The sequence below is a fragment of the Vulpes vulpes genome, chromosome 8 (assembly GCF_048418805.1).
Source record: "Vulpes vulpes isolate BD-2025 chromosome 8, VulVul3, whole genome shotgun sequence".
Lineage (NCBI taxonomy): Eukaryota > Metazoa > Chordata > Mammalia > Carnivora > Canidae > Vulpes > Vulpes vulpes.
Genome location: NC_132787.1, coordinates 70,906,366 through 71,194,723, shown reverse-complemented (window position 1 = coordinate 71,194,723; position 288,358 = coordinate 70,906,366). Strand labels below are relative to the sequence as shown.

Here is a 288,358-nt window from a genome sequence, read left to right as displayed (position 1 = left end):
CTTTCCACATATCCTACCCTATGTTATGCTTTACTATAGAGCTACCTATGTTTGCATGTATAAATGTGATTTTATTTTCCTGGAGAGATATTGAAAGACAGAGAGATTTTTGTGTTCCTTTTGGTGTTTGGAATCACTAGTGCAATTGCTATAGCAGCAGCATCCAGAGACAAGAATACATATGCTTTATGGAGGGACGTTGGAGATGATAGCTATCAAAAGAAGAGAAGTCTTTCGACTATAATGACAAATTTTCCTGAATTGCTTTGATCAGGATTTTGTTATTTTTAAAACCAGTATTTCACCAGACAAGAGAAGAAAAGTATAGCATTTTCTTTCAGGATTTTGGATAGAGTCAGGTCAATTAGATATACCAGCATAGATACGATTCTCAGGGATAAACAGAAAGAGGCTGTGTTATTGATGAAGAGCCTTTAATAAGCCCTCTTTCCGCGGCTGACCTAAATCCAGCAAATTATTATGTGGTCCTTTATTCTGAAATGAGTCCATTTTCTCTTCAACACTCATACTAAGAGTCTCATAATAATCAAGAGAGTTTCTGTGGGTTGAGCATCTACCACATGCCGGGTTCTTTACATGTATGTATTTTTCTGATCCTTAAAGCAACTCTGCCAATTAGCCATCATCACCCCCAATTTTTTTTGTTGGACTTCAGATACAAATATAGTTTTGTCATAGATGTCTGCATCTTTTATGTAGTTTTGTTGTTTTCAGTTTTGTAAAAAGCTCATAATATTAAATGTAATCTTTTGGCATTTACTTTTGTTTGCTCAATATTATATTATTAAGATTTATTCTTTGTGTGTTTGTGTAGCTATAATTCATACAGTTTTACTATTGTGTAGTAATCCATCCTATAAAAAACCATAATTACTTAATTATGCTACTATTAGTGGTTTTTGCTAACATGAAAAATGCTGTCATGAACATTTTACATGTCTCCTGATGTACATTTGTGATTTTCTTTTGAATATCTAAGAATCTTATTCTCCTATTTCCTATTGTTTCCTAATCCTATTTCTCCTATTATTAACATATTGTATTAATGTGTTTCATTTGTCACAACTGATATACTAATGTGGATACATTATTATTAATTCAATTCCATGATATATGTTAAAGGTCACTTTTTGTCTTGGGTAGTTTTATGGATTTGACAAATGTAAAATGTCATGTAGGCATCATTACAATATCTTACAAAATACTTTCACTCCTTAAATATCTCTGTGCTCCACTTATTCATCTCTCTCCATACCTATGCTTGAATCTCTGGCAACCACTGATCTTTTTACTGTCTGTCATTTTGCCTTTTCCAGAATGTCATATAGATGGAATCATATAGTATAGAGCTTTTTAAAACTGGCTATTCAAAATGTTTTTATTTTTTCCTTTCCTCTTGACTTGTTTTGCCAGAGTTTACTCAATCTTTTAAAAGATCGTTTATGGCTTTATTGATCTCCATTGGATCTCTTTCCCATTTCACCAATTTCTGGTCTTATTTTCTTTCTTTTTTTTTCCTGTTTCTGGGGTTATTTTGTTGTTTATTCTAATTTAAAAAATTAGTTTCTTACCTTACTAATGTTTAGATTTTATTATTTCCTAAGAGAAGTACATGTAACTTTTCCTTGACCCCACATTAGGTGTAGTCCACAGGTTTTGATATGTAGTGTTTTCATTATTAAGTAGTTCTAGGTAATTATGATATCTCCTCATGAGTTATTTCGGTACTTTTTTTTTTTCAAATTTCAAAATGTATAGGACATTTTAACTTTTTATAATTAATTTTAACTCATTTGCATTATTACCAAGAAAGTCTGTTTTATACCTATTCTTTGAAATTTATGAAGGCCTGCTTTGTATTCCAGTATATGATGAATCAGTATAAAGTCACTTATATTCTTGAGAAACAGGTTTATTCTGAAATAGTTTAATACAGCATTCTACTTATGTCCATGTATATAGGTCAAGCTTTGTAATTGTGTTTAAATCCTTTGTATAGCTTATTAGACCTGATTGATCAATTAGTAATGAGAAAGTTACACTGAAATTTCCCATTCTGATGATGAATTTATATATTTGCAACCGTAGCTCTAACATTTTATTATATAACATATAGAATATCATTTTTTAGTAATAAAACATATAATGTTTAAAATTATTATGTTTTCCATTATAGTGAATAAAACCTTCTATCAATGTGTAGGACACTTCTCTATCCCTAATAAACATGTTCCAAATTTAAATCTCATTTTGTCTAATATTCATGGAGACGTACTAGAATATTTTTCTTTAAAATTTGGCTGATACCTCTTTTTGCATCCTTTTAATTTCAACGTTTCCAAATTCCCATAGTTTAAGTGTGTCTGTTTCTTCTCTGCATATATTTTTAAAATCCAACCTGATGATCTCTTTTATTTGCTGAGCTTATTCTTTGTAATATTTATTGTAATTATTAATATATTTGGAATAATTTCTATTATCTTTGTTTATTGTTCAATTATCCTACCTCTTCTTTGTTTTTTTTTTTCTTATCATTTTTTTGTAAGAATTGATATAGTTAGCCAAACTGCAAGATTAAGGGCACAGGCATCCAGACTGCAAAATCTGCCTAGACTTCTGACATTAGCTGCAAGTTCCCAGGTTCCCAGGGCTACCCTCACTTCAGATTAGCTAGTTACAAACTTCAGGGTCATCATGGACCCCTTTAGATTTGATAATTTTCTAGAATGACTTACAGAACTCAGGAAAGTATTGTACTTTTGATTTCTGTTTCATTATGGAAAAAGGATAAAAAGAAGTCAGAAATAGTTAAAGGAACAAAGCAGAGGGTGGAATCTGGGACTGGTAGGCTTCCAAATGTAAAGCTTCTGTATTCTTAGGGATGGGTTACCCTTCTGACTTTGACATATGATAATACTCAGAGTAGTGCCAACCTAGGAAGCTCACCCTAGCATCAGTATCCAGAGCATTTTTCGAGGTTTCATTACAGGGGCATTATTGATTGAGTTATTACTCATATGGCTGAACTCAGTCTCCATCCCCTTTTCCCCAGAAGTTGAGCTGATTTCATGTGGCTCAAACTCCAACCCTTTAATCACATGATTGGTTTTTCTAGCATGGACAGCCTCCACCTAAGTCATCTTATTAGCATAAACTTTCAGTTTCAGGGATCCATCAGGAATAACAAAGATACTCCTATCATTTGGGAAAGCATGCATCGGTTACTCCCCAAGGGCCAAACCTCTCTTTGGGTAAAGTTAATTTTACATGACACTGTATTGTGTTCATTTAAAAAATTATACTTGCATAACTAATAGTTATAATTGGTAGCTTAACATTATTTCTTTTTTTACATAATATTATATATATTACATTTACTATAAAATTTCTCAATCTGGGGGAACCCTGGATAGCTTAGCAGTTTAGCGCCAGCCTTCTGCCCAGGGTGTGATCCTGGAGTCCCGGGATCGAGTCCCACATCAGGCCCCTGGATGGAGCCTGCTTCTCCCTCTGCCTGTGTCTCTGCCTCTCTTTCTTACTGTGTGTCTCTCATGAATAAATAAATAAAATATTTTTTAAAAAAAATTCTCATTCTGTTTAAGATCTCTGCCCCTCAAGGTGTCTGTCATCTAGTTCATTGCTTTCTCTTATTTGCTTTTTCATCCTTATTGAGGCATACAATAAAGGTATTGAAGTATGACTGGTATACAAAAAGTTGCACATAATTAATACATGCAATTTGATGGGTTTGGACGTATACACTGATGTGTATATGTGTATATGTGTATATGTATACACTGATGTTACTGTCACCACAGTTAAGGTAACAAACATATCCATTACCTCCAAAAGTTTCCTTGTGTCCCTCTCCACCTTCTGCTTATGTAGTATTTCAAATAACTCTTCATGCCTCCAAATATTTCGCATAGTTGTTTCTGTTATTTCTTAAGTTTCTAAAAGTTTCATTAGTTCTCCAATATACTGATCTCAGGAGAAGTCAGTAGCCTGTGCTAATTCTGCTTCTTGTTGGAAATTAGAATCAAGTGCTAGTTTTTAATCCCCAACACAAAGATGGGGCATCATAGGCTAAGTTAAATAAGTGTTCAAGAATCTATCACTAATAAGGAGTTTAAACCAGATTTCGAAGCTCCTCTGCCTGAATTCAGTCTATGCTCTTTCCCCTCCATTTTTCTCTGTTTCTATGAGGCTTTAGACTGACTGAATTTATCTTTCTGTAGCTTTGTAACAATTGTGTCTTTTCCTTACCTACTGTTAAGTAACAAAAATCCAACTGCGGAAATGTGACAATCTAATTGGCTTTAGTCAGTGATGCATGAAATGGGCAGAGTCCTATCTGGCAAGTAGAAAGGGGCTCCAAGGAGCCCTATGATCATTTCAGGGAAAGTCACTTTCCTTTGGGGCAAGGGCAGGGGTCTATCAGATTGCCTTATCAGTGCTGTTCAGGAAATTACAGGCTGGCTGGTTAAACATTACATTCCTGCAATTAAATCTTGGTTTGCTGTCGTGGCAAGTTAACCCCATTTTGGGCCTGTTGTTTGTTTCACACTACTCTTATTGCTACCTGAGGAAAAAGCAATTGGCATGGTTATGAAATGTCTGCAGAGTGGCAAGTGCTCTGAAGCTCTGCAAATGAGCAATTACAATAATAAACAGCAGTACATCCCCCTCTGTGTTTTCCACAGAATAAATTCATTGCTGGTTTGTCTGACCTTGAAACCTTGTGATACTGCTTTGTGCAATTAGCAGACTCTAAATGTATATTCAGGTCACATCTGTGCTGAATTGTTTTATTTATGTTGATTGATTGTGGATTATGACACAGCATACTTACTTATTCAGAGTAAGTGGAGTGAGGAGTTTTAAGGACAGTGAACCAGCTGCAGAAAGGTCGAGAAGACAGAAGAGTGTAATACTGCAACTTGATAATGTAAACTTCAAGAAGGAATTTTTATTAAACCATAAAAAACATCTGTACCTTCTTCAGACTGAAAGTTCAGGCTTATTAGGCACTGGCTGCATAATGAATTTTTCATACAGTCATCATAAAACTCTCCTCCACCTGCCATGGCACCTATGGAGGAGCATTTAGTTTATTCCTTACCTGGGAAGTATTTCAAACTTCCACTAAATATCCTCTAATGGTCAATAAGAGTTAGTGAATCTCTTTAGGGTGATAGCCTGAAGTAGCTATAGAAAATCCTTATAGAAAATTCAAAAAACATTTCTTTGAAAGAGTTTTACTTTAAAAACATATCAGTTTTACACACTATTCCGTAAGATAGCCATGTTTGGTTTAATCAATAAAAATATCACCCATTGCCTTAATCTTGATGTTTGGGACATACCTGAATTCCACCGAATTAAAATCACAGAGATACAGACTCGTGCATATTTTTGTGTTCAGATATGTAGCCAAATTGAAAGCTGTGGTAGGAAGATGTCTCAGTTGTCATGTGGCTTTGTATACGCCTTGGCATAGGAATGAGCAGGTCTGCTTAAGAAGTGAGGAACTCTGAAGATTGGATTCTAGTCTCTAAATCTGGCGAATCATTAAAGGTATGAGGCTACAAGGACAAATCAGAACAGCATGGTGAAGATTTCTGATGAGATACTTACCAGCTGGACAGTGTTGGGTATGACTCCACTTTAAGGAGACAGCAAAAACCCGGCTAAGTCATTGACGATGCAAGTTGCAGCTTTGTCTATCAGAGGCCAATAAATTTTAAAGAAAAGGGCCACTTTACAAAATTGTCTTCTTCAAAATGTTTGTGATAGGAGTTTGATCTATTGCTCATTCAGAGGTATGAACAAAAAAATAGCCCTCCTTGGCTCCCCTCTCACCGTCTGTAGCTTGGGTATAGCTCACTACCTCAGTCAGCTGCGGGACCCACTTTGTGTGGGCTCTTGCTTGTGGTCGCCAAGGGAGAGAAAGGGAAGAAAAAGCAGAAAGGCCTACTAGAAAGTAACTTTTTCTAGTAGTATCATCAGTAGCAGAAATTATTGGTTTCTCTTTGAATATTCATTCCCCAATCTTTACCCCCACCCCTCCAAACTGAACCATGATTTAAGTTCAGATGTCCACCTATTCCCCACATGACCCTGGGTAAATTCTGATGATGACTTGTTTTTTTTCGTCTTTTTTATTCAGTGATTGTTTAGGATGTGCTTGTGACCCAATTCTGGCCCGAATCCAAAAAGACAGTTCAACTTAAGTCTTTCTTTTCTTAAGCAGGAGATTCTAGAGAATCTTGTCTTTTTTCTGCCTTAGGCTATTATCTTGTGTGGATGTAATATCTTGAATTCCAGCAGCCATCTTCCTCTGTTAGAGGAACCAGCTCAGAGGCAAAACTGAGCCATTGAAGATGGTACAGAGGGGGCACCTGAGTGGCTCAGTCAGTGAAGGATCTGCTTTCCCCTCAGGTCATGATCCCAGTCTCCTGGGATGAAGCCCTGTGGAGCAAGTGTCATGCTCCCAGCTCAGTGGTGAGCCTGCTTCTCTCTCGCCTTCTGCTGCTCTTCTTGCTTGTGTTCTCTCTCTCTGTCAAATAAATAAAATAAAATAAAATAAAATAAAATAAAATAGGGCAGGGAAGGGACAGGATAGAAAGAAATAGGGTCCTTGATGATGCCACTCAGTCACTAAATCAATAAAACCTAGAGCTCTTCCTTGAACTCTCTCTCTCTCTCTCCCTCTCTCTCTCTCTCTCTTTTTTTTTTTTTTACTTTCTTTTTTGCTTTTTGGAGACTTTAAGGTTCACAGAAAAGTTGAGCAGAAAGCAGAGATTTCCTACATACCCTCCACCATCACCCAACACCCTCCTCCACCATCAACATTCTGCACCAGACTGATACATTCGTTGCAATTGACGAATGTACAGAATCATTTTTATGATCTCCCTTCAATCATGGCTCCCATTTACCTTTTACCCTGGCCTTCAAAAGTTCCTTGAGGTGACTGAAAGCTATTTGATTCTGTTTTGTCTTATTTATTTTAGTGTATTTGTTGCTTTATGTTTCAGTCGTGTGTGTATATGTGAACATTGAGGGAAGCAGGGTGATGGCAGATTAGAAGATCCAGTTGGCAGAAAAGAAATTTTAAATTAGCCATAATTAGGTGTCTAAATATATACTTCCTCTTACATTAAATGCCATTTGATGGAAAGGGTACAGTTCTGTCCTAGTGAAATATTTTAAAATGGGATTTTGAAAACATTAATAATCAGGAACTGATCTATCTAATAAAAGGGACAACCAAATGTTTATTGAAGCTTGTCACTGTCAGGCTTGTTGTGTTCTGGTTTATAGGGAGTAAGAAAGAACCATTATGAGGGAATTAACACCGCAAAATATAAATCTTGCAAGTAATTAGGCAGCTGTATATTTATCAGTACAGAATGTATTTTAATTTTTAATCAGGGCTTTTGTTCCAACTGACAAAATAATGGCTTGTTTGCAGTCTTCCACTGAAACAGATTTCCCAAAATGGGATTTGGTGGATCAGTGGGACCCTCGGTGTTTCATCTGCTATCAAGTCTGATGCATCATGTAATCCCCCCACTGAGAGGCCCCAAGGAAAATACTGTGCTGCTTTCGAATTGGCTATTTTTTCTCATATATGATTCACAAGGTAAATAAAAATGGTCTGTTTAAGCAATGCATTTCTATTTGCAGGGAAATGAAAGAGAAATATTATTACAGAGGTACTGGAATTATTATATGAGGAGCCAAAATGGTTTTTATAGGCCCAGAATGCAGATTAATTCTCCAGAGAAACTACAAAATTGAAGAACTCCAATTGGGATAGTTATTATCTTGCCCATGGCAGAAATCTTCCTGCTTATCTCCACCTCAATCATGAACAATATGTACATAATTTAGATGCCAAGGATAATGGGATTTCAGAAACATACCTCTGTATCCCTAGCAATCATTTCCTAAAGAAATATTATTTGCTAAAATTAGTAGATATGAAGATGTCTGCAGCTCATTTGATAAAACACTAGAAGGAGCTCCAGAATTTAATCAGAAAACCTGAATATGAATCCAGACTCTCCAGTTTATTAAACGTGCAGCTTGAGTAAGTGATTTTTAGCTCTCTGTGTTTTAGTCTCCTCTTTGGTAAAATGAGAATCATTCTACCTGACCAATAATTTTGTTGGGCAAACTATTTGAATTTTGACTTTGCCACTTAGTTACTGTGACATTTGCAAGTTTTCTTACCATTAAAGAGACTCAGTTTACAACAAGTGCAACATGGAGATAACGATGCCCATCTCATAGGGTTCTTGTGAGGATTTCTCAAAATCCTGGTAGAAAAGACTTCATGGACATTTTAGGAGTGTAATCATGTTTGTTGAATGAATTAGTACAGTTCTTGTTCTCAAGAACTCATATAAACTTTGCTAATGAAAGTACAATAGAATCCATTTCAAGGTGATTTGGGAAGTTGGGAGAAGTTTTATTCATAAGCAACTGAAAAATGATATCTGGCCCATGAATAGTCATTGAGCCCATGAAAGAGGTAGTCTATCACGGGCTGGGTGATAAGCATCTTAGTGGCTACATACTATGTGTCTCTGTCATACCCCATTCAACACTGCCATTGTGGCACAAAACCTTTATTTATGGTAGGTAAAAGCCTCGAGGGAGAAAGGAACATGTCTCCTTGAAGGAACCATGAGAACTCATGATGATATCCCTTTTCTTCATCGGGAGTCATTTCCAGGGAAGAATAAGGACATTGCCATGTTGATCCAGTCACCTTCTTTCTTTACACTGAGATTTCTTCCTTGTTAGAAGTAAATAACCATTGTGAAGGCATTAAAATATAAAACCCTGTGCCAGTGGTGATTATCATTAGTGGAATACAGTGAATATCTTGAATTAAGGTGTCAGAAGGGACAAGTTCTCTGTACTCCTGGAAATGCCATTCGTATCAATAGGAGAAGATCTACTGACTACTAGCTGTCAGGCCAACTCCTCAGAGTGCTTACGCTGGTCTGTCTGCATCCAAAGTCCACACTCCTGTCACTGTATCATGGTCCATAGTGTAATGGAAATTGCCAGTCAATCTGGCGCCCACCACTAACAGTTGTATGGTACCAGGCTGGTCACCTTCCTATTTGGAGCCTCAATCTCCACATCTGTAGAAGGAATGGGTTGGTTTAGGTGATCAAGAGAATTCTAACAGGTCTTCCCCTTGTATCTATCCCATGGACTGAGACTGTATACACTGAAACCTTCCTGCCTTTGCAGAGCAGCTGATAGGCATAAGGTCTTTCAGACCCTTGAGGATAATCCTCCTTTGGATAAGCCCCTAGATAGCCTAACTTTGTACTGAATTTCATGGTTTGGTGAACAATAACAGTAAACTTATCCTTTTACTAAATGTAGGAGACAGAACTCACTTTACCTGTTGTTCTTTTTCATTATGATCCCCCATAACCCATGCACATTTAGCCCTGTCTTTTTAGGGTTTGGAGAACACATTGCTACTTATCTTAACCAGCTCCTTAAATGGAGTTGAAGAGGCAGTGCAGTATGGTGGTTACTGCCATTGGCTGTGATGTCAGGGAGATAGGAGTCCTGGTTCTAGGTTTGTATTTATTATCTGTGTGACTCTGTCTTGGTTTCACATTAGCAAAATAAGCACAATGCCTACTTCATGGGGAAATTTCAATGAGTAAGTGTGACAATGGCAATAAAGTTGTCAAGCATATTAACTGGTGCACAGTAAATGTTCAAAAATAATTAATACTTCTTACTTTTACTTTTTGGTTCTTCACAGAAAGTTAAGCTTTTTCTTTGCACCAAAAAGACAGATTTGGAAGATGTCTCTTTTTCCTTCTCTTTTAGCTCTCATAACTGGCTGCTTTGCCATTGGACTACCCTCTGGAGGAATGTTCCATCTCCCTGAGCATGGTGGAGAACAATTGTGACAAACATGGGCAAACACCATCACTGTATCATGTGATGGTACCTTGGTGTCTTCATTAGCTGCTAATGTATTAATTAAGTCAGGAGGAGCCATGAGGCAGAAAGTGATCATTTTTTCCCTTAGCAAGTCAGATGCTACTTGAATAAAACTTAAAGATCTATTTTTAATGGTAATGTACTATGGTGTGGGGTGTCAGTGTTGTGGATATAAGATGGGGTGTCAAGGCCTAGGGATCTCAAAAAAGCCTAGGAGGTGTGAATTGGAAGTTCCAGCAAGGTCAGAGCAGGTGGGCCAGGCAGAGGACTTATGAAGTGAGTCATCCATGGAGAGCAGTCAGTCTAGAGCAGAAGCTGGCAAACTTCATAATCAACTGGCTAGGAAATTGTTTAGGTTGTTGGGTGTTATGTGTCTGTCTCACCTACTCAAGTAGCTCTGCCATTGAAGCACAATTAGCAGATACAGAATACTATGAATGGGGGTAGCTGTGTTCCGATTAAATTTTATTCATGGACACTGAAATTTGAATTTTATTTATCCTTTTGTTGTTGCTTTGTTCTGTATTTAAAAATGTAAAAATCAGAGACGCCTGGGTGGCTTAGTGATTGAGCATCTGCCTTCTGTCCAGGTCGTGATCCTGGAGTCCTGGGATTGAGTCCCACATCGGGCTCCCTGCATGGAGCCTGCTGCTCCCTCTGCCTGTGTCTCTGTCTCTCTCTCTCTGTGTCTCTCATGAATAAATAAATAAAATCTTTAATAAAAAAATGTGAAAATCATTCTTAGCTCTCTTGCAGTACAAAAACATAGGGTGGGTGGTAGTTTGCTGACTATTAGTCTAGAGAATTTGAAACTGCAAATTACAGAGACTTGAGCAAGATATGACACCAAAAATGAAAAATACCCAGTGCAAAAATACAGCTGTTGGACAAGCCCCGGCTCCTTGGTATCAGCTGGGCAGGCTCTTGCCTCCGCCAGAAAATGTGACTACACTTTCTGTGAAGGTCTCAGCTAATCTTTAAGCGTGGCCTGAGGCCATCAGGATTTGTAGAGGGACACAAAAGAAAATGAGGATGGTGACAGACAGGTTCTGGCTCTGGCAGGTCCTGACCTACTTTTTCTTATTATTTCTAAAATATTTTCTTTCAAAGCTACCAGATCTCCTTCTTCTACTGGTGTTGACATGTGTCCTTTAAAAAAACCTTCTGCTATATCCTTGCTGTCCTTCTGAACAAATGCCCTGAGCCTTTGCTAAAACCCAATTTGCTCTACAAGGAGATTTTGTGTAAGGTGGGCACACCCTTGGATTTCATACAAGGAACTTGCCAAAGAACTAAAGGAGTTCCTGACAAGCCAGTCTCACCCAAAGTGACTGTTACAGAGCAGATCCTTTGGTACACACATAGACACAGTGACTGTTCTTAAAGGTCCTCTCTTAATTAATTCCGCTCTGAAAACCTGTGCTTCTTTCCCTTATTTGCATTAAACACCTGAAAGCGTACATCACTGAAGACAATGTCAAGCCTGGATAAATTCAGGCTTCGTCACATGCTGATTAAATGACCTTGGACACATGCATTTTTCAAACACATTTGGTGATAACTCCTGGTCCAATGATGCAGGTATTTGCCAGCTTTTAGAATATATGAAAACAGAAGTGTCAGGCTGGTTTAATTAATTTATATATTCCACTCTGCGTGTGTGTTTTAAGTCATTTGGAAATATATATCAAATATTGCATGGAGTCTTTTAAGCACACACACACACACACACACACACACACACACACACACCACACACTCACTCCCACACGCTGTAGTAGATGGCATGGAGAGACAAAAGTTGCATATGTGACTTCTGATTTCAAAAGGTTCTCTCTGAGCAGGAACAGTGTGGTACAGCAAGAGGAGCCCTGGCTTTAGAGGCAAAGCACTAGGACTTGCATTATAGGCCTAGATCCATCCCTAATTAGCAGTAACAGTAGAAAAGTTGCTTAACATCTCTGAATCTTTATTTCTTCATTTTTAAAAATGGGTATATTAACTCTTGCCCTCATCACCAGATTATTTTAAGAATCAACTAAAATAACGAAAACTGTTTTATAAAAAGTAAAGTGCTATGCAAATGTAAGTCTTGCCTCATTAGCATCATTTTCTCCCCTGTGGCACCCTGAAAGTCTGCTCAAAAATTCTAGGGATCCAGAGTTTGGAAACCGTTAGCAGCTAAAATGGCAAACTTTCAGAAAAAGGTAATGGTTCATTGACAGGTGAAATATTATACTTGCTGGATTTTTCTATATATGACTAGGAGGCCAACTTCAAAGTGTGCTTTATTAAAATCCAAAGGTACCCTTCAAGGTTCAACGATGGGATTTTTACTAAATCCAATATATAAGAGATCCTTCCTACGCAGTCCACAAATGTGTATCTATTACTTTTCCTTGCATGTGTTAATACAACAAAATGTCGAGTCATTTAAGCACCAGGGGTCTGAAGCTCCCTTTTATTGGAGAAAGGAAAAACAATATCTCTGCCAGAGTCATGGTGAGAAGAAAACTCCTTCCTAGCTTCTAAAGAAGGTCAGACAACTGGCCAATTTTACCAGAGCAGTCAAGCAGTTAGTTGAACTAATTGCTTCCCCGAAATGACTTTTTTCTGACTGAATATACTTGAGTCCAGAGGGCTGATCTCATATTGCTTGCTTGACCATCTAACACCCAAAACCTCAGGCAACATAGTATAAAACCAAACACAACAAAAGCAGTTAGAGAAGTGGTCCTGGGGCGTGTACAATGTGACTGGAATTAGGCAGACAGTCTCATGTCTGACATTAATTTGACAATATCGTGGGAGCCTCCCCCCTCCGCCCTGCCGCCCCCCCCCCCAGCCTTCACCCACCCATCCAGGGACTCAAATTCTCAGTCCTTATTGTTTCAAATATTTCTTCTGTTCCTTTCTCTCTTTCTTCTCCTTCTGGTATTCCCTCTCTGCGTATGTTACATCTTTTATAGTTGTCCCAGTCTTTGGATATTCTGTTCTGTTTTCTCAGTCTTTGTTCTCTTTGGTTTTCGGTTTTTGAAGTTTCTATTGATAGATCTGCAAGCTCGGAGAGTCTGTCTTCGGCTGTGTCCTACGGAGGACATTCTTCATTTCTGTGACAGTGTTTTGATCCCTGGCATGTCTTTGAATTCTCTTAGGATTTCCATCTCTCGGCTTACATTACTCATCTGTTCTTACGTATGTCTACTTGTTAGAGCTCTCAGCCTATTAATCATAATTGTTTTAATTTCCAGGTCTTGTAATTCTAATATATCTGCTATGTTTGGTTCTGAGGCTTGCTCTGTCTCTTCAAATTGTACTCTTTGTTTCTTAGTGTCCCTTGTGATTTTGTCTGCATAGAACAGAATATACTGGGTAAAAGGAACTGCTGTAAACAGATCTTCAGTAGTATGGTGGTGAGGTATGGAGAGGGGCAGGGAAGCTTTCTAGCTTATGAATAGGTCTCAGTTTCTTAGTAAGCCTGAGCCTCTGAACTGTTAACATGTGTTTCTCAGTTTTTTCTTCTCTTTCGGTGAAACAGGATGGCTACAGTGGGCTGGAATTGTATGTTTTCATTTTGCTGTGTGGAAGGGTAGAGCTGACTCTGGTGTTGAGTATTTCTCTTCTCCTGGATCATTTGGGCTCTGGTAATACCCCAGCAGTTTAGGCTCTGGTTGACTAGCTTCTCCTGAGGGCAGGCCTTGTTAGGAACAGAGTGCCCTGTGGCATTTCAAAATGGTTCCTTTCCTGCGCTCCCTGCCAGAAACATGGGAGGATTTTTCTTGGCTATTTATCCTGGGAACCTGGTTAAGATCCTGGAGATTTGTAAATCTTAGTATTGTGAAAGCCCCCTCCTTTACTAAGATTTGTAAATCTTAGCATTGTGGGTCCCTTTGGGGTTTTCAGCTCTCAGACTCATCCATAATGAGCATTCAGCAAATTGTGAGTCATAGTTCAGATTTTCTTATCTCAGCATTGGTTTCCTTCAGAAGTCTCTGGTAAGTTGTAACTCCCTTTATACAGTCTTGTCTCCAGTTTGCTCTGTGTCCTCCACAGATCCTGGGACCCTTATGGATCCAAGAACAGTTGTTAATTTTTCAATATACTCAGATTTTTAATTGTTAGGGTGGAGTGACAATTTCTAAACTTCCATGTGAGATTAGAAACCCTAAATCTATTCCTTTTCTTTTCTTTTTCTTTTTCATTCCTTTACTTTTCATCCCTCTGATGTTCATTAAGTACTTGCTATGTGCCATTATTTTGTAAGTGCTGGGGACATGATGCTGTAAAAAATAATTTTTTCTGGTATCATAGAGAATTCTTAGTGGAAAGAAGGAAACCATAAATAACTTAAGGAGACACATATGGTAAAAAACTTTGAAAAGGAAACCAGTCATGTCATAGGTAGAAACTGAATGGGGAATAAAGGAAAGTTAATTTAGATGTAGTGGTCAGGGAAGGCCTTGTGGCAGAGATTGACTTGTGAGCAGAGAAGTTGCCATCAAGGAGTGAACAGCATTCTGGGTAGAGGAAACAAGTGCAGTTGTCTTTAACTTGGTGTCTTTGAAGAATGCAAAGGACATCAATGTGGCTGGAACATAGTGAAAACTAGTGAAGTAGCAAGCTCCAGATTATGCAGTGCACCATAGGCCAGGCAAGGATTTTGAAGTATATTATAAATGTAAAGGGATGCTAAAGGGGATTAATATGGGAAAAAACATTGTGAGACTATATTTTTAATTACCACTCCAGCTCTACACTGAACTGGATTGGAAGCTGCAGAAACAATGAATATATTTAAGCATTTTTGTTACTATCTTTTGTTGGTGTATGTGTGTGTGGTGAGAACATTGAAGACCTAATCTCTCTCTTTTTTAAAAAAGATTTTATTTATTTATACATGATAGACATTTATTTATTTATTTATTTATTTATTTATTTATTTATTTATTTATACATGATAGACATAGAGAGAGAGAGAGAGAGAGAGAGAGAGAGGCAGAGACACAGGCAGAGGGAGAAGCAGGCTCCATGCAGGGAGCCCGACGTGGAACTCAATCCCGGGACTCCAGGATCATGCCTTGGGCCAAAGGCAGGCGCCGAACCGCTGAGCCACCCAGGGATCCCTAAGACCTAATCTCATAACAACTTTCAAGTATATAATACAATATTGTTGACTATAGTCATCATCTGTGCATTAGACCCGAGAACTTACTCATAACTGAAAGTTTGTCCCCTTTGACCACATCTTGCTTTCTTCAGCTCCTATTCCATGGCAACCAACGTTCTACTTGCTATTTCTGTGATTTAGGCTTTTTTAGATTCCATGTGTAAGTTATATCATGCAATATTTGTCTTTCTTTGTCTAATGCATCTCATTTAGCACAATGTCCTTAAGGTACATCCATGTCATTGCAAATGGCAGGAATGCCTTCTTCTTTGTGGCTGCATAATATTCCACTGCATACACACACACACACACACACACACACACACACACATTTTCTTTATCCATTCATACATTGATTGACATTTAGGTTATTTCCAGTATTGGGTATTGTGAACAACACTGTAATGAACATGGGGATGCAGTTAGCTCTTTGAGATAGTAATTTTATTTCTTTGGATATACACTCAGAAGTGAGATTGCTGGATTATACAGTGGTTCTATTTTTAAGTTTTGAGGAACCTTAATACTGTTTTCCAGAGTACCAGTTTGCATCTCACCAACAGTGCGCATGGTTCCCTTTTCTCCACATTCTCACCTTTGCTTGTTTTGTCTCTCTCCATTCTACCTGGTGTAAGGTGATATCTCATTGTGGTTTTGATTTGAATTTCCCTGATGATTATGTAGTGATGCTGAGAATCTTTTCCTTCAGTTGTTGGTCATTTGTATGTCTTCTTTGGAAAAATGTCTATCTAGTTCCCTGACCATGTTTTAATCAGATTGTTTGCTTTTTGATATTGAGTTGTATGACTTCCTTATTTTTTGCATATTATCCCCTATTAGATAGATGATTTGCAAATATTTTCTCCCATGCCATCCGTAAGTTAGTGATGCATGTATTTAACTTTTCTTTAGTATTCACTTCGTATTATGTGGGATATAAAGATACAAAAATATTTTAGAAGATTGCAGTACATTTAGATGGATAAGATATGTGCAGTGCAGTACAAGGCAACATTTGAGAAAAGTAATATGGATGGTTCATTAATCATGTATTCAGATTTTTAAAAAACAAGGAATTGCACTCAGCTGGCTTAGTTAGAGGAGGTATCATGGGAGAAGGCTGGAGGGTTGAGAAGACTCATGCAGTGAACCTTGAATGGCATGTTGATTTTCCATCTCATGACCACTTGCACAAATAGCATGCCACCATTCACTTAGTCAACCAAGGATAAAACTAGGAATCAACATTGGCTCCTCCCTTTATTTATTTATTACCCACAGTAGAAATTTTGCTGTGATTGATATTGAGTAATACTTGAATGATTGCTTCAGACCTCAAGGAATCTAGTTAATCAATCCTCTTTTTCTTTGCCTTTGAGCTATCTTCTTTTTCTAACCGTTCTTGGTACTAACTAGGAGATTGTGTGTTCTAGAGAAAATAACACAGATTTTGCAGTCATAAATGGCTTTGGTGTAAATACTGTGTCTACTACTGAGTTTGCAATCAAAGGAACATTTTTCTTACTTGTTTCATTCCCAGGCTTTGCATTTCTACATTGAAGGAATATTGGTTGGAATTATGTTTAGTTTAAGATAACAGAAACCTCAAATTATGTACCTTAGATATTTTTATCACATGGAAAAGTGTTTTGAAGTAGGAGATCCAGAGATGGTATATAGCTGCACATAGATGTCAGATATTCAGGTCAGTTTCAACTCACTGCTGTGACATGGTAGGTAATGCATATTGTCAAGCTTCAACCAACACATTTGCATTCCAGACAGCAGATGGAAGAAAGGATAATGGAAAAAGGTACAGAGAACACACAACAGCTATCTACTGAGGACATTTTTAAGAAGCTGTAACACAATACTTCCACTTATAGTTCGTACCCAGAATTTAGTCATGTGACAACATCTAGTTGTAAAGGAAGTTGGGAAATGTGTTCTTTAGTTTTGTGCCATGTGCATAGCTAAAAATTAGGGAGATTTGTTATTAAGAAAAATAACAAGAGGAAAAAAACCCAAATATTACTATAGTGTCTAGTTCATAGTATCTAGTTAAATTAGTTAAATTAGTATTTAATTTTTGTCTTTCTGATCCCATTTTGCTTTCCCTAAATCATATTTTCCAATATTATCTTGTGTCAAATTTATCATGAATTTGGATATGCCCATTCTTTATCAGACTGTTATTATACTAGTTCATGTTTATAAAATGAAACTAAATATTTAAATAATTATTTGAACAGACTAAAATCTGGCTCAGAATAGGTATTTCAGTCTTTACAAACTGGAAGGGGAAACCAAATATTTAAGTTACAGGAATAGGTATAAAAGCTCCAATGAGAAGTATAGGAAATGAGATTAGAAGTCAATTGACTTGTCTCTATTGCATATGCTTAATTTGTTGTTGGTACCATCAGATTCCTGTTCAAATTTCTCCCACAACTCCTCTCTTCATGTTTTCACATACCTACGCATTATCTCTTGTACCTTCTACCAAAACTTGGGAGATCTCATTTGTTCCCTTACCAAAAGCTGCTCTCTTCTTTATTTTGAGGACTCTGAATAAAAAATCATGGGGGACAGCTTAAAGCAATTGGATTCTAGATGGATCAAGCCTTGAACACAGGTATAAGATAACATGTGTAGAATTCCAAGAACAATGGCATGAAGGATTTGCCAACACCAATTACTCATGGGACTTACCCTTTCAAAGCCAGGTTTATGAAGCTGTCAGGATTCCTTTCCATGGCCCTGAGTTTCCACATCTGTGAAATGAGAGCTGGACACAATATTACCAATTTCATATGCCAAGGCGCACCATTTGCGATGTATCACCCAGCTGTGTCAGTCTTAAAAAATGAAAGGCAAATGGTATCTCTGGTATTGGGCAACATTGTCCTAGATAACACCTGATATAAAACTGGAGAATACCCTACTTTGATCAGACCAAATCCTTGTAAAAATCTATATTAGAATCACCAACTTGTGTTTTCGTTGTATTTATTTTGCTTCTATATATTTTCCTATTGACTTTATGAATTAAACCATTTACTATTCAAGATATGATCTGTGCTTGCAGAGAAAATACTATAACTTTTATTCAATTGAACAAAATGGTGGAGGTTTATGATCGTCAGCGGGGTTGTGTTTTGTTCAAAGTAAAGATGAACAACTTTATTAACCATGTGCTGTGTATCATCATTATTGTTATTATTCTAGGTTGTGAGCAGATGATTCATGATTCCTAAGCAGTAAGTAAATATATGAACAGAGTTTACTATTGTGATAAAATAAAACTTACAGCACAGTTTATCTGACTTTTTATGGAACACATAATCCTTATTGTGTTGCACAGTAAACAGGCATAAATTGTAAACTATTCGCTTTAAGGCTTATGATTAAAATTACTTTTTTTTTTACAAAGAAATAATGTTTTCAGTTTTCTTATTTTATTTCGTTTTCTTGTATACAGAATCAACATCAATGGAGTTTGGCAATCAGAAAATGATTCATAATAGGGTATCTACCACTACTTAAAAGAAGAATGTGTGATTTCTCTAAGTTCACTATAGCTTTAGCTAGAGGAAGAAGTGATGGCCTTTTCATGTTCCAGAAGTAGGAGCAAATTGTCCAGAATTTTAGTTAATAGGACATTCATAGGGGAGTGGATCTGAGGGTTGAGTATGTCTACTAGAATGTGGAATTAAAAAAATAAAACTGTAATAATTACACTTCTTACTGTAAGTGTTAAAATTGTAAGCCAGGATGATTTGATCATTTATTACCTGCTAGTAAGATCCAAGCTGGATCAGAAAGAAGAAACACAGTGCAGAAAGAAGAAATACAGTCCATATAATGGACCTTATAATGTTAAAAATACTTAGGGCACCTGGGTGGCTCAGTCAATTAAGTGTCTGTCTTTGGCTCAGGTCATGATCTCTAGGTCCTGGGATCAAGCCCAGTGTTGGGCTTCCTGCTCAGCAGGGAGTCTGCTTCTCCCTCTCCCTGTCCCCTGGCCCCTCCCTCTCTTGTGCATGTGCTTGTGCACACGTGTGCTCTCCCTCAAGTAAATAAAATCTTTAAAAAAAATAAAAAATCTGCTGCCCGCTCCTTATGAGAGGAGTATACTTTCCCACTAACATGGGGTTTAGTCATGTGACTTGCTTAGTCCAAAGAATATGAGGGAAGTGATGTCTGCCATACTGGAGCATAAGCTTTAAGAGCACTGTGAAGTTTTACTATGATCTCTTTTCCTTTTGTTTGAAGACTGGCATGTTCCATATATGCTTCTTAGCCTGGGTTCCAGAATGAAGATAATATGAAGTAAAGTCACAGATAACCTACACAGGGCAGGTTAACATGAGGAATAAATAAGCCTTTGTCATGCAAGCCACTGAGCTTTGATGTATCAAAACTCAAGTCATACCAGCCAATATAAGAAAATGTCTTGTGTTCTATGTTGATATCAGTTAACGAATGTAGAGGCAATTAAATTATACAAACAAGGAGGATTTATGATGCATAATATGAAAGCTAAGAGTCCAAGAGTCAAGCATTGTAAATACAATTGGGTAAACAGAAAAAAAATATCACAATGCAAGTAGCAGTACTAAAATGCCAGGGAAATTGTAAAACAATGTAATTAAAGTATAAAATATGATTGACTTTTATAGAGGCTCACCTTCATTTAATGAACATTTAGGGGACACCTTCTTTAATTATGGCATTGTGCTAAATCTTTTGAACAGTGTTATCTCAGCTGTGCTCAGGGAAGTTAATCCCTAGAAATAAATACCACTTGGAGGTGAGGAGGTGGTGGAGAATCTGTGGTTCCAAAAGTTTGGGAAAAGCTACAAACTATATCTCTCTCTTGGGAATTCATAAGACACATAGGAAGTAAAGCCTTGAGAATTCTTATACCAGATACCTATGTTACCTGATTTATTCCAGTATTTCTGAACCTTTTTTGAACATAGTGTGAAAAACATGGTCTTGAGGTATTCAAAGATTAATAAGATATGCTCTATTTCAACTCCCTCCTATCTCCCATGGTAGGTAGTAGGGGGATAGAAAAACTGTACACCAACTTCACAAGGGAGTGCATGAGTGGGATAAGAGGAAATGGGGAAGAGCTGAATGTGCAAATGGCCAGTCCCCAAGCTCCAATTCAGAGCATTAGTGCTATATGGGAAGGAGCAGACATTTTTAAACCCTGACCCAGTAGCAAGGGCATTCCTTTAATACATCATATATGAGTTACAACTGTCTCCTGACTGCCCATTTTGTCCTTGACCTCTTCGATTTTATGCTGCCCTTCACATCTTTACTATTTAATCTTTTGAAGGCCATAGCTTAATTTCCTTCTCAAAATCTTCTGTGGCTTTCATTCTCTTCAGATGATATCTATGTAATTGAATGATTTGTAAGAAGTTTGTATTACATAATGTATGTCTCTACTTGGGTGACTTTTATTACATTGTCATTGAATTTTTTTAACCATTCATTTAACAAGCATTAACCATGTATTCTCTCTGCATCTAGTATGAAGCTAAGCAGTGGGTTTTGTAGAGAAAAAAGCTTGGAGCTTGGTGTCAGGCCCCCGGACTTCAAATTCATTCTTTCAGTCTCTGGTGATTTAGTTGTCAGTGACCAAATCTGAAAAGTAAAGATAATAATACATGTATCTCAGTGTCTTACAGATTTGATATGATTAATTTACATGAAAAATACTTCACTAGATGCTTAGATCAAAATAGTTGCTCAAACAATACTAGTTGTTTAATCTAAATCTATGTTATATAAGGTATACAAAGTGGTGGATTCAGTCCTTGAAGTTTAAGGAATTTAAAGCAACCAGAGAAGGAATAATATAAATGCAAAAGCAAACAATGAAAATAAACAAAAACAGAGAAGAATCCAGACTGCATTTAAAAGTATGGTGTATGCTTTTGCGTGTTACAGTTTGCCACAGGTGCTTGAGTTTGCCTTTGGCAATCAGATATATGGATTCAAATCCTGGTCTCATCTCTTGCTAACTCTATGACTTTGGTAAAAATTTTTTAAACTCCCTGGGCCTCTTCTTTTTTGTGAAACAATTCAGATGAAACCTCATAGAATTGATGTTGAAATTAACCTGTCTCCATGGAAGACATAAGTCTTTGATATGAATCTTTAAAGTGTAGATATGAGATATATAAGAGAAGCAGGCAGCATCCCAAATGAATGAAGAGCTGAGGGGGAGAAAGGATTGTTTGCACCACCGTGGGGGGTGCTCTTAGAGCCAGGAGCCTTGGACTCCTGGGAAGTGCTGAGAGCCAGGCTATGCCTGACCAAGAGAGCATGGTCATCGCGGGGTGGAAGCAAGAAGAGGACACTTCCGTCATAAATGAGGGAGTGTCCTGGGACAGACAAGCAAGTGGATGATACGAACCATGGGAACAAAGTAGAGACTGCCTCCATTCAAGGTGAAATCCCCGCTCAGCTCTATGCTTACATGCTGCCTCAGTGGGGCCAGGTCTTCTAATTTTTTTTTTAGAAGCAGCTGGCAATGTGGAACTTTCTGTGGACTTCCAGAACTGTTCACGCTCTTTGACCCCTTCATATCTTTAGGCTTGCCTTTTCCTCGGCTACAATAATCTGTTCCTCCTTTCTCTTTGACTAAGTTCAATATATCCCCCAATGTCATTTGCTTTGTGGAACTACTTCCTCATCCTGAGGGATTTTATCCTGCCTCTGTTCCAGCACTTTCCATATTGGAGTACAACCTTGAGGCTGGCAGCTGCACCGGGCTGTTCTCTGCACAGCCCCTAGGCAGTCCCGTATAGACTCCTAGGGAGAGTGAGCTCCCCGGAATCGGAATCCTGTGCACAGTCATCTCTGAGGGCAGGGCCTGCCCTAACCATTGTTAAAATGCCTAGCACAGCGTCTGACACAGAAAAGTATTCAATGAGCATGCACTGCATGTCTGTATTGGGCTGGATTCCTGAGTGGCAGGGGATGGTAAGTTTATCATTCATCTCTGTAATAGAGGAAACACTAGAGGTACAAGTTTCTTTTCAGATTAAAAAAAAATTGAGCTCCGGGTAGCATAAGAACCATATTTTGAAAATATTTTGGAAAATTATTTAAAAATTCCCAATTCTTCTGTGTCAGATACGTCTACACATTTTTCCCCCTCTAAGCGCTACCAAAGAGGTTTTGAAAATAGAGAACAAATCACACACACACGAATGGACATGCTTATGTGTCAGGCAACTGTATCCATTAGTCAGGGGGGCATGTTAAAGCTCGGTTCTAGTAGAAGTAAATCTAGAGAAGAAAGAGAAAGGAGCATAGAGCTGGGCCATGCTGGCAGAGGGTCATGGTTTCCATGCTAAGAAGGAAATGTTTAAATGGTAAGGGGTGTTAGAGGGGGTATCTCATGGAAGGACTCGGGTGGTATCCAGAAAATGTTCTGGTGCCACTCCCTTCTGTTAAAATGCTAACAGAGAACGCTGATGCACCAACCACATAAAGTTTGTGGAATAACAGCATCGTCAGCAGAGCTATCGAGTCCCAGAGTCCTCACTTCCTCTTTGTTTCCTTCCTGATTTCTCCCTCCTTCTTTCCTTTCCTCCTGCCTCCTTCCTTCCTGCCTCCTTTCCTCCCCTCTTTTCCATGAGTCCTTCTTCTACTATCTCTTCTCTTTTTCTCTTCCTCCTCCTTTTCCTACTCATGTTCTTCCTCTCATTCTTGTCCTCTTCCTTCTTCTTTGTCCCTCTGTTGTTCTCATCTTACCTCCTTCTTCTCTTTCTTCTCTTAAAGGAAGATGTAGCTCTAATTGTGGAAGGAAGTAGGGCGGCAGAATTGATCTGAGAGCCAATTTTGCTAGGCTGCATCTACTCTAGAATAGGAGGGCTAATTTTAAAATATTATATGATAAACTTTGGCAGATTAATCACATTTTAATTAATCCTAGTTACTTTTGCAGTGATAACAGAGTTTCTATCTGTCCTGTGTCACTTTCCTTTAGGCATCTTATGTAATTCAGAGTAAGTGGGTTAAATTTTTAATTAACTATGGTCAGTCAATGAGACAGAGTTGCCAGTATCTTCTCATCTGCCTTATTTCGTCTTTTGAAACAGATTTGAACATAAGAAAAATCTGTCTTGTTTGGTTTAATTTTATTCTTTAATTTAAATTTTTTTAAAAGGTGCCTATGTTCTATGTACTTGGGACATGATTTAGAATATTTTGCATTTTCAGTGATTAATATGACTATTTCCATGAAATTTAATTATTTCCTGATTGTATATATTCTCTCTAATCTTAGGATACTAGAATTTCTAGATATCAAATATTCCATAACAGTCCTAATTAAAATCCATGTGGGTTGTTAAAGCTGCATGTCATGCTTAAAACTTGACAGTACATATTTTTGTAAAGTGAAGTGGGATGAAAGATATGTAAATGATGAGTTACCATTTTACCTGTGATAAAGGGTTTATTGATTTTTCATATTGCAATTTTAATAGAAAAATGTCACTTTTTAAAACAGTACTTTATAATAAACCAAATTACCATATATGGATGAAGACTAATAAGGTTATTAAAATTGTTTTTTTCTAGGGCACATAAGGTGCATCTGCTATTTTGAGACTCTGCTCTAAATATGCCTAGGTTTATTTATCATCTATTCGGTTTCTCAGCTATATAACTCTAATTTTGTATTACTTTAATGAACTTAAGGCAATTTATGTATATGCATTGTATTTTTTAAAATAAATAGAACTTGTGACATTAGAAAACATTATTTCTACCTTTAAGAATTATAAAATATCTTTTGTGTTCTTGTTCTCATTCTTTCTTGTCTATTGCTTATACTCCTTAATATTGCCTGGACCTGCTCTTTTCCTGTAAATGACACTCCTACACACCTTGGGTCATTCATGCTCTATTGGTCTTGATTTAGCTCCCATCATATGAATCAGGGGGTCAGATCTTTTGGTGACTCCACCTTGGTCCTAGCCATTATCATGTCTTGTCCCAAGTGAATCTCCCTGTGAATGTCCTCACTTCTGTTGCCCATTTCATTCATCCTATTGAAGAGCTGCAATGAATTTGTTAAAATGCAAATCTGTTTAACACCCCATCCTCTCTAATCTGGCTTCCTACTGACCTTGATATGAAGACTAGTTGGTTTTTCACAAGATGAATCTGTCTGCAATGTCCATGATCTTTTTCTTTGTTCTTCAGCTCTCCCTCTCACCATACCAACCCAGAAACTCAAGCCTCTGAACTGTTGCATTTTCCAACAAGCCAAGCTCACCTATAACCCCCAGTCTTGGCACATTCTATTCTGTATGCCTTAAATCATTCCTCTCCCTTTAGTTTCACATGTTATGAATAAAATAAATATACTTCAAGTTTGTGAAAATAATGTCTCTACTTAAATTATATTTTTAAAATGAAAATACAAATCCATTAAAATTGATATTCCATTTCAGTTTTCTCATTTAGAATAAGAAGGTTGTACCTACCTGAAGTGACTGAATCATTTTTTCATCACTATTGAAAATTTCTGTCTTTTATTTGGTGCACTTAGATCATTCTTATTTAAAATGATTATTGATGCAGTTGCATTAATATTTAGCATGCTTATAACTGTTTAAAGTGCTACATTTTTTTCTTCATTTTTCTCTACCATTTTTGCTGTCTTCTTTGGGTTTAACTGAGTACTTTATATAATTCCATTTTTTCTTCTCTCTTAGCATATCAATTACACTTCTTTTAAAAACTATTTTGGTGTTTGCCTTGGAGTTTACAACTAATCTAAGTCCACTTTCAAATAACACAATGCCACTTCATGAGTAATGCGGGTACTGCCTAATAGGGAATTCCCAATTTTTCCCTCTAGTTACTTATTACATTGCTATAAGAAATTTTTATAGGCATTGACTTATAATAGTCATTTAAAGTATATAATCTATTAGAATTTCCATTTTATGGATAAGCTAATTGAAGTTGACAGAGAATAAGGAAGGAAGATAATGGATTGCATATCTTACATCTCCTTGACACCAATAAGAAGGATCTTGCCAAGACCCTAAAATAATTACCAAGAACCCTTGTAATTGCTATCTCTTGGTGATGTGGCCTGGACTATCTTTACTGGCTGAAAGCCATTTACAAAATAAATGCATCTACCAGATTCATAACATGGTTCCTCATCAGAACTTGATCACAGTCAGCAAACACATGAATGCTCATACACAAACACAAAATTGCTCTCCATTAGACATGAATGTTCCTTCTAATCAAGACTAAGTTTGCCACATTCCTATATTAAATTTATTAAATTAGTGATTAACCCATCAAAGACCTTTTTTTATTATGCTTCTGTCCTTAAGATTCCGCCACATAGTCTTTCGCTTTCTGTCATGTCCCACTGGTTAATTCTGATTATCAAAGGAATTGACGTGCTTTTTGGTAAAGCCCAGAATGTCTTCCACATTCCCCATTGTCTCATACAGTAGGCACTGGCTTTCCTCTATCCTATGTAATTAGAGGAAATTTTATAAATCTTAAACCCCCCATTAACATTTCTTGATTTATGCCAAAGTATTTGTTTTCAGTTACCTTATTAGTCACTTTAGTCATGCTTATTCAATTATAGATTCCCATACTTCTTATTTGGCCAACTTATACAGCTTTTTAAATTTCTCATCTTCTAGTTTTTAAAATAAAAACTGGTGAGTCCCAGGGACGAGTGACAGAGGAACTCAAGCTCTCATTATTAGATTTACAAAACAAGACGTTTTATATGTTGGAAACTCTGATATTATATCAGTATAAAGAAAGAGTTTTTTGAGGATTTCCTGAAAAAGGACTCAAAAGAGAATGATTTTAATTATTTGGTTTGTATATACACCAATCTTGAAGATGGTATGAAATTTTTAATTGCATAGGAGATACAATGCAATTACGACCTCTTTGGTCAATGCTGAGTAGCTTCAGATGAAACATTTACTGATGCTTTGGGATTATATTTACTCTGGGAGAAGCTGTGATGAAGATCAGAGCATAGCTTTGTCATTCTTTTTAAAGACTTTCCTTGCTATTGGACTTTTAAAATGCTTCAGGTGTTAAGTGTGGAAATGCATCCAACATATATGGGAAAGTTAAATGGTTGCTATTGTAAAGAGCAAACAACATCTTTCTGAATATAAATCTTCTTCATTCATTTGTTTATAATAATTTCCTCACTTGAAGTGACCTCTCTATCTTGGTAGACTCCTTATTATCCTTTAAGACCCTGCTTAGACATAATTCTTTGCTGAAACCTTCTCCTACTGTCCTCCTCACTCAAATTGCTATATATTCATTCCCTTACCCATTTACTCATTCACTCATTCACTCATTCATTCATTCAGTGTTTCTACATCACCTACCGGGAATTGAGGCTATAAACTCCAGTAAGATTTAATATCTATCCTTAAGACATACATAATATATTCAGAGGATACATATGTTGAGAAAATATAGATGCAATGCTTGTCAAACCTTCTATTAGAGAAGTCAAAATGAAGGTTAAAGAGGTTGCAAAGTCAAGGACTATTAACAACCTTGGGAACTACAAACATGTCATAGGGAAGGAGGCATTTGTGATTATCTTGAGGAATGTGTATATTTGGCCAGTGCAGCTGAAGTTCTTGGTAGTCTGCCTATTTTTTTTATCTTTATATTATTAGGGCCAACTGGCTCAAATGTTACTGGACTCGACTCTTTGGCTACACCCATGATAGGCTAGACATGCTGGGAATGAACCATTCTCTTTAAGCAGCCCTCAATCATAGATACATGGTTTACAATGAGGAGAAAGTTCTGGGACAGAGTATTAAATACAGAAATTGGTGGATAAATACAATACCTCTGGCTGAGATAACTCAGGAATGTGTGCCACACTGATTAGGAGTCACCCAGCAAGCATAAACTCCAGTTACTCACAGTATTAATTTGCTTTGTAATGTACATTTATTAACTAACTTCTCTTTCCTGTCTCACTTCTCTATTTTCTTACTCCTCAAATAAACTACTTCTATTCTGTTATGGGATGATTTTTTTTTTAAGTAAAACCAAGACTCTCATACCACTATGCAATGAACACATATCACATACTACCTTATTGATTAATGAGGGAAATGAGGGCACCAATAAGATCACACTGGGTCAAAGGTAGGATCACCAGATGCTTATATAAATTTGAATTGCCAACAAACAACTTATAATTTTTCAGGATGAATATGTCCTGAATATTACATGGGACCTTACTTACATTAAAAAGGATGATTTATTTGAAATTCAAATATAACTGGACATACTGCTATTTTGTTTTCCTAAATATGACAACCGTATTCAAAGGAGAATTTCAATATTTGTGAGTACACGGAGTGATGAACTATACAAAGAAAACAAAGGAATAAGAGGCATAGAATTCAGGGTCACATTGACGTCTGGGAGTGGGAAGCAAGGCAGAGGGATGTGTGGGAGGGAGAAGTAAATTATTGGCAATGTTTCAGTATTGGAGTTGGCTGTATTGTAGGGGCTTATTATCTTAATGATTTAAATAAGTACATGTAATATAATACAATAAAAAGACACATGCATGAAGCAATAATAGGTCATGAACTAGGATTATAATTAATCTAGTTTTGTACATATGTGGTTCACCAAAAAAAAAAAAGAGAGAGAGAGAGACAGAAAGAAAGAAGAAAGAAAGAAAGAAAAAGAAAGAAAGAAAGAAAGAAAGAAAGAAAGAAAGAAAGAAAGAAAGAAAGAAAGAAAGAAAAGAAAAACCCAGAGACCTAGTTATACTAGGCTGGGGAAGAATGAGTCCACAAGTAAGCTTAGTGAGTGGGAAGAAGAGTAAATGCTCTCTTTGCTTGTACTTAAGACATCAAGTTTTTTCAAAGAGTTGTCTTTGCCCTAGCTTACATATGTGTAAGAAGGGCAAGCTTTGACTGGCTCTTCAAAACATGGGAACATCTTGTCAAAATCTAAGGGCAAGGTAAAGATGAAAGCTAAAATGTCAGGGCTGCATTTACATAAACCAAGTGGAAGTGATCTGAAGGTCTAAAGAGAAGGTTTCATCACCAGCTTAATTATGGATCTTGATGTTAATGCTGGCGTTCAAAGTTTCCTCTTTCTCGAGTAAAGGTTATTCTGTCAACGAATAAAGGATAGAGGGTGACCTGTCAGAGATAAGGCTCTGTGGTGGTACCAAATGGTCTAATTAGATAGAACCAAGGCTCCAAAAAACAGATGGAGGAAAAATTGAGAACTCCTCAAGGAAGACACTTCTCTCAATTTTATAAAGTGACTTTACATATAAAAAACATCCTATAATGCAACAGTGGTAGAAGCACTGGAACTTGTTATTAAATAATGTAACTTTCTCCAATATTTTTCTTATGTGCCTGAGAGGAAAAACAAAACCTCAGACAGGCTTGAAATTGCTGGGCATTGGTGATGTTTGGAGGGTCCTTGACCAAGACAGGTTTCAATACCAATTGGAATCCTCGTGGCCCTGGATGCCCCAGTCTTCTCTCACCCACAATTACCCTGCACACAAGACACCATGGTGTTAGTATGCTAGTAGAACTGGAAAATGGTGTTGTAGGTTTAAGTGTAATAACTGAGAAAGAGAAGGGAAACATCTCTCAGGGACAGGATAAGGCAGCATGAACTCTCAAATCCCCTCTCTTAAACTGGGCAAACTAATGAAGGTTCTTTTTTTTTTCACCTCTCATTCTGTTGATAGTGTCCACCTTTTCTTGGGCTGCAAAGCTGGAAAACCCATTCTGTCTGGCTAGTGTCAAGTGATGTCCTGGAAAGTGAGAGAAATGTCTATGACATAGCAATTGCTGATACATTCATAAGGATGGCTATCTATAAAAACTGACTTAACAAATTGGAGAAAACTTGGATCAATTTAAAAGCTATCCTGGAACATTTGTATGAAGTAGCCGACTAGGGTATTTAATGGAGCAGATGGACTCTTGGAATGTGGTAAGTAGCATCTGGTGACAAGTGTCTGCTTTCTCTGACTTCTAGTCATTTCAGTTTTAAATTGGGGAAGGGGAAAAGTAAAAAGATGCAAAAGAGTGCCTGATTCTAGAGAATGTTGTTGATTTTTTCCTCTATTCAGCAGATGTTTGCCTTGGTGATACCACAATATGGTCAGCAATTGTGTGAGATTAGCAACGCTGATTTCTAGGGCAGCTATTATGGGCACTGAAGTGGCTTTCAAATAGGTAGTATCATTTAGTCACTGTGTAAGGAAATGTTTAAGTAGCTCAGAAATATGTCACATCATCTTGTTTAGATGTCCATGAAGGAAAAGCACAGGACTTATACCCAGCTATTGCTAAAACTATATTATATATCTGTCAAGGCTGGAGTTGGCTAAAAGACCTAAGTGGTGGAACCAAGCTCATTGAGATACATGTTGGAGTAAAAGAATAAAATCAACTGTCAAAGGAAATATCTCATGGGCCATTTGCAGTGATTATGACAGTTTGTCCCTTTTGTCCAGCTGGAGAGAAGCCATACTTCATTTCTGCCAACTCCTTACATTTCCCAAGTAGAAATCCCAGCACTGGGCAAATGCCTATGCGAGGCTGACCTACTCCTGAGACAGAGAAGACTGCCTAAAGGGGGTCATGATCCCAGAGAATAGATTCAGAAGACTACTTCAACTGACAACCTTCTAGCCATGATGCATCCTTTCAACAAACATTGTGTTTTTCAAAAAGAGCTACGATCATGTAGTTTGGACATTCAGATTGCTTTATAAGAGCTGTTTGGTCAAGCAGAGGTTTTTGACAGGAATCAGCTCTCAAGACTGACAAGGAATATGGTTTATGGAGGTTAGGAAGGGGGGTGGGTTGAGGAGGTTCCAAAGAGACAGACATAGTGAGTGTGTGGGAAGTGAATCAGTCAGAAACTGAGACCTCTCTTGACCCAATTTATCATCTGTTTCTTTTTTATTTTATTTTATTTTATTTCACGCATAAAGTCTAGTTTTATTCAGAGAATATTGAAGGAACTTGATAGATATTTGTACAGTGACTGATAGAATTTTCTTCAGGATGGTGATTACTTTATAACATCTATAATAGTGATTTGTTCAATGTTGAATGGCTGGCCATGGCTGACCCTTGGCTTACCTGTGAGATTATGGCCAAAAGAAGATTAGAAACTGCCAGGTAAATCTTGCTTCTAAGTGAGGATGGGGTAGAAATGTCAGGATTACCTACTGGGTTGCTTTTTGTGTGCTAGGTATGAGTAATTCCTACAGGAGAACAAGGAAAGATTATAAGCAAACAGGTTTATGTGTATTTTCCTCTGGGGGAATGCACTGGAGAATGAGGGAGGCATCACACTTTTACTTAGTGCACTTTTGTCTTGTTTGATTTTTTTTTCCTCCCCGTTCAAGGACATTCATGTGTTAAAAAGTGAACTGGCATCAGAGTCTATGAAAGATCTCTGTTCTGGCTGAAATATTCCTTGCAGGATCAGAGGCTGATTTTTGTTGTTGTTGTTATTTGTTATCAGTCTCTTTTTTCCTACTGACCTTGAAAATATATATGACACCAAATGCTTATAAGGGAAACAGAAAGATTTAGTCTAAAATCTGAATGTCAAATATTTAATATTTGAGGAACATATAATCTGTAATGTTTTAATTGCTTTGGAAAGTGATTTCTGAATCTGTATGTGGCTTCAGATATATTAATGTGTTGCTGTACTACTCATTTGAAAATAAATCAGTAAAACCAGTTAATTGAGCTTGTGAAACAATGGAAGAAATGCTATTTTTGTTGAGGTTTCTCAGTCTTGCGTGCTAACTCCAATTCAGCAGTCTTCTACTCAGTTCCTTGTATGTGCAAAATACTGCATTTAATATAAGATGAATCAGTTATAAATGCTAGTCTATAGAAGTTGACTTCTAATTGGTGAAAAATACAAGATTAAGTAAGTGCTACTTGGAGGGGAAAAACAAAGATCTGTGGGGTGCAAAGGAGTGAGTCATATAGTCCTGATGAATAGCCAACTGAAGATAAAGTTGTTTTTATTTTTTTTCCTGGATTGGATATTATTCCCACAATGATAACATACCTGATCTCTTACAATAATAAAATGATTAAGAACTAAAGTTTAGGGACACCTGAGTGGCTCAGTGGTTAAGTGTCTGCCTTCAGCTCAGGGCGTGATCCTGGAGTCCCAGGATCAAGTCCCAAATCAGGCTCCCTGCATGAAGTCTGCTTCTCCCTCTGCTTATGTCTCTGCCTCTCTCTGTCTCTGTCTCTCTCTGTCTCTTGTGAATAAATAAATAAAATCTTAAAAAAAAAAAGAACTAAAGTTTATAGTGGGATACAGATAGCACTTGGCTGTCTATCCAAATATCTGGATTTCAGTCTCAGCTCTTCTATGGGCCAATTTTATTGGGTAGATGCTTGTCAATCATAAGATTCAAGGTTCCTCTCTGGTCCCTTCTTTACCTCACTAACCCCTCAGAATGGGGAATTGATATAGGTGTGTACAAGTCTAAGGATCATTACTAAGTCTTTGAGCTATGCTGGAGTTAGTCATGATGAAGGGAAGGATTAATGTGCTGAGCCTCTGGGTTGAGTGTTCCTCTTTGGAACCTTTTGTAGTTCATCTCTATGGTGACTTCTTTCTTCCCTCCTTGATGGGTACTTAAATGCTTCCGGATCTCTTTTACATTAGAAGGAAGGGCTTAGAGAGTCTATATGAATCATAGCCCTTCCAAGGAAAGGAGGCATAAAGAGTAACTTAGTCCTGTAGGTTTAAGTCTTCAAGACCTAAAAGACCTCTAAAAGAGACCTCTTCTTTCCTCCATCCTTTACCCTGGAATTTCATTCAGCATTGAGCTACTAAGTGTAGATCAGAGGATTCAGAATCGGGTGTGGACTGGGGGTAAAGACTGGAAAAGCCAATGAGCTGGCTTTTGACTTCACTTTTAAGCTCATTCATGTTGAGCCAAAGGTTTCTTCATAGCTCTAGTCTATGAAAGTCTAATATTGTTTCAGGAAAATATCTCATTTGACTAAATAAAATAGTTTTGCCTGGTTGATCATCTTTTTATTTTCCTTGGGAACTTGAGGGCATTGAAAGGAGGATGGTTGAGGATTTATGTTGTTAGGATGACAAGACTGGCCATATTTGTTTTGTTTTTTTCCAAAGGAAAAGAAATTGGTTCAGCTCTGACTTGTTTCTTGTGTCTTTTTCTTTTGCTTTTTTTCTTTTGTGTGTGTGTGTTTTTTAAAGAGTGTATTTATTTATTCATGAGACACACAGAGAGAGAGAGAGGCAGAGACACAGGCAGAGGGAGAAGCAGGCTCCATGCAGGGAGTCCGACATGGGACTCAATCCCGGGTCTCCAGGATCAGGCCCTGGGCTGAAGGCAGTGACATTAAACTGCTGGCCCATCGTGTTGTTTTTATAACTATATTCACTCTACTTTGTCAAAAGCAAAGGCAGGAAGGCACTGGTTATAGGAAAATGCATGTATCCTTGTTTGAAACTCAAAGCCTAGGGGTAGCTGCAGGCAACTCAGGAGATTAGTATATATGTTTGTATAGCATTCATAAGACAATTCATAAACTAATGGATTATTAATTAAAGGAATGTCTGTTAAGTTTCTTCTATGAAATGCTATCTTTTTAAATTTATTATTTTTTTTTATTGGAGTTCAATTTGCCAACATATAGCATATCACCCAATGCTCATCCTGTCAAGTGCCCACCTCAGTGCCTGTCACCCAGTCACCCCAACCCCCCATCCACCTCCCTTTCCACCACCCCTTGTTTGTTTCTGAGTTAGGAGTCTCTCATGTTCTGCCATCCTCACTGATATTTTCACTCATTTTTCTCTCCTTTCCCCTTTATTCCCTTTCACTATTTTTTATATTCCCTAAATGAATGAGACCATATAATGTTTGTCCTTCTCTGATTGACTTATTTCACGCAGCATAATACCCTTCGGTTCCACCCATGTCGAAGCAAATGGTGGGTATTTGTTGTTTCTAATGGCTGAATAATATTCCATTGTATACATAGACCACATCTTCTTTATCCATTCATCTTTCGATGGACACCAAGTCTCCTTCCACAGTCTGGCTATTGTGGACATTGCTGCTATAAACATCCGGGTGCAGGTGTTCCACCATTTCACTGCATCTGTATCTTTGGGGTAAATCCCCAGCAGTGCAATTGCTGGGTCGTAGGGCAGATCTATTTTTAACTCTTTGAGGAACCTCCACACAGTTTTCCAGAGTGGCTGCACCAGTTCACATTCCCACCAACAGTGCAGGAGGTTTCCCCTTTCTCCACATCCTCTCCAGCATTTGTTGTCTCCCGTCTTGTTAATTTTCCCCATTCTCACTGGTGTGAGGTGGTATCTCATTGTGGTTTTGATTTGTAGTTCCCTGATGGCCAGTGATGGGGAGCATTTTCTCATGTGCTTGTTGGCCATGTCTATGTCTTCCTCTGTGAAATTTCTGTTCATGTCTTTTGCCCATTTCATGATTGAATTGTTTGTTTCTTTGCTGTTGAGTTTAAGAAGTTCTTTATAGATCTTGGAAACTAGCCCTTTATCTGATAGGTCATTTGCAAATATCTTCTCCCATTCTGTAGGTTGTCTTTTAGTTTTGTTGACTGTATCCTTTGCTGTGCAGAACCTTTTTATCTTGATGAAGTCCCAATAATTCATTTTTGCTTTTGTTTTTCTTGCCTTCATGGATGTATCTTATAAGAAGTTGCTGTGGCCAAGTAGAAAAAGGGTGTTGCCTGTATTCTCCTCTAGGATGCTGATGGAATCTGGTCTCACATTTAGATCTTTCATCCATTTTGAGTTTATCTTTGTGTAGGGTGAAAGAGAATGGTCTAGTTTCATTCTTCTGCACGTGGCTGTCCAGTTATCTCATCACCATTTTTTGAAGAGACCGTCCTTTTTCCAGGGGATAGTCATTCCTGTTTTGTCAAATATTAGTTGACCATAGAGTTGAGGGTCCATTTCTGGATTCTCTATTCTGCTCCTTTGATCTATGTGTCGGTTTTTGTGCCAGTATCACACTGTCTTGATGACCACAGCTTTGTAGCACAACCTGAAATCTGGCATTGTGATGCCCCCAGCTATGGTTTTCTTTTTTAATATTCCCCTGGCTATTCGGGGTCTTTTCTGATTCCACACAAACCGTAAGATGATTTGTTCCGACTCTCTGAAGAAAGTCCATGGTATTTTGATAGGGATTGCATTAAATGTGTAAATTGCCCTGGGTAGTATTGACATTTTCACCATATTAATTCTTACAATCCGTGAGCATGGAATATTTTTCCATCTCTTTGTGTCTTCCTCAATTTCTTTCCTCAAGTGTTCTGTAGTTTTTAGGGAACAGATCCTTTACCTCTTTGGTTAGGTTTATTCCTAGGTATCTTATGCTTCCGGGTGCAATTGTAAATGGGATTGACTCCTTAATTTCTCTTTCTTCAGTCTCATTGTTAGTGTATAGAAATGCCACTGGTTTCTGGGCATTGGTTGTTTTTTTTTTTATGTTTTTGTACATTTCTTTTTTAATAATAAATTTATTTTTTATTGGTATTCAATTTACCAACATACAGAATAACACCCAGTGCTCATTCTGTCAAGTGCCCCCCTCAGTGCCCGCCAACCAGTCACCCCCACCCCCCGCCCTCCTCCCCTTCCACCACCCCTAGTTCGTTTCCCTGAGTTAGGAGTCTTTATGTTCTGTCTCATTTTCTGATATTTCCTACCCATTTCTTCTCCCTTCCCTTTTATTCCCTTTCACTATTATTTATATTCCCCAAATGAATGAGAACATATAATGTTTGTCCTTCTCCGATTGACTTATTTCACTCAGCATAATACCCTCCAGTTCCATCCACGTTGAAGCAAATGGTGGGTATTTGTCATTTCTAATGGCTGAGTAATATTCCATTGTATACATAAACCACATCTTCTTTATCCATTCATCTTTCGATGGACACCGAGGCTCCTTCCACAGTTTGGTTATTGTGGACATTGCTGCTAGAAACATCGGGGTGCAGGTGTCCTGGCGTTTCATTGCATCTGTATCTTTGGGGTAAATCCCCAGCAGTGCAATTGCTGGGTTGTAGGGCAGGTCTATTTTTAACTCACAGAGAAAGACATGGACATGGCCAACACACACATGAGAAAATGCTCTGCATCACTTGCCATCAGGGAAATACAAATCAAAACCACAATGAGATACCACCTTACACCAATGAGAATGGGGAAAATTAACAAGGCAGGAAACCACAAATGTTGGAGAGGATGCGGAGAAAAGGAAACCCTCTTACACTGTTGGTGGGAATGTGAATTGGTGCAGCCACTCTGGAAAACTGTGTGGAGGTTCCTCAAAGAGTTAAAAATGGGCATTGATTATGTATCCTCCACACTGCCAAATTGCTGTATGAGTTCTAGCCATCTTTGGGTGGAGTCTTTTGGGTTTTCTATGTACAGTATCATGTCATTTGCAAAGAGGGAAAGTTTGACTTCTTCTTTGCCAATTTGAATGCCTTTTATTTCTTTTTGTTGTCTGATTGCTGAGGCGAGGACTTCCAGTACTATATTGAATAGCAGTGGTGAGAGTGGACATCCCTGTCTTGTTCCTGATCTTAGGGGAAAGGCTCCCAGTGCTTCCCCATTGAGAATGCTATTTGCTGTGGGCTTTTCATAGATGGCTTTTAAGATGCTGAGGAATGTTCCCTCCATCCCTACACTCTGAAGGGTTTTGATCAGGAATGGATGCTGCATTTTGTCAAATGCTTTTTCTGCATCTATTGAGAAGATCATAATAGTTCTTGTTTTTTCTCTTGTTGATATGATCTATCACATTGGTTGCTTTACAAGTGTTGAACCAGCCTTGCATCCCAGGGATAAATCCCAATTGGTCATGGTGAATAATCTTCTTAATGTACTGTTGGATCCTATTGGCTAATATCTTTTTGAGAACTTTTGCATCTGTGTTCATCAGGGATATTGGCCTATAATTCTCCTTTTTTGTGGGGTGTTTGTCTGGTTTTGGAATTAAGGTGATTCTGGCCTCATAGTACGAGTTTGGAAGTACTCCATCTCTTTCTTTCAGAACAGAGTTAGTAGAATAGGTATTGTTTCTTCTATAAACATTTGATAGAATTCCCCAGGGAAGCCATCTGCCCTTTTGTGTCTTGGGAGGTTTTTGATGACTGCTCCCATTTCCTCCCTGGTTATTGGCCTGTTCAGGTTTTCTATTTCTTCCTGTCCCAGTTTTGGTAGTTTGTGGTTTTCCAGAAATGGGTCCATTTCTTCTAGATTGCCTAATTTATTGGCATATAGCTGCTCACAGTGTGTTTTAATATTGTTTGTATTTCCTTGGTATTGGTGGTGATCTCTCCTTTTTCATTCATGATTTTATTAATGTAAGTCTTTTCTCTTTTGTTTTTAATAAGGCTGGCTAATGGTTTATCTATCTTATTAATTCTTTCAAAGAACCAACTTCTGGTTTTGTTTATCTGTTCCACAGTTCTTCTGGTCTCTATTTCATTGAATTCTGCTCAAATCTTTACTAACTCTCTTCTTCTGCTGGGTGTAGCTTTTATTTGCTGTTCTTTCTCCAGTTCCTTTAGGTTCAAGGTTAGTTTTCGTATTTGAGTTTTTTCCAGTTTTTTTGAGGGATGCTTGTATTGCGATGTATTTCCCTCTCAGGACTGCTTTTGCTGTATCCCAAAGATTTTGAACTCTTGTATCTTCATTCTCACTAGTTTCCATGAACCTTTTTAATTCTTCTCTAATTTCCTGGTTGACCCTTTCATCTTTTAGCAAGATGGTCTTTAATCTACATATGCTTGAATTTCTTTCAAATTTCTTCTTGTGATTGAGTTCTAGTTTCAAAGCATCATGGTCTGAAAATATGCAGGGGACAATCCCAATCTTTTGGTATCGGTTAAGACCTGATTTATGACCCAATATGTTATTGTAATGCTATCTTCTGCATTTAGCTTTAACCTAGGGCTTCTAATTTGAGAGCCTTAACCCTTGAAGGGTCCAAGTATGATTTTCAGAAGGCTACAAGTCCCCTGAATTTATATGTAATCTTTGTGTATGTAATTAGCTAAAAATTGAATCCATAGTTTTGATAGAATTTCCAGAGATCTATAACCTCAAAAATGCAAAAACAACTACTTTTAAATCTAAATTCTGTAAGGTTACAGGCCTTTTATTTTTTGGTGTCTGCTAGTATAGAAATCTAATGGACAATACAAAATCAACAATGTGGATTAATTTACTCAATACAATGGGCCTTTACTAAATGGGCATTTGGGTCCAGGTAAGATGTTAATATGCTAGGCAGATAAAGTTGAAGGTGAGGAAGGGAGGGGAGTTCCAGAGCTACCCAGGAAGCTCATTCTTATCTAACACTTACTGAATCAGAATTTCAGGAGCAGAGATAGGCATAGATGGATGAACTACAAACAAGGTTTTCCGAGTAATCCTGTGTGATCTCATCTCCTATCCAGGTTGAAAATCACTGAACTGGTGGGAAAAATAGATAGACATTAAACAAATATATTTCAAGACAGGATGAACTGCCTTCTAAAAAGAGATCTCATTAACAGGAACTAGGAAGCAGAGAGATCTATGTAAATTTCAGAATATTTATAGCTTTGAGCTGGACCTTGAAGTGTGAGAAAATTTCAATAAAGACAGAATAATAAGGCTTGAAAATGCTGAGTATAGAAGTTCTGATGTTGGAGAAGGGAAGAGAAACAGAATTTTTGGATTTTCTCCTTTGAGAGAGTGTTAAAATAAGGTAGAACTTAGTATAGGAATTAGGTACAAATATATTAGTACAGAGCAGTACATAAAGGACTAGGTCAATTGATCAGTGTTGGCTGACAATATACCTTAATAACTGATGTAGCTGCACCATAAATTCATCCTCCTTTTGTTCCTACCAGTCTACTATTAATAGTATGTACAATTTGACTTGACTTACACAAGCAGGTAGAATTTCTAAGAGCCAATTTAGCATAATCAATATAACTTTTTAAAAAGCACAGACATTTACCAAAACTTCTCAATAAAAAACAAACAAAAAACTCATTATGAGAAAAGTACTCAGGATCTCTGGAATATCTCTACAGGGCCAATATTTGTCATTGAGGCTGACAATTCAGCTTCAATGATTTCCTGTATCTTGATGCCATTAGTCAGTATTTGGCTAGCCGCATAGTATTTTCTTTGGAAATTTCACTCAAGAAACTAGCTATTGAATATTGTACTGGCTTCCTGTGGTTGCTATAACAAGTTACAATAAAGCTGGTTTTTTAAAACAACAGAAATTTATTCTCCCACAGTTTTGGAGGCCTAAAGCCCAAAATCAAGGTGTCTATAGGGATGCAGTCCCTCTGGAGTCTCTAGGGGAGAATGTATTACTTACATCTTCCAGCCTTTGGTGACTGCTGATATTCTTTACCTTGTGGATGCATGTCTCTGCTCCATGTCTTCTATTCTGTGAGTTTCCTTGGTATATCTCTCAAAACTCCATTTTCTCCTTTTATATGGACAATTGTGATGAGGTTTTCAATTTCATTGATTTCTGCTCAAGTTTTTATTATTTCTTTTCTTTTACTTACTAAGGCCTAATTTGCTCTTTTTTGTTTGTTTGTTTCCTAAAGTAGATGCTTAGATCTTTTGTTTTATTTTATTTTATTTTTTTAAAGATTTTATTTATTTATTCATGAGACACACACACACGGAGGCAGAGACATAGGCAGAGAGAGAAGAGGCTCCATGCAGGGAGCCCAATGTGGGACTCAATCTCCGGACTCCAAGATCAAGCCTTGAGCTGTAGGAAGATACTTAACCACTGAACCACCCAGGCATCCTGTTCATTGTTTTTAGATATTTTTTCAGTTCTAATATATGTGTTCAATGCTATACGTTTCCCTCTAAGTACTGCTTTCACTGCATTCTACACATTTTGATTTTCATTTTCACTTAGTTTGAAATATTTAAAAATTTCTCTAGATTTCTTTTTTGATCCATATGTTATTTAGATGTTGTTTAATCTCCGGATATTTTAGGATTTTTCCAGCTACCTTTGTTACTATTTTCTAGTTTAATACCATTTCAGTCTTAAGATTTTCTATTCTTTTAGATTCATTAAGGTGTGTTTTATGGGCCAGAATGTGTTTTATCTTGATAAATGCTCTATAGGAGCTTCAGAAGAATATCTTGGATGAAGTAGTGTATAAGTGTCAATTAGACTAAGTTTTTTGTTTCTTAACATGTCTTGTAAGTTTTTGTTGAATGGCATACATGATGTGCTGGATAAAAGGAATTGAGGCAAATAGGGCTTTAGTGTGAGAGTTTATGTTTATCTGGTTAGGATAACATATAATTATTGTTTGATATAGCTGTGGTATCAGAAGCTAAAATTTCCTTTCATGTCCTTGTTTTTATTTTCCTGTTTCCCTGGAGACTCCTTAACTAAAGTCAGAGCCTTGCTGTCCTTTCAGATGTAATCTCCTGCAGGAGACCTGGTAAAGTGGTAGGTTCTGAGGGAGGGGCAGACTTTTATAATCCTAGGATTAGATCTCAGTGTTTTAGTGAGACAGTGTCCCTGGGTGTGACTTTGGTAAGTGTTTCACAGTTAACCCTCTCCCTTTAGGTGAGACAGGAAGGCTAGAGGGGGATGGAGTTGGGTAGTTCCCTTCCTCCAGGTCAGTAAGGCTCTGGTAAAATAGTTACCCTTGAGGACAGGCCGTTGTTGAAAATGAAGCACTTAAAAAAAAAAAAAAAAGAAAGAAAGAAAGAAAGAAAAGAAAAAAGAAAATGAAGCACTTTGAAATTATTTAAAAATTGTTACTTTCCTGGGGTGCTTGGGCGGCTCAGTCACTTAAGTGTCTGACTCTTGATCTCAGCTCAGGTCTCGGTATTACAGTTATGAGTTCAAGCCTTACATTAGGCTCCACACTAGTCATGGAGCTTACCTTAAAAAAGTTATTTTCTCCCTTTCTCTGCCAGAAACATGAAGGGGTTTTTCTTTGATCTTCACAGTGAAAACTTGGTGGAGCTCTTTGAAGGGAAACTGAAGAAAGTATGGGAACCTCCCCTAAGATTGGGCTTCCAGGATTTTTAATCTCTCAAACATTATTGCATTTCTAGCAATTATTCAATTACCCTCTCCTCTAAGTATTCCTAGTAGACTCCAGCAGAAGCTTCTGCTGCGGGTAAACTGTGATTATGTGTTCACTTATTTCTCTAGTTTTCAGGGTAGTGGTTTGCCCTGTGTCGTAAGTTCTCTGATGGATCTAAGAGTTGTTGCTTTTCAGTTCATTCAGCTTTTTCATTGTTGTAAATATGGGAGTAATGATCCCAAATTTTTTGTGTGTCAGACTGGAAGCTGTATCAAGACCCACTTTTTTAGATATTATAGAGTGGGTATATTTACCAGGAAAAAGAGTGGTACTTAATAATCTCTAAATTCTCTTCCAGGTCTGATTTTTTGTCTACTTCTAACAAGTTTTGCCTTTTAAATTTTGCCTCATAAAACCAAGTGAAAAGCCATTATAATTTCTTTAACATTACAGTTTTGGAGCAATATACAAATGGGGTAGAGGAAAGCCTGTATATAAATCATGAAGTTGAGGTCTTAGTTTTAGCTTGCCACTTGTGTTGGGTCTAGAAAAAGCTGCTTCATGTCTCTGGATTTTAGCTCCTTCATTTATAGAATATGGCAGTTGGCTTATGTTGCCAATTGATGTTAACATTCTACTGTTCTAGAGGATGAATCTTTAAAGGATAATAGCAAAAATGTGCCTAATTTATTGCTCACAACCTTGGTTTTCATACATGAAATACCTTATTGGCATTAAGCAAATAGCTATTTAAATGTCAGCAGTTGATCTGGGTACTTTATCTGGCAGCTTTCCATTTTCTAAATGGAAAGGAGAGGTCTTGCTGGTGCTCTCACTTACTTTAAAAATAAGAAATATAGTTCCTGATAGTTAACAGATCTCCTGAAAACTAGACAAATTGGCCTCAGTTGAGCAAGATGGTTTTTGAATAGCTGATTAACTAAAAGGAGAATAAAAGCTACAGATATTAAATACTGATTTTCAGCAGTGAATACTCAAATTATTGAATCTGCCAACAGATTGGAACATGAAAAGTTCAATCAGTCAGTGGGCTATTTAGGCTATCTGTCCCAAAAGACAGATTTTCTTTCTTTCTTCTTTTTCTTCTTCACAGATTTGAATATATTTTTGTGTGAGCTGACCAAATAGACTTTCTTTTGTTACTGTGTTGGCACAGAATAATTCTTGTGCTTGTCCATATGCAATACATTTAAATGTGTTCTGTACTTTCATCTTCTAATCAATTCAAATATCACATAGTTAATAATGGCATGTCAGGTTCTATTTTAAAGTTTGAAAATAAAGAAAGAAAAAGAGACAGGCCAGTCTTCAAAGAGTTCACAGTTTTGTATGGGGCAGAAACATCCTGACGACATTGGGTCCTGAAAGTTATACCAGAGCTAAGGAATTTATTGGAGAATCATCAACCTATAGATAAGAAATGAAGACAGGATTGTGGCTGAGCTCTATCTATCAGTGGATGGGACTGGAGAATCCACAATTTTTAAAGTTTCAGTGAGAGGAAACACTACTGAAGAGAAAAATTCAAGGAAGTAACTATACAATTAAAATTTTGTCTTCATTTGGATTCCATAAGAAGCAGACTCCAAGACAAGGTTTGAGTGCAAGGAATTTATTTGGTGAATGATCCTAGGAAGTCCCAGTAGATAAGTAAGGAGGTGAGACAGAGAAGAGAGCCAGTGAAGGTTGCAAATTACAGCTTTGATTAATTGAAGCTTCACTTCCCTGTGGAGCTCTGCAGTAAGAGCCAGTATAGACATATCTCCCAGAACTGTCTTGGCTGAAGGGTGAAGAAGCTGAAGTATTTGTTCACCAATTGCTCTCAGTCATTGGTTAAGGATTGTTCTTAATGGAGAGTTCTTAATTCCCTGGCATTGTTGACCTATCCATCACATGTGCATCAAAAGTAGGTTCCAGGGGTCAGAGAGAATCTTCTGGTAAAAAAATGTCTACTGATGGTGGGTGTAAGTCTAGACCATCATGCACAGAAATGGTAAGTGCTTAAGAGCTATGAATGGAGCATGAATGGCACTTGCTAAAGTTTAATGCCTTTAGACTTCCAAAGGAAGAGAGAGTTTCTGGGAAGAGGAAGTAGTAAATAATGTCAAAAAGATGGACAAGTCACATAAGTAAAAGAACTGAGAATGAGTGATAAGCCAAGGGGAAGGCACTAACAGAAACAGAAAAGATTTTAAAATGGTGATAGAAAATGAATATTTGATAGGGTAAGTTGCAAGAGGTGATGGAATGAGGGGCATGCACTTATTTTTAACAAATTCAAAATACACCCAAAGATAAAATAAAATCATCATTAAAAATAAAATGCCTTTTTATGATTTAATTTATATATCAATTTATTCAGGACACTCTCCTTGACTGCCAAGTCTGGCTTAAAGGTCACTTTTTCTCCCAGTGCACAACACCTTTTCCTCATTTTTTAGATGGGATTTACCACACAGACTCCAGGTTATTTATTTGCTGCTTATGCAGGGATGGTATCAGGCACAGAGAGAAGATAGAGCTCCATTTGGTTCATTTGAGCTATAAAGCATTGAATTACTTTGTGCCCAGCAATCTTAGGACGCATGAATAGAAACTAAACCAGCATCCTGGAGGATATAAACCTGGTCACACAGTGTCCATCTCACAGTGAGGTTAGTCACGTCCTTGATATTCTCTCCTGACATACTGATGAGCTGCACTGCAACCCAGCATCAGAATACAGGATGACTTCTTTGGAGCAATTACATTTTTCCTAAACAGGCTCTAGATGGAGATATTCATCTATTGTTCCTTTGTTTTTTCAGCAGTTGAGGTGAACAATATACTTGACAACTAAAAAAGTAAATTAAAATTATTCTTCATTTTTAAGTCTCTCAAAGACTCATAGAAATGATTTAGAATATTATTTAAGGCAGATAAGATATGAAAAATATTTTTGAATTGCTAATCTGGATAATTTATTAAAGTGGGACACTGCTGCATGTTACCTCTTTCTATCTATGGACATTTTCTGAAAAAGATACAGATCAATTGCCTTTTTATATGAAACAGATTTAATCTGAAATACAAAGGAGTTAAAACATTTCAATTCATTCTTTAAAATCTGCATTTTGTAAACAGTGATGGGGAATACCAAAGTCAATCCACAAAAGCAAAATTTGCAATTGTTTTTGCATAGATTTTAACCTTTAGGTAAGGTTTAAGAAGTTAGTATTTAGTATTGTTATTATTATTGTTTTTGAATAATCACAGGTATCACTTCCCCCGGGAAATGAGCAAGTTGGCACCCTGTGAATGTAAGTTTCCAGCAGGAGAGGAAAAGGAAAGGGAAATTAATATGGAACAGGAAGAGATGCAGAGTGATGGAAGGAGAAGGTAACTAGCTCCTGACGCAACTGGGAGAACATTAACCTCTCTGTGCTGTCAAATGGGGAAAATTTTTTCCTGCTGTGCTTATTTTGTAGAATGACTAAGGTAAGAAAAAAGAAGTGGTGTGAGGAGTCGATGGTCAGGGCCAGGCAGCAGCAGGACGGGCCACGGTGCCAAGTGAATGCCCCTCCTGCCCCTCAGCTACCTGCAACTTCTTCTGCTGGTGGTGGAGCTGGACCAGGCCTAGGGTTTTTGAAGTTGAGCTTGATTAACACAAATGGTATAGACATATGCATGCCTAGTACTGGGGCCCCCATCCTGCTGACAGTTTGCATGACTATGATCTTGTTAATGACTATGGATTTATCACAGAAACTACTGGAAATTTTCTGACCACTATTTTATGAAGAAAGTAGCCACAGAAATGTATATAAATCATGATCTGCTTTTTGAGGTCACTCTGTGGAAGGGCCTGTACAGACTGGCATCATTCAGCTGTACCAGCAGGGACTCCAAAGTTCTGAGCCCTTTGCTACTCCTTGCAAAGCCATAGCTTTCATCCTCTCAGTGGGCTTTCCCCTGTGTTTTCAATCAATGCAGGAGCTCTAGGTCCTGTCTCCCCCTTCCTTCCTCCCAGGAGGAGTTACAGAAGGGGGGCACATAGCTCTCTCCAAATGTGAGACACTTGCTATCATGTTCACCTCTAGCAAGAAAACTCTGCTTCAGGTCTTAGATAGACATCTCAACCTTAGCCAAGGAAAAATGGAAGGTTCTCCTGGATCTGTTCTAAAACAAAAGATGCACTTCCAGGAAGGTAAGATGTAGCTTCAGCTAGCAAGAGGCAGGCATATCTCAGAGTTGAGCATGCTGAAGCCAACATTTGATATTACTACTTTAGGAATGTTAGCAGTAGTACAGGCAGCTGTACAATGCCTAACCCAAATCCTCCCACTGTCTAGGTCAAGATTTCATAGAACACTCCAGAGTAATTCTTCAGCCACTCAAGGATAAGTCTTGAGAATTCTTCTGTAAGATGTCAACTGCCTGAGAATATGATCAACTTGCTTCTGATCCTTGGGGAGGGGAGCATTCTTCTGAAAGTGGGAGCACAAAAAGAAGAAGGGAAAAGACAATGTAATTTGAAATTAAATAATTCCATAAGCGACAAGTAATGATTTGTTTTTTTGCTCTTTCTTCTTCCCCGCCCCCCCCCCCCCCCTCTTTTGCATTGGGAACTAGAGAAACCATATACAATTGTAAGGTGTAGGGTAAAGTGTGATGATCAGTTTTGGAGTTCAAGAATCATGTGAGGTTTCTGGGTGTTTGATGTGGGTGTCAGCACTGAAGACTGACTACCACCAAAATAAATTCTATTATAGATTTATTAATAGCTTGTTACAAAAAAGATGGCGTTATTGTACAATGAGACTTCAGTCAAATCATGATTTCAATTAATTATCATGATTAAACTGATAATCAGTTTAATAATTTTAGACAGATTAGAACTGTAACTTCTGGGCCCTTACTGGGACTTGTTTGCTTCTCAGACTGGTTTAAGGAAACCTCATCCAGTATAGTATTGCTATACAGCTCTCTTAACCAGGTCTTGTGATTTAACATCTTAGTGACTAGTAGCTTTGGACAATTTCATGTGCTGTGCCAGGTAATTAGTCAACAAGAGACTTTCCAAGGAGCATTTGCCTTGGACAGTTCATCATGGACCAGCATCTGGCCTTCAGTTCTGCAATTTTAAAGATGGATTTTATCAGCACACTTACCACTGGGGATGAATGAACTCAATAACTAGAATTAAGAGACTAATGTAAATTAAGCTACTACTATAGTACATTTACAGAGAAGTCTAATAAACAAAATAAACAAACAAAAACTGATTGTGACAGTATTGTAAAAAGACATTATATACAAAGGAGGCATTACAACAGCCTTTGAATATTAACCGGAGTATCCAGAACAGATCCAGCCTAGAAGCAGAAGCTTAATTCCTGGAAATAAGAAAGTTGTGGCTCTAACCCCTTGATCCGTTTTCCTGATCTTGAAAATCCAGCTGACTTTTCTGTCCCTTTGTTACATAATCTGCAAAAGTGAGCTGTCGGTGAAGCAGCAAAGGTGAGGTTGTCTGCAAGTACAACACACTAAGATAATTAGCCACAGGAGATTGTTTTGTTCAAAGAAGTTCAAGTTTTCTGAAACTCTAGTTGGTGAGATTGTTTTCATGCTTTTCAAGTTGGCATTTGAACTTTCAGATGAAAAACTGTTCTTTTTACATGGCTAGGGGTGTGTTATAATTTTATTTCTGCCTTTCTTGAATTGACACTGAGTCAGGACACGAAGCAGCAGAGTTGAACAGCTTCTGCTTTAGAGCAGACTGGGCACCCTTACATGCCAAATGTAGGTGTGTTATTCAAATGCAGTGGGGTGTCCCCCCCCATTGTTTTACTGAAAGGTGATACATAGAATGCTAATTACAACACTATTGATCTCAGACAAACAGTCCAAAGACACACACTCTCACACATTCATTACATTACACTTAGTTTCTTCTTTTCTTAACATTGTGAATGATAAATTGAACATTAGCTCAGCTGCTAGATGTGGACTGACCCCATCACACATTCATGGTCTACTGGCTCCATTTATTGCCCAAAGATTTCAGGGCACATACTGAGTTTTCTTTCTTTTGTGTGACATCATCTCTGTGCTTACCTTCCCGTGGTCTTGTTTTCTGTCATCATTTTCATTCTAATGAACACTTTTGACTCAAGGATATGCATGTGGTCACACTGGAAGTTTCACAGAGTGCCAAGACAGATACAAATGACATTAAAAGTAGCTTTGTGCGTATTTTACAGCAGTTCAAAGCAAGAGAGTATAATCAAGGAACTGTTTTAGGAGCAGATGATCAAAATCAGCCTTCAAAAGGAGATCGGAAAATTCTTTGAATAGAGGGCATCTAATCAGAGGGAGTGACCAACAATAAAATAAACAGACACTAGAAGAGGGAATGGCCAGAGACATGACAGGATTCCAAGTGTATGTTGCCCAGAATGTATTTCCATGGGGCCTTTGCTTTGGCCTAACAATATAGTTTCACTTAGCAATTGCACTTCCAGGAGGATATGTTGCCCCATTGTGGCATTCCAGTAAATATGGGTTCTAACTCTAATTTCAAAGTGAGAGTGAGGGATTTTCTCACCACCAAGCAATTCTCAGACACCAGCTGGGTGTCCTACAATTCAGTTCAATTCTGGCACTATCTCCCTAGAGATAGCATCAGATCCCATAGGGTAACAGCTCAGTCCCACAGGCTGTTCTCGATTTCAGATGCCAAAGGCAAGCACAGGTTGTTACCTGGGCTTCTGACCTGCCGATTACTGACAGGCAGTTTCCACGACTCCTTCCTTGGGTTTGATTAATTCCCACAGAGCCCAGGAAACCCATTTATTCACTAGATTACTGGTTTGTTACAAAGAATATTAAAATATATGAATCAACAGCCAGATGAAGAGATACATAAGTGAGGTTCTGAACAAAAGAGCTTCTGTCCTTATGGAGTTTGGGGCCTGGCACTATGGCACATGAAAGCGTTCTAGTTCCCCAGTCTGAAAGCTCTCTAGACCCTCTCCATTACATAAGCATGTTTGATTAAATCACTAGTTACGGATGATTGATTCAACCTCCAGTCTCTTTCTCTTCTCCAGAAATCAGGGGCTAGGAACTGCCCTCTATTCATTGTTGGTTCCCCTGGCAACCAGCCTTAGGAGCTTTCCAAAAGTCCTATCATTACTATAAACTCAGTTATGGTGGAAAGGGGCTTATTATGAGTAAAAAGACACCCATTTCACCGTTAGGGCTCTGAAGGGGAATTGCATGTTGTCCTACATGGTGTGCAGTGTCCTTCTCTTCTAGGCTGTAAGTATATGTGATGGATAAATTGCTGTCAATCTCATCTGTCCAGTGTCAGTTGTTGTAGGTGTCATTCCTGCAACCCCAAGGCAAGAATCCATTCCTCACCAACAAGTGATAAGTGATGAAAACACTTCACTAAAGGACAAGGGCTCTTTTCAATGGCTCAATTCACTGTTATGAACTTTAATGTCTGAGATAAGAATTGTAAATAAGGCTCTAGTCAGTTCCAGAATGTGTAGGGGCCAAGGGCAGGCTGTCCCAAAATGTGCCACTTTGGCATATTGATTATTTTAAATTAAAAGTTACTTTAAAAATAGCCAGTGCAAAAAAGAACGTTTTGATCTCTCTTTGTCTCCAGAAAGCTGGAAGTTAATCTCCCTTATGAAGGGTATCCTAACTGTACGAGGAGGTAAAGACACATTGTTATCATCTGAGATAACGAATTCAGAGAAGAGAAGGCTATATAAAGAACCCTTGTTGCTTTTTATTAATTTACTACCCCAGCTTAAATCCTGTTTAGAATTCCTTATTAATTAGAACTTCTGAATATAAGTTTTAATGATCCTGTCAATTCCTCACAGATTTATTGTCTTTTTGTCTAAAAAGTATAAAAATTATCCACTGTCATTTTTTTTTTTTTGCCCACTGTCATTTCTTTGAGTCTCAATTTCATTATTGGTTCTTTGTGTACATATGATTAATTTTTTTCTCCTAAGGTTAATGTCTCACATCAATTTAATTCTTAGGCCAGCTAGAGGAACCTTGCCGGGTAGAAGAAAACAGATGTCTGCCATCACACAGGTGTTAACCACTGACATCTTATTTCAACAATTATTCCCTTGGTTATTTCTGCAATACTTTTGTCACTCAGTCCCCTAAATTCCCTCTTTACTCTGTCCCTAGATGTTATTGTCCAGATCCACACATTAGGAATTCTGAATGCCTAAATCCTGCTTTGAGAAATTGAAATTGGTTCAGAGTCTCAGTCAAACGATGCAAGTACAACTTCCAGGGAAAGTGGTGGAGTAGGACTGGCCCACTAATGACACAGGGACCAGACTCTCCTCAAAATAGGCAAAAAGAACCATTGTGGATGACTGGACTGAAGGCAAAAGTGGCTTAGCCACAACAGTAGGGGGCATGCAACACACATAGGAGATATCTCTCTAGTGCCAGGTTCTGGTGTACAGAAGATAGTGCATTGCAGGGTACTACAGAGTCTCATCTTCATAAAGCCGCTACTTTCAAGAGTAGGAGATATAGCTGACTTTCCTAAAACTTAGAAACAGCTATAGAGAATTAGACAACAAGAGAAAGAGGAATATGTTCCAAATGAAAGAACAGGAAAAAAATCACAGTAAGAGAGTTAAATGAAATGGAGATAAGTAACATGCCTAATAGAGAACTTAGCATAATGGTCATAGAGATACCCAGTGGACTTGAGAAAAGAATGGAGAAACTGGGGATGCCTGGGTGGCTCAGCGGTTGAGTGTCTGCCTTCAGCTCAGGGCGTGATCCCAGGATCTGGGACTGAGTCCCACATCAGGCTCCCTGCGAGGAGCCTGCTTCTCCTTCTGCCTATGTCTCTGCCTCTTTCTCACTGTGTCTCTCATGAATAAACAAATAAACCTTAAAAAAAAGAATGGAGAACCTCATTGTGACCATCAACAGATAGATAGAAAACAAAAGAACCAATCAGAGGTGAAGAACACAATAAGTGAATTTAGAAATACACTGAATGGAATAAATAGTAGACAAGAGAAAGCAGAAGAACAGATTAACAACCTGGAGGACAAAGTAATGGAAAGCAATCAAGTTGAGTAAGGGAGTGAAAAATGAATATTAATAAAAGAAAATAGATTCAGGGAAATCAGTGGCACCATCAAGTGTAGTAACATTCACATTATGGGGATCGCAGAAGAAGATAGAAAAAGAGGCAGAAAATTTATTTGAAGCAATATAGCTGAAAAATTATCAAATTTGGGGAAGAAACAGAAATCCAGATCAGGGAGGCATAGCGTCTCCCAACAAAATCAACCCAAGAAGGTCCATACCAAGACACATATAAATAAAATGGCAAAAGTAGTAATAAATAGAATTTTAAAAGCAGTATGAGAAAAGAATATAGTTGTAGACAAAGGAAACCCCTTAAAACTATCAGTAAGTGGGTTTTTCTGCAGGCACTTTGTCGGCCAGAGGAAAGTGGCATGATATATTCAAAATGCTGAAAGAAAAAAACCCTGCAGTCATGAATACACTACCCAGAAAGGCTATCATTCAGAATAGAAGGAGAGATCAAGAGTTTCCCAGACAAACAAAAGTTAAGGAGTTCATCATCACTAAACCATCCTTACAAAAAATGTTAAGGGGGACTCTTTGAATGGAAAGGAAAGACCGTAAGTGGAGTAAGAAAAGCAGGAAGCAGAAAAACATTAAAATTAAATATATTTATAAAAATCAGTCAAGGGACTCACAAAATAAAAGGATGTAAAGTATGATTCCATATACCTAAAACGTGGGGGAAGAAGACTGAATATTTAGTGATTCTAGAATGGGTTCACACTTAAGTGGCCATCAACTTAATATAGACTGCTATATGCATAAGATGTTAAATATAAACTCAATGATACACACAAATAAAAAAAGCAGTAAGAGATATGTAAAGAATAAAGAGAAAGGAATCCAACTATATCACTAAAAACGACAGCAAACCATGAGAGAAGAGAGCAAGAGAAAAAAGAAACAGAACTACAAAAACTACTGTAAAACAAGTAACAAAATGGCAATAAGTACAAATCTATGAATAATAACTTTGAATATAAGTGGACTAAATGCTGTGATCAAAATACATAGGGTGATGGAATGGATAAAAAAGAAAGATCCATCTGTATTCTGCCTACAAGAGACTCATTTTAGATCTGAAGACACATGCCAATTGAAAGTGAACGGACGGAAAAGCATTAATCATGCAAATGGAAGTGAAAAGAAAGCTGAGGTAGCAATACTTAGACAAGATAGACTTTAAAACAAGGAAAAAGAGAAACAAGAGAAGACAAGAGAAAAAGAAGGCCACTACATAATCCTTAATGGAACAATCCAACAAGAAGACACAATTGCAAGTATTTATGCACTCAACATGGTAGCAGCCAAATTCATAAAGCAACTAATAACAAATATAAAGGACATAATTGATAGTAACACAATAATAGTAGTGAACTTTAATACCCCGCATACATAAATGGATAGATCATCTAAACAGAAAATCAGAAAGGAAACTGTGGCTTTGAATTACACATTGGGGGATGCCTGGGTAGCTCAGTGGTTGAGCATCCGCCTTCAGCTCAGGGCATGATCCCAGGGTCTGGGTTTGAGTCCCACATCAGGCTCCTTGTGGGGAGTCTGCTTCTCCCTCTGTCTGTGTTTCTGCCCCTCTTGCTCTCTGTGTCTCTCATGAATACAAATAAATAAAATCCTTTTTTTTTTTAAAGAATTACACATTGGGCCTGATGGATCTAACAAATATATTTAGAATTTTTCATCTTAAATCAGTGCAATATACATCTTTTCAAGTGCATAGGGAACATTCTCCAGAATTGGTTACATATTAGGCCACAAAACAAGTCTCAACAAACTTAAAGAGATCAAAGTGATTCCATGCATCTTTTCTGACTACAACACTATGAAACTGAAGTCAACCACAAGAAAAAAGTTTAGAAAGAGCACACAAACATGGAAGTTAAATAACATGCTACTAAAAATTGAATAGGTCAACCAAAAAATCAAAGAGGACATAAAAAATACATGGAGACAAATGAAAATGAAAATACAATGGTCCAAAATCTTTGGGATGTAGTAAAAGCTGTTCTAAGGGGGAAATTTATACTAATATAGGCCTACTTCAAGAAGCAAGAAAAATCTCAAATAAACAATGTAACCTTACACTTACAGAAGCCAGAAAAAGAAAAGCAAATGAAACCCAAAACCAATAGAAGGAAGGAAACAATAAAGATTAGAGAAGAAATAAACAAAATAGAAACTGAAAAAACAATAGAACAGATCAATGAAACCAGGAGCTGGTTCTTTGAAAAGATCTATAAAATTGATAAACTTTTAGCCAGACTCATAGAAAAAGAGGGAGAGGGCTCAAATAAACAAAACCAGAAATGAAAGAGGAGAAAAAAACCAACACCACAGAAATACAAAATATTATAAGAACACATTATGAAAAATTATATGCCAAAAACTGGACAACCTAGAAGAAATGAATAAATTCCTAGAAACATTTAATCTTCCAAAACTGAATCAGGAATAAATAAAAAATTTGAATAGACCAATTATCAGTAATGATATTGAGTCAGTAATAAAAACATCCAACCAACAAAAGTCTAGGACCCTATGGCTTCCCAGGGGAATTCCACCAAACATTTAAAGAAGAGTTAATACCTATTCTCAAACTATTCCGAATAACAGAAGGGGAAGGGGAACTTCCAAATTCTTTCTATGAGGCAGTCATTATTTCACTGATATCAAAACCAGATAAAGACACCACAAGAAAAGCGAACTATAGGCCAGTATCTCTGATATACATAGATGCACAAATCCTCAATAAAATACTAGCAAACAAAATCCAACAATACATTAGAAAAATCTTCACCATGATCAAATGGGATTTATTCCAGGAATCAAGGAGTGGTCCAATATTTGCAAGTCAATGAACATGATACAATCACATCAATAAGAGGAGAAAAAAAATATGATCATTTCAATAGATGTAGACAAAGCATTTGACAAAGTACAACATCCATTCATGATAAAAACCTGCAACAAAATACATTTAGAGGGAGCATACATCAACAGAATAAAGGCCATATATGAAAAATCCACAGTTAACATTATACTCAATGGTAAAAAACTGAGAGCTTTCCCCCTAAGATCAGGAACAAGGGAAAGGTTATTCACTCTTGCCACTTTTATTCTACATATTACTGGAAATCTTAGCCACAGCAATCAGACAACAAAAAGAAATAAAAGGCATCCAAATTGGTAAGGAATAAATAAAACTACCACTATTTGTAGATGACATTATACTATACATAGAAAACCCTAAAGACTCTACCAAAAAACTACTAGAACCAATAAATGAATTTAGTAAGGTCACAGCATACAAAATCGATAGAGGAATCCATTGCATTTCTATACACTAGTCATGAAGTAACAGAAAGAGAAATTAAGAAAACAGCCCCATTTTTAACTGAACCAAAAATAATAAGATATCTAGAAATAAACTTACCAAGGAGGTGAAAGACCTGTACTCCAAAAACTACAAAATATTGATGAAAGAAATTGAAGATGACACAAACAAATGGAAAGACATTCCATGCTCATGGACTGGGAGAACAAATACTGTTAAAATGGCCATATGACCCAAATCAATTTACAGATTTAATGCAGTCCCTATCAAAATACCAACAGCATATTTCACAGAACAAAAAATTCCTAAAATTTGTATGGGGCCACAAAAGACCCTGAATAGCTAAAGTGATCTTGAAAAAGAAGAACAAAACTGAAATTATCATAATTCCAGATTTCAAAATATACCACAAAATTGTAGTGATCAAAATGGCATGGAATTGGCACAAAAATAAGCACACAGAATGATATAATAGGCCAGAAAGCCCAGAAACAAGCCCATGAGTATATGGGCAATTAATTTTTGACAATACTCAGTGGGGAAAAGACAATCTCTTCAACAAATGGTGTTGGAAAACTGGACAGCTACATGCAAAAGAAGAAAACTGGCCCACTCTCTTACACCATACACAAAAACTCAACATAGTTGAAGGACCTAAATGTAAGACCTAAAGCCATAAATATCATAGGAGAGAGCACAGGCAGTAATTTCTCTTATATAGGTCGTAGCAACATTTTTCTAGATATGTGTCCTGAAGGAAGGGGAGTTAAAGCAGAAATAAACTACTGAGTCTAAATCAAAATAAAAATTGCCTGCACTGCAAAGGAAAAAATCAACAAAGCAGAGAAGACAATCTACTGAATGGGAGAAGATACTTTCAAATGACATATTTGATCAAGGGTTGGTATACCAAATATATAAAGAACTTCTGCAACTCAACACCAAAAAACCAAATAATCCAATTAAAAATGGCAGAAAGCATGAACAGACATTTCTTCAAAGAAGACATACAGATAGATGGCCAACAGACACAAAAAGATTCTCAACACAATTATCATCAGGGTAATGCAAATTAAAATCAAAATGAGCTATCATCTCATACCTGTCAGAATGGCTAAAATAAAAACCACAAGAAATAACAAGTATTGGCAAGGATGTGGAGAAAAAGGAACTCTCAAATACAGTTGGCAGGAATGCAAACTGGCAAAGCCACTGTGGAAAATAGTATGGAAGCATCTCAAAAAATTAAAAATAGAATTATCATATGAACCCCACTAATTCTGCTACTGGGTATTTAACAGAATATGAAAATGCTAATTCAAAAGATATGCACACCTCTATGTTTATTGCAGCATTATTTACAATAGCCAAATTATGGAAACAATCCAACTATCCATTGGTAGATGAATGGATGAAAGAAAAGTGGTGTATATGTACAATGAAATATTACTCAGCTATAGAAATGAGTGAAATCTTACATCTGCAACAACATGGATGGAATATAGAGGGTATAATGCTAAGTGAAATAAGTCAGTCAGAGAAAGACAAGTATCATATGATTTCACTTATATATGGAATTTAAGAACCAAAAGTGAAAATGAACAAAGAAAATAGAGACAACCCCAAAAATAGACACTTAACTCCATGGAGAACAAACTGATAGTTACCAGAGACATAAGGGACATTAAGAATACACTTATTTTGATGAGCATTGAATAATGGATAGAATTATCTCATTATATTGTACATCTGAAACCAATATAATACTTTAGGCTCATTATGCTGGGGCTAAAAAAAAGATACAGGTATGATGAATTTTTTTATCTCTGTCATCAAAATATACTCCCATCTGTCAAATTCAACTTTTATCTAAGGCTTTATTCTTTCTATATCTCTCATTCATTTGCATGTTTCACTTACCCCTTTTAAGGTTATTACTTTCAAATATCTCTCTATTTTGGCTTCACTCCTGAGGGGCAGTTTCATATTTCCAATTACCACATGGATAATTTGGATGTTTGGTCTATCAACAACTCCTATTCTACATTTTAAATGAATTTATGTTTCCTTTAACACAAATTTTCTTCTATGGTTGACTTATTCCTAATAGTCCATTTTCTCCATCTACATTTTCTAGTCTCTTTTGCAGATGGATTGGAGCCTACAGATATATAGTCTTATTCTAAAAAGACTAGCTGGGCACTGTGCCAACCTTGAGCAGTCATGCACTATCCAAAGGAGGCAGCCCTCTGCAATGGCATATTATTTGCATGCAGAGATGTGAATGTATTGTGCTTCATGTGATTTCTTTAGGTGAATCCAGAAATCCAGGTTTTGATGTGAAATTTTCAATTTTTAAATATTAGTTCAAATTTGCTTATTACTATTTGGGCCATAAAAAATGTTTGTGGACTATATTCTGCTCATGAGACACTTGTTTGCAATCTGGAACTGAATGATTTCTAGGTCTTTCTCAGCAAATAGCACCACCTCCACCTAGGCAGATGTTCACACATTGGTTCATAATAATATTATGAAAGTATCTATTTCATTGTATATAATCCTGCTTTAAGAGCAAAAATTAAACAAAAATCCCAGAGCTCCTGGCCTTTAAACCTTGTACTACCCACTCTAAGCAAATGCATCTTCATAAAAATGTGCTGTGTTCATTTATTTGTGTGTGTGTATATCTTTTCTACTATGCTTGCCACCATGTGATCATCTAGGTCCCTGCTGTTTAGCCAAATCCTATCAATCCTTAATGGTCACTCAACTCATTCAAAGCAACGTTCCTTGATCAGTACTGTCATCACTGGACTACTTTCATTTTGAATCCTTGATGCATTTATAGCCGAGAGCACATAAGTTGCTTTTAAATACATCATCATATTAGTAGTACTATTCCAAGTACATTAGCACTCTCTCTTAAACAAGACTGAGGGCTGGAACAGTTCTTGACTCATGCCATTCTTATATTTCTCAAAGTGCTCAGCACCATTCTTCAGCATTATGTGACAAGTTTTCCTGTGTCACTCAGACTGCTAGTGCATAGCACAATAACTCTAATACTCTAGCATAGATGTAGCTGGTATCACCCTTTACAGCAGATAAATGAGAATGTCATAACTTGAAAGCAGCCTGTGTCTGGTAGAAGGTACAGGAGATGGAGAGAGAAGGTGAGCAAGTAGATAGAAGCCAGAGGAACATCTAACACATCTTAACTATTAACATAACTACTTATTTACTATATAAAAAGGCAAGGAGAAAAGGTCATGATTACTTAAAAGAGAATTTGAATTCCCAAATAAATTACCTTACAAAAGAAATCAAACTTGCCCTTACATACATTTTTGAACTGGTTAAAATGGAATAAAAATCACATTTCAGAGAAAAATCTGTAGGCTTGTATAGCAAGTCAGGTAGTTATAAAATAAATAAATCCTTCAAATATTTTACACAAATTTAAATTTAAAAAATAGGTCAAATGTTTACCCTATGTTTGGTGCACTGAAACACCATTTATCAAACTGACATTAAACTGGATTGCAAATCATATCCTACAAATAGTACAGGTGTGTCACTGAGGCTGATATGCACATGTGCATATTACATACATATAAAATGGTTAACACTGCTATGCATACTATTTCCATAAGTACTTTTACCCTCTAAAAGTCCTTTAGACTATTTTGAATTGAATTGCAAAGAAACAGTAAAGGAAAATGCTTTGACATTTGGTCAAAGCATTTGAAAATGCAAAAATTGCAATGGTTTTGGGATTTAAGATGATTGAACATGGGATAAAGTCAATATTCCTCACAAAATACCTGTATATGGAGAGTATATTAACATACTCATGTAACAAGTGCAAGAAGAAGGTATATTACAGAACTCTGATTTCATTAGGTCTATTCCCATTGTTTTATTCTAATTTTTACCTAGACTTGGATGGAAATTTAATCAAATAATATTATATTTTTTTCAGTTCTAATAACCACCTTTAATAAGAAGTGCACTGAAAGGGTATATATCCTTCTGTACCCATACTTCTATGGCCAATTTGATTTTTATTATGATGTGATATTGTAATTAACATTATGCTAAAACTAAAATCAACTGCATTATGGTTTCATCCACAACATTCAAGTATCTTATTGCTAAAATATTCCAAAATGAATCCAGTAAACATTTGCTATTTCCAATAGCCTGAGAGATGGATCCAGCCCTTTTTAGCAATTACAACTAAACTAGGCTCAGAACAGCTGTGTTAAAACCTCACGAACCAAAGCCAGTGATCCAAAAATCTAAAATGCTAGCGTTTTCTATCCAAGATAGAAAAACAAGCATCCAAAGCAAAGAAAACCCCACTATTAATCAAGTAACCAATCAACATTCACTTTGTTATTCAAGCTAATAGTTCTTTAAAGTTTGAAGTTTCTGCCTTTGTTATTTATTGGTGGTTCCTAGAGTCACAGTTTCAATGTCAAATGGGAGAGTCCTATTGACTCTTTTGTCCAGAAGTAACTTTGGGCAGCTGATTATATTTTTCTTAAAAAATGGTAACATTTGGGATCCCTGGGTGGCGCAGCGGTTTGGCGCCTGCCTTTGGCCCAGGGCGCGATCCTGGAGACCCGGGATCGAATCCCACATCGGGCTCCCGGTGCATGGAGCCTGCTTCTTCCTCCGCCTGTGTCTCTGCCTCTCTCTCTCTCTCTGTGACTATCATAAATAAATAAAAAAAAATTATTTAAAAAAAAATGGTAACATTTGCGCTAATGCACAGTGCTTCTACATAGTCACATCCATCCTGTGCTGTGCATACACTCCTATTTGTCTCTTGCCTAGTTACATTTCTCCTTCAACTATGAATGTTAATGTCTGCCCACAGAAATAAATTGGAGTGCTGGAGCTGGATTGAGAATCATTCTGGTGTATTCCATTTCTTTGATTGCTCAGACAGTACCTCTCAAGGCCAGCTTTCCACTCATGAGTCACCAATGTGGAACGACATATCTGGGGGATGCTGCAAGCACTTGACTCCTATCAGCCATCTCCTCCATCAGAACTGATCATCAACATTGGAGTCTATGTGCAACGCTGTGAGTTTCATGTCATGGTTACATGTATATCCTCAAAGTGATTGGAAGTACATTTACAGAACTGGTGCCTATAATCTTGGGCTCCAAAGTTACCATCCACATCATACCATTTTACTGTATTGCTTCCAGGGTTCTTTATTAGTTCTTGTATATGTTCTAGTGGGTAGGATGCCACCATACACGGTTAAAAATGTAGTCTTTCACTATATTAAGAACTGAGTTATCCAATTGAGTGGATAAACAAAGCACATCAACAAGTAAGGTCATTTCTGGAAACCTATCCTACTGGATATGTGACTTTTTTTGTAAAGTACCCCAGTTTCTCATTCTGTTTTCATACACCGCCAAGACTGGTGATCCCTCCTTCTCAGATTAAATCCTCTGCAGTGTTAGTTCCATGCTCTAGGACTTCTAGAAGTCATCTATTGGTTTAATAGTCTCCTGCTCAGTGGTGTCCACTTCTTGTAAGAGAGACACCAACTGTTTATCCTGAAGCTTCCCTTTAAATCACTAAAATGCTATATCAGGACATCCTTTGTGATGTTCTCTTTTTGATCTCTGGAACAATGAGTTAATCCTGTCTAAGTTATGGTCCTTTTTTGAGAATCTTGATGAGAGATGTATAGACTCAATTCCCAGAAAAGTAATAATCCATACCCTGCTCCTGTGTCTCCTGCAAAAGCAGCTCAGGTGCAGTTCTATAGTCCCCTTTACCAGCTTACATGGCTGGTAGCTGTGCTTTCAGGTTCTTCATTTCCCAGCCCTCACCGAGCCATTCACCACCTGAAGTAGCTCTTTTGAGGGAGAAATGGACTCTGAAGAAAGCCAAAATTCTTTGATAGGTTATGCCTGAGCTGCCTTCAGCATGACTTTTGCTCCTTCCAGATTGGTTGTGTAGTGTTGGCAATGAGAAAAAATTTTAAAAAATAGTTCTATTTGGCTGCATATGGTACCTCTCAGCCTATGGTTGATGGTACGAATGCCTAGGGGGCAAATGGCCAGGTCAAGTGATCAATTTATAACAAAGAAGAAGTCAGTGAACCAGGCTGACTAGTTGGTAAACCTAATTTCTAACTTCCAACTCCAAACTCTATGTTCACTTAGTAGTTATTTAATTTTCCTCTCTTCATCTATTTTCTAATTACTCCAGTTGGTTTTGAGAAAAAAAAAAAACACTTTTTCTGGTTAAATTATATACAACTTCTAAGGAAGAATTTAAGAAAGTTGAGCCAGGGGAATTAACACTGAAAAGATTTTTATAAGCTTCAACAACATTATTACTCAGGAATAAAGTAATAATTTTAAAAGCTTTGAATGTTTTATGAGAAGAAAATGAGTTAGGTACTGAAGGAAGAATCCAAGAGTTGTCATTTGGCATTGCGTTCCCCACAGCTCATATGTTGCCTAGAGTGGTGACCTATAACTGTGAAGGTTATAAGAAAAAGGCATGGCATGATGTAGAAGATTGAGATGTAAAGGGTATTAGCCTGGGGGATGTGTGGGCTGCATACGCTCCAGTTAGGTCAGCATGAAAAGAGAGAGATCTAAGTTTCTTCTTCCATGGGACTGGGCCCGTGTGGGACCTTTGGTTTCTTCTGACTCTGTTACTTGGGTTTCTAGGACTGCCTGTTGAAAGAGAAAGCAAATGTGGAACAGACAGCAAGCAACATATGCCTTGTGGCTAGGCATTTTGTATGCTGTTCCTGGTGCTGCTGTCACAAACTCTAACCTTTCTGCCCATCTGGGACTCTGGACCCACCCACCTCTTTCTGTCTCAGTGAACTCCTTCATCCTGGCCCACTGTCCTCCTAGACTGCAGAACATGCCCAGCTTTTTCTGATCTAGACGCTTTCTCTCCCTGGCTTATTCTAAATAAAACCCCAGTACAACTTACCACTTTGTTCTTTTTTCTTCAATGATCATAGGCATGAGGGAGAATGTAGTTAAATGACTCTGCTAACCTTTTTTTGACTGTTTACTGTGTACCAGGCACTGTTCTAAATGCTTTACTCATATCAACTTGTTTAATTCTTTGACTATGTGAAGTCCATATAATTATCCCTCTGCAGTAATTTGCCCAAGGTAACACAGATATTAGGGGACAGAGCCAAGATCCAGATAGTTTGGCTCCCAAAGACTGAACTCTTAACCACTGAAACATAAAACATAAGGCCTCTGTAAATAAACACCCAGGTGGTAAAATAGGAGATCCAGACCAGCCAGTGAAATCATTCAATATTTACCATATTTGTATTCTGTGCCAGGCTCCTATGCCTGCAATGACAGATCCTAAGTTATACCAGGTAACAGTTTTACATTCTCTGAGTTCCCAATCTACTGAACAATAAAATAAAGGACACTGTGATCATGGCTAGAAGGAAATGCAGTCTGATTTACTAAGAGAGCACAAGGGAGAAAGTGAGCAGTCCAAGGGTGGAAGATCAGGGAATGCTTCATGGTTGAGCCAGAGTTTGATCTGGATCCAAGCATTGTATTTGGGTATTAAGAGGGAAGACAGAAGGCAGCAGTTCCAGGAAAGGGACTAACAGAGAGTCTCAAGGGCATGCTGTGTATAGGGGCAGTACAAAAATCAGGATAAGAACTCTAATAGGACCAGAGCATAGAGATGAGAGGGCAAGGCCAGAATCTAGAAGACCTCATATGCCAGGTCAGTGTTTGCATAAAGACTAAAAGGTGACATATATCAGAGGTCTTGAGCATGTTTCAGGAGGATTGATGGGGCAGTAGAATATGACATCAATTGGAGCTAGGAGCAACTAGATAGGAGGTAAAACAGTCTCTTAGTTAGAAAGGTCATAAGGCAAGTACTAGGCAAGGTGGGGAGATGAGCTTGAGAGGTAGGGATAAAGGTCCTGCTGAGTTGGATGAGACGTGAAGAAGAGTGAGTTGTTGGAGCTGGTGAGAGTCGGAGTGCCCAGGCCTTTGCCCAAGGGTAAAAAGCTTTTCCCTTCACCTGGTTTCTTAGTACATTTTACCCAACAAACATGAAGTATAAGGCCTCTACCTCCACTACTCTATGACCCTCAACAGAGGAAGAATGAAGTGGGTCTTGACTGAGATGGCATGTGATCAAATCCCTCTTGGTATCTATGAAATTCATACTGACAAGTGCATTGAGCACTTATGGAAAATTTGTAAGGCTTCACTTAGAAATTGCATTAATTCTTATAGCCACAGTTCTTAAAAAGAGTCAGGAGAACTCCCAAAGTAGCCCAGAGAGCCATAGCTTATACAATGATGTGTTGAGTTGTTTACTTAGATCTTTATTTTGTTCTGGGATCTCAGGAAGGGAAACAGATGAAGTACTGTTTTGAGAAGGGCTTTGAGAACAGGTGTGATCTACTGAGCAGCAATGCTGGGTTTGGATATAGGATGGGGGATAATGGAAACGCACCACACATAAGCTATCCCAACTCAGGCCCAGTTTTTGTGGAATCCTGGAGTTGAAATAGGTGAAAATCTGTAGGGATAAGATCCCTTGAGTATCTTTGGAGGACTTTCGGGTTTCTGGCTTTTTTCTCTGAGCACTTCTTAATGGAAATGTCAGTAACCTTTAAAAAAAAAAGGTATGGAGATTATTTTGCTTTGTTAGTGGTCTTAGGAGAATAGCAGATATTTTGGACCTTGTTTTGGCAAATGATTTCATGTTCTCCCTTCAAAGAGAAGAATAGGACCTAGTATGATGGATACATGGGGATTGCCACTGACTGAGATTTAATACTCTTTCATTAGCACTGGCCCAAAAGAGACCAACTGCCCTTAAAATTCCTTTTCTGGTATTTTCCTTCTCTTGGTCCCAGAAGAGTGAGATAAGGAGACAGAACTAGATGGCTTAGATCTACCTATCTCTTCTTTCTTGACAACAATTTCAGAACATGTGCCCTTCTGGCACAGCCATGTGGTAATGGATGGCAATTCCAAAGTCACAGAGTAGTTCCCAAAGCATGCCTGAACTCAGTCTGAGGTTGAATGACCTGGATATCCACCACCCTATTTATGACTGCAAACTGGAATACCAAATGCTTCCTTCCTGTCTCTTTGTCACATGCCAACCGATATGCACAGAGTCTGTTGTTTGCTCAACTATCACTCCTCTTATTCAGCTGAAAGCCAAGTGTCCCTACCATTGGTCCCTACCAATGAAACTTCATCAATACTAAGAGATCTCCTTTATCTTCTTTAGGGGTTGTTGGACTGCGGTTGTATTAAGTTGTTATCTCTCAATTTATCTGTATGAGTCAGGTAATGGCTGATATTGTATTAATCCCAATTTCCACAACTGATACCTGATCTTATGAGCAGATGTCAATCATTTTAGAGGTAGGGGCATAAACAAAACTTGGCAGTGACATAGCAGAATCTTTCACTCAAGGGCTAGAATCAAGATTCTCTGAGCATTGAATTTATCAGGATGTGGCATGGGTAAAAGATGGTTGTAGAGGTCAATGAAGCAAGGTCTCCATATCTAGAGTACTAGACCTGGTTATAAGTTGGCCACACCTCAGTAAACCCAGAAATACTTCCTCCTTAACTAATTACTAGAAAACAACTTATTCCCAGTATGTATGAGGTTTACCTTTTGCTCTTTTCTCTGGGTGAATATTCAACTCAGCCAATGAGGAATTTGGAAGAAACATTTTCATGCATGATTGAAATATTTTCACATGGATCGATAAGATGGAAACGTAACTCTTTAGAGGGTCTAAATCTATAGCAATTCAGAGAAGCCATTTTGTATGATTTATACTGGAATTTATCCAACGCTGTCACAGGTCCCAAAGATAAGCATCCTGGGGCCTATGATGGCTGCATAATAAATCGAGCTGAGTATAATAGGAGAGATCAAACATCAAAAAGCAAACCCCTTATCTACCACCAAATCTTTTTTAAAAAAACTGAATCCCTAGAAAGAGGTCACACTGTTACTTTTGCTATGTTGGGATTCAGGCTTATTCACCAGTAATTGCACCCAGGAGAGATTTCTTAGCCTCTACTTGAAAAGCAGGGCCAGGAGGGGAAATAACTTCAGGTGGGAGGTTTTTCATGGTCCATCAAATCTCATACATAGATTTCTTATTCTAAAATAGAAAAAGCTGGCCAAGATGGCTTTGTTTTACTCTCTTGCCTCAATTTTTTAAAGACTTACTTGGTTTTGTATTTGACAAACAATTATCAAGAAACAGCTGTTTGGTTGGCAGAGTGCTAAGCATATTTGCCTAGTTTTTCCACTAAATAACTTATTATGAGGAAAAAGATATTCAGATCTTCATTTCAAAGATTAGGAGGCTGGATTTCAGAAATACACAGTGCATCACCCAAGGTCACATGGTGAAGAAATGGCATCACAAGGTCTGAACATGGTTTTCTCTGAGCCTAGGATTCTTCAGATGGCAAAATACCATCTCTTTAATTTTATATCTACATTATAAACATTTTTATATCAACAATGTTGATGTCTTTTTCTTCTTATGTATAAAACTGTACTTTTTATTTTCAACTTTTGAGAACCTAGAAGCAGAAAACATGCCCCTTGTTTAGTGGAAGAATGTTAAGTGCATTTGAGGTGCAGATCTCGGTTTAATGAAATATTATCTGATAGTTTCCTATTAGATCAATAAAATTACACAGGAAAGCTATCTTAAGTGGAATTTAACGAGCACAGAATTTATTCTAATATATTCTTTTTGATCCCTAATATATCAACACAGGTGAAATCCCAGAGTAACTGTATAACACTTTCAGTTGACTTATCTATAATAAGAAGGTAGGTATTTTAATTTTTATTGTTTTACCCTTATAACCCATGTCTCTGCAGTTGGTTAGTTTAATTCAAGGCAAGTCTCAGACCAAAACTGAGGCAATTACTATCCCATCATGAGAGGTAATTAATAGATTATTCATTCAAATTACTGAAGATTTTGATTCCAGCGTTTTCACCTGGTAGATCTTTAGGATGCCAGACCACATAATCTGTAGGTAAGTAGCTTAACACACTGTCTGTTCATTTTTCCTATAATTCCTAGTCTGGACTTTTTGTGCTATGAAACTGTCAAGTCTCTATTTTGCATCTTTCTATTCAAGGAATTCTCATCCTGTATTTCTAACTCTTTCCCTCTCTGAGGGCTCCCTCCCTGGTCTCACTGACCCACAGACCACTTTTGCCAGAGGGGAAAAGTGACATTCTCTATTTTCAGTCAAGTATGTAATGGATATCATCAATCCTTAGAGTCTCCTCACTCATGAAAAGTAGAAAATCAGAGACAATGATCTCTTTCTGTGAAAGTAATCACTTGGAATGGCAGAGAACCCCAGAAATCTCCAAATTCAGATGTCTTCCTGGCTGGAGGACATCTGCTTTTCCTAATGGCATCTTTGGAAAAGAAGGATCTCTCAGCTGCTCCTCCTGGTAGCAATTTCTAGCCCTGTACTTTTTGCTGTTGTCCTCCTGCCTTAAGGATTTGCTCCAAGCTCCATGGGTTATAGGAAAAGTTGTATTGTGTTTAGTTCTACCTTCTGATATTTTTTCTTAATACAGAGCCCATTAGTGGTATCTGTGAGACCTTGCAACTAATTTATGGATCAGTTTTTAGAAAGTTTCTTTTTAAAGTTCCAAAGAATTTCACCAGGAAGTAAATGGGGACATCTCAGTAGCACATATTTAGTTCATCCTTTCTGCCCTTTCTGCCATGTTGCAAGGGAGAGCTGAGACTCATCGATTTCCTGGCTAGGATTAATATTCATTTACTCATGTATCAAACACTAAGTATTTACTTAGTATTAGTATTTACTTTGTACTAGTCACAGTTTCAAGCAGATTTCAAGTCAAGTTTCAATACAGGATGTAACCAAGGAGAAAAATTCCTGCCTCCATCAAACTTATTTTCAATTTGGAAAGAGACAATAAAACACATATATAACATATGTAAGATAGTAGATGATAAATCAGGGGAGAATATTCTGGATTGTGTGTAGGGTGCCATGTTCTTCAACCCTTCCTCATCCTCAGTGTCTTTAGACAGTGTCTGAATTCAGATTACTGGATAATTCAGTCAGATAATGCACCTTGACTTTACTGCCTATCTAATATCCTTACTCCCTTGTCCTTTACTAACAGAATTCTGATTTTCTCTGTGCAATATCATACTAATATTCCCAGACTCCTTTGCAGCTACAGAAGGCAATGCAACTCAGTTCTAGTCATGAGATACAAGCAAATGATCTTGAGATGGCTGTCTCAGAGACTTTAGAGAAGACTCTCTATTTCCGCTCTGTTTGTCCTGCCCAGAATGTGGGCACAATTTCTGGAGTTGCAGCAGTCACCTTGCAATCAGGAGGCAACATCATGCCAGAGATGGCAGAGCAGGAAAATGAAACTCAAGCAGCTATATCAGCCTGGACTACCTTCTTCTCTCATAACCAACGCATTGCGTGAGCCTGCGATGGGGTGGGGTGTCCATTCACATTGCAGCCTCTGCATATGGGACACACTGGACCAAATTCTAAAGGTTGAAATATGTCTGAGATTCTTGGGAATTGTGTAATACTGCAGCACTGTGTGTGTGTCTAATAATTCTGTGGTTTGTTCACAGTAGTATTACATACAGCCAAACACAACCTTAAACCCTGGTTCGCTAGAGGATTAACGGTGGCTACATTTCCTTTTCTAAACTTTTCTGTCAGGATACAGAGGCACATACTCAAGTTGAGTCCTAGGACGATGCAAATATCTTACATGACAGTTATGTAAAGTGGGCTGTAATAGTCACTCTGTTAGGATGATTCATCTGTCAAGTTAATTTTCTTGCCAACCCAACAGCTTCTCAGAATCCAACTTGTTCAGAAGGGAGAATTAAAGAAAGGATGAGGTTGAAAGCATTAGATGTTAAGTCAAACAATCAGAATTCTATCTTACATGATACAGGTTCAAGGGGTGGCTGTTCTTCAACCCCATATCCAAGTGCTCACACATCTGTCAAGACAATCATCTGGAATCTAGAATTTGTGTCCATTGTCATTGAACAAATTCAGCCTTATCTGTCTTGTTCAAGCCATTGCATTTCCCTTGTTTTTGGTCTCCTTGGCTTCATTTAAGTTTCCTCTAAGTAAGTCTCCATATTACCACAGACTTGACTTCCTCAAAATTGCATTTTCTATCACTTTTTTTCTTTATAACTTCCTTCAGATAAATGCTGCCACCTGAACAAAGTCCAGATGCCTTAACTTGGCATGCTAGGTTCCTTATGTTATGGCAGCAGTTGACCTTCCAGCTCCAATTCCTGCCACTCACCACACCTTGACAATTTCTGAATACATGGTGCCATTTATAATTTTGTGCCTTTCTTTTTCATGGGTTTTGTTTCTGTAAGAATGTTCCTCTTCTCTTAACTTTCTGTGTTCCCCTTGCTCTTCTGACAAGGCTAAGCAAATAAAACTGTCTCTGAAATTTTTCCTGATTTATGCAGACAGTTGGTTATTCCTTACCCTGCATTCTTCTTATTTATTTATTTATATATTTTTTAAGGATTTTATTCATTTATTCATGAGAGACACACACACAGAGAGAGAGAGGCAGAGACACAGGAGAGGGAGAAGCAGGCTCCATGCAGGAAGCCTGATGTGGTGCTTGACCTGGGGTCCCAGGATCACGCCCTGAGCCAAATGCAGATGTTCAACCTCTGAGCCTTCCAGGTGCTCTGCTTCTTCCTTTTTAAAAAAGATTTATTTATTTATTTTAGAGAGAGAATGTGGTGGGGAGGGGCAGAGGGAGAGAGAGTCTCATGCAGACTCTACACTGAGTGCAGAAGCCTACTCAGGGCTCAATCTTATGGCCCAGAGATCACAACCCGAGCCACAACCTGGAGTCAAACACTCAACTGACTGTACCCCCAAATATCCCTACCCTGCATTATTCTTTACACATCACTTGGTACAACTTCTAACAACACTTATGTCACCCCATTACAATGATCAACTATCATTTGTTTATATCTGTCTCTCTTTCCATATTATGTGTTCTCAAGGGTTTGTGCCCTTATCTTATTAATCTTTATATCCCAGTTTTTAGTATAAGTGCTTGGCAAACATGAGTTTTCTAAACATGAGCTTAAAATTTTTTTTTTAAGATTTAATTTATTTGTTCATGAGAAACACAGAGAGGAGAGAGAGAGGCAGAGGGAGAAGCAGGCTCCTTGCAGGGATCCTGACCTGGAACTCGATCCCAGGACTCCAGGATCATGCCCTAGGCTGAAGATGGTGCTAAAGTGCTGAGCCACCTGGGCTGCCCTTAACATTTTTTTAAATTTAGAATTTAATCTAAGTAATTGTCTCCATCGTAAGTGACCTGGTTAAATCAGAGATGAAGATGAAATAACCAAAAATGCCAAATGCAGAGCTTCTGAATTATTTGGAATCAGAGTCAAAGCCTTGAATTATGTTGAAAATGACTAATCTGAGGCCATTAGTAAAATAGAGACGAGCTGCATTCAGGATATCAGTGCACAGCATAACTATCAATAATATGGGTGAATATATCTTCATATACCTAAAAGGAGGAAATATATCTTAGTGTATTTTGTTACTAACCAAAGCAATAATATTTTATGAGATTATATTATACAGCTATACTTAATTTTCAGTTGGCTGGGATAAGAACTCATTTAATTTGATTAGATGGCAGTGGTATAAACAATACATATTGATATCAAGGGAGCCTATTGTATTTAATGCTGATGGATGCTAACAACAGCAATTCATACGTGGCTCCAATAGCAGTGACTAGTAACATTGCTTTTAGGTGCAAGCCTATTAATAAATAAAGCTCATTATAACATTGTTGTGCCCAAGATTGCGAATCTGAGAAACCATCAAGGAGCCGACACCGATGCAAACGCACAAGGGTTTATTTGCAAGCTCGAGCTTGGGTCCAAGTATACCCAACACAGTAGAGCAGGACTTGGACCCCGAAGTGGGTTACAGCTGTGTTTTTTATAGGCTGATCTAGGGGTTTTCAGAAGGGGTGGAGGAATTTCTCAAGTTCTGTTTACATTCTGATATGGGGTTTCAAGGGCATTGAGCTCTGTTCTCATTCTAATATGGGGCTTTCTACCACGGTGTGGGCTCTGTTGTGTTTCTGATATAGGATTACCTGCCGAGGACATTCTGCAGTTTTTCCTGAAAAGTTCAGCTCCTATTCACAGGGGCCTAAGATGGCTGTACTTGTGCTAATGCTAAACTTGAGGTGGAATGGCCTTAAAAATTTTTCTCGGCCTCCACAAACATGTCATCCAGTGGGCATATCTTTCCACATTGGAAAAAAAAATAAAGCTAAATGCTTATATGTGATGTGTCTGAGTGAATTGAACTAGGAGACAGATGGCGTAACTACTGTGCTCTGTATTGGAAATCCTTAGGTTGCTATGAGAAAGTCGAACCAGAAGGGCACTGCCTGACCAAAATTTTACACTTAGTAGTGGCATTTGTATCCTTTCCCTCTCTGTCTCTGTCTTTGTCTCTGTCTTTGTCTCACCTTCTCTCTCCCAAATGGACATTTTGTTTGGACCCATTGTATTTGAATGGGTCGTTATATTGTCTGTACTTTAAAATACATCAGTATAAGCTGTATAGTACATATGTGTGTGAGAGAACGAACTTCGCACCAAAGTAATTATTTAACACTTGATATGACTCATTCAGATCCCCATTCCAAGTAGATCATGAGCTTTTTAAAGATCCTAATCAGGAGTCTGCATTTCAAAGGAGGCTCAAACTGACACTTGAATATCACCATCTAAATCTGCACTAGCCTCTTGCTCTTTAGTGGGGTTCAGAGACCAGTAACAGGTATTACCTACAAGCTTGTTAGAATGTAGAATTGCAGCCCCTCAACCCAGACATAATGAATCAGAGTCTACATTTTAACATAACTCCCAGTGGATTCTGTGAGCATTTGAGAATCACTGCACTAGGCAATTTTTTAATTAGCATATGAGATTTTAAGAAATAGTTTTTGCATTGGTGAAATTGGTAAAACACATGGTATTTTAGAAATATTGCATAGGTATCTCTGTTCTTGTGGGAATATGGGGAGTCCCACTAGCTGTTTGGGTGGCACTCCAAAATGAATCTAGGACTCATTTGGTCTTGTGCCTCCCCACTTAATAGAAGATTCTGGCATCTGCTCTGACAGCAAGGTTAGCTGGCCCTGCTGTCAACATATTGTTACATTTACCTTGGATTAAAACTTTCATGAAAGGTGCTTGTCATTGTCTACAAGGACAGAGAATGAGGATGTCATATGAATGCTTTTGTACTTGCTTGTTTGTATGTGTTTGTTGGTTTGGAAACCTCCTGGGAGTTTGCTGGATGTAATCTGAAACTGGCCCTTGTAAACACAGAGCAAGGAGAGACATAGAAAGAGGCAGGCCACTCCAGATTAGGTAGATGGCAGATTTAAAACTCAAGGGCTCTATGAGGCTTGTTTTAGGCAGCCCCAAGACCAGTAGATCTCTTAACTCACTGGCCAAATCTTAAAACTTTATATAGAGGCCTTATCTGGGTTTAATCACACCCAGATGGTCTCAATACCATATCACCATCTCAGGGCTGTGTCCTTGGGGGCAGCTTCTGCTTTTTAATGCAAGCAGAAGTAAAAAACAAAAACACGAACAAAAAACAAAAAGCAAGCAGAATGCACATTCCAAGGACAGTGAGGGAGGAGCCCCTGATTGCCAGGGCCAGCTCAAAGGTCAACTGGTGGTCATGTGCTCTCAGTGACCTTCCGCAACAGAGTGTGTAAGTTTGTTTGTCTGAGACTTCTTACATTATAATGTTACAACATGCCACCTGGTAGGGAGCACACTTAAAATCCTAACCACCCTGCCATTTTGATATTGGCACCTACTGTCTCTCATTTTGTTTGAAATCCTCCTAATTCTCAGTATAATGAATCTTTTTATTTTTTGAAAACTGTAGCTTTTTGTATTGTTATAATCCTAGATCTTATTTAAACCTTTTCTTTTAGCTGAGGATCTCTGATACCACATCAGCAGAAGGGAGGGTATTGCCTCATTATTGTCTGGTGGCTATAAAAACCCAGGTTCCTTAGTCTTTGTTGACATTTAGATAGGAATCCTATTACTGCTTGGCCCAGTGGGAGTTCCAATACCCCATATGGTTTCTATTGCCAGTGCACTAGTGGTAGTCTCATTCCTACTGGGTGATTATGAAAGTCTTGTCTTTCCACTGGCCTCTTCTGACTACCCCTGAGCAGGAAGTGGGTAGAGGCACCTCATTATTGTGTGTGTGGGAGGAGGTGGGAGGGTGGAAGTGTAGGTTTCCCACTTGGTCTCCACTGTGGATAAACGCCAGTGATTGTTGACTCCAGACTCCTAACAAGTTCACTATAATAAAACTGATTTTAAATAAGAAAATTGAATTCTCCAAATGAGAGGAAACATCTGAAATCTTTGAGAAATCAAATCTAGTGGAAAATGGAAAGGGAAATATTCCTTATGATTTTGTTCTGGAAGCTGCCTTTTCTGCCAGTCCTTACTTAATATGTTTATTTTGCATTCCCCCATCTCCTCTATTATATGCTTTGTTTATGTGTGTGCTTCTGCATTGAAGACCAAGCAACGGTATCCTTAGAGGGGAAGTTGTAGTGGCTTCACAGAAACATTTTGATCTCTCTGAAAGAAATTGCTTTTGCAATGCTGTATTTGCACACTGTTTCTCTCCCTGCATCCAGTTAAGATACAACTCTATACGGGTGAGTACATCTCTGGAAATATTCTCTGCTACCAATTTCCCCAGGCCAGAAATCTCCGTTGTAGAAAGCTCATGGTACATTATTCCTAAAGAAAATAACAATTTTTATAAGAAAGTTCAGGTCTTGACCACATATTGTCAACACGTCTAAATTTTTTTAAAAATATCAACTTATTCTATTTCCCTTTTGCTTAATGTCAATGAAGTGCATAGATTGATACTGTTTATGGAAATTACATATCTGGGCTATGGAGGGAGAGATTTTCTGACCAAAGCTTTTCCTTAGCTCATGTGCAGGTCTCACAGTGCAGAATCAAATTCAAGAGGCAGCAAAGGAGATTAGACTCTAAGAAGCACCAGTGTTTTAAGGGAAATGTCAGAAACTATTGATGTTCAGATTCTGGGACAAAAAAAAAAAAAAATCTCAATCCAGAAAATAGATCCAAGCATGAAGGATTTGAAAAAGGCTACAAAAGCAAGTACATGAAAAAAATAAAGGTTATTTCTCTTGAGGAGATATGACAAACTGTGAGACTATTGTCCACTTGAGGTACTAGTTTTCTTTTTGAACCTTGGTAAGACTTAATTGTGGTCATTACTGAATCTCACTATTCTAGAAGTAGTATTAATCTGAATATTACAGATAATATCTATTTCTGCCATGTCATTTGGAAGGATGTGTCTAAGATATAGTTTGCAAAAAGTAAGGGGAACAATATGGAGAATAGTAGCAGTGCTGCAGCTTCTGAAGACCTGTCAACAAAAAAGTGAAAAATTTAGAAAAAACTCCATGTTCTCCTGTTAAAATTCAGTTTTGTCTTTTTACAATATTTTCTTATTATTCTTCTTTATTTCTCCAGCCATCTTTTCTCCCCTTTTCATTCTATTTCAGAGAGATTGTTGATTGTGTGGAAAAGAGGGAGGAAGAGACCCCTTTTGAGGATTCTCAGCCTTCCCACCTTTGATTCATGCCATGTTCCTCTGGAAGCAATTTTCCTCCTAAACATAACTCTTCTGCTGTATTAATACATTGTATTAACTGCCTCCTGCTTTTCCCCATTCTTCTACTCCTAAATATCCTGCATATACACCCCTGCCTGGATTACTTCAAAATCAAATCGTTCTTCCTGGGGTTATACATGAATAGCACATACTTAGGATCAGAATGCTGATGAGGAATTTCAATATTCAGGGTCTGTGTGTGTAAGGAACTAAAAGTGTTCACTTTTTTCCTTTTTATGCTTGAAATCTAACTATTTTAAGAGTAGTTTTAGATGTTGGTATCCTTTTGTGAATTTTATCTGATTCTGGATAAACCTTCAGTTGTGGTTTTAACACTCATTCTTCACTTTTAGAATTTCTATTTCCATTTTCCTGTGGATTATTCCTTCTGTCCCATTTTCTAGATTTCCCTGTAGTCCTGCCAGTAATTCATAGGCTTGATCTCCATTGTCGGTCTATCATGTTTATTATTTGTCTCAGTTTGCATGGTTTTTACACAGTTCTTGGAGAGTCCCACTTATGGAACTCATCCCATGAGCGAGCATGGGATGGGGGCACACTATATGAATAGCCCCAGCCAAATTCATTGTGTAGTGGAGGCATGTGGCCAGACCTTGCTTAAGTAAGGTGAGAGCTTCTCTGCCTTGAATACGGTGAATTTCTTTCTGTGCATTATGAAGCAGGTGGTAATTCTTATTTCTCCAAAGGAATTGCATGAAAAACTCTAAGCCCCAAACTGCTCTGCCTTCACTGTCTTCACCTGTCTCTTCAGCTTCCTATGTCACCTTGACACTTAAACATGGAGGGGGCCACCCTCTTCTTGAGATGTGCACTGGAAGGGGAGTGAAGAGGGCAGTGCCAGTCTCTAGCTGCCTCAAAACATACACATTTTAGTTTTGTTTTTATTTGGGGTAAGAACCATATTTTTAAGGAATGCAGTTAGGTTGCAATGGTCTATCATTTTCCTTTATGACTCAGTTGTTCAGTTTCAGGCATCCAAGCCTGTGTCAGAAGTCAAAGCTGGTATTTCCCAATACAAGCCTATTTGGTGATATAGTTAACAGAAATACCTGGATCTCTCTCTCTCTGTTTTTTTTTTTTTTTCAAAACATTTATTTACATCTCTAATACTAGGTTATTGTTTGCTTCTCTCCCTATTGTCTCTTTCTACATTAATATAAACACCCTGTGAGCAGGGAATTTGATTGCTTTGGTTGCTGCTGGATTCTTAGTGCTTAACACACAGTAGGTAGTTCAGTAGATGTTTGTTAAGAGGAGAAAAAGGACATAACCATACATCGGAGACAACAAAGGTAACTGTCAGTCGTCAGTCTCCACTTCCTTGACTCTATATTTCCAATATATAAGTGTCTATAAGTTGAGGATGAATGGTTTAGGAAGGAGGTAGGTGGTTTATTAGAGAACATATTGGGTTTCAGGTGTCTAAGAGACATATTCATGGAGATGTCAACTGCAAATTTAGATTGAAAAGCTGAAGCTAAAGGGACGCTTTTGTGCTGAAGAAGAGATTGAAGATTCAATAGCATCTATGTAGTATCTGGTGCAGGAAGAAAACTAAGCTGATTTTATAGCTTGAAATAATCAGTGTACTGAAGACTGAACCGTTGGCACACAAATGTGGAACTTAAAGAAGATATTTTTACATCATTAGGACCTTCTAAGCAAAGAACACTAAGTAAAAAGGACAAACATCGGATGTTACAGAGTGACTGTATAGAGACCTCCGTGATAGAGATTTATCTTCAGGAGTATTGTTTTTATATTTCAAAAGGGGACAAAATCCCTGGGGCCATCTGTTTATAATTAAAAGGATTGTAAAACAGCAGGGAGCAAAGATTTATCTCAGTTTTTCTGGAAGGAGAGTGGTAGTTTAGTGGTAGTTCCTATATGAGCTCCCAGATTCATAATTTTGGGATTCTTCTCTTTAGAGCCAAAGAATAAATTATTTGTGCATGCAAGGTTACATCTGGCTTCCATTGTGTCACCTTGAAGAGGGATAGTGGGGCATGGGGACCAACACATTTGTTGCTGTAACATAATAATATTACGTCTTTGATCTAAAAACCTAATGTTTGATTTCAGGATAAAATTAATACACATACATCTTAGAAACATTGACTAATACTTACAAGCCATTGAGAGAAAACAACAACAAAACAACTCATGCATATGATTGAGAACTGAGAGAAGATGGCATCTTAGAAGATAACTGAGTTTTCAAGTATTTGAACTCTCAGGAAGAAGATAAATTTAATCTAATCTTAATCTAGATCATAAAGGGCTGTATAAAGGTCAGTTGTTGCATATTACTGGAAACAAGTTCTGGTACAAAGAAGGAAAGCATTTTTATCAAAGTTTTCAGTAATGGACTACCATAGTCCCTTATAATTCGAGAAGTAATATGTTGTAATGAGAAGAATACTGCATCAGGAATAGGGCAATTCCTGGGATTTTAAAAAATACTCCTAGCCATGTTTTTTTCAGGCACATTGTCATATTTTGACAATTTGACATATTTTGAATCTATGTTTTCTCATCCTTAATCTATTTAACAGTCCCATCCTGAAGATCAGTCATGTAAAATTACTGATGTACAAAAATATGTAAATTTTTAAATGCCAAATGAATCCAAAATAAATTATCCTGAATTAAAGTATATGAAGTACAAAAACAGAGACTATGTGGCTACTTCTCAAGCCATCTTGGATGTCTGATATTCTGATGACTCTATCCCATCTGTCTGAGTGCAACCTCATGGGAGACACCAGTTGGGAACATCCAGTGGAGTCCAGTCAACCCACATAACCATGAGAGACAACAATAAATTGTTTTAAATTGAAGGGTAGTGCTACATATATCTGTATATCTATATCTATATGTATACCATCTATATCTATAAAGAAAGGGGGATAGACACATATCTCAGTGTATTTCTTGTATGAACTATCAATATTTAAGAAACTACACTACCTGAAGATTCCCAAACCCAACCATCCAGATACATTTGCTAAAAATATATCCTTTGTTCTTATCTCAGGGTTAACTGGAACTTTTTAAATTTTATGTGCTCATTTTTGCAAGCCTCCAATTCAGGGCTCTGTGGAATAACTTCACTCTGACTCTAGCTACCTGAGAGGATATAACTCAATGTTCCTTTCCAAAGCAATTTATGGTTACCAAGGATGTGCTGCAAATATATTGCATAGGGAGAATACCTGGATTCCCCTTATAATATTTTCTTTGCTTAAGAAAATAGAATTATGTAAAGAAAAAGAAATATGTCCCTTGAGAGGTGCCATAAGCACCTAAGAATTGCATGAGAGTATGTCTTTTTTTTTTCTTTCTTTTTCTTTTTTTTTTAATTTTAGGAAATGGCCTATTTTGGGCATACTTTTCCTAAAGATAGAATGCGTGATGTTATTTCACCGTAGGGCATGGCCATTCCTCAGTAAGGAAGTATGTGATAGATCTATATATTAAAATATATTAAAACTGCCTTTAACTTGTCAAAATGCTTTCGTATATATTAACAAGATTAAAGTGAATGAGAATGTTAGACAAAAACAAATCTAATTCTTTCATTTTCCAAATAAGGACAATGGAGGCTAGTCAGTAAATTACTTTGCTCATTGACATTTAGCTAGTTGGTGGCAGAACCCAGATTCTTCAATCTCTTACCTTTCAACCATTTCTGTCTTGGGAGAGTCCTCTGTGGTAAGTACAGCAACATTTGTCTAGTTTTACAATGAGTGAATTAAGGTGGAATATCACTATGTTGGAATGATTTAATTGAAGTAAAAAAGGTGATTTAAAAAATAACCCCAAGCACTGCTAAGACCCTTTATCATCTCAGCAATTCTACTCCTGGGCATATAATGCCAAAAAATGCAAGCATACATCCATATAAAAACTTGTATATGTTGGGCTCCCTGCATAGAGCCTGCTTCTCCCTCTGCCTGTGTCTCTGCCTCTCTCTCTCTCTTTCTCTGTGTGTGTGTGTGTGTCTCTCATGAATAAATAAATAAAATCTTAAAAAAAAAAAAACGTGTAGATAAATGTCAATGGCACCATTCATGATAGCCAAAAAGTGAACACAACCCAAATATCCACCAACTGATGAATGGGTAAACAAACTGTGGTATTTCCATGCAATGGAATATTATTCAGCAATAAGAAGTAACAAAACAGTGATATATTCCACAACATGAATTAGTTTTGAAAACATTATGTTAAATGTAAGAAACCAGACACAAAAGGTCCCATATTGTATGACTTCATTTATATGGAATACCTAAAATAGGCAAATCCATAGAGTCAGAAAGTAGATAAGTGGTTGCTTAGGGCTGGGGGGTCATGGGAGAATAGGGATGACTAATAAAGCATATGGGGTTTCCTTTTCCAGTGATGAAAATGTTATAGAACAGATCGTGGTGATGACTACAGAACTGTGTGAGTATACCATTGAGAAATGTCATCAAAAATGTATGACTGCTGATTGACTGTGAGCTGGACCTGGGCACTCAGAGGTTCTCACCCTCTCCCCTGTCCTTGGAATGTGGGTTCTGCTCACCTTTCCTGCTCCCAGAGGCTGCTCCAAAGACATAGCCTTAAGATGGTGATGTCGTGTTGAAAACACCTACATGGTATATGTGACTGAGCCCAGTTAGGGCCTCTTTATAAACTTTTAAGATTTGGAGGGGATGCAGGGATCCATTCATCTTGCTATAGCTCAAGACAAGCCTTGCATGCAAGTTCCCTTTAATAAGTTTAAATAATAATAAGTTTAATAAGTTAAAACTGCTACCTACCAATCTAGAATGGCCTGTCTCTTTAGTTTCTTCTTGCCGTCTGTTTTTAAGGGCCAGTTTCAGATTACACCTTGGAAGCTCCTGAGATGGCTGCAAACCAACATATATCATTGAATTATACTCTTAAAATGGGTCAATTTTATGATACGTGAGTTACATAAAGCTCTCTCTTATGAGATAGCCAGACCGACAGACAGATGAAGGAAAAAAGAAGAAGAAAACTCTTCCTCTTGACCAAGGAAACCAGGATTGGATTTAAAAATGGCACATTCTATAATACTGAAATATGCCAGCTGAGTAATTCCATTAAAGTAGATTGCAAATAAGGTTGTGATTTATTCCTCAAGTGGGTCAGGTTTGCCTAAAGCAGCATTTTCTAAAGTGTGGTAAACCTTCTCTTTGATGGCACACAGGATGATATTAAGGAGTACCCAGATTTTAATTACCATGGAATTAATTAGTTGATGCTGATATTCCATTTATGATGGTAATATAAAGTTCTCTTTGGAAATATATCAATTTTAGTTAAAATGAATTAATCAAAAGAAACAAAAAAGTATAAAAATGGCACAGCTGGAATGAAGATTTGGTAATAATTATGAAGATGGCTCATAAACAGTTCACTTTTGGAACACTCTAGAGTAAACTTCTCTCAACACTCAGATTATTCTCTAAACTTCTTTAGCATTAGTGAGTTTTTGGTTACCTAAGAGGAGGATTAGGTAGGTGTGTGTGTGGGGTATGTGGCTTGAAGTCACCTGATCTCAAACCAGGGGGCACATAGCTTAAAATGGCAAATCAAAAGTGTCTCACTTACGTATGAAAGACCATATCTTATGTTTGTTTCAGTGATATGGTGAAAAAAAATAAGGGCTGTTAGCTCAAGGAATTTGGATTTGAATATTTGCTATGTGATTTGTTAAACTTTGGGTACATCGCAGTACCTTTGAGTCTGTGTCTTATGGGTGAAATGGAAATCCTAGGACTTATTTTAATAGCATGGTTGTGAGAATTAACTAAAACAACTCAAGTGACATATTTTACCCTACATAAGGTAGATAATTAAAGACTAGTCGCCTTCCTTTCATTGTTGGTTGTACAATCACATTCCAGGAACAGAATGGAAAGTTAATTGGCTGTGTCATTTCTGTCAAGAAGATACATGCTAAGGCCCTTGTAGGGCTGAAGGGTGAGCCCCTCTGGTCTTTCCAAGTCAAGTACAGTTATTGGTCAGTCACACTTCAGGGGTAATTAGCACATTCTCTGGACAAAATTCACTTCCTTTCAAAAGATTTCTCTGTTGAATTGTGCCATTGTGATTACTATTCTAGATTCCTCGGTTGTTATGCAGAATTGTGTGTGTGTGTGTGCGTGCGCGCGGTGTGTGGTGACTACTGTATCTTTTCTGCATATAGACTGGAAGATCATCCAGGGAATTCCTTTGGGGTCCCAGATACTTCCCATTATAGGAGACTGATCACCAAGAGCCTAGTAGTTTAGTTCACTTAGAGATGGAGCAGAAATGCCCTCCCCTTAAGTACCATTGTATCTTTCATAGAAATTACATAATTAGGTCTTTATTCAGTATGCAATATGAGGATTTGGTAAATGGAGCATGGGCTGTGCAATTTTACATACTTGCATGTACCTGTTCATTTGTTTTTCTTGGCCTCAGAGTTCTCTTTGATGAAAAAAGAAGGTAAAAGAAGAGAGAGGGAGAAGAAGGAAAAAAAAGAGAGGAAGGAAAATAGGGAGGAAGAAGGAATGAAAAAGTGAATGAAGGGAAGAAAGGAATGAAGAAGATTAATATATTTTGGGGGATTTTACTCTTCCATCAAGATGTGAGAATAAACAAAAATGAGGTAATTTGGGAGAGTTAGTCACGTAGTAAATACTTTTGTTCCCTCTAGTCTTTTCTTTTGACTCAATTTTGGAGTTTGAGAGCCTTTGTTAAGTAACTAATCTATTTAGATATGATGGGTAGAGATTACAGAAGCCATAAGGATATACTTCTTATCATTAAAAACAACTACCACTTAGATAAGACAAAAATATATTTGACATAAATTGGATTGTGGAGCAATGGTCAGGAACTATACGTAAAAGCTAATAAAAATCCTTATAAATATCACTGAGAAGCTTCCACTGAGAGAGTCTCCTTTCTTCTATATCACCTCGTTACAGTGACATTTCAGTCAATATATTTTTGACTTGATGAATGAGTGGCTTTGTCCTTAGGTAGTGAATACTGTTTCGCTAGCAAACTTGTCATAGTTACAGAAACATGAAGATGAGGCCATACTATTACTGTTCCTTTACAGATGAAGGAATTAAGGCTCACTGAGGTAGAGTAACATACCCAACATCATATAACTAGGGAGGGAGCCCTCAGACTCTGCTCTATCCAATCCTAGAGACTACTCCTTGTCATCATGTGTCACAACCTCTCCAGGTCTTGAAGAGAGTGGGGGAGGTAGGTTGTTTGGCAGAGAGCATGTGTGAAGCACATTCTGTTGGTTTTCAGAAATGACAAGATAAAAGCCTTAGGAGGTTCTGAAGGAAGAGACATTAGACAATGTGGCACATTTAGAGCAGAGGCACGGGCTAACTAAGGTAGCCACTGGAGCACTTTGGGAATATTACTGATTCCAGGTGTAAAAGAGCAAAGCACAAGTTTTAAAGAGCACGGTCTGAGTACTTGCTTCTGAAATAATTAACTTTCCTTTGTTTCTTGGGTTGAGCAGACAAAAATGACTCTGCCATCAGCTTCCTTTTTCTCTTATTAAAAACTCAGTAATCACAGCAGTCTGGGTTAATATTCACGCTCACATGCACATGGAGACCAACCCTTTCCATTTGTTTGTGGAAAGGCCGTCAAGATGCGAGGTAAGGAAAATGCTGATAGACTTTGTCTTTTGAAGGGAATGATCTCAATTTCTGGGAAACTATCCATTACATCTTTAGTGTCATTTACAGCATTTTGCAGAGAATGCATGATTTTTTACTGCTACTTAAACTTTTGTAAGATGGATACTGTTTACAAAATATTGTGATCAATGTGAGCATAAGGAAGGGTGATGTTTGGGTTCTCTGTGGTGAATGTTGCAGGCATGTGGGATTCTTCCTTTAGTTGAAAGCTGGTCTAGGCAAAGTGATACTTTGGATACATACATACAAGTTTGTCTTTGGGGCATCTCTTTCTCTCCTTTTTGTGAGCCTCTGTCTCCCACCTCCTGAAATCCTATTTCTTCATGAAATTGCTCCAGCCTTACTCTCTTGGATTTAATCCATACATCAAACACTGTCCTCTGACAACAATTTCTAGAGCTAGAGGTTCAGTTTTTTGGGAACAAGAGTAGTAAAAAAAAAATATCCTTTTCTCTCATCTCAAGTGAAGCAAGCATATCACAGACTTTGCCACTTAAAGCAGGGTCCAGGGACCAATAGCATAAGCACCACTCGGGTGTTTGTGAGAAATGTAGAAGTCTGGGATCCATTCCAACTGACTGAATCAGAATTGGCCCTTTAACAAGATTCTCAGGTGATAAAGATGGAGAAAGTCTGCTCGGGAAACCCACTGCCTTCCATGAGAGAGAAAATCCAGGATGGGATTTCCTAAGTATCATGTCTCAGCACAGAACACTAACCCTATATGGTCTTAACATATATGAGAGTATAAACTCAATTAGCTCAGGTTCCTTTGGGAATCTCTGGGTTAAATTAAACGGGTAGTGATAATCATAAAAATACTAATGTTACTACTACTGCCACCAGCTGCCATGTTTGAATACTTACTCTATCAAGATACACTTGGAAAGTTTTCTTATTTTATTTTCACCATGATCCTACGAGGTAAGTACAATAAGTGCCTCTGTTTCATGTGCGGAGAAATCAAACTTCACAGCTGGTGAATTAGAGATTACGTCAAAACCTAGGTAATCTGGCTCTAAAGCCTAAAATAGTATTTTGACCACACTGGAAGTTCTTAGAAGCTTTAGAATTTTGATCTGCTTTGTGAATCTTCAAACCAGAAATGTAGCAGCTAAGGTTTCTCAAATGAATTTGTCAGAGAACCTCTTTTGAAATGATGGAACAACACTCTAGAATAGACTCTATGGAACATCTGGGAGCTGTCTTGTCTTGTCATAACTTACAGATGATGATGGACATCTGAGTATAGTGGGGCAGACCAGTGGGCACTTTGCATGTAACTCTGAGACACTGAATGGCCTAAAATTCTCTGACAGGTCTGTGATTAGTATGAAGCTATTGCTACTACATTCATTTTGTGTAACCACTGAAAACCATTTTGTTAAGCCTTCCTCTTCAACTCTTTGTCAGGCCTCCAGTAAGCAGCAGGGCTTAGATTTTCTGAACATAGTGAGGAGCCAAAGCAGGTTTTTCTCAGGCTCAAATTTTATTTCAAGTTTCATTCTTCAAGCTTCAAAATTGGTGTAACTTTTGCTTTCTGCTCTGGGCTGTATATTATTTGCTCCTCCAGATTCACTTATTACCCTCCTCTTCCTTGCTCTGGGCTCCCATAGCCACCCTCTACTGATGGCACTAATACCGATGGCACCCTTGCCCTCCAGCTTATGGTTGGATTCAGCCAAAGGTTGATGATATGTCAGAGTACAGAGGGATAGGAAGTCAGGTTACTTATTTACTTGGCTCTCTGCCTGCTGGGCTATACCTTCAGTGCATCCTTGCTAAGAAATGTCCCAGCTTCATTTGGGGGTTCTTTCTTACAGGTGCAGATTATCCCAGGCTCCCTCTGGTCCTAGGGTGAGAACGTATCACTGCTGTTAGGATGATTCACTGCCCCTTGTTGGTTTCTCTTAATTCTACCCATTCATCTGAAAATAGTCCTTTATTAGACTCTGCTCATCTTCACCACTTAATCACATCATTTATTTCCTGCTTGGATCTTGAATGATACATAAATCAACATATAATCATGTATACTTAAATTAAAATGTTATTTAAATTATTTTATAACTTTGTGTTACTTCTTTCTCATATATTCCCTTATTTCCCAAGTCTTCAGATAAAATCAATGTACCAGAAAATGTGCCATGTTCCTTCACTGGCTTCTTTCAGATATTTCCAAGGGTATTATGAGTACACCAGATGGACGATGCTGTGAAACTGATATGAATGTTCACACCTGAGAGACATGAATAGAACAAAAAGCAGAGCCCTGAGGGGCTAATTTCTTCTAATCAGAGAAATAGAAGAACATGATGTGGGTCACTGTCTTGGATGAGAACCCTTGTGAATCATTGCAGTAAGATGTGGAATGGGGTAGAGCTGATGGGGAAAGGGGGAATGCTATCAGGAAGACTGCTATGGAGAAAAAAATAAAACAAAATTTCTGCCCTGGAAAGTCCCTATGGTCTCAAATGGGAGTGAGAATGTGGGAATGTAAGGTGCAAGATGTTTTCATAGTTGTGAGAGATATGTTAGAGCATCTCTGGATCCAGATGGGGGCTGTCAGAGCATGAACATCTCTTCTGGAGCTGAGAGACATCTGGACCAGGTCAGATATGCCAAAGGTGCCAGATTGGAAAGGGGTAAGGAAAACTGACAAGAGACTGAGAGGCCCTTTGGGGAGCTAGTGAGAGAAGGGCTGTAAGAAGAGCCTTCCCCCAAGTATGGAGGGGCACATGGAGAGCAGACTGAGGGAATGCTGATAAAATGACCACCTGAGCTCAGTAGACTAAATAAAGCTCCTGGGAAATGGTTGGTGGTCTCTTCTTTGTCAATAAAGGTGACTGCCAGGACAGAATTTGTGATCTGGATCCACAGAAAATGAGAAAAATGGGAGCTTAGAGTTTCTTGAACAGAGTAGTCTCAATTTTATCCTCCTAAAGATTTTTTTTTCCTTTTCATTTCATACTTGAGGAAAGTGAGGCTGGAAACTGACTAGCAGGAGGTCATGAAACTAGTACGTATCAGAGCCAGACTCAAATCCAGATTTGGAGCCAGCTGTCCGAAGCATCCTCCTCCTAAGGCCCAGAGAAGGCCACTTCCCTGTGGCATTGTGGATGAAGGGATAAGCAGAAAACAGCCAGCATAGGGTTGGAGTGGTAATAATTCAGACAATTAAGAACTGATTCATACACCCAAAGCCTGAAGGAAGAAGTCTATGAACTGGAAAGAGGAAAAATTGAGAAACTCCCTGAAAGAGATGATTTTAAAATTGCCATCTGTGGCCAATGAAGTGAATAAGGTGAAAGCCCATATTTTAAACTTACATTTACCATATGTATTATGCAGTTAGACTCCACAGCCCCTTCCCACTCCAGCAATCTCAGTTGAATATCAGAATGCATTTGAAGTACCAGACCACAAAATGACTACATTGAGAAAACTGATCCCAAATTTACTGTGCATGAAAATCACCCAGGAGCAACCGTTAAAACACAGACTCCTAGTCCCCACCAGATTTAACAGGTCTGAACTGGAACCCAGGAATCTGCATTATAACAAGCACCCGGGGGCTTTGATGGAGGTTGATCATCTGCTTGAAGCTAGGGGTTTGAAGCAATTTGACTTGAAATCTGACCTACGAAGTGATCTCAGTAAGAAAACAAGGATAAATGGCATATATGTAAATGAAATGGGTCATTAGGGGTTGATTAATACAACTCTGTACTTTTTTTCACCTATTTTTCTATTTGCTTAGTCTCCTGTTCATCCATCATCCACTCACTCTTGGATCATTTAATAGCATTTATTATTGAGATTCTTAAAAATATTCTTTTTTTACCCACTACTCCATCTAATCTGGTGTATCCCAAAAAGTATTTTTTTCCATGCCATTTTATGATGCCATTCTTTTCCACAAAACTCCAAATTTTCTTAATGATTAAGGGATAAAGGCTAGTCTCTTTGCGGTGGCATTTAAAGTTCTCTAAAATCTAGCTCCTCCTTATCTTCCAGGATAATCTCCTACATCCTACATAGAAAAAACTTGTGTCCTCTTCTTTACCAAGTTCACTTTAAACATCCCTTCTTCCATGTGCCTGCTAATCCTCCAGTTATAAGGAATGAAACTCGTTACTCCTTCTACCTGGCGGTAGGGTGGGGAGGTGTAAGGACTGGGCAGTGGTATGCTGGTAAAAGGTTAACAATCAGCTCCCTTTGGAGAAAAAAAATCCTGATTTTTAGGATTTCAATTTTCATGGTGTAAATAATCCTATTAGAGCTGATTTCAAGCTACCAAAATGATGGCACTGAAATAAGGCATGGAAGCACTGTGCACAGCTGGCCTCCTGTGGTAGGCCTATCTGAGCTAACCAGAGCATACCACTGGGACTAGAGGTTACTCCCTTCTCATTCCACATACCCAGTCATGTCTGGCTGTAGGGGAAACTCTATACATCTCTTCCACATTGGTTGGAATGGTGACTAGTCTACATGCAAAATTGGTTCTGCCCCAGGTCTTGGCTGGTTTCTGGCCTGATAGCCTCTGTCTTGGGCAGTATTCAGTGTCCTACTAGCAGCTGCTGAAGTCTAGTTGGTGAATTATGCAGTCTACACTTTTGGTACTTTCAAGGCCCTGAGCCCCATCCCCAGTAGCTACCTTGCTTCACCTCAGCTCTAGCTGTGGCTACAGTCTCTGTGTCATGTTCCACTTGGCTCTTTTTTTTTTTTAATATATAAATATATTTATTTTATATTGGTGTTCAATTTGCCAAAATATAGAATAACACCCAGTGCTCATCCCATCAAGTGCCCCCCTCAGTGCGCGTCACCCAGTCACCCCCTCCCAACCACCTCCCCTTCCACCACCCCTAATTTGTTTCCCAGAGTTAGGAATCTCTCAGGTTCTGTCTCCCTTTCTGATATTTCCCACTCATTTTTTCTCCTTTCCCCTTTATTCCCTTTCACTATTTTTTATATTCCCCAGATGAATGAGACCATATAATGTTTGTCCTTCTCTGATTGACTTATTTCACTCATCATAATACCCTCCAGTTCCATCCACGTCGAAGCAAATGGTGGGTATTTGTCATTTCTAATGGCTGAGGAATATTCCATTGTATACATAGACCACAGCTTCTTTATCCATTCATCTTTCGATGGACACCGAGGCTCCTTCCACAGTTTGGCTATTGTGGACATTGCTGCTAGAAACATCGGGGTGCAGGTGTCCCGGCACTTCATTGCATCTGTATCTTTGGGGCAAAACCCCAGCAGTGCAATTGCTGGGTAGTAGGGCAGGTCTATTTTTAACTTTTTGAGGAACCTCCACACAGTTTTCCAGAGTGGCTGCACCAGTTCACATTCCCACCAACAGTGCAAGAGGGTTCCCCTTTCTCCACATCCTCTCCAACATTTGTGGTTTCCTGCCTTGTTAATTTTCCCCATTCTCACTGGTGTGAGGTGGTATCTCATTGTGGTTTTGATTTGTATTTCCCTGATGGCCAGTGATGCGGAGCATTTTTTCATGTGCTTATTGGCCATGTCTATGTCTTCCTCTGTGAGATCTCTGTTCATGCCTTTTGCCCATTTCATGATTGGATTGTTTGTTTCTTTGCTGTTGAGTTTAATAAGTTCTTTATAGATCTTGGAAACTAGCCCTTTATCTGATAGGTCATTTGCAAATATCTTCTCCCATTCTGTAGGTTGTCTTTGAGTTTTGTTGACTGTTTCTTTTGCTGTGCAGAAGCTTCTTATCTTGATTGCTAGAACTCATACAGCAATTCAGCAGTGTGGCAGGATACAAAATCAATGCCCAGAAGTCAGTGGCATTTCTATACTCTAACAATGAGACTGAAGAAAGTGAAATTAAGGAGTCAATCCCATTTACAATTGCACCCAAAAGCATAAGATACCTAGGAATAAACCTAACCAAAGAGGAAAGGATCTATACCCTAAAAACTACAGAACACTTGAGGAAAGAAATTGAGGAAGACACAAAGAGATGGAAAAATATTCCATGCTCATGGATTGGAAGAATTAATATTGTGAAAATGTCAATGTTACCCCGGGCAATTTACACGTTTAATGTAATCCCCATCAAAATACCATGGACTTTCTTCAGAGAGTTGGAACAAATTATTTTAAGATTTGTGTGGAATCACCATTTGCTTCAACGTGGATGGAACTGGAGGGTATTATGCTGACTGAGGTAAGTCAATTGGAGAAGGACAAACAGTGTATGTTCTCATTCATTTGGGGAATATAAATAATAGTGAAAGGGAATATAAGGGAAGGGAGAAGAAATGTGTGGGAAATATCAGGAAGGGAGACAGAACATGAAGACTCCTAACTCTGGGAAACGAACTAGGGGTGGTGGAAGGGGAGGAGGGCGGGGGGTGGGGGTGAATGGGTGACGGGCACTGAGGGGGGGCACTTGACGGGATGAGCACTGGGTGTTATTCTGTATGTTGGTAAATTGAACACCAATAAAAAATTAATTTATTAAAAAAAAAGATTTGTGTGGAATCAGAAAAGACCCTGAATAGCCAGGGGAATATTAAAAAAGAAAAGCATATCTGGGGGCATCACAATGCCAGACTTCAGGTTGTATCACAAAGCTGTGGTCATCAAGACAGTGTGGTACTGGCACAAAAACAGACACATAGATCAATGGTACAGAATAGAGAATCCGGAAGTGGACCCTCAACTTTATGGCCAACTAATATTCGACAAAGGAGGAAATACTATTCACTGGAAAAAAGGCAGTCTCTTCAATAAATGGTGCTGGTAAAATTGGACATTCACATGCAGAAGAATGAAACTAGACCACTCTCTTGCACCATACACAAAGATACACTCAAAATGGATGAAAGATCTAAATGTGAGACAAGATTCCATCAAAATCCTAGAGGAGAACACAGGCAACACCCTTTTTGAACTTGGCCACAGTAACCTCTTGAAAGATACATACATGAAGGCAAGAGAAAAAAAAGCAAAAATGAACTATTGGGTCTTCATCAAGATAAGGAGCTTTTCCACTTGGCTCTTGACTCAGGTGTGGCTCCCATAAATTGCTTCCCCCTGCCAGCCTGTGGGTCCCATTTCGGCTATCTTCCAGGTACTGACTGGGTGCAAGCAGGGATTTCCTGATCCCCAATCCAGGTTGCTAAGGAAACTCTAGGGCATCATCAATGACCTTCTCTCTGTGTAGTCTCATCCCTTCTTTCTTTTCCTCCATATAAATAGGAACATGCTAGTCAGAGATTGTCTAGGAGAACTACAAAGCTCCCCAGTCTTCATTAGAAGGATTGAGGAGTGAGTGCCAGTACTCTGGGGTCCCCTAATTTGTTTTTAAAACCATCAGCAGTACTCTTTGCCCTGGGTTTCAGCTTAACAGTGGTGACCAGGTTACAACCGTCCTCTCTGTCCTTCCCTATCCTGTCTCCCCTGACTTTTATTTCCCTTGCCAGAGGGCTCCTATTTCCATTTCTTTTTTGGAAAGTCACTTTTCTTATATACTGAGTTCTCCCTACAAATGACTACAGGTAGAATAAATAAACAAACAAACAAATACAGTCTCTCATATATTGAGTCAATACACAAATTCATTCTCTCCACAGGTACAAAGGGATATGAGCAGCAAATAAAACTTATAATGACAAATTAACTTAGACTCTGGAATGTGCCGGAAAAATGATCGAGCCTTCAGTCACTCCAAATTTCTTCCATTAATTTCTCAGGCTGGCATACACTCTCATCTTAGGTAGACCAGGGTATGCGGTCTCAGGGGCACCAATCCTGCTGTGTTTATTTCTGCTGCCCTGAGGTGTCTCTTCTCTTTTTCATAAGTTTACCAGGTTTTTAAGTTTAATGTTCAGATTTTTAAGATTTCTGGGGTTTGAAATTGTAGTTGCAAAGATGTCAGCTTTGAGATTCCAATCTGTTTGCCGACCTCTGGTAAATACTTTTATCTTTCTCCGCTTAAGGAGCTTCATGATTTAACCTTAATGGTGAGAGAGTATGCAGAAGAACAAGGGGGGGGGGGGGGCGGATCTCCTACTGTAATATTCTTGAATACTATGTTGGTTCACAGTGTTTATTGGGTTCTCTTTCTAATACATCTTTGCTATCCTCTCTCCATAAGAAGTGATATTTTATTATGGGTGTAGCTACTCTGCTCACAGTCGGGAACTCCTTTATTTCTTGTACTCGGGAATGGTGTTTATTCTTTTTTATTGCAGGAAACACCCTTGGGTAGTGGTTGCCAGAAGAATCCCACCTCTCTGTTCTGAAGTAAGGCCAGGTCTGAACTGAAGACCTGGTTATCTCTAATCTGAGAGGTAGGAAGCCTACCTTGGCACCAGTACTGAGCATATTTGATCTCAAACTGTATTTGAGGGAACAGGTACTTGCTCAAATATATTATTTTTTTCCTTTTAGGTTGTTGCTCTGTGGCTATACTCCATGTGTCAGGCTCTGGAAAGGAGGACGGGTATGTGACAGTTCTTAGCCCTAATATTTCCCACCATGAGGAGACTTCTTTCATTTATTCATTCCAATTTTTGCATTTAATCACAGATCAGCTTAAATCTCAATTTGTCAGCTACACATCACCTTTTTTAGCTGTATTTCAAGTTATTCATCAGTCTGGGTCATTGATCTGATAAGCCTGCTTTTGAAAGTAGTGACAGTATCTTATAATTCTTTGTATCTAGCTACATTTGGCATAACATAACCTTCCTTAAATAAATATTAATTAGCCAACTAATAATTGCACTGCATTTGATATTTTATAAGCTCTCATTTGGTGAGTTTGCTAGATATTTACACACTTAACATATTAGAAATCCACATTTCAGAGGAAGCATAGTTTTCTCAGACAAGGGAGCTGCCTCTATAGAGACAAGAGACAAGAAGAATAATCCTGGCTACCTTGCTTTCCACTCCTATCATTGTGCCCAGAGCCTAAGTTCTGAGACTCAAGGGCTTGAAACAGAACTACAGATGAGTCAGCAATTATCCTGATGGCAATTCTCCCAGAGAGAAAACATTGAACAACTGGAATGACTTGTCCCTTCAGGGTCTTAAGTATTTAGGGGGGTAATCTTCTCACTGGGTATTTCTAAATTATTTAAACTAAATTGGCCTGCCCTGTGGTCTGTTCTCTCCACAGGATTTGAAAGGCTGACTATTTCCTTCTCACAAATGGGTAGGTTTATAGCTTAATCAAAATGACAATTACCTAAGGCATTATGCCTATTATAAACCACATCCATTACAGGGTCACCAAGGCAGGGAAGAGGGAGGGTAAGGAAGAAGTTCAGGCTGCTAGTGTAACTGGAAAGCAGTTTCTCCTCTTTGCCTTGTATGCTTTCCCCTGAAGGTTACAAGTGAGCCCGCCTTTGGGGCAATTCATCCTTCCCAGAGGCAAGTTCAATGGCCCATTTCTGGGGTCATTATATAAGGTGGGATCAGTATGTAAGCATGCTGGTGTGTCACCTCTACATATTTGATATACTTGAAGGCCAGGAATTCAGGCTGCCTTTGTCCTCCATGCCTCTAGATCATTTCTCTCACAATACACAGGACTTCCATTATTTTGATAAGAGGAATAATAGAGAGTGCTGAGATATGCAGGCATTCTAACATTTTAGGAGCTGATGTTTGATCTAGGGATTTATATTTTTTTGGTGTGGAAGCTCTTAAAGTGGTATGTTTCCTGCAAGAAAGTGGTATTGAAACCCATAGGTGGAAGTTGTACTGAGGTTGTTTTCAGTTTTAGCTAACCTTACTAGGTCACACCTGCATGGATAGATATGAACAGTATATATTTTCTTTTAAAGAGAAAGAATGAGGGAGGGGTAGAGGGAGAGAGAATCTTAATCAGGCTTTATACCCAGTGGAGAGCACGATGTGGGTCTCAATCTTATGATCCTAAGATCATGAACTGAGCTGATATCAAGAGTCAGATGCTTAACTGACTGACCCATTCAGGCACCCCCATAAAAATTTTATAATGACATTAAACTTTGACTCTAGAATTCACTTGAAATATGGAAGCTCCAGTCCCTAAGAATGTCTTCTGCAGGTTGGCACATATGCTCATATTGGCAAACCAAACTACCTGTTTAAGTACTAATCCCACTCTGTGGTATTTCTTTTTCCTGTACTGATGCAACAGAAATAAATCAATGTTACTTTTTCCTCTTTCATAAGGTTATTTGTTAGTTGATCTCTAGTCACAGTGGTTACTAAACCAATCTTCTTGCCTTAGGTGGTCATGGCCACTTTAACAGTTCAACAATTAGATTAATTCTCTATTATTCCAAGACTGTGTACTGCCCCTCCCCTATGGTGATTTGGACATACTATTTGCACATAAACTTTTTGCAGAACAAATTAGGTGAAGTGAAGTGAGGAGAAAACTGGCAGAAGGGAAATTTTTTCTTGAGTCCTTAAAGCAGAGAGCAATTTATCCACTAAATGAGATCTTCATTCTCTAGGAGGCCCCCATGGCTAAGCTCATTAAAAAATACAGCCATAAGCACATCATAAACCAGGTAAAAGGTCTCAGTGTGATCCTTGGAAATGTGCCAACATAGAGAATCACAAAGGGAGGTTGGGGACCAAGATGAGAAATCTGGATCTACCTTGCTCTGTGGATATATTTCTCCAAATTACAGTGAAAAAAAAAATGCTTGGAAACAGAGCTGCATAGGTAGAAACTTGCTTTTCTTTCAGGAACTATCCTTATTCATTAGTCTTGAAAATAAGGGTTGTCACCTCTGTAAAGATCTGTAGGAATGGGATGGGATAAGTTGAAAATAAAGCCTTGCTTGTATTTTAATAAGGATATAATGCACTGAATTCTGAAGCTATCATTGTGAGAAGAGGAATAAGAACACGAGCACAGAATAAGTACAAAGACAATATAGTTTAGGCAACATCACTGGGGACATATGGATATACAGGAAGTAGAGTAGGCTTTTTGAATGTAAAATCATTAAAGCTCAGTAAAGTCATATTTTTGCCATATTATGAATCGATTTAGATATCCTATTAGGGGAGAAAAATCAGGAATTTTCACTGTCTGAGATTCCTGAAGATGATGTTTTTATGGCTTCTTTAAAATAACTTAGAAGAGAGTGATGCAAATGATGCTTTGTTCTAAGCTGTCTGGGGGCTACCTGAAAGACGTGGCACAAAGGATTTGTTTCTTTTTCTTTTTTTAAAAGATTTTACTTATTTATTTGAGAGAGAGTGCTAAAGAGCAAGAGTGAACAGGGAGGCAGGGCAGAGGGAGAGAGAGAAACAGACAGTGAGACTGATGAGGGGCTCAATGTGGGGCTCATCCCAGGACCCTGAGATCATGACCTGAGATGAAAGCAGACACTTCCACCCAGGCATCCCACGAGGGATTTGTTTCTGTTTTGCCTGACTTGGAATTCACTCAGGATAGCAAACCGGTGGGCATTGCCTGAAAACATTAAAGGCACACAGAAAACCTATAGCCACCTGGGACAATAGATTATGGTTGAGACATACAATAATCAAACATGAGGAGAGATTTTTTTTTCTTAGAAATCAGGGCATTTAAATGCTCTTATGTATACTTGACAATTTATAAAGACACACACAGGCCTAGGACTTGATGCATGCTCAGAAGAGATCTGTGAAAACCCTGAGCTGCCATCTTTGGCTGAGCTCTAAGCTCATGCAAGCAGGAAATTAAGGCTAAGGCAGAGCTGTAAATGGTCTCAGGATAGAGACAATCTGCAAAGAGTGGAAGATATTTTTTTTTTAAAAGCATTTAGGATTCAAGGAAATCTCTTTCAAAATACCAGCTGAAAACAAGCTAAAGGAACAGAGTTTTTGGTGATCACACATGGAAAGAAATACAACCTTTGTAAAAGTAGACTGGAAAACTTACTAATCAAATGGTTGGCTGGGCATCTGTGGAAAATCTAGAGCTAATGTATTTAAGGAAGAAAGACTGAAAGCTTTCTGCCTAGATGGGGATGTCCACTGTTATTAACCACTGCTATTTAACATTGTGCTGCAAATCTTAGCCATGGAAAATTGCTTTTAATTAATTAATTACTTTTAAATTCATTAAATTTTGTCCTTTAGTATCACCCTTGACATTTTAGAAAGTCTTTCTGTTTTCTGTCAATTGTATGATAAATCTAGAACCATTCTGATATTTTGTTGGCCAAGTCATGGAATCAGGTGCCTTCCAAAGTTCCCACTGATTTTCCCAGTTCCACATATTGTGCTGCTCAACATTACTTTTTTAGGATAAGGCCTCCTCAGCCAATAAGGCTTTTTTGTACTCAGATTATTTATAAAAAAAAAAAGAGATTACAGGAAGCCAGTATGAGAAAATGCAGGATATCCTTGCCACTTTGATATGGAGGATAGATCAGTGGAGGTGATACAACAGCAGAACTCTACTTTGGGCGGCATCACAAGAGTAGTGTGTGAAGGGTGCTTCTCAGATTCAGAGTTGTGCTCATTCTGTACAAGCAGCTGCTTTGATGGCAACAATGAGAATATGCTGATAGTGAGATTAGCAGATGGTTATTTTAATAGGTAAAAAACCCCAGGGTAACTTGGCCAAGGTCTGTACAAACCAGCCACTTCATAGCAGTGCCACACAAATCATTTGCAAGGTTAGCCAACTGTAATTGTGAGTCCTAGATGGTAATATAAATATACAATAATATGAATATAATGTGAACACACAGCATTTTAGTTTGCTAAGGCTATCATGACAAAGTACTGCAGACTTGGGTTAAACAACAGAAATTTATTTTCTTTTTTTTTTTTTTTTTTTTTTTTAGAAATTTATTTTCTTATAGCTTTTGAGGTTAGAAGTCCGAGATCAAGGTGTCAGTACGTTGGTGTTTTCTAGAGCCTCTCTTTTTGGCTTGCAGATGTCCATCTTCTCTCTGTGTCTTCACTTTTGTCTGTCTGTGCTCTGATTTCCTCTTGTTGTAAGGGTGCCAGGCATATTGGATTAGGGCCCATGCTAATGAATTTATTTTAACTTTCTTTCTTTAAAAACCCTATCTCCAAATATTCTGAGGTACTGGAGGTTAGGACTTCAACATATGAATTTTAAAGGGGACACAATTCAGTCCATAACACTGTAGTAGCTTCCTAATTTTGGTCAGGTGCATTGACTTGCAACCAATGTAATAGCATCACATTCTCAAGTCCATGCTCCAAATAGAAGTAGTTTAGCAGGTCTTTCTGAGGTGAAAATGGGTGTGAAATATATAATTAAGAAGTGGAAGCATATAATAATACCTATAACTTCTTTGTAGAAGGAATATTAACATTTTAGCAGAATTTTGTAGCTAGATATATTTTAATAAGCCTATCTATTTGCAGAAGTATTGTAAAAGCTGGTTTTAAAATCTCAGTGTTACTAAAGCACTGCTTTGCCCCTTTCTCCTTTGTTCAGTAATGTTGGAACATATGCTAATGTAGGAGGATATTAGAAATTAATGACCCTCATAGTCAAAGTGAATAGATTTGAACTTATCCTATTTACTATCAAATCTGTTCTTTCTTTAGTATGACCTGTGTCTTTTAATGATAATACCAGTTAACTGTCACCCAGATTGTGCCATGTTTAACTTTCTTCTTTTCTTTCTCCTTATTATAATGTAATAGTTGGAACCAAACAGATCAAGGTTTAAAATCTAGGTTTGCCACTTAACTCTTTGTGACCTTGATGTGTTATTTATGCTCTTACTTTACTTCATTTTCCACATTGGCAAAATATGGGCAATAATAGTTGCCATTTCATGGAACTATTGATAGAGTCAAATGATAAAATGGATGTATAGTAAATATTACTAATCATTGCTATTATTGCTAAGTACCCCTGATTCTATCTCTAGATTTCCTCTAATAGTTGCACATTTCTCTGCGTTCATACTGTTCCTGTCCTGATTTAGGACTAGTCTTCTTGCTGCTCTGCGCTCTTGGAAATCTAATGCAATCTACTCTTTTCACAGACATTTATTCCTTATCTTACCCTGTTTCCTGTATAAACCTTCAATGACTTCAAATTATCCAGAAAATGAGGTTGAAATGTCTTGAGCTGGCTTTTTAGACCCTTAAGTTTTAGGCGAATGTCCCTTTTCAGTTCTCTTTGGTCTCAACCTCCTCTTAACCTGTTGTATTGTCTTGAATCAGTCACTAGACTTGGCCATGAGGATGCCTACTCCCAAGGTTTATTTTGAAGATTATTTAGTTTAATTTCTAGAAGTTCTGGTTTTGAGAGCTCCATTGACCAGTAGAGTAGCTTTGGGAAAATCGATGAACTTCCCTGTGCTTTATTTTGCTAATCTGTACATTGAAATGGCTTTCAAACTTCAGTGTGCATAAGAATTACCCAGAGAACTTATGAAACATGGAGATTCTAGCCCTTATCCCAGAGATTTTAATAATTTAAAAAATTTTTTAAAGTTAAGGCATAACATGCAGTAATTGTACAAAGTACACTAATAGGTGCACATCTTGATTTTTTATGGGCATGCTCTTGTACGAACACCATCCAGGTCAAGATGTACAATATTTCCAAGCATCCTAGACATATCTCATGACTTCCCAGTCCATGTCTTTTCTAGAGATAGTCACCATTCTTATGTCTTTCAAAACTGCATTTTAACAATCTACATTAGACAATTTTGGGTGTTCCTTTTAGATCTGGTTTTATCTCATTCTATATTTGTAATTGAGACGGAGAAGTACTTTGAGTAAGTTCACATTGGTATTCTCAATTTAGATATTTAAAAACATTTCTGTACTCCCTGTCCTCACCCTTGTAGGAAACAGAGGAAGTTTCTCTCCTTTGATTCTCCATCTCCTCAAACCTTCATATTCTTTCCTATTCTTCAGCTTTCTAGTGGTTCCTTCTCAAGCTAGGCTAGAAAGACAGAATATTAAAGTTAGAGGTCAAGTGTTCCAAACCCCATCTCTTAGAGGAACTCCATCTGGAACATTTCTGGCAAATGGTTTTTTACCTCTGTTTGAAAGCTTTTAGTGCCTGAGACATGATTACATCCATTCTTTTTCTTTGCTAGAAAGGTCATTCATATGTTGAGCTTGATAAAATATTCTTTGATACATTTGCTCATAGTTATACTCTTTAGAATAATGAAGATTATTTTGTCTTTTTTCTTATGACAGCCTTTCAAATATTTAAGGTAGTTGACATATACACCCTGAGATTTTTCTTCTCTGGTAGTCAGAATCAGACTCCCAACACCTTACTAGATCCTGCCATTGCTTTCAAAAACCTGACCCCAAAGGGGGCTATGCAGTTAAAAGTCACAATAACCTACCAGGAGAGAAATTACACTTTATACTGTAACACAACTGTTGAAGCAATAATGTATAGGTTCTACCCCACTGGAACATATAGAACAGAACATACCTCTTCCCTTCCTTCAGGTTCAACATTGTGGACATGCAATGTATGCAGTATCCCTGTCCTCATGCTTAGAGGGTCCCCATGCTTGGTCCCCTTTCTGCTATTGCTATCTCAAAAATCTTTTTTTTTTAAATAATGAGTTTTTTAAAAAATTTATTTATTTATGAGAGACACACACAGAGAGAGAGGGGCAGAGAAGCAGAGACACAGGCAGAGAGGGAGAAGCAGGCTCCATGCAGGGAACCTGGTTTCCAGAATCATGCCTGGGGCTGAATGTGGCGCTAAACCACTGAGCCACCCGGGCTGCCCTCTATCTCAAAATTCTTAATATATTTTGGAAAAAGGGCCTGACGTTTCATTTTGCAGTGGGTCTCACACATTAGACAGTCTTTCTGGTTATATTGCATTGGGTAATGTCCTACATATTTCAATTTTTTCTTCTTTAATAATGCTTCCTATAAGTGCCATTAGGAGTGCATTTATTATATTTTGTCGTCCTTTTTACTTATTTCAAAAAGCCTTCCTTAGAGCAATGAAGATAGATTCAGCATTATAATCACGCTTATGTTACAGATGAACAACCTAAGGCTTAAAGAAATGAAGTGAATTGCCAGGTTTTTATAGATTAGTAAGAAGGTTGAGACAGAACTAGATCTCCTGACTTGAGGATCCTTTGGATAGGCCCCTCTTGCCCTTCTCTTAGAATAGCACTATATTCCAAATTTCTAGGGTCTAAGTTGGATATCTAATCTTACTAATTTTCCCGGTTCCTAGAGTTCCCCTTTTGGTTTAAACTCTTAGCATCATGTTTCTACTTGACACTGAGTATTGCTGACTCATATTTACTCTAGAGTTCCATTTACTCCTCAGGTCATTTACCCATAATTGCCTAGTCCTTTCTTATCTAATAATTGAAGCTTATTTTTCTACCCTAAGTGATTTACCCTGAGCTTGCATTTTTTAAAAAGTAATCTCAGGTTAATTTTGAGAGAATTTCCAATGCAATCTCATTTTTTCCTCCCTCGATTATAATTCTGATCTATAGCTAATCTCCAGATCATTAAGGATGTTCCAGTAATTGGAAAGAAATCGCCATTTTTTTTTTCATTAAGTGCTCATCTAACTTGTGAAGGGAAGTTAAACTAACTTAAGCTGCTGAGACTTGCCTTATTTGACCAAAAAGAAATCCAAAGCAATTCTATGAAAATGTAGCTTCATTTGCAATTATATTAGGGGAAAGGAAATGGAGAGTATAATGCAACAAGGTTATAATGACTATCTTAATATGGCAAGGTTGATAGTGGCATGAAGCCTCAACATTGGTGTTACCTCTGCATCCTCCACAGACTGATGTCTTAGCATTGTGAGCTGTCTAGCCCAAGTGCTGTCTTTGTCTTCTGGTGAAAACTCTGACCCAGACTTTGCTTCCTGGATAGCCCAAGCTAAAATATACATTTTCATATGTAGTGCCTACCACCCGAGTTAGTCTACCAGCATTATTAATTACTTTTTGGAGGATAAAAATAAAAGGACTTGATTGAAATTATTTAATTGTCCTTATGTCTGTAACATTGCCAGCTATGGAATGGTGCCACTTTGAGCAAGTACCACTGCTCTAGAAGTAAACTGAACTAGTAATTTCTATCCTAGTCAACGACACCACCATCTTGTCCATCCACTGAAGGGTTAAAAACCAGAGCACTATCCTTGTTCACTCATTTTCCTTTATCCCTACATCTAATCAAACAACTAAGCCCTGTAGCTTCTATCTCCAAATATACCTCAGCGGACTTCTGCTCCCCATTCACAGCTACCCTACACAATGCACAGTACACTCATCCACCATAAACTATACCTACCCACTAAAACATATCAGTGCTGCTTCTCACCTGGTCTCTGTAATAAACTTTAACTGGTCTTCCTCTTGGCACCTTTATCTATGAGCCATGTTCCACATAGCAATGAGATTGGGTTTTTAATAATGCAAATAAGATTATGTCTTTCCTCTGATTACGCCTCCACCCTAATTCTGCATCCCTTTATTCTGTTCTTCTTCTAAATATAGCACTTACTACCATCTATATACTTTCCCCTCTTATTTATGTTGTTCTCTTCTTCTTTCAACCCCCAATCTAGAATGAAAAAAGGGGCGTCCTGTTTTGGTCATCATTATCTCCCTATGCTTAGAAGAGTGCTGTCACCTAGTAGGTGCTCACAAATTATGAACTGCAAAAATAAATGAACCTGCAAGCCAGGACTGAAATCTAGGTAGGCATCTCTTCTTATTTTAGCTTGTTCTTTCCAATACCCTAGTGCTACCTCTAAGCCTGAGAAAACTCTCACTTAGGCTCACTTAGCATTGGCCTTCAGGCCTTGCACCTCCTTTGCTTACACCTTTGGCTTAGCTATAGCCAGAGACCTCACTTTGATTAGGGCCTGGCTTCCCATCTTTCCCTCATGCTCTTCTGAAATATATCTTCAGTTCTATAATTCTAGGAGCAATTATCCCTCCCCTTTGATTTCAGCCTCTGATTAGTCATGCCTTCCTGTCTTTCCTCTATCTATTTCCAAGGTTGACTAGGTTGCTATTCCCAGCTTCCACTGCTCCTGCTCCTTCCCTGAGCCAATACTTGCAAATCATCATCTACCCTTTAAACCCGGTAGGGTTCAGCGGATCTCAGGTGGAAAGTGCTTGGAGCAACTAAGCCAGATGAGTGCCTCTGTGTGATCACATAACATATTCAGGATAAATGTTTCCTCCAAGCTGAGATTTGCAACTCCTCACTGCTTAAAAATAAGCCCTTGTTTTATAAAAATAGTTTGCATATTTGTGCTCACTGAGTCCACCTATGAATCTATGATGAGAATACCATTGCTCGGCCCCTGGAGAAAAATTGAGCTGTATTTGAATTATTCCCAACTGTTCTCTGATCTTAAAACTTAGCAGTTCACGTAGAAGTCAAGAAAGATTGCAATAAGCAGCTGGCAAAACAATCGTAATGGCAGAGATGGGATGTTGAGCACAACTTTGGCTGGCATTTTCAGGAATTTTAAATGCTTGGCTGCAACTGTCACTTCCTTAAGGATTTCATGAAGATTAATAATGTAAGGAAAAGGCCATATTTCAAGTAACTGAACACGGTAACTTAGGACTTTTTTCGGGCAAAATAGAGAAGAAAGCTGTCTCCTTGTATGCCCATCCCTATTTTTATTTTTTTTATTATTTATTTATTTATTTTTTTGCTTTAAAAATCTGCACTCCGTTGTTTGTCAAGTACATCTCAATGAATTTGCATTTCTACTACCATTAGGTCATGGTAATAGCAATAATATATAAATATATGCATACATGCAGATATATGCACGCATATGTTTGTGCATATGTATAATATTTTGTAGGGTTATTTTGACGATAACAATGTGAATAAATGAACTGGACTAGTAAATGCACTATAATAAGTCCTCAATAAATATTGACCACTGTAATTGTTATATTATTATCATTTCTATAAATAATTAATGCATGAGAATAGAAAAGGAAAATCAACTTCCAGCATAACACTGTGGGGAGCTTCACTGTCCTGCTCCCTAGTGAAACTGGAAAAAACTATAAAAAGTCAACTATTTAAGAGTCTCTGTAAAATGGTCCTAACAGCAGAAAGCAAATAAACATCAATTCAGAAGAATCTCTGAAAAGTCAGTAAGAGAAGTAATAGTGTTTAGTATTTGAATCGACAGATTCCTTCCAGCTCAGCAAGGCAAATGCTCCACTCTGGATTACTACAACCAAGAACACAGGGCTCCTACTCCCCTAGCACACAGACAGAGCACTTTACTCTTGGATCTCAGCATTTCTTAGTCTGCCCAACTGAGGCAAATTTCCAGGTGAATGTGGTTAAAAGGTAAGGGTGCCCTTCTGAGTATAAATCCTAAGGTGATTTGGATCAATTAGGATGTAAATGGTAAACCTCAGAGCAATCCCTATAAAAATAACTTTAAAAAGGTGTCATAAAGAAATGACAATGCGACATTAGAAAATATTCACTTAGTGTAAACAAAAGCAATGGAGGAAAAATAGGATCACAAAAGAGAAGACATATAGAACAGAAAAGCTCAAATTGCAGACATAAATGAAATTACAGTTGGTTCTTATGTTTTTGTGATGGTTATGCCCTATAAAATGGACACTAACTCTATTGTTGTCTCTAAACAGAAAACCTGCTGCTATGAACAAGTGAAGTATCCAAGGGAGAGAAAGTACATGAAGAGAGTAAGCCTGGACGGTCTACATCCTTGCTACTAAAGGTGTGGTACACAGAGCAACAGCACCAGCAGCACCTGAGAGTGTGTTAGAAATGCAGAACCCCAGGTCCCCACTCCAGAACTAGAGTCAGGATCTGCTTTTAACGAGGTCCCCAGGGGATCCTGGGCACATTCAAGAAAGCAATGGAGGATGTACAGCTAAGTTAACTCATGCTACAGAAGGTCTGTGGGGGAGTAGAGATGATGACAATCCCAAGATCCCCTAAGAAGGACTATATGTTACATGCTCTGACAAAGGTCAGTTCCCAGGTGAGTAGTTTTTGAAGGATTCACACCAGCCAGAGATCAGTGATTGTGTAGAAAGATTTTTGCGGAGATTTTATTCTAACAACACAATCTTGTTTTGTGTGATCTGAATATATTTAGTTAAGTCAGTATTTAGCATCATTTACTTTTTGGCCCTAAATCTCTCTTGTTTCTGGTACAAGGAGAGGGGAGTCTGAATTTTGCCCCTTAAAGGCCAAGCTGTTTGTCAGCTCTTTCCGCCCTACCTTGTGCTTCTGTAGAAAGTGCCAGTGTTTCCTCTTTCTAACATGCATAGCTGGAGCAAGTATCAATGTAATAATGTTGGTGAACATTCTCTGAGAACTGTTGTTAATTATTTTTAAAACCAGGGATCATTTCCTTTTTTTCCATCCTAATGATGGGAGATGAGTTGACATCATGAATGTAAGTATGTACATTCACTTGGGCACAGTGAGATGCTGGAGCTCACGGTGGTGTTGGATGTTAGTAGTAGCAACATGCTCGTGTTTATTCCCACTTCCTCCATCTTCACATTAAGCATTTCCATTCTCCCACGTGCTTGATAATGTTTCCTAAACACTACTGTTTGTAGTATAACCCTTTGCATTTTACTCTCACTTCCAGATCTCTGTGTCTCTGCTTCAATCTGGAAGACACACTGGGAGTATTCCATTGGTGGTGCTTCCCTGCTCAAGCTCATGGATGCTTTCTTTTTCAGGCCACATGGAGCTAATTTTGTCATTAACATTTCAGGAAACACACAGTGGCATTTTAAATGAAATACGAATGAGAAAATTCTGCTGTTCTTAGTTACTCTTTTCTCCCAAATTTGAGAAGAAATCACTGTCATATTACCCGAGTCATATTTATCCTTTTTCAACTGCCTTGGTTGTTTTCATTCTTCTGCCAAACTCTCTCTTTCTAGCCCCTCAGATAGAAATTATGCCCCTTTTGGAACAATGGCAGGAAGAAAACAAGTGTGATATATTTAGAGGAAAATCAATTCCATGAGGCACAAAGAGGGTTATGTCTCTGAGCCCTTGGCACATACTTCTGCTTTGTCGGCTCTTGTAGAATGTGAATGTGTGAATCCATGTTGGACCGACAAAATTTCTGGATCATAGTAATCAATCAATATAAGTTGATTCGTCAACTGATTGATGAAGAAATCCTTCATGTAACTAGAATTATAGATGGAGATTATTCTCTTAATTTTTAAAAGCTAGCATTGTATTGATTTTTTACCGTGTGCCAAGCGCTCTGGTAAGTACATGAAATACATTATCTCAGTGAGTTCTTTCCCTGGGTTCAACAGTCCCATGAGTGGTGACCATATCTATAGCTAATTGACCAGAAATGGTGCCCATTGGAATATGTTAAGAAGTAGTTAGGTTTCCACATGAGTATTAAATTCATTAATTATTAATTAATTTAGTCTTAATTAATTAATGGAATACATTGGAACATATGTTTTATTTCATCAAGCAAACCTTCACAGCATTCACAGCATACAATTAACCAGAAATTATTAAGCATTTATAGTGTTCCAGGCGTTATGATGTGATTTACATAATTATTTCATTTACTTCTAATAATTATCTTATGTGGGAGATATATTATTAATATCCCCCTTTCGTGTAAGAGAAAGCTGAAGCTAAAAATGTTGAAGTGACAAACCTAAGATGAGAAAAATAATAACAGTCAGGCTTTGCCATCAGGCCTGGATGCTTAGCCCATGTGGCATAATGCTTCAAGCCCACTGCATAGTTCACCAGTGAGTCAAAAACACTCACAAAACTCATCCTCTACTTGCCAGCAATATCTTTTGAACTCACTTCCTTTTCGGGTTGAGGGAAGACCCAGGGAGTTGTCACCAGATCTGGGGCCTCTGGGCCTACAGGACAGTGGAGCAAATGTCTTCTAGGGAGAATTATTTTAAACATAGATTTGTATCCTGTTTTTTTTTTTTCCACTTAACATTATAATGTAAATGTTTTCTAATGTTATTAAAGACTCTTTATAAGAGTAATTTTCAATAGTTGCTTGATTTTTAAAATCAGGTGATTGTACTGTAATTTAATTATCCATTTCTTTATTATTGACTATTATTTCCTTTTTCTGTTATTTTACATAATGTTGTAATAAGCTCCTCTCTACACAGAACTCCCCTCCCCCACCCCTGATTTATGTATAATGCACAAGGAAGGTACCTAGAAGTGAATTTTTGGGCTTGGATGTTATAAGTCTCTTGATGCACATTGCCAAATTGCCTTCTAAAAGTCCTGTTCCAATTTATATCACCCCCTGCCCACCAGGCTCACTGTACCTTCATATCAGGTATAGAATTAAAATAAGAGAGACCCTTGCTAATTTTATGGGTGAAAAACTCCATCACATTATTATAATTTCTATTTGATAATTATAAAGTGAATATTTTTCCAATATTTACCAGCCACTGAATATCCTTATTTGACAATTTTCAGTTCCTATTTTTTGTTGCAGTGAGATTTTACTGCTTTGCTTGTATCCCTTATCAGGGAATCCAAACTTTTGATATGCTTATTGTAAATATTTTTCCACTTGTTGCCTCTGCCTGGGGCAGAAACAAAAGCAAATATATTGCTGAAAGCAAGGGAGCAGAAGAGCCCTTTAACAAAGGAGTGACAGCAGTTTCCAATGCTACAAAGAGACCCAGCAAGGTAAGGTTTGCATAGTGTCCACTTTTTTCTCCACACATTGTAATGAATGGTAATAAAGCTTGTATATTGCTTTAGACTAGGTGGGCAGTAAAGTGGTGTATCACTGAAAAAAAAGAAAAGAAAAAAACACTCTATATGGTAGTGGTTAATGCATAAATAAGAGTGTCACATATTCCATAGCACATTGGCAAGAACTTCAGTCCCGGCCTACCTCCATCATCTTGTAAAATAGGAAACTGAGGTTCCTGAGAGACGAGTAGTGACTGGTCCAGATAATATTTAGATGATATCCAGTTTTCAGTTTCAAGTCTCTGCAAATATACCATGTCCTCTCTCTTGCTCAAAACAGTTCAAATGGAAATATTTTCTGATTAAAATAAAAATAATAATAGCAATAATACAAATGTTGAATTTGGTACACTAGTTAGAGTTCTTAAGACAAACAGAATTGACAGAATGTATATGTGCATATATATTTGTGTGTGTGTGTGTGTGGTGTGTGATTTATTCTAAGGCATTGTCTTACACAATCATGGCGATGTGGTAGGTCCACAATTTGTAGGTTACTCAGCAGACAGGACACCCAGCAGAAGAGTTACAATCTGAGTCCAAAAACTGCCTGCAGATAGAATTCCTTCTTGCTCAGGGGAGGTCAATCTTTGTTCTACAAGGCCTTCCACTGATTGCATAAAGCAGAGCCTCTCACATTATGGAGGGTAATCTGCTTGATTCAAAGTCTGCGAGTTTAAATGTTAATCAGAATTCCAGAAACTTTTACAGGAATATCCATAAAAAAACAAAAAAAGCTAGGCAGCAACAGAAAGTTATCCGTCTTACCTGGTAAGGTTAATCAGAATGTAACTAACATCAAGATTTCTGTTAGTTGGGGTTTTATTTTCAATGGATATATCTCATCGAGACATATAACAGCTTTCTCTCTCATTCTCCACTTAAAGAAATTTTTCTTTTGGTTTAAGTTACTACCATTCTTCTGTGCCTTCTGATCTTGCCTGTGACCAAGCTAGGAGGTGTAGACTATGTGGAAGGAGGGGAATGCTTTTTGCACTGAGTTCTTAGGGACTTAGTTTCTGCAGAGATGTAATGATGTTACTGTTCTCTATTCCCCTGGGGCTTTTGTACCTTTTCATTTTGAGTTCAGCAGCCACAATGAAGTTAAGATGATGGATGTGAAATGGAAATTTTCTGGTTCAGATACAATTATACCCTTTTCAGTGGCTTATTTTTTAATTTTAGTAAATATTCATTTAGCAGCCTCAGGTAGTAGAACTAATGATTACAATTTTGCCTCAAAGAAAGAAGGAGACAAATACTGTAATTATATAAAGTACAAATCAAATCACCTAATTAAATAGAGAAAGAAAATCTGCAATAATTACTGGGTATAGGCCAGTTAACAATGCACAGAAAAAGGACCCATAATTTTACGAAATACACCAATGCCTGATTTATCAAAAGGCAAATGTAATAAACAAGTGCATTTTAACTTAAAATAATACAAGCTTCATGTATAATAAATTAACTTAAATGACTCCTCAGGTGTCAGATTGTAGACTTTCCTATCTCTATTTCTTCAGAGAATTAAAAAATATTTAAATTATGTATTCTGGGTGCAAAGATCATTAATACTTAATTGTGAAAATTTAAATAGTTCTTTATTAATCCAAACTCTAGCAAGCCTCTATGATTACTGCCAGCCCATGAGAGCTACATTATGTGCAAATGCTTAGCTCTTAGATATTTATCCCATTTTCTTTGACATCATGATTGGCTTATATGGCTAGCCCTGAATGCTCAAATTATTTTCCATAAGCCCTGCCCAAGAAGACTCTACATCTATCAGAAATAGAAATCGTGCTTTCCATCTTTACTCTTTCCATTACCACAACAATTACTTAAAGCAGTAGTCAGTCAGTATCTGTGTGTGTATGTGTGTGTGTTCATCTAAGTATCATACTCTGCCCCTTTCCAGGAAAGATTTGAGGGTTCACATCAGAGTGTTGCTGGAAGCATTTCAGATCCTGCTTCATGGCATTATTATAATGCACTAACCAGAATGGATTTTTACCATATCTGAGTATTTAGTTACAAAATCTTGATAAAGATATGACAACTATCAAGATCCCTTGGTCAAATAAATCTCCGTATTAATAACTCAGATTACATTCCAAATTTCCTATGCCTTTTCATCTTTATCTCCTTAAACTGCTAAAGAGAATTTCAATTAAGAGTTCTCACACTCCCCACAGCAAGGGAGGTTTTTTTTTTTTTTTCTGGAGATGATGAATACTTTTAGTACATTGGTAATAGTGATGGTATCACAGGTATGAGCATAGGACCAAATTCATCAAGATCAAGATGTATTTAGAAATGTGAGCAATTTGTTGTAAAAAGGGAGAGACAATATAAAGTGAATGCATTTCAGTGGAAAATACAAAAAGAAAATCCACCCCTCTCTCCACCTCCACCACCTTGTTCCTTCTTCCCCTAAGTGGCAAAGAATTGAATTCACATAAATTAAAATGCAGTAACCCACTGTACTTCCATTATCATCCTCGCTCCTACCTGCTACTTCTCAATGGGTAATCTTAGCTGCAACTTCACTGAGAAGATGGTCAAATCCAAGCAAAATGTTCCCTCATTTCTTTACTTTCCACTTCAGATTCTTCATGTCTCTTCACTCTTCATTGTTTTGGCTTGATTCTGTTGTCTCCAACTTTGAGGGAGAGAGAGAGAGAGAGAGAGAGAGAGAGAGAGAGAGAAACTCTCTCTCTCAAATAAATAAAATCTAAAGAAAATAAAAGAATCCCTTTCTCATTTCTCAGCCACCACATGATTCCCATCTTCATTTCAACCACAACAGCCACACTCTAATCTGGTTTATGGATTGGGCACCCACAATGGATTTCCATCTCTAGGGAAAATGAGTCTGGAAATGTAAGTACTTTGGACAAGTGAGTTCAGTGGCTATTAGCTTATACGAGTTGATAGAGACCATTTCCAAAGATAAAGTTCGATGAGGGAAAATATGACATGAAATGGAATAAAAGGGACACTGGGCATGCCATCTATTGTAGTATTCAATAGATAGTTCATGGTGGAGGTGGCATCTGGATTAGTAAAAGCACTTTCTTATCCAAGCCCTAGCATTCATCTCCAAGATCACATTTTGTTCTAAATGCAAAAATTCAGTATTTATTCTCTGGAGTTGATGTGAGAATTATGTAAGATAATATTTTTAAAGCACTTAGCACAGCGCTTGGCACACAGCCAGCAATTAATACTTTTATTTGTTTTAAGTACTTTCTCTGCGACATTAAGTGAAGAAATGCCAACATGCACTTTCCATATAGTGGTTCAACCACATGCTGTTCAAATATATTAATAGTCTGATTTCTGCTACTCATTTTGCAAAGTCAAGACATAGAAAAATGGGTCTATAACCAGGAAACCAGGAAGGGGCACCAAGAGAGGCATTTAAAATTATCTAGCTATGAGGACTACTCTCTTATGTTTCAAAGAGTGAAAAACGAAAAAAAAAAAGTCACTGTGGTTCCATTAGAGCTCTGCCCTTAGAAAGTTGGAGGGATCATAGGTTCTCTGAAAGCAGGGCACCTGAACTTTGGAAGCCCATCTACAAAGTTTCTAACTGAAAATCCACAAAGATTGCACTTTTCCCACTCTAGAGGGACACTTTCTCCCTACAGTAAAATTCTTTGTTTTATATCACATCATGCTGGGCTGGGAAGATAATACTTGTGATTGCTCTTCTATTTATTTCCCCTGCAAATTGTTGCCAGGACACCCCAGTTCTGTGCAGTGAATCATTATTTTGTCACATCACAAATATCAGCAGCACCTAGCCCATTCCACTTAAAATCAAAAGAATGAAGAATGCGAGCGTGCGCGCACACACACACACACACACACACTCACACACACCAGGAACAAAGCCCAAATCTCAAACCAAGCATTAAATGTCCCTGAAATTCCTACAGCAAGCTTGATTTTTTTTTTTTTTATGTAGGGAAATGGAGCTACAGTCTGCAATGCAGTATTGGCTGTTTTCCTGATTTGCTTAGATTAGTGGTAAAGGAATTTCTGCTCTTGTGGCGCATTTAAGTGTGAATGACAAAGAATAGGAGAACAGCTGTGTCCATTAGCACTTTCCTCAGGCACTGACTCTTCAAGAAGTCAGACACTAAGCTTAAAACCAGTGCCCTAGTCACAAAAGATGCTAAGTACATTACTTCTTCCTTTGCTAAACTCTATGAGGATAACTATAGGGTGCAACATGTCACAATTTTAAAGTCTCTTACAGTTTATTAAGCACTTGCACATATAATATGCTGCCTGGTCCTCATACCCATCCTGTAAGATAGATGGGGCAGGATTATGCATTTTCAGATACACAATGAATCAGAAAAGTGTTTTGTCCACAATCACAAAGCTAGAGGAAAAACAGAGCTGGAACTCAAAACCAAGAGTCTTATTTTTTTTTAAGATTTTATTTATTTATTCATGACAGACACACACAGAGAGAGAGAGAGAGAGAGAGAGAGAGAGAGAGGGAGAGACACAGGCAGAGGGAGAAGCAGGTTCCATGGAGTGAGCCCAACACGGGACTTGATCCTGGGTCTCCAGGATCACACCCCGGGCCAAAGGTGGCACTAAACCACTGGGCCACCAGGGCTGCCCAGAGTCTTATTTTTGAATCTGGAGTTTTGCTCATTAAAGGTCTCATTTCTTCTACAAGATCATCTGCAAACAAATAGGCTCCTGCCAAATGGTGATGTGATGCTGAACCCACGTTAGGCATTTCCCTTTATTTCACTTTTCTACATCCAGGACCCTCATGCTGACTCTTTTCTCCCCCTCCAACACACTTGGCTTTGTGCTCTATTTCCTGGGGTGGAGGATAAGTCCTTGTTCAGCTCTGCACTTCCTATGAGTGAGGGACTGGACAAATGATTGATAGTGACTGTTATGGACAACTGTGTGTTCCCAAATTGATATGCTGAACTCCTATTACCTGATGTGATGGTATTTGGAGATGGGTGCTTATAATAATTATTATTTTTTTAAAATTTTGTTTATTTATTCTGAGAGAGAGAGAGAGAGAGAGAGAGGCAGAGACACAGGCAGAGGGAGAAGCAGGCTCTGCACGGGGAGCCCAACACAGGACTCGATCCCAGCACCCCGGGGTCATGACCTGAGCCAAAGGCAGATGCTCAACCACCGAGACACCCAGGTGCCTGGGTACTTATAATTAGGTTTAGATGAGTCATGAGAGCACTTATTATGTACTAATAATGAGTTTACTGTCCTTACAAGAAGAGACACCAGAGCTTTCCTGCTCTCTCTCTCTCTCTCCCATGTAGGACACAGTGAGAAGGCAGCCATCTACAAGCCTGGCACCCTGATCTCAGACTCCTGAACTGTGAAAAGTAAATTCCTGTTATTTAAGCCACCCAGTCTGTGGTGTTTTGGTTTGTAGCCCCTGCTAATTAGTGGCTTCGTGCATCCCCTATCCTGGTATGTGCATTTCTTTTGTAAAAGGAGTCATAGATGCACAGCCTTTAACCTAGAGCAATGGGCATTGGAGGCAGCAGGGAAGAGCACATGGTCTACTGCAGTGTAAGGCTGGTCTGATCTTATCAGGGATCTTCTCTTGGCTCATGTAATAAGTGAGCACTCCAGGGGGAGTGCACGCTCAGCTGCTGCCTTTCTACTGTCTCCTCCCTTCCAACACAACAGCTCCCTCCTCAAAGAATTGAAGACTGGCCCACAGGTAACTGGAGACTGGTCAAGGAGTGTTAGCCACGGTTCAGCCATTTTTTTTAGCCTCATGAATATGGGGAGTTATTTTACCCCTGGACTTCAGTTTTCTCAGTGGTAAAAATAAGATTAAACTAAATCATTTTGTAAGCTTTTTCTCTTTTGACAGTGGACATCTATTTTCAAACGTAAAATAATACAAGTTGCGAATACAGCAAATAGATAAATATTATGTTCTTTCCCTTTTTTAACAGAGTGATCTGCTAAGGAAGAGGGAAGTGGCTATAAAGGAAAAACAAGGTTATGGAAATGAGAGAGATTTTTATCTATTTTTTTTTTGTGAGTGTATCTATCTAGCAAACATTTATTAAGCTTCTTTTGGATAGTACAGTTGAGGTTGCAAAGATATTGCAAAGCCCTGTCCATGCTCTCTGGGTCTGTAGGAGACAAGACATACAGATCAATAAGTAACACATGAGATAGAAATGACATGTGCACATCTAATGTACTGAGACAGTCCAGCAGTGAGAGGTGAGAGACAATGAAGGGGACAGAGAGAAAGAGAGCGAGTGGAAGTAGTAAAAGTAGTAGTTGGTTTAAAAGGCACACAAATCTCTTTTTATGGTCATTTCTGAATAATGAGTTATATCTTAAAAGAGGTGAGTGAGGGGGGCACCGTGTGTTTAATCCAGTAGATCGCTTGTATGCCCAAGGACATCCCAGTCCAAATGCAGTGTCTCTTCTAGTTCTTACTGATTCTCAGAAGGACTTGCTCCATAGTTATCTGGATTAGCCATCTCTATTGATCAAATTTATCAAGTAGTAGCTAATCTCTCACACAGAGACCTCCTTTATTTCAGTATGCCCTAAGAACATTCTCCCTTCATGAACCTAGACCTATAAGTAGAATTTTATAGCACCAGAGCCTGATAGTATTTTAATTAACTCAGCTAAGCCTTCCTATTACACTCAGGAGCAGAAGTTTGTAGGTTAATTCAGTTTCCTTAATTACAATGATAAGGCCAGAAAAAAATTCTGATATAGTACAAGTTAGTAGCCCACATGCTTCATTACCCAGGGTTGCTGCAATATTTGGTATTCTCTGTTTACTGAACTCCAGACTCATTAATGACACCTCTAGATACTTATTCTTTATATAAAGTTGCTTGCTGATTCCAGACCTGAGTGAACCTTAACTCATGAAACAGATGGGTTCAGTTCCAGACTTCAGACCTCTGCTGTAGTCACAAGGCACTTTTTTCATCAGGAAATTTTGGAAACACTTGATTAAGCAGAGAACAATGCCTTTGGAAGAATGCCTATTCAGGTCCTCTGCCCATTTTTTAAAAAAATTTTTTTTTAATTTTTATTTTTTATGATAGGCACACAGTGAGAGAGAGAGGCAGAGACACAGGCAGAGGGAGAAGCAGGCTCCAAGCACTGGGAGCCCGACGTGGGATTCGATTCCGGGTCTCCAGGATCACGCCCTGGGCCAAAGGCAGGCGCTAAACTGCTGGGCCACCCAAGGATCCCTCCTCTGCCCATTTTTAAATCAGATTGGTTTTTTTTTTTTGTTGTTGTTGTTGTTGTTTGTTTGTTTTGGTGTTGAGTTATAGAAGTTCTTTATATATATATTATATTATAGATTATATATATATTTAATATATATTATTTTATTTATTTATTTTATTTTACTTTATTTATTTTATTTATTTATTCATGAGAGACACAGAGAGAGAGAGAGAGACAGAGAGAGAGAGAGAGAGAGAGAGAGAGAGAGAGAGAGGCACAGACACAGGCAGTGGGAGAAGCAGGCTCCATGCAGGGATCCCAAGGTGGGACTTGATCCTGGATCCCCAGGATCATGCCCTGGGCTGAAGGCGGCGCTAAACCGCTGAGCCACCCGGGCTGCCCAAGTTCTTTATATATTTTGGATATTAACTCCTTCTCAAATATATCATTTGTAAATATCTTCTTCCATTTCATAGGCTGCCTTTTTGTTTTGTTTTTGGTTTTCTTTGTAGTCTGAAAGCTTTCTATTTTGATGTGTTCCCAATAGTTTATTTTTGCTTTCGTTTACTTTGCCTCATGAAAAGATGCACACTACTAATCATCAGGGAAATGCAAATCAAAAGCACAATGAGCTATCACTTTACACCTGTCAGAATGGCTAACATCAAAAAGACAAGAAATAACAAGTATTGGGAAGGATATGGAGAAAAAGGAACCCTCATGCCCTGTTGGTGGGAATATAAATTGTTGCAGCCACTATGAAAACCAGTACGGCGGCTTCTCAAAAAATTAAAAATAGAAATATCACATGATCCAATTATTCCACTACTGGGTATTTGCCCAAAGAAAATGAAAGCACTAATTCAAAAAGATAGATACACCCCTATATTTATTGCAGCATTACTTACAATAGTCAAGATATGGAAGCAACCTAAGTGTCCATCGATAGATGAATGGATAAGGAAGGTGTGGTACACATACACATACACACAAAGGAATTATGCAGGCATAAAAAATGAGATTATGCTGTTCGTGACTACATGGATGGACCTAGAGGGTATTATGCTTAGTGAAATAAGTCAGATTGAGAAAGACAAATAGCCATATGATTTCACTCTTATGTGGAATCTAAAAAAACAAATGAATATTAAAAAAACAAAAAGCAGAACCAGACCTGTAAATACAGAGAACAAACTGGTGGTTGCCAGAGGGAAGAGGGTTAGAAGGATGGGCAAATGGGTGAAGGAAAGTGGGAGGTCCAGGCTTCCAGTTATGGAATGAAAAAGCCATGGAAATGAAAGGTACAGCAGAGGGAATATAGTCATTGATACTATAATAGTATTTGTATGGTGACAGATGGTGGCTACACTTGTGGTGACCACAGCATCTTATGTACAGAGAAGTTGAATCACTATGTAGTACACCTGAAACTAATGTAACATTGTGTCAACTATACTCAAGTAAAAAACTTTTTTAAAAGAAAAAAATGCAACAATTTAAATAGTTATCATTTGCCTATTCAATTGTGTCTCCTTGGGACCTCTCCTGAACTTGAGAGAGATCGGGTAGGGAAGGACGGTTTCTCAGTCTCAGCACTACTGCCACTTTGGACCAGACAATTCTTTGCTTTGGGAGACTATACTGAACAGTCTTAGGTGTATAACAGCATCCCTGTCCTCTACCCACTACTTGCCAGTAGCACTCTTCCCCTACTTGTGGCAATTGAAAATGTCTCCAGACACTGCCTAATGTCACCTGGGGCACAAAATTGCCCCAGCCAAGAACCACTGGTTGTAAGGGTTTAGTGTGTGACTCTGTGGCTATATAGGCTTAAATTTAGTCACTCCCATCTAGGGGCTGTGACCGTGGGCACTTGACTTAAACTCTGAATTTGTATATATACAGAAAGGGATGAGTGCACCCATTGTAGTACACTGTAGTAAGAGTTAAATAAATTAACATGTGAAATGTTCTTAGAATTGTGCTTGGTGCATAGAAAACACTCAATAAACGGAAAGTATTATTCATATTGTTAGCATCATCCAGAAGAATCTACATTTTACAGATTTATTATTTTTATAAAGATACGAATAACTGATCATAAGAAACATGGCCAGACAGTTGCCATCCCAGAATCTACATCTGGTCAATGTCCTAGCCTGGTGAAGGAAATGTTCCAGCTTGGAGTCATAGATACAGGTGCAAATTCTGTTTCTGTTGCCTTGATTTGGCTATAGGCAACCCCCCCTTTGCCCGTCAGCATTCTCCTTTAAAGAAGAACGTCTCCCACACCACAGGGCTGTATTATAATCCATTCAGTACAAAACTGCAAAAACAAAAAACCTCCCACCTGCCCCTGCCTGCTTTCCCACCTTCCTATTCTTGTCTTTTTCCCTTTTTCTTTCCATGTCTGAATATCAAAAGCATTATTTTTATTGGTTTTTGTTTTTAAAGAAGAGTGATTCTCAACCACCTGAGAGCTTGTTAAAATATTGGTAACTGGGTCCACTTTCAGAGTTTCTGACTCAGTCGGCCTGGGGGTGGCATTTCTAATGCATTTCTAATACATTTCCAGGTGAAACTGATACTGATGCTTCTGACTGAGGACCACTCTGAACTAATGTCATAGTATTTACTGCTATGCTCTAGAACAGTGGTTCTGAATCTTAAGCATGCATTAAAATCCTCTAGATGGCTTTTAGAGACACATTGCTGGGCCCCATACTTGAGTATGATTAGTAAGTCCATATATTGAGAACCAATGTTTTAAAAGGCTCTCAAATTGATCTGCATATTAGAATCACCTGGGGAATTTCAAAATAAGTACTAAAGCCCAAGTTCCAACCCAGACCAATTAAATCACAATCTCTCTGTAATTTGTAAAGCTTCTCAGATGATTCCAATATGCAGACAAAGTTGAGATGTCATTCAAAAACCGACACAGAGACTTACAAATCTGGGAGGGCAAAAAGGCATTTGAGGATTTCATACTCAATATGATGGATGCTAATGAGAAAAAGTAGTTCATAGCTTTGGGTATTGATGTAATGATCATATATTTGGTCTCTACCTTGATTTAGCAATATAAAGACTCACAGGCCTTAGTTATAAGGGACTTTGTAGTGTTCAGGTAGTAATTTTGGAAAATTCATGACAATCTGAGGCAAAAGTTAGAATTAGCTTTTTAAAATATAATTCAGAAATTTTAAAAGACAATAGATATGTTTTCTAAGGCATCCTCAGACTCTTACAGTGAGATAGTCTTCATACTCTACCTTCTTTGTCCTGATTGCTGTTGAGAGATGTGGAGGGACTTGACTCTAAATAACAATCCTGACTTTTTAGTGATTGAACCCATGGTTCTCAAATAGAAAAGTTATGTCTTTCACTTTTCTAAAAGATTCCTGGAAATGTCTTGCTCCTCTCTATTCTAGCATTACTTGGATGACGAGGTGATCAGATACAGCTATACCGAATACTCTCGAATTAAACAGCCATGGAAACCAGAAACTTGGGTGAGGAGGACCAGGGAAGCAATATAATATTGGAATGAATATAGAGCAGCCTGACAATAGGCCTAGGTAATGTCATCTGACCACGCCACTGGGGCTTAGAGGTCAGAGAAGAGCTTTGAGCCTTAAGGAGATTAGGGCTACTTGGAGAAGACAAAGATGGTGGTTTGGAACTAGGTCTGGCCCTGAGGGATCTATTAGTGAGTGGCTGTGATCAGATGGTGCTGTTGGTGGTACCCACTCCCAGGAATTTACCTGGCATCTTTCTGGACACAAGACACTGCTTCAGTGAGAATGATAAAAGGTTCTCTCCTTACCATAAGTAGAGCACCTTAGTCTCTATGAAAGTAACCTACCCTGTTTTCATACGCTATCAACTCTTAAGCAATGTGGGAAAAGCCCCTCTAAAACCTAAAATGGATGTCTGGGTAGCTCAGTGTTTGAGTGTCTGCCTTTGGCCCAGGATGTGATCCCCGGGTCTGGGGATCGAATCCCACATCGAGCTCCCTGTGAGGAGACTGCTTCTTCCTCTGCCTGTGTCTCTGCCTCTCTCTCTGTGTCTCACATGAATAAAAAATAAAATCTTAAAAAATAAAATAAAAATAAAATAAAACCTAAAACTACTCAGCATCACATTCAGCATTCTTTCTTCCAGTACCCACCAAGTCCCAGAATGGACCACGAGATAATTCAGATCTCTTTCATGCCATTTTGGGTTTCCAGGAATTGGGAATTAGTGTACTTTCCCACAACTTCTTTCTGCCTCATTTCTTAGACATTAATCCCACTCCACCCTCATCTAACCATCAGTGATCTCAATTGACACTTCAGGTTTTCCTAGGAGGTTCTTGTGCAATTTGGCTGTCTGTTGGCAGAGTGAGTATTCTATTCCCTTCTCTCCTACTCCTCATACCACCTTGATAAACCCATATTTCTGATGATTAAGGTGAAAGGCTTGGTTCTGGTGCATCTAATTCAACTGCATTTCTTGCTAAAGCTATATAGGCTTTTTTTAACTTCTTGCAGCAGGAGGATGGTAAGGAGTCAAATAATGAACATATCAATGAGAATTCTTCTCATGTTCTAAAAGCACTTGTTTTCCCCATTGTATTGCATCCAAGTATAGTCAGTGTTGTTTCGTAGTGATAAATCTTGAAAGCAGGATGATTTTCCTGTTTGAAAGTAGGGGAGCAAGAATCAACCTACTTTCTAGTCCCTGCTTCCCACAGGAATGAGGACAAACAGAGAATAAAGCACAAAGCAAGCATTCTTAGATCATGTTCTAAACAACTATAAAGGGGCTTCAAGTTTGACTTTAAAGTGAATAATTTGACAAATGTTTTCCCAAAGGACTAATTTTGAATTCCATTATTATTGAAGTAAAAATTAAGTGGACACTATGAAAAAGTAAAATAATAATTGCAATATGTGGTAATAAGTTAAAGTGGTTTGGTTATGCAGTGGTTTTCAAACAGGGTTCCACAGAGCCCTGAGGTTATGAGACATGTATCTCAGGGTGGGGAGATGTGATGGAAGGGGGGCACATTGTATTGTTTTGTGCCCTCACCACTTCAGCAGAGCCATTCTGCTTTCTTTCTTCATATGTAGGATAACTAAAGTGTACTTATATACTTTACATGGCTTTCTGCTGCAGATTTATAAATATATTTAAATTAGATTATTTCTGGTCATTTCTATGAAATGTTCTATGTTAGGTATAACCCTGATAGTAGGACTGGCATTTCTTCGTGGCTAATAAACTAGTTAAGTTTATTAGTTAAGGTAGGTCTGGCCCAACTGAGATTCCAACTCCAAAAGTGACAAATATGGTACAGTAGGAGGAGGAGAATTCTCAACCAGCTAAAAAATGAGCCAATTAAGTCCCTGTGACTGGGGAGGTCAAAGATCTTTTCATGCTCCAGAGAATAACCAACTTCAGTTAGAGTTTAAAATGCTAAGTTTTCTGATACTTTCTCCTAGTACTTCCTCTAAGAACTCATATTTCAAAAATGTTTTGCTTAATTTATACATTATTACACTTAATTAGCCACATTTAACATCAGCTTCATATTTTTATAAATACAAAGACCTACCCCAGCAGGGATAAATGACCTGCCCAGAGTCACAAATTTAGAAATGAGATGAAGATTCCTAAATTCCTTTTCCAGGGTTATTTCCTCTACAATACTGATTAAAACCAATTTTAGAAATGAGTACTTCCTTCATTTTTTGTTTTTCCTTTCTGATGAGTTCTTATTTCTAATTTCTTTTACATAGAAGCTCCATACACAAAATGTAAAAGAGTGAAAATGTTTTAGATGAAGCCGAGTTGGGGAAAAGGCTTTTAATCCTACCTACTTCTCCTCCCTCCTTTTCTTTCTCCACCTCCAGCAGCAATTCTAGGGCTCCCGGGGATTGCAATTGAAAAATGACTATTCTGGGTATGGTATTAACAGCTGGAGTCCAAAGGCCTCTAGATCTTCCTCCTTTCATACCTATTGCTTATGTAATATTGGCAGGACCAAATGTACTAGACTTTCTACCCTAAGACCTTGCAAGTTAAAATATTAAAAAGAAGTTTTGCTTTTAATTTGTGGTATTAAATTCAATGAGAACAGTATGACATTTACTAGTAGCTTAATGGCCTATTAGGTGAACATTTTATTGCTTACATAATTTTGAATTAATTATATCCCATGTACTTTAAGTCCACATGGCATCCTCATTTACAACATTGCCACACTTGTCCAAACATTCCTCTATAGAAAAAGCATAAAATCCAAATATTATGTGAATTAAAAACACGATTAAATCTCTGCTTCATAATTAATTGAAAGATGATCATGTGTAATGTCACTTTGATTTTTATGGAAATAGTTAAACAATTACTCTATCAGGTTAACCTAAAAGATGGCCATTCTTCCAGTATTCTCTTTTTCCCTCTCTCTGCTGCACTGGAATAATAATACTCTTCTGTTGCATAGCATACATCATTTACTGTAATACCAATGGCAGGCAAAACATGCATTATTATTCCTTTGTAATAAATAAGAAAAATTGATGCTTACAGAAGTTAAAAGAATTGCTAAGGTCACACAGAATAACAAGAATACATTAAAAACTTAAAATAAGAATTATTGCCTCAATTTCCAGTCATTCTATTCTATTCTATTCTATTCTATTCTATTCTATTCTAATCATAGGTATAAGTCAGATTAGCTATTGAGAGACCCAACTTCCTTTATAAAGATGGAGTGGCTGGTGTAGGGACAACCTTCCAAAGGAGCTTCTTTAATGAACCACAGCGGATGGTGCTGTCCCTCACTGCACAGTGAGGTGGGGCCAGGGCACCAAACTGCCTTTGCAAACACCTTCCTGTCAGGAAAAGGTACTCAGAAGGCAAGAAGGTGAGCACCCTGCCATTGCTCAGCTGTCTGAAAGCCTCAACAACATGTTGTTACAAATCACATGAGGGCCTAGCAGGAAGTGGGGGCGGGGAATACAAGAGTAAATCTCCTTAAATCTATGTCTTCACACAAGTGTTCAAAGCAACCTTTGAGCCCTGAAAATCTACGTTGCCTGGCATAATTCTGAATCTTGAAAAGGGGTGAAAATTTTCTATCTCATGATACTAAGAGCTGTTTGTCTTTTTAAATGCAGATAGAGCACCGCAGTGAAAGCTTATCTTTAACGGGTGTTTACTGAGTAACTACACTGTGCTTGGAGCAGCCTTCAAAAAGAGATCAGAAAAAAAAGTGGTAAAAAATGGTAAAAGAGGTAGTTTTATACTATAGAATCCATAGAAACTATCGACACTTGATCTTAAGGCAAACTTATCTCAAGGGAACACCAGTAAAATATGAATACTACCACTGGAACCAGATTCCTCAGGCTTCGCGCCCTCTCCCCTCCATTTACAGACACAAAAAAAGTAGAACAGCAGTTTGAGATGGAAATGGGATGAGTGAAAACAGAATTTAATAACTGGTTGGATTGGAATATGAGTTTCAGTACCTTACTGACAAAACATGTTTTTCATGTAAAATATCGATTCTTTCTCTCTAAGTGATTAAGATTATTTTGGGGACATTGACAGTACACACACACACAAACACACACACACATACACTTAGCCTGTGACAGAGAGTACAGCCAAGCATAACCAGTGCTTCAGATTGGTAACCATGGCAGGGACTGAGCCATGTGAGAAACAGGGAGGGACCCTGGTAGGGCACTCATGTCATCGGTGATAGTGAATGCTGTCACTTCCTCAGCTCTCCCAGTAGTGATCCATTAAATTGCTGTACTTTGTTATTTTTTTCAGTGGTTAGGAAAGAGCTGGGGAATCTGTGGGGGAAACCTTGCTGTGTTTTGAATACACTCTTAGTTTCATCTCTAGTACTTTTGTCAGCCTTCTGATGTGATACAAGTTCTTACTGGGGTATTATTTTCAAGAATTCTCTAACATGGACTTTAAAGGTAAACCAGACTTACTGTTTTTTCTTACTTCAGGCTTGTCATCCTTCACAGCAAAATCATTTCCCTGTTTGTCATGTGAATTATTCACTAATATAATTATACTACATGCTGATATTGGATAACAGAATTGAAACAAGCCAAGACAAAAATGAGGAGTGGTAAGAAACTATAAGGAGAAGGATGATTTGCTGGCACTGCATTTAAGGACATTTTCATAAAAGTTAGACAATACTTGGTTCACTTATTCCACAGGGGGGGAAAAATCTCCACATCTATTATTCTACTTCCTCACACTCATAACTTATACACATGTATTTAGGCCATAGTGAGAAGACATAAAAGAAATAAAATTATTGGTGATAGATTTATTAATTTAAGACCGTTTGGTTCCAAAATAGTTTTTTAAGAAGTGGCTCTTTTCTATGGAGACAGTTTTTACTCTATCAGCCTTTGAGAAAATGGGTAATGCCAGAGCCTCATTAGAATTATCACAGCTTCTTTTGTTGTTTTATTTAGCTCTGTTTCTTCAAAGTAGGCTTTCCTGATCTAATTCACCTTGATGATTATAATGTATTTTTCCAGTATTCTTCTCTTTTGTGTACTTCATTTGCACAGCCTCTGTCTGAGGAAAACAAGTGTTTGTTGGTGGTGGTGGTTTAAGAAAACTCAGGAACATTACTGTATACTTCAAACAAAGAACATTCTCCCCAGTCCTCATTCTTTCCTAACTGGAAATTTGCTAAGCATGCCTGGCACTTTCAACTTGTTTAGGAAATATACTAGGGATTTTCAAAATGAATGCATGGTTATAGCTACAAAGTGAACACAAGCAAAAGTTGGATGCTACCTGAGGGCTATAGTGTTAACAGCTAGGCAGCGGCAGTGGACCCAAGACTCAAGCATCAAGTCCATGCCTGTCTGGGCACATGCAGCCTTACTGTGAGCCATACCCTGGGCCTTGTGCTGGGTCATGTGGAGGCTGCCAAGGTGAAGCTTGTGGCCCACCCGGCCTGCTGCTGTTTTGTTGTTGATCAAATGTTGAATAGCCTCATTTTGCAGATTAGCACCAGTAGAGATACAGAAAGAAGTAGAGAAGCAGAGAAACAGGAAGTTGGAATTTGGGAGCCACTGAACAAATCACAGGAAGGATAGAGTTATAGTAACCAACTTGGAAGCCCACAGTGGACAAGTAGCTTGTAAGAGGTAAGTGGTCTGAGGACACTTTGGTAAAGATTTAACAACTTTTGAACAAATAATTATTGAATACCTACTGCTGTTAAGAAATAGCTTATAGATCCTCATATAGTCTCAAAGCCTAATAAGTAGAAGATCAAGAACAATAATAAGGCACTCAAGAAGAATGGCATGGTTGGAGCTTGGGATGTAGAATGTTGGGGGCCAAATGGAGATTCTGCTAGTGAGTAAATGAGATGCCAAATGGTTTCAAGTATGTGATTTTCTTTTAATCTGGCAAAATATGCCTCCTTATAAATTGTCACTCAATCTTCTGACATAATTCAGACAGCTCTTGACTGCATGTTTACCTTCTTTCAAAGGCACAGTACATGTTATCTCATGAGGGTCCTATGGGTTTCACTTCACCGTTCTTAACCTTTTTTCATTTCTCTTATCTCAAGGCTATGTTTAAATGGAATCACTGACTTCACATGAAATAACAAAGACACACCATGAAAAACTGGCAGTGGTGTTTTGCTAAAGGGAATCTTTTATTATTCTGAAACTCAGTGCACATGTGTGTTGTCACCGTAAGAGAACCTGGAATATTAATAGTGAACATTTTCCTGGACAGTATAATCTGGAAGCTACAGTAGTCCACCCAATTGAGCAGAGCCAAGGCATATTTTTATTATTCTGCAGGAGCTGTGCAATGCATCTGTTCCTGGAGGATCTAAGCAAGCACCTTTCACTCCCCCAATACTTCAACTGAGATCATTTTATTTCCCTGATAATTCCTTGCCTTGAGACAATCAGGTGTGATATGTATCCTCATTATGATTTTATGGAGCAGTAAATGCCACCACCCCCGTCTATCAGGAGGCAGCATCCACTGAAGGGTGAGACTTAGAACCACACCGTTTTTTTTTTTTTTTTTTTTGAAACACTATAGGAAATATATCGCTGGTACATTTGGCTTGTGTTGCAGATTGTGTCGTGTATAAAGTCCTAAAATGTGAAGCTTTCTGTTGTTTACTGCACTGCAGGAGAAACAGCGGAGGCACACCAAAGGGCATTGTCTTCATTTTTAAGTGCGTTTGGTTGGAAAGCCTTTCCTCCACCAGGGGCTTTGCTAAGGAACAGTTAAGACCCTCTAAGGCTGTGAATGAAAGACCTGCCACAAGATAGGGAGTGGAAATGAGGGCAAGGAGAGATGCGAGGGCTGGACTTGTCCAAGCCTCAGGATGACTCACAGGATCAAGAGGCCTAAGACAGGAAGGAGAGAACAGAATCAAAACAAAAGTTTTGGGCAAATTAGACAAACTTGTTTAGTTGGCTATTCTATGGAATTTTGGCTGGGCAAGACTGTGTATAATCATTGTTATTAGTTCATTTAATAATTAGAGTCATCTTTAGCCTATTGGTAGGTGTAATTAATGTAGTTTATGCCGACCTGGGAACAAAGCCTAGGATTTAACAAAAATGTTAGAATGTTTGGAGATTTCGGTAGAAAAAGGATATTTGTTTTCTTCCATCTAGTAGCAAGGCTATCAGCCCAAATTAAGTCCCTACAAAGTTACCAGTTAGATAACTAAGGGTCACTGTTGCACACTGGATGATTTCCTTTAGTGGGTAAGAGCTTGGGATTTGGATTCATAATATATCGATTCAAACTCTGCCTTTTCTACTTCCTAGCTGTGTGACTTTGGGCAAGTTACTTAACCTCTCTATCTTGTTTCCCCCATGTTTAACCTGAAATAACCTGAAAATAATGTAGTACCTGAGTTACATTGTTTTGTTTTGTTTTGTTTTTTAGAATTAAATGATATAAGGCAGATGAAACACTTAGTACCATATCTGACACTTAATAAATGATTTGTAAATGTTATTGATGCTATTAACAATTAACTAATATTAACTGTTATTAATGTAATTAATGTAAATGTTATTAGTTTATAACTCAATCAATTTAAGAGTGAATTCTAGAAAGCATCCTAATTACGTAAATACTAAGGGGGTGACTGCCAAAGCTATTTGTCTGTTAAGGCACTGCCTACAAGGCAGCTGTGACTTGACAACAGAACTATGTGAATCTCATTAAGCATAAGACTTGGTTCCATCCCACATATATAGCTCTCTTGTTGTTTTTGCAAAACAGTGCCCTCTTCTTCCCCAAGTTTTTATTTAAATTCCAGTTAGTTAACATATAGTGTACCATTGGTTTCAAGTATAGATTCATCACTTATAACATTAGTGCTCATCACAAGTGCCCACCCTCCTAATACCCATCCCCCATTTGCCCATCTCTCCATCTGCTTCCCCTATAGTAACCTTAAGTTTGCTCTTTGTAGTTATGAATCTATTTCCTGGTTTGCCTATTTTTCCCCCAAGCTCATCTGTTTTGTTTCTTAAGTTCCACATATGAGTAAAATCATACAGTATTTGTCTTTCTCTGACTTATTTTGCTTTATGTTATACTCTTTAGTTCCTTTCATGTTAATGCAAATGGCAAGATTTCATTCTTTTTGATAGCTGAATAATATTCCATTATATATGGAATTATATATATAATTATATATATGGTGTGTGTATATATACATATATATATATATATGGATAAAGAAAGTGTGTATATGTGTGTGTGTGTGTGTGTGTGTTTGTGTGTGTATGTATACACACACACCTTCTTTATCCATCCATCAGTCAATGGAAATTTGGGCCCTTTCCATAATTTGTCTATTGTTGACAATGTTGCTATAAACATTGAATTACATGTGCTCCTTTGAATCTGTATTTTTGTATCCTTTGGATAAATGTCTGGTAGTGCAATTGTTGGGTTGTAGGGTAGCTCTGTTTTTAACATTTTGAGGATCCCCCCAGGCTGTTCTCCAGAGTGGCTGTACCAGTTTGCATTCCCACCAACAGTCTAAGAGGGTTCCCCTTTCTCTGCATCCTTGCCAATACCTGTTGTTTCCTGTATTGTTAATTTCAGCCATTCTGACAGGTGTGAGGTGATATTTCATTGGGGTTTTGATTTGTAATTCCCTAATGATGAGTGATGTTGAGCATCTTTTCATGTGTCTCAAAACAGTGCTCTTTTTGATTTATTAAACTTGACATTTCTTGAAGACAAGGACAACATCTTATACCTCCAATGCCCAAAATTCAGTGTGTAACTAAAAAATGTTCCCAAAGCATCGACTGTGAGTTACCATAATTTTACACTGTGGACTTTGGTCATTATATCTAGTCAATAATCACATGAGTAATGTTTTAGAGCAGCACAGTTTCTATTCTTTTGAGATGGCTACAAAAGTGGAGATGTTTGCTTTGGGAAGGCACTCCCATAAACGTATTATTTTGAGAGAGCTGGTACTAACACTGGGTGGAAGTTGCAGGTGGTGCCCATCAACAGTCTCTTCACCAACAGGACCATAAATATATCTCCTTTTTGGCCTCTTAGTTTACTTTGCTTTATAGTTTATTATTTACAGATTACAGGTCTTATCAGCGTGGAATTGGAAGCACATTAATTATTCTTTTTAAAATTTCAAGTGCCAGATCCGCAGCACAGTGAGTATCATCATAGCTCCAAATGGCTTTTGGATAAATACATGATCAAACAGAGAGGTCTGCTTGAGCTCTTTAATTCATAATGTGGTTATTTAAAAATCATGGAACCTCACATCAACCCATGCCACACCAAGAATTTCTGTTGTCAAGCCTTTTCTAATTTCTCCATAGGTGGTCTTGTCCAACTTTCCATAGTTTTATCTACTGATACACATATGTACAGAATGATTTTCTCCATTTTCAGAATTAAAAACAGGGCAAGATACATAACATTTACTTGTGTTCTACAATTTAGTAGAGAAGATGTACTTAATGTTCTATCGATCTGCTATTTGGTAGGTAGGAAATGCAAGCTGGGCAGGACGGTGTAGATTGCAGTTACATAACCGATCTCTGACATGGTGGCTCACTGCATACTTCTTGTTCTCTTTCTTGGATTCTTTGTCTAGTTCATGGTCTCCTCTAGAGACTGGGAATTCCACCGTAAATCCCATTGACTAGAACCCTGGCTATAACTTGAGAACTGCCTCCAGAGGCTCAGTCTTTCTCTAACCTATTCTCTCTACTCTTGGAGCCCTGGTGTGAACAGACCACTCTACAAAGTTATACTGCTGGTCTCCACTTAACTGTATGGATCCTCATGAGCCAAGGCTTCTTGCCTTTCTTTTATCTGCTTGCCAGTTTCATAGTTCAAATATCAAAAATCATCTAAATCAGCATCTGTCAAACATCAGTTCATAAAAATGCAAGTTCTGGGAGATGCTAATAGATGTCCTTTCATTATTATGTTTGAAAAATACTTTCTTTCCCTCTTGAAGAAACATTGTGTGGTAGCACATTAAAATCTCTGAGATGCCTTCCTCAGAGAAAAAAACACACTAATTTAATTTGAATCTGGAACATCTGCAGAATTGCAACTCTTATATTAAGTCCTATGAAATAGTGTTGTATTGAATACCAGTTTGCAAAATGCTGGCCAGGTCCTAGGACATTGGGAATTCAGCTACCTCTAAGGGATGACTCTTTGATCCTCAGGTTAACCATCCATGGGTTCCTTTCTTCTCAACCACTTCCCATTACAAGGTTCTTGTAATTCTCATCACCACCTGTTATACACACATGTGTCATAATCCAATGGGTTTGGCTTATTAGGGACTTCATCTTTTCTAGCTCCAACTGTTTGTCTTCCCAGAAGTTTTTTGTTTTTACTTTTTTGGAGGAAAAGGGCAATTCTTTTTCCTTCACAGTATTATTTTAGCTATTCAGCTTTCTAGGGGCACTTTATATCTGTTACAAGACATTTATTCATTTTCTAGCTTTAGAAATATTTTCAACATGGCAACTAAAATCACACCCTGCATATTAGAGCTTAACTATCATTTCTTCGTGTCAGATCACAGGTACAAGTCAGGCCCTTGAGCTACACTTCTGTTTTATGACATGTCAGCAAGGAAACTTGTCAGTCATGTACTCCCAATAATGACATTTTATTATCTAACAACTCTGAGTAAATCCATCACAAACGCTCATTTATACTTCAACCACAACTGCATTGCAGCACTTCACAGTGACATTTGCCCCATACTTGTTATAGGTAAATATCTTGCTGAACTATTGGTTTTAAAGGTTGTGTTATAGCCCCTTTCCAGCAAGTGACCTTTTAGGGCAGAAAGGCTTGCTCCTCTCTGGTTTGTCCTGATTTATTGCTAGGTTCTTTCTCATTACTGACATAATTTCTACTTTCTCTCTTAGTTTACCTCTTATTTTGTCAATTTTTCTTCTATCTTACCTAATAGGAGCCTCTGTGACATGTGCTCTCCACTTGGAAGACAAGAAGGTTCAGATACAAAGAATATATCTTAGATCACACAGCAGGAGAGAAGCAGAAGGACGGACAATAGACTCTGGGATTCTGGACCAGAGTCCATCTTACCCTGCACCACAGTGTTCTTGGAGCAGTCTCTAACTGAACAAAGAGTTTTAAAGATATTTAAAAATGAATGTATTCATAAACATCCATGTTAGACTTTTTTATAAGCACTCTAATGGATAATAATCCAAGAAGAAATTGCTCTCATATGGCCTTTGGTAAATTACCAGACTTGTTTGATTTTGCTTTTTTATTAATAAGAGTAAAGCAACACTTACTTCTGGAATTTGAGGAATAGATTTGTACATAATAACAACAGTGATAGTTATAAGTAAACATTATTGTGTAGTTGTAGTACCAGCTAACACTTATAGGGCACTTATTTTGTGCAAGGCCAAGCACTTTACATGGCCAAGCACTTTACATGGAGACCTTCATGTAATCTCCCAGCCACCTGTAATTATCCTCATTATAGATGAAAAAATTGAAGTCTGGACAAGTTAAATATGCAGCCCAGATCACACAGGTGTTAAGTAATACAACTGGAACTTAAGTCCACTCTGTTAACCATGAGACCATATTGTATTGCTTTCTCATTAAAGAATCCACAAGGATAAGTTAAAGAACAAGGGAATTTGACCTTAAAAAACCAGAGAAGTAAAATTTGACAAGAGAAGGACTTTTGCAACATTAGGAGACCATGCAGGGTGGCCAACACTCATTGTACTACCTCTCATGGTAAAGGGGGAAAAGTCACACATCCTTATAGAGGCATAGAAACATACACCAAAGTGATCCTCAAAAAGAATGGCATTCCTTTGGAGCTCAAATTAAACTCTTTTTTAAAAGTGCATATTGGGCGTATACTTCTGTAACGTATCCAAGTTAGTACAGCTATATGAATATAGTCCCTGGCACAAATGTAAACACAAAGGACAGCCCACGGATGCCCAGAGTTTTATGTAAATAATTATGCATTACAAAGTGATTTTTGTGGCCATGGGTGTATAGGACTGCACTCCAAAAACGGCAGGATGACACAAATTCTTTTGGGAGGTTGTACACCTGACGGAGTAAAGAGGCTTCCAAAGAAAGTTTAAAATAATTTCAATGTGTATCTTTTAGAAATATTATTTTCTTGGAAACCAAGGCAGCACTGCAGAGACTTCATAAAGTTCTTGAGGGGATGGAATTGGATAATATATGTAAAGCGATTATTCTGGCACTTTCTTCCAAGCTCTTCTAAAGTAATCGTCAGCTGCCTGCCTCAGCATCTTCCCTTTAAAGGGCAGAAAGATTCACTTTGAAGGAAATGAGATCAACTTTAGAAATTGCAACTTTGAGGTCAGGACAAATGAATTCATTTGGGATGAAACCAAGAAATGTTTGCTGTAATTCAGATTTCTGAGGTCAAGACCTCAAGATCAACCCAGAAATTGGATTTAGTTTTGAGACATATACCACACACGGAGGAGCAAAAAGTTGAGGAGAACTTTGTAAAGAGAACTTTGTGACCTACTCTGTCAGGCTCTACTTGGTTTTGGTTAATCTATTACAGTAAGAATGAGCTCAGTAAACATATATTTAGTTAATGACGGTTATAGTGTAAAGTTAGGCCTTTATAAGAAGTGTTAATTGGTTCTAGTCATTCAGGTCAGTCACAGCTGGAAGAACCTTGCACCAATACCCATGAGCTTTAACAAAATGGCTTGATATCTTTACATAGGTTCTGACTAATTTAAACCAGTTCTGGTTTAGTCAAAGTTGTTCTTTCTTTCTTTTTTTAAAAGATTTTATTATTTATTTATTTATTTAGGAAGAGAGAGTGTAAGAGTATGTGCCTAAAAGTAGGTGTGGGGGGGTGCCACAGGTGGTGGTGGGTACAAGACTCAGGGCTCAATCCCAGGATCCTGGGATCATGACCAGCAGTGAGGGCAGATACTTAACCTACTGAGTCAATCAGGCACACTGTCCTATTCTCTAAAATTAATTTGGACTCATGCAGGCCAAGTTAAACCTATAAAAATTACCTGAATCAAGTGAGCCATATAAAACAAATTTATTTGGGTCAAAATGTTTTTGAAATCACAGGATGAGTTTAAAACTTTTGATCAATCCTAATTTCTTTTTATTTAGATCACACTGCTTCTGACTGAGTAAAACCAGTCATATCTAGATCTTATCTTGTTCAACTGATTCGAATCCATTTATAGGATTTGCCTGATTTATGCTAAGCATGTATAATCTGTTGAAATAAGTGCTGCTATTAGGTCCCTCAGGTACAATAAAAAAAAGAGAATACAGTCAACTGGACTTTCAGTAATAGATGGGAAATTAAAGAGATGGGTTTAGATGGCCATAAAAATGAACAGAAAATAAAACAAAGGCAAATTGTTGAAGAAATAATTAAGAGAATCTAACTTCTAAAAACAAAGGTGGCATAGCATGGCAGGCCAGCTTCACAGAAAACAGATACACGGAGATAAGACAAGGAAATAAAGGAAGGCAAAGGCATCAGTAATTTTATTCAAGATGAAAGGTATAGAAGAAGTCAACCAAAATTCAACCATTACATCATAAATCTCTCAAGAATATTTGCAACATAAAGAAACAGTCAAAGTAGCTAAAAACCAGAACCAAGAAAGTAGAGGGAAAGACAAGCTAAAAGAGGGAGTTTGGGGATCCCTGGGTGGCTCAGTGGTTTGGCACCTGCCTTTGGCCCAGGGCGTGATCCTGGAGTCCTGGAATCGAGTCCCACATCAGGCTCCTGGCATGCAGCCAGCTTTTATCCCTCTGCCTGTGTCTCTGCCTCTCTCTCTCTCTCTCTCTCTGTGTGTGTCTTTCATGAATAAGTAAATACAATTTTTTTAAAAAATAAAATAAGATAAAAGAGGGAGTTCATTGCAAACAGGAAGGATAGAAATTAATTCAGAAACATGGCTAAATCACAACTGAATATCAGGATTGATAACACAAAGTCATTTAAAAATCACAGGCTATGGACACCTGGGTGGCTCAACGGTTTAGCGCCTGCCTTCAGCCCAGGGAGTGATCTTGGAGTCCTGGGATTGAGTCCCACATCAGGCTTCCTGCATGGACCCTGCTTCTCCCTCGGCCTGTATCTCTGCCTCTCTCTCTCTATGTCTCAAATGAATAAATAAATAAAAAATCTTTAAAAAAAATCACGGGTTATTGATGTATTCGAAAGGGCTATCAGATAAAACAGTGCATGCCATTTTAGCATATGAAATAAGAAAAATTAGGGAAAAATGTGTTTTATCTGTGAGAAATACTAGGTTAATAATTTTCACTGTTGTTCAGAAGAACTGCAGGCAGATAGGATATGGTTCCAATCTCCACTGGGATCCCATTGTTCTGCTGCAAGCTAGACCTCTCAAAATACACTATACCTGGCATGGAACATGCACCATTGAAAGAGGGGGAGTATATGGGGTCTTGATTTGGCATATCCCACTCCCAGACCATCTCCTCATGCTTGATCATGCTACCTTCCCTGACCAACATGTGTAGTATGCACAACCAAGTCAAGTTCCTAATTCTGCCAACTTCCCTCTCCTCAAGACCAGATGGGCACATTCTGTTTTCCACTGGTACAATCATTTGGCCACTGTCTTTGTTCTCTCCATTGGCTTTTATACAGTCCATAAGAACATTATAGACACAGAAGCCCATAGTAGATTCATTCAACAAGCCTTAAATGACAGTCAGCAAAACCTGTCTTTATGGAACACAGGCTGGACACTGAAATGTCTCTAGTGAGAAAAACTGTCTCCAAAATAATATGGTCTTGGACATTATTAATACCTCCCAGGGACATACTTGTGCCATTATCCAAGCAGAATGCTGTGTGTTCATACCTTATGAGTCTGCTAATGTCACATTTTTATTAGATTACATATCAAAAGTGAATGCCCTGAATGATCCAACCCCCAATCCAGGGACTTAATAAATCAATGGTTTAGATCATAGGGCTCTTATTAAAAAAAAGTTACTTATTTCAGGAATCAGTATTTTAATCTGTGTTTTCTCTTACATGTGCCTATATTATTGCTGTGGCATTTGCCTCCAATGCAGCAAGATAGTAGCCAAATGAGCCACCTCCATGCTAATGAAACCCCTTGCCGATTGCTAACAGCACATTGTGAGACAGGTGGGGGGAATAAGATTGTGAGAGCCAGTCATGAAGGGTGTGTCTGATGAGGTCATCAAGAAGATGTGACTGCTGGTGGACCCACAAGCTGGAACCAGGCAATCAAGAGGCTTCACACCCACTCTCCTGTTCTTGGGATGTACATTCCATCCACCATTCCCATAGCTGGAGCCATTTCAAAGATGAGCCCTAGGAGAACAATGTGTTGTTGCAATTTGGGTGGATATGTGACTGAACCCTGTTAAGGCTTCTATATAAGCTTTCAAGATTCCTGGAGATAAATGTGGAGATCTACTTGTTTCCCAGCCACCCAAGACAAGCCTCACAGGTAAGGTCCCTTGCTTCTTAGACCTGCTATCTACCAATCTGAGGTGGTCTGCTTCTTTCTTAAATTTCTTCTTGCCCTCCATGTACAGAGCCAGTTTCAAATTTCACCTGGGAAGCTTCAGAGGTTTTGAACCAACATATGCTCTAAAAATCATGTCTTTCTTTGATGTGTAAGATTGTATTAGAATAGTGTCTGGTATATATTAGGTGTTCAGTGCATGCTCACTTAATTTTCTATGCATGAGTAAAATTATTCTAGCATGTTATTTGGCCTATACTACGTGCTCCACGCAGGCTGGTTTCCTTCCTCTATGTGTGGGTATATTCTACTTGAGTAGTATTGATTATAAACTAGAATACATTCTAATGAATGCATCCTTTCTTCTCCCTATGAGTGAGAGAAGTACTATACTAGATTAGTGTCTGGCATATACTTGGAGTTCAGTGCTTGGCTCAATCTAGGTGTGAAATGTATGAGTGCATTAGTAATTCTACGTAAGAGTAAGATTGTACTAAAAAACTGCCTGGCATACACAGGCATTTAAAGAATGCATGCTCTCTTTTTCCTAATTGTGGTTTATGTTGTATTAAAACAGTGTGTTGCAATACCAGGTACTCCTTGCATGCCTGTTTTCTTCTCCTACGAATGAGTAAATTATACTAGAATAGTATCTGAGAAATATTGGGCACTTAGTAATATGGTATCATTTCATTGGTTTGTGAGTAATGTTATGCTTTTTTTTAGAACAGTGCCTGGCAAATACTTGGCACTAAATACATATTCATTTTCTTTCCCAATGTGAAAGTTAACATTAATTCAAGTTGTACCTGGTGTATATCAGGCACTCACTGCAAGCATGTTACTTACCTCTATGTGTGAATAAAGTTGTGCCACAATAGACCCTTGAACATTCTGGTGACTCAGTGCATGACTGTTTCCTTCCCACTGTGTGTGATGCTGTGATAATAACACCTGGCATATACAAAGTGCTCAATGCATGCTTGGTTGTTCACCCTTTATGTGAGAAATGTACTAAAAGAATGCCTGGCATACTCTAGTTGCTTTATCATGCTTACTTCCTTCTCATATGTGTAAGGTTGCATGGCATATATTAAATTCACAGTGCATGTTTGTTTCCTCCCCACTATGTGTGACTAAAGTTGTACTAGACTAGAATGCGCTAGACTAGCATATAGCAGGAGTTTAATTCATGCATGTTTCCTTTCCCCTATTATGTGTAAGATTGTACTAGAAGAGTAGGTGACATACTTTAGGCAATCAATGCATTTATGCTTCCTTCCCCCTATATATGAGCAAATTGGTATTGGAAAAGTAGCTGGTATGGATGTTCAATGTCTGTTGGTTCCCTTCCCCCATTAGTGAGTCAGGTTGTCTTAGAATTGTTCCTGACATATACTCAGTGTTCAATTCAATCTTGCTTTATTTCTCTATGGGTAAGTGACATTTTCTAGAATAGAACCTCACATACAGGGCAGCCCGTGTGGCTTGGTGGTTTAGTGCCACCTTCAGCCCAGGGCCTGATCCTGGAGACCCGGGATCAGGTCCCACGTTGAGCTCCCTGCATGGAGCCTGCTTCTCCCTCTGACTGTGTCTCTGTCTCTGTCTCTCTCATGAATAAATAAAATCTTTTAAAAAATATTTAAAAAAAAACCCTCATATACACTAGATACTCAGTGCAAGCTCATTTCTTGCCTTTCTGCTTGAGTATGATTATCCCAGAATAGTACTTGAGATATACTACATACTCTCTCAATTCCTCCCCATTAGTGTAAGTAATGCAGTAGAATAGCAATAGGCATATATTAGAAGCTCAATACATGCATATTTTTCTCTACTTATATGAGAGTCGATTTGAATTACAGAAATAGAATATATATGTATATATGGAACACACTAAATGCTTAATATGCTTAATATATGCTATCTTCTTTACACATATGTGTGAGTGATCATGCACTAGAATATTTTTTTTTGATGCACTAGAATATTGATTGCCTGGCATATACCTGGTGCCCCATGCAAGCTTATTTTTTTCCATAAATATGAACAAAGTTGTATTAGAATCATGCTTCTTAAACATGAAGTATTCTCTGTATCTGCTTTTTCTGTGTTTGAATAAGGTTGTAGTAGATCAGAGCCAGGCTTGAATTAAGGGATCAATTTTTTTAAGAGATATATTTATTTATTTATGATAGAGAGAGAGAGAGAGAGAGAGAGGGGCGCAGAGATGCAGGAGGAGGGAGAAGCAGGCTCCATGCAGGGAGCCCGACATGGGACTCGATCACGGGACTCCAGGATCGCGCCCTGGGCCAAAGGCAGACACGCCAAACCGCTGAGCCACCCAGGAATCCCCTAAGGGATCAATTAATGGTAGTTTTTTCTCCTCGTGTGTAAAGTTTTATTGAAATAGCACTTGGAATTACTGGGAATTTAGTGCGTAATTCCTTTTCTCTCCTATGTGTTAGTAATGTTGTAGAAGAGTACTAAGCAATACTCTGTGCTCCAAGACTACTTGATTCCTTCCCTTAAGTGTAGGCAAGGACATAGCAAAAATCATCCAGCGTATACTAGGTATCCCATGCATGTTCCTTTTCTTATCCAGCATGAGAGTCATGTTGCACTAGCATACTTAATGTGGCATACTTAATGAATACTTGCTGCCTTTACTCATGTGTGAGTAACGTTTTTACTAGAATATTATCTGGTATGTACAAGGTACTTCATGCACGTTTATTTCATTCCACTAATGCTAGAATAACATTTTACTAGAATAATTCCAGGCACACAATAGTCAGTTGATGCATATGTCCTTCCTTTTTCCCAATGTGTGTGTAATGTTGTGCTAAAATGGTGCCTGGCATATAATTTGCACATAATGTAGGCTCATAGTATTTCCCAATGTGAGAGTAATGATGTATTAGAATACTGTCCAGCATATAATAGACACTAATTGCACAAATGTTTGCCTCCCCATATGTATGAGTAATGTTGTAATTAAAAAGTACCTTGCATATGCTGCTGGCTCAATGCATGTTTTGTTCTTTCACATGATGTGCAAGTAATATTTTACTGCAATAATACCTGACACATATTAAGTGTTCAATGCCTCTTTGTTTTTCTCTTTCTGGGGGGGAATGTAGCACGAGAATTGTACCTGGCACAAACTAGTTGCTCACTTATACTTGGTTTCTCTCTCCCGTGTGTGAATAATGTCTTATTAGAGTAGTGCTGTCATACACTGGTTGCTCTACATCCTTGTTTCCTTTGCTTATGTGTGGGCAATGTTGTATATAATAAGATCTGGCATTTACTAGGTGCCTATTGCATGCTCATTTCATTCGGCTACATATGATTAAGTTCATAATTAATAGCACCTTGCACATACTAGGACTCAGTGCATGCTTACTTAATTCCAGTATGTGTGGACCAAGCTATTCTTGAATAATTCCCGGCCTATACTAGGTAAAACTATGCAAGCTTGTTTTCTTTTCCTATCTGTGAATAATATAGTACTAGATATTCCCTGTATGATTTTATGTGATCAACTTATGTTTTATTCCTTCATTCTTGTGTGGATAATGTTAGAATAGAACCTAGCATAGACTAGGAACACACTCAATACATTTTGTCTTCCTCCTATATATGACTTATATTATAGTAGAACAGTATCTGACTTATACAAGAGGATGAAATGCATGATTGCATCACTCCTACTATGTGTGAGTGATACGGTACCAGAATATATTTCAGGTACTATGCTAGTACAACCTTACTGTCATTTTGGGAAAGGAATAAGTATATGTAAGTAATATACTAGAATAGTATCTGTCATATATTCAGTACGCTGTGTGGCTTTGTTTCCTCCCACTATGTGTGAGGTTATAATATAAAAGGTTATAATAGAAAAGTACTTGGTGTATAGTAGGCATGGATGTACCTTGCTCCCTGCCCCTCTGTGTGAATTTGGTAAAATGCCTGACATATACTCAGAGCATTCTTTCCTCTTCTTTGTGAGTAAAGTTGTGATAAAATAGTTCCTGGCCTTTTCTAGATGCTTGCTGTATTCTTGTTTACTTCTCTTATGTTTGAGTAATGTATTAGATTAGTATTTGCCAATATTAGGTTTTTGAGGAATGCTCCTTTCCTTTTTCTATGTGCCAGGTAGATTGTTCTAGAATAGGGCCTGACAAATATTAGGCATTCAATATACAGTTTATTCTTCCACTAATTTATGAGTGATTTTGTATGAGAATATTTTTCTGGCATGCCTTCAGCAGTTAATACATACTTAATATACGTGCTAGTATAGAACTAAGTATTTAATAGATGCAAGCTTACCTTTTCCTAATATGTTGCCTGATTTATACCTGCAGCTCTGTAAATGTTTATTTTATTATTATTTTTATTTTTGCCCTTTATTAGAGTATTATCTGACTAGATTAGTAACTGGCATGTATTAGGCAATTTATGTTTACTTATCTGACTTAGTAACTGGCATGTATTAGGCAATTTATGTTTACTTTTTCTTTTCCCAGCGTGTGAATTACATTGTACTAGTGTCTAACATATATAATATGCTCCATTTATGACTAATTCTTTCCCCTATATGTGAGCTAATTTGCACCAGGATACTATATGCCTTATCAAAGGTACATATGGATGATTGCTTCTTTTACCCTATTGTGAGTAATGTTGTATCTGGTATATTTGAGGCACTCCATGAAATACTGTTTCCTGCCCTGTATGTAGTGCTGTATTAGAATAGTGCTTGACACATTTTTGGTGCTCAATGCATTCTTGTGTTCTTTGTCCCAAGTAAGAGTAAAGTGGTGCTAAATTACTGGCTGGCAATAACAAGGCACTTAATGCATGCTTGCTACTTTCCCTCTAATAGTAGGCAATGTTGTATTAGTGCTCTACTGGTTGTACCAAGTGTACCGGGCATGCTCATTTTTTCTCCTTTGAGTAAGGCTGTATGAGAATAGCCCCTTGCATATACTAGTGACTTGTTTCCTTCTCTTATATGTGAACATTATTGTACTAGAATGATTGTCTACCTTTAGTAGACGATAATGCTTATTTCTTCCATCTATGGTGTGACAAACATTGTATTAGACCAGTGCCTGGCACATAAAAGATACTTAATATTTTTTTCTTTCTATTATATGTGAGTAATATATTACTAGAATAAGACTTGGCATATAGTAGGTATTTAATGCATGCTAATTTCTTTCTCCCGGTGTGCAAGCTATGTTTTACTAGAACACCACCTGGCATATATTAGGTGCTTCATGTATCTGTGTTTCCTGCCCCCTATTTATAAGTTTATACTAAAATAGGGACTTGTGTACACTAAGCACTTAACACATTGTTTTTCCTCCCCATATTATATAAGAAATGATGAATTATGATAGTGCTTGATGTGAACTTGTTACAAAATGCATGCTTCTTTTTTCCCTTGTATGAGGATAATACTCTCCTGGAATAGTACCTGGCACATATTTGGCATTCTTTTGTGCTCTTTTCTTTCTCCAATATATGAGTTATACTGTGTTAAAATAGTACGGGGGCATTTACTATGTGATCCTTGTATGTTCATCCCCTTTGTCTACATGTGAGTAAAGGCATACTAGAATTGTGTCTGGCACACACAGGTGCTTCATGCATGCAGGTTTTCTTTCTCTATAGGGAAATAAGATTGTACTAAAAAGCACCTGCCATGTACGGGATGATGCATTCATACTTATTTCCTTTCCTTCCTCTTGTGTGAGTAATACTGCACTGGAATCATGCTTCACATATTCTAGGTGCTCAAAGTAATCCTGTTTTCTTCCTCTGAATTATGTGTAATGTTGTACTAGAACATGGTTTGGCCTATCCTAAGCTTTTAATTTATGCTCATTTCCTTCCCTCATGTATAAGTTTATCATAGAATAGTATCTGACATATAGTAGGCAATTCATGCAGTTTAAATCTTTCTTCCCATGTGTGAGTTATGTTATGTTAAAATAATCCCTGATATGTACTAGATGCTTTATGTAGACCCCTTCTTTCCTCCTTGATTGGGAGTAATGGATTAGACTAGTCCTTGGTATCTCCTAAGTGCTCAGTTCATACTTGTTTCTGTCTCTGTATGTTTCTAATGTTTTAATAGAACAGTAACTGGCAAGTATTGGGTGCTCCATGCACATCATTTATTTATTTATTATTATTTTTTTGCACATCATTTATTTTGCTCTGCATGTGGGTAATGTATTAGACTAGGGCCTGTCATATACTAGATTCATTCAAGCATGCTCATTTCCTTCCTTATGTTTAAATAAGGTAATATTAGAGAACACTTGGCATATACTAGGCAATTAAAGCATGCTTGCTTCTTTACTTCTGAGTAATGCTGTACTAGAGTAGTGCCTGGAGTATACTAGGAGCTGAATCCATCCTTGCTTGCTTCCCATACGTATAAATGATGTTAAACTAGAATTATGCCTGTAATTAGTGCTTCATGCATGCTTGTTGCCTCTATGTGTAAAATCTTCACCAGAACAGAAAGTAGTGTACACTATGTGCTCCATGCATGCTCATTTTCTTCCAAAATTCCATGTAATTTTGTATCTAGGATTTATTAGGTATTTAATGCATGCTCATATATTTCCATGTATGTGAAGAAAACATACTAGAGATTAGTCTGAAACTTACTTCCTTTCCCCTTAAGTGAGTAATATTGTATTGGAATAGGGCCTGGCCAACCTAGGTGATTCAAGCATGCTAGTGTCCTTGTGTAACATATTTGCAAGTGTTACTAACTTACTGATTTATATTGAAACATTATGCTTGGTAGTATTTGGTGTGTGTGGTACTGTAGTTAGTTCTGTGTATGTGAGGCATGGTGTTTAGTGCTATGTGGTATACGGATTCTTGGTTTAGTGATATTTGTGAGATAGGAGGTTTAGTTGTTTATAGTATGTTATATTGTATTTAATATTGTGTATATAACACACTGTTTTAATAGTGACTCTGTAAGGCACTGTGTTTAGTGGTGTGTGATGTAGGTGACTGTGTGTTTCATACTGCATATGAGTCATTGTGTTTTGTTGAGTAGTTGTGAATTGTAGCTGTGAGACTCTATATAATGATGTGTGATAATGTTTTCAGTGATGTATGCGAGCTGTTGTGTTAATAATGTGTATGTGACACAGCAGTTATTTAGTTGTGTGCTAATATTTAGTTGTGTGCTAATCTTTTTAGTGATGATTTTGAATCACTGTGTTTAGAAAACTCACATACTTAGAAAAGTATGTGAGAAGGACACCTGGGTGGCTCAGGGGTTGAGTGTCTGCCTTTGGCTCAGGGCATGATCCCAGGGTCCTGGGATCAAGTCTCACATCGGGCTCCCTGCAAGGAGCCTGCTTCTCCCTCTGCCTATGTGTCTGACTCTTTCTCTGTGTGTCTCTCATGAATAAATAAACAAATCTTTAAAACAAAAGTATGTGAGAGACACTGTTTACTTTTATATGGTATGTGTGCCACTGGCTTTGGTGACGTGTGAGGCACTATATTTATTAACATGTGTGAAATGTAGTTTTATTGATAAGCATGGTGTGAGTAATACTTTAGTTCTGAGAATATATGGTCCTGTTTTTATCATATACAATAATGTGTAAGGCATTGCTTCTGTAATGTGTGAGATGTTAAAATGTTTTTTTTTTTTTTTTAAGATTTTATTTATTTATTCATGACAGAGAGAGAGAGAAACAGAGACAGAAGCAGGCTCCACGCAGGGAGCTCGACACGGGACTCGATCCCAGGTCTCCAGGATCACACCCCGGGCCAAGGGCGGCGCCAAACCGCTGGGCCACCGGGGCTGCCCGAGATGTTAAAACGTTTTAAGTAATATGTCAAGTAGAGTGTGTACATCTGTGTGCATGTGAGTCTCTGAGTTTAGTGGTGTGTGATGTGTGTAGATTTTATGAAGACACTGTTTAGAGACAGTGAATTTAGTGGTGTGTTGTGTCTGTGGTAGTGTGTTTAGTGATGTGTGTTTGAGGTATTGTGTTTACTGAGGTTTGTGTGAGGCACTATGCTTATGTATGTGTGAAGCACTCCTCTTAGTTATATGATTGGGGTTTGTGTGTGTGTGTGTGTAAGAGAGAGAGAGAGATATGTATTTAATAATATGCTCATAAGGCTAAATGCACTGTTTCATAAATGTATCACTATAGCCAGTAACATAGACATGTCATTATTGAATATTAAATACAGTGTTTCAACCTATTTCAACATATATCGTGAAACAAAGTACAGTTCATCACCCTTAAACTGCAGGCGTTTGAATTACTTGGTCACTTAGATTTTTTACAATAAATACAGTAAAGTACTATACATGTATTTTCTCTTCCTATGATTCTTTTGATAACATTTTATTTTCTCTAGCTTACTTTACTATAAGAATATACTATATAATAAATATACACAATATGTGTTAATCTACTGTTTATGTTATAGTAAGGCCTCTGGTCAACTGCAGGATATTAGTAATTAAGTTTTGGGGGAGTCAAAGTTTATATGTGGATTTTTTGGCCACATAGGGGTTGGCATCTGTTGTTCAGGGTCAGCTGTATTACACACATATACTTCCAAACACAGTGTTAAACAATTCCTCAATGTATATCACCAGTAAAGAAGCATATACATAATGTTTTGCTAAACAGAGTTGTTCACACATATGTCGTCATATGCAGTAACATGCACACATATATAGGACTATGAAACAGAATTTTAATATGTATCACTAAAAGAGGTATAAGTACCATGCAGTGCTAAATTAAATGATGCATGCATCTATCTCTGTACAGGTAACTCATACATGCAACACTATTAAACAGTTTATACATACATACATCAGTAAAAAAGTAGTACATTAACCACATACTACTAAACAATATTGCACACATATATCACTAAACACCACACACAAGTAAACACAGCATCACACATAAATATCATTAAATGCTATACCATACATACCCTATGCCACTAACCACAGTATTCAATCATAGATCACTAAATATAGTGGTGTACATATCAGGCATCACCAAACACAAGCTTCTGACAAATAACATAAACACAGTAGCACACACACCAAGCAGAACATTGAAATTTAGTGCCTCACACAAATATCACTAAATGGAGTAGTGACACACCAGACTCCAACAAATATGGTCTCACATATATATCATAAACATAAGCAGCACTCCACATACGAAATACTAAGCAGTGTCTCACAGGTACCACCAAACATAGTGGAACACTGCTCCTGGCATTTCCAACATGGTGCCCCACACATCTTCATTAATTATACTAGCACACACGCAGCACTGAACTCAAGGTCATACATGTACTACTAAGCAGGGGAGCACAGCTATCACACACTGTTAAACACAGTGTCTCACAATGTCACACAATATTATTAAACAAAGGAACACACCCCTTGGCATTACTAAAAACAGTCACACACATATTCCTAAACAAAGTAGCCAGTTCACCAGGCACCATCAAACAGAGTATCTCACACATATGTTACTGATCAAAGTAGAAAGGAGGCACATTCTAATCAGAGCTTCTCACAAATACATCATTAATCAGGAGTACACAACCACATTTACTAAACACTGTCTTATGCTAATACAGAGAGTACCAAATTACCATATAACTCTACACAAATCAACTCATACAATATAAAAAATACCCATATTCCCTCAAACACATGTCACTAAATACATAATCATGTACATATATCACAAACCTTGTAGTCTGGTGCCTCATATATACATTACTAAATAAAAATTCTTACTACACAGCCACTAAATGTACTACCACACTCTACATAACACAAACCAAGTATTTCACACACAAAATACCTGAACACAGTCTCACATACCTCACACAATTAAACACAATGTAACATACATATATTCCTAAATACAGTAAGAAAAAGCACCATAGACCACTAATACAATGCCTCACTCCTTGATCAGTAAATACAGGGGCACGCATACCAGGCACCACCAAACAATGTGTTTTATACAAATATCACTAAACACATTGAAATACCTACATTTTACCTGGAAACTGTCTCATGCATATTTCACTAAGCATAATAGTAAACATGCTAGGGACTGCTAAGCACAATCTCTCATAACGCTAAACAGAATAGCACATACACAAGCAGCATGGAACACGGTGTGTCATACGTGCGTCATAGAACGTATTACCACACACAGCACTAAACCCAAGTCTCACCCATGATTCACTACCTAGAGTAGCAGAAGCAAGAATCATCACAAAACACAGTATCTCAAACAGTATTATTAAACACAGTAGCAAACACACCTGGAATCCTTGAGGAGTGTCTCTCACATATATCATTAAACAAAGCAACGGGCATACCAGGCACTAATAAACGCATTAGCTCACACATATCACTGAACACAGTAGCAAACACCAGTCATATATGCACAGTATTTTGCTTCTATGTAGTCAAACATAGTAGCCCATACACCATGCACTGCTACACACAGTCTCACACATCTACCACTGAAACAGTAGTACATATCAAGCGCAGTGGCTCACAAATATATCACTAAACAAAGTATTACCAAAAATAGGCACTCTATATGTTTTGCACAAATATATCACTAAACACAGCAGCATGCACACCAATAAACACAATTCCCCACACATATATAACTAAACACAGTAGCAGACAATTCTCTAAAAGTATACCACCCACACCAGGCATCACTGAAGAGACTGTCTCACACATATGTATGGTGACACATATACCACTATCACAGCAGCACATCTACCACTGAGTCCAAGGGTTCCGACATATGTCATCAAACAGATTAGCACGAGCTCAGTGCAACACTAATCACAGTGTCTCACATATTATTAAATATGGTGCCACCCACACTTGTATCTTTTAACTCAACACTCCCCCCTCTTCTGTCACTGACCAAAGTAGCAGATACACTAAGTATAACTAAACACAGCATTTCACTCATATATCACTAAAATGCGTAGCAATTAGGTAGCCTAAATATCACTAAACAGAGTACAGTGTTTGCCCACACTCCTGCCCCATATCTGTAGTTTCTCTTTCCATGGTTTCAGTTAATTGCATCAATTGCAGTCCAAAAGAGATGATTCTCCTTCTGACTTATGGTCAGAAAGTCAATAGTAGCCTGACACTATGCCTACATCATCCATCTCACCTCATCCATCACACAGGTATTTTATTATCTCATGTCATCATCATAAGAAGAGTGAGTACAGTATAATAACATGTTTTGAGAGGGACTGCATTCACTATACTTTTATTACATTAAGTATTATAATTCTATTTTATTAATAATTATTTTTGTCAATCTCTTACTATGCTTAATTTATATATTAAACTTTATCATAAGTATGTGTGATTAGGAAAAAAACATAGCATACATAAAAGTTCAGTAGTATCGACAGATTCAGACATCCATTAGAGTCTCAGAACATTCCTCTGTGGATAAAGGTAGGCTATGACTACTATACACACAACACACAGGCACTTCAAAATACAGTGTTTCAGACATTTGTCAGTAACAATTTTGGATACACTAGCCACAACCAACATAGTATCTCTAAACACAGGACCAAAAAACACGAGCCAATAAAGAGAATATCACGCACATATGCCACTTATCACAGTAGCCTGTAAACAACTAAATGGAATGTCTTATAAGAAATTAATGTAGCACATCTACCTGGCCTCACTAAACACAACTTCATGGATCATCCAACAAAGCAGAAACACACCATGGACCTATAAAAAGTGACTCTCACATAGATATTTACATGGAGTAGCACACACATACATAGACTTTCACACACATACCACTAAATACAATCAGAAGATGGGTAGACCAATAGGGACTTCTGCTGGTCCCAACATTTTAAGGCTCCAAATATACCTGCACTATTTACTTTAGCTTGGAAGAATACAAAAGTTGCAAAGATATGGCAATAAGAAATCTGACTTTGAATTGCCAAGGGTGATGGTCCAGCAAATTAATCAGAATTAGGACTGATGAAGGTGCCAGGGTCCCTTAGCCTGACGCTTGCATGGAAACTCAAGGTCACATATGCATATATGAATAAAATGGCAGAGGGTAGAAAAAAACTTGTCTGGGTTCCTTGCCATGGGAGTCCAATGCACTGTGATTCCAAAACTGGCTGGTGAAGTTCTAACAGGGACTATAGTTCCATTGGAAGGATATGGAGATGAAATGGTCGGCGAGATTAAAGTGAAAATTTTTTTTTAATTTTAAATTTAATTCTAGTATAGTTAACATATCATGTAAATTAGTTTCAGGTGTACAATATAGTGACTCAACAGTATGTACATTACCTGGTGCTCATCACAACACGTGCCCTCCTTAATCCTCATCACCTTTTCTACCCATCCCTCCACTGACCCCCCCCCCCCCCCCCGATAACTATCAGTTTGCTCCCTATAGTTTAGTGTCTGTTTTTGGCTTGTGTCTCTTTCTCCTTTTGCTTTTTGTTCCTTAAGTTCCACATATGAGTGGAATCATATGGTATTTGTCTCTCTCTAACTGACTTATTTTGCTTAGCATATACTCTCTAGCTCCATCCATATCTTTCAAATGGCAAGATTTCATTCTTTTTGATGGCTGAATAATATTCCATCACACACACACACACATGCACACACACACACACACACCCTATATCTTCTTTAACCATTCATCCATTGATGGACACTTAGGTAGTTTCCATAATTTGGGTATTATAAGTAATGCTGCTATAAACATAGGGGTGCATGTGTGTCTTTGAATTTGTGCTTTCCTATTTTGGGGGTAAATACTCATTTGTGTGATGATGGAGTCATAGGGTAGTTCTATTTTTAACTTTTTGAGGAGCTTCCATATTGTATTTCACAGTGGCTGCACCAGTTTGCATTTCCACCAACAGTACAAAAGGGAACTGGAGGGTATTATGCTGAGTGAAATAAGTCAATCGGAGAAAGACAAACGTTATATGGTCTCATTCATTTGGGGAATATAAAAAATAGTGAAAGGGAATAAAGGGGAAAGGAGAAAAAAATAAGTGGGAAATATCAGAAAGGGAGACAGAACATGAAAGACTCCTAACTCTGGGAAACGAACTAGGGGTGGTGAAAGGGGAGGTAGGTGGGGGGTGGGGGTGACTGGGTGGCGGGCACTGAGGTGAGCACTTGATGGGATGAGCACTGGGTGTTATTCTGTATGTTGACAAATTGAACACCAATAAAAATAAATTTATTTAAAAAACAAAAATAAGCAAAAGGTTCCTTTTTTGAAAATTTGGAGGAAAATTGTAATGTTTGAACACCTTTATATAAAGTTGTATCTTTTGTATCTTCACACATTATTGGGATGGATTTTTTTGTCTAATTGTAGAATACTTCCTCTACCTGGAATTGCAGAACAGAATGGATGTAAGTTCACCCTCCAGCAAGTATTAATAAGACATGTTAAATAGAAAGCTTTAGAAGTGTTGGAGCTCCACACCCCCTATGCAGGTTGTTATTTAGAAATGGTATACAATAACTGGTGGAGAAAAGAGAAATTACCATCGTTATCAGTGACACGTTAGAAGCTGGAATGCTGGTGTCAACAGACTCACTGAACAATAGCTTAGTGTGGCTGATGAAAAAGGCAGATGGCACATGGAGACTAAGAATAGACTATTAAGGACCTAATAAAATAGCTCCACTTACGGCATTAGGAATCTCAGATATGAGTTGAACAGTGCAAAATAAAACAGAACTAAAAATACTCAAGGAGACTGGTACCCAGTGGCTGACCTTGCAAACACTTTTTTCCCAATACCAATCTCTGAAAAAGTCAACTATAGTGGGAAGGATCCTAAGTTACTTTTACTGTATTATCATAGAGTTATTTGAATTTGCCAGCTTACTGTCACTTGGTTGGAAGGGATTTGGACTTGATGTGGGTCCCCAATGTAATAAGACATTATATTCATGATATTATGACAGTATCAGAAACTAAAACGTAAGCCAGAATTGACTTACATACAATGATGACACCTGATCACTGGAGGCTGATAAATAAAGCTGGCAAAGATCCAAGGGTACACCCAAACAGTGAAATTCTTCAGAACAAACTGAGAAGGGGCCACCTGTGACATTCCCCCAAAAAATCAGTTAAAAAATAAACTGCTTTCATCACCTAAATTAGTAACTGAGCAAGAAGCACTGCACCTGGTCAGGTTGTTTTGAATTTTGGAAGAGGCACATTCTACCTCTGGGAATATTGGTAACATCTAGTGATCGAAATACCTCAAAGAAGGCCACCCATATTTACTGTGAGCCTGAACAATGGCAGATTATGTCTGAGTTACAAGAGGTGGTAACTCAAGCAAAGCTTTTGGGTCCTTGATGCACATTCAGATGTAAGTTTTGTCGTATCTATAGCTCACACTTATGCAAATGGGAGTGGACTGAATTTGATGGTGTTTTCTTTGCAATGATAGGAAAACTGAACAATAACAAGAGCCCTGAATAATGCCTTATTTATTTTGGTAATGTGTTACTAGAATAGTGGTGGGCATATATGTGCACGAGCAATGTTGTCTGAACTAGTTTCTGGTAATAACAGGTAGTCAGAGTATGCTCATTTCTTTCGGACTAGTGTAATAAAAATAGCCAATCAAGTATGGTTGGTATGTGCTCATTCCGCTCCTACCTATGATTAATGCTATAAATCTAGAATAATACCTGCCATATATTAGATGCTCAATTTGTGATTTTCATTCATTCTGCATGCAAGTAAAGTCATATTAGAATTCTTACTGGCATTTACAAAGTGGGACATGCAGGCTTATTTAATATCATGTATGTATGAGTGATATTGATTCTGATTTCTGTGTCCTCTAGAAGTGTTGACAAAGGTATAATTTATTACTAAAATATATGTGTAACTTTAAGACACCTAGAGAAACATCATATCATCAAACAGATGTCTAATGAAATGTGATAGAGAATGAGCTTTGCTAGAACTTTGAAGGTTGGATAGAATTTACTGTGGTAAAGATAATGATGGATCATCCAGGTAGAGAACCATGAACCAATAAAACAATTGAATTGGAATATGAAAAGGGCTGCTGGGATTTGAGTGTGGAGCTTATTGTGAGCCTAGGCTCTGCTACAGTGTAATACTGAAGACGTCATGTTAGCTCACTGGTTCTCATACTCTAATTACTCTATAACCTAAATGACTCAGGATGTCTCCAGCTTATGGATAGAAATAAAGTCACATAAGCACACATAATTCCTGTAGTTGCTAATTGTTCTTTTGCCTTGCTGGCTCACACAGAATCCCTCCTAATGAAAAGGAATCTACACAGTAAATTCATGGGAAACTTCTTTTTTCTTTTTCTTTTTTTCTAGGAGCTAGTCTATATCTGCTGAGGGATCTCTCATACCAGGTCATCTATTTCATCCCTGCTGCATCTGCTCATCATATGGTTCTTCCAGGGGAACACTGTACCCTAAACTCAACCTTTAAAGGCCCACATGTGACTCAAAATTGATTCTTCACAGAAATGATGATCTTGAGTATTAGGCTTTTCTTTTCCCTTAGGCACTATCTCAAACTCTGTTTTCTAATATGGCCTTGGATGTTAAAGGGCAAAGACACATATGGTAGAATCAAAGAATAATTGAACTGCAAACATTTTTTTTATTTTTGAACTGCAGACATTTTAATTGGCCAACAGAAAAACTACACTGTGATGATAAGATCCCTGACTGGAATGAGCCTGATGATCATTCAAAATGTAGCAAATACATAGCAGGCTTCACAGCAAATAAGGCAGAAAACAGAAATTCAATAAAAAATGTCATCTTCACTATCCTTGCCCTTATGGATACTTTGATCAGTGGAGGTGATAGATATTTTAATAAATTATCACAATTCAGAATATAATCTTTTTTGGAGATAATACAGAAATGGGTTTTATTGGAAATGTTTCAGTTTGAGTATTAGGAAGAGCTAAAGAATAATAAGCCAAGAGGTATATTAGCACACACGTTACACTCTCACTGCTAAATCACTGCTTTACTTCCATGACTAGGATATGTTAATATTCTACATATATTTGTGTGAATGAATGCTGCCAAGGTGACAAAAAAGCCAGTTAAAAATTATGGAGGTGTGGAGAGCAAATTTTTAAGAAGTTATGTACTGTATGTACTGTCTTTCATCTTTGATCGCTCATCAGTAAAATATGAATGGTGTATCTCCCTTTATGGAGTGTTGTGGTGATAAAATTATACATTCAAAGCACTTAGCATCCTGTTAGTTCTTAAGGAGGAAACTCTAAATCAGAAGAAGAGAAATAAGCTGAGCAGGATAAGGGGACACTTTGTCAAAATGGGGTGTCCCTGGGTTTTGAGTCACAACATCCTATCTCTCACTAAGGGACTCCAGGCCAATTTGGAAACCTGGTGAAAACCAACAGTGTCACTGAGTATTTTTCCCAGCACAGTGAGAATCTGTCCCCTAGGAGAGAGTAGCTGACATGATGCTCCAGCTGAAATTGCCTGAAGATATGAGTATAGAACAGTTGAGTTTGGGGATTATCTTCTGAGCTTGAAAAGGCTTAGCAAATATCTCTGTGTAAAATTCTAAGAGGACCATTTTCGTTTTCATTAAATGTTATAGATTCTTAGCTAAGGTACTGAGCTTTGGAATTAATAGATCAGCTTGGCTGTGTCCAGGCTATGCTTCTGTGTAAAAAAAGAAATGCTGACAATAATTTTTTTTCTGGCATCACCTCAAGGAAAGGTAGATGCTGTGTGAAGACAAAATGAACAGAAAGAAAGGAGAAAAAGAAAATGGACATTCCTAGGTCAGAGAAGCCACTTTCCTCAATGTTATGAAACCATTAGTCTGAAAGAAGTGGGTGTTTCTCTTCTAAGAAAACCCTGATGTAGAAAAGAGGATAATGTTTTTGTTTTTGGATTAAATACAAGTAGTATTGGTTGCTTATGCTTATGTGAAAAGGTGATTTGCTCTGCAAATATGAATAAGTGTTCAGTCAAAACCTGAGATTTTTTGTTTTTTTTTTTTTGGCTAAGTAACATTTTAATCTCTTTATGCAATAAGTGGAATATAAATAAAGTAGAAGAATGACCCAGGACCACTAAAGTATACATGGATATATAACTTATATAGCATATATCTTGCAGGTTAATTTGATCATGAGCCTTTGAAGAGTATGCATTGAATTTTTGGCTGTTTTAGAGTTGTTTTTAATGAAAATTAGATCATACTGAATATTTGTTCTGAATATTGCATTTTTTCCACTCAGCAGTGTGCCTTGAACAATTTCTATGTCTATACATATAGATCAACCTTTTTCTGACAGTTCTATGATACTGTATGCCCTGAACCAACCATAATTTAACACTTTTTATTATTGAATATTAGACTATTTTCAATTGTTCCATATTACAAACAATGCTACCATGAATATATTTATACAAATACCCTGACACTCTTGGTAGAGTATATTCATAGATTTCTAGAAGTGTGATTTCTCAAAGGATATGGGCATTCAGTTTGATTTTTATTTTATTTTGGTTTTGATTTGGAGCAATCCCACACTTACAGAATAACTGAATTTGTTATACAAATAAGTATATTTTCTTATATGGCCATGGTATAGTGATCAAAATCACAAAGTTAACATTGATTTATCACTAATATCTATTCCTTAGGCCTCATTCAAATTTCTGTAAGTGTTCCAGTAATGTAATATTTAGCAAAGGATCCATTTCAGAACCAGACATTGTATTGAATTGTCATGTCTCTTTATTCTTATTCATTTTGGAAAAGTTTCTGTTTTTCTTGACTTTCAAGACCTTGGCACTTTTGAAGAGTATGGAACAATTACATACAATGGTAGTTATGTGAGGTGATGATATGTCAGTCTGATTGTGGTAACCACTATACAAGGTATATTTATATCAAAGTACCACAATGTACACCTTAAGTATATACAATTTTTAAAAAGATTTTATTTATTTATTTGAGAGAGAGAGAGTTAGCAAGAGGGAGCATGAGCAGGGAGAAGAGGGAGAAGCAGGCTCCCCTCTGAGCACAGAGCCCTTAGTGGGCCTCAATCCCAGGACCCTGAGATCATGACCTGAGCCAAAGGCAGATGCTTAACTGACCGAGGTGCCCAGGTGCCTCTACAATTTTTATTTGTCAGTCATACCTTTATAAAGTTGGGGGAAAATCTGATTCCTAAATTTAAAAAAATAATAATAAAAATAGGGACAGCTGGGTGGCTCAATTTGTTGAGTGTCTGCCTTTGGCTCAGGTCATGATCTCAGCATCTTGGGATCAAGCCTACTAGGCTCCCTACTCAGTAGAGAGTCTCTTTCTTCTTTTCCCTCTGCCCCTCCTCCTGCTTGTGTTCTCTCTCTCTCAAATAAATAAATAAAATGTTTTTAAAAAAGAAAACCTAACCCAAAGTCTTCTGTTTAATAAAAAATAAAAGTGAAATAATAAAATGTTTCTGTCTCTTTCCAACAACAAGAGCAACACCACTGAAAAGATGCAGTGAAGGACTCACAACAATTATAGATTCTATTTAATAATAAATAGAAGAAAACAAATTAGAGCAGGAAAGTCTCCATCAGGAGCTATGATATGTCTCCAGCATACCAACTTCATGGAATTCAAACTAGTCGAGTAAGACCATAATGACTTCATTTTATGGAACTTCACAGTCATTGTAAAACATTCAAAACTAAGAAAGTAGTTTAGTGTCAAGCATGTACTGAACTGAGAAGCTTTCATTGTTTCTGAGTGCAACCATAAAAAAGAACATCGCATTCAATTGTACTCTTGACCACGTTTGGAGTCTAAGTAATTTTTATTTAACTCTAATTCCCTTACTTGACCCAACATAAGAGTGGTAGGGTCTCAGATCTTGCCCATAGACTTAAATTTTACAAATGGAACTAACCCTCTGGTGAAGGCATTAATTTATCAAAAATCTTATCATTTCAATTATAGATTTTTTGGATGCTTTTGCATAATTACTTTGCATCTTCAGCCCAAAAAGAGCCTTACACATTTTTCTCTTGTCTCTTGTCTGAAAAAGAAATAGATATTTTGAAAGTCCCAAGTCATTATTCCAGTCTTCAAAACTGCCAAGGGCACTAAAAAGTACATCTTATATTTATATATGCATTTTCCTTCAATTTAGCTTGACATCATGCAATCATTCATTGGATTTAATATTTATTGAGCACCTATTATGTTCCAGGCAATGATCCAAGTGTCATGGAAAGACGAATTATGCAGGTATATAATGCATCATGTATATATCAGATGTCATGGGAATTAATGAATTAAATCAGGTATCGACCCTGCCCTCCAGGAAATTAAAAAAAACCAAAGACAGTAAAACATATACACAGATGATTTTAATGGAAGGCAGAGGACTATGATAAGGATCATGAAGACATAGGGTAAAAGACTAAGAAAAGTCAGGGGAGGTGAGATAGAATTTGTGGATGGAGAGCTGGGATGGGATGAGGTGTGGAGAATGGAAAACAGGAAACCTTCATGGAGGAGGAAGATCTGAATGATATCTGTACCATGTTGAGAATTTTGTAGGCTTATTTCAAATATCCACAGCCTTCCTAAATATTACAAGAATTAAACATATGTGGTATAGGTAGCTTTATATTTGGAACAACAGAACAAAAAGGAAAGGTAGAGAGGTGGTAACCTACTTTTTTTTTTTTCTCACATTGGCTCTATTCTAGGCCTTCCTTGTCTACTTAATATTTATCACTAGCATTTTGAAGAATGTGTAGAACTTTGGAGACAGTACATATTTAAGGAATTAAAGACAAAACTTTGGACATAAGAATCTTATGATTTAGGCATCTTTTCTCATAATGGATGACTTAAAATTGTAGCAAAAAGACAGAGATCACAGGAACAAATGACATATACAGAATACAGTATTTTTCTTTCAATTGTTTGTTTTTCACTCATTCTTGGTCTACTTTCTTTTTTTTTAAATTTTTATTTATTTATGATAGGCACACAGTGAGAGAGAGAGAGGCAGAGACACAGGCAGAGGGAGAAGCAGGCTCCATGTACCGGGAGCCCGACGTGGGATTCGATCCTGGGTCTCCAGGATCGCGCCCTGGGCCAAAGGCAGGTGCTAAACCACTGCGCCACCCAGGGATCCCCCATTCTTGGTCTACTTATTATTAATTTATAAACCAGAACATTGGGATAATCTTTTTACTTTTCTTCAAAGAACTGTGAAAATGCATCTACACCAAATGTTAATTCTCTTTGTATCTCTTCCCCCATTAGTAACTGCAAGGAGGTGGGATCTAATCACTTCCATGTTTCTGCAGTTTTTATATAAGCCAGCCTGACTTTGGTGACACTCATGTGTTGATCTTATATCAGAATTCCTACAAAGCAGTGTTGAGTATTTCAGTGTAACTTGGTTTTTATATCTTAAACAAATAGTAAGTAAATAAATGAGGCAAAAATGACAAATAAGAGGGTAAAGATTGATCACTGCTTATAGAAAGTCTAATTGTCTGGACTAAAAGCTATACTTTGTATTAAATATTAGTATAAAGGTTGAGTTCTTTTTTTCCCCCCTCAACATTTGTCCCATGGAATTGTATTAATCTTGTCAGCAGCTTAAACAGCTTATATTTATATTAAGTGTTATATTTAATGATTTTTAAAAATCATTTGATAAAAGTGCTAGATATCATTTGATAGTCTAAAAAAATTAAGTGAGAGAAACAGTAGCCTCCATTTTATAGATAAGGAGTGAGGCTTAGGAAGAATAAAGCCCAGGTTCACAGACCTGGTAAGGGCAGAGCTGAAACATTTTCAAATACATCCCTCTGGCACTGCCTTTTTACATTAGAATTCTACTTTTCATAGAGGAAGAAAAGTCAGTAGGCTAATGATCCAAAATAAGTGAATCTTGTCTAATAGCCATGTTCATACTCCGGACTTCAGGCAGCTAAGAAAAAGAAATAGGCAGAGAAAGGTGACATAGAGCAGAATGAGTTCATGATCAAAGTCTCTGCTATTTCCTGCTGAGAGTATGAGATTTACTGCTGTCTCCCCAGGGGAAAGCCAGATCGTTATTTCATACTTGTGGAAAAGAACTACTGACACCAAGAGATGCTGCTCATTCTGTTCTTAGTTTTCCAACTTCAACCATAATCACAGGAAAGAAGTGGCCACAGATGAGAATGAGATTACTTTTCACATAAAATTGGATCAAGGAGTCCTGCTTCCTTCTTTGAAGTATTCCTTAAAAAAAAATGCACACTTTCCTATTGAGGATCTCACAAATTATTGCTTTTAATGTATCTTGCAACATAAAATGCACTGTGGTTGAACTCCAAACTTGTGTCATGCCTTGGTGAGTATTTTATGAATTGTAAAATTGGAAAGTAAGTTAAGATACAAAAGTGGCTGCTGGCTCCTCCATCTGATAAATCTTATTTGGGATTAGTATGTAATATCCCTTTTAAGACCTCTTTCATTTCTTTTTTATGGAGTTTACCTGGATACCAATAAAAATGAGGAAATTCTATTCATGTATCTTTGCTTCTTTCTTGTTAACTGTATTACTTAGCTGTGCAAATTTTTTTTTCTTCTAAATGATCACAGGTTTTCTGAAATGTCAGCATCAGATTTAACTGTGTTTCTAGTCTTCAGACATTGCACCATGACTGATACTCTGTTGTAAATACACATTTAAAAATAGATGTTAACCAGGGGATGATAAGCTTCTGAAATGGCAGAGTGAAAACCTTGATGAACCCACTTTCCCTCTGAAACAACAAAAATACAGGCAAAACAACTAAAATAAGTCATTTTAGAACTTTGGCAATTCACCAAAGCCACAGAATAAATCGAAAAATTTCTATACAAGACAAAGTCCTGAACTTTGGTGAGAGACAAGGTCTGTGATGCTTGAATTCAAAACTATTCTCATCTCCTTTCACTCCCTCCCCAGTTTAGTAATATAGTAGGCAAAAGCCAGCAGTATTGCAGAAAATAACAAAATTGGATGGCTTTTGGAGCTCTATTAAAAGTACTGTCCCCTGTGCAGAGTCAATATTTTGTCTGAACTTTCAGCTTCCTGGAAAATTTCTATGCTTAGGTAGCCATCTGAATGACTAAGCACTTAGTTCAGTGGGAGGTGGAGAAATCTGATACCAGAGTGATTACAAACAACTCTATTTGTAACAAAGAGGAGATACAAAGTCTAGCAAGAAAAGGGAAAGTGAACCTACTAGACAGGAGAAGAAAAAGCAACCAACAGAAAATGTCCCTCGGTGGGGTGGAGGGGCAGATTTTAGTAGGATTTAGTAGACAAAGATTTTCAATAAACTATTATAAATATATTCAAAGAACGATAGGAAACCATGTATAATGAATTAGAGGAAAGCGTGAAAATGATGCTAGTAAGGGTTATAACTGCCTGGGTATTATGAAAGGCAGTATACATGTATTTTTGTTTGTAATTCCTCCTCAGTCCATTTTAAATTTACAACTACATAACAATAAATACAAAACCGTGTTGATTGGCTTTTAATATATATAGACGTATATCTGTACAAAGGAGGGAGAGGGAGTAGGAGTATTTTAGAGAAGTCTTTGCATATTATTCAAATTAAGTTAGCATTAATCAACTAGATTATTTAAAAATAAGGTGCTAATCATAATTTCCAGAGCAACTGCTACAAAAAATAACTTAAATATGTGAAACAAACAGGGCAATTAAAAAGATACACTAGAAAATATATATTTAACAAAAGTAGATGACAACAATCAAGGAATCTAGAAAAAAAAGGCACAAGGCATAGGAATAAGAATTAGCAAAAGGACAGATATAAATCCTGCCTTATCAGCAATTGCATTAAATATAAGTGGATTAAACATCTCAATGAAAAAGAGGGATATTGGCAGAATAGATAAATTCTTCACAGGATGCATGCTTGATTCAAAGACACAAATACATCCAAGGAAAAAGATGGAAAAATTTACATGAAAGGGGTAATTAAAAGAGAGCCGCAATACTTCTACTAAAATCAAGCAAAATAGACTCAAAGGCAAAAATCATTACTTTAGATAAAGACATTTTATTTTATGTTAAGAAGGACAATCCATCAGGAAGATATACAATTGAAAACATATATGCTCCTGTAAACAGAGCTCAAAAACACATGAGGCAAAGAAAATGACATAATTTAAGGGAGAAATAGACACTTCAACAATAATAACTGGAACGTCAATGCCTGACTTTCAATAATGGATGGGATAATTAGGCAGCAGGTTAACAAAGAAATAAAAGGCATGAACAATACTCTAAATTGAGTAGACATGATATTTATAGAACACTACAGCCAATAGCAGGACACACATTCTTCCCAAGCTCTCATAAAACAAAATCTAGGATACACCTTATGTTAGGCCATTGGATAAACTTCAAAAAACTTAAATGGACTGAAATACAAAGTATGTTCTTTGACCACAGAGGAATGAAATTATAAGTCAACAGCAGCAGAAAATTTGAGAAACTCACAAACATGTAGAAAATACACCCTTTCCTAAATAATTATGGATGCAAAGAAGAACTTACAAAGGAAATTAGAAAACACTAGGAAAAGATTAAAACAAAACACAACATGTCAAAATTTATGGTATGTTGCAAAAGCAATATTTAGAGGGAGATTTATAGCTGTAAATGACCACATTAAAGACAAAAGACAAATTCAGTAACCTGAACTCCACCTTAAGAATCTAGAGATATGGGACACCTGGGTAGCTCAGCAGTTGAGCTTCAGCTCAGGGCATGATCCTGGAGTCCCTGGATCAAATCCCACATTCAGCTCCCTGCATAGAGCCTGCTTCTCTCTCTGCCTAAGTCTCTGCCTCTCTCTCTCTGTGTCTCTCATGAATAAATAAAATCTTAAAAAAAAAAAAAGAAAAGAATCTAGAGATAGAAGAACAAAGTAAACCTAAAGCAAGCAGAAGGAAAGAATAAAGTTTACAGCAGAAATTGAAGAAACAAAGGAGGGGAAAACAGTAGAAAATCAATGACACCAAAAACGATTCTTTGAAAAGATGAATGAAATTGACAAATTTAGCTAGCCTGATCACGAGAAGATGGAGGATTCAAATTACTAAAGCCAGCAATGAAGGAGGGAACATCACCACTGGTCTTATAGAAATAAATAGTATAGAAATATCATCCACTGTATGACAGCAAATTAAATGACTTAGACAAAACAGGCAAATTCCTAGAAAGACAAATAGTAAAAATGTGCACATGCGGCAGGCCTACAGAGAAACACTTTGAGTTTCCAGGGTTTCAGAACACAAAAGTGGCTACAAAGTGTTTATTTGGGGGAGATTAATGTATGTCAAGCGCTGCGTGACTCAAAAAACTCCAAATTTATTTTTCAGACTTTTGGAAAAAGCAGTGAGAAAGAGAAAGTAGATCCTTAAATATGATTTCTCTGTATTTTCTCTGGCCATATCTCACTGATAAACTGCCCTGTGACTTTATGAAAGGCCATTAGTTTGTAGATGATTTGCTTCTAAAACTCACTATAGTAATATAAACCAGGGACAGGAAAATTGCTTTATTTATGTCCCATATGAGTAGACCTTTGTTTTTTCCATTTCAGACTTTAGTAAGCCAGATCTTGTGAATTCTCATAGGGATATTCTTCTCTCCTACACTCAATACTGCTTTTGGGATAGTTTTTGAAATGGTAAGTAGCATATAGCTAAACACTTACTAACATCCTGACTACCAAATATATTCCTTTTCAATATGTACTCCAGTATGTGAGAAAACTCATCTATTTGGTATCATAATATTGCAAATATTTTCACCCAGGTTTTTTTTTTTTTTTTTTTGATTTGGGAAAAAGTTATTAAGTTAGCTCCTGGTAATTATCAACATGGGGTAGAGTGGCTTTATTTTCTAGGACTTTTAGTTTTGTTTTCTAAAATTAAGTAGTCCATATCAAATAAGTACAAGCACCATCATAGCACTGTATTAGTCACTGTGGGGGAAGCAAAGATGTGTTAAGATTTTTTTTTTTTTAAAGATCTTGAACATAAAGAATTTATAGCCATCATTTTACCCATTCCACCCATACCATTCTTGGTTAAACCTTTCTCATCAGTTACTTAATGTTTTCTCTAACTATATTCCTCATGCATACTCTAGTCCAATATTTGCTTTGCAAATGTCTCCCAGTCTGTGTGTTGTATTTCATTTAAAGGGTTTCTCTTGCAGAGAACTTTTAAAATTGTATTAAAAAAACTTAAATAGAAGGCTGAAGATTTTGAGCTTATTACTAGACCAACATTTCTTGAGGACTTCCAAGGAGCCAGCTTTCTGCATAGCATTACTTCCATCACTGATTTTAGCTGCTTGTAACATTTCTGTGAAATAAGCATCCCTTCCTCTCTTAAAAAGGAGGAAACTGATGCCCTGGAGATCCAGTGAACTGTATGCATAAGTTGTATTGTATTGTTCCAGTGGGCTCCACTGTTATACTATATTATACAGTTTTGCCATTGACTTATTTTTGGGGGGGGGGTGATGTCACTATATTCATGGGAGACCTAGACATTTTAGGGCTTCATGAATGACTCTGTAATTAGAAACTTCCACTTCGGAGGTGGGGTAAGTAGGGGTCCTCAACTCATCTGGCCCCAACTTACCTAGATAACTTTCAAACTAGCCTGAACACCTACAAATTCGACCTGAGATTTAAAGAGAGAACAGCTGGAGAGAACAGAGAGAAACGTTTTCACTTCTAACAAGGTAAGAAGGCAGAAAAATAAAATAAAATAAAAAAGAATCAATTGGGGGAGGGGCCCCGTGAGGAGCCGGGCTATGGCCTGGCAGAGAAATCCTCCTGGACAGAAAAGCCCAGGCCTGGAGAAGGGGGGGACTTTAAAAACCCACACCGGAAACAAAGGGCTTAGCACGGAACCTGGGCAGCACCGCAGGAGGGCAGTGGAGCCCCCAGGTTCCCGGGGTCACCAACAGAGGAGGTGCACCCGGGGGAGAGCGCGCCACACTCCACGGGCTGAACGCCGTGAAGGGCTGGAGCTGCGCCTGGTGGGGCCTCGGGAGCAGCCTGGAGGCGGCTCGGGCGGAAGGGGGCTGCGCGCCCCAGGAGCACGATTCCTGCAGTGCAGACCCCGGAGCCCAGGGCACTGGGGACACAGCCCAGGATCCTGCTCTCCCCCTGGGACAGGTGGAGGCAGGGCCGGCCCAGGACAGGGAGGACGCTCCTGCTGCCGGGCACCTCCCAGCTGTGCGGCTGGTGCCCCCCCATCCCCCCCGCCCCCCCGAGCATCCAGGCCCCTGTGGACTGGGAGCTGCGGTAGTAGCTGCAGGAGCTGACTCCAGGGCTGGAGAGCTGGCCGCAGCCAGTATGCTTGTTCCTCCTGGTGTCACCCTGTGCCTGGGAGGGAGCGGGTCTGTCAGGGGACAGAGGCCTCCGGGGTAAACAGCTCCCACTGAGCCCAGCACCTGGCAGGGGTGGGGCAGCTCCCCCACGTGCACACACGTGAGAGTCAGCACAGCAGGCCCCTCCCCCAGAAGACCAGCTGGAAGGACAGGGGAAGATCAAGTTCTTGACCGAGCAGCGCTGGAAAGCTCCAGGGGAAGTGGAGGGATTTACTGTATATAGAACCAGAGGGTACCCCTCCTTATTTTTTCTTCCTTTTTCCAGTACAACTCATTTTTATCTCAGACTGTAAATATCCATTTTTTTTCTCTTTTTCCACCTACACTACATTATTTTACCACCTCTTCATTTTTAAGTTTCTTCCTTTTTGACTTTCATATTTCTACAATTACAGGTCTTAGATATATTTTCTACTTCTAGATTCCCTTCAACATACTCAAATTTGGGGGAGATATACAAGATATATTTTTGTTTTGTGTTTTTTATTTTTTCTGCCTCATTTTGTTCTACAATGGTGGAAGTAATACCCTCTAAAACATGACGAGCATGCACGACCAAGTGGTACACTGTGCTGGTTCATTCTGTGAGATTCCTCATTCCCATTCTTCCCCCCTCTTTTATCTCATTTATGTTTTGGGGGTCAATGGCGGGGCTCTCTACAAGTATTTCTGGTTTATATAAATTTCGAACTGAGCATCTTCTAACATACAGAACTTAATATACTCAGAACCAAGAGGATCACCCTCCAGGACCCCTCAGGTAGACTACATTCTCCCTCCACTACAACTTCATCACCACCACCATCTCCGAGTAGCTGCCCTTTTTCTTCTCTTTTTTTTTCTTTTTTCTTCTTTACTTTTGCTTTTTTCTCTTTTCTTTCTTTTTTTTTCTTCTTCATTGGGATTCTTGGCCTTTTAGTTTTTAAAACCTTGTTTTAAAATTTGTTTTCCACTTTAGTGGTCGCTTTGTTTTATTTCGTTCTGATCTAGTTTTAATTTCTGGTCTCTGAACTCAGCAGCAGCATCTAGGATGGAATTTACTTAGGTCGTAGTTGATATTCTTGACTCAGCCCACTCATACAGCCACTCTGCACTGAGCAAAATGACTAGAAAAAAGAACTCACCACAAAAGAAAGAATCAGAAACAGTACTCTCTGCCCCAGAGTTACAGAATTTGGATTACAATTTGATCTCAGAAAGCCAATTCAGAAGCACCATTATAAAGCTACTGGTGGCTCTAGAAAAAAGCATAAAGGATTCAAGAGACTTCATGACTGCAGAATTTAGATCTAATCAGGCCAAAATTAAAAATCAATTAAATGGGATGCAATCCAAACTGGAGGTCCTAATGACGAGGGTTAATGAGGTAGAAGAAAGAGTGAGTGACAGAAGACAAGTTGATGACAAGGAAGGAAGCTAAGGAAAAAAGAGAAAAACAATTAAAAGACCACGAGGAAAGGTTAAGGGAAATAAATGATAGCCTCTGAAGGAAAAATTTACGTTTAATTGGGGTTCCAGAAAGCACCAATAGGGCCAGAGGGCCAGAAAGCATATGTGAACAAATTATGGCTGAGAACTTCCCCAATTTAGGGAGGGAGACAGGCATTCAGATCCAGGAGATAGAGAGCCCTCCCTCAAAATCAATAAAAAACGTTCAACACCTGGACATTTAATAGTGAAACTTGCAAATTCCAAAGATAAAGAGAAAATCCTTAAAGCAGCAAGAGACAAGATATCCCTAACTTATATGGTGAGAAGTATTAGATTAACAGCAGACCTCTCCACAGAGACCTTGCAGGCCAGAAAAGGCTGGCAGGATATATTTAGGGTCCTAAATGAGAAGAACATGCAGCCAAGAATACTACATCCAGCAAGGATTTCATTCAGAATAGAAGGACAGATAAAGAGCTTCCAAGATAGACAGAAACTGAAAGAATATGTGACCACCAAACCAGCTCTGCAAGAAATATTAAGGGGGACCCTGTAAAAGAAAGAGGAAACCCAAAGAAATAATCCACAAAAACAGGAACTGAATAGGTATTACAATGACACTAAACTCATATCTTTCAATAGTAACTCTGAATGTGAGTGGGCTAAATGACCCCATCAAAAAAATGCAGCGTTTCAGACTGGATAAAAGAGCAAGACCCATCCATTGCTGTCTACAGGAGATTGATTTGAGACCTAAGACACCTCCAGCCTGCAAATGAAAGGTTGGAGAACCATTTATCATTCTAACAGTCCTCAAAAGAAAGCTGGGGTAGCCATCCTCATATCAGATAAATTAAAGTTTATCCCAAAGACTGTAATAAGAGATGAAGAGGGACACTATATCATACTTAAAGGGTCTATCCAAAAAGAAGACCTAACAATCATGAATATTTGTGCCCCTAATGTGGGAGCTGCCAAGTATATCAATTAATAACCAAAGTAAAGACATATTTAGATAATAATACACTAATAGGAGGAGACTTTAACATGGCACTTTCTGCAAATGACAGATATTCTAAGCACAACATCACCAAAGAAACAAGAGCTTTAAATGATACACTGGACCAGATGGATTTCACAGATATATACAGAACTTTGCATCCGGACGCAACTGAATACACATTCTTTTCTTTTTTTTTTTTTAAGTTTTTTTTTTATTTATTATAGTCACAGAGAGAGAGAGAGAGAGAGGTGCAGAGACACAGGCAGAGGGAGAAGCAGAGGGAGAAGCAGGCTCCATGCACCAGGAGCCTGATGTGGGATTCGATCCTGGTTCTCCAGGATCGCGCCCTGGGCCAAAGGCAGGCGCTAAACCTCTGCGCCACCCAGGGATCCCCTGAATACACATTCTTTTCAAGCGCACATGGAACTTTCTCCAGAATAGAGCACATACTGGGTCACAAATCAAGTCTCAACCAATACCAAAAGCCTGGGAGTGTCCCCTGCATATTTTCGGACCATGCTTTGAAACTTGAACTCAATCACAAGAAGAAATTTGGAAGAAACTCAAACACATGGAGATTAAAGAGCATCCTGTTAAAAGATGAATGGGTCAACCAGGAAATTAGATAAGAATTAAAAAGATTTGGACACAAATGAAAATGAAGATACAGCCATTCAAAATCTTTGGGATACAGCAAAAGCAGCTCTAAGAGGGAAATAATGGCAATAGAAGCATCCCTCAAAAAATTGGAAAAAACTCAAATACACAAGCTAACCTTGCACCTAAAGGAACTGGAGAAAGAACAGCAAATAAAACCTCCATCAAGGAGAAGAAAAGAATTAATAAAGACTTGAGCAGAACTCAATGAAATAGAGACCAGAAGAACTGTAGAACAGATCTTTGAAAGAACTTGGTTCTTTGAAACCAAAAAGGTTTTTTGAAAGAACTAAGATAGATAAACCATTAGCTAGCTTTATTAAAAAGAAAAAAGCCTCAAATAAATAAAATCACGAATGAAAAATGAGAGATCACAACCAATACCAAGGAAATACAAATGATTTAAAAAAGTATTATGAGCAGCTATACACCAACATATTAGGTAATCTAGAAGAAATTGATTCATTTCTGGAAAACCACAAATTACCAAAACTGGAACAGGAAGAAATAGAAAACCTGAACAGGGCAATAACCAGTGAGGACATTGAAGCAGTCATCAAAAACCTCCCAAGACACAAAGGTCCAGGGCCAGATGGCTTCCCTGGGGAATTCTATCAAACCTTTAAAGAAGAAATAATACCTATTCTACTAAAGCTGTTCCGAAGGATAGAAAGGGATGGAATACTTCCAAACTTGTTCTAGGAGGCCAGCATCACCTTAATTCCAAAACCAGACAAAGACCCCACCAAAAAGGAGAATTACAGACCAATATCCCTGATGAACACAGATGCAAAAATTCTCAACAAGATACTAGCCAATAGAATCCAACAGTACATTAAGAATATTATTCACCATGATCAAGTGGGATTTATCCCTGGGATGCAAGGCTGGTTCAACACTCGTAAAGCAATCAATGTGATAGATCATATCAACAAGAGAAAAAACAAGAAGGATATGATCCTCCCAAAAGATGCAGAGAAAGCATTTGACAAAATACAGCATCCATTCCTGATCAAAACTCTTCAGAGTGTGGGGATAGAGGGAACATTCTTCAGCATCTTACAAGCCATCTATAAAAACCTTACAGCAAATATCATTCTCAATGGGGAAACACTGAGAGCCTTTCCCCTAAGATCAGGAACATGACAGGAATATCCACTCTCACCACTGCTATTCAACGTAGTACTAGAAGTCCTAGCCTCAGCAATCAGGCAACAAAAAGAAATAAAAGGCATTCAAATTGGCAAAGAAGAAGTCAAACTCTCCTTCTTCACAGATAACATGATACTGTACATAGAAAACCCAAAAGACTCCGCCCAAGATTCCTAGAACTCACAACAATTTGGCAGTGTGGCAGGATACAAAATCAATGCCCAGAAGTCAGTGGCATTTTTATACACTAACAATGAGACTGAAGAAAGAGAAATTAAGCAATCAATTCCATTTATGATTGCACCCCAAAACATAATATATCTAGGAATAAACCTAACCAAAGAGATAAGGGATCTATACCCTAAAAACTATAGAACACTTGAGGAAAGAAATTGAGGAAGACACAAAGAGATGGAAAAATATTCCATGCTCATGGATTGGAAGAATTAATATTGTGAAAATGTCAATGCTACCCAGGGCAATTTACACATTTAATGCAATCTCTATCAAAATACCATGGATTTTATTCAAAGAGTTGGAACAAATAATCTTAAGATTTGTGTGGATTCAAAAAATACCCCAAATAGCCAGGGGAATATTAAAGAAAAACACCAGAGCCAGGGGCATCACAATGCCGGATTTCAGGTTGTACTACAAAGCTGTGATCATCAAGACAGTGTGGTAGTGGCACAAAATCAGACACATATATCAATAGAACAGAATAGAGAATCCAGAAGTGGACCCTCAACTCTATGGTCGACTAATATTTGACAAAACAGGAAAGACTATCTACTGGAAAAAGGACAGTTTCTTCAATAAATGTTGATGGAAAACTGGGCAGCCACGTGCAGAAGAATGAAACTAGACCATTCTCTTATATCCTACACAAAGATAACTTCAAAATGGATGAAAGATCTAAATGTGAGATAAGAATCCATCAAAATCCTAGAGGAGAACACAGGCAACACCCTTTTAGAACTTGGCCACAGCAACTTCTTGAAAAATACATCTATGAAGGCAAGAGAAACAAAAGCAAAAAAGAATTATTGGGACTTAATCAAGATAAAATCTTCTGCACAGCAAAAGAAACAGTCAACAAAACTAAAAGACAACCTACAGAATGGGAGAAGATATTTGCAAATGGCATATCAGATAAAGGGCTAGTATCCAAGATCTATAAGGAACTTATTAAACTCAACAGCAAAGAAACAAACAATCCAATCATGAAATGAACAAAAGACATGAACAGAAATTTCACCAAAGAAGACATACATATGGCCAACAAGTAAGCACATGAGAAATGCTCCACATCACTGGCCATCAGGGAAATACAAATCAAAACCACAATGAGATACCACCTCACACCAGTGAGAATGGTGAAAATTAACAAGACAGGAAACAACAAATGCTGGAGAGGATGTGGAGAAAGGGGAACCCTCTTGCACTGTTGGTGGGAATGTGAACTGATACAGCCACTCTGGAAAACTGTGTGTAAGTTTCTCAAAGAGTTAAAAATAGAGCTACTCTACAACCCAGAAATTGTACTACTGGTATTTACCCCAAAGATACAGATACAGTGAAAGACCGAGACACCTACACCCTTATGTTTCTAGCAGCAATGTCCACAATAGCCAAACTGTGGAAGGAGACTCGGTGTCCATTGACAGATGAATGGATAAAGAAGCTGTGGCATATGTATACAATGGAATATTCCTCAGCCATTAGAAATGACAAATACCCACCATTTGCCTACATGGATAAACTGGAGGGTAGTTCACTGAATGAAGTAAGTCAATCGATGAAGGACAAATATTATATTGTCTCGTTCATTTGGGGAACATAAAAAATAGTGAAAGAGATTATAGGGGAAAGGAGAGAAAATGAGTGGGAAATATTAGAGCGGGTGACAAACCATGAGAGACTCCTAACTCTGGGAAACAAGGGGTAGTGGAAGGGAGGTGGGAGGGGGGTGGGAGTGACTGGGTGACAGTCACTGAGGGGGGGCACTTGATGGGATGAGCACTGGGTGTTATGCTACATGTTGGCAAATCGAACTCCAATAAAAAAAATATACAAGAAAAAAAAGAAACTTCTACTTCTGAAAAATAATTCAGTCACAGCCACAGGTGAACATGCCATGTGAAATCAATGAGGTTTGCCTTTGGACTCTTCCAATTTGGTTATAAAGATTCAGGGTATGGTGATGTGAATCATACAAAATTATTTCACCTGATACTTGTACCTTGCTAATAATTCTTTTTAAAATGATTTTGTCCCCCATGGCATTTTCATAGTTGTAATGAACTGCTAATTTCTTTGATTATCTCACATTCTGCAAATTGTGGGATGGCATTCAAAGACAACATAATAGCTCATACACTTATAGCTATAGAATCTCCCACCATTTTGCTAAAATAGATACTTTAAACACAGCATTCATATTCTGCCATTTTTAATTAATTTATGAGGTAAATATGGTATGCTATGATTATTATGTTGCTTTATTATTTTGTGGTTCTCCAATACTAAACCAATATGGGTATTTTAAGGCAATCAAGTCTATCAGGAACTGTGTATAATGATGTTCACCTTTCCAGTACATACCTTGCATTCATCAAGTAGGCTGTATCAATAACTGCCATCCAAGATTAAGTGCCAAGTGCTTCACTGTGACTGGTTTTATTAGTCACTCAGTGAAAATTAAAAAGGAAAGAAAAACCCATGAGAGAAAAAAAGGCTCACATATATTATCCAAACTCTGATAGGATTACATTTAAGTAGTATCATTCTTTACTATTTTCTCTTCAGAAGTGCCAATGTAATTCTGTGAAATACCTTCCAAGAGCCCGGTGTTAGAGCACAAATTGTGATGTGTTGTATGTTTGGAATTATAGACATAACAATGAAATATTCTGTAAAAAGGTATTTGGATATCTGAACTGGTAGGGTAAAATTTTACTTAATTGGCTATATTTTCCACAGGCCCATATTTACATTACAAGTAAGGGTGATGTAAGCCTGAACTGGCAGAGAGCAAGGTAAAGAAAAACTTATATACCCTGTAAAATGGGATCTAAATAAACGTTTACTCAGTTCAGAATGAATAAATGAAAATACCAACATGGAAGCTATAGAAAACAACAGATTGCAAAATAAGGGAAAGGGATTTTCATCACAGGTGACTGAGAGAGGGAGAACTAATATAAACTTTATTCACTTCCTCAACCAAAAGAATATTTCAGATAACTGCTCTGCAGTATCAAGAGGATGGAAAGCCTGGCTGACTCCTTTTCATTGGGTTGGTTCTGTCTCATTCTTTTAATCTCAGCTTGAAAGCCATCTTTTCAAGGGGTAGGGAATGGGAAGGACTTTTTAGATCACTACATAAATTAGTTAGCCCTTCTATTGTGACTCTTTGCAATTTATTCATTTCCTTCACAGTACTAATTATAATTTAAAATTATGCACTGAGTTGTTTTAATTTTACTATCTCTCTAATAGAACATAACTCCATACTGACAGTGATAATATAGCACCCAATAGGTTTCTTGGCAAAAAGCAACTGGTAAAATGCGTCGACTATCTTAATGAACCAATAAGAAACGGGAGAATATGTGAAGAGATCTCATTGACCCAGGAGAAAAAAGCTGTTGAAAAAGGGATGATAGAATTTTGTCTCAGGAAGACCTAAAAATCCAGGCTCCAGGCTTTAAAGATATACTCTTTCAAATTTTCTAAGAAACAATGCTATATATCTCATTCCAGAACAAAGAACATGATAGAAAATACATCAATTGATGGAACATTATAGTTAATAGTATAGAATTTGATTCCCAAAGTAGAGTTGGTAATTTGCATCCATCATTATCAGGGGTATAACAATAGGCAAAATATGCAATGTCTCAAAAATTCATTTTATTTATCTATAAAATGAACACAAGAACAAACTCTACTAAGCAGAGTTGTGGGGATTGATTATGAAATTTTACATAAACTGAACATTACAGGACAGATAGAAAACACTTAGTAAAATTTTTAATTTATCCCAGTATGGTATGGGGCAGATAATAAACATTCATCACACATAAGATACTAGTATCATTTTTATGTTAAGTGAATAAAGTCTGATACTAAAATCTAATATAGCATGTGGCTTATCAATGTACAAATATCTTTAAGAAACAACCAACCATGAGACGCCTGGGTGGCTTAGTGGTTGAGCATCTGCCTTTGGCTCAGGTGGATTCTGGAGTCCCGGGATCGAGTCCCAAATCGGCTCTCCGCATGGAGCCTACTTCTCCTCCTTCTGCCTATGTCTCTGCCTCTCCCTCATTGTATCTTTCATGAATAAATAAATAAAATCTTAAAAAAAAAAGAAATGACCAACCAGAGTTACCAGTATTATGACTAAATCAGAATTCATGATGGCTTAGTAGAATCTTTTAGCTCACTATTAGACTCTAGAAGAAAAAAATATAAATGATAGTATGGTAGAGTACTTAAAATGTATTAAAAATAAAACCTCAGCATCCACTGTTGTTAAAAGTTTTTAGAAAATTGGAAATGTTGGAAAACTTCTGGATCATTTAAATAATATACCAACTCTGTAGCTCTCATTCATTAATTTTTTAGTTTATAAAACACGTATTTATTGAGCACAAATTATGCTAGACAATATGGGTATTGTCAAAAGCAGAATAATGCACTTCCCCCAATGTCCCTGTCTTAATTCCTGGAACCTATGAATATGTTATTTCATATCATGAAGAGAGATTAAGGTGTTAATAAACTAACTAACTTTAAAATAGGGAGATTGTCCTGGATTATCTGAGTGGGCTCGATCTGATCACAAGATTCCTTCAAAGTAGATAAGTGAGACAGAAGAAGTGAAGCCTATAGATGCTGGAAATGGCAAGACCAGTTCTTACCTAAAGTCTCCAGAAAGAATATAACACTGTATATGTTAATTATACTTGAATTTAAAGAGAGAGAAAGAGAGAGAGAGAGAGAGAGAGAGAGAGATTTTAAAAACAAAATAAAAACCACCAAGCAAAAATTCAAAAACAAAAAGCCTAAAAGCCCTCTATAAGGAACATAGACCTTGCTGACACCTCAATTTTAGCCCAGTATGACCAGTGTCAGACACTTGACATACAGAACTGTAAGATAACAAATCTGTGTTGTTTCATGCCAGTAAGCATGTGGTAATTTGTTACAGCAATAACAAAACGTTAATACAGGAGTGGCAATGCATGAGAAAAATAAATGAATCCTGCCCCAATAGAACTTAAAGTCTGGTAGGAAAGTAAATAGTTATTCAATAATAGTAAATGTCATTGGAAAGTAGTTATTCTGTGAAGTGCTACAAAAGAGTATAAGCTTTGAAATGTTTGTTCATATTTAAAAAGAGTTCTATTATGTTCTAAAGTCAGTGTAAAAAGCACAAATCATCAGAGTCATGATTAATTCTGAATAACTCTTAAAGCATACACATTAGATTTTATTATACATGGTTTTGGCCATCCTGGCCAGAGTAGTAATTCTAAAGCTTGATAACCAGTAAACCAGATTAACAAAACAATAGCGGAGTCTATTATGCTGAGTATCTGGTTATCAAATGTGTCTTCTTTTTTGAAAATAATCAAATGTCTGACAGTGACTGGAGGAAGGATGTGGAGAATGCTAAAATATTGGGCTTTCCTTCAGGGTTTACTCTATTTTATTTTTCACAGGAAGCTTTTAAAACCTCATTTCCAATAGTGAAATGCTAGATATAGTCATATTAAATTTACAAATAAAATAAGTTTCCTGTGAATTTTAATACTTTTAAACTTGTTCCAGACATTCTGATCAGCATATGATATGACAAAAAAAAAAAAAAGAGCTGTAATCATTAGAAAGTTGAAGATAAAAATGCTCTTTTTTCTTTTTTTTTATTTTATGGTGGCAGGAACTTTTACAGATGGTATTATATACCTAGGAACCCCAAGAAATCAACTGAAGCACTCTAAATTTACCAAGAGATTATTAATAAATTGTTTCATATAAAATGAAACATAGCTTTCTCTTAGAAGTTATGTTATAAAAGAGAATCATCTATAATAGAGAAACAAATAATCAAGTACCCACCAAGTCACTAACCAGCGAATGCACAGAATCTACATGAAGAAAAAAGGTTAAAAAAGAAAAGGAGAAAAAGACATGGCAAATGCCCTGTGAGGTAACTAAGAACATTTTAGGTTAAAGAGTTATGTCAGTATGTTTGGGTGGGACGGAGACTTGGGGAGGAATAAAGAGGTATAGCTTATATGAGAATCCAGTAGAGTTTCAGAAACTTCATAAGTTAATAGGAAGTGAAAGAGTATTCAGGAAATTATTTTGTAATAAAGCATTGGGTCTTCACTGTACATGATTAACCAAAATATGTGTCATGCATATTAAAGTGTTCATATTTTCTAATTAAAATCTTATTGCTATGTGTGATATAAAAGAAAAAACTAGAGGCATCACAATACCAGATTCCAAACTGTATCACAAAGCTGTGTCATCAAGACAATATGGTACTGGCACAGAAACAGACACATAGATCAATGGAACAGAATACAGAACCCAGAAATGGAACCACAACTATATGGTCAACTAATTTTTGACAAAGGAGAAAAGAATACCCACTGGAAAAAAGATAGTGTCTTCAACAAATGACAAATGGTGTTGGGAAAACTGGACAGGCACACATGAAAGAATGAAACTGGACAACTTTCTTACAACATACACAAAAATCAATTAAAAATGGGTGAAAGACCTAAATGAAGACAGGAAACCATCAAAATCCTAAAAGAGACCACAGGTAGAAACCTCTTTGACCTCGGCCACAGCAACTTCTTATCAGATATGTCTTCCAAGGCAAGGGAAACAAAAGCAAAAATGAACTATTGGGACTTCATCAAGATAAAAAAATTCTGTACAACAAAGAAAACAACCAACAAAACTAAAAGGCAGCCTATGGAATGGGAGAAGATATTTGCAAATGATATATCAGATAAAAGGCTAGCGTCCAAAATCTACAAAGAACTTACCAAACTCAACACTCAAAAAACAAATAATCCGTTTAAGAAATGGACTGATGACATGAATAGACACTTTTCCAAATAAGACATCCACATGGCTAATAGACACATGAAAAGATGCTTGACATCACTCATCATCAGGGAAATATAAATCAAAACCACAATGAGATAGCATCTTACACTTGTCAGGATGGCTAAAATTAACAACACAAGAAACCAGTGTTGGCAAGGATGCAGAGAAAGAGAAACCCTCTTGCACTGTTGGTAGGAAGGCAAACTGGTGCAGCCACTCTGGAGAACAGCATGGAGGTTCCTCAAAATTAAAAAAAAAAAAAAGAATGAATCTACAATCCAGCATTGCACTACTAAGTATTTACTCAAAGAATACAAAAATACAGATTGGAAGGGATACATGCACCCTGATGTTTACAGCAGCATTATCAACAATAGCCAAACTATGGAGAGAGCCCAAATGTCCATTAACTGATGAATGATAAAGATTTGGTGTATACACACACACACACACACACACACAAACACACAGACACACGAAGGGAATATTACTCAGCTATAAAAAAGGATGAAATCTTGTCACTTGCAATGACATGTATTATGCTAAGTAAAATAAGTCAGTCAGAGAAAGATGAATACCATATAATCTCACTCAAATGTGGAATTTAAGAAAGAAAACAGATGAACATATGGGAAGGGGGAAAAGAATATAAAAGAGAGAGGGAAACAAACCATAGGAGACTCTCAAGGATAGAAAACAGAGGGTTGATGGAGGGTTGTGGGTGGGGGAGAGGCTAGATGGATGATGAGGATTAAGGAGGACATCTGTTGTGATGAGCACTGGGTATTGTATGTAAGTGATGAATCATTGAATTTTGTTCCAGAAACCAATATTGCATTGTATGTTAACTACTTAAAATTTAAATTAAAAAGAAAATAAAAATAAAGAAATAAATAAACTGATAATGGAGGGGACTCAAGTAACAAAGAAATGGTGGAAAAATAGATTTGGCAGCACAAAGATATAAAATGTCTGCATAGCAAACATCCTGTAAAAATGTGAAGATTTACTATAAATGAAAAGATTTACTATAAACAAATTAAATATTTGTAGCAAACACAGCTGATAAAAAGTTAATATTCTTATGAAAAGGTTTAAAAATGCAATGAGAAAACTTGTTAATTGAAAAAAGAAACATGAATGTTTTGATCAATGTCATATATGCAGATTAAAGTAAAAAGAATATATGATTTTTAAACTTATTACTTTAGAAATAGTCATGTATTAAATATCAATATTGAACAGTACTGATTTTACAGTGAGATGTTATTCTTTCTGGGATTCTTAGTAAATATATATTTTCTGAAATGTCATTATCAATATATACTAAAAGGCCCTAAAACTTATATGTTTTATTTTAATATTCTTACTTCTAGTACTCTATCTTAATAAAATAATCATAGGTTCTGATAGGGAAGATTTTTGTACAAAGATTTTGACCACAGAATGCTCAATTTTAGTCAGCATAATAAAATAAATTTTTATTTCAATATTTAGTACATTGAAGTCACTTAACAAATACTTTTTAAATGAAAAATTAATGACTACATTTTAAGTAGAAAAAATGGAAATAGGCCTAAGGATCTAGTAGAGAAAAAGATATATACATTACATTAAAAATTACATAAAAAGTTATATGCAATTATAGCAATTATATGTAGTATGGTAAATGTAGTAGCCAGACTCCAAGATGGCCTCAAGGATCCCTATCTCCTGGTATTCATACATTCGTGTAATGTCTTCCTCTCCTTTAGTATGGGTTAGTCTTAGTGACTGTTTAGTTACTGAATTACATGGTAGAAGTGATGGTATGGGGGCACCTGGGTGGCTCAGTGTTTGAGTGTCTCCCTTTGGCTCAGGTCGTGATCTCGGGATCCTGGAATCAAGTCCTACATAAGGCTCCCACAGGAAGTCTGCTTCTCCCTCTGTCTATGTCTCTGCCTCTCTCTCTCTGTCTCTCATGATTAAATAAATAATATATATATATATTTAAAAAGAAGTGATGGTATGTGACTGGAAGACTTGGTCATATAAGGCATATCATCTTTCTCTCTCTCCCTCTTTCTCTGTCTCCCCTCCTCTCTCCCTCTCACTCTTTTCTTCATCCACTCTGGAAAAAGTAATGGTGGAAACAGCTCCACAGAGAAGCCCATGTGCTGAGAAACGGTCAGTCAATAAATAGCCAACTGAGTAAGCTTCAATGTTAATTCTCTAGGGTCAGTCAAGTCTTCTGAGACTGTAACACCACTACAGCTTGACTGCAGCCTCATGAAACATCCTGAGCCAGAACCGCCCAGGTAGGCCATCCTGAATTCCTGACACTCAGAAACTCTGTAACATAATAAATACTTGGTTTAAGTTCTGGAATAATATATTATGTGACATTAATATGTAAGTTTCAAGATGTTTAAGTTTCAGTCATGTAATCATGTTCTCAAAGACTAATGGCATAACAGTATTAATATGAGATAGCATCAAAGGTTATAAAGATATTTGAAAAAAACACCTCATGAAGTAGAATTTTGTGAACCTTACAACCCCAAGTTAAATCCATCTTTATAGGTCTTGAAAGAAAACACACCAAGATGTTAACAGTAATATTACATAGATATGATAATTGCTTATTCTAATTTTTTGTATTTGCCTGTTCTCTCTTTGAAAGTTCTGTAATGAGCATATATATTCCTTTTATAATTAGAAACCTGAAATAAACCATTGGCTATTGTATTTAAAATGTGTCTGATGGGACTCCTGGGTGACTCAGCAGTTGAGTGTCTGCCTTCTGCTCAGAGTGTGATCCTGGGGTCTGGGATCGAGTTCCATATCAGGCTCCTTGCAGGGAGCCTGCTTCTCCATCTCTTCCTGTGTCTCTGCCTCTCCCCCTCCATGTCTCTCATAAATAAATATATAAAATCTTAAAAAAAACATAAAATGTGTCTTATAAATTTGTGCAAATAAATTCCCATGTAATTCATTGGAAAAAAGAGAGGCAAACATTTTCACATGCAAAGAGTAAGAATACGTTAAAAATTCAGTTTTTTTCCACTGTTCTTCTAAGAATGTATATTCCTCCTTAGTCATAATTATGACTCCTCTCTTTGTTATAGTCAGTTCTTACCTTCCTTTTGCCATTAAAGATGCTTTACTTAACCTAATAATTTCTATAATAATGGATGTAAATTTTTTCAAGATCTTCATTATTTTTCTTGCTCATATTCCTCTCCTTGAATTTCCTTTGTCCTTGTGAACAGTTGTTTTGCAGACTAGATCAAGTGCTGGATCTCTTTGAAGATCCAGCCAACTCTAGGAGGGGGAATGTGGGGATAATTTCCTATACACACTTAATGGGACCTAAGCAGGCAATGAGTGGGACCTGATTAACCAGGCCCCATACAAGCTTGATAGAGCATAATCTTGGGTCACAAGATATGAATTAACTCACTCATTCATTCATTTAATTACTCAACAAATTTTTTACTGAGTTTATTTGCTATGCATCAAATACTATGTTAAGTCTTGACATATGATGATAGTTCCTACCTGCAGAAATAAGATGTCAAAACAATAGCACATGCCTAGATTCTGGAGTGGAGGGAGGCATGGTGCATACAAAGGACTGAGGAAAGTTCCCTCTGGCTCTAGTGGAATGAGTGGGAGTAAATGTGATCCACTGAGAGCTTTCAAACCACTAGGAAGTTCGTACTAAGAACAACAAGAAGTCCCTGAGTAAAAAATAAATAAAAAAGAGCAGCCTCCGACATTTGAAAGCTGGCCTAGAATCCATAGCAAAGGCAAATTGTGCTGTTAAACACAAACAATCTGATAGAATACCAACCTCAGACAAGGTTTCTCAGGGACTACATTTTGATAAAACAAGGCCATTTCATGGGTGACTGGATGGCTCAGTCAGTAGAGCATGTGATTCTTAATCTCAGGGTCTTTGAGTTCAAGCCCCATGTTGGGCATGGAGCCTACTTAAAAATAAATGAATAAAAAATACAAGGCCACTTCATACTTTGTGTAAGCATAGGAAAAAAAAAAGTCACTGTGCTACCCCAAAAATACCAAACATCCCATCTTGGCCAAAATATGACTGATACTTCTTTACCAATTATAGTTTTGTCTTTGTGGTAGATAAGATTTATTAGATATCTAATCATAGATTAACCTCTGTTTTCTGACTAAAACCTAAAGCAAAATAAGGTTCTTCTTTTTTTCTTTTTTTAGGATTTTATTTATTTATTTATGAGTGATACAGAAAGAGAGAGGCAGAGACATAGGCAGAGGGAGAAGCAGGCTCCATGCAGGGAGCCTGAAGTGGGACTTGATCCTAGAACTCCGGGATCATACCCTGAGCCAAAGGCAGACGTTCAACCACTGAGCCACCCAGGTATCCCTAAAATAGGTTCTTTCTGACACCCTCTTACTGAGATACTCCGTGGTTTCCTATGGTGTGCTTCGTCCTCCACTGTAATAAGTTATAAACTCAACTGGCTTAATCCAAGCATATTCATGGTGCTCTTTGGCTGAAGGGCACTGATACTACCTTGAGGTTTTTGACATACTTAGAATACATTTTGAGAAGGTTTTACTGAGAGAGCCAATAAAATGGAAAGTAAGTAAGAGTATCTTAAATTCCTATATAGGCCAAGATAGATTTATATGGTCCCTCCCAGGTTAATTTTCTCCCTTCCTTTTAGTCCTTTTCATGGGTTCAAGGGAAGTTTTTGCCTTTACTTATCTCACTTTTCCTTCAGTGTTGATCTCACGCATATTCTAGAAGCACTATGTAGAACTCCATATCTCAGAATATGAGCAAAATTAAGTGTATGCTTTGAAAGCAAACGGGGAGACATTTATCCCTCACGCCATTTGATTTAGTGTATGTTCTCTATAGTAAGATCATGAGATGAAGACTCATGTGCTAATGATCTGTTAAAGAATTCTCCTAGGAGGGGCACCTGGCTGGCTTGGTTGATAGGGCATGAAACTCTTGATCTTGAGGTTGCAAGTTCGAGCCCCACGTTAGGTGTAGAGATTACCTAAAAATAAAATCTTAAAAAAATTATTCCTAGAAGAAATCTGTAAGACCATGAAGGAAAAATAAGGGATAAAGTCAGGCAAGGATGCAATTACAGGCAAAATCCCAGTATCAGCCTGGTCCACTGGGAGCTTTGAAGTGTAAATTATACCTCAGAATTTGTATCAACTTGAGGCAAGGATCTGGGCTATCATACTCTGACATGAATTAGTCATTGGTAATGGGTGTGCCAGTGCCGCATTACCCTACAGGCACTTCCAGTTCCAGTAGTTAGGAGCAGCCATACAAAGAGAGTCATAAATGGGAGTAGTTTAAAGCAAAAACAAGTTGGGGCAGCGGTTTCACAAAAATGGTCAAATATATTCCAGAGGATATGGTGGAGCATTTCCATTTCCTAATCCTTGTCTATGTATCTTCATTTCCTACTGCTGGACTGACCTTTCCAAGAATGATGACAATGGAAACATCTATTTGCCTTGGAGGAAGCTCTACAGAGATATGTGTGGACCACTGGCTCCTACAAAACAAATTTGTATAGCAGAACCTTACTCTATTTCCTGAAAAATCATTTTAATTAATCAATTAATTAATTAATTTAATTTTCCTGAAGTCCTTCATTTTAAATATACCCTGAGGAGCATCTAATGGCAAATTCATATTTCCCTGAAACAATTTTCATTTTGTTCCATTTTCATTCTTCTCCCAGTAAGTGTTCAAGAAAATATGGGACCAGTTTGACACATTTGTCACATCAATAGATATGTTAGGCATATAGCACACTGCCTGGCACTGTGTAGATCCTAAGTATATAGTAGCAATCTTTATAATTGTTTCATTCTAAAACCCTACACCAACAGGACGCTAAATGCTAGGGGAGGGAATTACTCTTTTTGGCTATTATTGACCAATTATCCACTATTCTTTCTATCCATCTAGGACCTGAAAGATGGCTTGGCCTCTGCCATGTAACACAACCATCTGTAGCTTGTGCTTTTTGGGACCAGAATCCTTTTTTTCCCCTAAAATTATCAGCATGGCTATAATGGCTCAGTAACAAACACATGTCTTGTATAACTTTGTGGAGGGAAGATTTCCAGAAGTCTCTCTCACTGCTTGGAGGCAGCAAAAAGAGAGAGGATAAGTTGCCAAGATATCTCTTCCAACATAATGAGCACTAATTGAATGTCTTGTATGAAAAATGTATAAAACTATAAAGACATCATCACTTAGATGACTTGGGCTGCAGCCTGGCCAGATGCAGTTCTATGTTTCAGACATGATGTCATAAGCCAGTAAAGATGTGTTACAAATTTTAAAAAGTTGCATTTGCTTGGACTGGTCAAGTATTCTAGGATAAGCCATCAAGCAAATGATGAAGAAATGTCCCTGTTGCTCCAACATTCTTTAGTTCTAGTGCACTCTTCCTTTTTTTGTTCTCATATAAATATATCCCTCCTTCCAAAAGTGCTGGCCTTTTCTATCTCCCTTGTCTCCAATTACAACTTGCTTGTTTACTGTAGGTTAACTCATTGGGCCCAAGGGTCGAGAAACAGGAAAAGGCAGGGACTTTGCTGTGGGATCTCCAGGAATATCCAGGAAGTTGGGGACATGGCCAGAAAGGATTTCATAATAGGTTGCATGATTTTATTGAATTCTTTGGTAAGAATAAGGGATAAAGGTGGAATTTTGGTGATTTTTGATGGAATGAAACACTGTAGTGGTGTTTTAGAATACCAGGCTGCTGCTCTACTAGTTAAAATATCAATGCTCTATTAATTTATACCTCTCGTCAAGTCCAGAAAAATCTAAGTGCATAAAAAAAGAACAAAGAGAATGAGATGAGAATACATTTATTTGAAATATATTGACAAGTATCTAATTGACCTCTAATGCAATGCTGTTTGGCAAAACACAAATTAAAGAATGTAGCTCAAACATAAAAGGAATGTCCTGGGATCTAACCAGTCAAGTTATCTTCTCTGTTTGAGGCACATTGGGAAGGGGCATTTGCAGATTTAGTTCTAGAACAGAAAGAGAGCTAGAAATTTTTCTTATGAGACCCTGCTCTAGTTTGTTTTCTTTCTTAACAGAGAGGCTAGCATGAAAATCAAGCAAAGGTATGGCTGTCCTGGCCTACCTCTGTGAGACTATTTCCCCAATATCATCCTTTGTTTGCTTTTAACCTTAGAGTCACTGAAGCGGTTGTCTTTGCAACTGACCAGAACAAACATGAAGCTAACTTTAAGGCTAAACTATTCACTAGGCCAAAGTTGCACTCTCAGTTCTATTTACCACCTTATATTAATGTGATGAGTCGCCCTCATCCTAAACCCAGGATGAGATTTCAAATAAAGCCAAATAATAATGATCCAAATATGTAAATGTTTTATAATCTCTTCCTTCCTCTGACCTCTGGTTATCTAAGGTAAGAGAAACGCAAGATCTAGGGCTTCAGAACACAAGATCCAGGGCTCTGAGCAAGCGTGCCTGGTCCAGTCCAGGTTTTCACACATAAGAACTGGATGACATTTACTAAGTTACATATCCTCTCTTTGACTCCTATTCCTAGTTTCTTAAATGGAATAATAATAGTTATTACCCCATAGAGATTTGTGTTGATTAATCAAGTTATTATATGGGTATCATATAGAATAATGCCTGGCATAGAGTAAGCAGCATATAGACTTATTTGTCATTATGAGCACATTTATTTTAAAAGGAAAAGAATCAGACAGAATGTGCCATTAAAGGAACAGTTCCTTTGGCCATACCCTGAGTTTCTGGGTTATGGTGTATGAGACTTCCTCCTTGGGGAGGAGTTAGGAAGAAGGTGGTAGAAGCAGAATTAGACTAAGAAGACTAACAATGTGATCCGGAACTCCAATTTCTCATATAACCAAAGACAGAGCAAACCAAAGGGCAAAAGAGATAGGGTATTGACCAGGGACCAAGATGGGAGGCAGAAAGCTTGGGGTAACATGACAAAATTATAGAACTCGTTTGAGGGTACGTTCCTGCAAAAAACAGGTTATGTCATCTAGAATTACTTTTAGACATATTGGTGAAAATCCTTTCAAAAGCCTTACTCTTTGCTTCGATGTGGATGGGCCTGGAGGGTATTATGCTGAGTGAAATAAGTCAATCAGAGAAGGACAAACATTATATGGTCTCATTCATATGGGGAATATAAATAATAGTGAAAGGGAATAGAGGGGAAGGGAGAAGAAATGGGTAGGAAATAATCAGAAAGGGAGACAGAACATGGAAGACTCCTAACTCTGGGAAACGAACTAGGGGTGGTGGAAGGGGAGGAGGGCGGGGGGTGGGGGTGACTAACCAGTGACTAACCAGGCGGGCACTGAGCGGGGCACTTGACGGGATGAGCACTGGGTGTTATTCTGTATGTTGGCAAATTGAATACCAATAAAAAATAAATTTATTATTAAAAAAACTAATAAAAAATAAAATGGTGACTAAGTGGAAAAATAAATTACTTGGAAAAAAAAAAGCCTTATTCTTCTTAAGGAGTTATCTTTCATTGAGAGTAGATTTTAATATTTAAAAAAAAAACCCACCATTTGGATATGAAAGAGAAATGAAAAATACGGTAATATTCTCTTTTAAAAAAAATGATGCCATGATCAGAAAAAAAATGGTATATCATTTTAATTTTATGTGTCTGATCTCTAAGTACCTTTATATATGTTTTTGGTCTTTCTCTACCCTCTCACCTCGGAATATGAATTGACTGCTCATGACTTTGCTTACTTTTATATTGAGGATTTTTTCTCCTTACAAAGTTGTATCTTCTTATGTGGAACATTAAGAACTTCATGCAACACTTTCTAGTGACCGGGGAAAGTTGAGTACTTGGTAGCAGGGCTCATGTTGCTAAAACTCATGAATTCACTGCTTTCTGCCTCTCTTCACTTTTGTTAGCCCCAGGTTCCCATGTAGTGCCATCTTGGCCACTTGGATATTTGTTTCATTGTGTGCACTGATACTCTTTCCTTCTCTCTCTGATGAGGATTCATTTCTCAGGGTCTTTCTTGCCATTTTTCTTATTTATAAAATCTATCCACTGCTTCTATTTGATACTGAGATTACCTTTGCTAATTTTAAGAAACATTAAACTTCCTGTTCAAGACAGAAGTCTCCTTCCACAGTGATGTAGAGTTTGCCAAGAAATTCTTGAAACAAAGGAATAAGGGGAGTGAGGGCTGTTTCTTAAGGGAGGAGACCTCTGGAAGTACACAGAATTTGCAGAAGACAAGAGGGAAAGAGGTGTGCTTTTGAAGTTCTCTTCTTGGGTGTGAGGCATCACTGACTAAACTTACCCTATTTACATGCCTGGCCCCAAATATAAATGTAAAAGATAATTTTCAGATAAGCAGAGAGATTCTAAATATGGATGCATATTTAAATGTGTCCACATATGGACACATGGAATTTGTAAAGGTGAATATTGTCTAGAGTGATATCAATACACTTTCAAATTATTTATATATTTATTAGCATCGACTCATGTTCTCTTCTTCAAGAATGTAGATATGAGAGTTGCCTAGCCCTGAAACAGGAGCCATAATTTAATATCTATTGATAATTGGGTCAACAAGCCTTCCTTGGACACTCAAAATGTCATAGTACCTGGGTAGGTGATATGGAGTAAGCAAAGAGGAAAGGGAACTGAATCCCTGCTCTCAGGTTTGAGGACTAGAAAAGAAGATTTGAGGCACTAAGCAATAGATCAACATATTTCAAAATTTATTCTATAATTAATGGCAGTTAACTGAAACATTTAAAAGCCTTACCATATATGTTCTCTTAATTTTTTTTGAAGAAGTATGAGTTTTAAAAGGTTTTGCATTTAACATCTTTGAGTAGAAAATATGATTCCTTCTGATCTCATTCTCATGGCACTTAGCATAATTTCACCAGTCTACAGTGAAATATGACATACAGCAGTAAGAAGAGATGAAGCTGATGGTGATGGTTGGGTCAATGACTGGGAAAACAGGCAAAAATATGGATGAAGAAACTCATCCAAATATAAAACTATTACTGAACTACCTATTAAGTTCCATGCAAGTGTCTTTTGCATTTGGCCTTAGAAAGGTGCTATGTGAAGCTTAACTAAACATACCCAGACATACATTTTGGTCAGAGGTAATAAAAGGTTATAAAGGGAAGCAATTTCTGTGGAAATTAAGAGTAGGGCAAATACTTAAGGAGATAAAATCTATAGAATTTGGAAAATATTTTTGTAATAAGTGGGCTGATAACTACGGAGAAATCCAGAATAAGTCTGACATTAAAGAAAAAAAGGAGAACAGTGTTTGTTATGATGTATAATGGGGGAAAGGAAGGATCAGACATAAATAATCTGGGAAGAGTTTTGCTTGGTGGACCTTTTTGTATGGACTGGTTTTTATGGTTCATCTGTCGACAGGTAGGCTTGCTAAGAGGCAGCATGCAGCTTATGACAGTCTTCACCATGCCAGGCCTTTATGAAATGATAAAGAGTGGTTCCTGGATGATAGATGCTCCTGCTGTACCCGGGGAAATTGTCAGGAGCTTAGAGGTGCTTAGCAGATAACACACATTTGTTCCAGGGTACACTGACACTGCAAAGCAAAGCAAGCAGCAATTTGTTATTTGGTGTTTGAACAGGGTTTAAGACTGCTGATTTAGTGGACAGAGCAAGATAACAGACCTGTAACCATGCAAATCATCAAGAAACCCGAAAAAGGAAATACTGTCCCATCTAAATCTACCTGCCATAATAAGTGATAAATTCCCTTTTCAAGTTTTCTATTCAGTCAGAGGTCACATGATGGACCAAGCCTGATGTGAGCAAACCAACAATGTTAACCCACTAGCACTATTTCTGACACTGATTAGGAGCTTGATCAATATTGTTGAGTGAGTTTTTCCGATTTGCTTCTTTGTTTAAAGAGTTTGCGAGTCTTGATTAATCTTACCCTGTAAATGTTTATATTCCTATTTCCCACTTTGTGTCACAAATGACACACCTGTGAATGTCCACATTATTGTGTAATAAGCTTGAATATAAGACCAACTTTATGGCTAACATGACACCAAGCCAAGAAGTTCCAGATGTTCATTTGAAACAATCTGACTGCATACCTGTATGTCATCAGTGTTGAACGACCCTAATCCATTAATAAATCATGAATCAATCTTTAGAAAAAGATATGAACTCTTCAGTCAAAAGGATAAGACATTTAACTCATAAAGTTCATCTGCTGACACAAATGGCATTTTGGGTTTCAATTTCTCATTCAAGAGCATCTTCCAAAACCTAACTAACACAAATGTTGTTTGTAGTACTCAAATGATTCACCAAGTGAGGAACAGGATTTATTAACAGTTTTCATGTTAGAGCATACTTTTCTTTGATGCACATAAAGTTGAATTGTGCCATTTGCAATTGGTGATAAGCATCTTGAAGAAACAAAGAGATTTTTATATCTCTAATCTAATTTTAACATATATTCTTTTCACTTCTCACTTCCTACTATTAGTTTTTATTTTCCTATTATTTTTATTAATAGACTAAGTGAAATATAGCTCATAGTGGTAGCTCGATCTTTCCTATCTGATTTGCATAGAAATGTTTCATATATTTCACATAAGAATAAAATAACTTATTTTATGTATGATTAAATATATTCAAGTACTTTCCTACCCTTCTGCTAATTTTCACCAGATACATACTGATAGTTTTTTGAACTATTTCCTAGGAGAATAATTCCAGACCCTCATGATTCTAGTATTCTTCACCAAATGAGTCAACATTATTAGACCCAAGATTCCAGTCAGTGCATCTTAAGATATCTTATGGAACATTATACAAACTAAAAAATTAGGTTAATATTACTATGCACTTCTTATATGATTTTCTATTTCCCTGAATCTATCAAAGGACAAAACTTTTTCTTATACACTGCATCCCAATTCTCATTACCTTCTTAGGGGTGCTTTGATAGTTTAATATCCTCAAGGTACTTTCCAAGTAGAAGGTATTAAAACAACCTGGCAAATAATTATCTTTTCTTACCACACACACACAAAAATCACTGATGGTTTTCTATTTCCATACACATTTATACAGTTATTTGTTTGTGGTTATGTTTTCACAGTGACCAAAATAAGTATGTATATGCCCAAAGAAAAAAATCAAGTCAGTGAAATAAACAAACACAAAGTAAAACTTCTTGTATGGAATAGATTATATTGTATATAGAAAATGATGATCAATGAAGATTAAAGTATTTACCCAAAAAGGCCCAGCTGGAGATAAATTGTCCATTTCTCCTTCCAGAGGTGCTATATGGTAATTACTTAGCTGAGAACTGCCTTACACACAGAAAACACACAATAACTATTGCATAAATAAGTAAGTAGGTGAATGAATGAATGAATGAATGAGTGAATACCAAGAAAACCTTGCTGCCTCTAAACCAAGAAGGGCAGCTGCATCATCTAATGTCTTTAAATGTCTTTTCTGCTTCCCTGCAGAGTTATAAAGAACATATATTTTTCTATATATTGAATTAGTTGGTTATAATGCCTGTACGCCCAAATGCATCTTGGAAGTATTTGCATCTATTCACAAAAATATATTGGGAAGAATCCATTCTGGAAAAGTACTAGCAGTTGGAATAATGTTTTCTGGGAAGGCTGAGAACATGGGAGATCCAGGAAAGGAAATGGTTTCTTGCCGTCAGGATCTCTCTCTCAAGTTTTTCTATCCTATCCTCCTGAAATGGAGGTATGGAGTTAGAATTATAAAATATAGCTATGGGCATAGAAGAGGAAAAATAAGAATCATCTTCTGGACAGCATCAGCCTTAACAAAAATCTATAATGCAAACAAGAAAGCTTGGGAACAGTTCATAGAACACAAATAAATAGAACGCAGCCTGAAATGCAGGCCTGAGATGAATCCTAAGGTGTTGTCTTAGGCTTGGGGACTTGGTTTACAACCTGAACCAATGTATCTTTTTGCCAAAGTTCAAATGAAAACCTCAATAGAGGATCCAAGACCCAAAGTATTTATTCTTCTGGAACTTCCTGCTCATCATTATTTAAACATTGGTGTTTAATTTTTTAGTGAGAGAAAATGAATTAGACACTTGACTCCAACTCCTCTGTAAAAAAAAAAAAATGTGTAGGTTTTAAAGGGATCTAATGTTGAATAATCTAAATCATTATTATCATCATTTTCAATATCATCATTAATATTGACTCAGCACTTACTGTATAATTGAGATTTTTTAAAGATTTTCCCATGAGTCATGTTATTGAATCTTCCAAAGCTGAAAGAGGTGAATACTATTATTACTATCTTAAGATGAGAAATCTGAGGCTCAAGGAAGTTAAATGATCTTTACAAAGCCACACAGCTCTGTGACTTGTTTAAGTCTGTGTACTGGTTAGGGAAGCACTTAATTATGGACAATCTAGGGAATGAGGAGTGTATGTGAGGAGGTCAACTGAGCTGGATAGATCTGAGATGCCAGATGTTGGAGTAGCCAGTTTAAGCAATAAGCCAAAGCAGAAGCAACAGTCAAGACTTTTATTAGTGACTGGGATAGTATAACCAAGGAGCTAAACCATAAGAAGTATTAATTCCCCTGATCTGGTTTCCCCTATGGATCAGCACAATGGTTTGAGGGTCTGGTGGATGCACACACACAGAGGTAGAGTTCATTTTACTGCTGAAGAAGTCTCAGACAAAAGTCTTCTGCAGTTTTATTGCCTCTGGGGATGGGTGGAGAGCAAGGGGAAAGAGCCAGGAATGGAAAAGTACTGAGTACTGTGTCAGAGTGGGGACAAGTGTCTTTGAGTTCCCCTTCCCCCCTCCACCTTCTTAAGGAGGCCTTAGCCAAGGGACCTGACAAGGCATTTCCTCAATACGTCAGATAATGAGGCTTTGGTTGGAGGATCCTAAGCTAGGAATGCAGATACGTAAGAGTACGGCTGGCCAGAGCAGCCTTAGACAGTAACACAGTGGCTGTGTACCAAATCTGGTGTGGGGAAGCTAGCTCTCCCCTTGAGGCCTGTCAGGGAAAGTCTTTGTAACTGCCTATGCTGGGCCTGAAAAATCACATAGTCTAGCATGTGGCTGGACTCCTCAGTATGCAAATCTACTCTAGAAAGGTTCGCCAAGTAAATTTTCTCCCTTACCCCCTGATTCTGATAGGGCTTCTGCTTCATTCTATTTTGAAAATCTCTCCACAGGTGTGCCGCTGTGACTAACAGAAGTATGTTCTCCAGTCTGCTGGGTTAGAAAAAAAATTAAGATTAAATGTAATCTAGATTTCTGACTCACCACAGAAAACGACAGCAAATTTAAGATTCATCAATTCACAAGATTAAAAGGAATGGAAGGAAGATGTCAATGTGGGATTGGAAGAGGTAAAAGGATGGGGACTCAGGAGAAAAGAGAGAACCAATAGCAGAGGACAGCAGTGAAAAGCACGATAATTGCTTCCTGGGATCCAGTAAAGACTCAGAAATGGGAGGCTCCAAATATTACAGATGGTGATCCTGATTTAAATGGCAAAAACAGGAGGTTGTTTGACAGACCTCCCTCCACACACTCAAATACCTCCTGCTCCTCTCAGGAGATGACCAGTAGTATATTCTGTGGCGGTGTCAAACCCTAAAGACCACAGTTGCTTCTGGTCACTAGGCTCAGCAGAAGTTGAAAGTGAGTTGTGGGAATGAAAATGAGGGGCTCAAGTGAAAAGCTGCCTGCTGAGTGCTGAGGGCCCAGCCACCTTTTCCATCCTCCCCTCATGATTCTGATGGGCTGTAAAAATGCTCCAAGCAGAAGACTGAAGGCTTCCTTTGCAGAAACTAGCAATTGTGGGTAAAATGTTCAGTATGTTCAGTTTCCTGCCTGATATCTCAACAGTGAAGCCCAAAAGATGGTAAAGACTTTCCATGCTCACACAACTTCTAATCGGTCTTCTAAATGTCACTAGAGTGTCAAAGATGGGGCTGACATTTTAGGAAGTCCTCCAAGATGAAAGGCAGATACACAATGAAACAAATAAGAAGCAAAGAAAGAAACTTAAAATTTCCTATAATCAACATCCTCAGAAAGATAAAAGAAGATATTTTGCATTTGTTTAAAAGAATGGATGCTAGACAATAGGAATAATTAAAAATACATAGAGATTTTAAAAATGAACATGTTAGCCTAAATTATATATACATATATATGAACATTCTGAAGGGCTAGGGGACACAATGCCTTCAAAATTCCAAAAGAAATGGTTTTTAACTTAGATTTCTATACCAAGGCAAGAGGAATATACTTCAAGATCAAGAAAGTATAATAATGAGAAATTATTGTGGACCCAACACAGAAGAGCACAGATCCTTGGGAAATACTTGTTCAGTAGGCTGAGGGAACAACTAAACTAATGTGGAGCAGACCAGACAGCTGTGGGGCAGAGAGCTGTGAGAAGTTTATCCTTGGGGGATGGCAGATGAGAGGAGGTGGGAAAAAAACAGACAACAACCTGAAAAATTATTTGGTGCATTGGAACCTTGGAAAAAATGACTACTATGTGCTTAGCAGATAATTAGAACATTTGTTGAAAGTGATAGGCACATACTAAACTAAGTGAATAAAAAATGAGAGATTAACCAATAACTCCAGGAAAAATAGAAAAGGACTCATAAGAACAGCACCTTTTGACTCAAAAGTAAATGACACTGAGTAATAATAAGATAAACCCTGATAACTGAACCTTACATGGTGACATAACTACACAGGTAGAGGCATAGAAAGCAGGCAGAGTACGTTAAATCCTTATGAGTAGAACCGGAATTCAACAGAATGTTTAAAATTAAGAAATTGGAAACAACAGAATAGTGATATCATTTGGAAATAAAATTTGGATGTAAATAAGAAAAACCATAATAAAAGCAAAAATGCCTCTGTTCCTCTGAGGAACAGGGCATGGATGTACAGAAAGCTGCAGTAAGGAAAAACTGGTTTTCTCTGTGAGACTTTTATTTTTTTATTTTTCTGTGAGACTTTTAATACATGAGATCCAAAGTACAAAATGCTATCTATGACCATAATCATAATGCATTCATTTCATCTATCTTTTTTTTACTTGCAAATGAGCTAAAGTAATTGCCTTGGTGTTAGTCTTCACCAAAAAGTAACTGATTATAATCATCAATTGGTTGTTTTGTCTACATGGTCCTGGATGTTGAGAAGTTTTCACATTTCTGATGAATGGGACTATGAAGACTTAGTATCTTATCTAAATTTTATCACTTCCTACCACCCATGTCTATTATACAGATCTTCTTGACTCCTTTAAACCCTACAGCTTTCCTGCATCTATTCACAGATCATGTACATTAATACTAAAAAAAAAAAATTAGGAGGTGTTTATCTTATCTCTCCAGATAGATGTTAAGTTTCTCAAGAAAAAAATAATGCTGTGAATTTTTTATTACATCTTTTCTCCCCACCAGGGTTTAGGACTCTGCATTTTTCTATTGGTTAAAAACAAATAGAAGATAAAAGAAAACAAAAATAATAAAGAAATAACCTCTACATTTCAAGTCTAGAAAAACTTCAGAGTTTGTCTTGAATCTGACCCATATCATCTATTATCTATCTCTTAACCAAAGTGATCTATAGCTTTCTCATTTCTATATTACTACTCAAAAAAATTACAAAAATTGGATGAGATCATGTAAATCTATATGCTTTGTAAGCTAAGAAATTATACAAAGATAAAGCATCATTACGATAGTTTACAAATACATGCATATATGTATGTATGTAAATTTTTATTTCCTTTATAATCCAGAAGTATAATAGAGGCCAGAAAAGAAAAACCCCAGGGAATGTTCTAGGCTTACTTGGAATCTCAAAGGAAGAAGAAAGAAAAATAGGAAATAAAAACATCAACACCAATATTTACCCAAGTTTTAGCACCTTTTTTTGTAAGTTGTTGTATATTTTAGACAGTATCAAATTAATAACCTGAAGTCAAAAATTTAAGTACTAAAATGATTATTTCCTAAGATCTGTCTCAATTTTAGTGAAAAATAAATAAAATTATAAACTATTTATTATAATTCTGCCAATTATTTACTTGCATATTTTTAGTTAACACACAAAATATTAAAAATATTTACTACTTTTATATTTTTTAAGTGAGGAGATTAAATTTCAGAGACTTTAAAAAATTTGTCCCTTAAAAGATAGTGCACTAGTTGCTAGGATAAAAGCCAACATGAGACCATAGGTCTGCTGGACCTCAAAATCTGTATTTTTTTCCAGTACTAGAAGTATGGTAGAATGATCTACTAGAATAATAATTTTTGTTTTATTGCATCACACTCAAAGGAATGTAAAGTATTTTTCTTCTCACAACACTTGTGCCTGCCTCTCTGAAAAGGTAAACAACCTCCAGGACCTTTGTTATAGTCCTTTGTGAAAGCCCCTTAATCTTTCCAGGAATGGATCTTTATGTCCCAGGGTCCCTAACTCAACTATCAGGGTACATGGGAGAAGTCTTGTTAGGAAGGTGGAATATGGGAAGAGGCATAGCTTCCTGACTACTTGAAAAGTAGCTTCAGGAAATTCCTGGGCTGGTGGAGACTCTGCCCTCACTTGCACTCAGGGTCCCAGTTAGGAAGAAAGCTGGATGATATGAACACTGAAGGCAACTGTGGTGGATATTACTCATGTCCTTTGACATCTTGTTCTCCATTTCTTCCATGTACATGAGGGATTATAATTTTTAACCCTAGAACTTACATATGTCCATATTAGTTTCCCAGCCAATGAAAAGAGAGCAGGAGAGAAAAGTGTTATTTCTTGTCTGAAGCATTAATGGCCAGTATTTGGTTCTCTTGTCTTTTTTTAAAAATTTTATTTATTTATTCATGAGAGACACAGAGAGAAGCAGAGACATAGGCAGAGGTGAGGCAGCCCCCCTGCAGAGAGCCTGATGTGGGACTCTATCCCAGGACCCCAGGATTATACCCTGAGCCAAAGGCAGATGCTCAACCATTGAGCCACCTAGGCATCTCGGTTCCCTTGTCTTGATCAGGTTTCTATGTAGATATGTTCATCAACAGAGAGAAAGAAGGGAACCAAACATAAATGATCCAGATTTTCTTTTCTCCATGTACTACTCCAGAAGTAGTTCTTAGAAAGGGTGGTAAGGTGGGGGAGAGCATACTTTGGAGTAGTACATGGAAGAAAGGGAGGAAAGAGGCTTCCTCTCTTTTTCCTGTCATCCGTTGGTCAAAGATCATTCCAGATCATTACATTGAGGCTAAGTCCCCAGTGATTTGTATTATCCTCATCTCACACCTCGGGGGCCGCGTTAGAAAGCCACATTGCAGGATCTTTCCGTATGATGTTTAACTCAAGTTTAGAAATGGAAAAGCCACACTGCACAGGAGGATCACTGACCAGAGAGACATAAAAGAAGTGGCTGGGGAAATATGAAAAGGCACACAGATTTCTTTCCTAATAGATGAATCCTGATAACGTTTGTCTACTGGAATTTCAAAATAGCTATGGATAGTGATTGCTATATGTTTCCCATTCTTTGTGAAATCAAGTCAACATTTATTGTTCTGTCCCAGTTTCGCCAGTGTATGCTGAGTTATTCAAAACAGACAGCTCGTTTTTTAGTTCCTCATAAACCAAAGGAATCATATCTCAATCAGTTCTAGACAGCTTCTTTCATGCTGATATTTGAGGTGCCTCCTCTGGGGAGTAGTTGAAAGTCTATCTAATATATAGTGACCAGAAGATTGAATTGTGATAGACATTATATATAAATATTTACTAATGTTAATCATTAATATCTATTTATTTCTGGCTGTATAAAGAATTATAATTCCTATCCAATTGAAGTTAGGCACTGCCAGGAGATTAGCCAAGGAAAGGTAAATAGAAGTGGTGGGTGTATTCCTCAAACTAGAACATTCAACAGGCCAAACCTCTTCCTTCTTCTGCACAGTGATTTTGATCAAGGAAGCACATGTGAAAAGAGTGGTGTCATAGTTTGATTGAGCATCTGTTAGCTTCTAACCTGGAATGACCACAGTAAATACACTTCTCCGGCCTTCTTCACTGAGCATGTAGTGTGAGACAGAAATGAACCTTTAATATTTTAAGCTACTGAGAATTTAGAATTGTTAAATTTAGATTCCTCTAAGTAATTGGAGATGTTACCTAGCCTCTCCTGACAGACACAATCCACAAAAGATTCCATTCCTCCATAATGACTCAGGTTAGACTTTTTGATTACTGGGGACTGCAAGATTTAATTTGACTTAGAAAAAAATAAAGGTGATTTTTATTGTTTTAAGCTATCATCGACCAAACTTTTACTGATAAATAGGTATTTTCTTTGGTAAGAAGAACAAAAATTATGTGACGGGTGCTGCTTTTTGTTTGGGCATGTTTACTAATCTAATTGCTAATTGTGTTGAGCACAACATTTTTAATTTAGTGTAATAGAACAGATGCATAAAAGTGATTTTAAGGAGTGAAGTTGCTATAGTGTCATTCATCCCACTGACTTGCTTACAGAAATAAGTGTTCTGTTCTCAGATTTTTCAGACTATTTGTTCCACGCTAATAGCTTGGAAACATGACTTCTGGAAGTAATTTACTTAAACCACAAATCCTCACTACTTCTTTCCGCTTGGTTACACGGCATCTAAGCTAGCTCTGGGTGTGTTTCTGGAGGATACAATCTATTACATGGCAAGCATAAATAGGATGTCCTTATTTCTCCGACCCAGATCGCTTGTGGACCTTTGTTCTTTTCATGTTACTCCCAAGTCTACTATGAATCTTGAATGCCTCCCCAGATCACTAATCATACCAAGGATTACTCAACAGTATATATGGGACTTTGGTTTTCCCCCACAGACCAGGCCAAAGCTTTTGATAATTTGAGTACTTGTCTTAAATTTCTGGATGCATCCAGTGAGAAAAAAGTACTAAGAAAGATCAGAAGCTCATGAAGGCTTAACCTAATCATAAATATTTTACCATTAGGCAAAATAGTATGGATGTAGTCTCCTCTTATGCTTTCCTTACTACCTTCATAGCAGCTTGTTTATGACTGACGTTTATTCATAAATGATCATATTGTTTTAAGTTTGACCTTACAAGGAAATGCAAACCAGTCACACCAAGCAAAAAGTGTAACCATCTTGTATCAGTACCAGCCTGAGCAATTTCATTGAGATAACTTTTGCTTTTGATTTCTTGTATTATGGAGTGTATAAAAATAGACTCCTAGTACTTCTGATAGTCTCTGAAAATACCGCCTTCTCTCAAGTTGCATGCTATATTTTGGTATTGAAAGTGAAAGAATGGAAAAAGTATTAAGAGGGATGTTCAGAGAATGGGGGTATGAGAAAGGTCAAAAGAGGTTCCAAAGTGGATCATCACCACTAAGAGACAGGGAAGTGGACTTGAAACTATAGGAATGTGAACTAAACTTACTGTGATGGTCATTTTACTATATATATTTATAATATATAAATTTGATATATATATATATATAAAATCATTATGTTGTACACTTAAAACTAATACAATGTTATTGTTCAATTGTAACTCAATAATTTAAAAAAGTATAGTAATAAGTTCAGGATCCAGGAGCCACTAATCTTCATTCTCTACCTTCAGTTGCTCAATGCTTCAAGCAGTTGGTCTGTATTTCAACACAGTATCATACAGAAGTAATTATTTCATTTCATGATGATATTCAAAATAGGAATATGTGGCATCTGAGTATGGACAGAGGGGCTATCTTGGAGTTTTTGTTTTTAGGCATATATATATGCCTAATTTTTGAGAGTTTAGTGAAAGTTATAATAGAATCACATTAATAAAGCTCATAAATGTGCATAAATAAAGTGCTCATTTATTAATTTAGTATGGGTAATAAAAGTACTTTACAGATTGGAATTCTTCAACCAACATATCCTGTACAGTCTGTCCTTATACACAAACCTACATAAGATGTAAAATCATGAATGATGAACATGAAATTAAAGAGGTGGATTAATTATGCAATGGCTAAAATTGAAACACATCTTGCCAAAAAAGGTTACTCTCAAAATTATGTCTTTTTCTTGCAATTATTCCTTTTCACTTTTGCATCTTGAATATATATTCTATATCCATCATCCTGTAGACATGCCTTTCAAAGTTTTCAGCTTAGAAGGAACTAAAACAATAACAAGACTCCTTGAATACAACATTTCCTCCAAAGTGTGAGCCATTTTCTGGCTCCCAGCAGAGCAAACTTTTTAAAAAATTTGTCTATGGCTGTTTTTTTTTTTTTCCACTTCCTCCTCATGGTAGCTCCAACAGTGAATCAAATGTAAATCCTATAAAGCTGCCCTCCTGAATATATATCCAAACTACTAATGTTTTTACCTCTTAACTACCCTTTTGTTTCATGCTATCATCAATTATTACCTCAATGATAAGAAAAACCTTCTAAAAACTTTCCCCACATCCCTATTTGTGCTTTTGCCATTATCTACAAAACAGAATCATCTGCTTTTAATAAAGTGTGATCATGTCACTTTTACTTAGTTCCTTTTAGAGTCTTTAGATTATACTAAGGATAAAATCTAGTAGTTTTACATGAAATTATTAAAAGTCATGTAATTATTATGCCCATAATCTATCAACTTTGCCTCATTTCATGCAACTCACACCTTCATTTTCTATACTATGCATCCTGACTTTTTATTAGTTCCTAAGACCTGCCAATGTCCTTTAGGACTCAGAGCATTCATACAAGCTGTTCTTTTTGCTCTGGAATATTTTTCTCTTGTTTTAGTCTTATTTGGGCTTCTTCTCTTGCCTTACATGTCACTTCCATAAGGAAGTGTCCCATGAAAGCCCAGGAGTAGGGCCCTTGTAGAGCACCCTGTATTTCCTTTACTATAGCACATAATAATTTTGCCTTAATATTTACTTGCCTTTATATTATTTATTTCTAACTTATTCCTCATGCTATAAGCTTCATATAATAAGGGATGAGAGATGCTTGATGGCTCAATTGGTTAAGCATCTAACTCTCAATTTTGGCTCAGGCTATGATTTCAGGGTTCTGAGATGGAGCCCTGTGCTGGGCTCCATGCTTAGCAGAGTCTGCTGGAGATTCTCTCTCTCTCTCCCTTTGTCTCTCCCCCTGCTCTTTCTCTCTCTCTCATAAATAAATAAATAAATAAATAAATAAATAAATAAATAAAATCTTTCCAAAAAAGAAAAAAAGGGATGACATCGGAAATGTTGACTCCTGTATCCCTAGCTTCTAAGAATCAATTTATTTTCATTAATTATTCATTGAACAAATTAGTGAATCAATAGGAGGAAAAAAGAGGTAGAATCTTTCCTTCATGGATCATTTGCTATATGACTGGCACTGTGGTTAATTTATAATCTAGATGAAGAAATTAAGATTCAGCACATCTCATAAATTTAAGATTACATGATACCTAGTAGAAGAGGAAAGATTTGAATTCAGATCATTCTGGTTGCAAAGGTGACTTCCAACCCTGGCAAAATCCTCAGTTGCTCCTAGAAATTGTTTCTTTAGATTGTCTCCTATTATCAGTCTCCAAGGGGTAGCTTCTGCAATAACTATTCTATATTTTTGCTCCTTAGGTGCTGTGGTCCCTTCCAAAATTTTTTGGTTCCTGATTCCTGGTACTCTGGGAAAATCAGTCATTTCCAGATCTATCCCTGGATACTGACTTTAGCTCATCTTTCACTGACCTCACCACACATTTATATAGTTAACAAATATTATTTTAGCTCTTTCCCCAACAAATACTTGCTGTATGAAACATTGTTTTAGTCAGAATGTCCTATTATCTTCTGACATCAAAGTCTCCAGAATGAAAGGGTAACATAAGAGAGCAATACTTGATCTTTTTATGGTCAGTCCATTTCTTTGTTTTCCCCTTCCAATCTCACAGAGTATGTAAGGGTTAAAGTCACAATAGATCAGAGCAGAAAATGGCACAGATAATAAAAGAGTCAGCAGAAATAGCTTGCTGTCCTGCTGCTTCAGCTGCAGGGCCTTTAGGAATATTACAAACTATGACTATATATACATTTATGTGCCCTTGTAAATATGTCACATGTAAATACTTTTCTGGAAGGCTGGGAGGGCTGAATCAATGCGTGACCATTTTTCCTCCTGTCAGAAGCAATAGAATTTTTATTAGCATAATTTCCATTACTCAGCACTGACTATGGTATCTTTGATCAAACTAATTAGAAATAGTTACACTCTGTACCATGAAATATATCAAATTTATTAGAAAAAATTATGTATGTGCACACATAGAAAATAAATAGGGATATTAAATATAAAAGTATGACATTTATGCCACTGGTTGGAGTGAGGAGGCATCCTAATTAGATAGTGAATATTCTTAAAGTATGGATTTTCCTATGTGGATTGTACTATTCAGCTAAAACTAAAATTGCTAATAGAACTTGAATGCATAGAGGAAGACAAAGATTTTTTTTTTTGAGGGGTCAAGTCAATCTGTATTTATTGGTTTACTGTTATGTGTCTCTGCTCAATGCTGTGGTAAGGAAAATGGGTTTCAGATAATAAGAAGTTCTTTAATATATCTTGCAGAGAAAGATTAGTTAGCTAGTATATGGAAATACAATGTTTTAATATCTTTAAATGTGTGTTAGAAGAAAGAACTGGTGGAGTTGTTCATAGAAAAAATGGAATCTTGTAGTTTGGAGACATATCTTTGGGGAAGGTGCAACTTATATGGTTTTGAAAACTGAATTGGGGTAAGAGGACAGCAGTAGGGGGTATGTCAGGGAGAGAATGGGATAAGAACTTGAGCTTTTCTTACTGTACTCAAGGACTTAAATCATCAAAGATGGAGATACTCAGATTCCACTGAATGAATAAGTAGTGCGTCTAGTGGATATTTTTGAACCTTTCATGGCAGATACAATGCTAGCAGTTGAATAGGATGAATAAATCAGAAGTACTGGATGCTGCTATTGTGGTTTCTCTTGCTGTGGTATTATAATTATGTTTTTAATCATCCTTATTTAGAAGCAACTTCAGTGTTCATGAGAAAAGGGGCTTTCCCAGTCTTGGCAGAGGTGAAAAATATTTATGTGACTTATAACCTGTATGTCCCTGACTCTTATCAGTCTGTGATACATATGAGATCATATTATTTTGATGATCCACACTTCCTACAGGTCTCAGGTTTTGGTGAACCATCTCCATCAGTGAGAGCCAAGATGCACATCTGCCAACAAGGCATCCTTTTGCATTCTCCTGTAATACCCCGGGAGTCTACTTCTGTGGCTTTGACATCTAATACCAATGATAGAGATCCCTAATACTGAATTCCAGCAAAGCTCTACTCTCAGACAAAATCCGAATCTTGGCACTTTATACCTGCTGAGACTCTCGGTAAACTTGCATTGAACTAAAATTAATGCCTGTTCTTTCCTGGAGAGCCAGAAGAAGGTAATCATACAATTTAGCAGCTCTTCAGTTTGGAGCCCTCCTGCCTCAGTTGACATTCAAAAATGGAATAGAAGCTGTCATTTCTCTTAAAGCTGGGAGAAAGTATCCCTCTTCCTCACAGAAACTTTCTTGTCCTTAATTTTCAATTACCAAATTTTCTCTTTGCAAGTTCCAAACTTCTCAGTTAATTTTACTATAATTTTTAGACTGATGGGGAAAATCAAATATATTTCCTGCAAGTGAGACTCAGAGTTCCATCATGTGACTACTCTTTAAAAAGCCTGTTTCCTTCTTCCCTTGGTCTCCCTTCCCAATTTGTTCAGAAGTATACAATGACTGACTGCGAGAAGTATTTCTTTTTGAGAAAAATTAATCTGCACTGAAAAGAGGTAGCAGAGTTGAAGAGATTTGTTATTTGAATTACTGGCTAGTTAAGTATCCACATACACTGTCACAGAGGAAAGACACAGTTGTAACTTTTAGCCAAGCAATCAGGAGGGAAATAAAAGCATAACATCCTTTATTAAATTCTCCTTCTCTTGTCCTCTCATTTCATGTGTCCTTAAACTAAAACATATATAGAATACTGAACACTAAAATCTTCTAAATACGCTGAAAATAAAATAGAAGTGGTACTTAAATAACCCCCCCCCCCCCCCCCACATATACGTCCATGTATCTGTAAACTTTCACTAGTGTAAATATCTTAGAGGAGATAGGTCAAAAGTTCTTTCTTGGAGAAAGTGTGTTTGCCTCAGTGCTAGAGATAATAACAGAGGCAGGGTATGTGACATCCCTAGGGCCATGCAGTCCAGGAATTTCCATGCATAACTGCTGCCTGTTTAGATTGCCCAGATAACAAATACCTGCTTTAGGGTTAAAGCACCAGTATTGGTTGTTTCAAATATGGCAAATTCTAAAAGATTGTTATTGTGGTGCATTTTTTGGACTATATTAAAATAAATAATTGACTAAAATTGGCACCAGGAAAGTATTTTGACTCCACAAAGCCTAAGTCTATTAGATACTCTTAGATACCATGCACAGCAAGCATTAAAACTACTTGGAAAGAAAAATCTTTGATGCTAAATCAATAGTTTTCTTTGTGGTGTTAGTTGCTCTGGACTATTTAATTAGCCAACTGTAATACTATATTAGAAAAAAAGGCCTACTCTATGGTTTAACATAGCTGAACATTTATTATTGAATAATCAGGGCATTGAAAACAGATCATGTCGGGCAGCCCCGGTGGCCCAGCAGTTTAGCACTGCCTTGAGCCCAGGGTTTGATCCTGTAGACCCGAGATGGAGTCCCACATCAGGCTCCCTGCATGGAGCCTGCTTCTCCCTCTGCCTGTATGTCTCTGTGTCTGTTATACATAAATAAATAAAATCTTAAAAAAAAAAAGAAAACAAGATCATGTCTTCTTTCATGTATTTGCTTTGATTTATAATGGGAAAGAATTGAACCGGCTTTTAAAATGGTGGGAGGAAGCCACTGAAAAGAAAAATATCTGTTTGCTAACATCTCTCATTCCCCAGATCTACAATGGCCATGAATATGGCAACTCACACCCATCGTGCAGGTTACTAGTGCCAGATGGAGCAATATGGCCCTGTACTCAAGAATTGTGGTAATATTTTCAATCTATCTGGTGGATTCCTGAAAGACCAGTGAAAGGCTGTATCATTTAGCATAACTTGAAGTATTTCAGGGACTGAAGCTGCTTCCAGGGTGGAATTGACTGAAAGCTTCTAGGGGCAATATAATTGTCCACAGGAGTCTGGGGTATGGGATAAGTCTAGGCAAGCAATAGACAGCCTGGAAAATCTGGGAAGGAAGAAGCTAGGAAAGGAGATATCTGAGGTATCCAGGGGAAGATAGGCTTTTAAAACTCCCTGTGTGAACTGGGGAATCAAGAAAAACATTCATGTGCAGAGCTGGATGCATGCTCAGAAGAGATCAGAGAAGACTCTAAGCTTTCATCACTGGCTGATGTTTAAGCTCTATACAAGTGAGAAGTGAAGGTTAAAGCAGAGTTGTACATGGTTTGGATAAATGTTGAAAGAGTATCTCCACACAGAACCAATCTCCAGGAGAGTTTTTTGTTTGATTTCCTTTTTTCTTGGCCCCAGGAGTTTAAGCAAATGTTTGTCGAAATACTTGCTGACCACTAAGTTAATCAAACTCAGACTTCAGTGGTCTCACACACACACACACACACACACACACACACACACTCACACACACACAAAGAATACAGATTTCACAAGAGTAGTCTGGGAAAATCAGTAAATAAGTAAACAAAGAAACAGTACCAACCCACAATAAGCAGCAACAACACATCCAATGGAGGGAGAGAATCTGATTTTCAGAGTTGCCACATTGAATATTTAAAATATCTTGTCTTCAACGAATAATTATGCACCACAGGAAAAAAAGAGAAAAAAAATGGTCATTCACAGAGGAACAAAAAGAAAGTAATAGAAAGTGTCCCTGAGGAAGCACAGGCACTGGACTTACTAGACAAAGACTTTAACTCAACTATCTCAAATATCTTCAAAGAGTCTAAGGAAACAAGGAGCAAAGAACTAAGCTAGGAGAACTATGTATCATCAAATAGAGTATATCACTGAAGAGATAAAACTTAGAGAAAGGGATCAGATAGTAAAGCATAAGGGGAAGATTTAACCTGAGCCCAAATAGGACATTTCTTTTTTCTTTTTCTTTCTTTCTTTCTTTCTTTCTTTCTTTCTTTCTTTCTTTCTTTCTCTCTCTCTCTCTCTCTCTCTCTCTCTCTCTTTCTTTCTTTCTTTCTTTGTGTGTGTGTGTGTTAAGAGATGAGGAGATTTGCATCTACAGAGAAGACTTAAGAAAAAAAAAGAATTAAGATATGTCACACTGAAAACTCCATCTTGCTCTAGGTCAAGGTTAACTGCAGAGAAGAGAGGATGATTTCTACAGGTTTGAGAAAGACTGAAGATGCACATTTGGATAAAATGATGCTGAATATCCAGCTGACACTGGAGATAATGATTTGAGGTGCGCGAATTTGCACCATTGTGCAACTAGAGAGTAGGAGCAGAGAGGGCATATGATCATATTGATCCAAAATTCTTGAACTCTTAAACAATAATATTTCCTAGTGTTATTTTTAATAGTACTTCTTATTAGTCTCAGTATTGGAAAAGGGTGCTTCTCCTTAATAAGATTTTATTTTTGTCACCAAGGTTTTGCATTAAAAACTTTCTTTTTTTTTTTAAACTTTCTTTGTCAGGTGTTAGGAAGTACAGAATCAAATTTCCATTTCACTTTCAGAAACTATAAAAAATCACATGGTATGAATTTCTATTCATAGATTTTTTTTTTAACTCTTAGTTTTCTCTTGACCGATTTTCCTATAACAGCATTTCACAAAATGGACATTTTTAGAACTCAGTTCTGGGAATCATAGCTAGGTCACTAAAGGCTGAACACTGTATACCTTTGAAAGTCACAGATTACATTAGTATTATCCAGAGTGTGCTAGTGTTATAAATAATTTAACTATCTTTAAGGCCAGATTTTCTCATACTTATTTTGTTGTTGCAAAACATTTTGCAGTACTCTGTGAAATACCAGTCTGAAAAATTCTGCCTTAAGTCATTTATTTTATTCTTCTGGATTTTATGTTTTCCCAAAGTGCTTTGTAACTTTTGTCATTTGAGGAAGGCCAGGGAGACCATCTGGTCTCTAAATTGAGGGAGGAAGTGATTTCAGTTGACTCTTAATGGTTTGTTTATACCCAGAAAGCTGTATACCCATTTCATACAAACATCTTCTCTTTTCCCTCAATGCATTGTAAATGATATTTTCCTACATTTGTTTTTTTGCTTAAGATAAAACATAATAATGAAACACAAATGACCCATAGGTTGACAGCCTCATGAATACCTACTGAAATTTAAAAATACAAAAAACTAATATGTTAGGCACTTATGAAATACCAAGTATTAAAAAACAAAATAAAGTTAGAAAAGTTATTTTTTTCTAAAGGAAACCACTGTTAATAGTTTCTTGACTTGACTTGAAGAAAAAAGTCATATGCCAGTAAATAAATATACAAAGATGTACATACTTAAAAAATAAAAGAAACACTTCTCACACTATGTTGATTCACTAACTTGTGGCTTTTTCTCTCTTAAAAGACATCTTAAAGATTTTTCTATTTATCAATTGTAAAATATGGTACCTCATTGTTTCTAAGAGTTACATATCATTGAAGGGAAAAGTAGAATTAATTTAAACCCTTAAAAACTTGGCATAATAATGAGAGAGAACAAACAGAGTTGATGCAGGGATGTGAGTGGGGGGACAGGCTAAATGGGTAATAGTTATTAAGGAGGGCACTTATTATGATGAGCACTGAGTATTATATGTTAAGTGATGAATCACTAAATTCTATCCCTGAAACCAATATTACACTATATTAACTAACTAGAATTTAAATAAAATTTGGAAGAAAAAAAACATGGCATAACAGGGTAAATTCTCAGGAATAAAATTTTTAACTCAAAGAGAATAGGCACACACATTACATAAATATATATGAGATTTCCATTTTCTTCTTACCACCACATTTTAAGGAAGATATTGTGTTATTTTGATAGGGATTGCACTGAATGTGTAGATTGCTTTGGGTAACACTAGTATTTTTCACCAAGATGGATAAACAATTCTAAAATGTGTATGGAGCCAGAAAAGACCCCAAATAGCCAAACTAATGTTGAAAAGGAAAACCAAAGCTGATGGCATCACGGTTCTGTATTACAAAGCTATAATCATAAAGACAGTGTGGTACTGGCACAAAAACCAGACATAGATCAATGAAACAGAATAGAGAACACAGAGATGGACCCACAACTCTATAGTCAAGTAATCTTTGACAAAGAAGGAAAGAATATCCAATGGGCAAAAGACAGTCTCTTCAAGAAATGGTGTTGGGAAAACTGGATAACTGCATGCAGAAGAATGAAACTGGACTACTTTCTTACACTGCCAACAAAAATAAATTCAAAATCAATGAAAGACCTAAATGTGAGATAGGAATGCATCAAAATCCTAGAGAAGAACACAGGCAGCAACCTCTTTGTGGCCATAGCAACTTCTTACTAGATATGTCTCCAGAGGCAAGGAAAACAAAAGCAAAAATGAACTATTGGGACTTCATCAAGATAAAAAGGTTTTGCACAGCAAAGGAAATGGTTGACAAAACCAAAAAATAACCTACAGAATGTGAAAAGATATTTGCAAATGTCTTATCAGATAAAAGGCTAATATCCAAGAACTATAAAGAACTTATCAAACTCAACACCCAAAAAACAAAACAAAACAATCCAGTCAGAAGGCATGAACAGACATATCTCCAAAGAAGGCACACAAATGACTAACAGACACATGAAAAAATGCTCAACATCACTCATCATCAGGAAAATACAAATCAAAACCACAATGAGATACCACCTCACACCAGTCAAATTGCTAAAACTAACAAGTCAGGGAACAACAGATATTGGTGAGGATGTAGAGAAAGGGGAACCTTCTTACACTGTTGATGGGAATGCAAAATGGTGTAGCCACTCTGCAACGATGTAGATATAGCTAGAACGTATTATGCTAAGTGAAATAAGTCAGTGAGAGAAAGACAAATACCATATGATTTTACTCATATATGGAATTTCAGAAACAATTTCAGAAACAATTTTCAGATAATATTATGGTTCATGAATAAATGAATCATAAGAGACTCTAAACTATAGGGAACAAAAACTGAGGGTTGCTGGAGGGGAGGTGGGTGGGGGTAATTGTATGATGTGCATTAAGGATGGCACATGATGTAATGAGCACTAGATGTTATATGCAACTAGTGAATCACTAAATTCTACTCCTGAAACTAATAATATAATATATGTTGGAAGGCTTGAATTTAAACAAAATCTTTAAAAAAGGAAGATATCTTGAAACACAATGCACTATACATACAGCAAAGGTGCAGAAAGTATCTGGAAACCAGGTCATGTGAAAACAGATTGATTAAGACTGGGCTACTAATTCCCCAGGTCAAAAAGCTAAAGAAAATGAACTAATTTACATTAAAAAGCATAAATGAGTTTTACTCATCCTACTTAACCTTCCCAGCATATATGTAAAACATTATTTTAACACTAGTCATTTTCTAATTATGAGATTTTAGTGTAGGAAATTATATGTACAGTTAAATTGGGGAAAGAATTACTAGTTTTTACTTTACAAGGTTTAAGCCTCTACACATTAATCTTCTAAGAGCTTCCTTCTTTAGTTTATTACTCTTTACCCTCTTTTGAAAGACAGGTATGCTAAAAGGATTAAAAGAAACTATAGGCAATTTACACAGTAAATCAAAATAATTGATGACTTTGTTTCCTTACTAAATAAAGTTTTGGCAAACACATCAGGAAAAAATGGCTCTGATTGGTGAGGGCAGGGGTGGAGTAAATGATGGTTCTATTTGGGACTGTGACTTCAAGAGAGAGACTGGATTGGCCTTGGGGCTAGCTTCTTTGGGGGACAGAGGTATTATGCATCCAGAAACCAGCCTATCGGAATGAATAACTATCTTGAGGATGAAGTTAAACCTCATAAAATGGGAGTGTGGAAAACATCCACACACAAGCTCACAAATTTCATGAATGTTTGTAGAGCTGATATTACTGCCCAGGCTTTTCCTCTTTTCTTCTTTACCTTTCTTCCTCTTTTTTTTTTCTTACTTTCTTTTCCCGCCTTCCCTCCCTCTTTTCTTTCTTTCCTTTACTATTTTTTCTTGATTTTTGTTCATTTCTTCCTTCCTTCCCTGCCCCTTTTGTTGTTGCTATTTAAAAACCAGTTCAGTGGGACGCCTGGGTGGCTCAACGGTTGAGCGCCTGCCTTTGGCTCAGGGCATGATCCTGGGGTCCTGGGATCCAGTCTCACATCGGGCTTCCTGCATGGAGCCTGTGTCTCCCTCTGCCTGTGTCTCTGCTTCTCTCTCTCTCTGCGTTTCATGAATAAGTAAATCTTAAACAACAACAACAACAACAACAACAAAACCAACAAAAAAACTCCAGTTCAGTACTATCTGCTCAGTGATGATTTCCCAAGAGCGGGAGGTCAGTACAACCCTTCCAACTCCTTCCATCCAAGCCCTAAGAGTATAAGTAAGTCTGTGTCTCCACTTGCTTTCTACCCATTTTTATGTCAAATCCTCTTTACACATTCCATTTTTAGTGTGTATATATTAAGTCCTCAAATTATTAAAAAATAAAATTAAAAATAAATCCTTAAATTACTACTAATTTTTTTTTTTTTGGTCTTCTAGGAAATGTTTCTTCTCCTATACTGTTCATGAGATGCTAGTGGACCATTCCATATACCTAGGTATTCTGCTTCCTTATCCACATTGGATTGGGGTGAAGAGAACATGTGAACCACGACTAGCCAAGTAGACTCCTTAGACTTTTTCAGACTGGACAACCAGGCCCTTCGGTAAGAACATAGGGAGGCCCTGGAACACTGAAGACTGAACTTTCACTTGAAACATTTATCTGAGTTTCAAAGAAACAAGATCTAGTCTTCCCTCCTACCACTTCTCAATGGGGGGTGGGAGCCTTATGGGAAACAGCAAATCAATAAAATTGATACAAAGAATTATATTTTAATTGAACACTTGAATGAAACAAAAGTAAAATTGGTAGCACAAACAGCATCATACAACCTGAACCATTATGACTCATGGTGATATGAAAATTCTAAATTTTTAAGATGTCCTCATTTCATTAAAACATACAGGCACATACACGTTAGATGTTCTTTTTTAGAAAAAAATTTAAACTACTAGTGAAGATAAGGGGAAAGGAAAATGCCAAACAGTTATCACAAAATGAACTTTAGGAAGTTCACCTTTGTGTTTTTTTTTTTTCTTTTAAAGATTAATTTATTTATTGTAGAGAGAGAGAGAGAGCAAGTGGGAGGGGCAGAGGGAGAGGAAGAGAGAATGACATGGGGTTCTAACAACCCTGAGGTCAGACCTGAGCTGAAACCAAGAGTCAGACATTCAACTGACTGCATCACCCAGGAACCCCTAGAAGTTCATCTTTGATGAATTATTTTGATTTCATTGTTTAAAGTTACTTCGGAGTTTAGTTTGAAGATTTTTTTTTCTGAATTCTTATTCTTTTAAGATAGTTTAAGATTGCAGTCCTAGAAAATGCTTCCTAAGGTCACACAGTCTATCTTATAGTACACATCATCCATGAAGCTATGAATTTAAGGAACAAAATAAAAATCCATATGTCTCAAGGGAAACATAATGGATAGGTACTCTTTGGCAAGTGTGATTTATGGTAACTGATGGGTTAGGTTGTGAATTTTTATTTCATAAATCAGAAAATAAAGTCTATGACAGGGTAGCACTAATGACAAAACATATCAGATCTTGGATTTTCTGGAGAAGGATTACATAAATGCCATTTCTTACCTGTGGTTATATAGTATCTGTGATATATAAAGTTCAAAATAACTGTTTAGAATTTGTCCAACAAAAACAATAAAAAACACTGAAAACTTGGAAGCCAAATTATCTGTAGCATTTCCATAATTAAATAGTCCACTCATGTTTTATTCAGCCATTCATTTATTCACCTCAAATTTGCTGCACTCCTAATACACGTTAGGCATTGTGCCAGAGCCAAACCAGTGGCTTGCTACCCTCCATCTCAGGATCCTTACTCCATCTTGCTCTCTCTCTTTTCTTTATGTAGTTCACAGTGATACCTTTGAACTAACTTCAATCCCCATGAAGGCTGTGCTCCAAGTCACAAGTAACCTAAAAGCAAACCTTGTCTTATTTGAATATTTCCTATAAGGTGCTGAATCATTTCTTCTCATGAAATAAAGGGGAGAAAACTAAACCAAAGAAGAAAATGGAGGCATAGATGTGACCCCGTAAAGCAAGATTCACTTCTTTATCTGGCTCTGGATACAAAACATTCTCCTTGATTGATATCTCATTTTTAATTTACAGATTTTCCAATTCTTTGACATTGAGTAACTTCACAAATCAGATACTTTTACAAAATCCAAGGGGAAGAACTGCACTTTGGTGAGTACAACAACAAGTTTTCTTGTTGATACGATCTCAGGTTCTTTCCATATTCTTTCCAAACTAAAGCATGAATATGATGGAATTTTTCATATACATTTGTCTCTGACATATTTTTTCCAAATTAGAAGTAGCATAAATGCCATAGAGAATTTATGAAGAAGATTAATTGCCTTTCCTTTCATAAATGTTGCTCTATCATTTCATACCAGTAGTCAGGATTAGTATAGTGAGCTTTTTCTGTTTTCTTATTTGTGCTCAGCCAGTCTGAAATACTTCTAATTATTCAATCACTTATCAAGCACACATTTATTGCAGTTAAATTTCTGCGTGCTTTAAAACAATAAAATATCAGAATAAAATAATATATCCACTAAGCTAAACACACAAGGAAGTAATCCAGAAAGATTCTACTTATATTATGAAATGTCTTATAGTATTAAGGTTAAAATTCTCAGCCTGATCTTCATCAAGTTATAAACCTTCTACAAACTTAAGTCCCTGAAGGAAAGATAAAAGAAAGCAGTAAACACATTGTTTCTTCATTGTCTAAAATTCAAATGTACTAAAAATACAGAATGGTAGAAAATAAATCAGAAAAATCATATAATGCAAGCAAATTCAGAGAGAAGCTTGCATATTCAAAAGTAGATGGAATGTTTTAATGATAGTTATCAGTAGTGGAATATATAGATCAGATGTTATTTGGAAGACAATGTTTGAACATGAATTTGACTCGTTTTGCATTTACTACATGCTAGGCATTATGGAAGACAACATTCACACCCCATTCTATGTTTTCTTGTTATTACTGGTGTTACCATAACTCCATTCCAGTCCCTGTGTCTTCTCAGGCTAGGGCTTCTGGCCTTTGGTCCCTCCATCCTGCCTTCTCCATCCTGATTCCCCTAATAAAATATAGAGGCCCTTTTGTCATTCTCTCAGTGCTATTTTACTATTATGTAAAAGTGATTAATTCAAATAACCAAACTGGCTGAAATTTTATTGATAATATTCTATCCCTTGTAGTCAGTGAATAGGAGTCTATGGGCAAGATCTGGAAAACTCTTCCCCATGAGAATACAGACAAATAACAACAAACAAAACAAAAACCCAGCTCATCATAAAATAACACCCCTAAAAAGGATAGTATTTTCATCTTCAAAAGGGCTTTACTGAGGTAATTTCTTAATTTCCAACTAAGGATTAATATAATAGCTGAGTTTTAGGCAACTCTGATGGTCAAATACGGAATATTTATCCCAAGGAGCAGCTTTCAGTGCTAAAAACATGTAAGCATGTTACATGTTTTTAGGTAACTGCTTATTTCATCTTTTGCTAAGACTCCTCCAAGTTTCACTTAACTGCTATTCACTCAATAGCTTCCTAAAAAGGGTTATATTCAATCTAGTACCTTCTGTGGCTAAAACAAATCAAAACTGCCACATTTATCATTCATTACCTGATTTTTAAAAAACTGAGTTATTATAAATGAGAGCAGAACCAAGAAGTTTGGCTTTCCTGGGCAAGCCACATGCATCACATCACTAATGGATGTTTGACCCTGGGTCACAGTGTCTCTCCTGTCACTTCACTTTTACTAGGAAGATGGAGCAGAAGGTCTGGGGAAACAGAGTATTAAGCTGTGGTTATGATTCAGGGTCTCAGTTGAAAGATCAAAATAAATTAATGGGACCAATCCCCAACCTTTCCATCTCTCTCATACAAGAACAGGCAGTCCTGAGATGCCCTTGGCCTACATCCAGCATGGCAGCTGTGACTCTCAAAGCTGTGGATTGATGCTGGCAATGAAATTCTAGACAAGATATTTTTCTGCCATATGTTCTGGGAGTGCCCAGGGCATCAGGCTTCCAATGACAATGTAATTTAATGGCTTAAGAGTATCTTAACCATATTTCCTTCCAGAATCTTCAGACTGGGAGATAAGTACTGCATGAAATCTGCTTCTGGATACTGGCCATTTACTTACTTGAACTATTAATTACCTATCCTGTCCCATAGACACTGTCCCTCTGAGACTCTGGTATTATTGACTTCATTTCATTTACTTAAGATGCTATGGCTTAGAGTATTAACTGCCTCTGTGAAAAAATTGTGAGAGTGAAAGTGAAAGAGAAGATCCTTTGTGAAAGTTTAATTTGCTTCTGTTCAACCTTACGGCAACTTTATTTTTCAAATTCCATTTATCCCTGAGTGGAATAAACCTACAAAACTTAGCTTATAATGCAATGATCTTTCCTGATATTTAACTGTTTCCCTTCACATTGAGGCTAAAGCAAAGTTGGGGTGGGGGAGGCAACAGAGAAAAAGAGAGAGAGAATTTCTTTTTCCTCATGTCACCGCAACTGTGAATCTTAAACCTGCTCTGTGTCCCTTAAACATTTTGTTTCCTGTTTTTAGTTCACTTAGAAAATTTTTATAGCTAGAAATATTGACATCACCCTCTATATCTTCTTTCTCTGTGACAGCAAATTAGACACCAAGTTTTAGCTATTCTACATGCATGAGAGCTAACAAATCTGATCTCTCACCAGGTTCTACTATGACTATCTTCATTCAGTTGTTGGGCAGGTCTCCCCTAGCCACAATAGGTAGCCCCTTTTTTTAAGATTTATTTATATATTTTAAAGAGAGTGTATTCCCAACTAGGAGGAGGGTCAGAGGGCTTGAAGCAGGGCTTGATCCCAGAACCCTGAGATCATGACCTGAGCTGAAACTGAGTTGGCTGCTTAATTGACTGAACTACCCAGGTGCCCCACAGTAGGCAGCTTTTCTACTCATGCCTTTTTCTTTGAGATACCTCCTAAGATTTATTTCCCAAACCACTGGCACAGTTATTTTTCCCAAGCCAACTGTGGTCATATCACTTTGTCCCTTAAATATCCCTAATGATTAGAATAACACTCTAACCCCTTACCAGGATAAAAAGCAGACTCTACTGCTGAACGGTATGTCCTGCCACACTGTACTCTAGTCACTGAACTCAAGCACCGTTTTCTGAATTAGCCGTGTGTTTCCACATCTTTATGGATTTGGACAAGTTTTCCATTCATTAGAATGTCTTTGCCCCCTTATCTGCCTAATGAATTAATGTCTTCTAAAAACATTCAAGGCACAGCTTCAAAGTCACTATAACTTCGCTCTCCCCACTATGTATCCACATTTGTTATTCATTCTTGTAGTAGAGTACACTTCAAGCTAACTGTTAGCCCCTGGGAGAGTCTCCAGCTTTGCTTGCTAGCAGAGGTGCTTCTGAGTGGAATCTGCTATTGAAAAGCTTGGGTACTCATTGGGGAGATAAGATTAAATTTCCCTGAAATATTATACCAATGACACAAGAATGGTACATCAGTAATGCAACTGACAATAATGCCACATGGTGCAGAAGTTAGAGGACTAAAAGGAAAAGTTTAGAAGATAGTTAAAGAGTAGATATAATTGTTGGGGAAACTCTTATGAAAGAGTTGAAAATGAGTGGACTTATAGAACAATACCATCACCCAGAAATTTCCCATATTTATTGAATCCAAAACAAGAAAAGAAGAGTTGATTAGATGATAAATTCCTATCAAATTAGCTATGGAATGTCCTACATTGAATATTCCCATTTGCTCTAAATACATTCCAAGTAGTACTATAATATAAAGAATAAATTTAATAAAATCTATCTAAGCTCCAAATGGAAGTGTACACCTTTCTATGTCAGAAATAAAAAAGAAATGTGAATTAGCACGGTAAATATCAGAAACTAGGTCCTGGGTTCCTATGTAGCATAATGTAAAAGAAGCTTGTTCACATATAAGGGATACCTTTCAATGTTAAAAGCCACAATTTGCAATGTTATGGATGTTTATGCATTGAATAACATAGTGACCCTTTTACAAAACAAACTACAGGTGATGTGAGAAGATATGAGTAGAAATACATCATTAAAAAGAAACTAATGTGCTACCTTTTATTTATTTATTTTTAATTTTTAAAAAGATATATTTATCTATTTGAGAGACAAATGGGGAGAGAATGGGACAAAGTATGGCAAGGAGGGGCAGAGGGAGAGAGAGAGAAAATCTTAAGCAGATTCCCTATTGAGTAGGGATCAGGACATGGGGCTCCATCTTGGGACTCTGAGATCATGACCTGAGCTGAAACCAAGAATCCACCACTTAACCCACTGAGCCACCCAGGGGCCCCTAACATGCTGCCCTTTAGTAAACACAGATCATGGGGATGAGAGAAGTTAACTAAGACTATAGGAGACCTAAAAAACATAATGAGTCAGGTATTAGTCATTATTTATAACCTTATGGTTATATTGAATTTTATACACAGGTAATAGAGAATATAAGAAATCTCAAGATTTCTCTAGTATACATAATATTTACAAAAACTGATCATTTATTAGATAAAAAATCATTGGTAGGGTCAATAAGGTAGAAATATAAACAATACTTTAATCACAGCGTAATAAAACTAGAAATTAGTATCAAAAATTTCAAAAAGCCCTTTCTTCCTGGAAATTTACAAAAACCTTATCAATAATTTTTAGTGTGAAGGAAAATACTAATAGAATTTATAGAATTTCAAAAAAACAATGATTAATCATTTGGGATTTTCTTCATCATGATCACTTTTGTAGTTTTATGTTTTTGGTTTTTTTTTTTTTTAAGTCCTAATAATTTATTTTTGTTTTTGTTTCCCTTGCCTTTGGAAGCATATCTGGAAAAATGTTGCTACAGCCATTTTCAAAGAAATTACTACGTATGTTTTCTTCTAGGATTTTTATGATTTCAGGTCTCCCATTTAGATCTTTAACCCATTTTGAGTTTTTGTGAATGGTGTTAGAAAGCAGTTCAGTTTCATTCTTTTACATGTGTCTGTCCAGCTCTCCCAGCACCAATTATTTTAGAAACTATCTTTTCCCTATTTTACATTCTTGCTTTCTTTGACATAAATTAAATGATCATATAATTGTGGGTTGATTTCTGGACTCTGTTTTCTGTTCTGCTGACCTATGTGTCTATTTTTGTTGTAGTACCCTACTGTTTTGATTACTAAAAATGTGTAGTATATCTTGAAACTTGTAATTGTGATACTTCCAACTTTGCTCTTCTTTCTCAAGATTGTTTTGACTCTTTGGGGTCTTTCTGGTTCTGTACAAATCTTAGTATTATTTGTTCTAGTTCAATGGAAAATGCTGTTGATATTTTTGATATCTGTAGATTGCTTTGTATAGTCAGACATTTTAACAATATTAATTCTCCTAATCCATGAGCATGGAATATCTTTTCATTTGTGTCTTCTGCAATTTTTTCATCAATATTTTATAGTTTTTAATTTCATACTGTGGAGAACATTACAGGCTAAAAAAAATACTGTTTTTCTTTAACTTTGTGACCTGTGCTTTATATGATTGAGTTTTTGGATCCCTCTTATCACATTATGTTGTGATTTTACTGTGATTCGTTATGTGATTAAACAACAGTTTATCTCCTGTTGTACTGATGGAGCAATTGGGTGTTACTGACAAAGTTGTTTTTGGTATTGTTATGCAGGTCTCCTTGTGTTTATGCAAAGCACTTAAATTGTTCTTTTATAGTATTTGCATCTTCAAATTTATTACACATTGCTAAATTGCTTTCCAAATTCGTTTTAATCAAATAACAATTTGTAAAACGAGACTTCCGATTTTGTCACAATTTTACCATCAGCTGATGATAAGCTTTTTAGTCTTTGCCAAATCAAAGTGTATGAAATGATGACCTTATTATGATGAGCAGTAGAGATTGTGGTTAAGAATAGTGAGCCCATGTGCAGTGTCCTCTTTTGGTGCTAGCTTTGCCTCACTCACTGCATTATTTAGGTAGGTTACTTGAGCTCCCTATGCCTCAATTTCCTTATCTGTAAAATAAGGATAATAATCATACCTAACTCATATGGTTCTCATGAGGATTAAATGAATATATATGTGTATATATATATTCATATATATATATGAATTACTTAGAACAATGCCTGTTCTATGGTAAGTGCTATGCAAGCTACAAATCACTCTAATAATTTCCTTATAGCAAAAAGAAAATCCCCAATTATATGCTTCATCTGGTTGTTGTATCTCTTTAGTCTATTTAATTTGGAACACTGCATTAGGTTTTCTTTGTCTTTTATGACATCAATATTTCTGAAGACTATAAGCCAGTTATCTTGCACAATATCTGTCAATTTGGGAAAGTCTGATGTTTCCTTACAGTTTGATTCAGGTTGTACATTATCTGTTCTTCTCAAAAAAGGCTTTTCTGACCCTCCATAGGGAGATATGGCATTGAGATGGCCTTTCAAAAGTTCTTGAGTTGGGTTTAAGGGGCTAGGTCTTTATACTCCCCATTGAGCAGGCTGCTTTGGGAGAGTGTGAATTTAGGGAAGGCACTCTCAGCAGAGGGTAATTTCTAGAGAGGTATGATAGCTGAGAGCTATTAGGCCCTGCACTCCCAGCAGCTGGGCAGTAAGTTCCCTAACTTTGAAAGAGTTGGGAGATACATCATGACTTCACTATATGAGTAATGCAAGTTGATGAACAATATGAACTATATCATGCCTTTTATGTAGTCTTAAAATATGTAAAGCAATGCTAGAACATATGGCAATAGTAAAACAATGTGTCATTTCAGGCACGTATGCATGCAGTAATAGTAAGAGATCATGACTATTAAATTCAGATTATTAGTTATATCTGGGGGCATGTGGTTAATAGCATAGGGAGGGGTATGCAGAGGTGCACCTATATTAGTAATGATCCTTCTTTAAATGAAGAAGAAAGAGGGATGCTGGGTGGCTCAGCAGTTGAGCACCTGCCTTTGGCCCAGGGTGTCATCCTGTAGTCCCAGGATTGAGTCCCACATCAGGGTCCCTGCATGGAGCCTGCTTCTCTGTCTATGTCTCTGCCTCTCTCTTTCTGTGTCTCTCAAGAATAAATAAATAAAATTTTTAAAAATGAAGAAAAAAGATTTTTTTCTAATATTTTTTAAAATTTCAGTGTAATGTAACACAGTGCTACATTATTTTCAATATGTAACATAGTTCACCATAAGTGTAGCTACCATCTGTCACCATACAATACTATTAAAATATTATTGACTACATGTCCAATGCTGTGCTCCCCATGACTTATTCGTTCCATTCCTGGAAGCCTGTATCTCTTACTCCCCTTCATCCATTATGCCCATCCCCCCATCCTCTTTCTCTCTGGCAACCATCAGTTTGTGCTCTGTACTTACACATCTGCTTCTGCTTTTTGTTTATTCAATTGTCTGGTTTTTTAGATTCCACATATTTGTCTTTCTTATTCTGACTTATCTACTATTTCTTCTTCAAAGATATTCTGTTTTCCTCATCTTATTTAATCTCATAATTATACTGATATTTCTCATCTGAGACATTCACACCTACCAAGAATCCAAGAACTGCTCATGTGTGGGCTTTTAAAGGATCACTTCAGGGCTTGTTGAGCTCCAGAGAGATGAGGATGGGATGGTTGGAGGTCCAAGTTTATAACTTTAAGTATCAAAAATATTACTCTGAGAGGTATCTTTAAAGGGAGTCTGCATATTTCTAGATCCCATGGGTCTAGTCAGTTCATTTACATGCTTTTGGCATCAGTAAGCCACAAAATTTATATGAAAGCTATTGGATAAGTTGATTTTATCATTAAAACAAAGTAATTTATTAAATACTTTCTTATTATTGTGGTCATCTTGGACACAGATTTAAAAATGTCAAAATATCTGACTGATTTTCTTAAGGCAAGGTCACATAGCAACTTGGGGAAGAAACTCTCCAAGAATAATCAATCCATTACCCAAATTTCACTGAATAATTTCCAAATTGTTATACTGTATTTTAATAATGGTATGAAAACTTATATATACTAGTCCCAGTTTTAAGGAAAGGGTTAGAGTATGATCTATTAATTGCAACTCAATTGAAATATTTGTAGTCTGTATTTTAGTGGGAAATCACTGAGGGCAATGGCATGAAATACATTTGGCCTACTAATAGAAAAACTCACAGTAACAGAATTGAAAATCCAATCATGCCACCTTCTAGTGAATAAAATGTACAGATTAAAAGCTAGGGATGGATCCAGCCATAGCACCTGAATCACACAGAATTATAGGTCTGGTTCACAAATTGCTACTTGGGATTGCATTTACATAATAGCAAGTGATAGATTATGCTGAGGCCAAGCAAGCATATGTGCCTGGCACTTTGAAGAGAACACTGTCCTTGGGCCCCTCCTGATTCCTGCTGGAATTATTTAGAGTCCACGCTGGTATCTGTACCAAGCCAGAATTTGGGCTTTGGACTTCTAGTTCTAGAGTTGAAGCTTGTTTTCATGATGCTACACTGCCTGTTAGTCACCTGATATATTTGATACTTGCATTGTTCCTGTATCTCTCTGGGAAAAACACCTCTAATCCTTAGCTGATTGACACTGTGAATTCACTGCAATAGAACTAAATCTCTGTTTAACATTATTGTTGTGCCTCGGGATGCCTGGGACATAAATGTCTCTTAACTACTCCCTATTCTAGCTATGGGAGTCTCAGTTACTCGACTGTCTGTTTACAGGCTACCTTATAAAATCATTGACCTTAGGGTGAGTGTCAATCTGTGAGTGGTGTGTGAATAAGGATGTGTATATCTCACCTGTCTACTCTGACACATTGTTGTGGTTTTATAACATCTGGCTACAGCCATGTCTCAGGAGCTGGAGTTTGCCAGTGGGAAGGCTGGGACTGTTGAAATTGAGGTAACCTCTGCAGGCTTCCTTAACCTTCCTAATTCCTTCTCTTCTAATATATCAAGAAATTTCAGGAATATTCTTCAAGCTACCAGCACCATTAGCAATCTTGGGAATGCACTAGCTTAAATTATTTCTCTCCCTTCCCTCCAATATGAAATGGAAGCCAATTTGAAATCACAAAGAAAAAGTCTTGACCAAAGAAAATATAAGCAATATTATAAATTTCTGCTTTCCTGGCCACATAATAAATGGTTACTCTCTGGCCACACCCACTTGTTCCATGAGCTTTGCCAGAATCAGATGATCTCAAGTTTCTTCTAAGAGAAGGACACATTGCAGGGGATGACTTCCATGCACACTAAGGATCAGTCTTCTTACTTAAACTAGGAAGAAACTACTGTTTTCTCTTTGTCCCCATGTGGGGAAATTTCCTAGACTGTAATTGTATCATAAAAAAAATGGAAGATGTATACCCAAAGCCACTGAAGTCACCCTGTGCTCTTGCTTAGATGTATCCATGTCACCTCTGCCACTGAGGTTTATTTTTCATCCCAAAGATGATAATAATAAAGGCCACAGACACTGTATACAAAAGTTGAGGACACAAGGAGTGGTAGCATTATAACCTTCGCCCAGCACGGAGTCCTCAGCCACATTAATATTATTTTGAGGGTTACTGTTGTCATCAGAACTTCAGTTGGTATCTTATGATCTCAGGCTTTTACAGAATTTATTGGAAAACACTCCTTTAACTTACTAATTTCTTGAGGACTTCACGTTCCATGCTAAAGTTTCCCCATAGCTCTTAAAATCAGAATTGTTAGACTTGTCAACATTTTTCTTCAGTATCTCTTCAGAACCTAGCAGAGGGCCTGGCCTACTGTAAATGATCAGTACTCATTTTTTGAGTTTATGGATTAAATCATCCTGCTGTAGGAGTCTCCTATGTATCTGTGGGATTGATTATACTCTAAGACAAAACCCTGTATTTAAAATCGCCATTCTTTTTAGAGTGTGATACATTGATTTCATTTCAAACTTTAACAACAGGAGTTTATCAAAACAATAAGCACACTGGCAGTCTTCCCCTATAGTTCTCTAGACGTATTTGGATCTTAGTTTAGAAGCAGCTAAGGTGTGAGCTCAGGAAGGAGCTTGAGATTAATATGTGCCATAATGCTCAATATATGCAAATATGTAGCACATAAAAGGCAGCTAAATAAATAAAATGTGGTATTTGTAAGTGTGTGTGTGTGCATATGTAAATGGAGTTTCTTCCCAAGACAGGTCATGTTCTTGAAGCTTTCTTTACTGAGTGCTGAATTTAGTGGGGGAAATAGGCCATAATAATTGGAGATTTGTCCAGGTGGTTCTGTCTCACATACTATGTTAAAAATGTCACTCTAGATTTGGTTTAGAAACCTATATTCCATTGCTTTATTTAGCCATCCAGAGATAGAGGGAGATACATGAGATAAAACATCCCAAATGCAGAGCCCATCTTTGTACTAGTGTATATCTCCATGGATTTCTACTTAGTAAGGTGAAGTGTGAAGAATTCCCATGGTAGAGTTCCAGGCAATATGACTTAGATGATGACAGGGACTATGTGTCATAGACCTCAGCCACACTTAAGTTATGGAAGGACCTGAAATGGAAGTGTAGATGAATGGGACCTTTAGATTCAACCAAGTGAAATAAGAGATGTGTTTCAATTATTTTCTTTGCTTTTTATGTTTTTTCCTTTTTCTACTGTTTCACTTTTAGCTTTCTCTTTCATCTTCACCATCAATAGTTTACAACTGCAGAACACCTACTACGTGCAAAGCCTGAAACTAGATTATTAGCATATTATTTTATTCTCACCTTCCTTTTAAGAAAGGAAGGTGAGAAACCTGCAAGGCCCTAACACAAAATAAATTTTGTAATAAATGTCTGTGGGTACACATTTGTGAGTACGCATCTGTGCCAACATGGGGCAGAGCATCGAAAAGAAAAGGAAAAATAAAAAAATAGTTGTATGGCCCAGTGGCAAGAACTTTCAATTGGAGGGATGCTTGGGCAGCTCAGTGGTTAAGCATCTGCCTTTGGCTCAGGGCATGATTCTGGAGTCCCGGGATGGAGTCCTACATTGGGTTCCCTACATAGAGCCTGCTTCTTCCTCTGCCTATGTCTCTGCCTCTCTCTCTGTGTGCCTCTCATGAATAAATAAATTAAAACAAATTTTTTTAAAGAACTTGCAATTGGAGAATTATGTAACCAAAGTACAGAAGTACAAGAAATTTTGTGCCTCCCTTTCCAAATGAATAGAATGAGCAAGGAGAAAATGGAAAATTTGGATTTCCATAGTGACCTCCTCATTGGTGTCCCTGTCTCCTTTTTCATCTCTGTCTGGACTCTTTTCTCCATTTTCAGAACATTATCTCTCAAATGCATTTCTCACTTGGTTTCTTTGTTGATTGGTGAGTTTCAGGATAAAGTCCTAAGCTCAAAATAGTCATGTCTCCATTTCTCTTCAATACATATTTTCGAATGTGGCTCTAGCCATTCCATTATGATCTTTAGCTCCCAATTTGTTATGTCGTAGCTTAGCATTTATCTATGCTGTCTTCCTGCCTGGAATGCCTTTTTTTTTTCACCCCTAGCTGACTTCTATAAATTTTACATCACCTTTTTAAGGCTAAAAATGCACTTTGCATATTCTTCTTCACTAAAAGACTGGTTAGTTGCTCCTTTTCTGTATTCCTATGGCATAACATGTTTATCTTTTCACTGATTATCAAGGACTTGTATCACTTGCCAAATATGAAATGAATATTTCATAGTTTTAAAAATAAGTATTATTATTATTCATATTGTTATTGCTTTATTTTTAAAGAATAGTCACCATTATGAGCTCCTTCTATGAATAAGGGGGGAAAGTACAGCAGTCACTACTATAATACATAATTGCAAGGGCTTAGAACCTCACATTTGGATTTTGAAGAGCCTTTGTTAAGCCATATTTTTTGGTTTGATTTTCACTTAATCACTCTCTTTAACTGGCTAGGCTATTACTGTTTTTCTTACGATCTAACCCTGTGAGGTGGTGGGAAGGAAGAGATAACAGGAAAGTACTGAATATAGTGTCAGAGTGAGGAAAAAGGATCTTTGAGTTTTATTGAGTACCACCATCTCCACCTGCTGTAAGATCTCAGCCTAGGCATCTGAGGAAGGCCCAGCAGAAGGAAGACTATCAGATAAAGAGACATGTGAACCAAATATGCATAAAAGCAGACCTGGCCAGGAGCCTGAGTCCTTTACTGTAACTCCCTTCAGAGACCATAACATACCAGATGTGCACCAAATCTGGTATGGGGAGGCCAGCTTTCCTCTGTGAGTCCTTCCAGGTAAAGCCTTTGTAATTGCCTATGGTTGGGCCTGAAAACTCACACATAGTTTTTCAAGCAGTAGTTTTTCTCCTTAACTCTCTATCAGATTCATTACAAGAACCTCTTTTGAACAATGTATTTAGGTTGGCTTCAGGAAACCTAAGGAGTGTTTGGCTCAAAGATTTTCTATCTTTTCTCCAATAAACTCCAGGAATGTCATCAGTTCCCAGTGCAGATCTTTTTTTTTTTTTTTTTTTTTTTTTTATGCTGCCACAAGTGCAGGTAGCCAGGGATAGTCCTTCATATTTAGCGTCCCTCAGTCCTGGGGACTTCAGGGTTCACAGCTCAAGGTCTAGTGTGTTCCACTGAAGGTTTTCACCTTGACTTTGATGGAAGAGAGAAGTGCCCATTCCCATTTCCTAGAGGAGAGGATATTATGCCACAGCATTGCAAATTTTCCCAAAGATATCCTTGTTCTAAGTTCCTTCAACAATTCTATGAGATGAATATAGAACTAAGGGTTATAAAAAAAAACCCAGTCTTTTGTTACCTTTTTTGCAAATCTTGCATGGTATGTCAAGCCCATACTTTCTGAATATGAGAATGTTTCCTATATTACTTTATGCTCATCCTTTTGGGAAACTATCCAAAACTGAGATAAAATATATGCATCTCATTATACTTAAAGCACTACTGAGAAGGAAGTCATGTCATATTCAAATCTGATTTTATAGCTGAGGAAAATAAGGCCCAAAGAAGTGAAATAGTGTTTTAACCAATATTATGCATGTTATCAGGGTGCTGGAAACTTAATTGTTTATATTTAATTCTAGTAGCCATCATCATACCAGTTTTACTAACAGTATGGTTTGGGAGAGAATAAATAAGGACTTTGAACCTCTGTTTCCACATTTTAACCCAATTTCCTGTTAAAATTAAATAAAATAATATAAGTAAAGTTGCTAGCAAAGGGCTGATCCATTATGTCCCCAGGAAGTATAAGTAAGTACCATCCTTCCTTTACCACTTTTCTTTATGGTCCCTCTCTAAATCCACATGTATTTCTAAAAATTTTAATGTAGTTTTAAAATAGAATTTAGATTCACTTAACTCTTTCTTTCATTTGAAATTAGAATAGATTTTGACATCTCTTGTTCTAAGGTAGGTCCTAGGAAAGGAAGAAGATACCTAAAGGAAGGATTGTTTTATCTGAATGTGAAGAGAGGAAGAGATATAATAAATATTGTGAAAGTAAGAAACTAAAAGGAGAAAGAATTGTCTGGGAGGGAGATACCAACAGCAAAGAAGGAAAAGATCTTAGTGTAGCACTGAAATCTATAAACTAGTGGAGAGATCAATGGTCTCAGGTAACTAAATGATTAATCTATGAACAGGGCTTGTTTTGTAAATAAATGACCCAGAACAGCATTAACTTGACCAGTTAGAGCTCTGAACACACAGAAGCAGATCAAAAATTAGAAATTATTAGACAAGACAGCTGAAAAATGACCCTGCCTGGAAGGTGTCAAATGCATCATTTATTGAGTAAATAAATTACATGCACTCTAAGCAAATGCCATAACTGAGTAAATAAGAGAAAACTGGATTTCTTATTTTTATTTTCATACATAGATATGTGAAATCTATCTATCTGTCAATCTATTATCTATCTGTCTAACTTTCTATCTAGATATATATACCCTCCATTTGGAAGAAGAAGGTTATTTTTCTCACTGTTAACCTGTGGAGAAAGGATTTTATAAGAATTGCTATCCACTGGGAAATTTCAGATTTGTAAACTATCTGGTGATCATCTCAGAAAAAAGATGCGGTTCCAATGTGAAATTAGTACTGAGTCTGTAACATTCTGTGTTCAAAGTTCCTCCCCAGATGTAATTAGGCATATCAGAAATAGTGTTTTATATCTTCCTAAAATGCCATTTTCTCTGTCAAGTCCTGATAAAATACCTACTATTAGTCACCATTCCTGACTTATCTTTTGACATCCTCCATAAAATGGCTTGCTAGTTCTGATGAAGCTATATTTTCTGATATTCCTCATCTTTCTTCTGCCTTATTCAGAGATTCTCATTTTATCAATGTTGTTAGAACCAGTGGACTCAAGTCAATTCAGAGATCAATTATTGGTTTAACTTAGTGTCAGGGATGTTGGTTCATATGAAAGGAGTGGAGGGGAAAGAGGTATTAGTACTGGGTTTGAAAAGGCCCTATGTGGACATTGGATAATGCTGCAGAAAATCTGTCTGGATCCTAACTGATGTTAAGTCACAATATTACCACAGTTAACCCAGAAGTGTATCTTTAAGACTAGGAGTTCTGCTCTGAGAAGGCAGGTTCCAAAGCTCTGCTCTGAACATCTAAAATAAAAATCTCAATGGATGGTCTCAGCAGAAGAATAAAAGAAGAACACACAAAATCCATGAATGAAAGATAGAATGAAAGAAATTACTCAATTTGAAAAAAAAATGGAATGAAAAGAGGAGGAAAAAAAACAAAGCCTCCCAGATTTGTGTAACAAAAGATCTAATATTTATGGCATCAAAGTCCTGAAGGAGAGGATAAAGAGAGAAGCACTGGAAAAGTACTCAAATAAATAATGGTTGAAATTTTTCTTAATTTGGCAAGTCATAAATACAGATTCAGAAAGCTGAGTGAACCCCAAAGAGAAGAAACCCAAATAAATTCACACCAAGGTACATTATAGTCAAACTTTTGAAAACTAAAAACAAAAAAAAAATCTTGATTCAGTCAGAGAAAAATACTTTACATATAAGAAAAAACAAAGATTTCTAATGGTAGATTTATCATCAAAAAACAAATGCTAAACATTTTTCAAATGTTGAAAAAAAAAAACCCTGTCAACTCAGTATCCTATAACCAGCAAAAGTAACATTTAGGAAGAGGGTGAGAAGGATATAATCAGATGAAGGAAAACTAAGGGAATTAGTTATTAGTAGGCTTACTCTGAAAGAATGGCTAAAGGAAGTTATCTACACTGAAAGAAAGCAATAAAAAAGGAATCTTGGAACATCATCAAGGAATAAGGGACATGACAAAAACATGGATAAAAACAATAGACTTTCTTTTGCATTTGGGCTTTCTAATTTATGTTTGATAATAAAGGGAAAATATAATACCTGTCAGATATATTTCTAAATATATAAAGAAGAAATATTTAACACAATTATACTATAAACAGAGAAGTTAAGGGATGTAAAACGAGGTAGAGTTTCTGTACTTCACTTGAACTGTTAAAAGATGACATAAATATACTTTGATAAGTTATAGATATGTAATATAAACCCAAGCAACTACTAAAGTAGCTCTACAAAAGCACTGTATATAAAATAAATGTAGTGCTAAATATATTCAAGAAACTCAGGTGAAGTAACTAAAAAGAAAAAGGATCAATATAAAAAAGAACAAAGAAAAAACAATAAAAAGATTTAAACCCCAACCTATTAATGATTACCTTAAATGTAAAGGTCTAAATACAACAATTAAGATACAGAGATTAAAGTGAGAACTGGGGAAAAAAAATGGCCCGCCTATGTGATGTCTTGATGTCGACAAGAAACTTACTTCAAATATAAAGGTACAGGCAAGTTGAATGTAAAAGGACACATATTAGATTCCTACAGCTGCTGTAATAAGTTCCAATAAACTGGGCAGCTTAAAAGAAGAAATTTATTGACTTATTTTGGAGGCCAGAAATCTGAAATCCAGATATTGGGAGAACTCTTCTCTCTCCTAAGTCTCTAGAGAAGAATCCTGCCTTGCTTCTTCTAGCTTCTAATGGCTCCAGGTATTCCCTGGTTTGAGGGGACATACCTCTAATCTCTGTCTTCACATGTCCTTCTCCTTTTTCTCTTCTGTCTGATATAAAGACACTTGTCATTTGATTTAGGGTACATCCACAAAATTTAGGATGACCTCATCTCAATACCCTTAACTTCATTACATCTGCAAAGACTCTTTTTCCAAATATGGTCACATTCAGCTTTTAGGTCATGGGCATATCTTTTTGGGGAACACCATTCAACTCATTACAGGATGGAAAAAAGATATGTCATGTAAACATTAATAACAAAAAGCAAGCATGGCTATATTAACATCAGCTAAATTAGACTACAGAGCAAAGAAAATTACCTGAGAAATTACCATGTTACCAATGAAAATTACCATTACCATATAATGATACAAGAGGTCAATCCTCAAGAAGACATCATCAACCTTAAATGTGTGTATCAAACAATATAGCTGCAAAATATATGAAATAAAAACTAAAAACTGGAAAGAGAAATAGACAAATCCATGATCATATTTGGAGACTTCAACAATGCTCTATCAATAATTGATGAAAAAACTTGATAGCAAATCATCAAAGATATAGTTACTCAACAACATCATCAACCAATACTACCTAATCAATATTAAAAAATCTACTACCTCAAATACACATCACTAAATACATTATCATGCACACCACATACCTTTAAGCCAGGTGTCTCACATACATGCTAATAAAAATTCCTACTGCACACACATTAAATGCATTATAATATGCTCCACATAACACAAACCAAGTGTTTCACACATAAAATACCTGAACACAGTCTCAAATACCTCACAATTAAACGCAATGTAATACACATATATTCTTAAATACAGTAAAAACATACCACAGACCACTAACACACTCACTGATCAGTAACCACAAAAGCACACACACCAGGCACCACCAAACAATGTGTTTTATACAAATATTACTAAATACATTGAAACACTTACATTTTATCTGGAAACAGTGTCTTGTGCATATATCACTAAACATAGTAGTAAAGATATTAGACACCACTAAGCATGATCTCTCACACATGTAACACTAAACAGAGTAGCACATACACAAGCAGCATGGAACACAGTGTGTCACACATGTATCACTAAACATACTAACACACACACCACTGAACCCAAGGCCTTACATATAATTCACTACCTAGAGTAGCACAAGCATGAATCTTCACAAAACACAGTATCTCAAACAATATTACTAAATGCAGGAGCAAACACAGTTGTGATCCTTAAACAGTGTCTCTCACATATATCACTAAACAAAACAGCAAGCATACCAGGCACTAATAAATGCATTAGCTCACACATATCACTGAACACAGTAGCAAACACCAGGCATATATGCACAGTATTTTGCTTCTATGTAGTCAAACATAGTAGCCCATACACCATGCACTGCTACACACAGTCTCACACATCTACCAGAAACAGTAGTACATATCAAGCACAGTAGCTCACAAATATATCACTAAACAAAGTATTACCAAAAATAGGCACTCTATATGTTTTGCACAAATATATCACTAAACACAGCAGCATGCACACCAAGAAACACAATTCCCCACACATATATAAGTAAACACAGTAGCAGACAGTTCTCTAAAGGTATACCACCCACACTAGGCATCATTGAAGAGACTATCTCACACATATGTATGGTGACACATATACCACTATCACAGCAGTCCACTATCTACCACTGAGTCCAAGGGTTCCAACATATGTCATCAAACAGATTAGCACAAGCTCAGTGCAACACTAAACACAGTGTCTCACATAATATTATTAAACACGGTGCCACACACACTTATCTATTAACTTAACAACCCCCCCTCTTCTATCACTGACCAAAGTAGCAGATACACTAGGTATAACTAAACACAGCATTTCACTCATATATCACTAAAATGCATAGCAAATAGGTAACCCAAATATCACTAAACAGAGCACAGTATTCTGCTGCCCTCCCCCCCCCCCCCCCCCCCCCCCGCCCCAATGCCACCTCTTCTCTGCTCTTTTGCTTTCCATGGTTTAATTACTCTTGGTCAACTGTGGTCTGGAAGCAGATGATCTTCCTTTGGACTTAAGGTCACAAAGTCAACAATAGCCACAGGCTATGTCACAATGCCTAAGTCATTTACCTCACTTCATCTCATCACATAGGTGGTTTATTATTTCACATCATCACAAATAAGAAGGGTGAGCACAATACAGTAAGGTATTTTGAGAGAGAGACCACATTCACATAACTTTTACTGCAGCATATTGTTGTAATTATTAATTATTATTGTTAATCTTTTAACTGTCCTGATTTATAAGTTAAACTTTATCATAGGTATGTATGTACAGGAAAAAAAACATAGTATACATAGGCTCCAGTTCTATCCACAGTTTCAGGCATCCACTAGGAATCTTGGAACATATGCCCCATAGATAGGGCGGCTGGGGGGGGGGGGGGGCTACTATACAGCTATTAATGTATTCACTTGTGAAATGTGAACTCTTTCTGTGCTCTAGAAAGTGGGAAGAGTAGCTGTTTTCATTGCCCGTACTCATGGATTCTGAGTATTTTAAGAAAAGCAGTAAAACAAGGAAACAAATGTTAAAAAGATTAAGAAGAAATAAAACTATCATTATATACAAATGACATTGTATGTATAAAACAGGAAAGAAATCATAAAATAAATGGTTAGAATTAATACAGGAAGCTAAGAGGTCACTTTTTACAAGTTATGCCATTCATAGTAGTCTCTAATAACTAGAATAATTCTAAAAAGTATGTGTAAATTTTCTGCATATAATATTGCAAACATTGCTAAAAGAAATTAAATAAGACCTAAATAAATAGAATATGTTTATGGTTCAAAAGACTTAATATTGTAAGGGTGTAATTTTCCAATCAACTTATCCACAGATTCAATGAAATCACAAGCAAAGTTCAAATATGTGGGAAAGGTGGAGATTGGCAAAAGAATTCTAGAATGCAAATGGAGTGCATTGGTCCAAGGTTAGTTCAGGAAAATTTTGAAGAACAAAACTGGTGGAATTATACTATCAGGTAGTGAGTAATTATAATGGTACAGGTTTTTTATTTTTAATATTTTATTTATTTGTCTGAGAGGAAAGAGACAGTGAAAACAGGAGCAGGGAGAGGAGCAGAAGGAAAGAAAGAACCAGACTTCTTGCTGAGCCCAATGATCAATCCCACTGTTGTGCCCAAGATTGTGATTCCGAGAAACCACCAAGGAGCGGACACTGATGCAAACACACGAGGGTTTATTTACAAGCTCGAGCTTGGGTCCAAGAGTACCCGACACAGTGGAGCAGGGACTTGGACCTCGAGGTGGGTTTCAGCTGAGTTTTATGGGTTGGTTTAGGGGACCTCCAAAAAGGGTGGAGGAATTTCTCAAGTTCTGTTTACATTCTAATATGGGGCTTTCAAGGGCATTGAGCTCTGTTCTTATTCTAATATGGGGCTTCCTGCCCTTGGCTTGGGCTCTGTTATTATTCTAATATGGGACTTTCTAGGACACTAAACTGTAAACTGTTTTTTTTTTTTCCTGTAACTGAAGTAATGTAAATTTCAGCTCTTACTCACAGGGGCCTGGGATGGCTGTACTTGTGCTAACCCTGAACTTAAAGTGGAATGGCCTTAATTTTCTCGGCCTCCATACCATGATTCTGAGATAATGGCCTGAGCTGAAACTAAAAGTCAGATGCTTAACTGACTGAGCCACCTAGGGGCCCCAAAGCTATAAATAGTTCTTAAGACAGTAATATTAGGGATATTATAAGTACAATAGTAGGTTATAAAGTTGAAACAAAAAAAATCATGGGACAGAGTGAGTTTATACAAAAAAAATCATGGGACAGAGTGAGTTTATAAACATATATTCACACATTTGAACACATGGATATGGTTAAAATGTGACAGCAGATCATCAGGGAAAGAAATAGTCTTTGCAATAAATACTGCTAGCTGAACTGAACACCCATATGGAGAAAAATGAGTTTGAATGCTACCACAGATCATACTAAAAAATGAACTCCAGATAGATTGTAGATCTAAATGTGAACATAAAACCAATGAAAATTAAAAAAGATAACACATGATTATCTTTATGAACTTCAGGTAGAAAAGTATTTAATAAATAGGACACAGAAAGCAACCAATCAAGAAAGGAAATATTGATATTTTGGGCTTCACCATAATTTTTTTAAATATATATAGAGAAAAATTTTATTAGGTAACAGAAAAATAAGTAGATCCTACAAAACAGAAAAAGATGGCATTGTATATAATAATTGCCATCCAAAAAAGAATAGAATGGGAAATGACATCTTACAAGAAATCCATTTGACAATAATAATTAAGATCTGGTGTAGTAGTCACAAACTCCTTTAGTGCTTGTTTGGGAAACTTTTGCTCTCCTTGGGTTCTAAATGGTTCCCTTACTCAGTAGAGCCTTCTTGATTACAGGGTATTTCTCATTCTTTATTTTTAAAAATTTATATTCAATAACATATAGTCTATTATTAGTTTCAGAGGTAGAGTTCAGTGATTCATCAGTTGCATATAATACCCAGTGCTCATTCTATCAAGTACCCTCCTTAGTGACCATCACCTAGCTATCCCATCCCCCCACCGACCTCCCCTCTAGCAACACTCAGTTTGTTTCCTGACTCAGTTAAGTCTCTTGTGGTTTGTCTCCCTCTCTGTTTTCATTTTACTATATGTTTCCCTCCTTTCTTTATGATCCTCTGTTTTGTTTCTTAATTTCCACATTTGTGTGGAAAACAATATGGAGGTTCTCCCAAAAGTGAAAAATTGAGCTACCCTATGAGCCAGCAACTGCTCTACTAGGTTTTTACCCAAAGGATACAAATATAGTGATCAGAAGGGGCACCTGCACCCCAGTGTTCATAGTAGCACTGCCCACAATAGCCAAACTGTGGAAGGAGCCCAGATGTCTGTCGACAGATGAATGGATAAAGAAAATGTGGTATATATAGACAATGGAATATTACTCACCCATAAAAAAATTAAATTCTTACCATTTGCGATCAGAGTTTTCTTCCCATTCAGCATGTTGAAAAATCATGCCCTCCCTTCTGGCTTGCCAATTGTCTGTGGAGAGATCTGCTCCTTCCATCCTCATGTTCATTGCATCAAGCCTGTTTCCCACCTCAGTTATTATATTTTTCATTTCTAACTTTTGTTTTTAAACTCTTTTAACCCTGTGGTAAGGGCCTCCCTGAAATCCTCCAACCTTTTCTTAATCCCAGTGAGCATCCTTAGGATTGTTGCTTTAAATTCTCCATCAGGCCTGCTACTTTTATCTGTCAAGCTTAAATCTCTGACCATGACTTGATCTTGTTCTTTCATTTGGGATGAATTCCTTGGTCTTGGCATTTTTGTCTAAGTTTCTGCCTTCTTCGGGTGCAAGGAAAGTCCAGCTGCTTTCCACTCTGCAGAGAATGTCTTTATGAAGAAGAGGGTAGTGGTGCCCAGTGTCTAGCACTTGAGTGAGCATCTTTGGTGTGTGCTGCATGCCCTCTGCTACTGTGGTTTGGCTGCTCTGGCCTTCGGGCCTGTCACCTGCAGAGGCTCTCCTGGCTGCATGTGCACAGTGTTTGGTCCCTGCCTGAGTGTGGCGAGTTTGAACTAGGTGTGCTCTGCTCTGTTTGTGAAATGGTTCCTGACCCTCCTGGTGCTAGCACTGTGGTGGCGCAGAACTCTCTAGGCAGGGGATGCGGTCTGTGCGGGTGCTCATGCTGGCTCATCTGGGCCAGGGGCCTGCCCCACTGGGACTGAAGCAAGCTTGACAGAAGGGCAGCACCCCTGGACAAGGGTGTGGGACTTGGCTTCAGCAGGTTAAGGCAGCCCCAGTCCTCCCTGTCCTGCTTCCTGCCCCAGGGCAGCGGAGTACTATGGTCTTGATCACCTCCTTGTGCCCAGAGAGCAGGCTCCCCACCCGCTGCCTCTCAGGAATGCACCCTGAGAAAAACAGAGTGTCCCGGGCCTTTTCCAGAAAGCTGTTTCCAGGCCATGCGCCCGGGGTTGTTGGCCTGCTTCCTGACCAGGAGCGGCGCAGTGCCCTGCGGGTTCTAGGCCAGTCCAGCTTGCAAACTTTTCAAACTCCAGGGTTTGAGACATAAAGTGGGCAGGGACCTGCGCTGGCCTTCTGGCGGAGGGTTTCGCTGCGCTGGGACTGAGACCAGTTTGAGCTCAAAAGTCATTCTCACCAGAGTGCAGGGGGAAGTGGGGTTTCCTGGAAGCAAGTAAGGCAGCCTGTGCTGGCCCAGGGCTGCCTCCTTTGGTGCATCTGTGCTTCTGCTGAGGGCGGGGAGAGACTGGTGCCCGCGGGCTCCTGCAAGCCCAGAGGGCCTCTCCAGGAGCTACCTCTCTGCGTCCCCTCCAAGGAGGGTGAAGCCTCTCTGCGCCCTCTGCTATGACAGTCTTCAGGTGGCTGTTCCCATGCCGGTTTACGCCCCGCTCCAGGTGTTTGCCTGCCTTCTCTCCGGGAGCAGGGCAGCACCCGGATGGCTCTAGGCCAGCCAAGCCCACTGACCTTTCAAACTCTGGGCTTGAAGCTCTGCTGGCTGCAAAAACTCATAAAAATCAGCCCTCTCTTTTTCCCAGCAAATGGCTTTGGGGAAATGTTCTCCTTGTGGGTACCGTGGGTACCCTTCCCTGTGCCCTCCTCTGGCTCTCTCTCTGCTTCTGCGACCTTGACTCCCTCTCCACAGCAGCCAGGGTCCCTTTCTGCCCCAAACCAAGTCTCCATCCTCCCTACCCTCTTTGATGAGGCTTCTTCTCTCCCTTTAGTTGTAGAGTTTGCTCTGTCAGTCTTCAGGCGGATCTCTGGGGGTCTTTAGGATGATTTGATAGTTATCTCTTTGTGTTCCATGCACAAGACCAGTCTAGGGTCCTCCTACTCCACTACCATCTTCATTATAATTAATTTATTTTTTAAATTTTTTTAATTAAGTAATTTATGAATCAGACACCACTGAGAATGTTAGCTCAAGAATGGAAAATAAAATTTGCAACAGATATAACAATCTATTTATATAGAGCTTATTTAAAGAACTTCTACAAATTAATTTAAAAAAAATGTGCTAGGAAAAGAATGAACAAAGACTTGAATAGGTAGTTTAGATTAGATAGGATAGGATACCCAAATCAATAAACATGAAAAGCTGCTCACTCCTATTAGAATTTAATAAAATGAAAATTAAAACCAGAAAAGATACCACTTACATCTACTAGAATGGTTAAAATGGAAAGGCTGATAGTACTTAGGTTTGATGAGGTTGCAGAAAAACTAGAATTCTCAAATACTGCTAGAGGGAATGTCTATAGGTAGGTATAACTCCTTAGGAAATCTTTTTGACAGTAACTTACAAAGCAGAATAAATACAAACATAATACCCAGCAATTCTATTGCAAAGTAGTTAGCAATAGAAGTGCATCCCCCTTTGCACCAGACACAAATACAAAAAGGTCATAGCAGCATTGCTTATATTAGCTTTAAATTTGAAACAACCCCAAGTGCCATCAGTAGAATGAATAAATATATGTGGTATATTTATTCAATGCACTATTGTAACAAATTAATATGAAGTACTGCTATACTCAGAAAGGATGATTCTCACATATATAATTTTGGATAAATGTCTAATTCCATTAATTTAAGTTTGAAAATAGGCAGGGGTATCTGAGTGGCTTAGTCGGTTAAGTGTCCAACTCTTGATTTTGGCTTAGGCCATGATCTCAGGGTTGTGAGACTGAACCCCACGTGGGGCTCTATGCTGGGTGTGGAGCTTGCTTAAGATTTTTCCTCTCTTCCTTTTCCCCTCCCTGCCTCTAAAATATAATAAAAAAATTGAAAATAGGCAAAGAATCTTTGCTGCTAGAATTCAGGATAATGTTTCTTTTTTGGAAGGTGGGGGTGGGGTAGAGATTAAGTGGGCATATGAGCAGCTATTTCTTGGGGGCTGGTTATATCCTATGTCTTTATGTGTGCTTTACATGTGACACAATTTTGTTTTTTTAATAATGATTAATTCTGATACACACATGAGTTGAGTTTTTTCAATATATATTATACTTCAATAAAAGCAATTATTAAAAAATGCATATAGCTGAATCTCACCCCAGACTCTGGAGATGGGGCCTGGTTGTTTGATTACCTCTTTCTACCTTTTGATTTCCCTGGAAGATAGAGGAAAGGTCTGTCCATTTCTAGTTTTCTTGCCCTGCCAAGTATTGCTGAGTTATGAGTGATTACACAAGGATATATTTTGGAATCATCAGAGTAACTTGATATTAATCTGGGGAAAAAAGGTTTTAAAAATCATTTAGTGAAAACAGAAATATAATTTTATATAGGCTGAGGAGAGAGTATATTTCATTTACAGAAAAACAAATCTGAAGGCTCTGATAAGGGTTCCAAGTATCATGTACTTGGAAGATGGAAGCTCATTTATTCAAAAACACTTATGAAAGACTGCAACTATATCCCAGTCAATTTTGCAGCATCAGGGATTTGCTCAGTAAGCATCTTTGTTTTCCTAATAGAACATCCTGGATCTATGTTCATGAATTTGTCTAAAAACCTTTTGAAACTATTTTAATTTCTAATTTGTGTGTGTATTGAAATGGAAATACTAGGTTTTATGAAAAATGAGAAGCAAATGGTATTAGACTTCCTTGAGAAAACTCACTTATTTTCTGACCTTTCAAAAATTTTTTTTATTTATGATAGTCACAGAGAGAGAGAGAGGCAGAGACACATAGGCAGAGGGAGAAGCAGGCTCCATGCAGGGAGCCCGAAGTGGGATTCGATCCCGGGTCTCCAGGACCGTGCCCTGGGCCAAAGGCAGGCGCTAAACCGCTGCACCACCCAGGGATCCCACTTTCTGACCTTTCAAATTCTGAATGAACTTCTCAGAACTTTGAACATCACTTCATCAGCACTGCATCAACCCAGCTTAATCAATAGCATTATATGTGGAATGAACAATGAAAGAGTTATTCCTCAAGGAAAAGCAACAAAGGGAATGTATACTCTATGTTGGGAAATTTGTTCAGAAGTCTCCCTTGGGACTCAGTTGATGTTGAAAAACAAGTAAATCCCTTAGCGCTGATGCTAAGTCACAAAATCAGTGCCATAACCAGCAGCATATGCATCCCCACCACTGTCACAATAGGAGCCATTCATGAGAAATGAAAAGACACCATTACTCTTTTCTGCTGAGGAATGAGTGTTATCAGGCAGATCTGTCATTCCTCAGTGAAGGAAACTTCCATTGCACTTTACAGATTTGGATGTCCAAGAAAGTGTCATATAGATATAAGGCAGATGGAGAAACTAGAAGAGCCAGGAAGATAATCTGTAGGTAGAGGGAATTAAGTTTGCTCCTTAAGAAGACTTCAAAATAGATACTGCTAACTAGACCTCAGAAATAGTTTTGTTTTTTTTTTTTTTTTTACCAGAATAACTTTGTCAAATTTCACACATTTATCGTACATAGAAGACAACTATTGTAGAGGCCTAAAAAGAAGCTGAAGGCCTCAGAGCCTTAATAAAGTTACTCCAAAGGGGAATCCAGGGCATATAAAATTAGATTTTGATAAGAGATAGAATAAAAGTAGTAGTAATGTCTGTGTGGTTGAGATAGAGTTTTAAGAAAGTAAACTAATTTATTCTTAAAAGGTGATATGTAAAATTGTCAAGATCCTGGGATATGGGATTAGACAGCTCAAGTTTGATGCATGAGTAACAGTACCTTTTGTGGCTTAAAATAACCCCTCCTTTGCAGAGCTAGCCTCTGATATGAAGGTAGGTATCCTGTAATCAAGGACAAGAAAACTCAGTGAGGTAAAGTGATTAATTGAACTCTAAATTTCTTCCTTTTAGAAATTCAAAGTCCTTAGAACTTTTCTAAGGTGGTTGAGGTTAACTGGCAGGAGAGAACATGGAGGTATTGCAAAGGTGATTTCTTGTGAGGGAAAGAAAATTGGCATTGGTGACAGAGTCTCAACATTAAGGCCAAGACGGATGTGGGGGAAATGACGGGTATAGAAACAGTGCATGGCTGAGATTAAAAGCTCTCTGCAGTCTCAGCCATGTTCAATTGGCACTATTCCACTATTCCACTGGAACAGAGACTGAAAGAGTAATACAGCCTAATGAGCACTAACATTGTGGATCCAAGTATAGGATTAGATTCTTGGTCTAGTGCAGGAATTTGGGCCAGATGCAATCACAGTCATAGTGGTGAAAAATACAAGAACAAATTTTATGGGGTCGGTTTTTAAGAGTGACTATGTAGTACCTTGACCATTAGAGAATGAGCCAGAAATAGATGTTATGCAAATTCCCAAATCAACTGGAGGAAGGTGATCTTTGGAAGAAGGGATTCTGGAGGTTGGATTTCTCAGGTACATACACACACATTTGTGTGCATGTGGCACCATGTATGTGCTTATATATTTGGTGCAAAATCATTTACTTGGCCCTGTATGATGGCTTGTATGATACAGGCATTTTCTTAGGGGCTGATGCTATAGGGATGCATGAGAATAAGCAGTGGTCCCTTACCTTACACACATATGTGCACACAAAACATCATTTTATAATTCATTTTCAGTCATGTGATATCTGGGTGATATCTGACCCATATAACATTATTCCATTTTACAATGAGGCCAAGGCTTAAGTAATAGAAATAGTTATTGGCCAGGGAGTAGGGATGGCACTAGAAACTGCTCATCAAAATTCAGTGTTCTCACTTTATCTCCAACATTAAACATACCTGTGGAGGCCAAGAAAATTAAGGCCATTCCACTTTAAGTTCAGCGTTAGCACAAGTACAGCCATCCCAGGCCCCTGTGAAGAAGAGCTGAACTTTACCTTACTTCAGTTACAGGAAGAAAACAGCTCACAGCTTAACATCCTATATTAGAATAAAAACAGAGCCCAAGCCAAGGGCTGGAAGCCCCTATTAGAATGAGAACAGAGCTCAATGCCCTTGAAGACCCCATATCAAAATGTAAACAGAACTTGAGGAATTGCTCCACCCCTTCTGGAGGTCCCCTAGACCAGTCCTTAAAACTCAGCTGAAACCCACCTCAGGGTCCAAGTCCCTGCTCCGCTGTGTCGGGTACACTTGGACCCAAGCTCGAGCTTGTAAATAAACCCTGTGTGTTTGCATTGGTGTCGGCTCCTTGGTGGTTCCTCAGATTCGCGATCTTGGGCACAATATTTGGGGGCTTGTCCGGGATCCGAGAGACCTCCAGGACCCCATCCGGAGGGTTTCACGCGTGGTGAGTGCACTCAACTTTTTCCACCTTTTGTGCGCATATTTTTTGAGAGCTCTAAACTATACTTTTACCTGTAGGAATTCCAATCTGTATTGGGTCGACATTGGCTTAGGTGGACGCGCTGGTGGCCGTGGACCAGGGGTCTTGAGGAGACGTCCCTTGCCCCCGTCTCGAGGATGGGGTTCTCATCTGTAGGAGGACAGGAGTCCTCATCTGTAAGGAGGACAGGGGTCCTCATCTGTAAGGAGGGCCGGCTGCCAGCCCTTTGGGTTACTTTCTGTTTTGTCTCTGCGGTTGCACTGGAACGTTGGTCTGTGTCACTATGTCCTTGTTAACTGTTTGTACATTTGTCTGTGTTGTTGGGTCCTTGTTAATCATCTTTACTGTCTGTGTCTTGGTGTGGATTGGGGACATAATGGGGGAGACAGAAACCACTCCCCTGTCTCTTATGCTCTCCCACTTCTCAGATGTTAGGGAAAGAGCTCGTATTCTGAGCATAGACATACGGAGAGAGAGATTCCAAATTTATTGCATATCAGAATGGCCAACCTTTGATGTGGGATGGCCCTGAGAAGGAACTTTTCACCTACCTATTATCTTACAGGTTAAGGCCGTGATCTTCAGGGACAAACTGGATGGCCACTCTGACCAGGTGCCCTACATCCTGATCTGGCAGGACATGCTTGAGAATCCCCCTCCTTGGCTAAAACCGTTTTTACCCCTCAAAACAGGACCCACTGAAATTCTAGCACTGTGGAAAGCCGAGAAGGAGACCGCCTGTACGCCCCAAGTGCCCCTTTAGCCGGTCTTCCAGGATTCCTCCCCAGAGGACCTGATTCTCCCGCCGCCCTACTGGGCATCCCCTCCCCCATCCTCCCCTCCATTGGAGGCACCGGGGCCTGCAGAAGGGGCGCCACCCCTCCCTGAGGAGGGAGTCCCTGTGCGTGGGCCAGCAGCGGGGACACGTGGTTGGACCCACTGGATGGCCCCACCTCCGAATGCAGGGCCTGCCGACTCCACCGCCTTTCCTCTCCGTGCCATGGGGACCCCCAACGAGACTGGCGAACAGCTAATGTTATATTGGCCATTCTCCACCAGTGATTTATATAATTGGAAAACCCAAAATGCAAAGTTCTCTGATAATCTGAGAGATCTAATCAGGCTTTTAGATACTGTTCTCTTTACCCACCAGCCTACTTGGGATGACTGCCAACAGCTCTTGCAGGTTCTCTTCACCACCGAGGAGAGAGAATGAATTCAGGTGGAAGCCCGGAAGTCTGTCCTGGGAAGGGACAGACAGCCGACTCAAAACCCAGACCTCATAAATGCTGCCTTCCGTTTATCCCACCCCACCTGGGACTACAACTCAGCTGAATGTAAGGAGAGACTCCAGGTCTACCGCCAGACTCTAATGGCAGGTCTCAAGGCTGCCCCGTGCAAACCTACCAATCTGGCCAAGGTCTATGATGTGAGGCAGGGTAAGGATGAGAGTCTAGCAGCCTTCTTAGAGAGAGTCATAGAGGCTTTTAGGAAGTACACCCCTATGAGCCCAGAAGCCCCAGAAACAAAGGCCACAATTATCATGGCTTTTGTTAACCAGGCCACTCTGGACAGCAAAAAAAAAAATTTCAAAGAGTTGAGAGACTGGAAGAAAAGAGCTTGTAGGACTTAGTGATAGTAGCAGAATGAGTCTATAATAATAGAGAAAGTCCAGAAGAACAACAAACCAAACTAAGTGACCAGCAGACCTGAAACCTGGCCAAGATCCTGCTGGCCACAACCATGGATGACCCACAGGAAAGACAGAGGCACCTCAAGAAGCTGGCTTCGGGGACAGGTAAGGAGGATGGCCCTGGTCCCCGTCGGGAGCAACCTAAGCTGAACAAAAACCAATGTGCTTATTGCAAAGAAGAGGGCCACTGGGTAAAAAGCTGCCCTAACAAAAGATCTAAGGCCCCTGCCAAGATCTTGAAAATGGAGGACCTGGGCGATTAGGGGAGTCAGGGTTCAGCACCCCTCCCTGAGCCCAGGGTAACTCTTAAAGTGGAGGGGCAACCTGTTGAATTCCTAGTGGACACTGGGGCACAACATTCGATTTTATTACAACCCCAAGGGAAATTGGCAAACAAGACTTCATGGGTACAAGGGGCCATGGGCACAAAACAGTACTCATGGACTACCCGAAGAACTGTGGATCTTGGCATGGGCTGGGTATCCCACTCCTTCATGGTCATCCCTGAGTGTCCCTACCCATTGTTAGGTCGGGATTTGCTCACCAAGATGGGGGCACAAATTTGTTTCCACCCCGAAGGGGCAAAAATCCTAAACAAGGAGGGGCACCTGATTCAGGTGCTTCTCCTGAGTTCAGAAGACAAATATTGTCTCCACCAAATGCCCTCAGCCCCAATGCCTGACATGGACTGTTGGCTGCAGGAACTTCCCCAAGTGTGGGCAGATCCTGGGGGAATTGGGCTGGCCCAGCACCCACCAGCCATAACTAACGCTGGGAGCCGACCCTGTCAGGGTCCGCCAATGCCCTCTGTCTCTCGTCTCCCTAACCCAGACTGGGACCCCCCTCTGCGTGACTGTCCAGAAATTTTGGCACAGGTACATGGAATCAGAGCTGATCTCCAGGAACAGCCACTGCCGAATGAGGACGCTACCTGGTACACGGAAGGCAGCAGTTTCGTCTGAAAAGGATTCAGATATGTGGGGACAGCTGTAACCATGGAAACGGAGACCCAATCTGGGGGCACCGACCCTGCCTGACACTCCCAACTATACTGATGCTGATTTACACTGGATCAAATGCTTGCCCATGACCCAGTGCTTGCGTGGCTGGTGGAGGGCCGCAGACTCCAGCATCATCTTGCCAGAAGAACTAGGATGGCGAGTCCTATCCAGAATACATTGGAGTGCTCACATGGGGACAAGGAAGATGGCAGACCTCATACAACATGCAAAGATCACTATTAAAGACTCTCGAGCAAAGATCGAGCAGATTGTGGCGAGCTGCCACGCATGCCAGTTAACTAATGCCACCGCCCATGGATCTAACCTGGATGCCCCGCTCCGGGGGGACCGCCCAGGAGCCTACTGGGAAGTGGACTTCACTGAAGTAAAACCTGGAAAATATGGATACAGGTATTTACTAGTGTTTGTAGATACTTTTTCAGGATGGACAGAGACATTTCCCACCAAACATGAAACGGCAGAGACCGTGACCAAGACACTGCTGGAAGACATCTTACCGAGGTATGGTTTTCCTGTTAGAATTGATCAGACAACGGCCCAGGATCGTCTCTAAGGTAACACGGGGAGTGGCACTAGTACTTGGGGCAGATTGGAAATTACATTGTGCGTATAGGCCCCAGAGCTCAGGACAGGTAGAGAGGATGAACAGAACATTAAAGGAGACCTTAACTAAATTAGCCCTGGAGACTGGCGGGGACTGGGTGACTCTCCTTCCCTTTGCCCTATATAGGGTGAGGAACTCCCTATATAAGATGGGACTGACTCCCTACGAGATCATATTTGGTCTTCCTCCACCTATTATCCCCAATTTAAAACCTGAGGTGCTTGCTGAATTTGATGATCACCAACTTCTTTTCTCCCTCCAAATGTTACAATGAACCCATGAGCAAGTGCGGCCTAAGCTGAGGGCCCTCTATGAGACTGGGCCACCCCCGGATCCCCATCGATATCGGCCATGTGACTGGGTGTACATGCGGAGATACCAACACCAGACACTTCAACCTCACTGGAAGAGACCTTACATCCTGATCCTGACCACTCCCACCGCTCTCAAGGTCGACGGGATTACTCCCTGGGTCCACTACACCCACTTCCGGCCAGCTGACCCACAGGCCGTTCTCAAGGACTTTGTTCCAGACTGGAAAAGCCAACCGAACAAGGACAATCCCCTAAAGCTAAGACTGTGCCCATCTCACTTATTTCCCACCTCCAAGACTCCCTAGTCTGAGGTTGTCTTTCAAAATAGAAGGGGATTAGACTTAGTCTTACAACAAAGGGTGGGGGGGGGGGGGTTATGTGCTGCCTTAAACCTAGGATGTTGCTTCTTCGTTGAAATGTAAATGGGAGGGAGAACAGCAACAAGATTGGTTCGAATCCTGGTTTAATCATTCCCCCTGGCTCACTGAGAGCAACCTGGACCCATGATTGGGTCCTTCCTTAGGTTCCTCTGAGAGGGGGAAATGTGGAGGCTGAGAAAATTAAGGCCATTCCACTTTAAGTTCAGCGTTATCACAAGTGCAGCCATCCCAGGCCCCTGTGAAGAAGAGCTGAACTTTACCTTACTCCAGTTACAGGAAGAAAACAGCTTACAGCTTAATGTCCTAGAAACCCCCATATTAGAATAAAAACAGAGCCCAAGCCAAGGGCTGGAAGCCCCTATTAGAATGAGAACAGAGCTCAATGCCCTTGAAGACCCCATATCAAAACGTAAACAGAACTTGAGAAATTGCTCCCCCCCCTTCTGGAGTTCCCCTAGACCAGTCTTTAAAACTAAGCTGAAACCCACCTGGGGGGGGGGGGGGGGTCCAAGTCTCTGCTCCGCTGTGTTGGGTATACTTGGACCCAAGCTCGAGCTTGTAAATAAACCCTCGTGTGTTTGCATCGGTGTCTCCTTGGTGGTTCCTCGGATTCGCGATCGTGGTCACAACAATACCTAATCTGGTTATTGCTGTGTTGAATCCCCCAAAGTGTTACCTGTTATCATTAGAATAAATTACAAAATATACAAGAAAGATTAACATGCCCTAGTTCCTGGGAAATGCTCCAGGCGCATGTCTGACCAGCCTCCTCGTACTTTACAAGCACATAGGCCTTCCTTCAGTCCCTCAAACATACAGTCTTTTAGCATCTGTACTCCTTCATGACACTTGACATTCTTATGTTTATTGGCAATTACTACTAATTATTTATTTAATATCTGACTTCCTAGTTAGACGGTACATCCTGACCTGGCAAATCCACATCCTGTATCATTTAGCCTGCTCAGTGCTTCACTTCATGTAGGACATGCTCATTACTTGTTTCTTAGTTTACGTACCAACTCCAGACAATTATCTTTCTGTGACCTTAAGTAGACTCTGCTCCTATGCCATCTTTCTGATATATGGCAGATTACATCCACCTCCTTTGGTTAGCCTGTGTAACTCTGCCCATTGTTCCAAATCCAATTTAAGACTCTCTATCTAGAGCAGTTATTGCTCCCTCTTCCTATCTTCTCACACAGTTGCTGTTAGAATCACACAATCAACATTTGATTACACTCATTCTTCTTAGAAAAAAATATGTATATTTCATGAGTCTGTTTTCTTTTACTTCAATAAGATTTAAGATATTTTAAAAAGAAATTCTGAAAGTCTTTTACTTCTCATTTCTTTACAGAGTCTAATGCCTGCTGGGCATCTTTGAGGCAATGAATAACAACTTGCTGATGTTGATTTGGAAGACATCATTGAAGAGTATAGGGCAGTTAGGATACAAAGGTTTTGGATACAGTGCATAGTCTAGAGTGGATCCAGGAGAGGGCTTTAAAGAGGCAGTCCATTTTCTTTCTTTTTTCTTTCCTTTTTTTTTTTTTTTTAAGAAGCCACGTGTCTAGAGATTGTGGTGAACATTTCAAAACGTATCTGAGTAAATAACAGGGTAGATATTGGTCTTCTAGGATGCATCTGTGAGAAATGTACTGACAAAGTCAGTCTGAAAAATAATAAGAAAGTCAAGGTTAATAGGAGACATATTGTTTGAGAACTCCAAACACAATATTCACAGAAGTTCTAATTTAACCTCATTTGAAAAAGCAACACAGAAAGTGAAGCAAAACCCATTGGAATTTAAATCACTTACAATCATCTGTGTATTTGGCCCCTTTTATTCAAATATTTTTGGAGTTTTCAAACATTGAATTTAATCAACCTAACAGTACAAAATTGGCAATCTGACAGAAAGGGAATAATTGAATAGATTTTCTTCTTTCAACATGAATAGAACTTGTGGACTGAGGAAAGCTATTTGTTCTCTATTCATTCCATGTCATAAATCTATAGAACTGAACAACCTTGTTCTGAAAATCCTTTTCAGACTGGGAACATGAGGCTCTTAATCTCAAAATCCTGTGTTCCAACCTGTATTGAGCTGATAGGTTTGCTTTTTTCTTACTAAACTGTGAATTCCTGGGGTCCAGAGATTTTTTTTTTTTTGCATCCCTATCTGTTATGTAGTTTCTGACTTTTATGAGCCACTTTTAAAAGTGAAAGGATGAAAGAAGAAGTATGGGCAAATACTATTGTGAACAACAATATTTTCAAAATTATTTTTGGCAAAATATGAAAGGCCCTGAGCTACAGTTCAGGAAAATGCACTTTTAAACAGACCTGACCTAAGGAGGAACAAAGATGTTGAACTCTCTGCTGCAATGTTACTTCCAGAATCTGCCTCTGCTAGACTACCTGGCATTTCCATCTTTGTTTTAGCTTTGGTTTAAGGCGTTACTGGGTCCTCTTAAAGCATCCATGTGGTGTGTGAGATGCGAGTAATACATTAAGCCATTATTGGCTACATTAATTAGTGCATCTGATATACTAAGACAAAACTGGTTGAAGGATGTGGACATAAGTAAGATAAGTTTTTGACAAGAGATAAAGTAAATTATGGTTCTGAACTTATCCTCTGAGAGGAAAAGGTTTATGATCACTGCAAAGCAAGAAAATAGTTGTCAAGAGTGATAGAAGAAGCCAAATTGCACAATTCACTCTTTCAAATGGACCTACCACAGAGAGTTCATTTCAGTGGTGTTACTAGGTTTTGAGTCCATATTGGCTTAGGATTCTTTGCTGTGATACGGGAAGGAGTCACAGAAATTAGAAGGAGCAGCACTGTCACATATGTCACTGCAGTGGCACAGAAACAGATCTTTTCTCTCCAAGGCTTGTGATAAGATACTTGCATGACTGGCTACTCAGCACAGTTATTTTACCATCTCTAAATCTGTTTGGGAGCTTGACCTAAGACCATATGCACACAGTGTTTAACTGAAGTGCTAGGGCTGGGTAGGAGCTTGGTTATATGGATATGGTAATACTCTCTTTGTAAAACAGTATTGAAAATCTTTTCTTGGTTTCATTTTTTTTTCTTTTAACTCTACTCCTTTTCCAGCCCAAATCAAAGTTTATATTATCTTTTTTTTAAAAAAAAATATTTTATTTATTTATTCATGAGAGACACACAGAGAGAGAGTCAGAGACACAGGCAGAGAGAGAAGCAGGCCCCGTGTAGGGAGCCTGATGCAGGACTCGATCTGGGGACTCCAGGATCATGCCCTGAACCAAAGGCAGACACTTAACCACAAAGCCACCCGGGCGTCCCAAAGTTTATATTATCTTAATGCATTCTGTTCATTTTTAAAAATACAGATGTTCATCAGTTATACAATATGGCCAGCAAAGCAATTACAAAATATATTTTTTCAGAAATGCTGGATGGGCATACTGAACCCTGGGTAGAGGTGGAGCTGGGTATACAACATAGGTTTCCCTTACATTTTCTTGCTCATGCTGGCTTATGTGGTAATCAGCTAAAATGACCACCCAAAAAATGTCTTGTTTTAATCCTACAATTTTTGAAGATGATGAGATATCACACCTGAGCATAAGTTACCTCACATAGCAAGAGGGACTTTGTAGATGTAATACTATTATTAATCAGTTGATCTCAAGGCAAGAAGAGTATACTGGATTATCCAGGTGGGCCCAATGTAGTCATAAGTGCCCTTTAAAAGCAGAGATCTTTCTTCAGCTGGTAGGCGAAACTGGAATGAAGAAGTGACATTAGAGGGATTTGGAGTATGACAAGGATATACTCGCTGTTTGGAAGATGGAGGAGGAGAGACATGGGATGCAGGCAGCTCTATGAGCAAGGAAAGGAGGCATTGACAGTCAGCAAGGAAATGGGGACCTCAGACCTAAAGCCAGCTAGATCATGCCAACCACCTAAATGAGTTTGGAAGTGGATTCTCCCCTACAAGCTTCCAGATAAAAGCCCAGCCTTACCAGCACCTTGATTTTAGACTTGTAAGACACTGAGCAGAGAACTTAGTCCAACCCACCTGGGGTTCTGATTATAGAACTGAGCAGTAGTGCATGTATGTTGCTTTAATATATTAAGTTTGTGGTAATTTGCTACTTGGCAATAGAAAACTAATATATACTGACAGACATGCACTGATATATTTGTGGATAAAATTATGTGAAGTACTTGCATCAAAGTAATCTAGTGGGTTGGGTGAGGGTGGAGAAAATATGAAATGTAAATGGCTATGGGTTGATGACTGATGAAAGAAATTGATAGATCATAGAGGTTCATTATACCAATCTATGTATATTTGAAACTTTTCATAATAAAAAGGTTACAAACTGGAAAATGTGCCTGAAACAGTTTTATAAGAGTAATAGTTGAAAATCAGTTCTACAACTCTTTAAAATCTTTACCTGCTTTGAAACTCTAAAAGCAAGAGGAGAGTTTGTGAGGATCTGTGAGTAATTTCTGCCTTTGCCCTCAAGGGGAGGGAGGAGATGGGAGAGTGAGAGAGGGGGGGGGGGAAGAAAGAGTGAGCATTTGGGATATAACTAGACTCAAGGGACAGAGGTCATGTGAATATTTCCATGGAATAGAGATGAGCTGCATGCACAGAAAGTAGGTGTGAGATTGTCTTGCATTCTATATGTCAGCTTGACTGGGAGGTGATGGAGATGAACTCTGAGCCACTGTGGACTATGGGAAACTAAGTGACCTCTGGAAGAGTGCATTTGCTCTCTAAAGCTTAAAGATGGAAGATCTCTATGATGGGAATTTATCCTTTCTCTTTTGGTTCTACCCTGGAGTTATCAGAAACTTTCTGTAGCCTGTGAGTGTGCTAGGTGTAGTGGGAAAGATGAGTGAGAAAGAATGAAGTTCTAACCAAGCCCTGGTTCTGCCCCAGGTGGGAGGAAGGGACATAACACCAAAACAAGTTATGTGGGGAACAGGACTGGGCTTTCAAATTGTTAGATGGAGACTGTGTGGCTTAGAGTAGCACTAATATTGTCATTATAGAAGACGACCATAAATATGTCTGTAGACAGCCCTGTCTATTCTTCTGACTCATCTATTTTTTGCAGAATAAATTGATAGAGTTTGAGTCAGTTCAAATACATGGGTTCTGGGGCAGGAGGTGGAGAAGTGCTTCCCTGGCTATGGCCTCCTAGGTTCTATGAACTGTAAAATACAATGGTGCAGAAATACACACACCAGGAAGGAATGTTCTTTCTGGTAGTGAAGAGCTGAGACTGCCATGAGAAAAGAAAATCATCTCTCCTATCCTCATTACCAGTCTCTTCTTTGTCTCACTCATGCTACTGAAATGGCTGCATAGCTTGTCTTTCTTCAAGACATCCACACTCCCTTAATCCACTTTCACACCCAAATGATATTTCTAAGTCTAAATTTTGATTGTATAATTTCCTTACTAACATCTTTCAGCTCTTTATAACCCTCAGGATGAAATCCAAACACAGAGACAAACATATATATTCCCTCTAGCTCTGTTCTTTCCTCTCTTTTTGGTTTCTCTTATATATAATGCAGGCAGTCTAAGCCACTTGTCATTTAATGTGTGTCTCCAGCTCTTGAACATGGCATACTACAAGTGACTGAATAGGATGAAAAAAAAATAGGTTCAAAAATGAAACTTTCTGTTAGTCTTGGGTATTTGTATATTGGTCAGAGTCATTTTCAAAACTAGGTATACCAACCCTGTGAGTTGTTTAAAGGTAAAAGTTATATTGCATCTCATGCACTGCTGTATCCTTGGGCTCAAACACATTGTTTTTAAAGATAAAGAAAAGAAGGAGAGGGAGAGACTTCATTAGAATGTAACTCTCTTAGGAATCTTACAAAACAATTGGGTTCCAATGAGTTGCATCTTTAATTAAATAAAAATTAAGAGGAAAACACCTTATTCCAATCTCTACTGTAGAAAATGTTTCCCAAATACCTTATTCCATATTCCTTCTAGAATGGCTCATTGGTCATAATTGAATTTTACTTAAATAAAGCCTTGAATGACCTTCTTGGCTCTTATACTGTGCATTTATTTTCCATGGTTTCAGGACCAGTGGAGTAGTATTACAGTTGAGTTTAAAGTGGATTGTGTTCAAAACATAACAAATAAGATGTTTTTTAAAGTGAATATACATGGTTACCTTAGTTTTTCACGTTTTACCCACTGAAATCTAAGTTCTAGTGACAAAATATTGTTCATTAAAAACAATTTAGAGTTTTTTGCTTAGCTGCAGCTTTAGGCAGGCAGAGTTAAGGAAATGGAAGTTGCCTTGCTAGCCCTGGCTCTGCTGCTAATTCATTATGTACTAGCTTAAAAGCCAAAATCTACTGAGGAATTAAGGGTAACACATGTACAATAAGAGAAATGGAAGTGCTCTCATAGCCCATTTTTGTACCTAAAATAATAAACACAGAATATCTTTAATTTCTTGAGTTCAAAACATATTCCTGACACTGTAGAAAAGCTCCCTAAATTAAATCTCATAATTATCTTTAAAATTGGCACTGCTTTCCTCTTAAAGATAAGGAAACTGGAGTTTGAAGCCAAAGGTTCTTGTCTCAGTGGTCTCAGTAATTAATTAATTAATTAATTTTTTCATGGCTATTAGGTCAAAGGAATCTCAAACAACTTCATTTTTTAAGTAGTTGTAGGGGCCAAAAAACTGAAGTGTTTATGTTTTAAACAACTTAGTAACTGTTTGAAAAAATGCATATATTGAAAAAAAATAAGATATTGATTTCAGTTTCTTAAAAATGTCAAATTAGTTACTAATAGGATATGTGTGCCCATTGAGTACCTCCTAATTTCTCAAATCTTGGAATTGGATAAAACACACCAATCTTATTTCCACTTCTACATTGATCTTCACATGATAGTGTTTGTTTTTTTGTTTTGTTTTGTGTTTTGTTTGTGGGGGGGAGGAGTGGGGAGAGGAGAGAGAGAATCTTAAGTAGGTTCTATGCTCAGTGCAGAGCCCAACACACAGGGCTCGATCTCACAGCCCTGAGATCATGACTTGAACTGAAATCAATAGTTGGTTGCTTAACTGACTGAGCCACCCAGGCACCCCTGGTTGTTTTTGTTTTTAAATTACAGAATACAGAGAAAGCCCAGCTTCAGCAGAATTAGACCATAGGTAGGAATGTGGTGTGATCTAATATTGAAGCTGTGAACTACTTTAAGCTACTAATGGCCAGGATTCTGACAGATATCAAATATCAATATGTTTCTCTCAGAAAATAAAGTATCCTGCAATAACCCTCTGAGTTCACTGAGCTCCACAGTGAACATCGCTGGAGCTACAGAATTAAGAAATTTGCTCAAGACCACATTGGAAGAAAGAGGTAGGGCTGAGATTTGAATCCAGTTTCCTGTGAACCCAAACCAGGTTCTACAATTTCTGGCGTTCATATAGGGAGGTAAAAGAGTGCCAGGGTCACTGGATAACCATGACCAATTATGTGGGGGAACACTTCAGGAATATTAGTATTTCTAATAATCAAAACATTAAATTGTGCCTAGTTAATCCTTCTAGGTACTGAAATCTTTATTAACTGTGGAGTCTATGAAAAAGTATATATAAAAAAAATAAAGTGCCTGCTCTCCAGGAGCTTATAGTCTCTAGTTGGGAAAAGAACATGTATATTCAAAGTTTAACTGAAGCTGAACTCAGCTAGCATTCACAAGCTACTTTGTGTTCCTCTTATGGAAGCATTTAAAAATTTTCAATTATAATTTTGCTTGCAGGAAAATAATGTTTATGCCTACAATAAAATGTGTTGGTTAAATTAGAGACACTGGATTTTAAACAACTACTTTTGATTTCTCTGGTTGCCTATTTGTATTCTAGTTATTATTTTTAAAAAATTACCATGTTGTATTGTTTTTATAAATATTTATGATTTTTTACTATCACAAGCATTTTTACCATTTTAATATTGCTTCTTTAAAACATTTTTTAAAAGACAGAAAAAAAGATAAAAGGATCATTGTTTTTCAGAATATAATTGCCTTAGTAGACTGGCTCAGCCAAAACTAGCCATATATATGAGGAAAGATCCCATGAGATCTAGAAAATTGTTGATCCACTGCCAGTTTGCTGTATAGTTTGCTTATAATCAAAATATTTTCAAACCGTGTTATTATTAAAATATGGTCATAAATTCAGCAGCTTTTATAAAAGAACATGCATCATCCAATGTAAAGTTACTATTATTTTTTTTTGTAATGTAATGGTATCGGTATTTTTCTGAGCAATTTTTCTAATATACTCATTCTAAATGAAATTAGCTAATCTAAGTGAAATAAAGTCTACTTCTTTATAGATTGATTCTCCATAATATCCAAGGGTGAATCATCAGCACAGTCCACACAGAAGATCTGAGAGAAAGGAACTTGAGCTACTATTATAGAATCTTCAGAATCATTTTTATTTCAAATGCTGAGAATCACAACCTCAATATTTTTCCACACAAAAAGCAAATCATAGTATAGTACTGAGTGCTATGGTTTCCTTTTAAGAACTGTAAGTGAGTAAATTGCATAGTGTATGTAAGGTTTCAAACTGTCTTGTGTAAATGCATCAGAGGATTTAAATGAAGCCATTTATTTGTGTCATTTATATGGTGTTCACTCTGTGTCCAAAATAATTAAACATATTTTTCTGTATCCCAGAAAAAACATTTTTCTAGTAGCCATTAATAATCCATAGGCTTATACCCATTAAAAGATCAAATTATTTTTATGAAAAGAGAATGACATTGGGTCAGTGGGTTAGTTAATAAGAGACCATAGTTGTTTGTGGGATGGAAGTCATTACTTTGAAATGTTTGGCTTTATTTCAGCTGGAGATACTTTAGGCCAGAAAAAGCTATAAGGAGACTTAATTTCAAACATAAAGGTTGTCGAAGGCTTATAAATGAGAGACTATCTGCAGAGCCCACTGAGAGGGTTGAACAGTAGCCGGAAATACAGCACCACAAGGTGGCTCAAGTTTCAGGACTTCAATTGAGTAAGAAGCCCATGGAGTACTAAACTCATGATCTTGGTTTGACTACTTAGAATTGGGCATCTCTATGAGTCACGACTGGCTCTCTAATACCCTCTTGGCTTTGTCTTCTTTCCATCATTTGTCTACTGGTAGGACAGCATTTTCTTTTTCTTTTCTATTTTTATTTCCATTTCTCCCCTCTTTCCTTTTCCCTTTTCCTTGTTCCTTCCTCTTCCCTTTTGTTTTAGGCTCTGGTGGTAGCACTCTTCAGGGGCATGATTTTCATCAAAAACTAATGTTATTTTTTTATCCATTCATTCTCTTATATATATGATTTAAACAAATACTTATTCAGTATATGTTATCTGTGACTCCAGATGGCCAGTATGACCTGGTGCAGCATAAGGGATAAGCTACTGTAGTATATAGGAATGGAAGAGTATTGCAGGACAGGAAAGCAAGAAGTTCTGCATATGACCAGCATTACAAATAGCATCACTGTCCCTTCAGGGCTGATAGCTTCACTGTAACCTCTGGTAACATGAGATGTGTACTTTTACTATGCTTCTATCTATATTATTTGTTAACTTCTCTCTTTCCTTATGTCTCTATTAAGATTTGTTAAATTCTACAAGATTTATGCCATTCCATTCCAATTTATTTATTGGGATCCAGTTCTACTCAAGTCATCTGGAATTCAAATGCCACTTTCAGGTTTTGCTAGGTGAGTCCTATAACCTCAGTCAATGGTGAATATTTAGTTATTAATTGATACTATGTTGGCTTCACTGTAGCCTCTGACTGGGTGCCATCCTAAACTAGTCCTTCAGAGTATTTCAATCTTTGTATCATTGTTAATTGTTTTTCTTTTTATTTCACCATTGAAGTAATTATTCCCCTAATTAGTGAATCTTTTTAAAAAATAAAATTGAGAGGCAGCATGATGTGGTAGAAGGACTACTCAATAAAGATTGGGAACGCCTCAGATTTACTCTGCATCTGCTTCAAATAAGTGCATTAGCTTATTAGGGCTGCTGCAATGAAGTACCACAGACTGGGTAGTTTAAGCCATAAGAATGTGTTTTCTCACTATTCTGGAGGCTGTTTGATCAGGGTGTCTGCAGGGTTGCTTTCTTCTGAAGCCTCTCCCCTTGGCTTGGAGGTAGCCATCTTCTCCCTGTGTCATTACATGGTCTTCTCTGTATGTGTGTCTGTGTCTACCTTCTCTCTTCTGTAGAAGGACACTAGGCATATTGGAGTATGGTCCATTCTAATGATTTCATTGTTAATTACCTCTTGAAAGAACCTATAACCAAATACGGTCACACTCTGAAGACTTGGGGTTAAGACTTCAACATATTAATTAAGGGAAAAAAAAAACCCAGCCTATAACAATTACCTTTGATGAACTTATTGTCTTCAGTAGATTGTTTTCTTTTCTCTTAATTTATAAATTGAGTAGGGAGTCCCTATATGACTGTATATCCCTGACAACTCTGGCTTATGACTATATCAGCCAAGTATCTCAGTACATGGGTTGAAAAATAAATTAGATTTTGAACATATTCAACATGTTGACATTTGATGATCATAATCATGGCAATAAAATTGAGATTTTAAAAGACTTCTGAGTCAATAAAGATTAGTTAAATATATAAATTCATTGAAATTATTTGAAAATCACAAATTTATAGAATGAATTTTCACATCTTTATTTTCTTGTCACAAATCTTGTGAGCTTGGAAGGGCAAGGATTGCACTTATTCCTTTTTGTAAATAAGTAAAAAATTTAATGATATTGTAATATATAAGATCTTTCACTTACTAGGCAGCAGGACTAATACGTAAAGTTAATCAGATATCAAACTCTGCTTTATCTACCATAGTTTGCTCGCTTTCTTGGGGAGATAAAATAAAGGACATTTTGAACAAACAGTACTGTTTAAGCTCTTGACAAATTTAAATGCAATATTAACAAAAAAGGAAAAGGATTTAAGCAGTTAGGAAAAAAATAAGATGTTAAATTTATAGACCCAAGAAAAGATGGTATTTTTAACAGTATAAATAAATACAAAAAAATTTCTTACTCTCAACTAAGGGGTTAACAAAAGCTCAAAGAAAATTCAGTGCAGAAAATGACAAGAAAATAAAAAGAAATTGAAATGAGGTGAGTAAATTCAATGTATGAGATTATAAATGGGAACTTTAGTATTAAGCTGAATTACAATATAAATGAAAAAGATTAAATCAACATATCTAGCTAGCTAAGATTTGTTGCAGGTGGACAAGGAAATCCATCAATTCCATACTGCATCTCATGCTTATTACCTAGGATACAGACAAAATGACTCCAAAATATCTTTAAGCTTTCTCCATATGCAAACTATTTATCACATTTTGTTTTTATATAGGCTGTGAGAAACACATTTCACAAAGTAATACTATAATTGTTTCATTTCTTATATCTGCCAATCTATTATCCACTTAAATATGCTAAAATTTAACCTTTGAACTGAGTAATTAGCAACCATGCATTATCAAATTATAAACTGCTTTCCTAATTCATGGAACATTCTCTCCTTTTGCATGTGTCCACTTTGCACTTGCTATTATTTATTTTTTAAGCAAATATCATACAGTACTTGCTAAATGTAAACAGTGATCTTAGTCTTTATCAACATGAACTCATTACAAGTAATAACACATGACTCTTCTTTTTTGTTATTTTTAAAAGAAATTTTGTTGGAATCTTGTCTCACATTTAGATCTTTCATCCATTTTGAGTTTATCTTTGTGTATGGTGCAAGAGAGTGGTCTAGTTTCATTCTTCTGCATGTGGATGTCCAATTTTCACAGCACCATTTATTGAAGAGACTGTTTTTTTTCCAGTGGATAGTCTTTCTTCCTTTGTCAAATATTAGTTCACCATAAAGTTGAGGGTCCACTTCTAGATTCTCTATTCTGTTCCATTGATCTACGTGTCTGTTTTTGTGCCAGTACCACACTGTCTTGATGACCACAGCTTTGTAGTACAACCTGAAATCTGGCATTGTGATGCCACCAGCTATGGTTTTCTTTTTTAATATTCCCCTGGCTATTCGGGGTCTTTTCTGATTCCACACAAATCTTAAAATAATTTGTTCTAACTCTCTGAAGAAAGTCAATGGTATTTTGATAGGGATTGCATTAAACGTGTAAATTGCCCTGGGTAACATTGACATTTTCACAATATTAATTCTGCCAATCCATGAGCATGGAATATTTTTCCATTTCTCTGTGTCTTCCTCAATTTCTTTCCTCAAGTGTTCTGTAGTTTTTAGGGAATAGATCCTTTACCTCTTTGGTTAGATTTATTCCTAGGTATCTTATGCTTTTGGTTGCAATTGTAAATGGGATTGACTCCTTAATTTCTCTTTCTTCAGTCTCATTGTTAGTGTATAGAAATGCCACTGACTTCTGGGCATTGATTTTGTATCCTGCCACACTGCCGAATTGCTGTATGAGTTCTAGCAATCTTGGGGTGGGGTCTTTTGGGTTTTCTATGTAGAGTATCATGTCATCTGCGAAAAGGGAGAGTTTGAATTCTCCTTTGCCAATTTGAATGCCTTTTATTTCTTTTTGTCATCTGATTACTGAGGCTAGGACTTCTACTACTATGTTGAATAGCAGTGGTGAGAGTGGACATCCCTGTCTTGTTCCTCATTTTAGGGGAAAGGTTGCCAGTATTTCCCCATTGAGAATGATATTTGCTGTGGGCTTTTCGTAGGTGGCTTTTAAGATGCTGAGGAATGTTCTCTCTATCCCTACACTCTGAAGAGTTTTGATCAGGAATGGATGCTGTCAAATGCTTTCTCTACATCTATTGAGAGGATCATATGGTTCTTGTTTTTTCTCTTGCTGATATGATGAATCACATTGATTGATTTATGAGTGTTGAACCAGCCTTGCATCCCGGGGATAAATCCCACTTGATCATGTTGAATAACCTTCTTAATGTATTGTTGTATCCTATTGGCTAGTATCTTGTTGAGAATTTTTGTATCCATGTTCATCAAAATCCTAGAGGAGAAGACAGGCAACACCCTTTTTGAACTTGGCCACAGTAACTTCTTCCAAGATACATCCATGAAGGCAAGAGAAACGAAAGCAAAAATGAACTATTGGGACTTCATCAAGATAAGCTTTTGTACAGCAAAAGAAATAGTCAACAAAACTAAAAGACAACCTACAGAATGGGAGAAGATATTTGCAAATGACATATCAGATAAAGGACTAGTATCCAAGATCTATAAAGAGCTTATTAAACTCAACAGCAAAGAAACAAAAAATCCGATCATGAAATGGGCAAAAGACATGAACAGAAATCTTACAGAGGAAGACATAGACATGGACAACAAGCACATGAGAAAATGCTCCGCATCACTGGCCATCAGGGAAATACAAATCACAACCACAATGAGGTACCACCTCACACCAGTGAGAATGGGGAAAATTAACATGGCAGGAAACCACAAATGTTGGAGAAAGGGGAACTCTCTTGCGCTGTTGGTGGGAATGTGAACAGGTGCAGCCACTCTGGAAAACTGTGTGGAGGTTCCTCAAAGAGTTAAAAATAGATATGCCTTAGGACCCAGCAATTGCACTGCTGGTGATTTACCCCAAAGATACAGACACAATGAAACGCTGGGACACCTGCACCCCGATGTTTATAGCAGTGTGTCCACAATAGCCAAACTGTGGAAGGAGCCTCAGTGTCCATCATAAGATGAATGGATAAAGAAGATGTGGTCTGTTTATACAATGGAATATTACTCAGCCATCAGAAATGACAAATACCCACCATTTGCTTCAATGTGGATGGACCTGGAGGGTATTATGCTGAGTGAAGTAAGTCAATCGGAGAAGGACAAACATTATATGGTCTCATTCACTTGGGGAATATAAAAAACAGTGAAAGGGAATAAAGGGGAAAGGAGAAAAAATGAGTGGGAAATATCAGAAAGGCAGACAGAACTTGAGAGACTCCTAACTCTGGGAAACGAACTAGGGGTGGTAGAAAGGGAGGTGGGCGGGGGGTGAGGGTGACTGGGTGACAGGCACTGAGGGGGGCACTTGATGGGATGAGCACTGGGTGTTATTCTGTATGTTGGCAAATTGAAGACCAATAAAAAATAAATTTATAAAAAAATTTTTAAGACTGAAAAAAAAAAGAAAATTTGAGATATCAGTATATCAACAAATTTCCAGAATAGCTGGTCTAAACTACTGCTTTTATAGCTCCTTCCTTCCTTCCCTATCATCAGCAGATACAATACTTGTTTCTGCATTTTATCATTCCTTCCTAAGTATTAGGAGGTAGGTCTTCTAGTAAAGTCAGTAAGTGCACAGCAGGTTCCTTTGAAGAGCTTGAAAGTTCTGCTCTGTCATTTACAATGACAATGCCCTATTCAAGACCTGAATGCATACTGTCCCAATCCATTGTGAAAGGTTACTAGCTTTGGGTGAAGGATACCTATTGTTGAGTAGGAGTGGAATAATGGGCATACTCAGGATACAGAAAAATCGTGCATCCTGAAACAGCAAGGAATTCCGTTCAAGGCGGTCAGCTAAGGCAGTCAGGTGCTTAGTGATGTCGTAGGACAGGCAGGTAAGATGCCTATCATGGGCCAAAATGAGAGAAAACTTTCTGGGAGCAAATCACTGGGTTCTTATCTCCCAGTGAGTCCCATTCTCTTTCTGTGTCAGGGTCACCTCCCATATTCCAGATATCTTCCTTGCCTCCCCAACCTGAATATTTGTCTGCTACTTGTCCTATTCCCTTAGCAATCCTGTTCTTTGATAATTCTAATTACATAAATTAATTTACTAAGTTACATTAGCAGTTGATAACAGCTTAATGTCTCCTTCTAGAGAGTATTTGTAATATACACACACAAACACACACACACATATGCCATTTATATATGAAGGATTACAATGCCTTCAACACAGGGCAGAGCAGGCAGGCAGGAAGTAAAATCCTTCAGGAAGAAGGGTTTGCTTTTCTTCATTGAAGGCTTGCATGGTATTGATTGGTACTGAGGGGTGCTTGTCTCGTCCCAGTGATTGAGCAGTGACTGGAAAGAAATGGGGGTGATAAAGGAGGGAAAGGATGCCACTGGGAAATGCAGTAGACGTGGCTTTAACTTTTCTGGCCAAGTAGAGTTTCTGCAGGTTTATTGATTTTCTTTTTGAAATACAATTTGAAAGGCTTCTCTCAAGTTCGTGAGTGAGAACATTTTTAAGCAGGGCTGTGGCAAAGACATGTTTATGGTTGACACTGTGTCATTTCCCAGTTTATGGTACCTGTTTGGGGAATATGTTTATATCCTTCTTAGTGCTGGCATTTACCAAGCAAAGACGCCACTTGGAAAGGGTGATTTATTTTATTTTATTTTTTTTTGCACCATTATGTTTTGAAAGACTTTCAGGTTACAAGAAGTCTTTAGAATTAAAGCCCATGATTTTAAGATTAATAACAGTAATTACAGGGCTCTGTTATAGCAGAAAAAGCTGTAGTTTGCCTGTGAGATTGAATATGAAAGGTTCCTGGTCCAAGGGAATAATAAAAGTTTGTTCTTTCCACAAGGACAGCCAGTAACAGGAAGATACTGTTCCCCTGGAAAAAAAAAACATAGCAGTGGTGAGGGTTAATTTTTTTCTTTTGTATCTATGGTGATTCTCTGTAACTTGGCCCTGAAGACCAATTCAGGTCATAATCACTTTTATTTTATCTTTTTTTCTATGATGCCAACACTCACTTGGGAAATTAGGATTGTTTTGACCCTCTTTCCCCAGCCACATACTTCAAAGTTTGCTGTGATTTAAACTTTTCCCTCCAGTAGCTGCAGGTGACAGACCTGCACTGGTTAGGCAGGAGCTGCAGGGACATACATTTCCCTCAATAAGTGGTCAGAATTGTACAGAGACTAGAGAGTCTGTACATACTTTGTAGGAACAAGAGCTGTCCCCCCAAAACCCCTTAGAGCATTTATAATGATGGAAAATGGCAAAGTTAAAAGCAACTCTGATGGTTTTCTCCTATGAACAACTTTTTAGGGGGCCCTTTTGGAAGTGGAGAGGGGACAAGTTAAGATAAAACGAGTGAGACTGGAAAAAAAACTACCTGGAAGTGACCTAGAATGGAGGCAAAAACATAGGGAAAGATAGGGAAAGAGGTAAAGAATGACCTGGAAAATTAAAATGGGAGAAAGAAGTGGTGAGAATAGAGAAGACTAAATTGGCAGGAGGGAGGGGGAAAGACTAGCAGCGATGATTGACAGGAAGTAGAATAACAAAGAGAGAATACAAAAAACAAGATAGAAAAAAAGGGCCCTGTAAAGCATTCTTGTGTCTATTCCATCTTCCTCTTTACTCAAAAGTGAGACTTGAAATATCAGCTCAAATGTAGAATCTCAAGGTTGAGTCAACCATGCTCTCTTTTTAAAAATTGAAATATAATTACATAGAGTGTTATATCAGTTTCAGGTGTACAACATAATGATTCAACATTCTATACATTACTTAGTGCTCATCAAGATAAGGGTATTCTTGATCCCTTTTACTTATTTTGCCTCTCTCACACTCACTTCCCCTCCGGCATCCACCAGTTTGTTCTCTGTATTTAAGAGTCTGGTTTTCATTTGTCTCATTTTTTGTTTTGTTTCTTAAATTCCATATAAGTGAAATCATATGATATTTGTCTTTCTCTGATTGGCTTATTTCATTTAGCATTATACACTGTAGGTCCATCACAGATTAAAGACCTCTATATGAGACTTGAAACCATAAAACTTCTAGAAGAAAATGGAGGCAGTAATTTCTTTGACATCAGCTGTAGAAACATTTTTCTAGATATGTCTTCTCATGCAAGGGAAACAAAAGCAAAATTCAACCATTGAAAGGACACCAAAATGCAAAGCTTTTGCATAGCAAAGGAGAAGATCAGGAAAACAAAAAGGTAACCAACTGAATGAGAGAAGATATTTGAAAATGATGTATCCAATAAAAGGTTAATATACAAAATATATGAAGAACTTATACAACTCGATACCAAAAAGACCATACACTTACTAAGCAAAGATACAGTTAGAAATATGGAAACAGGAAGGTTGTGTTTGAGAGCATTCCTCAGGATACTCAAGAACAATTATAATGTCAAGTTTTAAGTAGGACAGGGCATGAGGAGGCCCAGGTTTGGAAGGTCATGAAGAATATTCAGTGACTGGGGAGTACATTACTTTGTTACCTCCTCAGTAGACTCTAAAGTATTCCCTGGGTGCTTCTGAGTAAACATCATCTGGTGAATTTCCGCATCTCTCTACTCCTGCCCTCATCCTTGTCTCCAACTACCAATTCTGTCTTCAGTGTCATTCACTCCCACTTCTGTCTTCATCATCTGTGGAAGATGGAATTATGGTTCCCAAATCCTCACTCCCTCCTTGTTTCCAAACTTGCCATGTGATTTTTCAATTACTCCCACCAGAGGCAAAGTGTGTATTTTTTGACTCTCTGACTTTGGGTTTGGCTGTGTAACTTGGACCAGTGAGATTTTGGCAGATATGATGCAAAAACAGTGGCATGAGCAGGAAATAAATGCTTTAAATAAAAAGTTCTCACACTTTGGGCCTACTATGCAGCCATCCTAAGAACTCTAGGGCTGGGCACTGGACAATTAGGGACAGCTCCATTATCCAGAGTTCATCAGATTATTCAAATTAGACAATGCACAGGAAGCCTGAGAAACTTAGCTAACCACATTCATTTGGCCATACAAATTGTACTCCAACTTGCCATCACCCCGTCCCTGGGTGCAAACCCCTGTGGTCCTGCCTGATGGTCTTTTGTCATTTGAGTTGTGAGAAGTGAAGAGTTCTTTTTTTTTTTTTTAAGATTTTATTTATTTATTCATGAGAGACACACAGAGAGAGGCAGAGACATAGGCAGAGGGAGAAGCAGGCTCCCTGTGAGGAGCCCAATGCAGGACTTGATCCCAGGACCCCAGGACCAAAATCTGAGCCTGAGGCAGATGCTCAACCAATGAGCCACCGAGGCATCCTTGTAAGAGTTCTGATTTTTATCTATCCAAGTGTTAGTGTGTTGGGTCCAATACTATCAAAATAAGCTTTAAATTTTATAAAATGGTTGTTGCTGTCAAGGTATACCTGATATGGTAACTAACATTTAAACAGGTGAAGAGAAAAAAACAAGAAATAAATATTTTGTTTCTTAGCCATTAGCTTGCCTATTGAGCAAAACTTTCACTTCAAACAATCTCATATTTTATGGGTTAGCCTATCAACTGGTCACTTTTGGGCCAAGTGCTATCCTCTAAACTATTCTGTTGTAGACAGAGGAGTCAAATCATGAGGTAGAAAACATGGGTGTTTGTGTTGAAGGAATAGCCTAGGACCAGGATAATTGGCTTGTATAATGAAACCACTCTATCTTTTATTCTCCTCAAACCTCAAACAGCTTTCTTGTTATAGGTGGTATGAATTCTGAGGTGTTGATATAAATTATAGTAAATCAACTATGATGAAGTATAGAACATTTTATTAATATTGGGAGAGGTATTGACAAGAAAACTTAATTTTCTTCAATCAATAGCATAAAGTAATCACTTCCTTTCCATTCCTGTAACTCCTATCCATTCTGGAGAGAGCAGGTCTATAAAGTTGGAAAATTATTCTGTATTACTTCAATTGTTCTGTTATTAGCTCTAGCACTTTTGACCACTATTCTGGGATTCAATTTCCAAATATGAGAACTGGTATTATAAATGGACATAGAAAGTTTTTGTAAAAGCAAATGATACATAATTGATATCTGTAATTCTGGGCTAATAGGCTACTCATAAGATTTCAAATAAATACCGTGAAGAGTTTCACCAACTAATCTTTAACAAGAAATCTGTACTTAACTGAAAAGCCCATCTTGTAACAGATGCCATGAAGCTGCCTAAAGTGCTTACCATTTATCCAGGAATGTCTGACACTAATATAGTGGGCAAATTTCTTTATCCACATGATTTCACATGATTCTGCATGACCTGGAATCTAGTCTCTGGGGAAAGTCTGAGATAAAAAATACATTTAGGAAGAGGTTGGACTGACTAACTCTGTAGAAGCTTTGAATTCACTTAATCATTGTTTGAAGGCCCAGAATTCCATCATTTGCATATGTGAAGTCATCAATCTTACATTTTATTAGGTAGTCAGGTCTTCTGTATGTTCTGTACTCAAAAAGAAAGAATAATTACATATTTCAAGGGAATGGTTTGGCAGAAAGGTGTATGAGATATGAACTCAGATATCCTGTGGTCGGATTCTGGTCAGTTTTAATACCTTAAAGAATTCACTTAATTTCTGTGACTCTAATTGTCTCATCTTTAAATTAGGATAATAATCTCTATGTCATAGAATTATTGAGGCTACTGAGGGGTTACAATTCATCTAGAACATGTAGTGCATCTTTTGGCACATAGCAGGTACTCAAATATTATATCTAAAAGGGTGATAAATAAGAAAAAATTCAATGAGAATGAAAAGACAAGAAGAAAACAGCAAAGGAAGATAACATCAGAAAGAGAAAGATTGGTTTTCTTCCATAAACAATTTTATAACAAGAAACAAAGGAAGTATCATATCTCTCTAAGAACCCAACAAGGATGAAAAACTCTTCTGTAGCCTATTAATTCACCAATTCACTTGATTATTCAACTATTTTTGATACCAACCAAGTACTTGGCAGTGTGGAAGTGACTGTGGCAGTAGCAAAGATATATGAGATGCACACAGGGCCATTAAGAACATCCTATTCCAGTAAGAGAGATGAGATATTGTTAAAAATAACTATTAGTCAACATACCCCAAAGAACCTGCCATAAGAAATCTAAACTTATGAAACCCAGAGTTCTATGGTCAAATTAGTTTAGAAAAAATACATGGCATATTTCTCATCCACCTTTGAAAATTCACAAACCGAAATTCACCTGAGTACTCTGAGGCTTCTGTGTAACTAGTATCCATATTATGTATAGGAAATAAATGTTTATTGCTTTATGTATCTTCCTCCCCTAATGCACCCCTAGAAACAGCTAGTGAGAATATTGTTGTATGGATCAAATTTTGTAAAATATTTCTTTTTCATAAAAGATTTATTTATTTATTTGAGTGTGTGTGTGTGTGTGTGTGTGTGTGTGTGTGTGAGTGAGTGGAGGAAGGGGCAGAGGAAGAGGGAGAGGGAGAGAATATTCAAGCAGACTTGCTGCTGAGCACATAGCTGAGGCAGGCCTTGATCCCAGACCCTGAAATCATGACCTGAATCAAAATCAAGAGCTGGCTGCTCAACTGACCGAGCCACCCAGGCATCCCTAAAAGTAAAGTTATAATAAGCAACACAGGAAAGAGGTCAATAATGTGTAGTTTTCTATTGACAGGATGCATATGGGGGAAAAGTGCTTCTCTGTGTGAGAAGGAACCAAAGGGTTATGGAAAGCACCACATGAGAGTGAGATCTGAAGCGTGGCTAAGAACAGCAGAAGTAGAAATTGGCCTTAGGAGCACAGTCGGTTGAGCATGGTACTCTTGGTTTCAGCTCAGGTGCTGATCTCAGGATCATGGGAACAGCCCTGTGTCAGGCTCCACACTCAGTGCAAAGTTCGCTTGGGATTCTCTCTCCCTCTCCCCACCCTTCCTGTTGCACTCTCTCTTTCTGTCTAAAAGAAATAGATAAATTAAAAAAAATAGAAATTGGCTGGAGAAGTATCTGAATTAAAAGGAGATATGAGGTTTAGAAGGTCTGTGGGGCCCAAAATATCGATCTATTGTATATGAGAAAATAGTTGTATTTATTTTGTGTGTGTGGCTCTCCAGCAGTAGCAAGGAGACAGATTTTATAATAAAAGGAAACTCTAAGAAACAGAACAGAGTGTAAACAGAGTAGGTAGTAGATTTCTTGACCCTGGAAGTGTTTCAGTGGAGACTAAACAATGGGATAAACACACAAGTAATTGTGTGACAAGTCATTGGTGGGATGAACAGACCCTAGAGGATAGTCAACTTGAAGTCAGACTTTAAACCCATGAGTTAAAAGTCTATTGCTGTCAGCTCTAAAGAGCTGTTGAAAATTTTGAACAGAAAGTCTCATGACCTGGACTGTGTTTGGGAAGATTAATTTTGCAATTCTGTGTAGGGTATACTAGAAAAAGCCAGTAAAGTAGCAAAGAGGCCCCTATAAAGAATCATGCATAAGCACCAGGATCATCCCTTTTTCCACCAACAGAGATGACTTCAAATTCCTCCTCCTGCCTTCCTATGGAAGAAGGGGCCTGATTTATAGAACTGGGAAGAAGGATGGACTTAAGTTCATTTGCCTGGTCTTTTGTGGAATTCAATCTGAAATTTACTATGTGGCTGAGTAATAAAGAGGTGGGTTTTAATTTATGCTTTGTAACAGATATAACTTTTACACACAAAATATTGACATAGTAAAAATTGTTGATAAAATTCTGTCAAGACACTTGAAGGACATTCTTCAGTTTGTATAATATTTTGTAATAAAACCACTTATGCAAATATAGTACATTTTGGGAAAGTGAAAATGTTAGTTGCATGAAGTATATCTCAATTTCTACGAGATTTCATTTCCCTTTTAAAAAAATCTTGATAATTATATATTCCTTCATAATAATAATTATTGAGTGCTTACTAAATATTGGGCATTATGCATGGTATTTTTTATTACATTCAAACATTAAGGTAATAGCAATACTAAAGCTTTAAAGTTCGCATGAAGCTATGCTAATATTTGGATGGTATTGCAGTAAAGCACCCCTGACAATTGCAAACAACTGCAGAATAAGACTCAGAACACCATATTATTAATAGGCATAAAAGGATACAGAACGAATTTTGGACTCTTTAATAACAATAGGGTTAGGCTACTTCTCAGGCTCAGAGGGTGGGTGGGAAGTGGTTTCTTTACCCTTTTCTAGTGCTTTCCTAGCCTTGTATAGGCATGACTAGCAAGAAGCAGTATTGCTTTGCAAATCTATCCTGAAACAATATATGTTAACTGCCAGAGTTAACAGAGGTAAACAAATGTCTACCAACTACAGAGTGCTAGGGCAGTAAACATAGGTTTCTTTATATAGTTATTAGTTTAAAAAATTTCCAGAAAAGCTCTCCCAGCTCCAGCTTCTCAAAGCACAGACCCTCTGAGCTCTTAGTTGGAGGAGGTAGGTTTTCCCATTTCCCTTCAAACCATATTAAATACAGGGGAAGTTATACATCTAACCTTATGGCTATTAACTTTCAAATATAGAGAATAAAAGTAATTATTTGTGATATTTCTTACTTGATAACCCCTATTCAACACTAACTATATGACAGAAATTGCAGTTGGGTGTAGAACCTACAGAAATCAGGAAAATCATAGTTTCATGTCTCCAAGGAATAGTCAGACAAGGAAAACCATCATGTAATTAAGGTTTAGGGGAATCTGTGGAGTCATCGAGTCAAACATTTCATTTTACAGATCTAAATACCCAAGTGCAAAGAAGGCCACTTATTTATCAAAATCACAGGTGATGTTAGTGATACAACTGCAGCTAAAAACCTAGTCAACCAGCACCTGGGCCAATGTTCTTTGAACTCTAAATCTCAGGGTGCAAACTAATTCACTCCTTTTATCCTTAGCCTTTCTTTTTATTTCTTTGAGAGTCACTGGCCTTTCTAGCTCACACTGATCTGATTCTCCTCTACCATCATGATTTTACTGCCAAGTCCCCGATCAGTTTCATGAGGCCTCTTTTCTCCTTCCCTCCTGAGCTCTTAGAGTTGTCTGAGAATCACTGTATCATCATCATCTCTAGCTGATTAGGTTCACTTGTGCCAAGCTGTCATTGTTCCTGAGCTGATTGCAGATAATGCTGCTTCACCTCTTTGTACAAGTGAGAAGAATGTACATTAAATAATAATTAGGTACTTCACATTTGTCTCCGTTAGCTATGTAGTCTTTGGCACTTCCCAGTCCTCTGTGGCTCAAACAAATAATTTCCACATCTATTACTGCTTTTTTTGGATATTGGTCCAGCATTAAAAAAGAAATACCACTGTACACAGTTCCATTTCTGATAGAGCTCTCTGTCCTGGAATTAATGTAAATTTCTTTTTGTCCATGGGCCTGTCTGCATGTATACTCTTTACCATTCCCATGATCATGTGTTCTTTCTTTCAGTTTAGATGAGCCTCTTGTTCAATATTGTTCAATAGTCAAGAATCTAATAGAGGCACGGCACCTGGGTGGCTCAGTTGTTTAAATATCTGACCCCTGTTTTTGGCTCAGGTCATGGTCTTTTGTATCATGAAATCAAGCCCAGGGTCAGGCTCCATTAGCAGTGGAAAATCTAATTGAAGATTTTGTCCCTCTGCCCCTCTTCCAACTCACTCAAATAAATAATATTTTAAACAAAGGAAAAAAGGAATATAATAGAGACTATGCCAAGATTTAAACTTCTTTCAGTACATTTTAAAATTATAGTTTTTTTCTTTAAACTCACTTTCAAAAACAATTAAAAAAATAGACTCACTTTCATTAAGTCTCACTTTATCAGATTGCAAAAACAAGACGATTACTTAATTTCTTTCTTTTGGTCTTCATTCAACATAGGCCATTACCAGGAACTCTAATATTTAGAATGGACACAGATAAAAAACACATTCCCTGCATTGAGTCATGGTGGGAAAGCCAGGCAAGTAAGTCAATGTTAATTCTACAATGTGATGCATAGTGTGATGAAATTAAAGACAGAGTGTTATGTGAAAAGAGAGGGATAAACAGATCCTTCAAACCTTCTTGGGGTGGAGAATCAAAGCTTTCACAAAGTAGTAGAATCTTAAACTGATTGTTGAGTGTTGAAGGAAGAGAGCAATTGACAGAAAGGGAATGTTGTGACATTTTGCAGCTGAGGAAATTGAAGAGTAAATAAAATATTGTTATTCTCAAAAGCTTAGGATCAAGATTCTAAGAGATAGTTTGTATAGAAAACACAACCCACTGGGAGAAAGTTGGATATATTCTGTGGAGTTTTTAAGCATCCAAATTCCACCTGGGATTTCAGCATACCAAATCCACTTCTCTTTTAAGATCATTGTAAGGATAAAATTTTGCAATATTTTAAGCATTTTATTTCATAAAAAACTTAAAAGAGGTTAGAGAAGTTAATACAATATTTTGAACAGGTTTTTATTCTACAGGTAAGAGGAAATCACTGAATCAGATAATTTGTATTGAGGAAAGGTAAATTTATGGAAGCTATTTTTTCAGGGACATTATGACACAATTTTGTATCAGAAAGAATTGGGAGAAAGTAATAATAGTTTGTAGGCAAGTTGAACCAAGACCAACATTATTTCAACAAGATTGAAAGTCAAAGCCTAAATCAGAGAGGCAATATAAATAACAGACCAGGGTGGCCAATTGAATAAAGATCATTCTGAATTATCAAAAATGAGTAAATTCAGAACATTTTGGTGTTCTTCCTTAGTGCTCAGTACTTTTTTGTTTGTGAATTGGAACTTCTAGGTATGACATGAACATGAACATGAACACAAGTTTCAAAATATACCCACCCAGTGGCTTCACCTACCAAATTGAAAAAACAAATTTCTAAATGGAGAAGAGGTGTCCTGAAATTGTGTTAAGAATTGGATTAAGGAAAGATGCTTTTCACACACAACATATTTTTGAAGCATTTCCTATATTAAATACAATGTTAATGGGACACTATTGAAAGAAGATTTCAAGAGCTGACATTGACATAAACATAGGATTACCAGGAAATTTGTTAAAAGAAAGGGTGCCATTTGGCACATTCTTTAAAATCAGAAGATAAGAACTGAAGACACAGGCAGGGAAGTATAAGCGTAGATCCTACTACTTGAACATGTCTATGTGGCAACAGCTTAGCAACATTAGTGAGTAACGGTGCTGGAAGAACTGAGGTTTCCTGGGGTGAGTGAAAGAAGTAGAGACCAGTCAACATACCTGAAAATAGTCACTGGACAGCTGGGCAGCACAATGGGAATCTCTTGGCATTGCCAAAATATGTGTCTGGCATACAGCAGAGCTCAAATCTAAAGTTGGATACAGATATTTGGCCTTTAGTGAAGTTTTAAAATCAAAGACAGAGAAGGAACTATAGTAGAAAGTGTTATTCCTGGCATTACCAAGGACCTGGCTCACTCCTAACTTCCCTTAGGTTACTGGATCACTGAATTGCTTATTTAAATTTCTGTCAACCAGCCCACCTCTTTGAGGTGTGAGAAGAGCATTTTTTATAGCAATCAAATGGAAAGGGAGGACATCCCAGGAGAATTTAGCCATCTTATTTGCTCAGGAAAGGTTTACACAATTAAAGATCATTTGGGGAAGTGAGACAGAGTGGGAGAGCAAGAGGAAAGTGAAAGGAGTGTATGGGAAAGAAAAGAATCTGGATTCAAAGAGCAGGATGTTGACTCTAATAAATGCAGGAAAATACACATCTACTTTCTAAAAATCTCTAAAAAATGAAGTACTCTCAGAACTATCTTGTACATGTATTCAATATGATTGAAATATTTGGAGTATATAAGAAATAAAGATGAGATAGCATAAAGTCAAGATTCTGCTTGCAATTTATTGTAATCCATCACAAAACAGTTTAAACTAAATAGAAAATTTATTGGCTAGCCTTACTTTTAAGGCAAGAGAAGACTAACTGCTGTCACAGATGGGTCTAGATGCTCAAATAATGCCTTAAGGATAGAGAGCTTCTCATCTCTCCTTCTCTAGGCTTTGTCTTACAATTTTCATTTTTATGCAGTCTCAAATGATGCTCCTCAGCAACCACAGTTTAAAGGCAATTTCCCTAATGAACCCAGTAAAAAACAAACCTTGACAGGTGTCCTATATTTTCATTCAGGTCACATACTCAGAATATACACAGAAAGAACAGTCAAGTCTCTGTCACACACAGCTTTTGGTAAGGGAACGGGAGCTACTCCTCCACTACCCGGGAAATGAAAGTGAGGTCATGGTCATTATGCAGGAAAATCAAGACACTGTTATTAGAAGAAGGTAGAAAGCCTACTAGACAGAAGACAGTAAGTTTCCACTACATTCCATGCCTTGGTAACACAAAGATTACGAGTCCATGTTTCCTGAAGACACATTTAAAAACGATACCTTTGGGGTGCCTGGGTAGTTCAGTTGGATAAGCGTCTACCTTTGGCTCAGGTCTTGATCTCAGGGTCCTGGAATCAAGCCCCAAGTTGGGCTCCCTGCTAAGCAGGGAGTCGGCTTCTCCTTCTCTCCTTCTCCCTCTGCCTCTGCCCACCCACCAATTGCTTTCTCTCTTGCTCTGCTCTCTCTCTCTCTCAAATAAATAAATAAATAAATAAATAAATAAATAAATAAATAAAATCTTAAAAGAAAATAACACATTTAACATGACATAATTACTTCACATACCACTAAAAGTCTACTCACCTTATTTTTTCAAAGAGACTATATCAATTTCTGTGCTCCAAGTCCAAGACCTTTAAGTGGTACACATTGTTCATTTTCCTTTGTCTAGACCAGAAGGGAAATAAAAGCAATCATGATTAAAAAGGGAAAAAAAAATAGAAAAAGGGTGAAGAGTTTAACAATCTATAACATACACCATATTCTTAGAGAGCTATAAAGAAGGAGAGTCCCTGTTTTGGTGGAGAGGCAGAGTCCACTGTAAGAATCTTAGTAGGACTTCAGTGAGGATATCTAATGTCTATTATTCTCCACAGTCACATCTGAGATGGGCCAATGGGGAGAATTACCCTTAAACAGAATGAAATATTTCTATCACAACACTTTTTGTTGGTGTCAGTTTGGCACCTTGGGGAATGAGAAATCAATAGCCTCTTTGAGCCAAGTTTGGACTTCTCTCAAAATGCAATTATCTTGAATGCCAGAGATTTTGTAGTGATGATTAAGACTACCATCTGGCTTCTATTATCATGGAAATCTCTCATTCCCATTGTCATCAATGAGTCCATTTCTGTAACTGCATCTCCTGACATCAGCCCTGGCTTACAGAGGACCATCACCGCTGAGCTTCTCATTGATGCTGGTGTCCTAGCAGTGTAATCTTGCCACTTTAGCAAATGGAGTCTCTTTTGTTCTCTCACATTGGTGGGTTTTTTGGCCACATGTAGTGTTGTTAGTCTAGCACATCACTTTTCTGAGCCTCTTAGTCTCTTCTTCCATCTTTGATCACAGTGGTCCTAGAATTACCCCTTCTCTGACAGTGGGTTTCCAAAAACAGTATTAACACTTTAGTCACCCACTCTCAGTGTTCTTATTATGATGTTAAATTTATATCATAACACAATGTTCCCATGTCAACAGTCTCTCACTTAACCTACTTCATGTTCCACTTCTTCTGATCCATCACTCTCTGGACCCAGTCCCACACATCCTCTCTTGGGTCTCATCAGTACTTACTAACTAGTTCCTATAGCTCATTCAGGAGGCAGTTTCCTCCTTTCCTTTAGCAAGTATAGAAATTCTCCAACTGGGTCTGGATGTTATCTAAGTTAAGTTTCCATCTGGAGGCCAGAGGGGAGGTGGGGTTTTATAATAAGGGGTGTACATGCTCTTTATCTTCATGTAAGAGTGAGGGATCTAGTCTTTGGCAGGAATAAATGAGACACTACAGAAGTGTTCTGGGGGTTCAGGTGAATCACATGGTTCTTGAGGGCATCAACCCAGATGTTTTCCCACCCACTTGAGTCTTGGGGTTCTACTCCTAACCAGCCATAGTCCTGACCATTGCATATCAGGCTTGTCAGAGAGCATAGTTCAGTCTTCTCTGGTGCTCTCTTGCCCTTATAATTCAGCTCAAGGTCTCAGTTTTTTCTTCCCCCTGATTTCAGATTATGAAGTTCTTTATGTTCTGCCTAAAAGTCCTTTTGACTTCCACATCTAGCATTAAATCTGTGAAAGATCCCCTCAGACTTTCATTGTCTTTCTCCACCACATCTAATGTACACTGCAACAGACTACTTTCTCTTAACACTCCAATCACTTTGGAAATTTTGACAATTTTTAACTAGCTATAGGATACTTGTTGTGGACTTACCACTGGATAGAGGGTTTCCTTGTCAACTGGACAGCTATAGAATTCGATTTTAGGGCCTTTTCTCAGACCAATCTTAACACCAACTGCAAGCACCCAGATTTCTTTTTATGTCCGTAACAAATTTAGTCCTTAAAAAAACATCAAAAACGTGCTTGGGTGCATGGCTTCAGCCATCAGTTCAGCAGATATTATCCAGCTACTACTATAATCCAGCAACCACAGATGCCAGCAACATATAGATATATAAATCCATCTTTCTTGCTAGTGTGGTCCTCCAGTTTCCTGTAGAGAGATCATGTTACCAGGTAATGACAGCACAATGTGACAAGGAGGAACCATATAATTTTACCCAAAGAAAGGAGGTTATATTTGTTAAAAGCATGTGTATGACATTAGTCATTGTTGAGCTGGATAGTAAAGAACAGATATGTTCTAAGCATACCTGGTAGGTAAGATGTTGCAGAGCCAGGAAACAATGGGCACAAAACATAGTTACATCAAACAGCGTGGTTTTAATTAACTAAACATAATTAAGCAACTCTGATATGAGAACACTTACTGGCCATGCAAATAAAGAGAAGCATGTTAATTAGGATTCATTCTTTTTTGTTTTATTTTTTTAACTGAAGTAAAATTCACACTACATTAAATTAACCATTTAAAATGGTTTACTTTACAGTGAATTAAAGTAATTTTAAGGTTTTTAAAGTAAAGTTAAAGTGAAAAAAAATCTGTGGAGTTTATACATTCACCATGTTACTCAACCACCACCTCTCTCTAGTGCCAAAACATTTCTTTCACTCCAAACCCATGCTCCATATCCATGAAATACTTAATCTCCATTCCCTCCTCTCTCCAACCCCTAGTAACCACGAATCTGCTTTTGGTTTCTATGGATTTACCTACTCTGGGCATTCCATATGAAAGGAATTCTATAACATATGACCTTTTGTATCTAGTTTCTCTCACTTAATGTTTTAAAGGTTAATCCACATGGTAGCATGTATCAGTACTTCATTTCTTTTATGGTTGGGTAATATTCCATTGTATGCTATATCACATTTTACTTATCTATTAATATACTTGATGGACATCAGTGTGTACATTGTGTTTGAATCCCTGTTTTCAATTCTTTTGAGTATATACCTGGAAGTAGAATTGCTGGGTAATGTAGTAATTCTATGTTTCACTTTTTTGAGGAACTGCCAAATTCCACACAGCTGAAGAAAGTACTGAGGTAAGTCCAGGGCTTAAATAATATTTCTACCATTTTAGCAATCAGGCTTCTTCTATTTCAGAGGTCAACAAACTATTGTCTGGAGTTGCAGATAAATTATGTCTTATTGGTATGTAGCCATTCCCATTCATTTATGTATTCTCTATAGGGAGCTGGGTATTATACAGCACAACTGAAGAGAGAGACAAAAATATCTGGACTTTTACAGAAAAAGTTTGCTGAACAGTTATTTTATTGGCCTGTCATCTTTTGCTTGGGCTTCCTACTTATAGTCCCTGATGGCTTTATGAGCTCTAGTCCTGAATCCAGCCATCAGGAAGGAGAAAGAATAGAGAAAGGCCTTGCCAGTCTTTTGAAAACTGCTTCCCTGTGGAATCTTACTTACATTTCATTATTATAAATTAGTCCTTAGTCCATGACTAACTATGAAGGAGACAGGGAAATGCAGTCTTTATGTCAGGACGCTAGGGAACTACCTAAAATTTGAGTTCACTTGATAAGGAAAAAGAGGGAAGAAGTGTTCTAAATGACTAGCCACCTCTGGCACAGGGCCAACATCCGCTAGAAACTAGCACATACTCTAGATGTACCTACAGTTCCCCTGAGAATTCTAGAATCTGGATAAGCAGCTAAGAAGGAAGAGAGTTCCTCAGGACCAAGTACAGAATCTAAGAATCAATTAGGGTCCTTGTTGGCCATCCCAATCATCTTACAACAATTAGAAATAGGTAGATTAGTAATAAATCTCTATCTTCCTTGATAAACTGAGTGATTTCTAAGTTCACTAGGTCTCATTTTCTGGTTAATTTAAAAGTCTGATTAAAGTTTTACCTCTCATAATTGAGATCAATGTAGCATAATCTCTAGCTCTAATTGGATTTTCAAGGTTTTGCATTTGGAAAGGGATTGAAATTCAGAGAACTTGTCAATGGCACAATTTGCAGGATTGGGACAGCCAATTACTATTATTTTTTTTCTGAAAGAAAAAGACATTAAATATTGTTTCTACATCAGCTTAGGAGAAATATTTGTAGAAGAAATAAGAAAGAGGAAAATGAGCACAATGTAGTATTAACTCCAACATGTTTTAATGTGAGCACAGCCTCATGAGTGTCAGAGTAGAATGTACTTAAACTTGCATAAGTCAGTAAGTAAATTGAATAGAGCATTCACAAGATTTCTTCTGTTTAAAAAGATTTTTAATTTGCCTAAGAATAGGAACATCAATAAGAGATAGTTCTTCTATGAATTTTAAAAAGTCTAGATATTAAATAAAAGAGTAAATTAATAAAATATACTATGTTAAAAGTTAATAATATATACACAGTCCATCACTATGTTAGAAAGAAGAGGAAAGAGTGTTACATTGCAAAGAAATGTATTCAGAGGCTTATTTATTTATTCGTATCAGGATCATTCTATTTCTAAATTGTGCTCATTTTTGAATGGAACAAATGAGAGCTTTTATGAGAAATGCAAAACTCCAATGTTCTATTTTCCTTATTTTTTAGTTTTTAATTTACATAATGTAAATACTCTTCTTGGTATATAGTTCTATAAATTTTGGCAAATGCTTAGAATTATACAATTACCACCACACAATCAAGATATAGCACTGTTCTTCCACCAGCCAAAAATTATCTTGTGATGTTCCTTGATAGTCAATCTCTCTCCACGGTATGTAGTCTTTGGAGTTGTCTTATTTAGTGTAATGCATTTAAGATTTACCCATGTTGACGTGCGTATCAAGAGTAACTTCCTTCTACTGCTGAGTAGTGTTTCTTCATAAAGACATAGTGTCATTTATCTATTACCAATTGAAGGGCATTTGGGTTGGATTTAATTTTTACCAATTATGTACAAAGCTGCTATGAACACTCACATATATGTTTCCGTGTGAACAAAGTTTTCATATATTTTGGGTCAATAGCTATAATTCATTGCTGGATCATATGGTAAATGTATTTTTAATTTTATAGGAAACTGCAAACAGCCATATTGGCTGTGTTGTTTTGCCTTTTCTCTATAAATGTATGAAATTTCCAATTGCTCTACTAACTCCCCAGTTTTTGCTACTGTCAGGTTTTTTTCTTTCCCTTTTTTCTCCTCTTTATTTCTCTCTCTCTCTCTTTGCCATTCTAATTGGTACACAGTATCTTATTATTATTTTAATTTGCATTTTCCTAATAACCAGATATTGAGTATCTTTTCAGGTGCTTAATTGCTATCCATATATTCTTTTGAGTAAAATGCTTATATCTTTTTCCTACATCTACAAAATAGGTTTTATTTCTAAGAACAGTTTTTAATATGCAGAAAAATTGAAAAGGTAGTACTGAGTCTTTATGTCCCTTCACCCAGTTTATCCTATTACTAATATCTCACATTGGCATGATACATTTATTACATTTAGTGAACCAATATTTATGTATTATTATTAACTAAAGTACATGATTTAAGATTCCTGTATTTTTTATCTAATGTCATTTTTCTGTTACAGTATTGCATCCAGGATAACACATTATATTTAGTTGTTACATCTTAGGTACAACTCACAAAAGGCAGAATTCATGGTCGGTAATCACATTCAGGTAATAGACTTACTAGTGGAAGAAAGAAGACTTCTTATACGCAAAGGAAAACCCATCTACTTAAGTCTTTCATTCATGTATATGGATAGGCACAGCATGTTTTGGGCATTCCACTGTTAAACTAGGCAAAAAATCCCTTTAAGTTACTTCTGACCTTGACAATTACTGAGATACAAGGCCAGTGAACAATAGAAACACATGCTCCACCTTGAATGAGACTTGGAGATATCCCTAAACCTGAATTACAATATATTGAGATGAAAAGGAAAGAGGAAGTAGAACCCAACATAGCAACTGAAAGAGAAAAAACAAAACAAAGCTTCTCCAAAGGAAAGAGAAACAAGTACTCCAACTCAAACTATACACAACCTGCAAGGCTTTGGAACTATTGGGTTCTACACATAATATAGTGAAGGGTAAGAGCTGAGTGTTTTGTAAGTATCACTTATATTCCCTGGGTCCTTGTATTCCCACACCTCATACAGTAAGACTATATTTTGCAACTGCATAGACCAGAGAAGACAGGACATGTGTGACTTGAGAAGTGGGAAAGCCAGTCACAATAGCAGGATAGAATAGCTATAGACTGAAAAGAGGAGGGCTTATTTCTACCTCTGGATATGGCAGATAAGCTTGGTGCAATTTAATCTTCATGCACATAGTACATAGAAAAAACGGAATTTGATCAAAGGAATTAAGAAGCTATCACAGTACTAGAACTTATGGGACATAAGAGCCCTCTAAAAAGGGCTGTACAGGCAAGTGAGTCTGCTACTCCATGCTACTCTTACTTCTTGATATTTGTTGATACACAAGTTGTGACTGAGAGACTGAGAGGCTGAGCAGAGATTTTATAGATTCGTGAGCTAAAGAGACAAAATTTACAGCTCAGGATCTGATCCACCAAGAAGCATCTTTTGTAAGCCTCCCAGACTTTTCGTCAGAAGCCTTTGAAGGATGACAAAGAAGGTATAGGCCAAAGCTGAGTTTGAGAAGCCCTATCATAAAGTAAAGCCCAACTGCAAATCAGTTCAGGTCATAAGACATACTGAGGCAATGTGTCCCTATGTTACTAGGCTGAGAGAAACAGAAGTCAGTCACTTCTGTAGCAAGGAAACATCACTGAGCACTTCAAATTAATAATTTGACTTATATCATTATCAAGTCCATTATCAATGATTAATTCTCACAGATTATATTCTCATTGAGTACTTTTCTGACAATACCATCTAAAGTTTGGCCTTCATGTCTCCCAAATATCTAGAACGGTACCTGGCCTAGAATTTATACTTCATAAATATTTGTTAAATGAAATGATTAACATTCACATTCACTTCTACAATGTTCTCCTGGTAATAGGCCTGAGGGAAATATCAATAGTTTCATAGTGGTTACTCCTTGGTCATGTGGGATTCTATTTTCTTCCCTGATATTTCTTTATTTTTCACATTTCCTACTATTACCATATATTATTTCTTAAAGCCCTTCTCAAACATGTTATATTTAAAAAAATCACCAAATATAAATATCAAGTATCAAGTTCTTTCCCTCATAACATTCAAAGCTTAAACTCAGAAGTGAGTTACAAAAAAAAAAAAAAAAGTCTGCACTTTTAACACAATCATGCTATGTATAATCATGTTATCTCCTGTGTTCTCCATTTTGACTGGTTAAGGTGGATGATTGCAGCCACAAACAGAGCAAAGTTAGCCAGACTGTGTGAAATGACTCTTGCCAGCCTGTTTACACACTCCAGAATCCTACTACTCTACTGCATCCACAAAGATCTAGATAACAGAGAGCATCAAGACAGAAAAAGACTTTGATCTACAGAATATCTAGTACATATGCTGCCAATGTATTTTACCATCAAATGCTCACTTATTTTTCTTTCTGTAAGTATTGGGCATTTTGAAGTGTTTAATTTACAAAATAGAGTCTACAGTTAGTAATCAGTGACTAATCATATTACATATGTCTTATCAGGGCAGCCCCTGTGGCACAGCGGTTTAGCGCCACCTGCAGCCCAGGGTGTGATCGTTCTTGCATGGAGCCTGCTTCTCTCTCTGCCTGTGTCTCTGCCTCTCTCTCTCTCTGTGTGTGTCTCTCATGAATAAATAAATTAAAAAAAAAATGTCTTATCAGTAGGAGATGACTACTATAACTTCATTGAGTGGCTATAATTATGGCGTAAAACAAAACATGATGCTTTGACTTGTGTAGCTAAACCAAGTTTCTATGAATATTTCTAAATATTAGATACATCTTCCAGACTAACATTTTCATGGCATATTCACGTGTGGGCATTGTCAGTTGGAAATTGGATAAAAGTCAAAATTTCTCAAGTAAGATAAAATTAGATTAAAGTCAAATTTTATAGGATAATGACAGTTAGGCTTCTAAAACCATCACCTCTTTTACCTTAGAATCCCATCACCAAAGAATCCACTAGGTATCTGAGGCATTTGAACAGTCACTAACATGAAACCTAGGGGCTGAAACAAATGTTATAATCAGAAACTTTGAAAAACAGAAATACATAGGAGACTAGAAGAAAACAGTAATATATACTTTACTATATAATGAGGTATAAATATATATTTCATTAATAGGCTGTTCTTTACAAAGGGACCATTTATATAAAAAGAACAAGCTATTGAAAAGAATAAAAAAAAGAGAGCCAACATAAAAAAGTAAGATGGAAAGGTAGAAAATAAAGTTGAAGAAATGTCTCAGGAGGCAAAACAAAAAGATGAAAAGATGGATGTTAAGTGAAGAAAAAAAAATTTAATTAGGGAAGTCCAGTGAGGTCAAATGTAACATCAATCAGCATTCTGACCAAAAGCAGAGAAAAGGAAGGGGAAGCAATAATGAACAATATACACAGAAAATTTTCCAGAATTGAAGAAATATAATTCCAAGCTTAAAGTGTTCACTGAGTGCTTATCCCGATGAATCCTACTGGCAATAAACCCTTCATAGTAATTGTTTAGAATATCAGGGTTAAGATTCCAAAAGCTTTCAGAGAGAGGGCAAAGACACATTGCACATAAAGAAGAGAAAATGAGCATGTCAGTGGGTTTGTAAAAGTGAAATGAAAATACAAGAAACTCCTTCAAAAGTCTGAGAAGAAATGATTTTCAAACTAGAATTTTATACCCAAATTATCTCTCAAGGGAGAGAATAAAGACATTCAGTCTCACAAAAACTTCTAAACTATTCCCTCCCTTGAATTCTAGCTACCTTAGGATGGCTTCTAAAACATTAGGGACAAATTAATAGGGAGGCTTTAGGGCCCGTGACACTGGCCTTTAACCAGAAGGTAAGGTGGGATGATTCTCAGGAGGCATAAGGGAAGTCCTGGACAGTAGGGGAGGGGGGCGGGGGTGGTGTGTGCAGTGGAGCTGCAGAACAGCCAGGCTGGGTTATGGGTTAGCTCCAAAGGGTGGAGAATGATCAGAAGGGTCTCTCAAGAAGAGCAGTTTTTTGACTAGGGAAATGTATTATTAGAGTTGATAGAAATAGGAAAAAAAAAAAAAGGAATAAACCAACAAAAATAAATCAAGGCCTTTGTCAAGAAAAGACTCTTGGACTCCAATTATATACCTGGCCCGAATAGTTTTTGTATATCAGTTTTTATAAACCTTCAGGAACATGCATTCCCTCCAAATGCAAAGTTTCAGAGCAGAAAGGAAGGAAATTTATCTGAATTCTTGTGTGAGGGTAGATAATCTTGATAACGGCACAAGGAAAATCTTGAGAAAAGTTTAAGTAAATGTAATGTATGAATACATAGATAACAAATTCCTAAATAAATTATTTACAAAATCAATTTGTACTGTACTTTATTAAAAAGAGGTGGAATAAATTGTGTTTGTTGCAGATCCTAGCAATGCAATTCATTATGTTAACATAATAAGGAAAAAAAGCCTAATAAATCCTAAATATAATTAAACTGCATGAACAAAGCAATGGGTAAAAACCTAATTTGATGGGGGAAAAAAGGTATTCAGTAAGATTCAAAACTCATTTTCTAAAGTATAATTTATTATATTAGCATAGTAATGGGTAAAACTTAATATGATGGAGGAAGAAATAGTATTCAGTAGGATTCAAACTCATTCATAATTAAAAAGAAAAATTTTTATTTAAATACAAATAGAAGAAAACTTCTTTAACAAAAGTATCTACTGACCACCCCATCATAAAAAAAAAATCATACCTAATGATAAGACTTTGGATATGTACATTTTAAGACAAGGAAAAAACCCAGAAATGACTCCATACTATTATGCAACTTGAGTTTTTATTATTAAGTGGAAAAAGAAAATTAAAAGTATAAAATTTGCAAAAGTATAAAATAGTGTAACTTGTAAACAGTAGGATTGTTTGTACAGAAAGTATGGGATAATGACAATTGTGACTAAAAAGAGAGTCCAGAAGAATAGCTAGAAAAATTCAACAATTAAAACACAATGGCAATTTTCAAATGGAAACTTATTATATGTAATATTCATATAAGTGATAAACTGCAGTTACTTACTATGGAATATAAAATATATGTTCAATAACATTATAGAGAAAATTTCAATATAGCACTGAAAGACATGGAAGAAAACCTAGATAACTATGAGACACACCTACTTGGATACAAAGTTTCAATACTATAAAAATGTCACTTTCTCACAACTTAATATAAACTTTTTTTTTAGATTTTACGTTTTTTTTAGGACTTGATGTCATATTTTATTTTTTATTATTTTAAATAAATTTATTTTGTATTGGTGTTCAATTTACCAACATATAGAATAACACCCAGTGCTCATCCCACCAAGTGCCCCCCTCAGTGCCCTCACCCAGTCACCCCCACCCCCCGCCCTCCTCCCCTTCCACCACCCCTAGTTCATTTCCCAGAGATAGGAATCTTTATGTTTTGTCTCCCTTTCTGATATTTTCCACACATTTCTTCTCCCTTCCCTTATATTCCCTTTCACTATTATTCATATTCCCCAAATGAATGAGAACATATAATGTTTGTCCTTCTCCGATTGACTTACCTCACTCAGCATAATACCCTCCAGTTCCATCCACGTCGAAGCAAATGGTGCGTATTTGTCGTTTCTAATGGCTGAGTAATATTCCATTGTATACATAAACCACATCTTCTTTATCCATTCATCTTTCGATGGACACCGAGGCTCCTTCCACTGTTTGGCTATTGTGGACATTGCTGCTAGAAACATCGGGGTGCAGGTGCCCCGGCTTTTCATTGCATCTGAATCTTTGGGGGTAAATCCCCAACAGTGCAATTGCTGGGTCATAGGGCAGGTCTATTTTTAACTCTTTGAGGAACCTCCACACAGTTTTCCAGAGTGGCTGCACCAGTTCACATTCCCACCAACAGTGCAAGAGGGTTCCCCTTTCTCCACATCCTCTCCAACATTTGTGGTTTCCTGCCTTGTTAATATTCCCCATTCTCACTGGTGTGAGGTGGTATCTCATTGTGGTTTTGATTTGTATTTCCCTGATGGCAAGTGATGTGGAGCATTTTCTCATGTGCATGTTGACCATGTCCATGTCTTCCTCTGTAAGATTTCTCTTCATGTCTTTTGCCCATTTCCTGATTGGATTGTTTCTTTCTTTGGTGTTGAGTTTAATAAGTTCTTTGTAGATCTTGGAAACTAGCCCTTTATCTGATATGCCATTTGCAAATATCTTCTCCCATTCTGTAGGTTGTCTTTTAGTTTTGTTGACTGTATCCTTTGCTGTGCAAAAGCTTCTTATCTTGATGAAGTTCCAATAGTTCATTTTGCTTTTGTTTCTTTTGCCTTCGTGGATGTATCTAGCAAGAAGTTACTGTGGCTGAGTTCAAAAAGGGTGTTGCCTGTGTTCTCCTCTAGGATTTTGATGGAATCTTGTCTCACATTTAGATCTTTCATCCATTTTGAGTTTATCTTTGTGTATGGTGAAAGAGAGTGGTCTAGTTTCATTCTTCTGCATGTGGATGTCCAAATTTCCCAGCACCATTTATTGAAGAGACTGTCTTACTTCCATTAGATAGTCTTTCCTCCTTTATTGAATATTAGTTGACCATAAAGTTCAGGGTCCACTTCTGGGTTCTCTATTCTGTTCCACTTATCTATGTGTCTGTCTTTGTGCCAGTACCACACTGTCTTGATGACCACAGCTTTGTAGTACAACCTGAAATCTGGCATTGTGATGCCCCCAGATATGGTTTTCTTTTTTAAAATTCCCCTGGCTATTTGGGGTCTTTTCTGATTCCAAACAAATCTTAAAATAATTTGTTCTAACTCTCTGAAGAAAGTCCATGGTATTTTGATAGGGATTGCATTAAACGTGTGAATTGCCCTGGGTAACTGTGACATTTTCACAATATTAATTCTGCCAATCCATGAGCATGGAATATTTTTCCATCTCTTTGTGTCTTCCTCAGTTGCTTCAGAAGTTTTCTATAGTTTTTAGGATATAGATCCTTTACTTCTTTGGTTAGGTTTATTCCTCGGTATCTTATGCTTCTGGGTGCAGTTGTAAATGGGATTGACTCCTTAATTTCTCTTTCTTCAGTCTCATTTTTAGTGTATAGAAATGCCATTGATTTCTGGGCATTAATTTTGTATCCTGCCACACTACCAAATTGCTGTATGAGTTCTAGCAATCTTGGGGTGGAGGTGGAGGCTTTTGGGTTTTCTATGTAGAGTATCATGTCATCGGCAAAGAGGGAGAGTTTGACTTCTTCTTTGCCAATTTGAATGCCTTTAATGTCTTTTTGTTGCTGAGGCGAGGACTTCCAGAACTATGTTGAACAGCAGTGGTGAGAGTGGACATCCCTGTCTTGTTCCTGATCTTAGGGGAAAGGCTCCCAGTGCTTCCCCATTGAGAATGATATTTGCTGTGGGCTTTTCGTAGATGGCTTTTAAGATGTGGAGGAATGTTCCCTCTATCCCTACACTCTGAAGAGTTTTGATCAGGAATGGATGCTGTATTTTGTCAAATGCTTTCTCTGCATCTAATGAGAGGATCATATGGTTCTTGGTTTTTCTCTTGCTGATACGATGAATCACATAGATTGTTTTACGAGTGTTGAACCAGCCTTGTGTCCTGGGGATAAATCCTACTTGGTCATGGTGAATAATTTTCTTAATGTACTGTTGGATCCTATTGGCTAGTATGTTGTTGAGAATTTTTGCATCCAGGTTCATCAGGGAAATTGGTCTGTAATTCTCCTTTTTGGTGGGGTCTTTGTCTGGTTTTGGAATTAAGGTGATGCTGGCCTCATAGAACGAATTCGGAAGTACTCCATCTCTTTCTATCTTTCCAAACAGCTTTAGTAGAATAGGTATGGTTTCTTCTTTAAACGTTTGATAGAATTCCCCTGGGAAGCCATCTGGCCCTGGACTCTTGTGTCTTGGGAGGTTTTTGATGACTGCTTCAATTTCCTCTCTGGTTATTGGCCTGTTCAGGTTTTCTATTTCTTCCTGTTCCAGTTTTGGTAGTTTGTGGTTTTCCAGGAATGCGTCCATTTCTTCTAGATTGCCTAATTTATTGGCATATAGCTGTTCATAATGTTTTTAAAATCGTTTGTATTTCCTTGGTGTTTTAGTGATCTCTCCTTTCTCATTCATGATTTTATTAATTTGAGTCTTCTCTCTCTTCTTTTTAATAAGGCTGGCTAATGGTTTATCTATCATTAATTCTTTCAAAGAACCAACTCCTGGTTTTGTTGATATGTTCCACAGTTCTTCTGGTCTCGATTTCATTGAGTTCTGCTCAAATCTTAATTAACTCTCTTCTTCTGCTGGGTGTAGGATCTATTTGCTGTTTTTTCTCTAGCTCCTTTATGTGTAAGGTTAGCTTTTGTATTTGAGCTCTTTCCAGTTTTTGAATGGATGCTTTTATTGCGATGTATTTCCCCCTCAGGACTGCTTTTGCTGCATCCCAAAGATTTTGAGCGGTTGTATCTTCATTCTCATTAGTTTCCATGAATCTTTTTATTCTTCCTTAATTTCCTGGTTGACCTTTTCATCTTTTAGCAGGATGGTCCTTAACCTCCACGTGTTTGAGGTCCTTCCAAACTTCTTGTTGTGATTTAGTTCTAATTTCAAGGCATTATGGTCTGAGAATATGCAGGGGACGATCCCAATCTTTTGGTATTGGTTCAGACCCGATTTGTGACCCAGTATGTGGTCTATTCTGGAGAAAGTTCCATGTGCACTTGAGAAGAATGTGTATTCAGTTGAGTTTGGATGTAAACTTCTGTAGATATCTGTGAAATCCATCTGGTCCAGTGTATCATTTAAAGCTCTCGTTTCTTTGGACATGTTGTGCTTAGAAGACCTCCTTAGCTAGATTGAAGTCACCAAGTATAAGTGTATTATTATCTAAGTATTTCTTCACTTTGGTTATTAATTGGTTTAAATATTTGGCAGCTCTCACATTCGGGGCATATATATTGAGGATTGTTAAGTCCTCTTGTTGGATAGATCCTTTAAGTATGATATAGTGTCCCTCTTCATCTCTTGCTACAGTCTTCGGGGTAAATTTTAGTTTATCTGATATAAGGATGGCTACCCCTGCTTTCTTTTGAGGACCATTTGAATGGTAAATGGTTCTCCAACCTTTTATTTTCAGGTTGTAGGTGTCCTTCTGTCTAAAATGAGTCTCTTATAGACAGCAAATAGATGGGTCCTGATTTTTTATCCAGTCTGAAACCCTGCGCCTTTTGATGGGGTCATTAAGCCCGTTCACGTTCAGAGTTACTACTGACAGATATGAGTTTAGTGTCATCATGATATCTATTCAGTCCTTGTTTTTGTGGATTGTTCCACTGAACTTCTTCTTAAAGGGGAATTTTAAGAGTCCCCCTTAAAATTTCTTGCAGAGCTGGTTTGGAGGTCACATATTCTTTCAGTTCCTGCCTGTCTTGGAAGCTCTTTATCTCTCCTTCCATTTTGAATGAGAGCCTTGCTGGATAAAGTATTCTTGGTTGCATGTTCTTCTCATTTAGGACCCTGAATATATCCTGCCAGCCCTTTCTGGCCTGCCAGATCTCTGTGGAGAGGTCTGCTGTTACCCTAATATTCCTCCTCATAAAAGTCAGGGATTCTTGTCTCTTGCTGCTTTAAGGATCTTCTCTTTATCTTTGGAATTTGCAAGCTTCACTACTAAATGTCGAGGTGTTGAACGGTTTTTATTGATTTTGGCAGAGGTTCTCTCTATTTCCTGGATCTGAATTCCTGTTTCCCTTCCCAGATGAGGAAAGTTTTCAGCTATGACTTGTTTGAATACATATTCTGGCCCTCTGGCCCTTTTGTGCTCTCGGGAACCCCAATTAAATGTAGGTTTTTCTTCCTCAGGCTGTTGTTTATTTCCCTTAATCTATCTTCATGGTCTTTTAATTGTCTGTCTCTTTTTTCCTCAGTTTCCCTCTTTGCCATCAACTTGTCTTCTATGTCACTCACTCATTCTTCCACCTCGTTAACCCTCATCGTTAGGACTTCTAGTTTGGATTGCATCTCATTCAATTGATTTTTAATTTCTGCCTGATTGGATCTAAATTCTGCAATCATGAAGTCCCTTGAGTCCTTTATGCTTTTTTTCTAGAGCCACCAGTAGCTGTATAATAGTGCTTCTGAATTGGCTTTCTGACATTGAATTGTAATCCAGATTTTGTAACTCTGTGGGAGAGAGGACTGTTTCTGATTCTTTCTTTTGAGGTGTGGTTTTCCTTCTAGTCATTTTGCTCAGTGCAGAGTGGCCAAAAACAAGTTGTTGGGAAAAGGAGAAAAAGAGAAGAAAGAAAGAAAGAAGGAAATAAAAGAGAAAAAGACAAAAGAAAAAAAGGAAGAAAAAGGGAAAAAAGAGAAGAAAAAGAGAAAGAAAAAGAAATAAAGGAAAAAAGAGTTGGGGGAAGCAAACAGAAATCAAATAGAAAAAAAAAAAAAACACGGGGGAGTATCTTCTGATTGTGTATACTTTTAAGTCCCTTGACTTCCCCCCGGAACTTGTCCTTCCAGCTGGTCTTCTGGGGGAGGGGCCTGCTGTGATGATTTTCAGGTGTTAGCACTTGGGGGAGCTGCTCTGCCCCTGCCTGGTGCAGGGCTCAGTGGGGGGTGTTCACCCCGTGAGGCCCCGGGAGGAAGCCACAGTGGCGGGGGCAGCTCTGGAGCCCTGGAGTCAGCTCCCGCAGTAACTCCGGGGCTCTCCGTCTGCAGGGCCTGGAGGCTCCAGGGTGGGGCCGCTGATCTGCTCAGCTCGGAGCAGGAGCGTCCTCGCTGTCCTGGGCCCTCCCGGCCTCTGCCTGTCCCGGGGGGAGGCCGGATCCTGGGCTGTGTCCCGGCGCCCTGTGCTCCGGGGCCTGCGCTGTTGGATTCGCGCTCCCGCCCCTCAGCCCCCTTCGCGGAGCCGCCGCCCGAGCCCCTCTGAGCTGCTCCGGGTCCCGCCGAGCGCTGCAGCCCTTAGGAGCTCGGCGCACTCTCCCGGGGCGCAGGTGCCTGTTAGTGTCCCCGGGAGCCCGAGGGCATCCCCGCCCTCCTGGGTCCTGCTCCAACTCCCTGCGGGCCCCTTTCCGCCCGGGAAGGTTGGTGCAGCTCCTGCTCCTCCGGGACGGGGCTCTCCTGTCCTGGGGACACTCGCCCCGGCCTCAGCCCGGCTCCTCGCGGGGCCCCTCCCCCTTGGAGGCCTTTTGTGTCTTTATTTCTTTTTCCCCGTCTTCCTACCTTGATAGAAGCGCGAGCTCTTCTCACTGTAGCGTTCCAGCTGGTCTCTCTTTAAATCTCAGGCCGAATTCGTTGATTTTCAGGATGATTTGAAGGTTATCTAGGTAATTTGTTGGGGACAGGTGACTTGGGGACCCTACTCTTCGCCATCTTGCCCCTCCTAATATAAACATTTAATGCCAATTTAATCAAAGCCCCAACAAAAATTTCCATGGAATTTAATAATTTAATTCTAAAAGTGATGTGGAAAAATTGACCAACCCTAAAATGGGTAAGGCTTTTGGGAAATGGAAACTCACAGAAACTACTGATAATTTATGTTGGTACAATCACTTTGCAGAAAATTTCTGTAATATCAAGTAAATTTGCAGATAAACAGAAATGTGACCTCAGAATATAACATAGAGAGCCTTTTTATAAGCCGAAGGAGACAACATTATAGTTGTAGGATTATTTGCAATAACAAGCAGGCTGACCAATATAAATGTTTCTCGAAAGGACCTTATCATGTATTATGCTATATTCATAGGGTATAAAACCACAGAGCAGCTCAACTAAATAATAAATATCAAATACCTTATGTTGGAATAAATAGGAAAGATCCAGAATGATATACAGAGCATGAAAGATTTAATGTAGACTTAATGACATGCAAAACAACAATAAATATTGTTTATGGATATATACAAATGTATTATACTATCAAAACGTTTATTGCAAAGACACATATCACTTTTATAATAGTGGGTTACCTTTAGGGAGGAAGAGTATTTGGATCTGAATTGAATATAAAAGGTTCTTAAAAATATCTGTCATGTTTGACTTAGAAACATTTTTAAAGGAATTTGCTAATATGAGAGCTGAGCATATGGTATTTATTACAATGGTCTTTATAATTTTCTGAATATGTGATAATTTCCACTAAAATTAATATATATGTAAATTATTAATTCTCTAGTTTTAGTTTAAAACTAAAAGGTAATGTGGTTTAGGTTTCATCACAGTTCTTTTTGTGAATTAAGCTTTAAACAAAAAGTAGCTAAAGATTACCAGTTGGTGAAGATTTGAACATTAGGCCTATAACTATAATAATCTGAGAGAGGATTTTAAGATAATTTTGTAGGTGATGTACTTTACAACACAAGGAAAATAACAGACAAATGCTTTATTAGCTCATGCACCTTGTCAATTCTGTGATTTTTGAATATATGTCCCAGCATTCCACATAAGCAGAAAAGTAGGCTAGTTGTGAAAGAAACAGCAATGTATAGAGTTTTGCTGTGCTCATCTTTCATTCCAGTCATCCTTTAGAAAATGTACTGTGCGCAGTTTAAACTGGAAGGTGATTTAAATGTGCTTGGCATCTCTACAGGGCTACGAGACAGTTAACTTCAGGTTTTGAGAACAAAGCTGAATTTTCTGGAGATGATCTTTGGACTGGTGTGACTGAGTATGCCATTCAGAACTTTTCTTACCTTTGACATAATTCTGTGTATACTAAGAGTTTTCTGATTGGAATAGAACAGTTATTATTTAGTTTAAAAAACTTCTAGTGAAGTATCACTTCACAAGGGGTTATGTTTAATGCACGTTATAACCAAAAAAAAAGAAAGAAAAAGAAAAAGAAATTGGAAGTCTCTGGGTAGTTTCCCATTGAGGAGATGAATTTATTGATAAGCTAGTGATGGCTCTCACCTGAAGACATGGTGCTTCGGTACTGCCTGCAGACTTCTCAGGATCAATGACTCAAGTCATCTTGTCCTCTAGTCTCTTGCGATTTTCTTTTTATAAGTAGGTTCCACACATGGAGCCCAACACAGGGCTTGAACTCATGACACTGAGATCAAGACCGGAGCTGAGATCAAGAGTTGATGCTTAACTGACTGAGCCACCCAGGCATTTCATCTTGTGATCTTTTAAAAATGTATTAGGCTATCTCTACTTAGGTTCCTCAATTCAATGTATTTTCTTTTCATCAGGGATGATGGGGTTAAAATGAAATTCACTAGCATCCTTTCTGCAATAACTGATGAAAAAAAGCATTTTTGGTCCTTCCATACTTTTAGTATAAACAAATTATTTTGAGGCCGTCAAAATGAATAATGGAGGTGAGTATTGGCTTATACATGTGCTGAAAGTTGCCTTGTGATATGACTGAAAGACATAGGGGAATTTAATACCTTTGACCTTCTTTTGTGATGTGCACATGACAGTAAATAAATCCCAGAGAAAAAAAATAAGTAACCATGTATTTCAAACAGGAATGAAGGTTAGTTATCTTAATCATTCAAGTGGTTAACCAAGAAAATATTCTAAAAAATTAATTGATCTAATATTGGATTAGTTTGTAAATTATAGAGAAAATAAAAATGATATTCACCACCCAAATGTATATATTGCATTACAATATTTAAAAGGCTTCCTTTTTCCCTGTGGAAAGTAGTGAAAAGATCATGGACTTCAAAGTTAGGGAAACCATGTGACTTCCCAGTTACTTACTACTCAGACCCTGAGTCCCAAGACTATTGGATACATGTTTTATCACTTACTAACTGGGGATATTTTAGTGGGTCATGGGGATTAAATTGTCTAGTACTATCTGTTTCCATAACAAAATATGGGGTCTATGAGAACATGGTTCATAACTGTTTTGTTCATATACACAGTCCCATTGTCTATAATAGACAATGCTAGGCAATAGTGGGGGACCCAAGGACTATCAATTAAACAAAGGTATTTGTTTATACATACATTCATGGGTGCATGAATGAATAAAAAAGTTATGGCTAGGCACAAAACTGGTTAATAGATATTTGTTCCATCTCCTTTTACTTCTTCTACCTGTAGAAAGTTATGATGACCAACAAATTTACATACATGTTCAGATCATAGTAGCTGCTGAGAAAAAAGAAATTATGTTGGCTTCCCATTCATATCTTTGCATTTTTTGTATCTATGAACGTATATATTTCTAAGTTATTCTACTGAAAAATATGTAACTACTTAGCATGGCAAGGAAAGATGTGTATTAGGTGACTTATGAGCTGAATATGTATTCAGCTATTCTTCAACTTCCATTAAAGAAAGCTATACATGATGCTTTCCATTTCCTTTGAGTCCCATAGCATGCCTAACATATGTACAATAATTCAGCATTAAATTCTGAACTTTCTCAAAGATCTCTTTGTATGAGGTGTGTTTTCCAACCCTAACCTCCTGATGGACTGTAAATCCCATGAAAGAGTGTCAACAACTCCTCCTATGCCATAGCAGATAGGTAAATACATTCTAAGAAATTATATCAATTAGGATGCCATGACATCAATATTCTCTAATATGTCTTCTCTCACTCCCCATTAAATGTACATGGAACAATAAAAAAATCCCTCAAACATGAAGGAGTGCAGTGGTTAAAATGTGGGTTCTTGAGCCAGATGGCTGAATGTGAATACTTTTTCCACCATATGGACAAAGATTGCCCAATGTACAAAGTAGACTTAAAAAGATCTCTTAAAATTGTTCTGGGGATTCAATTGTTTACTACATTGAAAGCACTTAGAACAGCTCCTGGCTGTAGTAAGAGAATGGTAATGTCAGCTGTTGTGACCATCATTGTAAAAGATTGGGAGAAATCAACATAAAATCCAGCTATTTATGAAAAACACACCTAATACCAAAATATGTAAAAAGCTTGGAAATAAAGAGAAGTATGATTAATCATACAAATAATGACAAGATAAAATGGAACAAAACTGTCAATATTACACAAAATAAAATACAAGTTCAAAGGAATTTAATGGAATAAGGAGAGATGTTTATGACAGATAAAAGATTAATCCACAGGAAAGATATAGTCATTTATCAACCTTTAAGAACTTAATAAATTCAAAGAAAATGGCAGGCTCCAACCTTCCATGTATTATACATGTAAAACTGAGTAAGAAAAGTAAAAGCAAGAAGACTGATTATCAGGCTTACTATATAAACATGTAAGTATAGTTACAAATGAAACTGTGTATTTGGCTGTGGTCAGACTTGCTCTAAAACCCTAAGTAGTCCTGATGGACAAACAAGACTCAAAATTCAGAAATAATCAGGTTAGGGTCAGTGACTCAGAAAGACAATAAACTCGTACCTCTTCCTGTGGTCAAAGGGCTTCACTTCTTGTAACTCATGCCTAAACCCTTCTGCCAGGGGAGATGTGGAGAGAAAGCTTCCACATGTGTACTCAGCTCTCCTGGTGATGCGGGTTAGAGACCCTGGCCACCCAGCTGCTCTCAGAGCTGACCCCTTTCAGTACTGTCTGTCCTCTGCATAACAATTGTTGATCACTAATATTCAGAAATCATGTAACTGATCAAGTTTTGCAGCAAAATCCACATGTTATATAAAACAAAGGAAATCTTTTCTATGATAAGGACAGAATTTTGTGAGAAAGTCTGGCATTCCCAAGGGTCACACTGCCCAGCACTCTACCAAAGACTTTTATCGCCTCAGATTATATGCTGTGAAATAATGGAATAGAAAAGATAACCAAGGTAAGACTGCAAAGTGAAATTGAACCATAAGGTTGACATAATGCACATACATTTTTACAGAACCCTTATACTATTAAATAAGTATGCCATGAGTTTCTTAAGCACTGCTAGACATTTTTGGAGGAGGCACATGAGAGTGGCAGCCATTCATTGCTAAAGGCCAATATGATTAACATCTTTAAAATGATGTTCTATATTTTTCAATCATTTCATGTGTTAAAAATCTTTTTTTTTTCATGTGTTAAAAATCTAATACTATAACACAGCTGCAGGGCACAACTGTTTCTTCAATTGATTTAACGTTGTGCCTTATCTTAAAAAATAATTTAAATGAAAATCAGTTGTTATTTTGACAGAAAGATATTAAAACGTGCTTGATTCATAAAGTTATAAAGTGCACTAAAAATATTAAACTAGTCAGAGCTCCCGCTCTAAACTAGCCAAAACTATAAAATTAGTGTGATAAACAAAATCAAGAAACATATGTGAAATTCAAAAATATGTCATAGTATAATACTTTTTTTATAAGGCTTAACAGACGCTAACCAAGAGACAGTTACTGTGATGTGCTTAATTGTGATCCTGAAATATTAGCAATCACTTTAAAGTCAACACCTGTACCCACTGAAGCTTTTTAGGGTTGTGTACTTCACTTTCAGTAAGTTGATGTGGATAATTTGAGGTGACGAAAACCTCCTCTGTTCATCCTCAGTGCAACTCATTTACCACTTAGCTTTCTCATTAAAGTATTTTTAGCCCTTCCTATAGAGAATTGCAATCTAGGTTCAAGGTATTTTTGTGTGCCCACATTTGTTTTCAGAGTAAAGAATAGTAAATAAAAAATTTGGATCAGTCTTTAATGTCATTTATTTTCATATATATGTATGTCATATTTAATATTTGTTTTATAGAGAAGTCATATTATTTGCTTCCAATGTTTGAAAGCTAATATATGTCAGATTTTTAAAGAAATTATATATATAATAATTAATATATATAACCATTATTGTTATATATCATATATAATAAAATAATCTCTGTGTGTGTACTTATATATGTATACATATGTCCCTATATACAAGAAACAAGATTCAACCAACTTTTTGGTAAAAGTTTAGACAGTAAATTATTTTTAGCTTTGCAATCTGTGCTCAACTCTGCCCACCATTGCCGTATGAAAGCAGCCATAGGCAATATGTAGGTAAGCGGGTATGACTGAATTCCAATGAAACCTTATAAAACTAGGCTACTGGACATTTGGTTCCTGGGTATGGTGAACCCTCTACCAGAAACATTCTGCCCACCTTAAACTAATGAATGAACAATTAGAATTATTGCCATGATTTTAAGAACAAGATATAAATGTCCACTATCAGTGCTATTATTCACTACTGCTATAGATTTCCTAGCCAGTGCAAGAAACAAAAAAGAAGACTTATGTATTGGAAAGGAGAAACAAAAACTATCATACTTCTAGAATTTTGATTGACCAACATTATCAATTGCAAAAGTATTAGAAGAAATAAGATTACAATGATAAAATAAAACATTAAAAAATCAATCGCTTTTGTAAACATGAGCAATTAGAAAGCACCTTGAAAAAGGGATTTCATTAGTTCCATTAGCAATCATGCCAAGGTCCACATTATATCTTGGAATAATACTAACCAAAAAGGGCCTCCGGTAAGAAACTTCTGCTTGTTTGAGGGGAAGACTCAAGATGGCAGTCACCATAGATTTTTAATAAATTTAATATTCTCTCAATCAAAACCCCAAGGTATTTTTAATTTTTTTCTGGAACTTATAAAGGATTCCAAAAAGTTCTATTTGCTTCTTTTTACACCATGACTTATTTTTTTTCTATAGTTTTGCTTCTTACTTTTGTTTTCAATTACATTTTTTATTTTTTTAATCCTAACTTAGCATGTTTTCCAATATTTGGTATCTGTCAATATAAATCTCTGAAAGTCATATGTATCTGATTCCAGTATTTACATTTTATATTTGTAATTATTCTTTCTCTTTCTGCCTGGTTTTCTTGTATGTGTGTGTGTTTAATTCTCATATTCATATTACCTGTGGGGATCTCTGAGGGTATATTGAGACTGTACTCTTCCAGAGATTTGACTTTGATTCTGCTATTTAGCCCATGTTAAACTTTGGTTGATGTATAAAGTGAAAATTCAGTTCCTAAATCCACCTAAGGCCTGACCCATTATCATACAATCTAAAGGGAAATTCTAATTCCTTGTATCCAGAGCCGAAGCAGACACAGATTTCCTAACTGCCTGCCCGGTAATGATTTTTACACTCATCGTGGTTCTTGCCTTTTTCATAAGCAGTATTTTGGACTAGAATATCAGATTCCATGCTTCTTCATGTATGGGCCCAAGCCTTTGGATCTTTCCACATGTTGATGGGCATTCATCATAACAACTGCCATTAAGACCAAAGCTCTAGGACCCTATCAGTAGAAAGTGTCCCATGGCAGGCAAGATTTACCTCCAAGGATCCAAACTTTGGTAGCATCTTGACCCCAGAAGATATCCATTAATTCAAATCCACCTATGTTTAATATCTACACTTAAATCATCTATATATGGCTTATCTACATTTTAGGTTTACTATTGCTGATTTTCTGGATATTTTAATAGGCATTATTGCAATAAATATGAATCTTTTGTATTACATATAGGAAACTTAAAATGTCTCCCAACACTCAGCTTGATATCAAATAATTTAGTGATATGCTTTGATTTCATATACATTTGGATTTACAAAATATTCTTCATTATGACCTTTATAAAATCATTCTGCAACATATTTCTTTTCAGGCCTGATTATTACTTTTCCTATCATATGTTTAGTTGTTTATTTATTGTCTGTGTGCATCATTCTTTGCCACAGCCCCAGTATGAGTGAGGCTCAGTACAAAGGGGATTAAAAAATATTTATTATTACATCAAGCATCTTTCTATTTCCAAACACAAGTATAGTTTTCAGGGTTAATACAGATGCAATAATTAGTGCCTCAATGTCAAATAATAAACTTGTTACTTTCCTAGATACCTATATCTGAGATCAACTGTACATTCTAAGAAAATAGAAATATTTAATTACAGTTCGGGTGAAGAGTGATAGAGTTTTGGAGCTGTCCCATTCAATATGACAGCCCCTAGTCACATATGGCTATTTTAATCCAAATTTAAGCTAATTAAATTAAAAGTAAAAGTTTTAAAGTCAGTTCTTCAGGTATTCTCCCTGCATTTCTTTTTCTTTTTTTCTTTTTTTTTAAATTTTTTTTCTCCCTTCATTTCAAGTACTCAATAGCCACCTGGTACTATTGGCTATTGTCTGTACTGGACAACACAGAATATAGAACATTTTCCTTATCTCATCATCATAGGGAATTCTAGTAGACATCTCTGGTTGGGAAAATTCTGGAGGATGAGAGGACAAAGAAGGAGAAATTTTCCCGCAGTAGGATTAGTAAGAGTATTTGAACATCTGTTCCTTAAATGCAGAGGAAGAGGACTCCAGAACAAAAAGAGCTATAGACTAACCTCATCTTTTTCCACTTCTGCCACCAAGACCACTTGACAAAAATACTTGGTTATTTTTAACTTTTAACTAAATAATGGTGATACAATAATAATTATTGAGCAGAATTTTGTTTGGATCTTCTGCAGGGAAAGAAATTTTAAAGCTGTTTGTTTCTTTATTTTTTTTTTCCTGCATGTAGTATAATAGTTTAAGAACTAGCTAAATTGAAACCTTTTTTCATTTTCATTATGCGTTTTCCTAAACCACTTATAGTTCTATGTGCATACAATCTGTCTTTATATTCTAAAGCCAATGAAAAACTGAGTGTTGAAATTCAAGAAATTATTGAAGAAATTATTTTAACTTATACTTTAGCAATAACATTAACAAATCAAAGGGACTGGTCTCAGTGACTTGGTTGCAAGATTTATGACTCTTTTTTTCTTGCATTCTCCCAGTTCTGTTCCCGTAGGGGACACTGGACCTTGATTGGCGATCCAACCCAGTGTTCTCCATCTCCAATAAGGATGTGTATATGGCATTTCTTTTGAGAACAGCTTCCGTATTGTGATAATTTCCCATGTCTAAATCTTGCTACCTCAATGTGGAATTAAAAAAAAAAAAAAGCAAAAAAAAAAAAAAAAAAAAAAAAAGCAAAGTACTGCCCAACCTCACTCCTTTTTGCTTTTAGGGATCAAATAGTTAATAGTTTATCTTCTACCAGTCAAATGAACACATGTATGACTTAATTTAGAGCTAGTAATATAAAAAAGCAAGATGGACCAAGGGCAGTCATTTTTGCTGGCTTAAGTTTAGCAAAGACAGCTAAGTTATACAGCCAATCACTGGGAAGACAAATCTCTGATTCCTTAACTTTCTTTTTTTTTTTTTTTTTAAATTTTTATTTATTTATGATAGTAACAGAGAGAGAGAGAGAGAGGCAGAGGCACAGGCAGAGGGAGAAGCAGGCTCCATGCACCGGGAGCCTGATGTGGGATTCGATCCCAGGTCTCCAGGATCGCGCCCTAGGCCAAAGGCAGGCGCCAAACCACTGCGCCACCCAGGGATCCCTGATTCCTTAACTTTCTAATCATGACAGAGACAACATAGACACTGCATTCAGCAAGACTAGCTGTGACTTCCAGTTCTTGTAACTTCCTCAGAATAGAAGAGGGAGTGCAGGTCTGGAAACAGTAGCTATGTAAGTTGCTTCTTAATTCAGAGCTTTCTAATCATGGTGGAGATAGCAGCAAACTTGCCTGATGTCTTTCTTGGAATGCCTCTAATGATCCTTTGAGTTTTCTGTATTCCTCAATAAACCCCTTTCTCAAAAAGTTGTCTGAAGTGGGCTCTATCATCTGCAACTAAGATTCCTAACACCCTAAACTCCTGCAGGCTCAGCAACATAGAGGCAAGAACCAATGAGATCCATCCTACTTCCAAAAAAAATCATTATCATTAATAGATGATTTCTGTCTGATGAAATTTGCTCAGAATTTTAAAAAGCCCTGGGTTCAATAAAAGTGAGCTATAGTTTTTTTTTCAATAACCATCTTTACTTGAACATAAGCAAGTATTCTAAAAGAATGTAAGCGGGGTTGAGACAAGAGACAATGTTCTGTTTTTTCTTGCAGTTTGTAGAACCTGGTTTTCTCATGTAATATGTTTTTCATTTCTTCTCATAGGACTAGACTTTGACTAATGAAAGATAAATCCATGAGGAGTATTCTGAGGGCCTCAAGTTTATTCCCAGTTTTAGCCCATGTTTTATGCTGTTTTCATTCAAACTTCTTTTTTTTTAAGATTTTATTTATTTATTCATGGGGGGGGGGGGCAGAGACACAGGCAGAGGGAGAAGCAGGCTCCATGCTGGGAGCCTGACGCAAGACTTGATCCCAGGACTCCAGGATCACGCCCTGGGCCAAAGGCAGGGCCAAACCGCTGATCCACCCAGGGATCCTCATTCAAACTTCTTACATATAGAATTACTGTTAAAATTTATTGGACTGAATATCCCCAGGGGCCATAAGTCAGGTTCCTATTGCTTCTCATTTAAGTAGATGCCTGAGACAAAGGGGTCTTCCATGTTATGGGATAATTGCTATTCATGTTTAGCAGTCCATTTGGCTTCTCTTTTATCTTGCAGGAGTAGAAAACAGGCTGTGTAACTGAAATGCATGCATGACATAATTCTTATCAAATTATTCAGAGAAAAATAGCGGTATACCATAATAGCTTAAAGATGATACATCATAAGACTGCATTTTGTTTCAGTTTTACATTTTCTATGACTAGGCTAAGTTAAATTTTTTATAGGAAAAATATAACAATTTAAAAGGCAATAGGATACCACACATTCCAGAAAGAGCCCTGACAAATTCTCAAACTCATCTCCAAAGTAATTATATGGGAAAAAGCTAAGAAGTTGTCTGTGTTGTCCAGAACAATCAGTCCTTTGTGTTTTCACAAATGTCTCATTTCTCAAAGCTACAAGGGGAACAAAAAAGACTTTAGCATGAGAGTAATTATGGTACCAAAATAGAATAAAAATGACCTGGCTCTAGACAAGAGGGGAGAAAAACTAGCTTAATACATAGTACCAGTCTCATCCAGACCATTCTGATTTTCCCCTTCATATTTTTTGGCCATGATAATAAAAAAAAAAAAAGAAAAAAAAAGGTTTGATTTGTTTTGAATCAGAGACTGTGAGGCTAGATGTCTTTGTCTAAGAAGATTTTAATTATACTCAAAGTAAGATATAAAAAAATCTTAATTTTTATTCTAGAATTTCCAATTAATTTAGGCTCTGGTAAGGTGCATTCAAACTCCTTAGTCATTGTGAGATTTTTTTTAAAAGAGTTTTTATTTCATACCATGAGCATATTGAGTATGAATAACGAGAAATTAAACAGGATTCTCTAATCATCTTTACTTCCTCTGTTTCTTCTTCTTGGATATTTTAATACCATATACTTGTATTATACAAATGGTCTTGTTTCCATAAGACCCTAACTCAGAGATCAGCAAACTTTTTCTGTAAAGGGCCAGACAGTAAATATTTTAGGCTTTGTGTGTTATATGGTCTCTGCCACAGCTAGTCAACTCTGCTGTATGCAAGTGGCCATAGGCAATACATAAAAACAACAGGTATTGGTTATGTTGCAATAAAACTTTCTTTACAAAAATAAACACTGGACCAGATTTGGCCTTTGGGCTGTAGTTTTTCTAGCCCTGTTTCAAAACAGGAAATCTGTGTTTCCAGCCATAAAGTTTGAGAAACTCTCTGGAGAAGGTTATAACAGATATCCTTAATCAGACAAATGACATTTAATAAAGAATATTAGAAAGAGTGCTAGCTTTGGGCCAGGGATAGGAAAGCAAGTAGGGCTTCAATGTATGCAAACAAAACATTCCAGAAAAGCCAAAGCTAGTAACACATTAGTCCAAGATCAATTGGATCTGTGGTCTGAAGCACAATAGAGGGTTAAATAAATATCCAGACCACACATATGTGACAGACATGACAATGAGTAGAAATTATTATTTTTTTAAAGATTTTTAATTTATTTATTCATGAGAGACACACGAAGAGAGAAAGAGGCAGAGACACAGGCAGAGGGAGAAGCAGGCTCCACGCAGGGACCCCAAAGCAGGACTCCATCCCGCATCTCCTGGATCACATCCCAGGTTGAAGGCGGCGTTAAACCGCTGAGCCACCCGGGCTGCCCCAATGAGTAGAAATTAAAGGAGAAGATTTCAACAATGAGATTATACAGAAGAAAGACATGAACAGAAATCTCACAGAGGAAGACATAGACAAGGCCAACAAGCACATGAGAAAATGCTCCGCATCACTGGCCATCAGGGAAATACAAATCACAACCACAATGAGATACCACCTCACACCAGTGAGAATGGGGAAAATTAACAAGGCAGGAAACCACAAATGTTGGAGAGGATGCGGAGAAAGGGGAACCCTCTTGCAATGTTAGTGGGAATGTGAACTGGTGCAGCCACTCTGGAAAACTGTGTGGAGGTTCCTCAAAGAGTTAAAAATAGACCTTCCCTATGACCCAGCAATTGCACTGTTGGGGATTTACCCCCAAAGATTCAGATGCAATGAAACGCCGGGACACCTGCATCCCGATATTTCTAGCAGCAATGTCCACAATAGCCAAACAGTGGAAGGAGCCTCGGTGTCCATCGAAAGATGAATGGATAAAGATGTGGTTTATGTATACAATGGAATATTACTCAGCCATTAGAAACGACAAATACCCACCATTTGCTTCAACGTGGATGGAACTGGAGGGTATTATGCTGAGTGAAGTAAGTCAATCGGAGAAGGACAAACATTATATGGTCTCATTCATTTGGGGAATATAAATAATAGTGAAAGGAAATAAAGGGGAAAGGAGGAAAAATAAGTGGGAAATATCAGAAAGGGAGACAATATAAAGACTTCTAACTCTGGGAAATGAACTAGGGGTGGTGGAAGGGGAGGTGGGCGGGGGGGGGGGGTGACTGGTTGGTGGGCACTGAGGGGGGCACTTGACGGGATGAGCACTGGGTGTTATTCTGTATGTTGGCAAATTGAACACCAATAAAAAATAAATTTATTATAAAAACCAAGTTCTTGGCCCCGAGGAAAACAGTTGCTTGAGCTGGATACTCGTATATGAAACAGGGGCTAGTAGATGAGAAAGACTGGGAAGGAAGCTGCCAGTGTTAAGAAAGTCTATTTGGGGCAGTGGACAAGATAGTAGAGATAAAGATAATTTCTGACATTTATGAAGCTCCTTGGTGAATTGTCTTCTGATATAATGACTGCTGATCATGTGGATGAGATAAACTAAAAAGGTGAATAGTGAAAAGTGTTTGAGTGAATTATACTTAGCACTTAGCTTAAGAGGGTCTTTCTACAGATGTTTTGGCATCCTTTCTATTCTGAAAGGTAATTCTCTAGTACGGTGGAAATTATACAAATGCCACTGAGTTGGTATGCATTCTGTTATCAGAATTACATCCTCACGTTGGATAGTTTCTTCTAGAACCTGATGCATTCACTGATTAGTGGCTATTGTCTAATGTGTGTAAATTTGATTTCATATTGAAGAGGATACACATTGGTTAAGCAGTATGTTTGAATATAAAGATAAAACTTCTGATGTTTACACTGTTAATTTTAGCTGTTTATGCCCCCAAACAACTACAATCCCGCAAGACAATTTTCTTATAAGAGTTCTCAAAAGGAACTTCTAAAATGCCATATTCAGTGAGATACAATTCAATCCCACTCTACCTGCTTTGCATTCATTCATTTCCTGTCTACTCTCCTCAACAGCTTTATTTCCATGAACCTACACCAGGGACCTCCAGTGGGAGATTCATGCACTTTTGAGAGTTTGAAAGATTATTCAGTAGGAAACAGGAAGAATGGCCTAGAATTTGTGTCA

At 37.5% G+C, this 288,358-nt stretch overlaps 1 pseudogene; it reads right to left on the bottom strand.

Moving 5' to 3' along the window:
- Positions 1-57,772: 57,772 nt before the first annotated feature.
- Positions 57,773-229,029, bottom strand: LOC112916882 (cytokine receptor-like factor 3 pseudogene; annotated as a pseudogene).
- Between the last annotated feature and the right edge of the window lie 59,329 nt (positions 229,030-288,358).